This window comes from Podarcis filfolensis (assembly GCF_964270895.1).
Source record: "Podarcis filfolensis genome assembly, chromosome: 7".
Lineage (NCBI taxonomy): Eukaryota > Metazoa > Chordata > Lepidosauria > Squamata > Lacertidae > Podarcis > Podarcis filfolensis.
The window spans coordinates 24,271,672-24,514,036 of NC_139603.1; the positions used below are offsets into that span (position 1 = coordinate 24,271,672).

The 242,365-nt window shown below is 43.7% G+C and overlaps 1 protein-coding gene and 1 long non-coding RNA gene across 3 annotated transcripts; one reads left to right on the forward strand and one right to left on the reverse strand.

Annotated features, from left to right (window-relative positions):
• The first annotated feature begins 5,243 nt into the window (after window positions 1–5,243).
• Window positions 5,244–160,343, forward strand: CDH20 (cadherin 20). Of its 2 annotated transcripts, none has more exons than XM_083623818.1 (12): window positions 5,244–5,318; window positions 116,003–116,379; window positions 128,404–128,698; window positions 131,246–131,365; window positions 134,090–134,257; window positions 137,500–137,687; window positions 141,422–141,675; window positions 145,975–146,111; window positions 148,394–148,515; window positions 151,178–151,295; window positions 157,710–157,961; window positions 158,743–160,343. In XM_083623818.1, the coding sequence occupies exons 2-12, from the start codon at window positions 116,125–116,127 to the stop codon at window positions 159,240–159,242; spliced, it is 2,409 nt and encodes an 802-aa protein (XP_083479944.1). In that variant the 5' UTR covers window positions 5,244–5,318; window positions 116,003–116,124; the 3' UTR covers window positions 159,243–160,343. The 2 variants fall into 2 exon arrangements, with proteins under 2 accessions (XP_083479944.1, XP_083479945.1); XM_083623819.1 differs by lacking the exon at window positions 5,244–5,318 and adding an exon at window positions 102,281–102,360.
• Window positions 146,007–216,350, reverse strand: LOC310767230. Its single transcript, XR_014550776.1, has 4 exons — window positions 216,079–216,350; window positions 214,764–214,877; window positions 156,930–157,003; window positions 146,007–146,107 (listed from the first exon to the last, which is right to left on the reverse strand). It is a non-coding gene; the product is annotated as an uncharacterized lncRNA (long non-coding RNA).
• Window positions 216,351–242,365: the final 26,015 nt, after the last annotated feature.

A 242,365-nucleotide genomic window follows, 5' to 3' on the forward strand; every position in this document is an offset into this window, starting at 1 on the left:
AGGAAACAGTGATATCTGGAAGATTGAATTGTCTTGTGGTCCTGCCTGAACATGAATTTTCTATGGGAAATTGCTTGGGAAGGGAAGTTTTTCCCTCGATGGATAGCTCAGCTGGTTAGAGCATGCTGCTAATAACACCAAGGTTGCAGGTTTGAACCCCGTATGGGACAGCTGAATATTCCTGCATCGCAGGGAGCTGGTCTAGATGATCCTCAGGGTCACTTCCAACTCTATGATACTCTCTCTCTCTTTCCAGAATGTGATGGGGGAAGGGGAAGGTCACAGCAATGTCAGCTTCAAGTCGGAAGGCAGATGGAGGGGGGGGTTATAACAGAGGGGAAGGTAGGAAGTTGTTCTGGGGTTGGTTGGGTTTGGTTGGGTTCTGGGACTGGTGGGGTTGAGGGAACTGGCTGCTGTTGGTGGGTCACTTTCTCTTTCGCCAAATTGCCATTACCGGTAAGCCATGCTTGCAACGTTCTAACTAGGATACCAATAGCAACAAAATAAAAAGCAACACTGTAGTAGAACTACTCATCTTCCACAAGAAACAAATTTGCAGCAGTTGAACGCTGTATGAAATAGTGTTATCTGCCAATAAACCAAAGGGTGCATTCGCCACAGCCGTAACTCATTTGCAATGAGCAGTGTCAGATAAAAGAAAATCAAAACTCCACTATAGCTTGAAAAGAGTCCTTGATTCCATTTGAGTCGTTCTGTACTGAAACAATAACTTTTAAAAATTGATATTGGATGCTAATAAAGAAATTGAACCCCAAACTTTCTATGGTATGTTTACATCTGTAAATTACTGCAGATCTTTTTTAAAAATAAAATAAAATTATATCGTCATGTCAATGTTTGTTTGGATTCCTAAGCATTTGTGCCCAAAGATGAAGTACCCTTTAGATGAAGGGCTTCTGCTTGTTCACAAGAAGCCTATGAAAAGGCTCTGTGTCAGGGACTCAGGAGCAGGAGCACTGGGGAGAGAGGAAATGGAGAGCGAAGGGGAAGAATCCGAGGGCAGCGTAGGGGAGTATGACAGTGGCCCGAGAGATTCCATGAGCTTCTCCAGCGAATCAGAAGATTCCCAGAAGGGGGCGTCTATGGTCAGGGCAAGGGGGGTCCCAGGGGGGACGCACCAGAAACAAGGAGCCAGAGGGGAACCCCAAAGCAGCAGTGGGGGATTGGGACCAGTTTCCCCACCAGAGCGTAGTGGGGGGGAAGAGTCACATGTGTCAGGGCCAGCGTCTCCTCCAGCGGGGAGAGAGAGTGAGTCAGGGCTGACCACGCCTCCAACGGAGGGGAGGTCAGTTGCAGCTAGCCCCCCCCAGAGGGGGAAGCAGTTACAGCAGCAGCAGTGAAACGGTCAGGAGAAAAGTTACCGGCTGGGCGCGCGCGCCAAGTTCAAATGTACAGGCGTGGGGAACAGCAGGAGACCCGGATGGGGAACCAGCTCCTAAAGCCCGCCGGAGGGAGGGGGAAGGCTCAGGGGACTCAGCGTCAGAAGAGTCTAGAAAGGGCGAGACCCCAACGGCCAGGCGGAACCAGAGGCGGAAGGAACTGAGGAAGAGGTGGAGTAAGGCTAGAATCTTAAATTGGTGTCAGGGGGGAGGAGACTCAGATGGAGCATCAGCGGTCTGACAGTTGAGACGTAGAGCTGCGCGCTGCGGCTCTGGAAGTGAAACTGAACTTCAATAAAGACTTTGTACCTAACAACGAAGCAGCGTTGGTCCTTTGTGAGCTGGGACCTTGGGCAGCTCTGACACTCTGCTTTAGGTCTGAGCCCTGTTATCTGCTCAGAAGAACTGTCCCTACTGAAAACACACCCAAAACCGTTTTTGAAACTCACAAAGCTTAAACAACTCTGGCTGCACGGCAAAGACATTGCCACATCACGTAGAATTCAAATCACATAGAATTAGAATTAGAGTCTTGGAATGATAGAATCATAGAATTGTAGAGTTAGACCCTGAGGTCTAAGCCCCTGCAATGCAGGAATCTCAATCAAAACATCAATGACCGGTGGCCATCAAACCTCCAGGGAAGGAGAGTCCACAACTTCCAGGGGAAGACCATTCCACCGTCAAACAACCAGCTCTTACTGCCAGAAAGTTTCCCTGGTGTTTGGTCAGAATCTCCTTTCTTGTAATTTGAAGCCATTGGTTCGAGTCCTGCCCTCCAGAGCAGGGGAAAACAAGCTTGCTCCATCTTCCATGTGACAGCCCTTGAGATATCTGAAGATGGCTGTCATGTCTCCTCTCAAGTCTCCTCTTTGAGTATGGGTCTGGAGATCAGTTCATCCAGGCTTCCACATTTTCTTTATATATATATATATATATATATATAAATAAATAAATGTTGCATTAATTTTAACATATTAATTATCATACATACAACAAAACTTCACATCTTATACAATCTTTTCGGACTTCCATCAGCACCTCTGATGATCCACCACTCTTACCACTTCTTCTGCATTTCTTAAATTCATATTGCCTTTAATTATCTTAACTAACAATTCTCCTCTTTACCAATTTTTGCAATAATTCAAATAATTCGCCTCACAAAACTTCTTGCAAACCTACAAACGTAATCTGATCGTCACAATTACTTTTCAAATAGTCCATAAATTTACACCAGTCTTCTGTGAATCTCTGGTCCCGCCGGTTTCAAATTCTTCCTGTTAGTTTGTCTAATTCTGCATAGTCCATCAATTTCAACCTCCATTCTTCTTTTGTCGGTATTTCTTCTTGCTTCCAATTTTGTGCGAGTAATATTCTTGCTGCCATCACTGCATATAAAAATAATTTACAATGCTTTCTATTTATATCATCTCCTACAATGCCAAGTAAAAAATGCTTCTGGCTTTTTAGTAAATGTATATTTCAACATTTTTTTCATCTCACTATATATCATTCCCCAGAAGTTTTTCAGGCTTCCCCATTTTCATTTGCCCTGCTCATCACAGTAAGTCGACTCTGGTACACGTGACGAGCCCCCAACCTTCCTCCCAACTTTGGAGTTGCAGAGGTGGGCAAGCATCCACACAGCAGTTGTTTGTCAACATCTGTCCCCTCCTCAGTTCCAAGACTGAGAGGAAGGCTTAAGCTTGTCTGGCCACCACATTGCCAAGGTACCTAGAGGACCTCAGACCTTCACTGGCCAAACCAGTGAGCCCCCACATCCTTTTTCAGCTCTGGAACTGGCCAGTGGTTTCCTTGGCCATTGAGTTGCCGAGATTAGGAGAGCACATTGGTCATGCAGCAGCTGAGCCAATAACTTCTTTCTGGTTCCAGAGGTTGACCAGGAGGCTATACTTTCTTTGGCTGTTGCATTGCTAGGACACACAGGCCAGAATGCTTTGGCAAACTAGCAAGGGCCCACCACTATTTCCTACTCCATACCTGGAACAAGAAATTGTCTCTGACCTCACGCAGCACAGGTTCAGTGGCAAGCAAAGGGGCAAGGCCCTGGATAACTTCATTTTTTAAAAGTCTGCAAAAGTCAGTAACAATAAAAAGGTGGACCCATGCTTTTTTAAAAAAACACACGTTGGAATCTGAACTTTTATCCATCAGCATAGTAAGCACCTCTCAAATAGAACTGCCCAGATAATATTCTGCCTATATACTTGAGCCCCTAAACTTATTGTGGTCTTCCTGTACTACTCAGGAACCTGAGTGGTAGACCATTCGTAACTACAAATCCTAGGACAATTCTTGTGGTGGGATTGTCTATTGCAGAGGAGTCTACTGAGCTGCCGCCACTGCCACCTCTATCAGCTCATCAGGACGCCAACTGGCCATTAATTACTGGTGGGCTTCCAGTTCACTCCTACTACCATAAAAAGGGGCACATATTCCTGGCACCAATTGGCTAATTCAATTTACTTCAGCAGACCTCGCTTCTGTCGGAATATTCATGAGCAGCGGAATGAGCACCAGAGGCTGAGGCAGACAGCAGCTACTTAAGAACATGGGCAAGCAGGCAGAGGGAGTGTGAGAGAGAAAGGAGGACAATATAATACAGTGGTACCTCAGGTCACATATGCTTCAGTTTACACACTCTGCTAACCCAGAAATAGTGCTTCAGGTTAAGAACTTTGCTTCAGGATAAAAACAGAAATCGGGCTCCGGTGGCGTGGCGGCAGCAGGAGGCCCCATTAGCTAAAGTGGTGCTTCAGGTTAAGAACAGTTTCAGGTTAAGAACAGACCTCCGGAACGAATTAAGTACTTAACCAGAGGTACCACTGTACTAACTTTTTAAGAACAATGTTTATAAGTGCTTCCCTACAGTTTCCATTACAAACAATCTAGCTGGAGCGGAAGGAGCCTCCCCTATGCTCCAGCCATTGACCCAAAGCAGTGGCGTAGCGTGGGGGGTGCAGGGGGGGCCGGCTGCACCGGGCGCAACATCTGGGTTAGGGGGCGCAAATCCACGGGTTAGGGGGCGCAAATTACTTGTCTTGCCCCGGGTGCTGACAACCCACGCTACGCCACTGACCCAAGGAGTCCATTTTCAGAAGGCAACAGAACTGGGAGAAGATTCTCAGGCATCAATCCTATCCAGAAGCAGCTGGCGGAAAGCTAGCCAGTGTAAACTAAGCCAGCATAAATTTGCGCCAAATCCAAACCGTGTTCAGCAGGGGGGCTGCTGCTCAGTGTTAGAAGCTGAGATATGAAAGCTAGGAGCTAAATGGCACCCTAAACCGAGGTTATGGGCACAACCACAGAATGTCTAGGCACGCTTATATATATCAAGAATACAAAGCTGAAACTGAATGAACTGCATGCAACCAAAATGCGGGTGAGATGAAGGCGGGATTATGGAGAGAAATATGGCCAAAAACTCTTGAACAAGTATTGGACTGCAAGGTTTTGAGCGAGGGCAATTAGAATAAGATGTATTATTTTATTATTGATATAAAGCTCCAGAATGTGTTTGGTATAGTTGAGTTTTTAACCTCTATATTCAGTATATTTTATTATATTTTATTGTTATGGCTGATGCGAATGAAGATTCTTCTGATCCGATCCCTTGGACAAGCCACCTGCCTTGGCTTGGGCGCGGGCGCTTCTGGAGAGGCGAGGCTCGCGGCGGAGTTTGGCGCCGGGACTTTGCGAGAAGGTGCGCACGCGCGGGAAACGGCGCCAGAAAGGCTCCTCTCGGCGCGGCTGGGTGAATGAGCGCGAAGCTGCGGCGTCTATGGGAAGGGAAGGAGCAAAGGAGGCGCGTGCGAGAGAGAGAGAGAGGACTCGCTTTGCTTCCTCCAGGGACCGATCGCGGGGCAAGAAGAGGGGGAGGCGCCCCCACGTCCGGTAAGCCGCGCGCAAATTGGTTCGAAATGGAATGCGCGGGCCGGCTCGCTATTGGATAAGGAGTTTTCTCCCGCGCGTGGGAATCCTCGACGTGAAGCTGTGAATGGAGCCGGGAAGGTGCGCGGTGGGGGGGGGGGTTGAGATGGCGGGGTCTCCGTCTCACTGGGGTCTCCTGGTCTGTTTCGTCGAAAGTCCCAGAGTTAAAAAAAAAGACGCGATCCTAAAGGAGCGCGCAGGGGCCTTGCAGGGTAAATCGGCCCGCTTCGACGCCTCTTGTCTTAATTGGAGCGTTTCTTTTTTAAAGCGCGCAGGTGGACCTCGCTTTTCCTTTAATCGCAAGCTGACTTGGCGAGGATCGGGGGTACCAAGTCGAATGAACTATGTGGGGGAGGGGGCATGTAAGCCCCTCCCAATCGATCACATGACTATTTGAATGGCAATGCCCATCAACTTTTTTGGGGGAGGGGGCGGCTCAAATACAATGGTACCTCGGGTTACATAGGCTTCAGGTTACAGACTCCGTTAACCCAGAAATAGTACCTCGGGTTAAGAACTTTGCTTCAGGATGAGAACAGAAATCGGGCTCCAGTGGCATGGCGGCAGCAGGAGGCCCCATTAGCTAAAGTGGTGCTTCAGGTTAAGAACAGTTTCAGGTTAAGAACGGATCTCCGGGACGAATTAAGTACTTAACCCGAGGTACCACTGTATTTTATTGGGGAGTCGCCGGCTCCTATGGTGGGGAAGCCTAACTCCGTATTAGGCACTGCGTTCCGGAACTAGGATGCGTGGTCGTTTACTCCGGATCCATCAACCTGATGGGGGTCACATGCTGTGCTTCTGATTTACACAAGCGGAGAGGGTGGAGTTGAGACAGAGAAATGAAACGTGGGGGGGGGGGAGAATATAAATCAGGCCTTGAAGAGCCGACTTTTGGAGAAAGAAAGAAAAAAAAGCGCTCGCTTTAAGCAGCGGAGTATCCGACCCTAGTCCTGTATAATCCTTGGGACAGGAAGGTATTTCTTGCTATTGAGAGCTGCCGCCGCCGCCGCAGCCGCCGCCTCCTCCTCTGTCTGCTCCTCAAGGTGCCAACCGGCCATTAATTACTTTCAGCTGGTGGGGTTCCAGGCAGCCCCACCCGGAGGAAGGGGCGCCCATTCCTGGCACCAATCAGCTAATTCCATTTACCTCCGCGGCGTTCGCTCCCGTCAGAATATTCATGAGCGGAGGAAGGAGCACCGGCGGCGGCGGCGGCGACTCGGGCACACGGCGGCCGCTCCGAACAGGAGCGAGCAGGCGGCGCGAAAAGAGCAGCAAAGAAACACGACTTTCTATCGATAGTAATAATAATAATAACGTCCACAACAGCTTCCCTCCAGTCTCTTGTCCCCAACTCGCTGGTGCCGAATGAGCCTCGCTTCTCCTCCCGCCACTGACCTGAGGCGAAACAGTGAGACATTCACCTCAGCGGCAGAAAACCTCTGAGGGAAAGCGAGCGCCAGAGACGCCGCGCGACTTTTTTTCCCCGCGACCGAGAGCGGGCTTTTCATTCTTTAATTCTCATTTGATTTTTCTCCCGGCCGGAGAAAGCTGTTCTTTCTTTTAGTCAGCGCGCAGGTCGGCCTCGACGCGCGACTGACTACCTAGGGGCGGTGGGGAGGGGAAGCCCGAAGGAAACTCCTGACGAGCCGCTAGAGGGAAAAGGGGGGAGAGGACGCGCTGGCGTTGGTCACAGCGACGCCGGTGGGCAGGCGGCGGCGGCAGCGGGGAGCCGAGCTTCGCGGCAGGGGCTTCTGGCGGCTGGAGGCTGCGGTGGCGAGCTGGAGTTTGTGTCGGGACCTTGCGAGGAGAGGAGGTGAAGGAGAGCGGGGCGCCCTTGCGACGGCGGGGAGGCCACTCGCCGGCTCCTGGAAGGGAAGCGAGAGAGAGAGAGACTCGCTTTATCGTCTCCCGCCAACTTATCCCTGGACGAGAGGCGGCGGCAGCAGCAGCACCTCCTCGCCGGGTAAGTGACGCACGGCGACTCTAAAAGGGACGCCTATTGAGGAAAGGTCCGCGCGATCGTGCCTGGTTTTTCACGTGGCTGCGGATGGCGCTTCCTCCTGCGCCAGGGAGAGATCCGAGCGTGTTTTGAGGGGGAAGGAGCGCCCAGGCACCGAGATCCTTTCCAGTCTGGTCTGGTCCCATGTTCGGCCCGAAGTTCCCGCCGAGTTACAGGGCGCTGGATCCCAGGCTAGGGAGTCGGAGTAGTTAGCGCGGCAGCTTACTCCGGGTTAATAAAGAAGCTGTCATCTTCGATCTGACCCAAGGTGGAAGGTGGAATCTCATCCAGGTGGATGCATCCAGGTGGACACATCCAGGTACCAATGCTTGGGGGTTAGGGGTTGCCACCCTTTGAGTGTCGTGTTCAAAGCAGGGGCCGCCGCCCCCTACAAGTTTGTGGAGGGTGGCACGGCTAAAAATGAGAGTTATGTGTATGAGCAGAAATAGAGAGGAGGCTGGACTCGAACCCATGGCTTCAAGTTGCGAGAAAGGAGATTCCAGCTAAACATTGGGGGGGGGACTTTGACAGCAAGAGCTGTTCGGTTGTGGGGTGGACTCCCACCAGAGGTGGCTGGCTCTCCTTCTTTGGAGGTTTTTAAAGCAGAGGTTGGATGGCCATCTGTCATGGATGCTTTAGTTGAGATTCCTGCATTGCAGGGGGTTGGGCTAGATGACCCTTGGGGTCCCTCTAAGATTCTATAAGCACATGTCTAGAACACAGAAGGAAGGAGGAGACTCTCTGGTGTGGCAATAGTGGCAATTCAGATCTGGAATTTTCTAACAGAGCTTTGGAAGTTTAACATAACTCAGTGGTGCAGCTGTTTTGAGAAAATGGGAGGTGAGTTCTGCATTAGTGTGGAAAGAGTGGTATCTGTGGCAAGTGTGAGCGGCCTATTTGGGGTGTTTGGGCAGTGGGCAGCCCTTCCATTTGCTACAGAAAGACCTCTGCGAGGGGATGGGGGAGCAGAGGGAAGCTTCATAAAGATGGAGACAGAGGATAGTAGGAGCTGTATGCATTTAAGGATCTAAAAACAGGAGCCTGATAGGTTTTAAAGAGTGTTGCACAAGGCAGAGTAAAGCAAAGAGTCCTCTACATACAGAAAGCTTTCGCAGAAGTTGTGAGTTCTGTTCAGAGAGAATCTAAGGAGATGGGGGATCTTTTACCATGCCATGTCCTTAACCTCCGTAAGTGACGGTATGGATAAATATGCAGTGATCTGTAGCAGAACATCACTTTTAATTGGAGAGGCGGTCTGTAGAGGAAGTGAATTGTGAGAGCACTGAAAGCAGGTTGAGAAGCATCCGCAGGACAGAAAGTATCCCAAAACCACAGTTTCACTGTAAATAGGTAAAAATTAGTTTTTGTTTTGTGTGCTCTAAAACAAAGTGAATGCTTCTCTTCCTTCTTCCCAGAAGAGGTTTGTGTTCTTTTCTGACCAGCTGAATTGGTCACATTTGGCTGGTCATGGATGTCCCTTTCATATGGCACTTCAGATTTAGGAATCTGCCCATTTTTGTTGCTAGTATATATGAAGGAGAGAAAGAGGTGGAGAGGCTGGAGTTGAGGTAGAGAAAATAAATGTTAAAAAGATACGGAAGGAAGAGATCCAGTGACTGGGACATAAATCAGGCAGAATATATGGGGCATTGATGAGAATAGTTCTTTTCACTCCTTTATATTTTTTTTTTATAAAAAAAGTGCCCACTTTAGAAGAAAGAAAAAGAAGACGACTGATTATTGGCATCCAGCACTGAAACCAAGGCAGCTGATGCTGAGAGGAGCCAAAGGGTGCAGTTCTTCTTAGTTTAAAAACAGCAAGGCATTCTTTGCCAAAGATTGCTGTAAACACTGAATAAAGATTTCATTGTGGGTTGGTGTGACTAGAATAATTAGTCAGTTAATTGTTCATTCTGATTCAAAGGTGCAGTAATCAGCAATACATAGTGGTATTTTTTTAAAAAAAATAGCAACAAGTGAAAGAGAAAGAAAGGCAAGTCAGTAACTTGCAATATTTATCACTTATTGTCATATTTACCATCTGTTATAGAACCCAGAAAACTGAACTTGGTGGGGGTTTTTTATTTCTTTCAAAGGTAAATCTTGGAATGCAATGGGATTAAAAAAAAAGAATCTTGCATCTACTCCTTTTCAGTTTGATGTGACAGTTGTGTTTCTCTCTCTCTCTCTTTAATGGAAAAAAAAATGCAAAGGTGGCTATGGAATGAACATCTTAAATGGATTGACTAATACCAATTAATATATTCTTCTGTGCTCACTTTATTGCCAACTCAGCAGGGATGAAAGCTAATTGTGCCAGCTTTTGTGCTGCTCTGACACTCTTCAAGCAGGCTTGCTAGAGTGGAGCTGTAAACTGTGGGGTTTTTTTACACTGTAATTATTGTGTCTGGAGCAAGTTACATTACCAAAAAAAAAAAAAAACCCAACCCGTTGCTCTATCAAATGCTCAACTGGCATTATAAAAAGTTTTTATAGCATTAGCTATCCTATGTGACTTTATGCGGAGTGTGAAATGGTTGCTGGCGCCTCAGGATGACTTTAAATCGTGGAAATTATGAATACTTACATAGCACCATCAATGTGCATAGTGTTTTATAGCATAAGGTGTGGTTTTTTTAAAAAAACCTAGTCCCAACCCTGAGGAAATGTAAAATTAGACAGTGGAGAGGAACCAAAGGGAGGTGAGAAGAAAAAATCATGAAGGATGGATGTAAGAAAAATCAGTTAACCCATAACTGCAGTGCATTCCTATGTGCAGAACTAGGTCTCACTGTATTCAGTGAGGTGAGCAGAGCAATCCTTACTCTGGCCCACAGAATAGCACAGTTGGTAAGGGTGTGGTGCTGACAATGCCAAGGCTGCAGGTTCGATCCCCATAAGGGATGGGTGCATATTGGTTGGACTAGATGATCCTCAGAGTCCTTTCCAACTCTATGAGATTCTATGACCAGGAAAGAGAAGGACAGAATTGAGTTGTGGTGCCACTACTGCATCCTTGTCACTTGCACCAGCCAGGGCAGAAGGTGGAGGCAGTTGTAGCCACCCTTTTTTGTTGCCCCAGCCCCAAGCTGGAGCCAGATGTTAGTATCCAATGGGTCTAGCTCCATCCTGAAATATCCTAATGCCCCATCAGTTACTACTGGGGGGGGGGGAGAACACTGCTGGTAGCACACTGCCTCTGCTGTGGTTTCTTCAACTTGCAGCATGACAGCAGAGTCCCCTGCTTGTGTGATCCTATCCAGATGTGCAGACTGGGGGTTAGGACTGCAGCCTCCCTCCCCAGTTAAGTACAGTATGTTTAAGACCGCAGCTTTAGGTGTGATTGGAGATGGTGACTTTTAGGGGGTGAATAAGCAAGGGCTTTTTGCTTTTGTAAAAGGTGGGCTTTAAGGAAGGATTTCAAGGAAGGGATAACTTGCACTTCATATAGTATACTGTGACTTCCTGACATTCACTGAAGGGGAAAAAAACCACAGCAGTGTGATGGTAGCCTGATCTACCTCATAAGCAATAACTGTCATCTGCCTGTGGGCATCAACATGGCAGTACAAGGCTCTGGAACCACTTGACCAATTTGCAGAAAGAACGTGTCATTCAAAAGTCCATAGCCTGCAGGCAAGTCATGCCTTTTGCAAGCTTAATTACCCCCCTTCTTAATATAAAACCAAATCTCCTTTCATGGAGAACATGTTTATGTTGGATACAAAAAGTATATCCCACCTGTTTTTCAGAACGATTTCAAGGCAAAAAAAAGACAACAGGAATAAAATATAAACCAATTCGCAGTTCAAACAGATAAGTCAAAATGCTGGCATATGAAATAAATCAAAATATTAGCATTTAAAGCAAGACCGCTAGAAGAGTTTGCAAAACACCCATCACAATTAAAAGATCAAAATACCAAAGGGAGGGAATACATATTCAGCCAAAGGTGTTTTTAAACAGCCATGTCTTCATCAGCTTTCTAAAACAGTACTGTGAATGGGCTGGCACACAACTCACATTCCACAGGGATGGTGCCACTACAGAGAAGGTCCTACCCTTTGTCATTGCCAAGTGTTCCTCGTGGTGGTGAGGTTACTGGAGCAGGGCTACAGAGGATAACTGGAGCATACAGGCAGGCTTATGTGGAAGGAGGAATTCCTTAGGGTATACAGGTGACAAACCATTAAGGGCTTTAGAAGGCCAACACTAGCTCCTTGAATTGAGCCTGGAAACAAGCCAGCTATCAGAATCCCAATTGCTGCTTTTTGCTTTGCAAGAGCACCCTCTAATTTGAAGGTTACTAAGGCATGAATGGACATGGGTGGCACTGTGGGTTAAACCACAGAGCCTAGGACTTGCCGATCAGAAGGTCGGCGGTTTGAATCCCCGCAACAGGGTGAGCTCCCGTTGCTCAGTCTCCTGCCAACCTAGCAGTTCAAAAGCATGTCAAAGTGCAAGTAGATAAATAGGTACCACTCCGGCGGGAAGGTAAACGGCGTTTCCGTGCGTTGCTCTGGTTCACCAGAAGCAGCTTAGTCATGCTGGACACATGACCTGGAAGCTGTACGCCGGCTCCCTCGGCCAATAAAGCGAGATGAGCACTGCAACCCCAGGGTCGGTCATGACTGGACCTAATGGTCAGGGCTCCTTTACCTTTAAGGCATGAATTGCTGTGAAAGAAGTCTAGCTTTGTTAAGAAGGGCTGTAGCTGGTGAACCAGCCAAAGCTGAAAGAAGTCACCCCTCACTAGTGACACTACTTGCCCATCTAAGAAGAGTGCTGAGTCAAGCTACAAACCTGACATTTCAGGGCAAATGCAGCCCCACCCAGGATACATTGTAAACCCAAACCTGAATCATATGGTCTACCTAACAGCAATACTTCCGTTTTGTCTGGAGTCAGCATGTTCCACCCCATCCTTTGCCATTAACAAACTACAGTTTAATCTTTCACCTGCCTCCCTGGGATCTGATGGAAATTAGGATGTTGGGTGTCACCAGAATACTGATGACCCTGGAACCCATATATCTGGGTGACCTACACTGGTAGTTTCTTTTAACAGCACAGTGTGGGGAAAATGGAGCCTATTGGCTAAGAGGATGAAAACAGTCTCCCAGCATCACCTCCCTGCTTCTTTCTCTCAGAACTGAGTGGAGCCAGTTAGATAAAGTAAAGGTAAAGGGACCCTGACCATTAGGTCCAGTTGTGACCGACTCTGGGGTTGCGGCGCTCATCTCGCTTTATTGGCCGAGGGAGCCGGCGTACAGCTTCCGGGTCATGTGGCCAGCATGACTAAGCTGCTTCTGGTGAACCAGAGCAGCGCACAGAAACGCTGTTTACCTTCCCGCCGGAGCGGTACCTATTTATCTACTTGCACTTTGACGTGCTTTCAAACTGCTAGGTTGGCAGGAGCAGGGACCGAGCAACAGGAGCTCACCCCATCATGGACATTCAAACCGCCGACCTTCTGATCGGCAAGTCCTAGGCTCTGTGGTTTACCCCACGGCGCCACCCACGTCCCACCAGTTAGATACTTTGCCCCTAATGCCTACTGAAGGCAGCCCAGGAGCATATAACGAACAGTGGTATCAAATGTTGCTGAAGGATTCAGTTGTAGTCTCCCAGTCCATTTTCCAATGTAAACCACCCCACCAGAGGCAGCCGAAGCAGCTTCCATGCCAAAACCAAATCAAAAGCCAGATTCTGGAAGGGATCTAATCAATTTCATTCAAAACTCCTTGGAGTTGTATCACCACAACCTACTTAAAGAGCTTGCACCTGACACTGGGCAATAGTTATTCAAATAGACAAAATATGTGATTTTAAAAATGTTTTATTTTTTATGAAACCCTCCCTCGTGGAAGCATTTACTACTTCACTAGCCAATGTGTGGAATATGACGATTTCACCAATCAGGATGAGTAAGGCTCCAAGGACATAAGTTATCAGTCACAGATCTCAAAGGATCCACATTCTAGGGGCCAACAAGTTGGAAGGCATCCAACAAATCATGGCAAACAGAGCCCCTAGCTTCCTCCAGAACTTGGTATAGTGGTACCTTGGTTTAAGAACAGTCCTGTTCACAAACGATTTGGTTTACAAACTCCGCAAAACCAGAAGTAGTGTCCTGGGTTGCGAACTTTACCTCTGTTTAAGAACAGAATCTGAACAGTGGAAGGGCACTGGCAGTGGGAGGCCTCATTAGGGAAAGCACACCTCGGTTTAAGAATGGTTTCGGACTTCTGGAACGGATTAAGTTCATAAACTGAGGTACCGTACCACTGTACTGACAAACTATCCTCCCATTTACATTACTAAATGTAATGTTAGATGAAAAAGAGCAGAGGAAAATAGGTGTGAGATCAAGGAGAACCTGCCCCGATAATTTGATTGAAAGGTGGGTTGCAACCTTAACAATATTTTCTTTTTTTAATGTATAGCATGGGAGAATGGAAATAAAGTGGCAGCAGTACTAACAGAACCATTTGCTAGTTTCTATTAGGTATGTACAAAGCAAGGTTGATGTGTGTAGAAATGGATGATCACAGAATATCTTGTAAACAAAGTTTTTTAAAAATAAATAAATGGGATTGTTTCAAAGTGGATGTCAAAAATGGGCCAATTAATCTGTAGTATGACGCAAGTGAGCAGCAAGATTTTATGCCAGGGATTAATTTGGCTTTCAGTGCAAATTCAGGGAGCATATCTATATCTATATATCTATACCTACAGTATATCATCTCACCTCTAGATCTAGATCTAGATCTGTATATCTCTCTTACAGCCAGAGTTGTCATACCTGTCACTGCCATACATTAGAAAACTGGGAAGAAGTCACCAGTAAGGGAAAGAAATAAGCAAGCCTGCAGGCACACATCCACCTTGCAGCTGGAATATAAGTTTTATTGTTGTTTTTTAGCACAACTGAACTTTGACACTGTTCATTATGCTAGAGAATTGGGAAAGCCACAAATGGTCTTGGGGATAACTCCAGTGTTTCCTTCAGGCTCTTGGCCCGAAGCGACAAAAGCAACAATGCACGCAGTGTGACCTGTATATTCAGAATTCCACAAAGCTTGCTAAGTTTTTACAAAACAATGGGTTGCCTGATTATGAGAAGGGATATGAAGCATGTAGAGAAGAGATAAGCCCTTTGGAAAAAGAACCACACTGCCATTTATCTGAACTGCTATGTTCAAATGGGTAAGAGGGGTAGAACTGTGATAAGGGATAAAATTAACTCACTCTATGTGTGTACACACCATATTTGGAGAGGAAACTTCATTGGGTTTCTTGCTTGTTATTCATTTTGTTAAGTGCAAACTTTTTCAAGGCAGTCTTCAGCTCTGTGTTCTCTACCAGAAAAAGCAAAGTAATCTGAATCAATGTGGGGTTTTTTTGGGGGGGGGTAAGCATAAAGTACAGTGCATGCCTTAGGCTGCACTCCTAGCCCCCTGTTCAGCAAGGCTGGAGAGGGTTAAGGCCCTAAATGGCCTCAGTCCAGTATACCTGAAGAAGTGTCTCCACCCCCATCGTTCTACCCGGACACTGAGCTCCAGTGCCGAGGGCCTTCTGGTGGTTCCCTCACTGCGAGAAGCTAAGTTACAGGGAACCAAGCAGAGGGCCTTCTTGGTAGTGGCACCCACCCTGTAGAACGCCCTCCCACCAGATGTCAAAGAGAAAAACAACTACCAGACTTTTAGAAGACATCTGAAGGCAGCCCTGTTTAGGGAAGCTTTTAATGTTTAATAGACTATTGCATTTTAATATTTTGTTTGAAGCTGCCCAGAGTGGCTGGGGAAACCCAGTCAGATGGACGGGGTATACAGTGGTACCTCGGGTTACATACGCTTCAGGTTACAGACTCCGCTAACCCAGAAATAGTACCTCGGGTTAAGAACTTTGCTTCAGGATGAGAACAGAAATCGTGCTCCAGTGGCGCAGCGGCAGCGGGAAGCCCCGTTAGCTAAAGTGGTGCTTCAGGTTAAGAACAGTTTCAGGTTAAGAACAGACCTCTGGAACGAATTAAGTTCTTAACCCGAGTTAACAATGTAAATATTAAATTATGATGATGATGATGATGATGATGATGATGTCAATGAATGCTACCAAGTTCATTCCTGTTCCATCTGGGCTTGGAGATGAGTTTCTGCTGCAGAGGCTCCCACCATGCCTATTGAAAGTGCAGCCTCCCACTAGCAGGGTTCCCACCAGCGGTGGTTGCCATTAAGGTCCCATAACACAATGACATGAACAAGGTCATAGAATCAAATCCAGCCTTCTCTTTTTTCTGGAGAAGAGCTGGGGGGGCTAAAAATAGATGTGTCCCCCTTCCCCTTCCCCCCGACCGCTGGTTGGAACTGCACACAGGGCGGCGAACCTGCTGCTATGTGCCTCTCAGCCCCATCTTACGACTGGTCTCCCAAGTCTGTATGTGTTTTAACCTTGGACAATGTGCATGTCTATCAGCTATGGAAATATGTTTCCAGTGGGTATTTCTATCTCTTTCTCTCCTTTTGATTTGATAGATAGGGCATGACCCCATCACCAAAACATTAACAAAGCTATGCATCTCTAATAAAACATATATTTAATCTTAAATGATAAAAATGAAATTATATTCTATAATATATCATGTCTCCTCTCAACTGAGGAAGAGGGCAGAAGTCCCTAACTTGCTGTCAGTGGCTGAAAAATAACAGAGGAGGTTAATCCTTAAATATGAGGTTAACGTTCGGAGATGGGCAGTGGAGTTGCCTAAATGAAAATGCCTTTCAGAAGGTTCCACCGAAAGGTAAACTGAGGTTTCCCCTATGTGGGAATGCATCTGATAGGGCTGGGCGATATACCATCCAAAACTGGTTCAAAGTCCATATTGTGATATTGGTTTCATAATTTTTGACCGAGCAATATATCACAAATCATGATGTGCATGTGTACTGTGCAATAATCACAATGGGCTGGGGGAACCATGAAGGCAGCCAATGCTTCTTTCAATTCCCTGCAGCCTCTGTCAACTCTGCCAGCTCAGCTCTCCCCTGCCTCATGCAGGGGGAAGCGAATCTCAAGAACAGACACCAGCAAAAATCACGATGCTGGAAAAACTGTGAAGCCAGCCAATGCCTACATAGCTCCATCCTTATTTCAGACATTGTGGTATATCACAATGTTTAGCTGGTGATATAGTGTGATGCTGGAAACCTATGGGAAGCTAGCACAGGCTGGCATCCTTATACCAACCCTGTTCGAAATGAGCTAGGATGCTTGAATCTCTCTGATTACAAGGAAAGCCTTAAATAAACGTTTCCTATTAGAGAACTTGGTAGCAGTGGCTTTCTTTGGCACAGGGGCAGGCTTTTCAGTTTTCTAGGCCAAAGTACTTGCGCAATTCGACAGGAACGGAATACTGTATCTGAATAAGGTACTGCTTGCTTTGCTATAGTTACCTTCAGTTAATATGACCGGGCTGCTCATGATGCTTAGCGTACCAGATTAAAGGATCTGCTGAAAGGCCGAGTGTTGTGCCATGTGCTCAAAAGGATGCCGTGATGAGAAATCTTCAGTTTATGAACGGTTCTCCTATATCGCCAATCACACATTGGATGCTAGGAACACTGACAGAGCTCATCTCCTGTTGGAACTGATTCTAGCCTGTTCCCCACCTCTCATAGATGATCAATGTTTTTAGTTTAATTTCGTTTTTGGTGCATTTTTAATGTTTCTTGCTTCTCTTTCATGCCCGTTGTTTTTTGTTTGTATTTCTTGTGTTGAGAAGTGGTTCTGAATGCCTTTTGAGAAACAGAGTGAGATAGAAATTATTGTTGTTGACATGCATCTGTTTTGAGAGACAGAAGAGTGTGCTGTAGGGAGAGAAGTCTAACTGTTGGAGAGTTAGAGTGCCTGCTGTGGCTGTAGCAGTGGTTTCAACCTGAATAAAATACTGGGAGGTGCACTGCTCCCCACCAGAAGGTCACTGGAATTGTGGATGGAGGTCAGAGCCAAGAGAATGTAGTCCAGGGTGAGGCCCCCCAGCCTGGTGGGGGCTGCTGGGGCTGGCACTGAGAGACTGAACCATGGGGCTTGCTGGGAGACAGTGGGGATGGGGTTATTAAGAAGGCAATGTGATGTGGCACAGGAAAGGAGGTGGTCCTTTTGGTATATTGGGCTCAGTCTCTAGCATTCTTCCTTACTTAAATTAATACCACAACTTGAGTCTTTTTTTGTCACCCAATACAAGAAGCAGCACTAAAGACTGGTTAATGTATGTGGGTTTTTCCTGAGGTATCTCTGAAGAAGAAACTTTCACACCTAATCTACGGTGCAGAGATATGAATGTTTCTATTTAGGCAGTACAGAATTCTGCTCTGAAATTCCTGTTAGCTGTCCTTCAAAGGTACACCCATGCCTCTTGTTAAGGGCAGAAAATAAGCAAAAAGCCAACATATTGACTTGTACTGGCTGAGTTGAAAGATTCCTGACAGCCCAAATAATTCTTTCTAGTGCAACTGCAAACTTGAGGCAAAAAGCTCTTGGGTAAATTTGGGCTACTCTGCACATTTTGGGGATTAATATGGAAGTTCTACCTACCTTCTCTTCCTACCTACCTACTCTGAGGGAAGAGAATGTAGCTAGAACTTACATATTTATCCGTGTTAAGCAAAATGTTTGGCATCAGCTTGGCTGCAGGAGTTGCTGGAAGGAGGCATACAAGGTGCTATCCAACTATCTTAGCTTTGTGTAAGTCCACTCCAGATTTGTGTTGGGTTTAATCCATAGCCTATTCTTCTCCCGAATATATCCTGCAAGGCAGTTGAGGTTTAGGCTCAGAGTTTTCCTTCTCCTAGATGGGCTACCTTTCCAGGTTGACGGGCCCCATCTGTCCCTCACTTCCCTGTAGAAACCACCTTCTTGTCCATTGGACCCACTGCTGGTATAATCCGCTCAGTCCACCAGAGCCTGTTTTTGCATGCAAGGAAAGTCCCGAACTCACCAAGGGTTTGAGACCTATCAGCCAGCCTCACCTGGTTTAGCAGTACAGTCAAGGCTGTGCATGGGGCGTGGCTGCTGCCACATGCTTCAAGGAGCCACAAGCAAAAGCTGAGTGCAGGATGAGGGACCAAAGGTGGACAAACTACCCTAGAAAGAGCATGACGTGATACTATCCCTCCCCTAACACACCACGCACCTTATCATGTCTACAGTATCTAGGCACTAATTTATGGGGAGAGTTAGTCTCTTTCGTTCTGGATAAATTTTAATTTAATTACTTTTGTTCCTTTTTGTATGTGTGGTGTTTGATGAAATTGTGATTGATGAAATATGTTAAGCTGATTTGTATTCCAACTTCCAACTCTAGAATTCTTTGATTCTGTGTATTTTGTATTTCTATATGTACTGATTTGTAGTGGCTTATAGCTCTGAGCAATGAAGAGTTGTTTTGGAAAGAGTTTTAATACTTGTTTCTGAAATAGCTACAACTTAGTACCTATAAATAGTAATGATGGAAGTGACATGCTTAAAAGCAGTGATAATCCTTGCAAAATCACGTTCCACCATGAATTATATATACAGTGCACATGCGAGGTGTATCTGCATTTACCTATGCCAATAAATTGCAGCTTTTAGTTCAAAAGTATCTTGTGCAAAGAAGGGGCTGAAATGTTCAGTACATCTTCATAATGAGATTGCTTTGTCAAAGGCATCATTGTTATTCATGACAAGCAGTCTCACAATCACATTCCATCCCTGTATGTATTGCATCTCAGGCCAATTATGGCTAAAATACTGCCTGTGTCAACTAATTAAAGGGTAATTAATAAAACGATAATTTTATTCCATGGCAGCATCTACATCTGATTGTCACAGCAGAATACACTGGGCAGATGGCTGAATGGTCAAACACGACAAATTATGATTGCAGCAGTTGTGCAGAACATCTGGGAACAGTATTGGCCATTAACCCATAAGATTTTGAGGGCTGATTCACAATTTACTCTTTGTACTTGGGTGTAGATAACTGAATACAAAACACATTTGCATTGTTTCAGTTGTGAATTGTCACTTTCCTCTACAATATGCAAAGTAAGGGCTGGAGTTTTTCTGATTGCCACTTTCATTTATACTGCAGAGAAAAGCAATGCAGATATATGCACCATTCATAGCAGATTCTCTAGCTCATATATTGGGTGCTCTGGATGACAAGCAGTTACCATCTTTGCCTTGATTGCTTGATTCCAAGTCTGTGTCCTCCTTACCAGGAACAAGATACAAAATCATCAAAAAAAGCACATGGCCAGCTGATCTGCCAACATTGTGGGGAATGTTTGTCTCCAGTTCACTACTGAATGGCAATGGAGGGAAATGAGGGCATTGTGAAATTCTCCATCATATGATACAGATGGATAACTCAGTTGGTTAGAGCGTGGTGCTGATAATGCCAAGGTTGCAGGTTTGATCCCCGTATGGGATGGCTGCATATTCCTGCATTGCAGAGTGTTTGACTAGATCAGCCTTTCTCAACCTGTGGGTCCCCAGATGTTGTTGAACTACAATTCCCATCACCCCTAGCTAGCAAGGCCAGAGGTCAGGGATGATGGGAGTTGTAGTCCAACAACATCTGGGGACCCACAGGTTGAGAACAGCTGGTCTAGATGGTCCTCAGGGTCCTTTCCAGCTCTATTATTCTATTATTGGTTTCATCTGTATGCATAACTGCAACAAATCACCACTTAGGGACCAATCACATGGTGAGATCCAGTGGGATGAGCAGCTTAGGATGTTGTGAATCTGTGGCTCCACCAGCTGATAGCCAGCTCAGTTGGCATTAAGTCCCCAACTCTGACTCAGCCACAGATAGGCCAGTGTAATTTGCTCATCCTAGCTGATCTGGAGCTGAGCCAGGATAATAATAATAATAATAATAATAATAATAATAATAATAATAATAATTTATTATTTATACCCCACCCATCTGGCTGAGTTTCCCCAGCCACTCTGGGCGGCTCCCAGTCAAGTGTTAAAAACAGTACAGCGTTACATATTAAAAACTTCCCTGAACAGGGCTGCCTTAAGATGTCTTCTGAATGTCAGGTAGTTGTTTATCTCTTTGACATCTGATGGGAGGGCGTTCCGCAGGGCGGGTGCCACTACCAAGAAGGCCTCTGTCTGGTTCCCTGTAGCCTCACTTCTCACAATGAGGGAACCGCCAGAAGGCCCTCGGCGCTGGATCTCAGTGTCCGGGCTGAATGATGGGGGTAGAGATGCTCCTTCAGGTATACTGGACCGAGGCCGTTTAGGTCTTTAAAGGTCAGCACCAACACTTTGAATTGTGCTCGGAAACGTCCTGGGAGCCAATGCAGATGTCTCAGAACCAGTGTTATGTGGTCCCAGCGGCCACTCCCAGTCACCAGTCTAGCTGCCGCATTCTGGATTAATTGCAATTTCCGGGTCACCTTCAAAGGTAGCCCCACGAAGAGCGCATTACAGTAGTCCAAGCGGGAGATAACCAGAGCATGCACCACTCTGGCGAGACAGTCCACGGACAGGTAGGATGCAGTTGGCTGAGCAGAAGCTGGTGTAGATCCCCCAGAGGAGGGGCATTTGGGGGGCAGGACCAGAGAGAGGGGATTTAGGCTAGATCTTAAGCCTGTTCAGCTCAACCATGCGGCCTGGCAACACTGTGTAGTTGTCACTATTTTGAAGGCTTGTTTTCCCTCTGCCAGGGAAGAGCAGAGCAGCAGCAGCAGCCCCACTGCTGAACATAGTTTGGATCTGGTGTAGCTTTAAATTGGCTTAATTTACACTGGCTTGCATTATACCGGCTTTCTGTGCACACAGTTGCTCCCCCAGGGAACGGTTGCTTTTACTGAGGAGGTACAATCAGCAATTTTTGCACACATCTGTATGTGGTGTGTGCTGAAATCCTTCTTCCTAGGATGAGTATGAGACAGGCAGTCTTATCACAAGGACCCATCAACAGATACGATAAAAAATAAGAAGTCCAAAATAAGGTCAAAAAGACACATTGCTTATTTGTTTCGTATCTTGTTTTTGGTAAGGAAGGTGTGACAGGAACAGGGCTATTTTGTTTGTTTGTTTATAGAAACGTTTATAAATTGCCTTTTGCTCCTTTATAAGAACCCCTCAAAGTGGTTTGCAACAATAAAGATACAAACTGGGTACAATAAAAGCTAAGCACAATAAAACTAGTATTAAAATGTAACAAAGAAAAAGAACACCCAGTAAAGCTAAGATACAGTTAAAACCTATTTAAAACCAGGTGAAATTAAAAATAAAATAAAATGTATTGACAGCCCACCTAAAAACCATCACTGAAAGAGCTAGTCAGCTGCTGGGATGCAAATCATCTGTTTCACCTCTTGAAGCTTGTAGTTCTGTCTCCTTTCCCACCATTTCTTGTCTCCCCCAACCTCCTCCTTTCTACTGATGCCCTCTAGAGACAAAGCTATGAAAAGCAATCTGGGAAAAGACTGTAGCTATATGGATCCAGCAACAGACTATGGGAAATTAATTCCAGGTAAATATTGATCTGTATTCACCCTCAAAGATAGAGAGAAGTATCTTTATGTAGGTAATACTGCTGAAGCCATTTGATATTTTGACTTTTTAAAATAAAACTTTCAGTTTGTTGTTACAATGCAAACTTGTAACAACACCGTTCAAAAGTTGTGTTGGATGAAGAACTTTCATTTATGGCTTTAAAAATTTATCCGAAAACTTTACCAACTTGGCTAAATGCCACAAGAGGGTTTCAGTTTGTTAATCCACTGATAAAGATCACTAGGTACATATTGACATGAATAATACTGGAGAAAAGGCAATATTTTTTTCTCATTTCAAGGCTCTGCAGATGAAACAAACTTTTCACACGATTCCAATAACAGTTATGTTCAGATTTACCTTTCATGCTGTAATACAAACACAAAAACTGAGTAACTTCAAAAATGTGAGATCAGGCTATGCAGTCAGATGTGTATTTAGGCTTAGAATCCCTGCATTACTCTTTAGTGGGTTGTTTACTTTCAGTTATTTAAATAAGCAAGTGCTCTCCATGGGGCTTCCAAGCACACACACAAAAGATGAATGTTTGTAATCCCAAACATACAGACCAGAATGCATTTATATCTTGTATAAATTGTGAAGAATTGTGATAGAATGAAGAACATTATTTATTTATTTATTTATTTTGCGGTGGGAGGGAGGAAGTGAGTTGACATGTTTCAACGAAAAAGCATTGTGACGACACCTCAATAATAGGACAAATTAACCTGCCCCCCAGCGGTGTAAAATGGCACTGAAGCATTTCTGAAACAAAGCTAAGCTCTTGAGTAGCTTAGCACAATCATAAAAATTAAGTGCCAAATATCAGTCAGTTATGGATGCTTCTTTGGTGTTGCTTACATATAAAAGTTAAACTCTGTAAGTTATTTACACCCCACTCTTCTGTTCCTAGTGCACTCAGAGTGGCTTCATAGCATTAGAAATAGTGAATAGATGCAGAAATTCACTTTTCAAACATGATCATACGTAACCCCAGAAAGCAGGTTGTAACTACTATTAAAAGCTTAGTATATAGTTTAGCTCTGCTTAATGTTTTCATGTTTATTTTTTCTAAATTGATATAAAAAGTTTTGTTTTTCTCACCATTTTGGATCTTTGACATCATCCATGGACATATCTGAAAACTGGAGCTTTTGTTAGGGCCATCAGAGGGCATGGGGGATATCTTTGACTAGCACATTTTGAGTAAATTGTTTCTTGTATAAACGTGGTCCTTCCAAACAAATTGTTCAAACCACCCAGAAAACATCAGTGAGCAATTGCACAACTATCTAACAAGCGAGAATAGATTCTAATGAGGCCCAAGTCAACAGTATGATAATACTTTTGCTTCAAAGAAACTTAAGTTGGGAGTTAAACATTGCTGAATTGTGGCTGAACTACTGACCTCATTCACAGATAATACTAAACACGGGTGGTGCTGTGGGACGCGGGTGGCACTGTGGTCTAAACCACAGAGCCTAGGGCGTTCAGAAGGTAGGCTGTTTGAATCCCCATGACGGGGTGAGCTCCCGTTGCTCAGTCCCTGCTCCTGCCAACCTAGCAGTTCGAAAGCATGTCAAAGTGCAAGTAGATAAATAGGTACCACTCCAGCGGGAAGGTAAATGGCGTTTCTGTGCACTGCTCTGGTTCGCCAGAAGTGGCTTAGTCATGCTGGCCACATGACTCAGAAGCTGTCTGCAGACAAACACCGGCTCCCTTGGCTAGTAAAGCGAGATGAGCGTACATTCTTGTACATATCAGCACATAGAAGAGCAAATCTTGTTGATATATAATGGCGAATAATGAGCCAAGCACCATTTGAATAGGTGCAATCGTCGTCATATAATATTAAATTAACAGAACACTGGCAAAACATTGCATTAGAGGGGCATTTTAAAGAGGGCCTTGCTATAAATATGGAAATGATATTGCTCAAAATGGGTTAAGAATCCAGCAAGATAATAATTTAGAATCTGTGTTCTCCATTCTCTCCCATCAAGTGGCACTAAGCCTGCCATGTCTTCTGCAGTGCTTTGCACTGTGGTCTTCTAACACCTTAATAGCTGATCTTGGAGCAGTACTTTCCAATCCTGAACAACATTTTTGGTTAGATTTAATCCTACTGGCATGCATCATGTGCATTGACCCATCACACAGATTCATCTCTACAGAAGTGCTGCCTGGCCCTACTGCTGCTTCCCCTGCCTGTGTTACCCACCCTGCCACCATAAGAACATAGGAAGAGCCTGCTGGATCAGGCCAATGGCCCATCTTCCTGTTCTCAGCATCCTCTTCTCAGAATGACCAACCAGATGCCTGTGGGAAATGCGCAAGGACAAGAGCACGCTCTCCTCCTGCGGTTTCCAGCAACTGGTATTCAGAAGCATACTGCCTTCCATATAAGGCATTCACATCAACTTTCTGGATCCCATAGTTACGTCACACAAGCAATGCAAACCAACTTATACAGGAAACCCTATCTACCTTTATGCCTCAAGCTATTAGCTGCAATGCATCACGACATCCATTCCCTTACAGTCTGCTAATGAAATAATGGCATGTTCAGATGCAAACCGCACTGTGTTTTAATTAAACCCACCATGGCACTTAGGGTAAAGGGAGGGTAATAAATCGTAGTAATATTTTGACAATTTTTATTCCTAACATTTGGAAGAATTCAGACAGGCAATGTACATTTGCAGCTGCCAGTCCAGAACAGCTCTGGAATGCCTTCTACAAAAACAACCCACATAAGATAACAGGACTCCCTTTGTTACATATACTGTATCTTGAAGGTGAAGGCACTGAAGTGAATCGTCAATGCATGCAGCCTATCCTTGAAAGTGATGACAAGTGAGAAGCAGTAGATGGTAGATCCATGACAGGCTACAGGCAGCCACCCAACTTGAAATTAGTCCTGACTGGCAATCAGATGACGGCGGGGACATATTGTCAATAGTAGAGACAAAATGGTAAGATTCTGTGACCACTTGCAACTAGCAAATCTTCCTCAAGTTGCTGGGAGGGCCACCCTGGCCCAATTGATCTGTCTACTCTTCTGATGAACCAAAGCGGCTGTCAGATCACATTCCTTACTAAATGGTCATGGAATTCTATTATCCTGCATCTACCTCAAATCACAAGACCCTGTGGTGAACCAAAGTAACAGCCATGCCCTTTTAAATGCTGAGAACACTGTTTCAGGGCTCAGCAAGATGCCAGGGTAGCCTGGCTGCAGTAATCTACGTTCTGACAATTTAAAGGTTAGATTAGATTACTGCAATGAACTTTGTGTGGGGCTGCCTTTGAAAATGGTTTGGAAACTGCAGCTAGTGCCCTATTGTTATTAAGATTTATATACTACCCTTCATCATAAGATTACAGGGCAGTTCAGAACGAAGAATGCAGTCATGCAGTCGTGGACGCACTTGAGGCATGTTGCTGACCTTGGCAGAGCACCACTGCTTTCCTGCACATTTCTGAGGCCTCATCCACTCCATGCATTTCAAGCACTCTAATACCACCTCAGGGATGCGGGTGGCGCTGTGGGTTAAACCACAGAGCCTAGGACTTGCCGATCAGAAGGTTGGCGGTTCGAATCCCCGCAACGGGATGAGCTCCTGTTGTTCGGTCCCTGCTCCTGCCAACCTAGCAGTTTGAAAGCACGCCAAAGTGCAAGTAGATAAATAGGTACCGCTCTGGCGAGAAGGTAAACGGTGTTTCCGTGCGCTGCTCTGGTTCGCCAGAAGCGGCTTAGTCATGCTGGCCACATGACCCGGAAGCTGTACGCCGGCTCCCTTGGCCAATAAAGTAAGATGAGCACTGCAACCCCAGAGTCGGTCACGACTGGACCTAATGGTCAGGGGTCCCTTTACCTTTAATACCACCTCAAGAGGTGGATCCCCAAAGATTCTTGGGAGCTGTAGTTTAAGGGTGCTGACCTCACAGAGCTACAATTCCCAGCACCATTAATAAACTGCAGTTCCCAGGTTTCTCCCATGTCCTGAAGTGGAGTAAGAGTGCTTTAATTGTATGGTGCACATACAGAGCACCTCTCCTGGTATATAAACCTACCCAGACCACTTGGTTTTTGTCTCTGGGAGCCCTTGGAAAGAGATTTGGAGGGTGGCAACAATGCATTCTGGGCTGTGAATCCCTGTCTGTGGAATGCTTTTGCCAGTAAGGTCCCAACCTGCCAACCATCATCAGCATCCTTTAAGCACCAGGTTAAAATTTATCCTTTCTCCCAGGCATTTGGTGGATTATGTCAGGCTTGCTGATGGCATATAGAAGGAAAGAGTCTTCCTGCTTAAAGTTTTTTGTTGTTTTTCCGCTGGGTTTGTTCAAAAACTTTTATTGAAATACAATATTTTATATGCTATGTCCTCTGGGCTTTCAACCATTTTGCAAGTTGCTTTAGAAACTTACAAAATGGAAGTAAACATGGGAGCCCCTGTCTCCTCCCAACAGTGTTGGAGGAGGGGGAACTTGTAAGCTAAAGGTTCGTGGTGGCTTGTCCTCTTAATGCAGGCTTCCTCAACCTCAGCCCTCCAGATATTTTTGGCCTACAACTCCCATGATCCCTAGTGGTCATGGATGATGGGAATTGTAGTCTCAGAACATCTGGATGGCTGAGGTTGAGGAAGCCTGTCTTAAAGCTTAGCCGTGTGAAGTGGGACGATGACCTATCAAGGATGTCTAGCAGCAGTTTCAGGCAGAGCAGTTCCTGTTTAAGAAAAATAATGAAAATTCACCAATCTGACATAAAAAGCAGAAATATCAACAAGTCCACAAGTGAACACTTTAACTTTATGTGGCCATTCATTCACAGGCTTCCAAGTAGCTATCCTCAGAGAAATTAATTCAAGTGAATGGATGGTTTGTGAAGTAGTGGAACAAGAACTGATAGAAAATTTAATGGTGTGAACTAAGGCTTCAACAGAGATTGAATTCCTCTCTCATTATAAGAACAGATGGAAGAAATTAAGGTGTATCACTTTAAGATGAAGACTCCGCCAGCAATTCCTTTTAAAATTCAAACAACTGCCCTTCTATGCTCGCTGTTCAATCTATTTTAGCATCTAAAAAATATCGCACTCCTTTAAAATTTAATGGATAAGTCTGCAATTATTACTTCTGAATAGACATGCATAGGATTGCACTGCACAAAGGGTAGGCAGGAAATCGAAAATCGTGGAAAGAGATGTGGGAAAGGGGCCCCTTTAATTTTGGAGGATCATGTATTTCCTGTTAGTTCCCCACTAATCTACCTCTCCTAGCGTTTCTAAAAGACGGACAAAAACTGACAAGGGGAAAAAATAAGATAAAGAAATAGGATTTTTTTCTAACCCAGAGTCTATGACTATCTGAAGAACTTTAGAAAATGCATTTAAGAGATGGGGTCTCTGGGAAACAGATCATACTATTTCTCAAGCGGCCATTGTCTGATGCTTCTTAGCAAATCTGGACTTACAATAGCAAACAAATGAAAATAACGCATTTTAAGCATTTATCCAGAGAAGTTTATTATTGAATTGTCTTAATATTGACATGAGCGTTCATGATCTGTAGAATACTTTATCTCTTCAAGACTTGCATTGTAAGATCCCTGCAAAATGCTTCTCAGTGGCTTGGCACTTGATGGTCTGAGACTAAAACTAATTAAACCAAACACAATTTCACTTTTTCTTTGTTTGTTTTTTTGTTTTTTTAGGCAATGCCTAGTTATTTCTAGTACATACATTTACATTTTGTTGCGAAACAAAACCTGATCCATGACGAGCACAAAGTAATCAAATGATATTATTAAGCAGTAGAGGAAAAATGATTAAAACCTGTAACCTTTGAATGTGCATTGGTGAGTGCTATTTTTGTGAGCATCAATTGCTGAAAAGAAGCAACAAGGTTTTGTTTTGTATTCATTTCTTTGTACTGATGCAATGATACCCTAGTAAATATTTATTTTGTTTAGGTCAGCACATTAACCCCCCCCCCTTCTTGGTTTGTTCGTAAAACTGAGAAAATAATAATGAATTCACTTCAAACCATCTGCTAAGTATTCTGAACTTCAGCTTCCCAGCCCTAAATATTTGCGTCTACATTTGAGGCAGCCATTGTACATGCGCAGATGACAAGTTTATTGCATGGGAGTTCTGGGGCCCTGCAGGAATGAGGAAACAAATTGGGGAATGCGTATTGGTGTAAAAGATGCTCCCCATCAGGTATGTACAGCAATGTAAAAACGCAGCTTGAAATGCAGCAGGGCAGATGGAAAATGACCCTGCTGTGTTTTAAACCATTAATGTGTACATAGCCCAAGACCAAGTAGGCTACCAAGAGAGTAAAGAAAGTAAGAGTAAGGTTACCATAACTTCCGTCATAGAGCTTCATTATGCACATGACAACATAGTGTGTGCATGCTCAGATGATGACCTCCAAACCATCCTAAATATCTTTGCAGAAGCTTACAAAAAACCAGAGCGCTGCACCAACAAGCACAAAGCAACCCCTCTGCAGCACCACAAATCCAACTCAATGGCGTAATGCTGGAAAATGTCAATCACTTCTGCTACCTGGGCATTTACCTTGCCACAAGGGCTGGCATTGATGCCGAAATCTAGCATTGCCTGAGCTCTGAGAGTGCAGCTTTCTCAAAATTGAAGTGCAAAGTGTTTGAGGACTGGGACATTCTCAGGGAAACCAAATGTTTACAAAGCTATGGTACTACTAACCTTACTGTATGGTTGTGAAGCATGGACACTTATAAACGCCATCTCCAACTCCTTGAAAGATTCCATCAATGGTGTGTCTGACAATTTTTACACATTGCTTGGGAAGACAGGCGAACTAATGCCAGTGTACTGGAAGAAGCAAAGATCACCAGTGTCAAAGCAAGGATTCTTCAACGTCAACTTTGTTGGACTAGTCATGTTTGTCGGACGCCTGATTATCATCTGCCAAAGCAACTACTCTATTCCAAACTTAAAAATGGAAATGTTGCTGGTCAATAAAAGAGGTTTAAAGATTCTCTAAAGGCAAATCTAAAAAAAAATGTAGTATAAACACCCAACAATTGGGAAACACTGGCCTGTGAGTGCTCCAATTGGAGAACAGCCTTTACCAAAGGTGTCATGGACTTTGAAGACACTCAAACTCAGGACGAAAGGGAGAAGCAAGCTAAGAGGAAAGCACATTTGGTAAACCCTCACCATGATCAATTCCCGCCCGGAAACCTATGTCCCTGCTGTGGAAGGACGTGTGGATCCATAATTGGCCTCCACAGTCACTTACTGTTAAGACTGTGTTCATGGAAGACAATCTTACTCAGCTACAAGTGATCGCCGAAGAAGGAGAAGAAGGCTACTAAGAGAAGAAGCACATATCTTTCCTATTGTATTTAGTGGAACCTCTCTTGAAAGCTGAAAACTGAGTTGACCCCGTTTACATACTCAGATTAAGTACAGTTTAATTAGCAAACTGCCAACTCTGATCCTTAAAAAAAAAATGCTTATGTGTTTAAACAGCGCAGCTGAAATTCTTGTCCTCATTGCTTTGCCTCCCCAGAGACATACAGCAGATTCACACAGCTATTCCTGGTGGGGAAGTGATTGCAGTTGGTTTTTGGTGTGTGCAGCGTACAATCCCATATTCATGCTGCTGTGATTCCAGTGAGTGAAAAAACCTCAAACTGTGTTATTCAGGGGTGCGTGGGTGTTCCTGTGGTTTCTCAACCCACATTTTGATGCACAGAGAGAAGTGGTTGTTGCATGAAGCTGCCTTCAGCTTGGACTTTATCCTAAGTCAGAAACGGACCAGGGAAGAAGAAAATGGAGGAGAGGAGGTGGAAATGCTTGCCATATGTCCTGATGGTGCAGGAGGTAGCAATTCCCATTTTGCCTCAGGTGGTGAAACTGGACAGGGTGTCCCTTTCTCCTGCCACCCATCAGGTGCAGATGTGTAGTAAAATGGCCGTCTGCGTTGGCTCTTGATATCCTGCAAAGTTGCAAGAAAAATCTTTCTGCGCTTTTGCACTCCATCATATATTTAGGGAAGTTGTGAGATTCTCCTTGAAACTTTGAAGGAGAATGGCAGAGCAGCTTCTATAGATTACCCAAGTAGCCCTCTCCAGATGACTGGTTTACCAAGTAATTATTAAAAGCAGACTGCAATAAATTACCTATCAGAGTAGTAAATTACTACTTGGTAAATGGTCATCTGTGTTCACCCAAATATGAGATGGATTTGGAAAAAACAACAACTCAAAAACAGTAAGCGTCTCAGACAAGCTCATACAAAAGCTTTTTTTTTTTAAAAAAAAATGGCTATCATCAAAACAAGTATAACCCATGTTAGACTATTTTTTAGATATCTGTAGACTGAGCCTTTGCTGACCTACACATTTCCCCTGAGAACTGAGGAAGTAACTTTCCAGACATTGAGATAAGCTGTGCAGTACAAGAAGATGCTCTGTTAGCATTTCACTTCCTCCTTTATTCCAGCATTACACCTGCCCTGATTCATAAGGCTTGCCTTACAAGCTTTGGAGTAACAAAAAAAGTGCCGTCTGGTCTTTTCTCCCCTCCATCAGAAAAAAAAGCTTTTCTAAACAACTATACATGCTGCCATATCTCTGTTCAGATAACATTTTAAGAACATTCTATGAGGCAAAGAATATTATTTCAAGAATAAAGCAGTGCAAAGTACTACTAGACAATATTGACTGTATTACATGGTATGTATTTATGTGGCTTCTGTGCAATGTTGCTTTTTGTTGCAAGTGATGAACTCTGAAGCCAATAGGAAATAGCACACTTAACCACAAGCATTGGACCCCACCATAGGAATAAGACAGAAATGGTCCTTAGCTTCCTGCAGAATGGAAACTGTATTTCACAATAGAAGTAAAGTCTGCAAGTTGAGGCGCAGGTGCAGTAAATCAGATAACGCTGCAAATTATAGAACTACAAAAGTCTTCCCTTTCCTCCTTGCTACTCTGCTCCCCAACGCTTGAAGGAAGGCAGGAGATGGCCACCTCATGTCATGAGACAAAGCTTCTTAAGAACAGAAGCAGTAAGGCAAGGCCTACACAATCATTCAAGCCTAAGCCTGCTAACTGCTCTTAACAGCAAACTGCAAAGTCACTGTGACTTGTGACATCTTGGGTGATGACTAATTCTCCCTATAAAAAGTAGCCAGTCTCTCTATGGGCCTCAGTGAGAGAGCTGTATGGATTGTGTATGGAGCAGTCTGTGGAATAGTGCTGTTGTTCTTGCTAAGGCAGGCAGAGTGGCTCCAGGACTCTAGTAAATCACTAAGACTATGCCTCTGTGAAGAGTCAGGTAGCTGCTATGAGCACTCTGTGTATGCTCTTTAACTGTATGCTCTGTTTCTGAACAAGTTTATTTTCTTCAAGTAAAAGTTTTATTTTGTTTATGAAAAAGACTCTGCGTTGATTAATTTACCGCTGCGCGACACCTCGTGGCTCTGATTCCAAGTGTTGGTATGTTACACAGGCTTTCTCTCCCTATCCCACTCAATTGCCACATGGATTGGTTGATTATTTATTTCTTTATTTACTTAGTTGTGGCATTTATATGCTACTCAATTGATTGCGTCCTCTGGGCGGTTCCAAAATTTAAAATCAATAGAAAAGAAATACGACCAAAACAGAAAACGACCCCGCACGGGGTGGGGGGAACCCAGCACAAAACCATTATGAAGTGGTAAAAGATAAAGAGAACCAGAGAATTAGAGCATTGTAAGATATCCTGAGGGTCTTCTAGTACAACCCCCTGCAATGCAGGGATCTCAACAAGCAGTTCCCCCATCCAATTTGAAACCATACCGGACCTTGCTTAGCTTTGCAACTGTGCTACCGATATTAACTGCTGCACCACTCTTTTTTTTTTAAAGGTAACAAAGTTACCTCTTTCCTATTTACTCCTGCCCCAAATTTCTCATTTTTGGTAGGGACTAATAGTTTCCTTGTGTCCTCTTGTCTCATTTTTTGATTCTACCTTCTTCACTAGTCAATATGAAGCTTCCCCTCCATTGACCCAGGGGCATAACTTGCAGAGCCTGGAAATCCTTGCTCTTCCTGTCAAACGAGGCCACGTTGACCCACGTGCAGAGTCTAGGTACACATGCATATATACACCCAGAGGCACAGATGGAAAGGAGAAGTTGTATAGGATGCTGCCAAAAGCAAAGAACCTGCAACAGGGGGCATTCCACAACCCTAAATTCAGGAGTCAGTCAAAGAGTCAGTCCCATTTTCTCTACAGTCAGAAGAGATAATGCACCTTAATGGGCTGCAGTTTGTCATTGGTACTTTTATAGGAAGAAATCCATGAATTTAAAGAGTTGTTAGGTATACATAGTTGGCATTATTTAGGTCCATGTGAATACTATACTCCAAGGAACAACATATGCCAGTGCCATATGTTGGGGAAGAGTGTCAACCAGTCAAACTTTCTTTCTTAGATCCATTTTAGAAGGGGGAAATCAGTTATTCTTGATTTGGGGTGGTTTACTGCAGTTCGAGTACACTTGAACTTGTTTATGACCTACCGAATTAGGTTGCTTGAATGTGTGGGAATCTGTTACAGGATGAGGTACATTAAATGTGTGCCAACTGGAACCTTTGTTTCTAATAATAATAATAATAATAATAATAATAATAATAATAATAATTCTGGCCCCTTGTGAAAACTGCCTCTGATCATGTTTGGTATGCCTATCTTTTTTGTAGGGAATGCTCCCTTATTTATCCACAGATTGTGAAGGCATGCCATGATACCTGCTGTTTTGCCAGTGGCTTTGGGGTGTGTGTATGTGTGTTTGCATTAACTTCAGTTCACCTGTTTATCCTGGGGTAGCTGTGCAGGTGCACTGCTGTAGATGAGAAGCATCCTGTTAACAAAGAAGAACCCACTCCCTTGACTTGAAAGGGGAAAAGCTCACAATTTGATCTGGGCTGGTTGGTCCATCTGCACTATGGTAGCTGAAAGACTAACAAAATGGTGCCAGTCACTGCTGCTTGCTTTTGAGGCTACATCTGCATCAGATATTTAAAGCACTACTATACCACTTTAACAGTCATGGCGTCCCCTAAAGGATCCTGGTAACTGTACTGGGGGGGGGGGAATCCTCTCTCTTTACATTCTTAGCATTTCACCATATGGCTTATTACTCTTGACCAAAATAGTGGCTACATTTATGACATGAGGACCTCTCTTTCCTGGCATTTGGTCTGGCCTTTCAGCCATACACAGATTGATGCTCATTTCCAGGTCTTCTGTACTTAGCATGCAAATCCCCTGGTAGGCAAAAATAAAAATAAAAAAAACCCCACTTTGTGGCTGTTCTCATTGTTTTCTCATTCCCTGTAGTCTTCTCACTGCCTCCCTTGTAAGACCTCAGTGGGTGCCAGATGGTGCTTGCTCTTCACAGCTTAGCTTGATAGGTATATTTGTGCTTTAGGCCGAACCCAGCTTCATGTTTCCTGGCTGCAGCCCAGTTACCAGCTTCTTTTGCTAAGACCAAAACCTAATATGCACTGGTTTCCTGACCCTGGATCCCGTCCCAGACCTCCTGCAAACCTGACCTTAGTTTGTCATTTCTGATTTCATCTATTCTTCGCCGAGTTCCTAATGTGTTTTGCAATGTGTCACACAATGACTCAAGCTGTTGCAGCACATGTTGGACAGCATGGGTAGAAAAAGCGGCATTGCCAACTCAGCTATGTCCACATAATGAGGTCAGAAAAGAGCAAACCTACATTCTCAAATTTCGTATCCTCTGCTGACCTGGCCATTAACAATATTCTAACTAATTTGCTATAGAAGCATTATAAAAAGTAGGGGTGGGGAAGTATAAGCCAAGTGGTGTGAAGAGGTCCAAGTCAATGTTCATGAAAAAGAAAGGAAGCAGAAAATGTAACTTTTAAAGAAAAATAAATTATTGTATTTATTACTTGTAAGTTAGTAAATGTGGAGGAGGGCATATACAGTCATACCTCATGTTACGTTTGCTTCAGGTTGAGTGTTTTCCACTATCTTGTGGTTCATCTCAGTTGCCAAAATGCCTTGGGCCAGCCCTGGAAGGCTGATTTTCCTTTTATTTATTTTATCTAGAGAGAATCCTCACACCTAACACTCCCCTCAGTATTCCAGGGGAGACTGCCTGCAGAGTGTTGGGAGATCAATGTGAGGGTTTTGTTTTTTAAAAGCATTAAAAGGAAGACCACCCCTAGCAAGTTTGCAGCAATGATTAAGGAAAGTGCCGACCCGACCCCTCTCATAATATTTCACCAAACTCTGCACCCCCGCTGCCCCCAGCAGCAGAAAAGTGACTGCCTCTTTTGTTGGGGGTGTGTGGTTAGGGTGGAACTGGTTTTTTGAAGTTGGTTAATGGGATTTGGCACAGCGTTATATGGAACTGCACACAGGCAAATGAGCAGGCTCTGTACCACCATCCTCCAGCATAAAAATGCATTGGACTGCTGCAGGCTAAGCATTTATTTATTTATGCAGGCTGGTAAATTTTGAGAGCGTATTTTCAAGGCTGCTTTGGAGCCCGCTTCTGATTTTACCCCTGTAAAAACGGTGTTGCATTTATATTTTGAATAGTACAGTTTCTTCAGTGGATAAATGTTTGCCTGTTTGCACGTTTTTCTGTTCCTCTTGCGCATTCGGGGCGACCGTTCCCCGCGCTTATATTACAGCGCACACATCTTCGCAAGCCATAATGGGGGAGTGAGCGTTGAAGGGAATAACTGGATAAACTCTACAGCTGTCGTTTCTGGTTGTGGCAGCAAATTGGTGTTTCATTGTAAGGAGATGTTAATTTCAATCGGAGCTCTGCCTATGTTGAGAAGGGAGCATGAAAGGAATTCTTCATTATCTTTATCAGGACTGCTGTCCCCAGGGACAAGCTCTGAATCTTCAGATCACATATGGCAAGAGTGCTGTGATAAAATATGCATCAATAAAAAAGAGTTTGTGATTTACAATAATAAAAGAGAGGAAAGTTTTTAGAGCCTGCAGTAATTATCTCAGACTTGGCCATGCTTCTTCCCACCCCCACCCCCAGTTTTGCAGTTTTGTGATTTGTCAGTTTTATTATTTTTCCTCCCTGCCCCCGCCCCCGTTGCTAGGCTTAGGTATAGTTGGAATAGGAATGAAACCCCTGTTCTCGACCTTTAACAACCAAGGAGGTTTCAGCCTGATTCACACCTCACTGGTACCGGAAGAGAAGAATTGGATGCAGCTAGTTCCATCAAAGTCCATGAAGCCAAAAACTGTCATAAATCAAAGCACCTGATGTACTCATGGTTTGGGGTTCTACAAAGAAGGCACTGTGTCTTGCTGCTGGGATTTGTCAGTTTCAGGGGGTCAGCCATGGCTGTGGGAAACATCCCACCAAAAATGGCATGTGGTCCACTGATGGACTGCAACAAATTTCCTGCCAACCTCTGTGTTATTGGCTTCATCTGGAAGGGTGCCTTACAGATCTTCATTTCATTTTGTATGTGTTTTTATTATTTTACACTGTTGGGTAACTTTAAGTTTGAGAACAGTAAACGACTCCCTCCAAAATATGGGAATGATCCCATCAAAATTAAGAACTTTGAAAACACATTAATTTCAGTGGGTTGCATTCACAGTGCAATCCTATGCATGCCCTACTTAGAAGTATGACCCACTTTTTTCAATGGGACTTATTTCCAGGAAAGTAAATATGTATGTATAGGTTTGCAGTTTAAAACATATGCTTAATTCTGTCCTACAGAAATCAATGGGACTTCACAGTATGATACTCAACTAAATTTTACTCAAGAGTAGACTCATTGAAATCAATGGACCTAGCTTAGTCATGTTCATTAATTTCAGTTGCCCCACTCTTAGTAAAACTTAACTGAGTAACACCCACACTTAAATTTTGGATCATACCCAGTTATTTTCAGTTACTGACTTATAAGTAGGGATGCTTAATACATTTAACAAATTAATCCTAATTTATCTTTATGACTACCCTAAGCTAAATGACCACAAATAATAAGACTGATCTGCTTCTGCCCTTCATTCTCTTTATCACACAACGACCACAAAGTAGTTTCCTATTTATCAAATAAAAGTATATTATAAAGCACAATTAAAATATCACAAATCAAGCGGAAATTAGTCAGTGCTGCAATATGAAGAAATCCAAACTGAGAGCAGCCTAAACAAAACCATCAGTTGTGCAATTCTCTTTTAGAGTTTCAATACCATCTCGTATGATTTACAGTTTCTGCTTGAATATCCCTGTTGCGTTTGGGTGGCTTGTAAAACAAGCGTTGTTTGGCCTTGGATTCCTTAGGGAGAAGCTCAAGCCAAAACATGCATATGGTCTTCGAAATCCATGTCAGATGGGGATCTGCATCTCTGCGTCTAACCAACTGGAGAGGGCTTTGTTTCCTAGCACAAAAGACCAAATTCTCTCTTTAATTCTATCAGTGAAATCCAGCTGATGGTTGCCCAGGATGCTTTGGGTTGTGCGTAATTTCAATTTTTGGCTTTTGTTTTATTTCTTTTCCTTTTGGCAGATTGCTGGGGAAATGCTGCTTTTATTGGTCAAATCTTCTTCAAACAATGTGCACATAAAAAAAATAAAATTGCAACACTAACCATTTATGTTGTCAGATATGATATGCAGAAGTGTCAACAAATCTTTAAAACCCCAACTACAGACACTGACCTTAGTTTGTCTTTCCTTGTTTTATCTATTGCTTGCATTCAAAGTAATATATTTTGTAACATGTCGCAGAGACTTAAGTTACTTTCTCCACAGAGACCGAAATGGATTATACCTGAATTATGTAATGGCTAGGAGGCTTTGTGGATGTTTATGCAGCAATGTGGAAATAAAGAACAGAAGGCTATGCAAAAGAAATCAGCGCTTGATATTTGGAGCCCTACCTTGAATTACTTTTGCTCCAAGATGATCCTATGGTAAGGCTGGCATCGGGCTTTTAAAAACAAGATTTGTAAATTCAGGGGCCAGACAAGGTTATCCCCAAAACTGCAAAAATTGAGCCGCTAAAGGGAAAGTGTATCTTACAGGAAACATGGGACTCTTCTTCTGGGCAGTGAAAGCACAATTCCAGTTAACACAAAATAATATGTCATTCTCTTTCCATCCCCAGATAGCAAAATTCAAAAATACAATATTAAAGGGAATGGTGTAATAATAATAATTTATTATTTCTACCCCACCCATCTGGTTGGGTTTCCCCAGCCACCCTGGGCGGTTTCCAGCAGAAGGTTAAAAATACATTAAAACATGAGTCATTAAAAACTTCCCTAAACAGGGCTGCCTTCAGATGTCTTCTAAATGTCAGATAGTTGTTTATTTCTTTGACATCTGATGGGCGGGCGCCACTGCCAAGAAGGCCCTCTGCCTGGTTCCCTGTAACCTCACTTCTCGCAGTGAGGGAACCACCAGAAGGCCCTCAGAGCCTGGACCTCAGTGTCCGGGCAGAACGATGGGGGTGGAGATGCTCCTTCAGGTATACTGGACCGAGGCCATTTAGGGCTTTAAAGTTCAGCACCAACACTTTGAATTGTGCACGGAAATGGGCTGGGAGCCAGTGTACGTTTTTCAAGACCGGTGTTATGTGGTATCAGCGACCGCTCCCAGTCACCAGTCTAGCTGCCACATTCTGGATTAGTTGGAGTTTCCAGGTCACCTTCAAAGGTAGTTCAATCATGTAGCTTTATATCAGGAGTAGTTAAACTGCCTGTCCCAGCCAGCATAATCAATGGTTAGGGAAGATGGGGGTTGTAGTCCAAAAATATCTGGAAGGCAATGAGTTCACCTCCTTTGCTTTAGACCATGCTGAGGGCTGTAGTCACATCACCTGTCACTGGTCCAAGCATGAAGAATCCAGAGCCCTACAAATGTTGTTGGACTACAAGCCCCATCAGGCCCAGTCAGTATGGTCAAATGGTCAAGGACTATGGGAGTACAACAACTTTGGGAAGACCGCTTGCTTTTCTTGCCCTACCCTGGACCCTTACAACTTTCTACCACTCGTTCAACATAGCAGCTGGTGACCACCTACTAACTAACTAATCATTCCTTATGGTGATGTAATATATAGTCAATGAAGCAAAATCCACATTAAAAAAACTAATCAGTTGAAATCAACTTCCTAATCTAATTGTGCTTGTGGAGTCTCCATTAGTCTTCTCTAGTGTTTTCTGTATGCAGAGAGAGTGTGGAAAACAGTGGTACACCCTCTCAGAATCAATCAGTTGTTCCAAAATAATATAGCTTTGTTATGCTGGTGGACATCACAAGCTAGAAACCACAGGTGTTTGTGACCTTTGAATGTAGAAATGCACCTACATTTAGGTGTTAAAGGAATGTGTGGAGGGTGAAAGTGGAATTGCATGCACGGAACCTCTATGCATTTATTGTTATTTTATTTGTACCCAGCCCACCTGACTGGGTTGCCCCAGCCACTCTGGGTTGCTTCCAGAGCATATACAAAAACATAATAAAAGGTTAAAAACTTCCCTTTACAGGGCTGCCTTCAGATGTCTTCTAAAAGTTATTTACCTCCTTGACATCTGGTGGGAGGGCGTTCCACAGGGTGGGCGCCACTACTGAGAAGGCCCTCTGCCTGGTTCCCTGTAGCTTCACTTCTCACAGTGAGGGAACCACCAGAAGGCCCTTGGATTGTGTCCAGGCTGAACAATGAGGATGGAGGCACTCCTTCAGGTATACAGGGCCAAGGCTGTTCAGGGCTTTAAAGTTCAGCACCAACAGTTTGAATCGTGCTCAGAAACATACTGGGAGTAAGGTCTGAAAAGAGCACACATCACCGCCTACAACTGTCTGCAGGCACCCTGGCTGTTTGGAGAAGCCTTAAATATGCAAGTGGTACTTGGAGGGGGTACTCTTTTCAGACCTTATTATGTGGCAATCACATGTGTGTAGTCATATTGTCTGAAGGAGGCTTGTGTGCCCTAGACTTTGTAGGGAAATGTATACCGCAATTGGAATTTACAGTTTTTTTTTAATGATGCATGTGCCAGCTTCATGGAAGTGTAAAGTTTTATTTGATGCTAAATTATTTCATTGAAGATTTGATACCCAGTGCAGGTAATTTATCTCTCCACAAGTGGCCAAAGGGTTTTATTACATAATTGCGTAATGATGCTTATTGCCTACTGGTGCAATCAAGTTATGTTTCTGTATTTTATTATAGAAATTGAGGCTTCCTCACACTGTCAGTGTAAGGGGAATGTGGGGTTTCTAGGGGAGAGTTTCTCCATCCCTGAGCCGAAGAATGGATTATGAGACATTACTTGGGACTTCTATACAGATGAAGGGAATTCCCAGCTTTCCATCTGGTCTGCAGTAGTTCTTTTGCATGCTACCCAACAACACACCTATGCAATTCACTGAAAGAGGGTCTTTGTGATAAGCACAAAAGCCCTGCCTACATATTCCAGTAGCAAGAACACTGTGCATTGCAATGATCTCGACCCTTCTTCTTTCCATTCTTCCATAGATCTTTCACATCCTTTCTTGCTTCCAATGGCAATAATTACCATACAAATGTGCTCTTACTTATTGAACTCCTCACTTTGACTCTAGGTTTTAAAAATACATGACATTTTCATTTTCACTGACTATATAGTAAATCACCTAATAATGGAATGGTTTGTTCAGTTTCTAGGCAGTAGCCAGCTGCCGTGCTCAAAATTCTTTCTTTTGATAGACCATTATAATTATAAAGGTCTAGGGAGTTGTTACATGACTAGGTCACAGAGCATAGTCTAGGGCATGTGATGTAGTAGTGCTACCATACCTCCAGAATTTCCTGGACATATCTGGGATTCATCCACCAAAAATAACACCCAGGCAGAATTTTCAGAAATCAACCACTTTTGCGTCTGGAGTTCCACTTTTTAAAATATGGCAACCCTGGATGTAGAAATCTTGCAAAAGCTATGGCTGTGTGCTAGCTTTTGAGAAACCCCAGATCCCAAATTGAATCTGGCTGATTTGGGTTGATCTAGGAATTTTCCCAGAGTGGACTGAGGCAGCTCCAGGTCAAGTCCACCTGGAGTGATCAAAAGGCATGGTGGTTGAGTGACCATTTGTTTAATCTGGATTTAAATCCTAATTAAGCATGCAATGTGCAGTGAGAGGTGGAGACACAAGTATAGTCTCTTGCCTGCTCTTCTTCCCCCATTTCCTGCCATCAAGAGTGTGGGAAAATATCTGTGGTGTATAATGTCATTCATCTTACAGAAGAAAGATGGAGTGTAGATTAATAAATAGGTGAGGTATCATTAGTTGAATGATTGGAATAATTTTTTGAACCCCATGCACTAAAACTCTTGATTATTTGCCTGTTACTCTTGGCATCTCATTATAGTGATAAGTTATTGTCTCTGCAGATACTGCTAGTCTCTGCATTGTGGGTGATGATTTCTGTGTTTACCAGCAGCCTAACTTTATGTGCAAAGAAAATACTAGGATTTTCATTTCAAGTTCCCTGTACTACTTTGAGGAGATGCACTAGCTTTAGGAAATTTCCAGGGCTGCCCTGCAGTTAACCATGTGTCATTCAGAGTAAGCTGGCTTCTCACAATGAAACCACTTCCAGAATCACTCAAAATGTTAAACTGTAATACACAATGTGGTGCTAAGAGGCTTGGTGTGTGGGAAGTATTGACCTGGTTAGTATGAAAGAGCAATGAAGAAACAGGAGACAAAAGAGCTTTTAGGCAGAGAAACAAATTAGAAAATGGCGACTTTTCAGATATGAAACCATAACTTTTCTTAGTCCTGTTTGCCAAATAGCCATAGCACACTTCCAGCTCTGACCTAAGTTAAAAGAAATACACCTTTTCATTCTAGAATCAATACTGTGTCCTAATCTGTGAGTGATGGCTTGGTGTAGATTGTTGATTTCATTTATAAGAAAGGTCTATAAAGTTTTATTCAACCTTTCTTGAAGCATGCTGGGCGTATTTTTTCTACCCGCCACAGAGAACATCCCTGCTAATAAAGATATTTTATTGAGTAGAAAGAAGTCTGTAGTTTACACAGTAAAGAGTATGCCTTTCTACTGTGTCATGTCCTATATAAAATGGTCTCTCACAGTCATTCCATCTGCCTTATAAATTGTAATAGATTAGGTGGACTGCGCTGCTTTATAACACTTGACAATATCAGTAGAAGACAAACTGGACTCTCTTTCCTGGAATGGGAGGAGAGCAAAACGGTTGCATTATTTCATGGAGGAAGTAAATAGATAAACAGTAGGATTCTATCATGCCGTTTTATTTGCTGGCCACTGTGACCAGAAACATGCATCTTTAAATGTTATACATGGACATTTTATACCTAAGACTGCCTTGAAAGCCTTAACATTTACACTTAGAGTGGGTTTATTCATCTGTTTTTACTTAAGCTATTGAAGTGTCTTCTTGGACCAGCTAATATGATAAGTTAGCATGAAATATTAAAGGGTTTTGTGTGATGCGTTGCTCCTTTTGTGCTATTATATTCAAGTGGGACCTGCAACAAAATGTTGAAGTCTTCTTTTTCAGGATACCAGGCATTCCATTCCCCCTTACTCCTGATTTTCATTCTCTACCAGTCAGTATTTTGTAGCTACTGAACCTTCTCAAGCCATCATAGGAACATAGGAAGTTGCCTTATATGTACTGAATCAGATCATTGGTCTCTCTTGCTCTGCATTGCCCACATTGACTGGCAGTGGGTCTCTGGGGTTGCAGACAGGTAATATTTACTGGCCCTACCTGGAGATGCTGGGGATTGAACCTAGGACCTGTTTCTGCTCCTCCCACTTCAATAATTTCCTAGTCCTCGGAGGCAGTGGAGTAGGCGAGGTGGGAACAGTAGCAGGAGGAGGTGTGGAAGGCCTTGACTCTACATTAGCCTGACCTATCTTTTCCTCCACTTGCACCTGTACTTTGGTCTCCAATCCTACAGCTTCTCCTGCCTCTGACTCCCATATCTTGGCTGTTACAGGCTCCCCCGATCACTGATCCCTTCTTCCAAGCCAATCTCTAACCCCACGTCTCCTGTTGCCCTCTCATCAGTGCCCTGCCACCACTCCTCAGTTTTCAGCCAGGCAGGGTTGAGGCACCTGTGGCTGTCCTTAGGTTGCTGCACTACAGCTTCCATCATTCCTGCCCATTGGCCATGTGATGTATGGAATTATGATGCTGGAGGAGACTCTTGAGACTGCATGGACTGCAAGAAGATCAAACCTATCCATTCTGAAGGAAATCAGCCCTGAATGCTCACTGGAAGGACAGATCCTGAAGCTGAGGCTCCAATACTTTGGCGACCTCATGAGAAGAGAAGACTCCCTGGAAAAGACCCTGATGTTGGGAAAGATGGTGGGCACAAGGAGAAGGGGACGGCAGAGGACGAGATGGCTGGACAGTGTTCTCGAAGCTACCAGCATGAGTTTGACCAAACTGCAGGAGGCAGTGGAAGACAGGAGTGCCTGGCGTGCTCTGGTCCATGGGGTCATGAAGAGTCAGACAAGACTAAACAACTAAACAACAACAACTGGATGGCCACTGGTTCTCTATCCCTGTAGGAAGCCATGCCATGGATGCACTTACTACACCAGCATGCTGTGATGGTGCAATCAAGCATGTCTCTTGCATCAATGAAGCCTTCCAGATCTGTGACAGGATCTGGTCTGGCAATTGCTGCCATGGGTTTAGCAAAATTTTGTAACTAAATTCCAGCCTGATTCCCCCTTCTTGTTGAATAATCTCAAATGCCTCAAAATAAACAATTGCAACAGTAGGCAGATTGTCTTCCTGATTTCACACTGCTAGAAGAGTAGCTTGAATAATTCATATGGCTGGTTCAATTTCTAGCACTAACAGAAAAAGAAATCAGGAAATTGTACCTGGCGGATACAGTGCCACCCAGGTTTGCCTAAAGTGAAATTTGGAGGTCCTTGCTGGGATTCAACATGCATAGATTATAAGGGAAGCAAGAAAGAATTACAATAAGACTAGCTAAAACTTAAATCCTGCACATGGGAGTAAGTCCCATTGAACTAAATCAGGCTTACATCTGAGTAAGTTGCATAGGCTTGCACTGCTTGGGGAAGAAAGGGTTCTACACTTTCCTCACCAAATTATGAGTGTGTGCTCAATGCAATGAGCTCCTGACCCTCAGGGAATTAGTACATTCCTTTGTGGAGTGACTGACCTGAAGAAGCAGAAAGAGGCAGAGAGGTTGGTGTGTGAAACCTTCAGGGTCATGTCATGATAGCTGCATAGCTCTTCTGCTGTCATGCATTTGCAGTTCTCAGAGAAGGAGGATGTCACTCTGAGGAAGAGGGAAATGATCCCCTTTCCTTTGGGGATAAGCAGTTATGCTTCCATGCCAAGGATACTCTCCTGGCAGGGGTGAAGGCAATCCTGGTAAAGCAATCCAGTCATTAGGGGCATAGATGGCTGAGTATGTGATGGACCTGCAGACTGCACAATGACTTGCTTGCCTGGTGCCAAGGGTTGCTGATGTCATGCATAGTCATCTAGCTAGTGCTGAGGAGGAGTTCATGGTACATGCCAGAACCAATGATGTGGGGGAGATGCTGGAAGCAAAATTTAGGTAAGAGGTTGGAAGCCAGGGCCTTCAAGGTAGCCTCCTCTAAATGTCACAAGTTCCATACGCAGGGCACAGTCACAGCTGTGCAGCATCAATGTGTGGGTGAGGCAGTGGTGTTGGGAGGAGGGAATTGGGTTTGTTAGGCATTGGGTAAGTTCTGGGTCAAGCCAGGGCTATACAAAAGAGAAAGGCTCCATTTGAACCAGGACGGAACCTGACTTTTGGCACTTAAAAAAACCACAAAAATGGATAGGAACAGTTGAATGTCTGGTTTGGAGCAAATCATTGAAAGCTGAGGATGAGAATGTTTGTCATTATTGAATGAATGGATGAATCTTTATTTGCATCAGCCATCGGCCATAGCAATAAAACAACAATGCGATATACAAAGAATAGAAATAAAAAGTCAATTATATAAAATACATTTTAGGGTTTTGAATCAATAGTCAAATAGTGGATCTTATTCTGATTGCCCCAGCTAAAAACCTTGCAACCTTTGCTGTCACCTGCTCATCTTGATCTGCCAAGAGAAAGAACACTGTGGCAGTGGTTGGGCGACCTGGAATGGACACTAAAAGAGGAGTGATAATCTCATTCCTCAAGTCTTTATAAAGCCTTCAAGCCAGAATGGCAAGCACCACCGATTCGGTACTGTCATCTCCACAGGGACATAGGCGATTTTCTTGTGGAATCTGTTGGAATCGTCCCTCAAGTACAGCCAAGGGCAATACATTCAATCTTGCGAGAGTAGAAGCACGTCTATATTTTAGAATTGCTAGGTTATGCAGATAGGGTGCTAGAGAGTCGAAATGGGAAGGTGGAAAATAGTCGTACCATGGGCAAAATTTCCTTACTGTGGCCAAGTTGTTCTGACGCTCAATATCATTTAGGCATGGACAAATTAGACTGTTCGCTTTACTAAAACCCAAAGTGAGTAGCTGTTGTGGTGATGAGCCACAAGAGTGAGGTTTTCAATAGACAATTTTCGTTGAGGCACTCTTGCAGCACTAGGGATATTAGACCAGGGGGATTTGAGTTTAGGCAAAGCCAATAGCTAAGTGTCCTATGCCAGATCCGTAATTCTACCAAGGGAAGATTAGCCTCTAGGCGCACTGATGCGTTTGGGACACAGAGTGGTACAGAGAAAATTTGCCTTAAGAACGTTGATTGGATAGCTTCCATTGATCCAAATGAGTGCCTGCCCAAATCTGAGCCCCATATAATAACTGTGCAAGGGGTTTAGCTTGGAACACTTCCAGGACTGATGGTACATGTTTACCACCTTTTGTGTGGGAAAAGTGTGTGATTATTCAAACAGGGGAGAGAGGTAGAAGCAAGCAGGGACACATGACTGCAATTCAGAGAGGCCAAAACACCACAGGGTAATGTGCATATGCCAAAAGCATTTGGAGACATTGTGGGTTTGAACTGGCAGTGGCGGACTAGGAATAAGACCTTGGGGTCATAGTGGATAGCTAGATAAAGCTGTCTACCCAGTATGTGGCAGCTGTGGGGGGGAAAGGTGAATTCCATGCTAAGTATCAAGTTAAGAAATGGATTGAAAATAAAACTGCCCGATATCACAATGCCGTCATACAAATCTGTGCATGTGGAACGCTGTGTGCAGCTCTGATTGCTAACCTCAAAAATGGATATTGTAGAGCTGGAAAACATTCAAAGCAGTACAGCCAAAATGATCAAAGGGTTGGAGCAACTCCCCTGTGGGGAAAGGTTGCAGCATTGAGGGCCTTTTAGGAAAAAACGGTGAGAGACAGGATAGAAGTGTGTAAGATTATCCATTTTTCTGCCTCTCTCGTAGCGCTGAAACCTGGTCCCATGCGGTGAAGAGGAATCTTGGAAGATTCAGGCTGGAGATAATAGTTAAACTTTACCATTTGCTCCCCCAAGTTGTAGGGATGGTTACCAAACTGGATGGGCTTAAGAGAGGGTTAGGGACGTGGGTGGCGCTGTGGGTTAAACCACAGAGCCTAGGACTTACTGATCAGAAGGTCGGCGGTTCGAATCCCCGCGACGAGGTGAGCTCTTGTTGCTCGGTCCCTGCTCCTGCCAACCTAGCAGTTCGAAAGCACGTCAAAGTACAAGTAGATAAATAGGTACCGCTCCAGTGGGAAGGTAAAGGGCGTTTCTGTGCGCTGCTCTGGTTCACCAGAAGTGGCTTAGTCATGCTGGCCACATGACCTGGAAGCTGTACGCCGGCTCCCTCGGCCAATAAAGCAAGATGAGCGCCACAACCCCAGAGTCGGCCACGACTGGACCTAATGGTCAGGGGTCCCTTTACCTTTACTAAGATAGGGTTAGACAAATTCATGGAGACTAGTTGTGGTGGCTATGTTCTACTTCCACTTGCCAGAGGCAGTAAGATTTTGACTACCATTTACTTGGAATCAGAAGTGGGGAGGATGCTTGCTGTATCCTCATAGGTGTTTTGTTGGCCATTGTGAGAACAGGATGTTTGACTAAGTTGGCTTTTGCCTGACCAGCAAGGCTCTTCTTGTGTTCTTGTGTCTAATCTTGTCATATAATGTTAAAACACAACAGACTACATTTGGATTTACAGATGAGATTCATAAAAATGCAAGTAAAATCAGTTCCTAATTTTTAAAATTTAAGAGCTTTGCTATCATACGGGGTGGGGGTGGGAAATCATTTGAGATTTATGTCAAATGATTTCCATGTGAGAGGTGACTGAGAATAATAAGAGGGCTTTGTGCTGTTTAATTGGGAGGGAAATGGTTCCTGTCTTCTTCTCATATTAAACCCAGTGATGTGTACCCTGGAGGTTTCACCTGTTATATTTGGTTGGAGATATTCACCTCAGAAGAAGTGCTTCTTGGCACACAAAAAAATTAGTTCAGGTATAGCAAAAACACTGCCTAAAGTACAGCTGAACTTTTTGCATGAATTCCCTTTCAAAAAGTGAGCAAATTCAGCATACTTCAGTTAAAATTGACCTAAGGCAACTCTTAACATATGCAAAAAAAAAACTTCTGAGACAAACTTCGGGAACAAATCTACCCCTCCAGGATCACTTGTGCCAAAGAGTTGCTACATATTTTAAGTTTGCTCACTACACGCAACTGTCGCCTTTTTAAAATTCTTACTCTTCTTGTGTTGTGGAAATTCCCTGGTCATTCCTCCTAGACAGAAAAACCTATTCAAAGGACTAAGGGGCATTTGGAAGGCACAAGTTACCATAATAAATACATTAGCTTTACAAACCAATAGAAATATATAGCTTTAGTGCTTAATAGGATAGCTTCTGGGGAAGTACCTCTGCTTTTTTGGCTGCAGCAACACTCAGTGTAGGGGTTAATTCTAAAGCAATAAGGGTTCCCTGCGAACAAAATGAGACCCATGTTTCTTATGAGCCGCTTAAAGTACCCAGATAGCAAAATGGATAATATTCATACCTTAGACACGCACCAGCTGGCCAACTAGACCTAGAACGGCCACCTTTGATTTTTCATTCTATTCCAGAAAATCAGGGGGCACAGGAAAGCCTATGTCTGTATGCATTCAGCCAGAAGATCATCCCTCACTTCTGAGGCATAAATGCTGGTTGTATCACTTGGCTGTTCAGCTGGTATATACTGTACTTGAGATGAGAAGTATAAGCTGATCTTAGTGACTTGGGGGGAGCTTGCTCCCATCTGAGGCAGTAAGATTATACAGTGGTACCTCCGGTTAAGAACTTAATTTGTTCTGGAGGTCCGTTCTTAACCTGAAACTGTTTTTAACCTGAGGTAGCACTTTAGCTAATGGGGTCTCCCCCTGCTGCCACGCCGCAACCGTGCGATTTCTGTTCTCATCCTGAAGCAAAGTTCTTAACCCGAGGTACTATTTCTGGGTTAGCAGAGTCTGTAACCTGAAGCGTCTGTAACATAGCTGTCAGCTTTCAGATTTGAAAATAAGGGATCAGCAGCCATGAAAATAAGGGAACAGCAGCCTCACCTGTCCCAGGGACAGTCTACGGGATATCTAACAATCTGGGATAGCAGCGGGAAGCAGCGGGAAACTGCGCTGGAATAAGGGAATTTCCCGCCAAAAAAAGGGAAGATTGACAGATGTGGTCTGCAACCTGAAGCGTCTGTAACCTGAGGTACCACTGTATAATGCTGCTAGTTTATTACATTTCATGTTTATAGGAAGGAACTTTAATAACAGCTTACCTTGAACCTTTCAGATACCATGTATGGGTTGGTTGCTATTGGCTCTGAGGATATGGTTATAGCCATATAAGTGGGGAGAGGACTTAATTGACAATTGCTTCTGCTTTCCCCACTCACTACCTCATTACTCTACCTGCTCTGTGCAGTCCACAAGATGTCCTGCTGCAAAAAAAACAACAACCTTGAATTGGGATTGACAACTCCTAAGAATCTTGATTCCTGTAAACCATCTAATTGAATTATTAGTGACTTCCACATAAATTCCAATAGAAACATGAGTGGTATGGGTGGGAGGGAGTTGCATGTTTGGTTAGGTTAGTTGTGAGTCAGTTCAAGGCAAGGTTAGTGTTCAGATTTTGACATAGAAGCATCACATGCACCAAAAAGTGCTGCTAAAGAGCTTATACTTCTTATCTCAAGTATAGACCAGCTGAACATCAAAGCGATACAACCAGCATTTATGCCTCAGAAGTGAGGGAACTAGAGCATAGTCAATGGTCTGTTTCTTTCCTACCAGATTCAGATAAGCATTTGGCCCTTTAGTAGCACTTTTTGGTGCATGTGATGCTTCTATTCAGAAATTGCCTAAGGAGAATGAAGCTTGAAGGACTGGGTATTGCAGAAATGCAAGGAAGAAATGAGAAACAGACCCTAGTATTAGCAAGATATAGTGCGCAGCAGAACCTATTAGGTGTGCACAATTTATGACCTACATTCTGAAGGCAATCCACTAGCTATTTATGGCAGCCCACCAGAGGCTTGCTATAAAGCCCCTATTTTTGCTGCATGCTTGGGACTGTGAAATGCAGGAAGCTGATAAGCACCTGGCATGCTTTTGGTATGATGAGTTTAAATTTCTGAAGGCCTGGACTAGACCTAGTATGAGGATGAACTGTGACCAGGAGTCATTGAGAAATATGGGAGACAAGTCAGAGAAGCCAACAAGATGGCTGACTGGCCTGAGGTGCACGTACTAATTTATTGGGTTTTTTCCTATTCCCATGACTTGGTTCTGCCCTACTCTGTACTCTGTATCATGATTTTATGCGGAGATTTCCCAGAAATAAATTAGGGCTGGGTACACATTGCTCCAATTCATTCCTGCACCAGGCGTTTGAAGCCGAGCACATACTACATTAGCCATAATCCTTATGTATCCTGTAGTTTCTTAAGAAATACTCCTGTTCAGTATATTTTCCCTCAAACCAGCTTCCATCTAAGTTGTAAAAATCAGCCAAAGTCAAGCTGAGATGTGCACTTTTGAGATGTTCGTTGCATATGCACAGGCAACAGCTTCATTGAATAGGAGCTATAGGGTGTTGGAGGTGTGGGGAAACAAATCAGGTTCTGTGCATCAGGTGAAGACATCCCCTTGCCATCTCTGGGGGTGGAGAATGACCTCGTGTGTGTTGCCTAGCATTCCCAATCTGCTTTTACTTTAGCTTTGTGTTCCTTTTTGTGAATTTGTTTCTCTCTCTCTTATGAGTGATGCACATTAGCAGTCATGCAAAGCCAGCTTTGAATGGGGGAATTACGGTAGATTAATTCTGGCAAGTTGGAGAACAATGTACACTTAATGTTAGGATACACCCAAGAGGTCTCCAAGGTGCTGAACAACCTGGTCAAAAACAGCTTTAAGGGGTGTTTTTCTACTGTGGGTCTCTGGAGGTCCTTGGGCATGGGCTATTAGTGGGGCCCCTGGCCCCTGGCCCCTGGCCCCTGGCCCCTTCCACCTCAACCCCCACCCCTCCCTCTTGGCCCTACCCCTTTAAATGAACAAAAAATTGTATGTGATATGGCATCCCTAGTTTCCTGCAGTTCCTGTGCTAGCTATCCATAGCTACCAACTGAATTATTCCTTTTTTTAAAAAAAGTCAATAATTCTGCTCCATGAAATTTATTCTCTGCCCTTCAGGCCCACAATCTAAAAGGAACAACATAAAAGACAAAGGGGATGGGAAGGAAAGAGGAAACAAGCAAAGTCATGGAATAATTCTTAAAAGTTACACAGCTCGATGTGTATAAATAATGATCAGCTTGCATGGAAAGAGTTTCGGGAGTAGAGATGGGGCAAAAAGGCAGCTGGTCTTTTAGCTGAGCTGATAGAGAAGGCCCCACTGTACCATCTCTTCCTCTGATGTAGGCAATTAACCAAACTAACCAAATGAATTCTAGCTATCCGTACCTCGGACAGATGTAATCACTTCTATGATCCGGCTTCCGGTTTCTTGCAAATACTTGGGAGCAGTGTTGGTTGCATCATGCCACTCTTGTCTTCCCTCTCCTTCCTAAAGTACAACATACTTCATCACCTTTCCATTTGATGCGTGCAGCATGCCGGAGTGATAGAAATGGATACAAATATAGATTTAGGTATAGAGATGACACACACTGTGATTTACAGGCTGTTGAAACCTCTGGACTTTCTGAAATAGCTTTGCAATGTCATCTTCAGGCAGTCCTCTCTGGTATACTGTGCTTGATTCTGTGTCTTGAGGCTTTCCCTTTGCTAATCATTAGCTTCAAGGGTTTAGCTTTCAGCTTGGCTTCTTCCATTTCTTCCTTGCAGCTGTAGGCATGGTGCTATTATTACCTTCTACTTCCAGGCTTGGCCTTCTTTCCTGTAACTGCAGGACTGGGCATTTGCTCTTTCATCTTTTTCAGATTTCAGGTTTCGCCTTGTTCTTTGGCTTTAGGCTTTGACTTACTTGAACATTTAAAGTCTGCATCTTCACTGACTGGACACATTTCACCACTTGATAGAAGTCTCGAAATCCTCTACTTGAAACACTTGGGGTCTTCTTCCCCTGCCCTGAATTTTGATTTATTTATCTGTTGATTTAATGCTGTTTATATGCTGCCCTTTGCACAAGCCACAAGGCAGTTTACGGCATAGGGCTGTTTCCAACAAAGTCATTACGGTCACAAAAAGACTTCTACCCATGCAACAGAATTTCCCCTCCTCCCATGCCCACCTAAATCTGCTCCCAGAGCAGATTTGAAGGAGGGGAATTTCCATTGCATAAGCACAATGCCCTTATTAGATACAGCCCAACATCAATATGATAAAAAGGAATTCATAAAAACAACACTGTCCTTATTAATACATAACAAATAATAAATAACACACTAAGTATCAAGGGGCGCGGGTGGCGCTGTGGGTTAAACCACAGAGCCTAGGACGTGCCGATTAAAAGGTTGATGGTTCAAATCCCCGTGACGGGGTGAGCTCCCACTGCTCGGTCCCTGCTCCTGCCCACCTAGCAGTTCGGAAGTATGTCAAAGTGCAAGTAGATAAATAGGTACCGCTCCGGCGGGAAGGTAAACGGCATTTCCGTGCGCTGCTCTGGTTCCCCAGAAGCGGCTTAGACATGCTGGCCACATGACCCGGAAGCTGTTCGCCAGCTCCCTCGGCCAATAAAGCAAAATGAGCACTGCAACCCCAGAGTCTGCCACGACTGGACCTAATGGTCAGGGGTCCTTTACCTTTTAAGTAGCAATTACTAATAGCCTCAGCAACATACCCAGAGGTGGGAAACCTCGGGTCTGTGAGCCAGACTTGCTCCAACAGGGGTTAAAATGAAGTTTGTTCCCCCAAACCACATCAACTTTCCCCTGTAGCTGAAATATGTGACATCAGGTGTGGGGCAGGCAGAGATGTGGCTACCAATGCACAAATGGGAGCCTTAAAGCGGGATCCTGATTGTTAATGTTCTCCCTTTCATTTCTATACCACTTTATGTTTTTAAGAGAAATAAAATCTCAAAGCAGTGGTGTTCTCCTTCTCTAATTAGATGTACATGTTACTATGAGCGAGTCTCTTGTATCAACACTGCAACTCTTCCTGCAGATGCTCTTTGTTTATTTAAAAGGTCTGCTGGTGCTGTTAGCTTCTTGTCATGTCAGACTCTGTAATCCAGTTTGTGTGCAGTATTAAATTATGGGTGACATGTGGACAGCTAACTACTAGTTTTTGCAAAATTAATGTGGATGTTTACCAGTTGGCAGGTTCTTCTGATACATGTGCCATGCCATGCTCCTCTCTTATGAATCCTGTAGTTGATGTTAGATGTTTCAACTGATGCTGTACAATAAATTTAAACATATATGCATTTCCTAAAATTGTGCCATTTCTGGCACAGCAGTACTCATTGTTATCTTTATTTATTTAGATCAGGGGGGTCTGCAGTGAAACAGGAAAATCCAAAGAATTTGGCTTGGCTTCCTCCTACAAACAGAAGTGCGCTTCTACTCATGCAGGACTTCTGTGGATTCCAGCCTGTATCGTTGGGTATTTTACATCATGCTGTTACGATGATAATAGTATTGTTATTATTCACCCCCAGAGGTGCACTCCATTGTCTCTTGAGACAGAGGAATGCCAATAGCATTATTACTATTCACATGATTTATACATTGCTTGTTCATTGAATTGCACATAATCTCAGCAATATTTCCAGCAGTCCTGAAAGCAGGAACAGGTTGGTCAGAGCAGGATTGTCCCCATATTACATATCAGGGACCGAGGCTGAGAAATGGTGGCTTGTTTAAGGCTACCTAGTGAGTTTAATCCTAGAAGGATATTTGAAGTGGAGACTTCCCAGTTCCTACTCATAGCAGTTGTGTTACACCAGCTCTGTTTTTATTTCTTTTCTTCCACATGAATTAAACCAAAACTGATTGAATTGACTGTGTGGAAAAGGCCCGAAACTCTCCCTCACTTGGACTGTTCTTTTCATGGTTATTCAGCAGTCCCTTGTGACCACAGGCAACTAGTAGAAAAAATCCATTGCCTTGCTTGCATCAGCTACTAGAGCTGTTTTGCCTGGCGCTTCAGCAAAGAGAAAGATACTGGGAGGCTAGGCTTTAAGCTCTTTGCTGGCGGGAAGCAGCAAACATGGGCAGGAAGCCTGACACATATTCATAGTATTGGTAAAGACATGCAGCATTTCTCTGGGAGACATTTTGAAAACCTTGGAACTATTTCTGGATCTGCTGGGAGTCGCTACTGGCAGATATTTCCTGCTGGGCTGGGGGAAAGAGGCATCCATCTCTCTGTTACGTAGGAAATAAAGCATAAGTATTTAGCGCCACTCACCTCGCTTCCTCCTTTCCCAGGCATAGTATGTTCTTTCCATCTGGCACAAATCAATGGAGAGCAGACGGTGCTTTACAAACACTTGAAAACCACCCAGTGATGGCTCGTGTTGAGCATAAGGCTGTGTTGTGCACAGAGATGCCAGCGGCAATTTCTTGTGTAGTTAGTGCAGAGTGAATGGAACTCCCTGCATCCTCACTTCCCTCCAGCACATCAACCCATCACCAGGTAGAAAACGCATTCCAAGCATACAGTACTGCAAATTCATATCAGGTTTATATCCATTTAACTATCAAGGCTGCCACTCTGGGGAACTTGGGAATTGTCATCTGGTGAGTATGCTGACAATTTCATTAGGGATACAGTGGTACCTTGGTTCCCGAACGGCTTGGCTCCCAGAAAAATCAGCTCCCGAACGTTGCAAACCCGGAAGTAGGTGTTCTGGTTTGTGAAGGCTTTTTGGAAGGTGAACGTCTGTTTCGGCTGCCAGCATTGTTTCCAGGGCCAGTCAGCCAATCAGAAGCCATGCATTGGTTTGCAAACGTTTTGGAAGTCGAATGGACTTCCAGAATGGATTGAGTTTGGGAACCAAGGTACCACTGTACTATACCTCGGGTTACAGACGCTTCAGGTTGCGCGTTTTCGGGTTGCGCACTGTGCCAAACCCAGAAGTACCGGAACGGGTTACTTCTGGGTTTCGGTGCTCACGCATGCACAGAAGCGCTAAATTGCGCATGCGCAGAAGCGCCGAGTTGTGACCCATGTGTGCCCAGACGCAGCGCTGTGGGTTGCAAATGTGCCTCCCGCATGGATCACTTTCGCAACCCAAGCATCCACTATACTAGTCTTAGCCCATCTCATGGAACTAGGCAGGATTCCTTATAATGAAGGAATTACTATCAAATAAATCCAGGTAACACTCTAACAAATGTCGCAAAGCTGGTAAAGACTTGGGCAGGTACATTCACACACCCACACCACACACACACTTTTCTGTATGTGTGTGTTTTGCAACCGACACACAATATTTATTGAAGGCTACTGCACATCCTCAGTCCTCATTTGGGTTTGTTTGTTTTTTTAAGAAAAATGTGTAGAAAAATGTGCACTTCTATATACTTTGGGGTTTTTACCTCTGAGTTGCCAAGCTTTGGCTCCTGTAGTGTCTGTGCTCAACCACCTGAGCACACTATTAGAGGGAATGGTAAATCTGTGGTGAGTAAGACACTGAGCCATGAATTAGGAAATTCCTAGTTTGAATCTTGGCTGTCTCATGGGCCTGAGTTAATTCTTTTTCAGCACCACCACATGCTGTGTATGAGTAATATGTGTGAAGTGGTTTGAATGCTCTATTTCGGTATAATTATTTCTGTAGCATAGATATAGCCTCTCATGTGTTGGTTTGTAATGCTTTGTAATTGGTGTAGAATAATAGAATGAAAATTCCCTGGATGCCTATATCCAGGTTTGGGGCAAATATTTTCTTGGTGAGAGAGCCCCAGGATAGATTTAAAATTACAAAACATGAAGCAAAAGAAAGCATGGAAATATCACCTTTTAAGTTTCTTCCAAAGTTCCCCTTACTTCCCTTAGCATGGAAAGAGACCACATGTTTGGCAAGTTAAAAATAGTTTACTTACAAAGTCTTCGAAGGTGCTTTCCCATACAGCAGCAAGAAAACACAGGCAGTTCAACTTAGTTTCGAAAAGATATGAGTTTCTAAATTATTTTTATAGAAAGCCATGCAGAACTAATCTTTTGCTTTCATGAACATGCTATTTTCTCACATATACCAATTTCCCTATTTTCAAACATGTTGTAACGTGAACATTTTGACCCATTTATCAGTATAATGTATTATTTTTGTACCCTTCATAACTGTAGTTGAAATTCAGTTTGCATCAATGGCTTTGCAGTGTGGCACCGATGTGGTTCAGCTTCCAGTTGTTGGCCCAGCAAATATTTATTTTGAATTCTAAACAGAGCTAAAACATAAAGTATAAAGCTAATGTATAAAGTTAACTGTGCAGTCTGCGACTTACCATATTTTGGATTATTCATGTTAAATCCCGGCAAGTTACATTTTAACGGTGTTGAACAAAGATGTTGAAAACTGATCAGGATGGTTCTTCTGAGTGGATTGTATAAATGAGATAACAATCACCAGTGAGAATAAGGCAAACAATGATAGGAGGGAGGGGGGGAGTAAGCAGTTTGAAATGCTTCTGAAAATTCACTTAGAGTCTTACGTGTCAGGAACCATTGTGCTTATCATTTGAAATCAGACTCCCTGCTTTATCTCTGCTCTCTATCAGCTGTTAGACCTTGGCAATGAGCAAACAGCTTCTGAAAGATTGTCGGTTTGTAGCCAGTGCAGGCAAAGCATCCTTGTCAGGAGTGGTAATACGTGTCGACAAGCGCACATTAATTTTAGATTATTCCTTCTGACAAGGCTGTTGATTTGGAGGTTTGCTGCAACTGTTGGTTTAGGCAGGCATAGAAGGAAGCTGGAGGCATTAAGAAAATTCAAAAGAGCTTCTTCGTTTTGTGTGGTGGGGAGACACATTAGTATCCTTATGAAAAGTCTTCCTAAATTTGTTAAGAGTTTAGCTTTGCACTTGGAAAAGTGAAGTGAACTAGAGATGTACCGTATTTTTCGCTCTATAAGACGCACCAGACCACAAGACGCACCTAGTTTTTGGAGGAGGAAAACAAGAAAAAAAATATTCTGAATCTCAGAAGCCAGAACAGCAAGAGGAATCGCTGCACAGTGAAAGCAGCAATCCCTCTTGCAGCCTGCATTTGCTCCATAAGACGCACACACATTTCCCCTTACTTTTTAGGAGGGAAAAAGTGAGTCTTAAAGAGCAAAAAATATGGTATTTCAAAGTCTTAACAATGTGGAAGAGGTAACCATGGCAATTTATCCTATTCAAGTCAAGAAAGCAGGAATGGTAACATAGTGTCCCCCAACCTTTAAACAGAAGACACTTCAATTATCTGAAACATACATGTGCATGTTGCTTTATGTGTGATGGAGAGGCAAGAAAAAATGCTCATATCAATATTTATATCTATTATATTTATTAAACTATGATTGCATGTGTTGAGATTTTTTTCCAGACTATAGTACCAGTTTGTCCACCAGAAAAAGAAACCAATACTCTTCTTGAACTGCAGGATACATTCTCTAAAGGGAATATGTGATATGAGAAATCAGAGAGAGATGCTGAACTTGAACTAATATGGTTCATTTTGTTTTGTGTGGTTGGCTGGTAGCTCTGGGTGGGCATATGCGTCATCTTCTAAAAGGGCATCTATGAAGACCATTGTGGTTAAAATGAGCACTAGGACATGCTTCCACATCAGCTGCCCAAATAGTCCTCTCCTGCCTCTAAAGATGGAGGGAGAAATTTGGGCCAGTTCACAGTTTTATACAAAGCTATCCAATTCACATTTCTTAAATAATATACCGACTAAAATGCAGCTCTGTCAAAAAAATTCACTTTCCTGAATTTTGCAGTGCAATAGTCCAACCAAATAATGTGTGCAGAAATGCATGTTTTGGGGAAAGTGTTGATAAAAATGCATATATTCATGCTTGCTTTGAGAGATTAATGTTCCATTGGAATAGGTTCCATCTGCCTTGAAGAAAGTGATGTGTGTTCCCTTCTTAAGGGAGCCTTTTTTTAAGAACCAGAAGTGCTTAACAACTATTTCCTGTTGGTGACTTTTTGGCCAAGGTGGTGGCAGACCACTTTCAGGCATGTTTGGAGGAAACTGAACACCTGAATTCATTTCGGTCTTATTTCAGGACCAGTCTTGGCCCTGAAGAAACGTTGGTCACTCTGGCTGATGACATTTGCCAGGGCAGAGGTGGGGGAAGGAGTGTGATCCAGCTCATTCTCCATGACCTTTGGACAGCTCTTGACCAAAGAGTCATTGTAGAAAAATGCACACTAATGTATCAGGCAAGAATTTTCGTGAGGACCATTAAAAATAAATGCAAACTAAACTTAAGATGGAAAAAAAAGCCAAGAAACTGAGGGGGTGGGGAGAGACAGATTTTGTCAATTCCTAACTGTGACTGTGTAATAAGTTCCTAGTAAGTTGGACTAATGGTTGCAATCCAAAACTCCTTCAGTCAAGCACATGTGTTTGTGTACAGATAGATTCTCGGGGGGGGGGATCTTTGCCAGCCCTAATAGTGTTGAATTAGGGCGGTGTATGCAAAATACATGCCAAACCAGCAAATTATGGCCCTTTCCCTAATATATTTGACTATTCAAATGGAAATAGAACTTAGTTGCATGCAGCCTCCATCAAGTCTACTTTCTGAAGGTTGGAAGAATACTTGGACTTTCCTGCTACCTTTCCCAGCTTGATGCTCTGCTGGAAGACTAAACACTGAATCCTTTGAGAAATGCATCCAACTTCCTGGAGCTGAGTGTTCGGTATTTCATGATATCAAATCTACTGTCAGCTTCTGCTTATATGCTGCCTTACTGAGTTTCCTCTTATTCATTTGCTTGGGCAGCCTTGCTAAGATTAAATAAACTCTGGGGTTTTCTGGCATTTGATGTTTGGTAATTTTATTGGCTGCCCTTAATCATTTTTTCCCCACTCCCCTGGTCCAGCTCTTTCTTCATCAGCTCAGTATTGGAGCTGGAATTCATTTTAATGCCTTAATATGCAAACACATTTGTGACAAAATTGACTCAATATTTAAACTTGTTCAATTTCAAACACATTTTATGCTTCAGCTGTTTCAACTTGTAGATTATATGAAATGAGATGATTCAAAAATTAAACAGGTTTAAGCATTCAGTCAATTTGCTTAAATACTGTGTGGCATTTGTTTTTCAAAAGTTTTCTCGAGTTCTTTCTTTGTTCTTACTTCACTATTCTTGCACCCATCCTATTAAGAGAGCTGAGGCAGACCTGACTTGTTCAAGTGCTTTAATTACAGAGCTGTCCCTTGCTGATGACATCATGTAGTTTACTGTACTATGGTGCTTGTGGCTTTCAGAGAGAGCCCTGAATGGCAGCTAGGACCAGCTGAACCCTTTGGCCCATGCTGAACTCAACATTTTGGGTCTTGTGATGCTGTTACCACTACTACCCTATGTCCCTGCCGTTCTTAGGAGCACATCACTCACAAGTCCATTATCGTGTAGCATGCCCTGCATTCAGAAAGATTCCATCCGCTTTTAAGAGTTGAGTGGTAAGATGAGAAACTCCAGTGGGTGCAGAATGCTCCAGCGAGGCTCCTCACGGGGTCCCTGCCATGGGAGCATATTCACCCAGTGCTTTACCAGTTGCACTGGCTCCTGGTAGAGTATCAGGTCAGGTTTAAGGTGCTGGTTTTGACCTTTAAAGCCCTTTGTGGCTTAGGGCCCTCGTATTTACGGGACCGCCTCTCCTGGTATGTCCCACAGAGGACCTTAAGGTCCATGAATAATCATACTTTAGAGGTCCTGAGCCTTAAGGAAGTCAGACTATCCTCCACCAGGGCCAGGGCCTTCTCAGTGATGGCTCTGAACTGGTGGAATGCTCTGTCCCATGAGACCAGGCCCTACAAGATTTAACTTCCTTTTTCAGGGCCTGTAAGACAGAGCTATTCTACCTGGCTTTCAATTTGATCTTAGCCTGATCTTTTATTCCCCTTCCTTCCCTCCCCCTCCCCTTTTCATAAAGATTACCCGCTCTAGGATCCCACAGCTAATTCTCCCCTGGTCTCCTCACTGGCCCAAATAGGACTAATTTAGCCAGGTAGCCCTGGTGATGATCTAATGTTTATTGGATGGATTTCCCCCCTAAATTGATTTTTAAATTCTGAATTTATTGTTATTCACGTTGTTGTTTTTTAATACTGTATTTTATGCTGTTTTCTGCTGCATCAATTAAGTGTTTTAAATTTGTTGTTAGCTGCCCTGAGCCTGATTTTCTGGACCGGGAAGGGCGGGGTATAAATAAAAAATTATTTATTATGATGATGATTTTGCAGAGACTGCAAAAAGGAGCAGTGCATCTGAAATAGACAGGTACCCTCAAATTTGCGACCAAAAACCCAACCTATATTGATAGGGACATAAGAAGTGCTGCATCAGGCCAATGACCCGTCTAGTCCAGCATCCTGTTCTCACAGTGGCTAACCAGATGCCTGTGGGGAAACCCACAAGCTAGACCCAAGAGCACTTTCCCCTCCTGTGGTTTCCAGGAAGTGGCATTTGGAAGCAGTGCTGCCTCCAACCACAGAGGCAGAGCATAGTCATCATGACTAGTAGCCATTGACAGCCTTATCCTCTGTGAATTTGTCTAATCCTCTTTTAAAGCCTTCCAAGTTGATGGCCATCACTGCCTCCATAGGAGCAAGTTCCATAGTTCAACCATCTGTCCTGAATCTTCTTTGCAGAGCCTAGTTTGCACAGCACAGTAGGCTAAACCAAGAGGTGCCAACTTGAAAAAAATATTGGGGGGTAGTAGGGACATGGGTGGCGCTGTGGTTTAAACCACAGAGCCTAGGACTTGCCAATCAGAAGGTCAGCGGTTCGAATCCCCGCGACGGGGTGAGCTCCCGTTGCTTGATCCCTGCTCCTGCCAACCTAGCAGTTCAAAAGCACCTCAAAGTGCAAGTAGATAAATAGGTACTGCTCTGGCGGGAAGGTAAACGGCGATTCCGTGCGCTGCTCTGGTTCGCCAGAAGCAGCTTTGTCATGCTGACCACATGACCTGGAAGCTGTAACCGGCTCCCTCGGCCAATAAAGCAAGATGAGCGCCGCAATCCCAAAGTTGGCCACGACTGGACCTAATGGTCAGGGGTCCCTTTACCTTTAGGTAAGCCCTACCCCACATAATTGATCACATGACATGGTGCATTCACACTGTTTGAATGCCAATGCCCATCCACTATGGGGAAGGCTTAACCCCCTCAAGTATTTTATTGGAGTGGGGACTGAAGACCCCTCAGCCCCTAGGAGTTGGCTCCTATGAGCCAAACTGTCGCTTCCCAGGACTGTACAAATATGTAGGCTGCTAGAGAGCAGCTCACAACTGCTTTGCTCCTCTCAAGTCCATTTTGTTCCCGCACAGAGTTAGGTTCACCATCCGATCCAAAAACATAAGAATGGGAATGGCGTCCTGGAGTACTTCTACCTGTTTCTTTTACCTGTATGTAAAAGTGCCTTTGGTGAGCGCATGCATTTATTGAATTAACGGGCAAGTTTTTATTTTATAACGCAGTGGATCAGCTAATGCGGTTTGCTAATTTGTGTGATAAGTGGTGTGTATTGTTAAGCACTTGCATTACTAATTTACTGCATATTAAATTATGTGCTGTGATGAAGTCAGGCGGGGTGTATATTTTATTGCCATTATGTGATGTGCAGCTTTCTAAGGTAGCCTGAACTGGGGGTGGGTGGGGGTAGAATCCCACTTTTTAATATTTTTCTCCAAAATAAGCAGTGGCCCTCTGGGATCCACTGTTTGCCTTTGTGATCTGACTGATTGGAAGAAAGCAGAAGTTGATGATTATTGCTCTCAGAGGAGGCACAGATATAGAAACACACTGACTCATTAAGCGCCTGTGTTCACCCAATCATGGGCAGAGTTTTTGACATTAAAGAAACAATCATGATGAAAAGAAATTACTGGCCCTTGAAACAATAAATGAAAATTCTCATTTATATTTCATGATAGACTCTGAAGCAGATGTTTTTTTAAATGCGTGACAAAATTGAGTATAATAACTTGTAGATCTTAAAATCTGTTTGGCCTTAACCTTTTTCAAACCCTAGGGATCAGTCAAGCTCACCTTGCTCCAAAGTAGTAACCGCCTCACCTATTTCCCCCTGCAAAGGAAGGCATATCTCTGCTGATTAGAGAAATCTCACTTTCTAGCATTTTGCTCCAAAATAAACAATGCCTCTCTGAGATCCCCTGTTTACCAATTTGATCTGACTGGTAGAAGAAAGTTAAAGTTCATTATTATTGCTCCAAGAGGAGGCCCAGACATAGAAATATCTCAGAATACCTAAGCATTTAGCATAAATTGATGGCAAGCAGATATTCATATTTACAACTAATAATTGCTTTCCACTCTACTGTGCAGTTCAGATACTTCAGCATTCAGTGTCATAATCACTTAATTTTGAAAGGTACATGCACGTGAAGACCTGCACCAGATACCTGCGATCAGCCGTGGCTGCCCAGGCACCTGTCAATTTTATGTCTAGAGAGGTGTTCTCCCTCCCTTTTCAATTTCAGAACAAAAACAAAATGTAAATCCAGCTCAGTCTGTGAGACTGTTTGTCTTTCTGCTTATATATGTTCTCCCGCTGCACACTTGTTTGACATCTAACGTTGTATTTAATTTACTTATTCCATGAGATTAGTCCTTGCATCCTGTCCCTTACTGATGAATCCAGTCTTCTGCAAAAAAAAAGGGGGGGAGTATGAATAGTGACATAGAAAAGTGCATGAGAGCTCCAAATGTTTAGAGTCAGTGGACAAACGAAATGCATACATTGTTAGATTTAAATTTCTGGGGAAGGGATGCAGCTCACAGCATGTGCTCTGCATAGAGAAAGTCCTAGAATGAATCACCAGAATCTGTATGAGGCAGCTTGCCATGTTCCTATTATGTCCAAAAGCATAGAATTCTGGCTTGATGTCAGTTAACTCACCAGGATCTGGGTTAATAGCCAGTGTGCTATGTGCTATGGAATACAGTGGTACCTCAGGTTACAGACGCTTCAGGTTACAGACTCCGCTAACCCAGAAATAGTACCTTGGGTTAAGAACTTTGCTTCAGGATGAGAACAGAAATTGTGTGGCGGCGGCAGCGGGAGGCCCCATTAGCTAAAGTGGTACCTCAGGTTAAGAACAGTTTCAGGTTAAGAACAGACCTCCAGAATGAATTAAGTTCTTAACCCAAGGTACCACTGTAGTTTTTTAACCTTCTGGATTTATATCGACCTTGAAACACTTTGAAACCCATAAATCTTGGAGATTCGACATTTTAGAATATGTTCCGGCCTTCCGTATTAGACATGGCAGCTTCCTCTGATCCTATGTTAACCTTTTCTTAAAAATGAAGCTCATTTTATGCCACGAAAATGACTTTCCCTCCCCCCTCTGCTCCCCAAAAGTCGTGTAACAATTGGAATGTGGGTTTTGTTTTGGGAGGGAGCAAAAATTTTAGGGTGGGTGTGTGAGATAGAGAGATGCAACTGCTAGTTTTTATCAAGTTAAAAAAGCCAGGAGCATTTGGTTTGAGTGACTGAGGCTGCAATTCCATACATGCTTGCCTGGTATTAGGTCCTATTGAACTTCACAGGACCTACTTTTGAGAAGATATTACAGGACTGAGCTGAAAATTCATGCATTCCACCATGCACATTTGAACTTTTATCTTTCTTTCTTCGCACTACTATACCATGCACTCAGGTGCATGTCTATATTCAGTATTATGTTGCACCCAGTGCAGATAACATGTTGGTAAAAGAAGCAGCTGGATTGATGGTACTATAATCATGCAAACTATTCCTTTAAGTCAGTTTCAGGTAGATAGCCGTGTTGATCTGTCATAGACTAAATATAAGCTTTCAAGGTACTGTATGAGCTTTCATGTGTAATACACACTTTGTCAGATACTTTGTCGCTTCAACCTTATAAATGTTGATGACTGTTAGGGCAGTTGGTTCCACAGGGAAGGGCAAGGGATTTTTAAAGGGATAGATGACCAAAATTAGCTTTAGTATGTGTAATGCGACATGAATCCAATATCTCTATTCAGACCAGGTCTCTCCATAGTTTTTAGTCTGGTAATGAGTTGTAATTCAGCAACTTCTCTAAAATTCTTTTGCAATAAGACGGCTATTAATTGATCTTAAAGGTGCCATATTTTTTTCATCTTTCATCTTGTTATTTATTATGACCTTTAAATCAGTGTTTCTGTTTCATATTTTATTGGTGAAGTAAGATTGTTAAGGAATATGATTAAAGCAAGTTAAGACACATGTACAATGAGATGGTAAATGGTAAAACCATTGATTCCTTGCATTATCCTGCCACGTTTAACCGAATTGAATTTTTCCTAGTTTTATTTTTAATTAGCTCATGCTGAATCCTTATTTTCATGTAAAGAATGGGATAATGCTCTATATTTGTGCCTTTAGAGTCTTAAAGACAAGCCATCTGACTCAAGACATGTTGCTATTGGACTTAATTACAGCAAAGCACAACCAGAATTCTTAACAAAAGTAGGTTTTTCAGTACTGATGAGACAGCAGGATAAGAAAACAGGCCTGCTGCCTGAAAGCCGACTATTTTCTAACCTGTATCAGGCATTCTTTAGCTATTTCTGCCTGAAGGAACACAGTTTGGAATACAGTGAGGTAATAAGGTGAGCTAATGAGTACATTATTAAACAGAGACAAAAAAGGAGAAAGTTTGTTTGTTTGTTTAAAAAAACCCTCAAAGATGATAGAAATGAAAGGGAGAAAAATGACTGCTCACAGTTTTGATTTAACTAAAAAATGAGACAGAAAAAAATGAAACTTATAGGGAGATGCCCCATATACTGTATTCAGAAACAGAAAATAATGTGTACACTTCGAGACCTTCTGCTACTTTTCAGAAAGCTGTGTCTACTCACAATGAACTGAAATCTTGCTGTTTTTATGTTGATAATTGCAATGACTGTGCCATACAGATTTTTGAGAGAGTAGAGTATTCACTATCGTAGGTACTATTCAAGCCTAATTCTGATGTAGGAGGTATTTTTGATAGGGTGGTGGTGTCACAGGTGGGGAGAGAACTATTTGCCCACCACCAGCATTGACACTCCACCCAAAAAGATCCCCTGGGCTACAATTAGTCTGGAAAAACACCCTTCTATTGGCTACAATGGGGCTTTTTTCAAGCCTAATTGCAATGGAAGAAGTGGGTGCCGTAGGCCACATGGGCACTTGCAGGTACCACAGTGGTATAATGCTACAAGTGGTTGGGTAAATAAGTGCAATATTATGTTCACACAGGATGTTCAGGGCAAATCAAGGTATGTACAGTCCATTTCTGATTCAATGTACTTCAACGCTCTCAAGAACATGGGACCAGTTTACCTGTGCGGCCACATGTGCCCACTGGATGGCTTAAAACTGCAGAACTGGTACTTTTACAAGTGCCATATAATATTCATTCCACACCTAAAATAAGTCGATCTTTTAGTCTGGAGTCAGCTATGCTCTGGAGCTCTCTGCCCATTAGATATGGCCAAATTTGTCAATTTCAATTTCTCATTTCCCCATTCTTAAATTCAGTTCTCTGAATTCTAAAAAAACCCCAACCCTCATCAGCCCTTATTTTGCACATTTGCCCTAACGCACACATTTTTGTATGCAATCTCCACTAATATAATGCATTATATGATTGTCACTAATATATCCGTTTTAATCATACTTTGTTGTTGTATATTTTCTTCACAATACATGGCTGGAGAGCTATACCACAATTCAGAAAAATGTGGACTTCAGAGAACGACTCAGTTCTGGTCCTCACATTGTTTCAGAAAACACCTGCTAAAAACTTCTTTGTTCCAGCAAAGCCTACCCAGGCATGTGATTTTAGTAGCTGCATAGCTCAGTTGGTTAGAGCATGGTGCAGATATCGCTTGCCAAGGTTGCAGTTTTGATCCCCGTAAGGGACAGCTGCACGTTCCTGCACTGCAGGGGTTGGACTAAATGATCCTCAGGGTGCCTTCCAACTCTACGATTCTGTGTTTTAAAATACTGCTTTTATTTTATATTTCCCTTTTTTAAAATGTAACTTTTAAAAAATGGTCTTCAATATCATTATGAAGCAAGTCAGGGAATTCCTGTCATGGGAGGATTTAGGTGTCCCCCCCCCCCATTTCTCTGGTATGGGAAAGCATAAAAGGAGGAGATTAAATAAATCGTTTGGCATAAATTCAGGCAAAGCATACCTGTCAGTATCTTAATTAAAGGGAACTTGGGGTCTTACGAAGTCTGCTTAGCTGGGAGGGAAGCACTGACTAGAGGTGAACATATCAGATTCAAGTGGCTGTTCCAGAGCTCTGTGTGCTTTCTAACACACATGTGAAACTTTTGTATGGTTGTGTCTATTTCAGGGGTGTCAACTTGAACAAAATATTGGGGGAGGCTGGTAAGTACCCATCAACTTTGGGGGAGATGCAGCCCTCTCAAATATTTTATTGGGGGGAGCCAAAGACCCCTTGGCCCCTACGAGTTAACTCCTGTGCTCCATTAACTTCACTGGAGCAGCCAAAATGATGCGTACACAAAGTTGGTGCTTTGAATTTAGGTAGAGGCATACATTTTATGTGTATATAGACAAAATAATATATAGTTAAAGCTATGGTGTTCCCAGTAGTGATGTATGGAAATGAGAGCTGGACCATAAAGAAGGCTGATCGCCAAAAAATTGATGCTTTTGAATTATGGTGCTGGAGGAGACTCTTGAGAGTCCCATGGACTGCAAGAAGATCAAACCTATCCATTCAAAAGGAAATCAGCCCTGAGTGCTCACTGGACGGACAGATCCTGAATCTGAGACTCCAATACTTTGGCCACCTCATGAGAAGAGAAGACTCCCTGGAAAAGACCCTGATGTTGGGCAAGATGGAGGGCACAAGGAGAAGGGGACAGCAGAGGACGAGATGGTTGGATAGTGTCCTCGAAGCTACCAGCATGAGTTTGACCAAACTGCGGGAGGCAGTGGAAGACAGAAGTGCCTGGCGTGCTCTGGTCCATGGGGTCATGAAGAGTCGGACATGACTAAATGACTAAACAACAACAACAAGACAATATAGCTGCTGTTTACTTAATCCTTTCAGCCAAGATAATCCAATAATTTCAGAGCAGGTCAGTTCTGCTTGTGGATGTGCATTGTTCATACATGGGCTCAATTTAAGGTGCTGTTTTTTCACCATGCAGGTTCAAGACAAGCTTGGGGCCCGAGAAACTGCCCTCTCCCTTGTGTGCTGCCCAATGCACTCTGGTTACCATCTGAGAACTTGCCCTGTATGCCTCTGCCTGATGGACAGAGACTCACTAAGAGCACGGCCTTTTCAGTTGTGGCACCAACATTGTGGAATGCCCTCCCATCAGGCCCCAACTTTATATAGCTTCCAGTGATAAGCTAAAACCCAGCTTTTTGTAAAGCATTTGTGCTGAGTTGTTATGAGTTGCTATGGGTCAGCGCTTGGTGCTTGCATTCCACCAGTTTCATTCAGCTGATTGGTTTAGATATTTATTATGTAATTCTTGTTCTTTTGTGACCATGTAGGTTCATTGTTGCTGTTGCATTTTGTGGTCTTTTATCGATTGCTACCCACCATGGGTTCTTGGAGCAATTTTTAAACAAAATATAAATATGCTATTACAATTACTACATGGTGACTTTGTCTCTATAGCATTTAACACACACAATCGTAGCATTGCATTAATAGTGTTAGACAGCACTAATGTTTGTGCTGCTTTGTACAAAAGCCATAATATTTCGAGTAAGGAGGAGAACAGTAACAGAGAGGGGGCTGTATTGTAAAGCCATGGAATGTGAAATTTGAACTGGTGACATCTGAGCTCACATTACTAACCACTGCACAACACCACCATCAGCTTTCATTCATGATCTCCTTTAATATGGTCCGATAAATTGCTGAAGTCATTAATACATCTGATCAGTTATGGTAAAGGTTGTGTGACTAGGGTTTGAAGCTCTTTAAGTTTTCAAAGACTAGTATTTTATTTGAATTTCACAGAGTTGCTTCTCTAATGTTTCAGGGTAACATTCTTCTGGAAATGTGTGTGTTGGTGTTAGAATCACTATACTAGGGATTCAATGATCAAAGTATTTTTTAAATAAAAATAATAATAATTGAATGCAACCTGCCTCATGCAGATTCCTATTCATGAATATAGGTGTCTTTGTCAGTGATGGGTATTATGGATAAATTGCTTTTCCTCTGCCCTATTCTCTGTTCTGTCTGTCATTCTGAAAGTGCAGGGAAATGAAGAAGGCATATTGATCTGGGATTTCTCTTGTGGATTATAAGGGTTTACATCCACCTAGGCTTGACCTTAATCCAGAAAGGCAATAATGCCAAATTCATGGAATGAATTATGAGTAGTCCATCACCTCAGTGGCTTCTCACAAAAGCATAACTAGAGCTAAACATGCATGCTATTGCTATTTGGAGGGTGGAGAGGGCATTTTGTTAGGTTTACACACATACAAACTTATCAAACAGCCAGTTGGAATATGTGGCATCACCTTTAACACAGGGCAGCCCTAAAGAGCTATCTAGGGGGGCACGTTTTTCATGAAGTATTGAACAGAAATGTTTTTTTGAAACACGTTTCCCAGTTATGTCTGGGTGTGTGTGTGTATGTTCTGTTCAAGAGGGATAACAGGCAAAGGAAGTAAAGAAAACCTTTCTTCATAAGAGACAGGAAATGTCTAACAAAAAGGCAAAGAGGGTAAGTGCAAGTAAAGAATTCATTGGGCACAAGATAGGCAAGTAGCAACCAATGAGAAGGAGTGCAGCAGAAGCTGGGTTGAAAAAAAGGGAGGAGAGAAAGAAAGAGAGAGAGAGAGAGAGAGAGAGAGAGAGAGAGAGAGAGAGGAAAGTAGCAGACTTTGGCTGTGGTGCAGCTGAGATGAAGATTTACACTGCAATCCTTTTCAACTACCGTACTCAAAAACAATCCCCATTGAATTCAATGGAAATTATTGCAGGTAACTGCATATAGAATTGCAGCCTTGTTTGTTTACAAATTTGTTCCTAGATTATGCTCACCTGACTGGGGAACAACTGAGAGTAGTTGAAAGGGCTGCAGAATAAAAGGGCTCCTTTGGAGAAAGGGTGGGATATAGATTGAATAAATAATATTTATCTGGAGCCCACTCCCTTCCTGCTGTTTGTTTGATAAATTGGGAGTGGAAGGTATGTTGTGGGCTGTGTAAGATTAGGCAGTGTGCCAGGATGTAGCCCAAGGCATGCAATTCGCACGTCTGAACAATAAATATTTTTTTTTTAATTGGAGGCTATGCATACTGATCAGAGAATGTGCATACTGCCCATTGTACAAAATGCAGTCTACATATCTGTATTCCACAAAGCCTGTTGGAGATTATGCATAACAGTGAGAGAGTGTACAAAATTCAATACATTCTGGAGGAGTTGCTGCAATGGAACCTTGCGTAGAGTAGAAAAGAATTTGCTCTCCACCACAAGAATGAGTTTGAAAGCTTTACTGCAGAACAGTTTAAAACATTGCAAAATACAAAATAATACATTGCTCTTAAACAAACAAGCAACGAGGTCCAGTCTTCTTTAAATCCTTAATTCAGTTCAATAAGCTTTTTTCTCTCTTTCTGGTCCCAACTTTCTTGTTCACCATCATGGAACTTATCCACTACTGCTGTTGCAGCGGGTCCATTGCTGATGCCAGGATGAGTCATGAATTAGCCGAAAGATTGAAACTGAAGCATCCAACCTTTGCTGCTGCTTTTGCCACAATGAAACCTCTTGTGCCTAATGCAAACTTTTCTTTACAAAATGTTTTCAAACACAGTGCATACAAACATTGCATTTTATGCTCTTATATATTTAACACATTCCCCAAGGCCTGCTGGGAATTTGGGAATTATGTATACTGTCCAGGAAATGTGTACAGCTCCATCTTCATGGAAGAAACAGTGGCGTAGCGTGGGGGGTGCAGGGGGGCCGGCCGCACCGGGCGCAACATCTGGGGGTTAGGGTTAGGGGGCGCAAATCCACGGGTTAGGGGGCGCAAATTACTTGCCTTGCCCCGGGTGCTGACAACCCACGCTACGCCACTGGGAAGAAATACGTAGCACCTTCTTCATGAGGCCTGTTAAAGTGTACACAATGGCTGCTTTTACGCACATTAACTGATCAACTCACATTCCCCTTAACATAACCTGGCTGAGTCACATGATGATCTGGTACATCAGCTACCCACATGAATGTATCACATTCATGTTTAGTCTTTGGCATTCATAGGATAACAGTGTAGAGCTGTTACCACAAGTCACACAATTTAATAAGGGCTCTTTTTTTTAGCTGGTTTGATTGTGGCTTATTTAATCTGACCTTTTCTGCATCTTTTGAAAAGTTATCCTGTTGCACTTAACATCCTTCAAGGACTCTCATCACTCCCAATGCTGAGATAATTTGAGAGCTGGAATAGGAGTCCAGCACCCCAAAAAGAAATGGTTGGCATGAATTTAAAGTTGTACATTATTTTTCAGCCCAAACTTAAAGAGAATCATTAATTGCTTTTTGGGGTTTTTTTAGAATGGGAATGAAGATTCTGTGAAAGATCACCTCACTGTAGGATGCCTATAAAATCATATAAAAAGATCTTTCCTCATGGGTAATTATTCAAAATGTCTTTTAGAGCTGTCACCACGAAAAGGTCATAACCAGAAACCATACAGGGATATCTGGCTTGCTGAAGTTATAAATAAAGAGAAATGGTAGCATAGTTTATATGCCTTTGTATGAGAACTGCTGCTTATTATGTATTATTTACTTCCACCTATTACAGCTGCACAGAGAAGTCCCCTTCAGGCTGCAGGTCCCTATTTTTGCTGTGATAGATGATAAATGTGAAGGGGATTGAAGGTGAAAAGGGTAAAATTCTAGTTTTACTTTAAAAAAATGTAGAAAAATAAAGCTGTTCTCTTCTCGATCAGGCTGGACTTTTCGTTGCCTAAATGTTCCTCAAGAAGTTTAAGAGCCGTTCCATGGACCCCACTTAGATGAACTCCAGCCCCCTACTCCTATATGGTGAGGGAATAAGTGGCCATCAGATATTGTGATACAATCGCACTTCCTCTCTGCTAATGCTTTTCATGAGTTCCTCAACTCTTAAGCAAAGTGGCAAACCTTATCCAGGACTTGCAGCAGTTCTGCAGTTCATTTAAGGAATCTTAAGTAAGGTGGCGCTGTGGGTTAAACCACAGAGCCTAGGGCTTGCCAATCAGAAAGTTGGCGGTTTGAATCCCCATGATGGGGTGAGCTCCCGTTGCTCGGTCCCTGCTCCTGCCAACCTAGCAGTTTGAAAGCACAACAAAGTGCAAGTAGATAAATAGGTACTGCTCTGGCGGGAAGGTAAACGGCGTTCCGTGCGCTGCTCTGGTTCGCCAGAAGCGGCTTAGTCATGCTGGCCACATGACCTAGAAGCTGTACACCGGCTCCCTCGGCCAATAAAGCGAGATGAGCTCTGCAACCCCAGAGTCGTCCGCGACTGGACCTAATGGTCAGGGGTCCCTTTACCTTTAAGTAAGGTGGCATAGCGAGGTGGTGCTGTGGAGCTGCTCTCATGTCACCAGTGTTGCTGCTTCTTATCTGGATGTTGTGGGGGCAGAGAGGTGATGAGGTCTGGGCTGCAGAGGTGCACCAGCAGGGGCTACAGATTAGCTGTGCTAGTGCAACCACTCAGCCCCAGCTTTGCTGCCACACCCCCCACACCTTCCAAGTAAGTGGCAGTGACTGAGGTGCTCAGAGGCTGCCTCTGCAGTTCCACACATCATGCTGCTGTTGCCTGCACATCTCTTGCCTGAACTGCTGAACTGCAAGAAGCCTAGGGTTTAAGGATACTGCAGGATAAGGCTGCCAGCATGGACAAGTTGCTTGCAGGAGTGTGGCTTGTCCACATTCTGGTTTGGCCTTCGTGGCTAATAATGTTTAGCAGAAGGGAATGGCTCCAGGAGGTAACATACGCCTCCTTACAAGAGGAGATGGCCCCGACTGCCTTGAAAGAGGCAATTGTGAGACTGCACTTTAAAAGCCCTCATTGAAGAAAGAGACAAGGCATGTACTTTTGTAAACCAAGATTTAAACAATTAAAACAATTGATCACAGATATTCCCTTTTGGGCAAGTTGGAAGAGTTGCTTCAAGACACTCTCAAATAACTGGCTATTTAGATCCATTTCAGCCTGGTTCCAGGCCTGATCTTGGCACAGAAACTGACTTGGCTCACTCTGGTGATTGATGCATGTTGGGAGAAAGAGGGCAGAGTAGCTCTGCTCATTCTCACGGACGTCTTTTAGGCTTTGGGTGATGACCACAGTGGTCATCACTTTTTAATTGCTTGAAAGCATAGGGCAGATTTAACACAGTGGCTTATCTTAAGAAAAAGCCAGTGTCACAACAGAAATTTGTCTCCAGAATTTCAGTTCATTCCTTTTTAATAATATGCTAGCAAGCGGCCCTCACTTTTAAAAATAAAAATTATTTAAAAACAGTATTTTTGCTTGATAATAGTGTGTAAAATCATGCCTATTATTTGTAGCAATTTGCTGCTGCTTCACCAAGGATATAGATCAACGGCTTCACTGTGTTCCGTGACACTAAGCAATTTATTATTATTTTTTGAAAAATTGTAAATGCACTTTTAAAAATATAAGAACTTGCAAATGCACAGCTTCCTGGAACAGATCCATCAAATATCTATGTGAGTACTTGATAATGCTGGGTAGTTCTGCTGAAATTTGGGAATTTGTAGGAAACACGACACTTATTTAAACTTCAGAAATAAGTGATTTAACTACTGCTAATAGCTAATCAGCCCTGACAGGCTTTGCAATAACCGTGAATGTGCAAAACAAAAAAAAAATATTTCTTTCCAGTAGCACCTTAAAGACCAACTAAGTTAGTTCTTGGTATGAGCTTTCGTGTGCATGCACACTTCTTCAGATACACTGAAACAGAAGTTGCCAGATCCTTCTATATAGTGAGAAGGTGGGGAGGGGTATTACTCAGAAGGGTGGTGGGAATGGGTGATTGGCAGATAGCTGTGATGAGCCTGTTGACGACTCTTAACGACTGCAATAGGTCTTACAGGAAAAAGCAAGGGGTGAGAAGGTGAAAAATGGCTTTGTCATGTATAATGAGATAAGAATCCACGGTCTTTGTTCAGACCAGGTCTCTCCATGGTTTTAAGTTTGGTAATGAGTTGCAATTCAGCAGCTTCTCTTTCCAGTCTATTTCTGAAATTCCTTTGTAGTAATACAGCTACTTTGAGATCTTGTATAGAATGTCCTGGGAGATTGAAGTGTTCTCCTACTGGTTTCTCTGTCTTGTGATTCTTGATGTCCGATTTATGTCCGTTTATTCTTTGGCGTAAGGTTTGGCCTGTTTGTCCAATATAGAGAGCTGAAGGACACTGTTGGCATTTGATGGCATATACAATGTTAGACGATGAGCAATTAAATAGTCCAGAGATGGTATGTGTGATGTTGTTGGGGCCAGTAATGGTGTTGTCCGGGTGTATGTGGCAGCAAAGTTGGCATCTGGGTTTATTGCAGGCTCTGGTGCCAGTGTCCGTGTTACATCTGGTTGTAGTATTATTGTGGGTTAGGAGTTGTTTAAGATTGGGTGGCTGTCTGTAGGCAATGAAAGGTCTTCCTCCCAGAACTTGAGAAAGAGAACTGTCATTGTCCAGGAGAGGTTGTAGATCTCTGATGATGCGTTGTACTGTTTTAACTTGGGAGCTGTATGTAATGACTAGAGGTGTTCTGTTATTTTCTTTTTTGGGTCTGTCTTGCAGCAAGTTCTCTCTGGGTATCTGTCTGGCTCTGTTGATCTGTTGTCTAACTTCATCTGCTGGGTATTTTAGTTCTAAAAAGGCTTGCTGTAGATCTCTTAGGTGAGAGTCTCTGTCTGTAGAATTGGAACAGATACGGCTGTAACGTAGTGCCTGGCTATATACAATGGACTGTTTGGTATGTTTGGGATGGTAGCTAGAGGCATGTAGATATGTTTGTCGGTCAGTTGGTTTACGGTATAAGGTGGTGTCTATGCGTCCATCCTGTATTTTTATAGTAGTGTCCAAAAAATGTATTTCTTGCATAGATTGATTCATTGTTAGGTTGATTGTGGGGTGAAAATCATTGAATTTCTGGTGGAAGGTGTCCAGGGTCTGTTGACCATGTGTCCAGATGATAAAAATATCGTCAATGTATCGCAGGTATCAATGTATCGCAGGTACAAGGTACAATGTATCGCAGGTACAATGTATCGCAGGTACCTTCTCACTATATAGAAGGATCTGGCAACTTCTGTTTCAGTGTATCTGAAGAAGTGTGCATGCACACGAAAGCTCAGACCAAGAACTAACTTAGTTGGTCTTTAAGGTGCTACTGGAAGAAAAAAAATTTTTTTGTTTTGACTATGGCTGACCAACACGGCTACCTATCTGTAACGTGAATGTGCAGTTAACATGTACAGAATCCAACATCCATTTTCCATTCATATTGTGCTATATTAGGGACACGGGTGGTACTGTGGTCTAAACCACTGAGCCTCTTGGGCTTGGTGATTGAAAGGTTGGCAGTTTGAGTCCACGCAATAGGGTGAGCTCCATTGCTCTGTCCCAGTTCCTGCCAGCCTAGCAGTTTCAAAGCACACCAGTGCAAGTAGATAAATAGGTACTGCTGTGGTGGGAAAGTAAATGGTGCTCTGGCACTCATCACAGCCCTCTGTGTGCCAGTAGCAGTTTAGTCATGCTGGCCACCTGACCCAGAAAGCTGTCTGTGGACAAACGCTGGCTCCCTCGGCCTGAAACAAGATGAGTGCCACACCCCATAGTTGCCTTAGACTGGACTTAGCCATCCAGGGGTCATTTAGCTTACCTTTATATTGGTTGACTTTTAACTGTTTTGGTTAATAGAAGCCTCTCAAAGCACTATTGGTTTGATCTGCATCTTTCATCTCTTTCATCTCTTAATTCATTATAGAGTAGTGAAGAATTTTGCACTAAAAATAGCCTCCTAGTTTGATTCTGAGTTGTAAAGTTCACTCCTTCCTGTTAAAAGTAAAATGGGAGAATTTCTTTTTAATGAAGTTGCATATTAGTGAGATTTGTACAGACCAAAGAAGACAACTTAATCTTGCAATAACAGCACTGATTCGTGGTAAACTTGTATCTGCCATTGATGCAACCACTCATGCTTAAAATCTCCCAGGGCAGATCTAAGAAGACCGCCTTGTTCAACAGTTAATTCCAATAATTCCAGAATTATTGATGAGTTTCACATGAAAACAAACATGCATAGCTTGCAGCAGGAAATATCATTAGAAAAACATATGTCACTGGAAAGCTAGTGGGAATTTAGTCAAGCTGGAAGTATTCCTTGAAGATACTTGTGTGGCACAATCTGCAAAAGCACTTTGCTACTGAGCTTTTATGATAACAAATGTGCTATTCTGGGGGAAAAAGCCATGTTTGAAGATATACAGTACATTTATACCAGGAATGCAGAACTTTCAGATGTTTGTGGACTCAGCTTCTTTCAGCCCCAGTCAGAATGGCCAGTGGTCAGGAATGATGGGAGTCATTGTCTAGATACAGTCTAGCAGAGGGCCACAGATTCCTCAACCTTGATTTATAGCCATGTCATTTGCTAGCCTGTGATTTTTAATTGGTTTCCCCAAACCATGATATGAACAACAGGGGAAGTCAGAAAAGTCACCTCAGCTGATGATATCAGGCAGCTTGAAACGCTCTACTAGGAATGGTCTATTTTATTATCTTACCTGATCTGGATTGGAATCCTTGTGTGTGGCGAGGTACTGGGTCTTTAAGGACTGGATCGAACTAAATAGTTGTGCTAACTGGCATCCATGCAATGAGTCCTGCTAGTTCACTGGGGCTTTCCCCCTCCTCTATGCCCTGAAATCAGCTTGGATAGGTGAGGGGAACCCTCAGAACAGTGCATGGGGGAAAGGACATCATTCCATCTAGCAAGCAGAAAGACTTGTGCTGACAGAATGAACATATTAGCACAGTGTTGACTTCCATCCTAACCCTTTACCTTCATTGCAATCCAAATCTGGATTGAAGAGCAAATTACTTATAAAAAGCCATCACACATTTCCTAATCAACTATTGGTTGAGGTTTCCGTTCTTTAAATAGATGACTCAAAATTGACCATGCAGCTGGAAACTCCATAGTACAGGTTTTGTTTTTTGTTTTTGTTTTTTAAAAAGCTGGGTTTCTGACTGTCACAAAATCTGTTTTGCAAACTGGGATTTGTCTTTGTGGTCTTTAGCACATCATCACCATGTTTTTGAACAAAACTTCGCATCCAGCTTTCAGGACTTGCGTTGAACTAATCTTTTATTACTTTTCAAAATTCATTACGCTTTCATCATGTGGTAATGAAAATGATTTGAATTTGAGTTTTGCCTTTCTCCAGAGACGTTAAAAAAATAATAATCTAAAACCATAGGCCTCATTTGGGCAATTAGCTTCTTTCCAGACTGCTTTACAAACACAATCATTTTCTGTGTGAAATTCACAAGTCACAACAGATATTTTTTTTCAAGGTCAAAGGGTTTCATTCAAGTGGTGGCAAGCTTAAGATGTGATCACACGTTTCCACTTATTTGTTTGCAGTCTATGTGAGAGACAGGAGAGAATTCCCCTGGATGCAACCATTTTTTTGAAGGGGGAGGGTGCTAGAATGAGTATGGTTAGAAAAAGAAAAATTCCTCCATACTTGAGATTGATTGTTTGAGTTACTAAACAGAATACAATGTCTAAAGAAATTGGAAATGTAGTAATTCATTCTGTTCTGATGAAACTGTTCTGAAGTGTGGACTTGGGAGCCAGTGTTAAGTGTGGGCAAGTAGTCTGGAGGGACTACTTTTGGGGGATGAGGAAAATTACCCCAAGCCTCATGCATGAAGGAGGCCACATCAACTATGGCAATCAACCATAGATTGGCTTCTTCTTTGGCGATCACTTGTAGCCGAGTAAGATTGTCTTCCATAAACACGGTTTAAAAATGAGTCCTTAAGTGACTGTGGAGGCCAATTCTGGATCCACACGTCCTTCCACAGTGGGGACATTGATTTCTGAGGGGGAGTTGATCACAGTGTGGATTTGCCAAGCGTGCCTTTCTCTTAGCATGTTTCTTCCTTGCGTCCTGAGTTTGAGTGTCTTCAAAGCCCATGACACCTTTGGTAAAGGCTGTTCTCCAACTAGAGCTCTTGCAGGCCAGTGTTTCCCAGTTGTCAGTGTTTATACTACATTTTTTTTAGATTTGCCTTGAGACAGTCTTTAAACCTCTTTTGTTGGCCACCAGCATTACACTTTCCATTTTTAAGTTCGGAATAGAGTAGTTGCTTTGGAAGACGATCATCAGGCATCCGCACAACGTGACCAGTCCAACGAAGATTGGCATTGCCATACTGTTGCCCCCTTTCCTCTGCCTTGAATCCCAGTAAACCTAAGTATGATAAGCTTCATCGGGGAAAACACGCATACATTCCTTTATTTTTCTGTGCTGCTTTTCCATACTTCAAACCATGCTCAAGGTGGCTCACAACATAAAAAATACACAATTACAACATAACAAAAGTACCGTATTTTTTGCTCTATAAGACTCACTTTTTCCCTCCTAAAAAGTAAGGGGAAATGTGTGTGCGTCTTATGGAGCGAATGCAGGCTGCGCAGCTTTCCCAGAAGCCAGAACAGCAAGAGGGATCACTGCTTTCGCTGCGCAGCGATCCCTCTTGCTGTTCTGGCTTCTGAGATTCAGATTTCTTTTTTCTCGTTTTCCTCCTCCAAAAACTAGGTGCGTCTTATGGTTTGGTGCATCTTATAGAGCGAAAAATACGGTAGTCACAAACAATAAATAAAACATGTCCAAATTGAGCACTTTCCACATAAATCTTATCTAAAACTAAGACACAAAAAGGAATAGCAATAACAGCAACAACCCTTCTCTCCCCACAACACTACCCCAGCCAAAGAGTCTGTTCAGCAGCCATAGCTTTCGTAGCTGGAGTCAATCAGGACTCTGCCCTCCCAGGCCAGTTGGAAAAAGACCTGCAGGGCAGGGAGCAGGAGTCACAACCATGAAACAAAGTCACCTGTGGGGTGGTCATATCTTTTTATGCAGTAGCTAAATTACTTACATTAGAAACACACACACACACACACACACACACACACAAGGAGTTGGCTGTTAGCATACCACCAGTTAGACTTACAGGGGAATCTTTTGCATGTCTACTCAGAAATAAGTCCCACTGAGTTCAGTGGCAATTTCAGTTTGTACATGACTGCAGAATTAATGTTTCAGAAGTGGAGTCAGCTACTCCAACACTTCATCAATAAAAATAGCAATTGGTCCTGTTTCTCCACTTTCTGGCCATTCTGGGAGGAGTCAGGAGGCTTGACAGAGGTTTGTGCTTTAGTCCAGGTACCAAATGTTGTATTTTGAGCCAACCTGGAATTTTAGTGCACCAAGCATGCCTTGATTGTTTTCATATGCCCTTTATACCCAAAACAGACAGTGGCACTCTGTAATCTTTGGGCACTTTGAGATATCTGGTTCCAGTGATTTAAAAACCAAAAGGGCTTCTAAAACCTCTTTAGGGAAAAAAATAAAAATAAAAGTTGTCAGATCTCATGGTAAATGACTAGGACAACAAGGAAAACAACAATTTCATTTCCATTTATGTGTATTAAGGTAGTGTAATAAACAATCTCATCTTCATTCTCTTCTTTTGACAAGGTTTATGTTGTGACAAGTGTGTGCATGATATTAGTCATACGTAGGGAATGGGGGGAAAATTCAGTTCAGTGTGCATGTAAAGCCTGAGCTGTCAATTTCACACTTTCAGAAACTCTTATGTGAGCTGAAACACAGCTAACCTTTGAAAATCACACTTATCTGAATTTTTGGTGCAGTTCTCCATCCAAACAATGTTTACAAAAATGCATATATTATGGGAAAGTGTACATAAAAATGAAGATATTAGTGAAATGTTGTGGGGGGGGGACACCCCCCTGTCACCATCCTCTATCTGGCTCTGTCTAGAAGATTCAGAATGAAATGTTTTGAATTACTTTCTTTTGGCCCCAAATGCTCAGAAAAACCTGTCAAAATCTTCAGTCATTTGAAAACTAGAATGTTTTTTTTTTAAAAAAATTAACATCAGAGAGTACCTTTCAACATCAGGGAGTACCTTAACAAGTATACAGTCATACCTTGGATCTCAAACACCTTGGCTCCTGAACTAATCGGCTCCCAAATGATCAAAACCCGTAAGCGAATGTTCCAGTTTTCAAACAGTTTTTGGAAACCGGATGTCCGGTGCGGCTTCAGCAGCTTCCAATTGTCTGCAGGAGCTTCCTGCAGCCAATCTGAAGCCGTGCTTTGGTTTCTGAATGTTTTGAAAGTCAAACGGACTTCCAGAATGGATTCCGTTTGACTTCCAAGGTACGACTGTATTTTGCAAATAAACTGAATAAGCTGAACTATATCATTGACTGAAGCCTGAGGGCTTTCTGCAGTATAAATAGCCTGTGGGAAACTTTCAGTCATTCCTAGATAGTCACTGCAGGTGCACGCTCTCAAGTAGAAAACGCCAGAAGCTATTAGAAGCATCTAGAACTGAGCTACCTGTGAAACGATTGGTCAGTTCATGGAAGACATGTCTATCACTCAGTTGGGTTGCCAGTTGCAAAACTAGAATGTCCACAACATCATCCAAGTGACATCAGTGAGCATTTCAATTTCAAACATTCTGATTATTTCTACTTTTAGCTAAGTATTTTTTATTTATTTACTTGATTTAGGGGGGACTGCTGACCATCTGGTCCACACACACACACACACACACACACACACACCCCAACTACGCCCATGACCTCCAGTGGCAAATGAAGGGATGATTCAAATGACCTTGCTCGTGAAACAACAGGGAAGGACAGAAGTGTAGACACATTACTATCTCATTTCTTCAAACAGGATGCCATTGCCCTCCCCTGAAGTCTTATTGAATCAGAGATACGCCTCCTTCTTATCCAATTAGCCAGATTCTCACTGGCCTCACAGCATTTCACCATCAGCGCAGATGAGAATTCCTCACCTGAAAATTCAGAGCCAGCCCTATCCATCTCCAGGGCACTGGGCTGCTCAAAAATGAAATGAATTTGAGGCTCATTCTTCCAGGCCAGGGGATGGACTTTACACTTTTGGCAGCAATGCCTGACATTGGTTGCCTCCTCCTCCATCTCTGCAAAGCTCATTTTTGCTTAAGAAACACATCCTCCATGCTTTAAATGACTCATCATTGGCATGCCTCTTTGTTAAGAGTTCCCAAAGCTTTTGCAACCCAACGGAGTGAAAAGTTGAGAAACTGTGACTGTAATGTCTCCATGCTCTGTATCACTGCACTGTACTCAAGGCAGCTGACACCTCCAGGCTTGACATGAATTTATTGTCATGAGCAACTTGCAGAGAGTGCAGCAAAGGAGCTGGAGGAACTGATAACATCTTGTCAAAACATCCTCCAGAACTTGGATATGTCCTCATTCTGAATGTGCCCCTGAAATGAAAAGGCAAGCCATATCACCTGAAGCATTTAAACTGGCCTGACAACAATGTTTTGAAAATAATCCAGCCTGGGGAGGGATTGTCCCCTGTGATTCTGAACCTTCCTGGATAATGATAGAAAATTCAGAAACCACTAAGAAATTCTACTTACTTTTTACAATGATTTTCTGTACACTTTCCTTCCCTCTCTTATTAATCAGTACAGCTCTCTAACACTATAAGTCTCTAGCTAATAAAATGACACTCTAACTAATGATATAACTCTGTTATGCAGTAACTCTTTAATGCAATAACTCCCTGACTCTCTGTCTCCCTCCCTCTGCTTTCTCTGTCTTTGAACTCCCCTCAAAGATATGCTTTCACCAAAGACCTGTGGCAAGTCACCCAGCTGGATGATGTGTCACAATGAAAGCTATGTTACTGTTACTTTGCAACCTTGCTCAGCAGTGGTCACTGCATAGCTTTCGGTGGATCTTTATTTTTATTTACCTAAAAGAACTTTAGACCACCCTTCTTCTTGTGATGCCCAGTGCAGTGTCCAATCATAAAAATATGATATAAAAAATCAGCATAATATCCTTTAAACAAAAATAATACAAAACTGTTGAAGCAGGACAGAGGACAGCCACACAATCCCTGGCGAAATGAAAATTGTGTAACCTGGTGACAGAAAGATTGTAGTGTAGTTGTTAAGTATTCCATATGTGTTTTTCCCTCATGAGCATCTTTGGCTTTGTAAGTGCCATCATCTGGTTTCTGCCTACGCATGGAGATATTAAAACAATGAACACATTTTTGCACATTCCAGGTTGATTCTCTTTGGCACCCAAAATACTTTGCATTTGATGCAATAGTGGTTTGAAGACAGTTTACAGCAGGCAGGGCCAAACTTGGTCCTCCAGCTGTTTTGGGACTACAATTCCCCTTGTCCCTGACCACTGGTCCTCTTAGCTAGGGATGATGGGAGTTGTAGTCCCAAAACAGCTAGAGGGCCAGGTTTCGCCATGCCTGGTTTACAGTAAGGAATTGGTTGGAACTTTTCCAAGTAATACCACAGCTTTCTATTTCTATTTATTTCATTAAAAATATATACCACTTGAATGTAAAAAATCAAAATCAATGCAGTTTATCTACATCTGCCCAGGAAAGGTACATGTCTCAGTGATGAAGCCACATACATTGTGTGCAAAAGGTCTCAGCATCTCCAGGTAAGCCTCCACCTGAAACCCCAGAGTCCTGCTTCCCACCAGTGTAGATAATGCTGCATCTAGCTCAGCAAACAACTGGATCAGCATAAAGCAGCTTCGTATATTTCTGTCTGCTGTCTGCAAGGTTTGATTTGAGTTGCCCCAACAAGACACCAGTGTTCCCAGTGTCTGTTCTTTTCAGTGCAATTTTTTTCTTCACAGTTTGCTTTCAAACTTCCTTTTTCTTCTTTATACATCTGTATATTTAACTTCTGCATCTTCCATTCTTGTACTCCAAGTATATTACACACACACACACACACACACACACACACACACACACACTTGTTGGTCAGTAAACAAGCATAAATGCATATCACGTCAGATTTTATCGGCAGAAATCCCCTTTAACATGTGTGCAACAAAATTCTCTGCTCGTCTTATTAATTATGAATCTCCTTTTACACATATGTTTGAAGGCAATATCCAGTCTCATCATGAAACCAGCTAAAAGGTTTTTTTAAAAAAACAGTACAAAACAACTGGAAATGGGTTTAAAAGCAATAAAAAATTAACATCTAAGGCAAGAGACCTTTTCATCCAACGGGGGGGGGGGGGGATTAATGGAAAGCCAGGGATTTTACATACATATACCTTAGTTATGTGACATATGTCAGTTTTGTGTTTTTTATAGTTCAGCACCAACAATCCACTACAAAGTGGCACATAGCCCTTGGACACTTTGCCAAGCACATGAACTTCCTCAGTATGTGCATGATCTGGGAGCTCGTGACCTCCAATTGGAGCCCTGAGAAAAAAAACTTTTGATTTGATTCATTATCCTCACTGAGGCCTTGTTCTCACAAATAGCATATGAGGTCATAAATCTGTGTCTGAACTGTACCAGTTCAGACTGCCAGTGTGGGTTCACATGAATGAACACTGTCTCTGAATTAAAAAACAAAAGTAAATCACGGACAGCGAAAACTGGATACCGGGAAGAAGGATTCTAGCCTAGCCATCTTCCTGACGTGCTAGCTTTATTGTGTATTGCAATTCTTTCTTTTTTCATAATGATAACATTCCATCATGTGGATTTGAAGTGGTCAAGGCCAAGACATGCATTTAGCAACTGAGGTGCTGTTAGTGGCTGGAATAGCATTCCAAGAGAAAAGGAACTGCCAAATTTCGTAATAAGGTTTGATCATTTATTTTCATTAGTCTATTAGAACAATTTTGATTATCCTCTTTTTTTTGTAGAAAACGGTAAACGCTGCTTAAAAGCCGTTACCAGTAATTACCAACACCCTAGCCACAATTTAGTTTTCCTGAGAAATTTCCAATCCTCCTTGGAAGTAATGAACCAATAGAAGATGTTCATACTGGACAATTCTTTTCTCAGTTATAATGCAATGTCCCTTAAAAAGTTACTTTCCAAAGTTTCCCCTCTTCCCCCTACATAGGAAAAAGACCACACATTTGGTAAGTTAAAAAATGGTTTGCTTACAAACTCCTCAAAGGCCAGGTTCATGTGCTTCAGAAAAGTTGCACAGGCAGTAAAACTTAACTTAGCTACAAAGTGGTGAAAGTTTCAATATTACGGTATACGTAAAGGAACACAATATTGGCTTGTGAGAGCCGTGCAGTTGAGCTGAAGCAACCAGCTCAAACCTTTTCACATGCTGAGCTTCTCAGATAGACTGAGGAGAACAAAGGCTTGATTACTTAGTTCCTCCCAAGTGAACCAAAGTGGACATAGCTAAGCCTGGCTGGACAGCTTACTCTGTGGTATTAACCTCTTCATGCATCAATTAGACTTAAGCATGTTGATTATATGAGGCTGGTTATCCCAGAAGTCTCAGTTAGTTTCATGAGACTTATTCCCAGGTAATGCTGTGTAGGTTTACAATCTTAGTCCTAGGTAAGTGGTCATAGGATTTCACCCTTATTAGAGGGAAAATCCTTCTTTTAAAGTACTTTAGGCTGCAGCCCTATACACAATTAACTGAGAGTAAGACTCACTGAATTCACTGGGACATGCCTGACTAGATATCCATAGGACTCCTCTGTTATTAGCTTAAACCAACGGCCATTTTTAACTACCTTTTTTAAAAAAAATTCCCTGCCTGGAAAAAGAATTCTCCTAATAGATTATACAATACATATATTGTATATTTTGTAACCATAAATTAAGGCAACAGTGTAGATTTATAGCTAGATAAAAAGCACGTAATTTTATAATAGCGCTTAATATCCAAGTGTCATATTAAAGCACCTTAAGAGTGTGCCTAAATTTTATGTGTGTTGACATAAAAGAGAATGTGGCTAGGATCAAATTTTAATAGTTTAATTAATGTGATCTATTTCTCTCTTCAGATTATTTTCCTCATAGCTGTTTGAGTTTCATTTCATTATTTCCCATCCGGTATGCAAATAGATTTGATAGAAATGTCAAACCAAGTGTCCTTGTGGAATTGCAAATGATAGTGAAAAGGAAGACTTGGTCTTTGTATGTCTCTATACTGCAGAGTGCTTGGATGAAGGAGGGGCTGCCTCCCAAACCAACCTTATTGTATGGCTTGGTGAAGAAAGAACTAAGCCAATTTATGTGATCTACCAAACAGGCTATATTTCCTGGTGAAATTTGTCGAGTGCTGTTACCAAGTACAGTCATACCTCATGTTACGTTTGCTTCATGATACGTTTTTTCAGGTTGCGTCCCACAGCGACCCGGAAGTACCGGGAAGGGTTACTTCCGGGTTTCGCTGCTCACGCAAGCGCAGGAGCACTAAATTGCACTTCGCGCATGCGCACAAGCGCCAGATCGCACCGCGCACATGTGCAGATACAGCGCTTCAGGTTGTGGGCTTTTCATGTTGTGAACGGGCCTCTGGAACGGATCCCGTTCACAACCAGAGGTACCACTGTATTAGTGATTACACTGACTTTTGTCAACAGAAGCATTTCCAGCATTGCTGCTTTCTACACATGATTGTGGTATACCCACGCAGAAGTGTAAGCTGATAAACTGCAGAGATATTAGAGTGGAATGTACCTCTGGGAGGATCATGTGTTTGGATCCTACCTTATATTAAAATATCTGCAAACAGAGCACAGAAGGCAAATGGAAGGGCTGGAATCTTTCTCCCTGCTATTCTGTTTTCCTGTTTGCTAAGAGTTTTGTGCAAGGAGAAGTATGCAAAAGTGGTATCTCTCCACATGCTATTTGAAATGGTACAGTCCATTTTGATCACCTCGTTCAGTTGCTGAAAGCAGAAGTTTTCAACCTTTTTGAGTCCATCTCTCCATTGACCAACTGCATTCTTTCTGTGGCATCCCTTAGGGGCTCAGAAGCCCTTGCCTGCAGAGCTGGCAGCCCCATACCCCCTTTTTAACACCCTCCCTTGTGGAGTGTTCCCTCAGCCTCCTCTCCCCTCTCCTTGGGAGTTCTCTGGACAGCTGCAGCTGCTGCCCCTGGTATCTGAGCTGCTCCCCCATCCCAAATAGAGGTGCCTCCTCACATTGCCCCACAGAGGCCTGGGAAGCACCCCCTGGCCAGCCCCAAAGGCACCATTCGCCTGGGGAGCTTGTAGCCAAGGTTGCTGCAACAAATAGCTGTGCAAGCCTTTGGGAGGGCATTAGAGGAAGGAGGGAAGGAAAGAAGGACAGAGGCCAGTGTTGCTTGCAGGACCCCTGACCATCATTCAAGGCAACCTAGGGTGCCATGGCGCACTGGTTGAAAACCACTGACATAAAGTGTGCCAAGAAGCTTAGTTTAAGCAAAAGTTGTCACTGGGTTTTAAAAGTTGTTCTCATTGTTTAACAGGGATTTGTCTCTCAGTTAGCTGATATGCAACAATCAAGTTGGTGTCTCGAGTCCTCAGCGATGACATAACTAGTTTTTCTGTCAAAGCACACATTGATCTGTAGAACGAGCAGATGACTTGGGTGATTGACCCAACCACTTTAAAGTGCCCTCTTCCTGCTAAATATAGCCCATTTTGCCTCCTGGTATATTGGGCAGCTTGAGACAACAAAGTGTTAGTAGTAGCGGTAGTTGACACCCATCTGTCATGAGAGACAATGGAGTGCTCCTCCAGGGGTGAAATCAAACCACTGGAGAATCACAGCACCTGCTGTGGCCGCAGAGACTGGTAACTCATAGGTGCTGCCTCCCATGTTGTTTTTGCTGTGTTAGCAGCACAAACAACAACACTTTTGTCCACCTTTGCTTCTCCCCACTTAGGTCTCTCACTTAGCTCTCACCTGTGGCTCTTAGAAGCTGTCAGCATGTGACAATGGCCACACCCTGGGAAAAGGCTTCGACTGGCCAGCTAAACTAAGTGAGGGTAGCCAGTTGGTCTCAATCCCTTGGAGAGTTAGAGACTTCCCCTGCCTGTGGAGACAGACTCTGGTAGATACAGTGGACAAGACCAATATTGGGTGCAACTCTCAATTAATAGTAGTATTTTATTTATATACTGAGTAATGCCAGGTTTCAGAAATGAGCTTCAGTTATAGTAGTCTGAGGATGTGGACAAATTGCTCGGGGACATACAGCAGTGGTGTTGTAGAGCAGGGACAGGAAGGGACAAAGAGTCCCCACTTAGTTCACAGCAGGGACAATGATGCCATCTCGTCGAGTGCTATTTGCCAGTCTTCTGCATGCCGAATTCTCACAGAGGAACCCACCAAATAAGCTCAACAAAGGAAGACGCTAATTGCATCAGCATGCAATTGCTATAGGTCCTAAAAAATCCCAAAGCCCCTTTATTATGACCAACCCAAAATGTTACACAATAGTGAGAAAAACAGGGTTTTTCATCAGGCTGGATGTTAAAGCAAAACAGGAGGAGGGGTGTGAGAAAAAGATAGCTTGGTAATGAAACCACAAGGTATGCATTGGTTAAAATGCATTTTTGTTGTATGTTCTTAGAAAGGGGCATTGCTACAGGGATTGGCATGCTTGCACTTCAGAATTTACCGCTACATCCCTGGGATGCAGTCTACCACTTGTCCACATGACTTTTTCCTTCTTAATTGATCTCATGTAATTGAGGAGAGATAACCAGCTGTGTTTAAGAGGTAATTATTGCCTCATTATGAGCAGGAGTGATCATTTATTTATTTATTTTGATTCCATTTGTGAAGTGCTCCCCATAAAACATATTGAAGTTATTTCGCAGTGAAAACACCATCATTTATAAGGAGGGTCATATCCGTACTCCTTATAGAGCCTGATTTGGACCTAGATGATTATAAAAGCTAAGAACCTATCTCAAATTGGACAGCGTATTTGAATGGTTGCTACACAAATCCATAACTTCTGCATGAAACTGATTATCTGGACCCATTTTAGTCTGGTTTTATTGTCTGCTTGTATTGTCTCAGTGAATCGCCTGAGAAGGGAGAACATCAGGAAGTGATGTTGGTGGTCTTGACCACCAACACCAATTTAGTTTTAAATTCTGTTTCGCCATGGTACCCTTCTGGATCACCTGTCCAGGAAGGGGGTAGAGGGTACAGTTTTATGATAGTGCCATCCCTATCTGATTGATAGGTGGTAGAAAAGACGCCTGCTTCTTGGAAGAAAAGCAATGACAAACCTAGACAGCATCTTAAAAAGCAGAGACATCACCTTGCCAACAAAGCTCCGTATAGTTAAAGCTATAGTTTTCCCAGTAGTGATGTATGGAAGTGAGAGCTGGACCATAAAGAAGGCTGATCGCCAAAAAATTGATGCTTTTGAATTATGGTGCTGGAGGAGACTCTTGAGAGTCCCATGGACTGCAAGAAGATCAAACCTATCCATTCTGAAGGAAATCAGCCCTGAGTGCTCACTGGAAGGACAGATCCTGAAGCTGAGGCTCCAATACTTTGGCCACCTCATGAGAAGAGAAGACTCCCTGGAAAAGACCCTGATGTTGGGAAAGATGGAGGGCACAAGGAGAAGGGGACGACAGAGGACGAGATGGTTGGACAGAGTTCTCGAAGCTACCAGTATGAGTTTGACCGAACTGCGGGAGGCAGTGGAAGACAGGAGTGCCTGGCGTGCTCTGGTCCATGGGGTCACGAAGAGTCGGACACGACTAAATGACTAAACAACAACAAGAAGGTGGGCTGGCAGACGTTAGTTTGGATTTTGCTATTGTGTTCAGCAGGTTCCGTGCTGTTGCCTCTGCTATCCAATATCTGTATGAAATGGGAGATGAGAGAAGGTGCCCAGAGTTCTGGACTGAGGTGTCTATGTTGATAACAAGCAGCTGTATTTCTCCTTTACTTCAGAATCAGGTGGGATCCTATTGCGTTGAACATGTACCTGGACTGGAAGAGATCTAATAATACAAAAAAATCTTTCCGTGCAAAACAGAGATCTGCTATTTAACAGTTCAGTAGTTTCAGGAGGTGGTATTACTAATTCTGCACAGGGTTGCACTTCTCCTTAAGGAATAAGCTTCTTATTTAAGAGTGCTACTAGATCTGGCCCTTAATTTGGATGCCCAGATGGTATCTGTGGCATGGATGGCCATCCATTGGCTTAGGCTGGTTTTCCAGTTACAGTCTCTCCTAGATAGATCTAACCAAACAGCACCCATCTTTAAAAATGTGATCTTGCCTCTACTGCACTTCCAGACTCAATTCAATGTGCTAGTTTAACCTTTAAACCCCTAATTTACTTGAGGCAAGGATACTTAATAGACCATCTTCTCCCATATGAACCTGCCTGAAACTTAAGACCTGCATTAGAGTTCCTCCTTCAGTTACTCCTATAAACTGAGGTTAAGTGGGTAGCAACTGTATGAATGGCTTTTTGGGGGTGAGACTTCATTTGAGGATTGGGCTTCCACGAGAAGTAAAAGGAATTCCAACTCTTCTGTCTTTTAGAAAATACATGTACTGTAGTGCCCTTTCTGTTCACCAAGACCTTTAGTGTTTAGTGTTTGTGTGTGTGTTTCCTTGCTTGCCTGCCTGCCTTTTTATAATTTCTATTATTGTGCTGATTTTGATTCCATTTGAACTTTACTTCTTTTCCGTTTGGTTTTTTGTGTACTTATTGCCCTTTTTGCTGCCATTTTATAGACTTGTTCATAAGCCACTTTGGATGTTGTTTCAACAAAAAAGCAGGCTATAAATATTTGCAGTAGTTCACAATGAGTACAGTTGTGCTGTAATAATATTTACTTAACAATGCATATGATTATGTTGTAATAATATAATTATATACAAGTTTTCCGAATGCCACACACACACACACACACACACACACACACACACACCTGGTATAAAGCAGTTTCTTATTTCCTAACCTAGAAAGCTGAAATGTTTTTGGAGTTCCTCCTAGAGGAGCTACTCCAACCCCTTGTATCATTTCGGCTGCCTCTTTTCTATATGATTTCCCAGCATTATGATAAACAAGAAAAGTATGCAATATCCCAAATGTGGCCACACCAACATCAGTATAAAGATGATATGATACCTACCGTAAATACTACAAAAGGAAATATGTACTTCTTCCTAAAGGGGCATATATTTGCCATGTCCTGAACTACTTACTTTGCAAATTGTAAGCAACTCTTTAAAGGGACACGGGTTGCGCTGTGGGTTAAATCACAGAGCCTAGGACTTGCCAATCAGAAGGTCGGTGGTTCGAATCCCCGCGACGGGGTGAGCTACCATTGCTCGGTCCCTGCTCCTGCCAACCTAGCAGTTCGAAAGCACATCAAAGTGCAAGTAGATAAATAGGTACCGCTCTGGCAGTAAGGTAAACAACATTTCCGTGCGTTTGCCAGAAGCGGCTTAGTCATGCTGGCCACATGACCCGGAAGCTGTATGCCGGCTCCCTCGGCCAGTAAAGCGAGATGAGCACCGCAACCCCAGAGTCGGTCACAACTGGACCTAATGGTCAGGGGTCCCTTTACCTTTACCTTTAAGCAACTCTTTATCACTTCCCAAAGTAACCTTACCTATCTCAGAACTGTCTTCTAGCATCTAAGGAAAATTGGGCAAAGGTATGGCCTACTACGAGAGGGTGGTAATGTAGAACTGAATGTCATTGAAGGAGGAAAAATATGCAGTCATGCCATTGTTTGTACTGCCAATAGAGTACTTAAACTCACAAGATCAGGAAGTGCTAATCAAGGAAGAAGTAAATGCTTCTTGGCTGGGATGGAATGATAGAAAAACAGACACCAGGGGAGAACTCATTGAAATAACTTCCACATGATGTCACTAGCCCCATCTTCATGTAACAGTGAGCCATATGGCTTAGCATGATCAAGCCAAGCGCTTGTTTGTTGTTGTTAGCAGCTGTCTGTCTCGGGAGACAATGGAAGAGTGCGCCTTTGGCAGTGAAGTCAAACTGTTGGAAGGTTGCAGTGCCTGCTGTGGAGTCCAATATGGGAGGTACATATTTTAATTGCAGGTGGGACAGATGAAGGCGTCTGGTTTTGCAGCTACAGGTGCACCATGGCTTTTCTTCTCTCTGCACTAATTCCTCCGCTGGTCACTGCTCTGGATACCAGACCTGATTGTCTGCCTCCGGGCCCTGCTATCATCTGCAAGGGAATCCCACAAAACAGGGTTCATGTTGCCAGCCTTCAAGTTTGCAGACATCTTGGTCTGCCAACAAGCCTAGTAGCAGGTTGGCACTTTATTGACCAGAGGCTGCCTGGTTTAAGGAAGGCAGTAATTGACCAGTGACACACGATGATCTCGCCCACTGACAAAGGCAGCCTGTAGATCTCGTACCTTCTGCCAATCAGGTTGAACTTATAACTCATAACTGCTGCCTCCCTCTTGTTTTTGCTGCACCGAAGTGACTTCTCTGGGGCACAAGGCTTGGCAGTGTATATGGAAGTCCTGGGCTGCCCAGACAACAAGAGACCCCTCTCTCAGTCTCACTGATTTGTTCCAAAGGAAAGGAAAGCAATACATTTGGCAACCACAGGAGTTGCTGGAAGGAGGCATGCAAAGTGCCCTTTTCTTCTCCCAAATTTGTCCCGTAAGGCAGTGGATATGGATTATTCCTCAGGGTTTACCCCTGAAGTCTTTCTCATGAATGGGTATAGCTGCAAGGCAGCGGAGGTTTAAGCTCAGAGTTTTCTTTCTCCTAGATGGGCTTTCTTCCCAGGTCAGTGAGCCCCATCTGCCCTTCATTTCCCTCAACAGCACATGCAGTAACTGCCTTCCTGACCTTTGGACCCACCGCTGATCTCGTCTGCTCAATTTGCCAGAGCCTGTCTTCACATTGCAGGGGATAGACAAGCCCCCAATTCACTGAGGGTTTACGACCTATCCCAACCTGGTTTAGCTGGCCATTCCCAGGGTGTGGCTACTGCCACAAGCTACCAGCTTCTATCTAGGAGCCACAAATGGGAGCTGAGTGCAGGGTGAGGACCAAAGGTGGAAAACCTACTCCAGAAGGAGCACGACATGTCCCCCACCTCCCCTAACACCACATGCACTCCAGCATGTCTGCAATATATAGGCATTAATTTATGGGGAGAGTGAGCATCTCTTTTGTTCTGGAGAAGTTTTAATTTCTTTCTGTGTGTGTGTTGTTTGATAAAATTACTCCTCCCCTAACACCCCATACACCCCAGAGTGCTTGCTTATGCTGCTTAAATTGTGTCTGCCGTGTTCCAGCACTCATTGTTTGTTTCACTTGAAGCAGTTCACAAGAGGAAGCCAAGAACAAAACCTTGGCTTTTTCTGTCATGTTTTATCTGTAAAGGAAACAACCCATGAGCACTAGTTCACACGTACTGCTAGGCAAGCATGGGTGTCTGGATCCTTCCCACTTGCCCAAAGTAGAAGTGGTGCAGAAGTTATTTAAATAAGGTGTTCCTCGTTCATGGTAAGCTGTAATTCTTTTGTAACTATGGTTTACAGTAGCATGTAAATGAGGTAATTGGTTCTCTTTGGGGAGGAACAGTTTATGTATTTGTGTATTAACATGCATGTAAACAGAAAACAAGAATAAAGAACTCATCAATAACACAGCTACAGAAATACCAAATGCCTTTTGCTCCTGGGAATATAGTAGTGTTGCTTTTGCCTGCTACGCCCAAATGCCTATTTGAATGGCTAACATTTTTCATGACTAGGGCCCCAGTTCTAAAATTAGCATAATTACAGTATCAAAATCTGTCCCTTTGTGGCCTTCACACTGTTATTTTCCCATAGTAAAATATGCCAAGCCCTCAGGTACACTGTTTGCAGTCACATGTGACATGAAATAATAGTAAACCCTTTGTGGGTGCCTTAGACAGTTTTGAATGGGTGGATTCTTAGTTAACCTACAAGGACACTTTGATATTCTTCATTAGATTGCAGAGACTGTAGATTTGATTTGCTCATGATGCAACAGCATTTCACCCATGAAAAAAAACACAGCATGTCCACAACATGACTCTGCCCTAGCTGTATCCAATCTATTTCTACGCTATATTGTTACCAGTTAAAATTGGGCTTGTTCTTCAGTTTCCCCCATTTTCCAACTGAAAGGGGAAGGGAACAGATAAGCTTCATTTTAATTTGTTCTGGCAATTATTGGAAAGTTCCCACTGTGAGGGAAGCCATTGCCTATTGGCGTGGAAGGACGCTCACCCATACAGGACCCAAACAAAAGGAGAAGCTGCTTTTCTACAAGTGTATTCAGGCATGTATCGACATATTGGCTAAAGAACCAGCCCATTCGAATCCTAATGGGAAAAAGAGAGAGAGAGAGAGGGAGGGAGAGAGAAGGAAAGAGAGAGGAGAACCTTAAAAAGAAAAGAATAAAAGCTATCAAGTGAGAGCCAAAATTGGAGAGATGAGCACAAATTGTGAGCTGGCGCAATGAGGGTAGGATCCGTTTTGTGTATTTACCTCCGTAGATTACTGTAATGCTTTTGTGTGTTATTTATAGATAAATGAATTATTCTATTATTACTGATAAAGGTTACTGTAAGATTAATTTGAGAGTGTGAATAGAAGAAAAGTCTGTTTGGAAGGCAGGCTACAAGTTGGCTTCTTCCATTTTTTTTCTTTCAACAAATCAGAATTCCACATTAATTCAATCTTTTTAAAAGCGCATGTAAGGATAATATATTTCTGAGCTTTCTAAAATATAATTCTGGCAAAATCCAAGTATTTTACTTTATTAAAAAGCCTTGAAATAGTCAAAAGGTGAAGCAAATATATTGGATGATTATGAAGAAAGGAACAGGTTATTTAAGAAATCGCTGAGGCTGCAGTTCTTTTTAAATTGGCATGCGAGTGCTGTTAAAAAGTGTGATGACAAGGGTAGGTTTTTCCTTTAGAGCTCCCCCCCCCCACTTCTTCTTCTTATTCTCAGCTCTTAAGTAAAAGAGCGGGGGAAAGGGTTTTGCCAGTGAAATCACTTAAAATTCTTAGTTTGTTCTGTTTCTGCTTGAATTTTCCTTACTTTTTCTGTGTTTAGCAAGTTTGACAATTGGTTCTAGCCATATGACATCCCAAAAGCAGTTGTTAGGGAGAGATGTCAAAGTTAGGTTCATGACATACAAATAACAGGCCCCCACTGTGCTAATAACATACATTTCAAAGGAAAATCAGTGATGTGAACTGAAAACTAACAAACAGAATATACCTCACTAGGAAAGTGACCTCTTCCAAAGGCTTCTGAAGTGACAAGTGAAACTTCAATCAGGCACCTTGTTTAGAAGGATAAGCATTGGAACTGTATCCTTTCCGGGGGGTGGGGAGTTTGTACTATTCTAAAACAGTACAGTGCTTCGTGCCATTGTAACTTAGTACAGCCTCGCTCTTCCTATAAACAAACTATTTCAGTGGGAAACCACTTGTGACTCGACCCTCTGCCTTATCCCTTGGTCAAGTTGTGCAAACAGCAATGATTCCAGTTGGGGAAAGAATTTATGCAGCAGTTACCCAAGAAAAAGCCTGGATGAAATAAAGTTTGATGCTGATGTTAGTAGCTGGTTTGTTAAAGCTTCCAAGAGCCTGGAGGGCAGCAAAATAAACCAGCTCAGTCCACATTGCTGTTAATGAGAGATTTCTCAGGGAGCCGTACTTAATTAACAACACTTTGAAAGGCAGTTCAGCTGAAATGCTACATTTAGCGAAGTAGGCTAGCTGGACAATAATCAGTGGCATAGCAAGGTCAGGTGGTACCCGGTGCAGAATTTTTTTGTCAAACCTCCTCTCCCCATACGCACACACACATTGACGGCTCGAGGTAGGCTAGGGAGTCGCGGGTGGGCATCACACCAAATGTCACCCCCCTCAGTGATGACACTAGGGGCGGTCCGCGCCCTGCCCCCATCCTACTCCTCTGACAATAATGCAACTTAAATTGTAGCTACAGAAACAAGCATATACTTGTTTCGGGCTGTGTGTTGGTAGGTACGTTTTTTATACATGAGAAGAATGGCCAAATGCACTTAGAAGGCTGAGTTGTTCTGTTCAATAGATTTGGGAAAGGCCGAATCCTTATATGTGCATCTTCTCAGGAAGGGGTGATAAAAGTTGCATGCGTTGACTTTCCCCTTTTTGCACAATTGTTAGCGGCAGAGGCGAAGTGCCTCTGCTGCATCTAGTCTCCTATACTGCAAGAGGGCTTTTCTGTTATACTGACTGCAGAACTAACTACTGCGCAGTTTTCAGTCCAACAGTTTGCTACTGCTGTCTCATCATGAGCGAAATGCAGAGTGGTGTAAGCTATTTTCAACTTGGCTCACGGGCTTGCATCAAGAATTCTTGGGATGCCCCAGTTTGTTCTTTTTTCAAGTCAAGGCAGGTAGCCATTATCCTCATCCATGCATTATTCATTCCGGACCATCTTGTCATAAAACGGTGTCCTATTGTTCTCATCCGAGTGGCTTGTGTATCATCAGCATCTTCCTTGTGAATGGCTTCTGTATACCTTTCCTTGTGGCCTTGCTGTATTCAGCATCTAGTGCTTAAAGCAGAAAAAGAGGCCAAAAAAAAAAAATCAGAATAAAAATTCTCTTGTAGGTTCAAGATTATATTTCCTGCCTGAGAGAAGGCGGAATCTTAAATTACAAATGAAACACTCTTTTTCTATCTTTCCTCTCATATATATATCTTCTATGGGTTAAAGCTACAGTGTGATGATAAAAGGAGAGAATTGCAGAGGCTCCTGCCAGAGAAGCTGTTGAATGAAGTATCTACCTATAACCTCAGCTGCAGCAGTAAGTGACAGGAGCTCAGAGGAAAGGCCAACACAGTGACATGAGTAAAAGAAAAAGGAAGGTATGATACAATGCTATTTTTGTATGGCATGATGTGCTCTGAATCCCCGCTTTTTCCAGAAGGCAACTGGCTGAAATTCTGCCAGCTGTCCAGAAATAAATGGCTTTGGATATAAAATCCAAAAGAAGCTGCAAGTACAGTTTTCCTTTTTCCCTTTCCCTTTCATGGAAGCTGAGTTTGTGTATATTTGTTCAAATGTAAGTTCCACCATCAGTCTTGTGCCCAAGTAAGTGTGTGCAGATAACTGCAGCCTTAAATGTTCTAAAAGCTTTAAGAATAAAACTGTACAACTTCTGGAACTTTTCAACACGTCATTTCTTTTAATTCAAATTTTTCTTGGAGAGAAAATAGTCCACTAAAATGGATATTTCTAGCTATTATCACATGGTAATATCCTTTGACTTCAGAAATAATATTTAATATGCAAAGGGAAGTCATAATATACAGTATTCTGCTTTATGCAGAATTCAGAGCTACAAAACTTTATTTCAACAGAATACACAAAAATGTTCCTCCAAAGTTAGCTGTGCCTAAACCAATATGCCTAAGTTCCTGTTACGGTTTGAAAAGTTAAGTGTGAGTTAATTTTCCTTTTTTTATCTAAACAATACCTGAATTGAAACTCTTATGTTATGATCACTTTAAGTTCTGAAATTTAAAACATGAATTAATTGGAGCTTAATTAATTAAATGGAGGTTCCTCCATACTTTCAGACAGCCTGGATGTATTCCACAGTTCCATTTACAATTCAGATGGAGGAATTTGAGGCAAGTTAACAGTCAGTGGTTGGGACAAAGTCTTTCTGCTTTGGTGTGCTAGGGGGCTATATACTGTATAGGAATCAAATTAGATAAGCCAAAAAGCTTTGATCCAGTAGTCCCTGTGCAAGTAGAAAGGCACTCCCACTCACGAAACAAAGGTTCTCGTTTTGTTCAATCCCCCTTCCTGTTTCACTACATAAACCACATTCTGTGCTGTTCCAAACCTCAGGGCATGGGTTACTGTGGCTAGTTTCTTTCTGCCCAGGAGGGGCAGCAGTTGGTATATCAGCCTCACCTCATACGAAAGGCCCCAAACCAACCAGATAATATCCACAGGGTAGTCTGGGAGGATGCATGGTGGTGGGAAAATATTGCTTCTTTACCACTCTATGGGATTCTGGGTTCCTTCAGTCTCACTTGTACGAGCACAGGTTAAGTATCCGTACTTCTTCAGTTTTCCACTGCCACCAATTCACTCAGGATGCTTTTGAAACCTCCTAGAAGTGTGCATAGCAATTTCAGAACAGGTTGCACTTTAGAAAACGGGGACTGGACAAAAGAAGATCCCAACTGGATTACGTTGTTACGGCTGAACTTGTAAAAGAGCGCTGCCTTCTACTGTAGATTTAGATTGATTGCAAGGACACAAAAAATTCTCCATCTTGCCTTTTGAGTTTAAAGAATTATTTAGCTCACTTAACATCAAAGTAGTCCTTCCAAATAAATATCTGAGTGTTATTTTATCTTGGGGCATGTCTTGTTATGTAGGATATAATCAGACTGATATGGTATTGCATATGGAAGTGTGCTTGCTCTTTTGATATATGCCTCATAGCAAAAGAAAAGAGGGATCTATAACAATGTATGTATTTCTTTGAAGAGAGAGACAAATTACAATGACTGAATGGAGCCCTGCTATGCTAATTAAATGTTAGACACTCGTCTGGTCCTGACATACCGAAATAAATATAAAACAGTTCAGAGAAATGTTTTACTTTCCTATAACTTATGTTTTAGATCTCAATGTGTTATTTTTGTGTTCGTTCCTACACTTTCCCATTCAGCTCATGGTAACGAACAGAAATTTTAAAACCTGGTCAAAACATAAAAATGTAACTTGCAATTAGATTAGTCTTGGTTTTGTTTCATTTTTTTTTTTACTGGGAGATATTTAGGGCCAGGCTTTGGGTATGACATAATTGCAGAATTAGGAGGAGCTCACCAGTAAGGTCGTTGGATGTGCCCTGCCAGTTCCTAATTTTTAAACAGAAGATCCAGTCAAGGGACCATTCTCATTGGACTATAAAACCAGCGGGGCACAGAGCCTGAGAAGGCGGTCCCTGAGGGTTGATTCACACACACATATATATACATGCCACTTGGGTTTCTGACCACTCAATATTTGGATTATGCACTTAAAGATGCAGGTGTGGATTAAACTGAGACATGTATGCAGGCTTACAATGCAGGAAGGGAGCTTAAGAAAGGAATCCAGTAGGAGCTTGTATGTATAAACAGTTGACTAATGATGATGCCTTGCATGTATGATTGAGCCGAGCCAGATCATGCAATGGAGACAGAACTTTCAAATCATTTCAGACACACGTGTGTGTTAATGGAGTTGATTCACACAGTGAGCAACCAAATGGTGAGAATTGTGAGGATCATGAATATGGCAGCTGAATATGTGAATGGACTCCATTGGACAAGATGGTCCCTGAGGCGAAAGTCCAACCTGAGGTGCTGTTGTGTGTGATGGCTTCTATCTCTCTCTCACACACACAGCCATTTATAAATGGCATACGTGGATGCATTGTGAAGTATCCCAGAAGTTTGTAAAGTCCTGTACAACACGTTGTTTATCATATATTTGAAGTATTGATATACTGCCCTATCACTGCACTCTCAGAGTGGTTTATAATAACTTGAACTTAGAGAGACTATTAACAGTAACAAATTGTAGACATCCGCTAAAAATCATCAAGTAAATGAACATAGTTAAGAACTACGTGTGATTTGCGGCCCATCCTTCATATTTTGACAGTGCCAACTTCCATGAGAGATTGAGAAGAAAAGGAGGCTCTTTCATATCTGAGAGACAGAAGTGTACAGAAATATATATTGTTTCACTTCTAGTCAAATACTGAGATAAGTACATTCTAGATAATACCAGTGCTGCTGTCTAGACCCATTTTCACACAGTAAGGTTACAACTGACTGATTAACTGTGGGAGAGAAAGGTTAGTGATCTTGTGAATCCACTGGCACGTAAGGCTGCACCTCATTCAGCAAATTAGTATAATCAGCAGAATTAGCAAGTGCAACTTTGTCTTGATTTTACTATTTGAAGCTAGCGCAGGCAAGGTGCTATATATTTTGATACTTTCACACAAGAAACTATCTACGTGTAGAAACATAGCAAGTTTGCGGAAGGAAGCCTGATATTTTGTCCTCTTGATTTCAAGTAGTTTTGTTGAAGCACAACTCTAATCCAATCCCTTGCCTTGCAGGCCTTAACTGAAATAAGGATAAGACTATTGCCAGTGATTTTACACAAGCGTTGTTGTTTTGAAGATACAACTCTGTTTTCTTGTAATGCTTTACATACCCTTATGGAAGTTCTTTTTATGAGGCCTATGATATTCAATCAAGGTCAGTCTACTATTACTTGAACATCATTGCTGGCATATAAATTAATCAAATTCCCATGATTTCTAAATGTCCTGAAGAGATAGAATGAATTCGTTCTATCTTTCTGCAGCTTTTGCCCCTCCTTGCCTTTGCTCATCTGAACAATTTGCTAGTCAGGGCAAGAGCTATATTTCATAATTAGGGACATAGTATTTCTTAAAGAGTAGGGATGCGGGTGGCTCTGTGGTCTAAACCACTGAGCCTCTTGGGCTTGCCGATCAGAAGGTTGGCGGTTTGAATCCCCATGACGGGGTGAGCTCCCGTTGCTCTGTCCCAGTTCCTGCCAACCTAGCAGCTCGAAAGCACGCCAAAAAATGCAAGTAGATAAATAGGTACCGCTCCGGCGGGGAGATAAACAGCATTTCCGTGTGCTGCTCTGGTTTCGGTTTTCCGTTGCACCAGAAACAGCTTAGTCATGCTGGCCACATTACCCGGGAAAAACTGTCTGCAGACAAACACCGGCTCCCTCGGCTTGTAAAGCAAGATGAGCGCCGCAACCCCAGAGTCATCTGCGACTGGACTTAACTGACAGGTGTCCTTTACCTTTACCTTTATTTCTTAAAGAAGAGGTCCAATTCATATGTTACAAGGTGTTGGAAGCATGTGAAAATGGAGATTGCATTTTAATCCTAACACTGTTTCATAGACATTTCCAAAATTTAGCACCAAAGAAGGAGCAAGTATAAGATCACAGCAAAGAGATTGCAATCCCATGAATCTCCTGAGTAGAATAAAGCCCCATTGAACTCAATGGGACTTCGCTTTTCCAAAACTAGCCTAACCTTCTCCAATACTCAGGTTAGAGGTTATGTTGTTAAATTGCTTGCTTTTACTTCATATTACTTAGAGGAGGTGGGTGGGATGTCAAACATTCAATAAAATGCATGTGTGTTTTTTAAAAACTCAGTGCTTTCATAATGCATACTTTCATATTGCTGCGAGGAAAATATTGTGTTTAGGAGTTTTCAGCTTGTCTTTCACAGAGATCTCAGCCAGCCATTGGAAAAGGAAGGAATCTTTTCTCAATAAATGCTACATCTGTCTAATAAAGATGATCACGCTGAGGATTACTGTAATACTCCATTAAGGCAGCTTACAGTGATCCAGACGTTACAATTACATGTCCAGAGTGCATTCCACGCAACACAATGATAATTGTTAGAAATAAAGCAAGCCACTAGGTGACAGACAAGGAACTAATGTTTTTTGAAAGGGGCATTAAAGGCACCATAGCTGTAATTAATTATAGGCAAAAAAAAAACTCCCCCCAAAAACCCCGTGCCATTCAATTAAAGATTTCAGAAATCAGGGCATTTTACCTTGCAAACAAAGAAGTCTTGATACAATGTCCACTATAGACTTTTTCTATTCATTTCTACTGGCAATACATTAGGGAAGATTAGGGCAATTATTAAGAGGCCTGTCTACGTATTAGCCATCCATCCGAATAAAAGAAGCTCGCAGCAGTCACAATGGAACAGGAGGTGTTTGTTGCTTTCCCCCTTAATCCACATTTTAAAACACGGGTGAAGGAATATGTTGCACCCTGTGGGAAAAGAAACAAAAGAAGTTGTAGCTGTTGAGTCTGATGGAAAATGGTTTGTTAAAAGAAAACGAGAATATTCTGTATTAATCTTAGTGCCAGGTTTCAAACTTGAATCTGTTGTCTTATCATCAGTACCGCTGATATATTTATAAGTGCTCAAATAAACTACCGTATTTTTCGCTCTATAGGACGCACCGGACCATAGGAGGGGGAGAACAGGGGGAAAAAAAGTCTCCCCCTCTCTTCTCAGCACCCCTTCAGCGAAGTGGCAGAAGAAACGGAGCCCCTTCCATTTCTCCTCCCGCTTCGCTGAAGGGGCGCTGCGCAGAGAGGGAAAACTGTGCAGCGCCTCTCCAGCGAAGCGAAGCCTGGAGAGCAAGAGGGATCGGTGTGCACCGACCCCTCTAGCTCTCCAGGCTTCAGGCAACTATCCGCAAGCCTTCGGAGCGCAGCGGGAGTTCCTGCTGCGCTCCAGGGGCTTCAGGCGGCTTTAGCGAAAGCAACACGAAGCCTCCGGAGTGTGGGGGGAGCTCTCCCTCTGCGCTTTGGAGGCTTCGCATTGCTATCGCTGAAGCCAAGGAGCCTGCATTTGCTCCATAAGACACACACACATTTCCCCTTAATTTTTGAAAGGGAAAAAGTGTGTCTTATACAGCGAAAAATACGGTACTTGTTAATGGCATGGCTATTTCTATTACATCCTTACATTGTTTTTGTGAAGACACTGGGGCTGTAGAGAGTTGAAGATAGAATGTGTGAGGTCATCATTGCCCATGCCATGACTACTCACCGAGCTGTTATCTCTAATCAATCAGGCTTTATATGTTGTACTAATGCTTCAGATACTTGTAAACCCTCTTTGACTGGAGGTAACAATGGGACAAAATAAATGAGTGTGTACATTACAGAGGTAATGATGGTGTTATCATTTTGTCATTCTGCCTTCCAACTCTCAAAAACACATTATTTGTGCCCTTGTTTCTTGTGGCAATCCAGCTTGCCACTGTGAAATCCATCTGTGTCTTCAGTAGTACCATTTTATTTGGTACATAGATTGGTTTAATGCACGCGTCATCTCTTGGCCACTTTCATAGTTAGCTAATTTACTATCCAGTTATATTTCTAGTGAATGCTATAGTAGAAAAATGAAAGTACCATTACAGGTACAATGCTATAGCCACTTGCCCACAAATAATCTCCATTTTAACACAGCTGGGTTTATTTCTGCGTAAGCATGCATAGGGTTACTCTAACTTCAAATATGAAACATTAAAAAAATAGTGAAAATCTCAGGTAAGTAGACTGCTGTGCAAGAAATATTCTCACATTCTTTTTTGACAGCTTTTCGTTTAGTGTGTGCATGTTTCATTTCTCCAGCAAATTTTGTTTAGCTCTGTGAAATCCCCTGAACTATTAGACAACAATCACTACAGTTCAGATTCTTTGTTGTTGGAACCCAGTTTAGTGTAAGGTAAAGGGACCCCTGACCATTTGGTCCAGTCATGGCCGACTCTGGGGTTGCAGTGCTCATCTCGCTTTATTGGCCGAGGGAGCCGGCGTACAGCTTCCGGGTCATGTGGCCAGCATGACTAAGCCGCTTCTGGCGAACCAGAGCAGTGCACGGAAACGCCGTTTACCTTCCCGCCAGAGCGGTACCTATTTATCTACTTGCACTTTGATGTGCTTTCGAACTGCTGAGTTGGCAGGAGCAGGGACTGAGCAACAGGAGCTCACAGGGATTCGAACCGCCGACCTTCTGATTGGCAAGTCCTAGGCTCTGTGGTTTAACCCACAGTGCCACCCGCGTCCCCCAGTTTAGTGTCGAGGCAACTAAACTGTTTGATGGGTTTATAAGTAGGAAAGTGCCTTATACTAAGTCAAACGTTGCTTCATCTGATTCAGTATTGTCTACGGAGAATGAAGAGTTTTAAACAGGTGAGGGAACGAGCTGGTTTCAAATTTTTGCTATGCTATGAAGCTCAGCGAGTGACCTAGGGCCAGGCATGGTCTCTCAGTATAAGCTAACTCACAGGGCAGTTCTGAGTATAAAGTGGGTGACTAATTCTGCAGTCCAAATTAAATTCTAAAATAATTAATAATCCTGAGCTCAGTCACCCCCAGTTAATGTGACTAGCCTTCACATACTCTTCAGAGCATAGCTCTGTGCAGATGTTTAGGCCTACTGAATGAATGTTTGTATAGTGGGGTGATGGCAGGCTCTATCCCACCGCCATAAACACCTTCTATCACACACCTGCAGATACAGATGTGCCTTAAATTCCAACACGTGTATGCAAGTTGCAGACATGCAATGAAGCGTGCAACTGGTGGTGTGCAGTGCAGTGTCACCCAAGCCCATTTATCAACACTTGGAGCCCAACAGCCAGTCACCTGAAAGGAGCTTAAGAATGTGACTATGTGGTCTTCTTTGGATTTGTGTTTGGAAGAAAATGCAATTAAATGCCATTTTTTGAGAAAAGAAAGAATGCAATGATCCACACAGTATTTCTTTGATGTTCCATGGTCTCATGCAACTAGTATGCACATCAATACCTTGTATACATTATACCGTATTTTTCCATGTATAAGACTAGGTTATTTTATTAAAATATTATGCTAAAAACTTGGGGTCGTCTTCTACACAGATAGTGGAGAGGTGGGACGGGCAATTGGTGGCTGCCACGAGCAGGATATTGTCTGTGGCGCTTTTGCGGGTGAATGGCAGGTGCTGCAAGGTCCACTGGCTATTGGCTGCTGTGGCAGTTGGGCGGGCGATTGGTGTTTGCTTTCAGCAAGCGTGCAGACAGTTGGTGGCTTTGCCGATGTGAGTGCAATTTCCTGTCGCATTCTTGCGGGTGAGTGATTTTTGGCAACCCAAAAAAGCTCAACAAGTCTCGGCAATTCCCCCCTCCCCCCCCCAAAAAAAAGCTCAGCAACTGTGAGCATTCTCCACCCATTCTCTTTATTTGGAGTCCTGAAAGCAAACACCAGTCGCCCGCCCAATTGCTGCAGCAGCCAATAGCCAGCGGACCTTGCAGCACCCACCAATCACGTCTTATACATGGGGGCGTCTTATACACGGAAAAATACAGTATATTGGGAAACTATTCTATTGAGAACACACATTTATTGTGAACAAACTTCATGCAGTCCCAGCTTAAAACACTTGTGCTTTAAGCACAGTGTACAGACGGCATATGTATATATATATATATTGAGTGGCCTTGGGGGAAAGACAAGAAGGCTGTACAGTACTTATCTTTGGCAATGAAAACAAGCCTGGATTGTGGCATATTCACACTGAAGTACATTGTTAGTTCTTATAGTTTGCAGCCTTGACTTGGTCAGTTGTATGGTACCTCACAGTTTTCTTCTAGAGTAGGGCCACCATTGAGCTGAAGGAGCAAAATGCATACATTTTGAGGTGGCATTTGAAGCTCTGGGAACATCATTTTTGTAGGGTTTTGGACCGTTGTGGGACAAAAGGTGTGGAGGTGTCTTTATTTCCTTTTCCTTTATTCTTTTAGCCAGAACGACTGCTGTGAAGGCCATGGACTCATATTTCATATTCCCAGAGGTCCTTTGAAGCCTGGTTATAAGAACAAGGTAGACAGTTCAGTAGCACCTCAAATAGTTATACATACACTGAAAGTCTCTTATTTCCTTTCCTGGTTTGATTTCACAGACAGCCGAAAATGTTCTTTATCTTGCTAGCTAATAGTATTCCTTCATGGAGTTGAGGCAATCAGCAAGGTCAGGACCGGATAGTATAGATGTCACTTCTAGCTAGCCGTTATAAATGTCAGTACCAAGAAGAGATATATTAGCTCTTGGGTTACCACATATTGCAAGCATTACAGGATGAACTGGCATCAAACCTCGCATTGCGTTCCCTGCACCTGCCCTACATATAAATGTAAATGCATAAAATAAAAAGTCAATACATTTGCACAACTTGAAGGCTTGCTTGTACCTGCAGGTTATGAGCTGGGGATAAACTCTTGGCAGGTTTACAGTTTCAGAAATAAAAGTCATCTCTTACACACTCTTTCCCCTCCCAGAAACGTTAGGTAGTTAGCAGATCTGAGACCAGGGCTGCCACCCAGAGAACCTTTCTTTCTCTTTAGCATATGGTTACCAGATTTTTTTCAATGAATCCGGGGACACTTTATTTTATTTTTTTGAAGCTGAGTAGCAACAGGTAGACAGTAGTGGGTATGGTGAGGCAAAAGACCCAGGGCCCAAGCACACACGCATATTGTATAAAGGTGCAAAGTCCTTCTTTCGCACCCTGTGAAACATAAATGCACAGAGGTTTTCTTAAAAAACTGGGCAATGGCGCAGCACATGCCTGTGACTCCTGAGCCTTCCCCGATCTCCTTCACCCTTTGTTTTGACAGATCAGGGGAGGCTCGGGGGTCACGGGCGGGCGGCCGTTGCCCAGGAGGGGCCAGCCTGGTAGTGCAGTTGGCTCTGGCTGGCTTCAGAAGCTGCTCGCTGCCGTGGCGCAGGAAAAATGGTGGGCACCATGGCAGCAAGCAGCTCCTGAAGCCAGCCAGAGCCAACTGTGCTAACAGGCTGGCTCCAGGCTGCTGAAGCTGCCACTGCCATGTTTCCTGGGGACAGATTTGCAAATCTGGGGATATTCCAGGGATGGAATTTGTCCGGGGACAGATTTGCAAATCCGGGGACTGTCCCTGGGAAGTGGGGACGTTTGGTAACCCTACTTTAGCAGCTGTGAAATTGTGAGGGAAGATGCAGCAATGGCTTCTTCTGTCACACTCATGCCCCATTGTAAACTCTGCCCACATTTCCTTCCTGCTGGCCTGGGTGGAGAGACATGCAACCAATGGTGGGAGAGGTTCCTGCTGCATATATGATTCATTGGGTTGCCACATGTAAACCCATGTAGCCCAAAGTTTAAGATGTTGTGTTGTATTCTGTTGGACTGGTTTTTCTGGGCATTAATGTAAGGTAGCCAAAAGTAATGTAAATTTCACAAAAGCATTCAGGCTCGTGTAATGGGGTCTTTATTTCTTCTCTGAGTGTCAGACATATAACCATCCCAATATCTAATAACAAGCCCTGGTTAAGAACAGTTGCAGCCAATGACATGGTGCCCTCTGATGTTGCTGGACCACAACTCCTATCATCCCTGACTATTAGCCATGCTGGCTGGGACTGACAGGAGTTGTAGTCCAACAAGATCTGGAGAGCATCATGTTGCCTACCCCAGCCTAGATTGCATGTGCACCAATCCTAATCATGGCTCATGAGGCAAGTGGTGAAGACATTTTTTAAAATCTTGCCTGGTGTTTGGACTCAAGTTCCTCCCTTCTGCTGGTTAGTTCTGTTACACTGTTGTTTTTAATGCTTTCTGCTCTTGTCATGTAACTGGGCAATTAATAATAGATGCTGCTCTGTTTTTAAATGTAAGCTACCTTCAGGCCCCCTTTTTAGGTCAGAAAGGCAAGATGTAAATGGTGAACAATAACCAGGTTCTTTCATAAGCATCCTTCATGAAGCCACTTGAAACCACGACTTCAAGTTCTGTTAGTGTCACTGCACAGAATGAAAATCTAAGACATAGTCAATGCCAATGCAGAAAGGGAGGGGGGCATTCTCAGACGGAGGGAAGGAGATGAAGCAAACATCCCCACCTCTGGTCCCTGATTTGCAAAGCATGATCTCCAGGAAGAAATAGCGTTGCTCTGCTGCAGGAAAACCAGCATTCTGGTTCAGCCTTTCAAATAAGTCTACAAGGCTGCTAACCTCCTTACACACACTTACCTGTCTTAGTTGAGTGCAGTACATTAACAACCAGCAACGAAAAGCAAACCAGTTGACAAAACAAATCCTGCCTGGAAACTGATTGTTTGTTTGTTTTATTTCATAAAATTTACACACTACATGGTTGTAAAAAGTATCAAATATGTTTGCACATGTTTGCACAAGATAAAACAGAATCTAGGAAAAATTTGCAGCCGTACTGTAAAACATAACAAAAGTTACAATACCAAAACAGATTAGAATTACCTCAACTTTCTAAGCATCTGGGTAGGTAAAAGTAAAGGGACCCCTGACCATTGGGTCCAGTCGTGACTGACTCTGGGGTTGCGGTGCTCATCTTGCTTTATTGGCCGAGGGAGCCGGTGTACAGCTTCCGGGTCATGTGGCCAGCATGACTAAGCCACTTCTGGTGAACCAGAGCAGCGCACGGAAACGCCGTTTACCTTCCCGCCGGAGCAGTACCTATTTATCTACTTGCACTTTGTTGTGCTTTCGAACTGCTAGGTTGGCAGGAGCGGGGACCGAGCAACGGGAGCTCACCCCGTCTCGGGGATTCGAACTGCCGACCTTCTGATCGGCAAGTCCTAGGCTCTGTGGTTTAACCCACAGCGCCACCCGCGTCCAAGCATCTGGGTAGGCTGGTCTAAACAGGAGTGTTTTTAGCAGGCACTGAAAAGAGTACAGTGAAGGCGCCTGCTTGATCTCAATAGGCAGGGAGTTCCAAAGTGCAGCTGCTGCCACACAGAATGATCAAGTTCTTGCAAATGCATAACATGTATTTCATGGCACCTGTAGTAGTGCCAATTGCGTTGAAGTAAGGCAATCTCATAGGTAAACTGGTCTCAGCCTCCCCTAACCTGGTGCCCTTTGCATATTGTTGGACTAATTCTCATTGTCTGTGACTGTTAACTATCCTGGCTGGGGCTGGTGGGAATTGTAGTTAAAATTTTCTAAAGGGAACCAGGTTGGGAAAGGGAGAGCTTTCTACCTTAACAGAACTTTTTCGAGGATTACAAGTTAATGCATGTGGAGGTTTTAAATGAGGCTTTAAGATGCTGTGTGAATGCTGGGTTTTGCAAGTGTATGGTTTCGAATTCACTTCGGTGGTGGGAATAAGCCAAATGAATTACAAAATTGGTGCACTGTAGTGTGGTATAAAAAGCAGAGACATCACCTTGCCAACAAAGGCCCACATAGTTAAAGCTATGGTTTTCCCAGTAGTGATGTATGGAGGTGAGAGCTGGACCATAAAGAAGGCTGATCGCCGAAGAATGGATGCTTTTGAATTCTGGTGCTGGAGGAGACTCTTGAGAGTCCCATGGACTGCAAGAAGATCAAACCTTTCCATTCTGAAGGAAATCAGCCTTGAGTGCTCACTGGAAGGACAGATCCTGAAGCTGAGGCTCCAATGCTTTGGCCACCTCATGAGAAGAGAAGACTCCCTGGAAAAGACCCTGATGTTGGGAAAGATGGAGGGCACAAGGAGAAGGGGACGACAGAGGACGAGATGGATGGACAGTGTTCTCGAAGCTACCAGCATGAGTTTGACCAAACTGCGGGAGGCAGTGGAAGACAGGAGTGCCTGGCGTGCTCTGGTCCATGGGGTCACAAAGAGTTGGACACGACTAAACGACTAAACAACAAGAAGTGTGGTATATATTTCCCATCTAGTGCCCTTTTAGAGAAAGTTTGCAGGAAGATTCTCACCTTATGAAAGTTGCTGGCATGGCTTTGCACGAGTCACCTTTAAGAAGAGAGAAACAATACTCTGCATATGGTCCTGTCAGTATTCCTCTGGGATTTATAGGACAGAGCTTTTCTGTTATTCTGTAAGAGGTGTTCTTCCTCACTCCCCCCCCCCACTTAAAAAAAGAAAAAGAAAGATGAAATGCTTTGAATGTTGAGTGAAATGAGTTGCTGATGTGTCCCAAGAGAGCCTGCTGACTGATCTGTGGTTATAACTTTGTGACACTGGATTGTATTCTGAGTTAATGTTTATGCACCATATGGTGCATTGTCAAGTTTCATTGTATTTTTCCAGGATCTTAATATATATATATAAAAGTTAAAAACCTAAAACCCAGTCTCTTTCAATAATGAAAACAAATGCCCCAGGACACATTTTTTTAAAAAAACCTCACACAAATGTGCAGCATCCATCCAGCCAAGACATTTAGAAGAAGAAGAGAAGAGTTTTGGATTTGATATCCCACTTTATCACTACCCTAAGGAGTCTCAAAGCGGCTTACATTCTCCTTTCCCTTCCTCCCCCACAACAAACACTCTGTGAGGTGAGTGGGGCTGAGAGACTTCAGAGAAGTGTGACTGGCCCAAGGTCACCCAGCAGCTGCATGTGGAGGAGCGGGGAATCGAACCCAGTTCACCAGATTACGAGACTACCGCTCTTAACCACTACACCACACTGGCTCACGTATCCGATGATATGAGAACACCAGGGAGCAAGAGCAGATGCCATGGGTGGGGTGAAGGTGCTTGCCTGACCTCCAAGCAGGTGAGTCGCTGCTGCTTACCAAGAGGAGTGAGGCAGTGGGGAGGGGCTGTCCGAGCAAGGACACTGACAGGAGAATTTCCGCCGCACTGACCTTTCCTTCCCAGTAACCAGCAGCGACCCACCTGCCAGGAGGTCAGGCAAGTGCCTCTGCCCTAGTGTGCCATCCGTAATTGCCAGGTAGTTCTTTTTGATGTGAGAAGGGCGAACACCATCTCTTCTTGGCCAGTTTCCATCTGCCAAATCTTGTCCCACTTGTCCTTGTCACTTTCCCTGGGAAAACTTTCTGTTTATCATTTAATCGGGGGCGGGGGGGAGTCAATCGGTTTTTTTCCTGCAGATTGACGTTCGCTCTGATTCAGTGGTAAACTGCAAGTGGCAGGGCAAACGAAAACCACTTGGACTCACTGCTTAGAAAGAAAGCACAGGACAAGCAGGAAACCTCTTTGACCTGCGCTTCCTATGCATTGGACAAGTAGGAGTGTGTACGAGCCCTTAGTTAAGATAGGAGTTCTGAGCAATTATGCACAGGATTGCAGTCAGTTCAATGGGACTTCCATGTTAGCATGAAAGCTTCCTTTACTCATGAATCATCTTCTTCTTTGGCGATCACTCGTAGCCGAGTAAGATTGTCTTCCATAAACACGGTTTTAACAATGAGTCCGTAAGTGACTGTGGAAGCCAATTCTGGATCCACGCGTCCTTCCACAGTGGGGACATTGGTTTCCAGGCGGGAGTTGATCACGATGTGGATTTGCCAAGCATGCCTTCCTCTTAGCACATGTCTCTCTTTCATCCTGTTTGCACATCTTCAAAACCCATTACACATTTGGTAAAGGCTGTTCTCCAATTGGAGCACTCACCGGCCAGTGTTTCCCAGTTGTTGGTGTTTATACTACATTTTTTAAGATTTGCCTTGAGACAGTCTTTGAACCTCTTTTGTTGACCACCAACATTACGCTTCCCTTTTTTAAGTTCAGAATAGAGTAGTTCCTTTGGAAGATGATAATCAGGCACCTGAACAACATGACCAGTCCAACAAAGTTGATGCTGAAGAATCATTGCTTTGACACTGGTGATCTTTGCTTCTTCCAGTACACTGTCTTCCCAAGACATGTGTAAATTTTTTCAGAGATACCGTTGATGGAATCTTTCAAGGAGTTGGAGATGACAAGTACTGTAAGATATATCTGGCAAAACTTCCCCAGTCCCTAATTTTCCAACAGCTAGTGGTGAGCTCATTTTCGCAAACCAAACCTAGAAAGTGGCACTGATCTGTGAATTTACCTGGGATTTGGTGTGAGAAGTACCAGCTTTTCCTATGGCATAGCACAGAGACATAAGGCAGTGTATAAAAACTCCTTATTCTTCTGGATGAGACATAATGCACACTTTCAGAACCATCCTGTTTGGATGGGTTGGACTGGTGACATTCAAAAGCATGGAACATTGCAATTGATTCCTTTACCCATCCAGAGCTCTTGGCGGGGGGGAGCTGCTTCCAGGTTAGAATTACAGGACAATGGTGCGAGCACTGAAGAGTAAGTAGGACAACTGCAGAAGTAAAGAAAGCATGAAAATTAAGCCCTTTAATGAAGAAAAGTACTTACCCCCTGCTCTCAGTTTTAAATATCACAACAAATTAAAAGGCAAAATAAACAGCTCACTTGAAGCATACTCTGCACTCTGCTTTAATTTCTTCCTACTGTGTTCATTACCAAGCTGTTTGCTTTCTTTAAGGCAGGATAAGGATGGGAGAGGAAAATCTTTTTAAAAGAAGTCATTACACACGGAAGTCAATCTCCACTAATGTATTCCTGCAACAGGGAATGCGCAGCTAGAAACTGCTTGCTATGTAAATATATATAAAAATCAAATCTAAGTATAGATACATACATATGCAATTTTATAAATTTGATTGCATCCCTCTTTCTCCTCCTTGACTCAGCCGAGCACATAACCCCTTCTCCTTCCCTCTTGCTTTTTCTCGCAAAGCCACCCCAAAGCCCATAATGTTCTGCACACAGATCCAGGGGAAGTATTCAAGTTCAGGTAGCAATTGGAGATTCCCTCTCGATACAGTCAGCAGCTTTGGAGGAGCAGCTTTAGGTGGGACTGTTAGGAAGACTGTTTCATCGGGAAGTTTGAACAACTCCTGTTCCATCTTCCCTACCACTGCCACACAACACAGCCCCAACCTGATCGGGCCCTTCTGCAACTGCTATCTGCATTTCTAAAAGCATTCACATTTGCTTGTTTGTTTGTTTGTCTGTTTGTTTATTCAGTTAGTTAGTTAGTACGCTGCCCTTCATCCATGGATCTCAGGGCAGTTCACAACACAAACATACAAGATAAAAACACACAAAGTACATAATAAAAAATAGAACAAAAACAAACCAATAACTCTGCTCCTCTCTGCCCCCTGTATCACTAAAATAGAGCTGAGATAGTTTTAACATTCAAACTTTCCCTAAATATCAAAGTGGTTATTCATATAATTAAAGGATGTCCAGCACTTGTGCAACTGGAGACCTATCTAGATCGAATCACTCCGTGATTCTAAATTGTTTTATACTGTCTTTCATGTTGTGTCTTAGTGTTGCAACCCACCCTGGGTCCTTAGGGTGAAGGGCAGGTTCATAGAATCAAAGAACCATAGAATCATACAGTTGGAAGGTGACCACCCCGAGGGTCATTTAGTCCAACCCCCTGCAATGCAGGAATCTCAACTGAAGCATCCATGACAGATGGCTGTCCAACCTCTGCTTAAAAACCTCCAAGGAAGAAGAGTCCACAACCTCCCGAGAGAGACTGTTCCACTGTCAAACAGCTCTGACTGTCATAAAGTTATTCCTGATGTTTAGTCAGAATCTCCTTTTTTGGTTTGTGTCGTACCCTCTAGAGCAGAATTGTTGTTGTTGTTGTTGTTGTTGTTGTTGTTGTTGTTGTTGTTGTTGTACTGAAGAGACCACAGGGACACTGGTTACTGGGGGCAAAGGAGCATTTAAGGGATGCCCCTCTTTCTTACAGGCAAAAAGGGTCATAGCCCTGCCAAGCTTCTCAACACCTCCCCCCCCCAAAAAAACCCCTCCAAAGGGATGGTCCAGCTTTGTCCAGTCCCCAACGATAATATCAATATATTTCCAGTGACTAAGTGACTTCTGGACATCTTTTCTGCTATCCTATACAGTTTTCTTTGCCACTCCCCTCCCCCCAAATGCTTTTTATTTATGTTTGGAGTATTTAACTTTGTGTTCAGCTAAGTCCTTCTCAGAGAAAACCCACTGAAATTAATGAACCTAAGTGAATCATGTCTATTAACTTCTATGGGTCTAGTCTAAGGACTGCCGTAAAATACCACCCACTTTTGCCAGAATGCATGTGTGTTGATGTGGCGGGGGTAGAAAGACTTGGGTGTGGAGGTAATTTTGGGGAGTTCTGTTGAAATGCAGTGCAGGCACTTGGGGGGGGGAATATATAACCAGTGCAACTGGTGGCTTCTGTTAACATTTGAGTGGGGAGTTCCATCACAATCCTATGTATGTCTACTCAGTTGTCATCCCTATAGGGTTCAATGGGACTTGCTCCTAGATATACAGGGTGATTCATAATGAAGCATACTGTATACTTCATTATAAATCACCCTGTATTTGTATAATGTCAACCCTAAATATATGAAATGTATGCATTTATTTGAGGAGGATGGGGCTGTGACAAAAAAACCCTGAAGCTGCTTAAAAGAGTATTTGAACTGAAATGATTCTTCCAATATGGCACCCCTGATTCCCTCCTGGAAATAGCTTTCTTACACAGAACTGCACTCAAAATCTCTTGCCTTCCATTGGAGTAATAGTGGCGAAGTCTGCTCTGGGTCTGATGCAACCACACTGGTCACAGCCCCCTAGAACCGCCTCTACCCACCAAGCATTCCTGTGAGGGTGGCAGGACTAAGAGACAGGATATCAACAGTACAGCTGAGCAAAATTACTCCAGTTACGAATTGCACCAAAAAATTACCGCGTTGCTAACTGCAAAAAAGAGAGAAAAAAAGAAAAGCATATGCCTTTCACCCCCATACCAAATCAGGCATGGATTGTCATTAATGGTTAAATTCAATTCTATATAATGACAGACCTCCCAGTCCAAAAGATATGTGTTAATGATCTGCTGAAAATGGGCAAATTGGAAATACTGCAGGAACTGATGCTGCTCATCCCTCACACGTGTTTACACCCTCCCTTAGCAAAGCTCCAATTCATCCTCTACCATACAGCATAAATGCAAAAGAGTGCCTTTATTTTTTTAAAAAAACAACTGATTATAAGAGTGTATGTATTGACCTATAATTGCTTTTTACTACCTAACTAAATGGCTATATTAATCATGCATGCATGCAAAGTGCATCTTACCTTTGCTCTGCTAATTAATCAAAACAACTAAAAATAGTAATAATACTGATGAAGGAGCACGATCCTATAAGACTGTTGGGTACTCTGCATCTAATCCACACCGAAGCACTGAAAGCTTCTCCCCCAAGTTACTGCACCAGTCTGCATTAACATGCAATGGACAAACTACTGGGTGTTTGGCAGGAATAAGCAAATACTGCACACACGAGACAGATGATTTTCAAAAGGCTTGTGTAATCCAGTTAATCAAAACCAATGTGTACTTATGCCCTTTCCAATAAGATCTCCTCTTGATGAATGCCAAAAAAAATAATTATGCAGTTGTTTTTGTGTGAAGGCAGGTTCTATTTTTAAGGAATCAGTAAGACTTTTTATTAATGTATGGTAAAATGTATATCTTACTGTATTTTAATAGGGCAATCCTATGTATGTTTACTTGGAAGCAAGCCCCACTGTGGGGCTTCTCACAGGTAAATGTGCACAGGATTTCAGCCTTAATCTAGATGACCTCCAGGAAAATTGAAGGCTTTCCTCTCCCTACTGAGAAATATTGGTGGTGTTAAGTGCTGCTGCTGTTTCTATGGCGCTTTTCGGTGGATTGGCCTTGTCAGCAACTAGATTTCATGGGGAGCAACTTTGTTAATGGACTCGAACATACAGGGCTAAAGCCATAACTCCTGATCCTTGGCTCCCATAATCCAATAATTCCCTTATGGCAAAGCCCATCCCCACCATGGCCACCCTTTCACATTTTTCCCCAATCTCTAGAATGGCAGAACAGCTGCTGCTGGGAGAGCTGTCATGGGGGCTAGGTTTTATGCTATTTTTATCCTATTTAGTAAAATGCATTTATTTTCTTTGTTTTACAAAGAAAAATTAGTAAAGTGTTAATCCCTGTTTCCACGATATTCCAAGTTTATACTGTAAAGGTAAAGGACCCCTGACAGTTAAGTCCAGTCGCAGACGACTCTGGGGCCGCGGCGCTCATCTCACTTTACTGGCTGAGGGTACAGCTTCCGGGTCATGTGGCCAGCATGACTAAGCCACTTCTGGTGAACCAGAGCAGCGCACGGAAATGCCGTTTACCTTCCCACTGGAGTGGTACCTGCTTATCTACTTGCACTTTGACGTGCTTTTGAACTGCTAGGTTGGCAGGAGCAGGGACCGAGCAACGGGAGCTCACCCCGTCACAGGGATTCAAACCACTGACCTTCTGATCGGCAAGCCCTAGTCTCAGTGGTTTAGACCAGTGTTCCCCAACCTTGGGCCTCCAGCTGTTTTTGGACTACAACTCCCATCATCCCTCGCTAGCAAGACCCGTGGTCAAGGATGATGGGAATTGTAGTCCAAAAACAGCTGGAGGCCCAAGGTTGGGGAACACTGGTTTAGACCACAGCGCCACCCGCATCCCCAGCTTATAATGTAATGGTACATAAATTAATTCACTAGAGAAGTCCACTCACCCTCATTGGTGGGTGGTGTTGGGGCCAGGCCCTGGACTGCACAAGTGTTCCAGCAAATAGCAGGGCTGGCTGGATGCTGAGGAGTGGTGGGAGGCACCAGATGGGGGACCCCCAGGGAACCCCCAAGGGAAGAAGGCTCACAGCCAGGGGATTGGTGGTGGGACAACTATGAGTGGTCAGAGGAAGCAGACTAGGAGGAGATGTCAGAAGCTGGCAGCTGCTCTTTAGGATGCCAGCCAACCAGTCATGCCCTTATCGTGGATTTCATTCCCCCTCTCCCCTACTTTTCCATCTTTTCCCACAATAGGTATTTAGCATTCCACACCCACAAAGCATGCTCAATCCTCACTGAGCTCTGTTGTTGTTTGTGTCCCCAGATAGATAGATAGAGAGATAGAGAGAGAGAGAGAGATACAGTATTGTACTTTTGAAAACCGTGCTGATTCGCTCCTCTTCTGCAGGGATGGTGCTGTTCTGGCTGCATAAGGATTCATGCACAGAGAATGATCTTACAATTAACTTTACTGGCATGAGCAAACTGTTTCCAGTGAGAATGAGTTTAATGCTTGATCATTTGTTTTCTTTATTATCCTAAGCTTTGCTGACGATCACAGATGTTCAGTAAACAAGACTGCTTGCAAGATGACTTTAAGCAGAACCTCTGGTGACTCATATTCAAAGATCATTTTGCCATGGGGATCAGTAGGAGGGTTGATTGCAAACCTTTGAACAAGTGTCTGTTGGGAACACAAAGAGAACAGTCCGGGTCCATCAAAGCTGATGGAAGTTTTGACATAGATTTCCACAGGAGATGAAATACAGCAGCCTAGATATCCATAGCTGTATCAGTATCATCATACTTAAGAATTTTGATAGTGCTGTCAGTAAGGGAATCTGTGAAACTCACTGACTCACATCGCTGACAGGAATATCAAAATTCTTAAGGCGCTTTCACAACAGATAGAAAGCTGAAACTTCATGCACGCATGGCTCAACATACCTTGCTTACTCAAAAAGTCTGTAGATTGGACATTTCTACCTTTCTCCCTCAAAATCCAGGACACAAATTCTGCCGCATGCCACCATACAGAACTCTCACCCTGAGTCACAGACAGAATGTTGGATTGTAAGATCTTCATCAATCACCCATGAAGCAGGAGAGGAGAAGAATTCCAGGTGGCATCCAGGAATGCAAGCTAGTTGTTCCAGAATTACTTCACAAAACAAATTCAGCCATGCTCAATATTGTTTGCAATCAACTCCTCTCTAGACATTGGACTTGGCTGTCACTTGAGGAGACAAGGCAACATCTGGACTCCCTGTGTGTCTCTCTCCTGACACCTAATAGCTTATAGAAGCTGTCAGAGAACCCTACATGGAATGCTGTGGTAAAAAGCAGTATAATGCCTAGGGACAATAGGATGAGTGATGAGCATATGCACTTGAGTGTGATCAGGGATGTGTGAGAGAAAATATACCAACTTTATTGTCCAACTGGCCTACGGACCTTTCCAGTTCTGCATTAAACAACAGCCAGTCAGATAGGTGCTTCTGGGTGCACACAAACAAAACATGTCCCCTCTACTACTTTCACATTAGCGTTGAGTACACCCTCAAGATTCCTAGCTCCTGCTGTAGATACCAATCTGTTTTTGAAAGGAAGAGTTGTGTGTCTGGGAGGTGAGGGAAATGGTTACAGCGAGGCTGTGGGGAGCAGCTTAGATCTGTGGATGTTCATAAGTTTCCACTAATATTTACATATTTTTTGCACATCATAATCATTTCATAATAGCCCTTGCTTCTGTTATGAGTTTGATGAGCCTGGCTGCATCTCCTGCTGCGTATGGTAGGGTATTTGGGGTTTTTTTTAATTCTAAAAAAAATCATCATCTCTAGATAAAAACATTAAGCGGTCTGTCAAAACAGCAACCTAATTTCACAACGGAGAGTAGAGTGAAATCGTAATAGACTTTAAAGACTTTTTTTAAAAAAAAGATCAATATTAGGCTTTGTAAAGAATTCACTTGCCCTCAAAGGACACAAAGGGCCCTCCCCTCCCGAAAATGAACATCTGAAACACACAGAGGATGTTTGCTAACTCCACTGACAAGAGTAGCGAAGTGCAGTGCCACCTCATTAAACTTAGCAAAACAGGGGAAGAAAAGACTGCTACAAAACATGGCCTGAGTGAGGTCACCAGCTAATCTAACTTCATGACAACAAAAGATCTTTGACTGATGAGAAAGTCTCCTCTGATGGAGGTCAACATTCCTTGGTCTAAATGAGTCTTTCAGGCTCAAGGTGGAAGGGGGGAAAAAGTTGTTCGCTTGACTCACTGAGGCATATGCTACGGTAGCATGTGGCTATCAGCATCCTGAGACCTTTTGTGACAGATATAATGATTAACTGGCTATTCAGAATTCTAGAAATGTCACATTAGCTGCGGTGGCCAACTCCTCAGAGAGCAGGCAGCAGAGTGTGAAGCCTGGCTTGAAGCAGAGGAAGGTTGGGTGCTAAAAGAATAAAGTGAGAAATAATTTGCAGCTCCTAAAATTGAATCAAAGCATTGCAGCGTGTCTGTAATATTTGTGTGCATGCATATACATGTGAGGTGACATGCAGAATTTTGCAGAAGGATGCTTGGTGGGAGGGAAAAAAAGAGAGTCAAATCGGTATCTATTATAACTTTTATGAAGTGAATCCTCCTTCGAAAAACTGCCGGTGCTGTCTGGTCATAAATATTTCTCTCAAAAATGTTCTGTTCACTCAAGCCAATCAATTATATAGTGGGATCTGACACCTACCTTAGCATACCACCAGCCTTCCTTTCTAGCTAATCAAACATTACCTTCATTTGGGAGTGTAGTATGCATGCTATAAGCAAAGAGCCTTCTTTTTGTGGAAGAGGATTAACTTGTTATCACAGTTTTATGAGAAGGATTAAATACTGCATGAAACATATTTCTTTCTCCACCCCCACCCTTTTTTCTTTTTCTTTTTTTAAAGAAACTATGCTCTCAAAATTCCTTGATGGAAACTTGAACAGTAGGATCAGTGTTTGTTTTTTTATTTCACAGGAAACTACTGTCCTTAACGTGGCTGGCTTCATAGCACTGAAAGACTGCGCTTGGGAGTTTCAGAGGCCTTTCTGTTGGATGCTTTAAAGGACCCGGCTCCAACTTTTGGAAACGACCCTGCTATGGCAACGCGAACTTCGTGTAAAATGGACAGAGCAAGGAAGTGGCTCAGACTCAGTATATCTTTAAGTTGTTGCTTAATGATGAACCTCGTTACGGCTGTGTTATCTGGGAGCAGCAGGCCACCCAGCAAAGGCCAAGAAGGCAGCCTCTCGGACAACTTGCTTCTGCATCTGCGAATGAAGAGGAGCTGGGTGTGGAACCAATTCTTCGTTTTGGAAGAATACACTGGAACGGATCCTTTGTATGTGGGAAAGGTAAGTGGCATGGGGGGGATCAAGGTGTCACTATATTAAACAAAAATGTGTATGTAGTATTTATTGTTGTTGTTGTTGTTATTATTATTATTATTATTATTATTATTATTATTATTATTATATCACCATCACTATTATTAGCAGTAGTTGCACCCCGCGCATCTGACTGGGTTGCCCCAGCCACTCTGGGTGGCTTCCAACATATATAAAAACATAATGAAACATTGCACATTAAAAGGCTGCCCTATACAGTGCTACCTTCAAATGTCTCCTAAAGGTATCATCTCCTTGACATCTGATGGGATGGTGTTCCACAGGGTGGGTGCCACTACTGAGGAAGCTCTGTGCCTGGTTCCCTGTACCTTCACTTCTCGCAGTGAGGGAACCACCAGAAGGCCCTCGGAGTTAGATCTCAGTGTCCAGGCTAAATGTTGAGTTGATAATGCTCCTTCAGGTATTATCCCTGCTTCCTTTCAGATATATACGTATATAGATACACACACACACACACACACACACACACGGCTATGCCTGTTAAGATTCCTGCTCCGTGTTTTCAGTCATGAGATTGTTGTCTATCACATGATGGTGTATGTTTCCATTCCACAGTGTGGGAAGTCACAGAGACAGGATGCTCTGCAGCCTTACCTACAGCCTTACCTGCTAGCGGACCACCCAACTCTCATCAAATCCCACACCACTATCTCGTTGGACCAGGGATGGGGAACATTTTTGTTTCGTACCCAATGGGCCAACTTTGGCAGGTGGGCAGAACAAACCACATGTCAATCACATCACATCATTGTCACATTGCCGTGCCCAACTCCCATTGGAGATTGAAAACGGGAAGGGTTGCATAGCCTGCCCTGACCCTTACAATCTTTGGCGACCCTCCCCCTGCTTTTCCTTTCCACCTTCGATGTCAGGGGTACAAAGGAGTGTGAACTCTACCTACCACCCCAATCCTTCCCCAACATTTCAAGTGCCCCCTAGACCTCCTCAGCCTCCAAATCCATGTAGATCTTGCCAAGTCTCCCACCTGCTCCCATTAGATTTTGCCAAAAACCAAACAAACCCACCCACACCACTTCCTTTAGACCTACATATCAGGTGGAGATGGGTGGCAGCCGGCAGCCCAGGTGAGACAGTTGCAACAGGCCAAGGCAGCTCTCCCTCCACATTCCCCCTTCTGCTGAGGCTGAAACACTGTCGTTGGTGAGGTGGGCAGTGGCGATGGCAGTGGGTGGCAGAGCAGGATGTTTGCTGAGGAGCTACCCTGTGGCTCGCCTGGGCCGCCTGCCACTGCAGCCCTCCATTGCTGCTGTGATGGTGCCGCTGTAGTCTGCAGTGCCAAACTGCTGCCTTAGGCAAATATATAATAGGACACACACACACACACACACACACACACTTCTCCTGAGGATCTTCCAATCTAAATTTTGATTGCTGGAACTGACGAAGGTAAAAGGATGGGTATGCACAAATGCACTTAGCTTTGGCTCTGGGGTAGGACTAAGAGGCTAAGCCAAAGTCACCACCCAAGAGGTGGTTTTTGAGGTGGAATTTGGAAGAAGAGAAGATCTGGCACCACACAGGTTTTCCAGGCTGTTCTCCTTCAGGCGGTGTATTGGTGGACACCTAATTTATTTCAGTTCCTAAGAGCTTCCGACGGGTGTCACCTTGAGCTGTGAATAATGTCTGTTTTGAAAGGCTATCGATGATTTGCCTTTTTCCAAAAGATCAGCACTAACAATTATCTGGTGTAATTGATGTCACCCTTACAAACTCTCTGGCTGTCTTTATAGGAAGAGCTCCGGGTTCAGAACATAGGCAGGTTATATTGATACAGAAGGGATTGGTTTAGGAGAGGGAGGGAGGGAGGCAGGGAGGGAAAAAGAAGTTGCAACAGCACAAGTGGGCATGTTATATTAAATGTGCAGTTGCAACAGAAGACAACATATTTTGGGATAGCTCACCACTGTCCTCATGTCACTGCAGTTTGCATTTCCCTGTCTTTTAGCAGGGGCAGGCAACCATGTACAGCAAAAGTGGGGAAACTCATAATGTATTGACATCCCAATTTGGCCAAGTTGTCCTAGATCAGGGATGTTATGCTGTATTGTGTTTTTACTGTAATTATACAGTTAATGCTGAATTGTGTTTTTAATATTCGGTTGGAAGCCGCCCAGAGTGGCTGGAGAAACCCAGCCAGATGGGCAGGCTATAAATAATAAATAATTATTATATTATTATGTCCAACCGGTCAATCGTGATGTGTCTGTGGTCGATCATGGTCGATTGCGGGATCTCCCCCCCCCCCAAAAAAAGCTCAACATCATTGGTGAAGCCTCCTCCCCAAAAAAGTCAACAACTCTGGTCAATCCAATGGGTAGATCACTGCCAGTTTATTTACAGCCGGAGTAGATCGCAGTCTCTTGGAAGCTGAACGTGCCTGTCCTAGATGTTACAGAGCATGCAGACAGGAATAGCTTCCACATGGAGCAGAACAGGAGAAGAGAGTGCCCCCCCACAAAGAGCCCCACCCCCTGACATTGCACTTGCTGAATAGCCCCCTGCCCATGGATTCAGTAGGTAGGTACTGTTGGAGATGCAGAAGAGAGGCTCATTCTGTGGTTGAAGGGTTAATTTGGTTAATGTTGAAGTCAACTAGCCAAGAGGGGGACTATTGCAGGTGTGGCTTAGCAGGACCACATGATATTCAGCAAGGTGAATATCCTGATTTGCTGTGTATTTCTGAGGGAACTTTGCCCCTGTATTTTTGGTTGAATGTACAAGGCCTAATGTAAGAAAATAAAAACCTTTCTGTTCATTTCTTTTTCAATTGTACACTGTTTTTGTTCAGTTTTCCTTGGTGTTATCAGGGCTTTTCTCTCTGGAGTCCGCATTATTTAAGTGACTTTTTTAACAGGTACAGCATGAATTTCTGCAGATAGGAAAGCTTATAATGCCTGAAAAGGGCTTTTGGCAATGAGTGTCTCCTTAGAATGACTTCTTCATGCCTATAACTCAAGCTTTCACCTTTTTGTTCTTGTTTTCCATCTGTGATGGCTCTTTTGATTCAAGTTGGCTTGCGTTTGGATGTTGTGGATTAAGTTCCGACTTAGAACAGCAGTATAAACACACTCAAAATGTAATTTCAGTGGCACATTATATAAAAGCAGGCAGTGGGGGGAATTCTCAAATGGCTAGCAGGCAGTGAAAAATAAACACAATATATGATAGCCTGAATCACTAGTCTGCCTTTGTCTTTCATGAATGTCTGCGTTCTTATGACAGTAAAGTAAAGTCAGTTATATTACTTAACAATATTGCTTTTCTTGGCTACATGCAAAGTTGAGAATAATTTTCCACCTTAACTTTGTTAGAGACCTGGAGAAAACACACTTAGCTGTGTTTCCTATATTACTTAGAAGACGTTTTGGTCAAAGGAAAGCCAGGGTATGCATTTGGAGGTTTTTTTTTGCCAGACAGCTTCAGTTTGTACCTTCTTGACATCAAAGTCTACCAGCTTCCATTCTTGTCTCGTAGAACACTGGCATGCTTAATTACTTTTTCCCATCATTCTATTCTTATAACAACTATGCCCCTAGAACCTACATCGTTCATTGTCCATTCTTGTTTGACGTTTGCCAGAACAATAATCTAATAAACATTGCACTCTTATTATCTGCACATCCTGGGATCAGAATATGAACTAAAATGATAGTTTCTCTATTTATATACTATCAGTATGCAAGGGATGAGATACAAAGAGCTACTTTAAGCATGGGCTTGGTTCTGGGAAAGCCAAGTGGGATTTGCCTATGTGGAATTGGTTTTTTGGAGCCTGCAAAATCATTCAGACTGGAAGTCATCCTTTACTGGTGCCGCCCCCAAAGAAAAATTATATTTAGTGAAGTTATGTGAGGATATACCAGAATGCTTTTCTTGTTCTCCACCTGGAGAACTGTGTGTCTTTGCGCATGAGAGAGAGAACTCTATGCACCCTATGAGAACTCCCAGAGTTCCTCAGTGATATGCTTTGCATGCATAATATATTGGAGTTGCCATAGCTCAATGACATTATGTAAGACCCCAGTTTCAATCTTGGCTCCTCCACTTACAAGGATTTCAGGCTGCATGGCTGGGGGGCGGGCGGGATTAGATGAGCTGATGGCCTCACTCAGTACAGTGGCTTCATACTTACACATCAATCCCAAGTCTCAACCTTAGTGACTCCAATTAAAAGTAATTCAGGTGGCAGGAGAAAGAGCTGTCTCTGAACTTGCAAAACTCTTAATTTATCTGGATGCATTCAGTAGTGTCAATGGCTGGCTTGGTTAAAATGAACATACAGTGCTTTTAAAGTTTCTCAGTACAAGAAGGCAAATCTGATCATATTTCTTAATGCATCGTATGCTCTCCTCAGATTACTTCCCAAGTGGTCTCATTGATTTTAAATTCTGTTCTGGGGCAGATCAGCAGTGTCTATTTGCTTTAGTTATTAAGATGCAGCATCTAAACCTTCTAAACTACTATATATGTAAAGTTCAAGTATTTTCTGGGGGGGGGGGGTGTCATACTGACTTTTAAAAAATTCGCAGATGGACTCTACTATGGAATCAGAATTGCTCTAACAAGCAATTTTGTAGATAAGCATGCATGAATTTATTTTTTGCAAACATAGCTTTTCTTGCCATTTTGTAGCAATACCTATGCATGCAAATAAAGAATGTTTGCTAATACTGGTAAAGAAGCTCATCCAATTTTTTATTTTGCCAGCATTTTCATTCAGCACTAAAGAATTTAACCCTAAAAGCTTCAATGTTTCTAACATACAGTTGATACAAAGCTGCTTATCATATATCATACTCAAAAAGCACATCCACTTTTTGATAAAACACTTTCTTATTGTTTCAGTGCTGCTGTTCAGTGTCCTTCAATGCTGCCAGCTCCTTTGCCTCTCAGCCTTTGGCCTCAATTTACCCACAATGATACTGGCTGTGGTGGTGACACATATAATTTTGTCAATAATACCATGAAGTTAAATCTGACATGATACTGTCATAAATACTCATGAAGTCACATGGGTTTCCACAGTCAATCATATTAAACAATAGTTTGGGCAAATGAGAAGAGGGGAAATGGTACCAAGAAAAATTGCTGGGACATGCAGGTTCCAGGGTGCCTTGGTGCCCATTCTAAATTCTGAAGCACCCTGGAAAATGTACCCTGGATTCATGACCCTAGGATGCTGCAATTTCAGTTTCAGATGACAGGAAGTAATGAAGCTCTCCCGGTCACTGCAGGTGATGCCTGCCACATTTGTGGCAAAGAGATCAGATAGCTGTGATGTGAAAGAGTTATGGCAACAGCGTGCGCTTATTAGGAGCCAAGCCTGAACTTTCTTGAAGTTTGAGCTTGATTAGTACAGGGACAAATTCACAAGTTCACCATTGCAAGCTCTCCAGTTCCAAACTGCAAAGTCATCGCTAATTGTAAGGCACTGTATCCTACACACAGGGCAGTTTGTATTCTAATGTATCTTGTGTGGCTATATAGCATCACAGATTCACAACCTGCGTCTATGCCACCGGCTAATTTACTGCAGTTTAGTTTGCTGGTTCAAAATGGGATGAATTTGCAATGAGGAGATAAACAACTGTGAGTACAGCTCTCCCTGGCTGTAATTTCCAGCACCCTTTGTAATATGTTTTGCGGTAGTTTTAGTGGACCAGGATGTAGGGTAGTGTATTTAGGCACTTGGAAAAAACCAGTCCTGTCTCATCTCTGTTAATAATAATGACATTCTCCCATCCCCATAGTCATGTTTATGGCACTTCCAAGGGCGCAGGAGCACACTTGATAGTTACAACTGAAGGTGAGAAAGACAGAGAGAAAGACAAAGTTTGCGCATTTCTCCCTTGAGTTTCATTCAGGGGCGTCTTACTCATAGAGCCTAGTGGCGCAGGGCACCAGGGCGCCAAGTTCTGGAGGGCACCAGGGAAGAGGCGGAGGCTGGACGCAGTGCCTCCCGGCATCAGCTCACCGCCCTCGCCCGCCTCTGCCATTCTGTGCCAAAGCAGCACCATGCCCAGAGCCTCCACCTGCCATGGCCACCATGGCACGAAGCGACCAGCTGAGCCAGGAGCCACCACATCCAGCCTCCGCCTCTTCCCTGCCAGCAGCTGTCCTCCCTAAAAAAAGGTCGGCAACTCTGGAAAGGGGGGGATGCCGGAGGGATCTTCACACCATGGCGCTGGATATGCTTAAGACGGCCCTGGTTTCATTTTATCAAAATATTCCTTAATATAATAATTGCCTTGATGAATGAGACTTGAGCCCATCTAATCTACTATTTTGTCTCCAACAGCAATGATACAGCACTCCTAAGCAAGACATGGTGGCCTTTCCCTTTTGTTAGCCCTAGGATCTAGTATTCAGATGTAGACTGCTTCCCACTTGGCATTTTGACTCACGGTTGCTGCCACCAACCCACATCATGCTGGCAATGCTTGGTTCAAAAGATGCATGATGTGACATCATTGCAGTCAATGTTTCCCTCTCCCTATTTTCATAGAAGGTAGAGAGGAGTGCTTAACATAAACATAAGACATCATCATAAAAACATGGGGGTGGATGTGGTTTGGGGACAGCCATTTTCCTCGCTGTCAGGTCCAAAGTTGCCACCGATTCTGTTATGGAAGAGGATGGCAAATCTAAATCTAGGAATGGAATACAGATCTCCATCTGTGCCTTGCACCTGCTCCTTTTTTTTACTTGATACTGTAGCCCAGATGTTCATGATTAAGATTTGAACTTTAGAGCCAGTTCTGCTTGGCTGAACTTATAGTCCTGAATATATCCGTTGCTTTTCTCCCCCATGAACAAAGCTGTGCACTTTGGTTCCATTTGCAGATTAAATTCATACAACAGCAAACATGAAGCGTGGTAGAAAGAGAAGTAGCTTGATGGTAAAGCACAGATACTGTACGCAGAAGATTCTTAGTTTAATATTTCATCTCTGTCTGAAACCATGGAATGCTGTTGCTAGTTGAGTTAACACAGATCAATGATCTGACACAGTATAAGGCAACTTTCTAATCCACCTTTGATTTTCATATGCAGCATAACTGGTAAGGAAAGGTGCAAGCCAAAGGTGGTGGTGTTTTTTTAAGCACCTACTCTCATTCTGCCTGAACTCAACCAAACTTTCTTGTTTGAAACACAGACCTCATATCAACGCTGCAACCCTGAGAGCAAAATGCTGATTCTCCTTTCTTATTTCAACATTTTAGTCATCTTGATCCATTCATTGCAGTGGCAATGAGCTTAGAACAGATTCCTTAGCTAAACAGAAATATATGGAGTTTTCTAATATGTTTCCTCAATCACAGCTGCAGTATTGCTGATTCAGACTGTGACCTACACAACATCTTCTGAATTCAATAAAAGCAGGAGCAGGTTTTATGTAGGCCAAAATAGGACGTTGACAGGTTAGGAAGAACAACATTCCCCAAAGATTCACTGAATCATAAGGTCAGGCCTTCTGCTTGGTAAAACTTTGCATTCACCTCTTGCATTCGTTAAAGCCCCACTTACACAGAACAGGCTGATCAGAAAAGAGGCAAGGTGCAGTCCATTATTATTTTTTGAATCAGGAAAATTATCCAACACTTTTAGCACTATTCTATTCTAGCACTATAGAAATAAGACTGTACAAAATTCTTTTCTTTCACGTTGCTTGGTGTGTGTTTTTCAACATCTCTTTGGTATGCTGTGTTTCCATAATGTACAACTGGTATGGATTTACCTCTCACGTCCTTTTCTATATTTCATGTATTCTGGGCAGTGTGCTCTTCTAAGAATACATAGAAAGCTGTCATATGGTAGCTTATTATTAGATGTGATGCAAAAGACTGAGCATCCATTCTGCCTTTACTTCCAGCATACTTCCACACATAAGCACTCACAAATTGGACTGGTGCCAGCATCTAGACAATCAAACTAGCAACCCAAATGAACCTTCCCAGGCCTTAATATCAGCTCAAAAGTCCACCATCAAGATTGATTAGACTGGTGGACACTAGAGACCAATTTCCTAATGAATTTACATTCAATTTGCACATGTTAATTTATAGATTACAGCTATTCTGGATCCTATAATACCACTCAGATAGTGAAGTTGTTCATTTGTTTGTTTTCCAATACATAGTAGGTTTTTAAGGGGCATCCTAGCTAAAATAATGGGCACTGGCATTAGGCCTAACAAGCTTGTAATATCCTGTGGGTTTGGGGAATAGTACTTACTGTGTGAAGGTACCTTGCAACAGGGCTGCCCTAAGACCTGGATGCAGCAGGGGTCAGCAGAACCTCATCAGGTGTGCTATAATATGTATTTATGAACAACAGGACAGCCACTCAGCATAGCAGCTAACCAGGCAAAATTAAAATTCCCAACAAGTTTCTACTTGTTGTAGGGAACCACATCCTGGTTGGGAAGGGGAATTTCTGCTGCCTATTAGTCATTTCTCTTAGGCCACACAAATCTGTGTTTGCTTTTCTGCTGAGACTAGGAGGTGGGACTGTCTGAATCACATTTTATACCAGCCATTTTACTCTTCTAGGTTGTTCTTCAGTGAAGCACTTCCATTGTACATGAGCATGACTTCCTCAGTTATGGAAAAATTTTGTGCATTTGTAGAACTCCATCAGATGGCTCACATGCATCCATGAGACTCTGCAATCTAGTCCTGAGGGCTGGTCCAGACTAGCATCAGCCCACAAGTCTTCTTTTCTTCTTTGGCGATCACTTGTAGCTGAGTAAGAGTGTCTTCCATAAATACGGTTTTCAAAAGTGAGTCTGTAAGTGACGGTGAAGGCCAATTCTGGATCCACACATCCTTCCACAGTGAGAACATAGGTTTATGGGCAGGAGTTGATCATGGTGAGGGTTTGCCAAGCATCTCCCTTTCATCCTGAGTTTGAGCGTCTTCAAAACCCATGACACCTTTATGAAAGGCTGTTCTCCAATTGGAGCGCTCACGGGCCAGTGTTTCCCAGTTGTCAGTGTTTATACTACATTTTTTTAGATTTGCCTTGAGAGAGTCTTTGAACCTCTTTTGTTGACCACCAACATTACGTTTACCATTTTTAAGTTCGGAATAGAGTAGTTTCTTTGGAAGACGATAATCAGGCATCTGAACAACATGACCAGTCCAACAAAGCTGATGTTGAAGAATCATTGTTTCGACACTGGTGATCTTTGCTTCTTCCAGTACACTAGCATTAGTTCTCCTGTCTTCCCAAGTGATGTGTTTTACTGATATTCAGATCTCACAGCTTCTGCTGCTGTGTGCTACTAGAAGGGAAACTGCACTTTCCAGGAGGTGAGGCAATGCTGGCATAGGAAGCAGCTATGTCATCAATTCCCCCTAGGTGACTTCAAGCCTACCAAAGCACCGTGGAAAGGAACTGTGCTGAAGCCGGCAACTCTCCTAAAGCAATGAGATAATGTCGGAACCTGTCGCTAAAAACCTGACCGAACGCAACAGTTCTAAGAACACAGAGAGCCGGACATTTGCAGCCTCCAACCAAACAGCATGATAAGCATTACCGTATCTCTGGCTTCCTGACATTTCCTAGCATGGCAACAGTTGGCTCACTGAGTGGCAGGAGGCTGCCTTCATGTCTGTTCTTAAGCGATCATCATGCTTGAATGGTCACCTGATTTCACTGTCAGGGCCCCTGCTGACGCTGCCTTAATGACATGGGAGCCACTGGAGCATGTGGTTCACAGAGTGTGGGTTAATCTACTTTGTTGCGATATTAAAAACAATTGAATAACTCCTTTGTTCCAAGCTCTTTCGAGAAAGGGTGGGATACAGATGTGCTTGACACCTTTTCTGAGCCACTATGTCAGAAGACAAAAGGCCATGTAGGAGTAGCCAACAGTGTGTGTTTTCCCAAATCACTGGCACCGGGGTATGCTCCACCCACAATAATTGCATTTTATATTGTGATTTTCCTCAAAAGGACTTCCTGGCTTTCCTCTCTCTTCATTTAACCCTCAGAATCACCTTCTGAAGTAGCTTAGGCTGACAGTGAATGGCCCATGGTCAATCAGCAAAACAACATGGCTGAGCAGGGATTGGAAACTGGGTTTCTCTTATCCTAGTTCAGTACTCTAACAGTTCCATTACGCATTGTCCAGATCTTTTCCAGGAAGGACAAATGTTGCATTGAAGCACTGAAGTGCTGTAAGTGGTTATTGGCGTTTTGTTGTAGCTGCTGCAATCTTTGAAAAACACAACTCCCATAGACCTTGGTAGAATTTACATCTGAGTCCACACCGTAAGTATTGGGGTGTGAGACTTTCCTGCTCAACTAGTTTCCTGGCTATTTTCTTCCTATTCCCATACAGGAGGTTAAACAAAAGAAGCAGGCAGGTTTTGGTAGGCAAGGAATCTTCCCAAGCTTTTTCTTACTGTTGCCAGTTGCGGTCCCATAAGCCATTTGATTAAGCCTCGGGTGATTTTGCTCTCAATATTTTTCAATTATTTCACAAGGCAAAGGTGTTTAGCAGACTTGTAACTAATTGAATCATTCTTCTTGCCTTTTGTAAAAGATAATTGATACTGCATTTTGCTTGTCTATGTTCTGTTGCTTCCCAAATTATCAATGCCTACTCAGAACTAATTAGCCGCCATGCAGTGTGTTAATTCGCTAATTCCCTCTAATATTCTAGGGTGCATTATCATCTGCACCAGCTGTGCTAGAGTGTATGATTCAGATGTTCCAAGCTGCTTACCTTGCCCTATTCTTTTACAGTAGCTGTGTTACAACTTTTTCATTTCCTAATAGTTCAGCTGTGTCTTTTTTCCTCCTGCAAACACCATGAATCTCTATGAAATCAATTCACTGCCATAAGGCTCCTTTCCTGCTTTAATTTAATCTTAGGTTAATAATGAAATATTAATTTGGGGTGTGGGGCCATCATAAAATATGCAAAGAAGCAGTTGCTTTTTGTATGAAAAATGCAGGCCAACTAACGGTCTTATTTCTTTCCTAGACATTAAAAAAGAAATGTGTTGTGTAGTATGAGGGTTCACTAGCTAAGGGCCTTTCAAGTTTTGTGGCATGGGGAAATGGAGTGGGGTGGTGGGATGTAGAGTCACAGTCCTTTTTAGAGTGGCTATATGCCCTACTTTGCAGAGGGCTGTCCTCTATTTGTGGCAGAGAAAAGTCTAGAATCAGAGGAAGAAGCTGAAGCAGGAGATGAGGAAGGAAGGAGGCCAAGTGGAAGAGATTAGTCAGGCTGGTGGAGAGTCACAGATGTCTCCCCCTCCTGTTATGAAAGCTCCCATCCTCTGTCTCCCAGAACCAGAAGAGGGCTTCATGCAGTTGCAGTCTCCAATTGCTTGGAAAAAGTTACGGAGAGGAGGGGACTTAAATGGTGGTGCTGGGATGGGGAGTTTCAGTCTCAGCAACTGATTCATGGGGCAAAGCCTACCAGGGATGGGTTGCTGTGTTCATTAAGCCTGACACTTAGCCAAGTCTGTGAAGATTGTGTTTTTGCTAATAAAGAGTTAACTCCAACTTTGATCGGTGTGATTTACTGCCAGCTCGCTCTTTGACACACATAACACTGACAAGGGTATTGGGCATGTTTTGCCCCAACCACAAAGTTGTTCCTAAGTGCAGTGCTTCATTTCGCCCCATAGAAGTGAATGACAGACCTTTGTCAAACCTGCTTACTCTTCCTAGTGAGTTTTGCCTCAACTAAACCCCAAGACTGCAACCTGTTTACTTTGTCCCACAGAACCAAAGCAGGAAGAAGCAGCTTGTTCAACTAAAACACATGGAGCAATAATGATGATTGTGATAGTTGGTGGTAGGGATGGTAACCGGAAGTTGCTTGCCTTTCTCTACCACAAAATTAAAATGTCCTGAACCAAATGCATTAAATAGCTCTTCACATTTACGGTGAGCTAAGTTCCAACTACATATGGTTACTCTTTGCAGTTGCATTCTGATATGGACAGAGGAGATGGATCCATCAAATACATACTGTCGGGAGAAGGAGCAGGCATTGTGTTTACCATTGATGACGCAACTGGGGATATCCATGCCATTCAGAGGCTGGACCGAGAAGAGAGATCCCAGTATACTCTGAGGGCTCAAGCCTTGGATAGACTGACTGGCAGGCCGATGGAGCCGGAATCTGAATTTATCATCAAAATCCAAGATATCAATGACAATGAACCCAAGTTCCTGGATGGACCATACGTTGCTTCGGTACCAGAAATGTCACCAGTAGGTAAGTGGGACTTTTGAGAACATGCTTTCGATATATAGAAAACAAGCCAGTTAGTATGCTAAAGAAATATTTGGCCTTTATTCCAGCTCCCTAGCTGAAAGATGGCAAAAGGAAGGGCGGGAACTGGGTTTACAGTTTATATTTTAATTCCAGCCTATGTGGAGCGTAGGATAGTTATAAAATAGTGATTCCTAGGTGGCAGGGAACCTTCTTTGATCTGTCTAGTTTTCCCCTCAGCCTATATTCTGTTTTTCCTAGCTGTCTAGGGAAGAAACCAGGAAATGTATGACCCTTAAACTTCTCGTGAAACTTCCCTCCCATTGGCTGTGCAGTTTGCTTCTTTGTACTGTTTATTGCTGAAGTGGAAAACCTCTCCAGAGGTAGAAACTGTGGCACAATTGCTCTGTTTGCCAGCAAGTTCTGTAGTTGAGGCTTGAACCCTATCAAGGTGAACACAGCCCAACAGCCACATATTGGTGGCTTCCTGAGCAGGCTGCTCTGAGAGGCCCATGGATTAAATGTTCACTTGAGCCCCTTTGTTCTCGCAGCATCTTGTGCAATTCCTTCCGCCCTAGTTTACTGTATACTGGTTTTGATTTCATTTCATCCAGTTGCCCCCTTTGCACTTGCTTAATAGCAACAGGACTACTGCCAGATATTTATCCTACAGTACCCAACAGATAGCAATAGGAAGATCATTGGGCCACCATGCATGTGTAGCTCAGAAGTTGTGCAGGCCTGCAGTAGACTGTGGCTGTAAAAGCGGTGCTAGGGGAGTCCTCTGCTGCTACACCAAGGTGTGCTGCTTGCTACCTGTCATTCATATGCCCACTACAAAGAGCAAAGAAAGAGCCATAAGCACAGAGCCATGAAGACCTGTGGCAACAAGCCTTGTGCTTCATTGATTTCCAAGCTGTGCTGTGGTCGCCAGGGGCCCATCATCAGCCTGTGTAAATTAGATCAGTCATGAGCACTGGCCAGTTTTACACCTGGAGCTAAAAAGGACTTTGACTGCCCATAGATCAGAGAAAGGCAAAGGTGGTTTTAAAGCACCTTAAACTTGGAAAGGTTTATGAGATAAGAAATCCATTGGTCTTTTTGCAGGAGCAAGTATAGCACAAAATGTAACCTCCTGACTCTTTGCAGTTTATTAAACAATATTCAAATCCTAGCCACAAATATCGTTCACATTGAATATATCATTATCATATAAAGAGCCAGATCTGAAATATATTTAATAGATCCTCATTAACGGTTCTTACTTTTCTCACCATCCTTCTGTTCCCAATAACATTGTCCAAGCATATATGCATTTGCTCTTGAATTCTATTACAATGTGTCATTTCTCTTTTCCATCTTTTCATTTGCTTTTTCCCCTCCACATAAACCTACAAGTTCTTTGGAATGGTGAATGTGTGATAGCTCTATTATACACCAGACAAGTTTCTTGTTTTGTATATATAACAATATCTTTTTAAACAATCTAATCCCCAGGACTGCAAAGATAAATGTGGGGGGGAAGTATGCTAAGAAATACACTAGTGATACACACTCCCACTTCACACAGCCACAGCTAAGTATTTTTAAGGCCTGTTGAGTTGAAAAGAAACATATTAAAACATGCCCAACCCTGCCATTAACTAGTGAGACTCAAAACTGCTTAATATTGGCCAGATCATGCCCTATGGTATTTGTAGCATTGCATGGATGTTATATTAGTATTCATGCATAAAAACTACCAGGGCAGGCTTCCTCAACCTCAGCCCTCCAGATGTTTTGAGACTACAGTTCCCATCATCTCTGACCACTGGTCCTGCTAGCTAGGGATTGTGGGAGTTGTAGACCAAAAACATCTGGAGGGCCGAGGTTGAGGAAGCCTGTACCAGGGCCATCAGGTTTCAAGAACAATGAGACAAAGAACCGCACCTCCAATTAAGATTTTCAACTCTCAGAATTCTGCACCCAAATATTAAGCTTTTTGGCAAATACAATCCATTTTCACCTTTTGGGAATGACATTACTTAGATTAATGCAATTTAATTGCCCAGATGTAATTTGGTTGCTACAATAGTCATGATTCTTTGTTCAGATTTCATAAGATAGTTCGTTGATGTTTCTGGAACGCAGTTTGTTAAAGGGACTTTCTCATTTTTCCTATGATATTGTTCTTCTCTTCTGCATCATATAATCCTTTTTTTCAGTAGCAGAGTACCGAGTATGATTTAAAGTTTTATTTTAAAGCTGAAGGACTTATAGAATAGAAAGAAGGTGATAAGTTTAGCACCCTGTGGGTCTTAACAGTTCACCAACAAGTGCTGTTATCCTATAGATTATTTACTGATCCAATGATGTCTGGTGGGATTTGTGCTTGTAACCCCCATTAGTGCTAAGAGCTATGTGTGTAAATTCCTCAAGCATTAGAAAGAGAACAGGCTCCTAAATAAATACTCTGTAGAGCAGGACATTTATAATTCACTGAACATAGTTAGATCTGTGTCCTCTCTCCACAGCTACAAATCTAACAAGGTTCTACACTGTTTTTGTCAGGCACCTCTGTTATCCAAGTGACAGCAACAGATGCTGATGATCCTACCTATGGGAACAGTGCCAGGGTAGTCTACAGCATTCTCCAAGGACAGCCATATTTCTCTGTGGACTCCAGAACAGGTAATTTCATTCAAGAGAAAAATCAGCCAAGAATGTGACATTTTCCATTAACTTTCATTCAGTATTCACCTTAGGCTTCATCTTCAAAATGCAAGTCATCAAAGACTATGCAACCCATTGTTTCTCAATAAAGCACCAAGAAGTGTTAAAAACATGAATGAGAAATGATGTGTCGAGTCCAGCAGCAATTGTAGGCTGGTGCGATGGAAAGGAAAAGAACTATTAACTTTGGTGGACATTGCATTGGATCCTAAGTGTGGGAAATGACATCAATAAAATGAAGAAATACGCAAAATAGATAAAATTGAATGAATGTTGGGGGAAATCAGCAAAGTTAACAGTTGTATACGGGCTTCAGAGAACAATCTTGTGACCTGTATTAGCGGTCCCTCAGGGTCAATGTTATCAAAGTCTGTAGAAAAGTAAAATAGAAAGAACATGATAAAAAATTGACCTCATCAATCTCTAGGTAAAGATCCCCAGCCAAACCAAAAACTACAGTTTCAGCACCATACTGTGGGTTAAACTGAGAACAGGGCCTGGAAAACTTAAAGTGAACCTGATGTCAGCCAGATGCGAATGAAGCTGCGTAGCAACTTTTCACTCTTATGAGTGTGTGAGGATGCCCCATATAGCCACAATGTTGAGTATTGGGAGAGAGAAGCCAGACTCAAATCCAGGTCAGCTGCCAGGGTGATCTGTGATTATTCACTGTCCTTTAGGCTAAGCCACCTTGTGTGTTGATGTGACGCTTAATAAACAAAACCCTGTAAATTCCTTGGATGAATGATTGTTCACAGACTTAATAAGTGTTAACAATCAAACAGCAAGCGATGGCCGCTTTCCGTCTTGCCAGTGAGCAGCGGTTGCGGCCCGACACGGCATCTCCTCTCTCGCCCAGATCCACAACGCCATTTTAGAATGTTTCCCCAACCCCTTCGGCTGCTGTGGAGGCTCACGGGTTCCCGCCAAACCCATCCTTCAAATGAGCCAATCCGCAGTGGCCTGGGAGGGGGGCGGGGCATGGCCATCTACTTAGCCTGGCCAGATCACTAAGCAGAGTCCATTCATTTTATCACTCAGCACTTAGGCGTGCTGGAATGGGGGACTCTGTGGCTGGGCATGGAAATCCAGTACATGCATCTACTTTTAATGCAGTGAAGTGCAAAGGTTAAGCTGAAGCATCAAAGGACTGGAATTATAAAGACTGTAGATATGATGGTTACTGTAGACAAGACGAACTGCATTATATATGATTATAAAAATTTACCAGCATGTAAGATTACAGTGCCTTGTATGATAATAGTTGTTTTGTCACTACCACAAGTGTTGTGTCCACTAAAAGCCAAACACAGTGCTTTTGTTTTGTTGTTATAGTCTTTGTTTCTTAAAGAAGGGAATCTGAAATCCAGAGAGAAAGAAGTCAGATGCTAAGTTGAGAATAAAAATAAAGAGATCGACTATTCCACCAGGGTCCTTTGAGGAAAAGACAAAAAGCAAGATAATAAAATATTACCCTAAAAGTCCAGAGATGTTTAGCCCTGGGGGTCCATTCTTCTACAACCATGAGCAATAGTATTCAGCAAAGGTAGCAACTGAACTCGGACGTTTTTGGCAGGGTTTATCAGAGAAACCTTGCTGCCACCTCATGTTCTATTTCAGTAAAACTCTCAGGAAGGGAAACTAACTGCAACAACCCTGGATGTTAACTATGGGGTAGTGACTCCTGCCTCTGTTTCCGTGTGCAACTTTTGCAGTGTAGCTCCGATTCACTGTCATGCATTGCATGCATATCCCTAATTGCAATTAGCTTAATTACACATCATGTTCCACATTCAAAAGCACAGGCATCTCTTGAAGAAGCATAATGAAGTTCTGAACCATTGTTTTGCATGCCATGCACAATTGGTTTAATTACATTAGAGCTTCAGTCACCGCTATAACCTGTTTGCAACAGCAAATATGCATTCTAATACCAAGAGCACAAAATCAGATATGCGCCTAATGATAGCATGACCACAGAAGAGTAAGTATTTGAACTTCACACCATTCAAAGGATTCTAACTGATTAATCAATTGCCTTTCAAATGAATAACTGATTAATTTTCATTACCAACAGGGTGCCCTTTTTTAAAAAAAATACTGAAGGAAATTTGAAATAACTAAAAAAAGAAAGGCAGAAGTAGCAGCTAGCTGTCAATGTTAGGAGGAAAGGTTGTTTTTAACATTTTATTTTGTATTCTCTGTTGCAGAATTAAAATAGCCCTGAAAAAATAAACAGGCGTGCCCTTATCTCTCAACCTAAAATGTGTCTTTTCGCTAATTCAAATTACTCAAATTTAGAATATATAAGAAGACAAGATGTACTTGTTTCCTACTGTAATCTCTGTATGAAGCAAAAGGAAGAACTAGGCTCTAGCCCTTCTTTCACTAACTCCCGAGTGATCTGTTCATGGCAATTCCTTCCGTGAATGACAAATTACTCCACCGACATGGCTGCGGACCAGCGTTGCATCTGGTTCCTGGTATCTTGAGAGTATAGTCCATTCTGATTCTGCAAAGAGGCATGCCTTTCTGGGTGGCTCCCAATAAACTTTGTTTTTCGTCTTGAAAAGGAAGCATTTCCCAATGAATACTCGGGTTAGTAAATTTGTTACTTTGTGTGCATTATTCAATTAAATGCCTTTTTGTGTGTGTCTTTATTTTCCCCTGCCGTTTTCATAGGCTTAATTAGGACAGCGCTAATGAACATGGATAGAGAAGCAAAAGAATATTATGAAGTGATTATCCAGGCCAAAGATATGGGCGGACAGCTGGGAGGATTAGCTGGGACGACCACAGTCAATATCTCTCTGTCTGATGTCAATGACAACCCACCCAGATTTCCACAGAGTAAGTCTCAGCCACGATGTCTCAGCAATGGGGGGTGGGGGGCAGAGCTTCTCAATGGATGTTTCTTAATTCCAGGTATTCTTCCCCTGGTGCGCTTTTTTGTCCCTACCTAGATTTCCACATGATAAGTGTCCATCACAATATGCAGATCCCTGGCACGTTGCCCAAATAAAAAGATGTGACAAAATATTTGCACAGTAATTATGTGCTTTACTAGTTATCAATAATAATAATAACAACAACAATGATGGTTTGAAGAATCAAGAAGACAGATTGCCACCCCAAGAAGCTTGCAGTCTAACATCTGACGTGAAGTGGAAGAGAGACACAAAGAAAATGGAGGCAGGGGCAAACAGGGCAAGATTCTGCACTTATCAGTACTTAGGATTAGTTGCCATAGGGGATAAGAACTAAAGAGCTCACATAGACCTCACAGAAAAGGTGGGTTCTGAGGAAGGCTTTGGAAACAGTGCAGATCTGGAGAGGCAGTTCTGGGCAAAGGAAACAGCAAGGGAGACAGGTCAGTCATTTGAGGGAACAGGAGGGAACAGGAGATCTTCACACAGATGGTGGTGTTTGTGGGGGTAGAGGAGCACGCATATATACAGGCAGAGGAATATAGGGCTACTACACCAGGGCGATAAGGGAGTGAGAACCCTGCAAAGGGTATTGGAGATTAAGGATAAACATCTGGAGCTTTTCAGAGCGATCAGAGAGTTGAATGGTTTCTGAGTCCTGGACGGAGTTGAGGGGACCATGATGAAACAACAGGAGGAGGAACAAAAGGAAATGTTGGCATGAAGGCAGAGGGGTAGGCAGCTTCCCATGTGTGACAAGGGGAAGGGGAAGGAAAGGGTTGATGGAAGTATAAGAGAGCAGAATGGAAGACGAACGGTGGGGAAGAAATCAGGAATGGATAGTTCCAGTATTGGTACTGAATGAAGCTTTAAGTGGATACCAGGAAGCGTTAGTGGCTGCTAGCCTTAGTAAGACTTCAAAGGCAAAGAAGGGATGCTGAGGATTCGTAAAAGAGTGTTGAACTTTTTTTTTAATGGTCTTTCCTCTTCTTCTTTTTCGTCTCTTTACTTGGGTGTATTTCTTTGCATGTTTAAATGAAGGCTATCAAACTAAATTTCTGATAACATAAAATAGTTTTTGTGCTCTTTAGCTTTGTTGTTGTTGCTGTTTAGTCATTTAGTCATGTCCGACTCTTCGTGACCTCATGGACCAGAGCACGCCAGGCACTCCTGTCTTCCACTGCCTCCCGCAGTTTGGTCAAACTCATGCTGGTAGCTTCGAGAACACCATCCAACCATCTCGTCCTCTGTCGTCCCCTTCTCCTTGTGCCCTCCATCTTTCCCAACATCAGGGTCTTTTCCAGGGAGTCTTCTCTTCTCATGAGGTGGCCAAAGTATTGGAGCCTCAGCTTCAGGATCTGTCCTTCCAGTGAGCACTCAGGGCTGATTTCCTTCAGAATGGATAGGTTTGGTCTTCTTGCAGTCCATGGGACTCTCAAGAGTCTCCTCCAGCACCATAATTCAAAAGTATCAATTCTTCGGCGATCAGCCTTCTTTATGGTCCAGCTCTCACTTCCATACATCACTGCTGGGAAAACCATAGCAGCACAAAATGTGGCCCAAAAGATGCAGACCTGTTATTAGAATATAACCTTAAGTTGCTCATGCAGTTTTAAACCATTTCAGGAGGCATCAAATTTTCACAGCTGCTACAGAGGCTCAACTTCAGTTCAGAGGTTTAAGAAATAGTCAACAGCCTAAATACTGGGTAGATTTCACTGTGTCCCTAGATACTGGCTACATTCCTATGAAGATTCACTGATTCTCATAAAACCTTTCAAACTGCAAGTATATTGCTATAATTAATAAACAACAACAACAGATTTGGACTCTCAGATTCTGTTCCAGCAGATTTCTCATGAAGGTGATCTTAGAACGAGTCTTGTACGAGTCAACAGAATGACTTTCACTTCCTACCTAAACTTCCCTCTGTATCAGAGTTGGGGAACTTGTGGCGCTGTTGTTCGACTCCCAACTCCTTTCATCCCCAACTAATATGACCAGTGGTCAGAGAAGATGGAAGTTGTAGTCCAACAGCACCTGCAGTGCTGTGAGTTCCCCATCCCTACTCATCAGGATTGATAACTTTCAGACTGGTTTAGTACCTACGATAGTCATTGTAGCAACAGCAAAGAATCATGTTTCATCTTAAAAGCTGGGAGTAAATCTCATTAAATTCCATGGGCCTCACTTCTGAGTTGTTGTCATAGATTTGTGCTTTTACTGTGTCATCAGCTCTTGAGGACTGGAGTCTACTTCCATCTTTTATCTTGTGAAATGTTTGACGTGTTTCACTGGTGATGGTGAACAAAATGAACACTCCTGCGATACCCTAGAAAGCTCCATGCCTACTTTCTAAATTCCCTCTCATTTTAAAATTTAAAATATCACACTGCTCATCAATTAATTAAGCACTTGCATTTGAGGGGGGCGGGTGTTGCCTTCCACTGTTCATGTCCCTACCAACTTTACTTTTCAGTCAAAGAATTACACACTGCCATTTCCTCCTGCTGCGCTAGTCTGAAGTGCAACTCTTGAGTTAATAAATACTGCTGCAAGAGGAAGGAATTAATCGAAGCTACTGTGTATTCAAAGGAGCAAAGGGGAACCTTTTACTCTGTAGATTTGTTGGTTATGCATAAGTTTTGCTCTTAGATCAGCTTTGCCACAGGAAGAACGAATGGTTTGATACGAACAATTTAAATATGCCCCCGATATGTCAAGAGAGCTATTGAAACTCAGCAAGGGGGATTTAAATTTGTTTGGATTTTTCTACACTGGAGTTGACCATGTGCTTCCACAGCCCAGCGTAAGGAACTTCAGTGTTTAAGGTTGCAATCCTAACTCTGCTTACTTGGAAGTAAGCCCCATTGAATTAAATAGGATTCACTACTGAATAGAAATAGTTAGGATAGTGCTGTCATAGACTTATTCACAGTGGCTACTTCATTTCATTTCTGTAAGTCTTGTAATGTATTTAGGGCATAAAGAATTCAGCCAGTTAGGCATTTTTCAGGCCTTTTGATTTTAAATGATTTGATATAATTTGATTTCTACTGAAATGAGCATGGAGCTTGCAAAGGCTTAATTTTGACGGCATTGTTCTCTTTTTAAATATTATTGAACTTATTTATTTTATTTCACAATTAACTTTTTTTCCCCCAGAACATTATCAGATGAGCGTTCTGGAGTCTGCTCCAGTTAGCTCTACTGTGGGCCGTGTCCTTGCTAAAGATTTGGATGAAGGCATTAATGCTGAAATGAAATACAGCTTTGTGGATGGGGATGGACTGGATGTCTTTGATATTGCCACCGAACCTAATCGCCAAGTTGGTGTCATCACAGTGAGAAAGGTAACACGTTCATTCCTCAGCAAAGTGCAACCATTACTGCAAATGCAATTTCCACTGCGATAAAATATTGTTATAGTAATTATTTTTATTACTACTTTGCATACCACTTCTACAACTAATACAACTAAGTCCATTGATAGTGCAATCCTATTCATGTCTACTCAAAAGTAACCTCTCTTGAGTTCAATGGGACTTACTCTTGAGTTTAGGATAGGGCTGCCATGCATCTGGGAATGGGCAGGAAATTGGCAAAATGTCTGGGGGAAATTTATAAAATTCAAATAAAGGCCAAAAACTTAAATTTTTGTGGGGAGACATAGCTCAACAACTTTGTCTGGATTTTCACTTTGGGGAGTATAGGATCCTAACGTAAATCAGTTTAAAATGGGTTTTTAAAAGAAGGGGGGAAGCAATCAATTGTACAAATTAAAAGCATTCTCGCATCTTTTCCATTCTGGGAGAGGCTGGCACAGGCAGAGTTAAAAGAACGCCAGGTTAAAAGAAGCTGGGAGGAGAAAGTTTTAGGGGGAAAGGTTAAGCACTCTGGTGCAAATGGCCCCATTTGGTTGCAAATGAAACGTGCCAGCAGGACTTCATTGCATGTGGCTGCAATGTAACAAATAGTTTTCATCCAAATAAACTAGCATGTGAGCCATCCTTCTGACTGTCTCAGTTGTGCCATTACTCAGTTTTGTCTGCTCATTTAAAATTTTAATTATTTCTGAAGTCTGAAAAAATCTCTTGTTCACTCATTGGGGCTGTTGTGTGTCGAGACCCCGCAGCCTCCCCCTCGTTGGAAATAACTCACACAAGGACACGGATATTAGGTTTATGTTATTGGGCAAATTTTGGCCACAACTTTATTGAAATTACAGAATGTGAGCGGTATTGGCTTAGGCGTTGATTGGACCTGACTATATCTGACTCCTGCCCATTGTGCAGGAAGTTCAGTAAGGGTAAGCCGGTAGGGGGAGCCCTGTCGATGCGAACCAACTCAAGCTCCCCCTGGTGTTCCCGTCGGGGTCGTGTCAAGGCCTTAGCCCCCCAGCCGGGCTTCAGACTAGATCAACACCCCTGGGTTCCTTTAACGGAATACCCTTAAGCATGGAGGGGCAGGTGATGGCTACACCTTCCCTCCCCCACACAAGGTCAAACAATGCCTAACCGCAACCCTAACCAAGTTGTGATGATTGCCACGAGGTAGGCGAAAACCAAGTGGCCAGTGCCAATTTGCCAAGTGGAAAAATTCCTACCAGGCCCATGGGCAACCAAGGCGACCAACCGAAGTCCATAGCAAGGCCATTGCCTAACCTGCAAAATAGGGAGGGAGGGTGGGTGATTGAGGAAGCGAGCCAAAGAGGAAGTCCTCTGGTTCGCTCCTCTGTTTAAACGGCCCCGGCCACGCCCCCCCCCCCCCCCGCCAGCGGGTTGGCTGGCCGGGCTCTGACGTGGCCAGGATCCCCCAGGCAACAGGGGACAAAGTTCCCCACCCCTGGTGGAGAGTGGGTGGCCACGCGGTCCACCGTAACTCCTCCCCACTGGGAAGTGGAGCAGATTTCCAGGTGAAGTCCCATTGGCTTCAGCGGGCCATTACATTTTCACTTGGATATGTAAGATGTTTGAAGTATAATACCAAAAATGTAATACACTCACACATATACATCTATCTATCATCTATCTATCTGCAAACACATGTATCATGTATTGTTCTTGAGGCATGTTCCTAGACTGGCATAGTTCCCTGCTGAGTGTTTGCTAGCAAACTGGAATTAGCTGTTGCTGACTGTGTTAATTAATGCATTCCTCCATTCAGCATATGCCTTCCTCAAGAAGATACAAATCCCCAAAATTAAAGTAAATATACACTATCAATTTGTGCTTTTAAAAAAAAATCCCAGTGCAGAAAACAGATTTGAACTTCTTCCAAGATAGCGTTTGCCTCTAAAACCAAGACGACAGCTTTAGAAGCACACATTTTGTTTTGATCAAAATCTGTGCCAGTTACAAAGATTCCATTTTGCTAATATTCAGCATTAAACTACCCATTATGTAAAAGTAAAGAGCGTATAACCATTGTATTCTTGGAAATTAAATTATCAGCAGGAGGCCTCATAATGCTCTAAAAGACCCTTGCAACCATTTCTAGATCCACTTTTATGAAGGTTCTTTGGACATTCCTAGGCTTCGCTTTGCTGTTGCCGCTAAGATTCTTTTCAATTATCATTTTATTGTTATACATAAAAAGTGCACGCTAAGTATCACTGCAGTACAATTATCGGCATCAATTTCCTTCGCATGTAAAACTGTATCAAGAAAGGGCATGAAAAACCAGCATGGGGAAAAAAGAATGTCTTCTGCAAAAGGAAGACGTTAGCACGGTTGTCTTTCAGTACCGGATTCGCTTTGTGATAAAGCCCTCCCTCTAACGTTTAGGCAATAATAATAAAGGACTTAGAAGAACAGCCAAAACGGAATACATTTGAATGTCGCTAATTTCCGTGGAATAGCTAAGCCATGTGCTTAACTCTCCCACATTGAAATAAATAAAATTAATGGTGCTTCACCCTGACTGAATTATAGCAATTAAAATATAATTAAATGCATTATGTACAACATTTTTGTTATATGCTCAAAGTGCTTAACACACATAACACACATAGCTAGGTTTGGGGGACTAAACTGAATCCTGGTAAGACTCAGGTGCTGTGGACTATGGGCTCCCATATCCAGGAAGTGGGCAGAAAGCCTGTCCTTGATGGGGTTGCACCCCCTTGAAGGAGCAGGTATATGGGGGGGTTGGGGGGACTGAGTGCTCCTTGATCCGGTTTTGTCACCTGAAGCCCAGGTGGCTCCAGTGGCAGTGAGTATCTCCTCTCAGGTGTGGCTGCTTCACCAGCGATGGGCATTCCTGAATAGGAAAAAACCTGACCACTGTAGCCCATGTTCTGGCAAATTCCAGGCTGGACTTTTGCAACAGACTCTACATGGGGCTGCCCTTGAAGACTGTCTGGAAGCTGCAAAAAGTGCGGAATGCAGTGTCCAGAGAGCGGATGGGAATAGCTGGTTGAACATGTGCAACACGAGTGTTTAAAAAAAATGCACTGGTTGCGAGTTAATTTCTGAGCCCAATTCATGGTGCTTATGCTGACAGTGGCTTGGGACCCAAATATCTGAAAGACTGACTCCTTCCGTATCAACCTGTCCATGAATTAAGTTCTACAGGGGATACCCTATTGGTGATTCCACCATAAGGGAATTCAAGAAGTGGTGGCATGTGGGTAGGTCTTCTCTGTAGCAGCTCCACATCTTTGGAATGACCTAATTTGCAAAAAAAGGGAACTGAGTTTGAAAGAGCAAAGGCTGCTTCTTTTTGCTGTTCCTATTTGGATTCAGGGGGCGGGGAGTGCATGTGGTGGACACCTACTGGTGCCCAATCCTGGCTACTGCTGGAGCTGGACTGGGGCACAAGTTGACATGCTAGACCTCGCTATCCTCTGTGACTGCTTGGACAACCCTCACCCAATTATTACAATAATATCTGGGATGCATTTTGTTAAAATGAAAGCAGTAAAGTTGTGGGCCTGTCATGTTCATCCAGCCGGTTACATACAATGTAAGTGATACGAGTTTAAATGGAAGTGTTTTATTTTAAAGGAATTGGGTGGTATGGCTCAAGACGTTCTGTCCAGTCTCAGAGGAGGTCTTCTAATGCTTTATTTCTTCTTCGTCTTCAGCCCTTGAACTTTGAGAGTAAGAAGAGCTACACTTTAAAGGTGGAGGGTGCCAATCCCCACTTAGAAATGCGCTTCTTGAACCTGGGCCCCTTCCGTGACACGGCAACTGTACACATCACCGTTGAGGACGTGGAAGAGCCCCCACTCTTTGAGCCTAGCTTTTATTTTGTGGAAGTCCCTGAAGATGTGGACATTGGGACCACCATACAAATGATTTATGCCAAGGACCCGGATGTGACCAACAACTCCATCAGGTTCCTTTCTTTGATTGTTTCTCTCTTTTTTTTCCCCCCATCATCCTAAACATCCACTATGTTAACTCCTAGGATTGTTCTTGTTGCTTTAGGGGAGTAATGCAGATTCAGAAATTTATTATTCTTTATTTAATAGGATTTATATGCCACCCTTCGTCATAAGATCTCAGGGCAAGTTCACAGAATGAAATACAGAATTAGAACAAGTAAATAATTAAAACGAAACAATAACACCCCCCTTCCCACAGACACATATAAAAGGCTGAAGAATATTAATCTGCCAGTTTCAAATAAATGCTTAACCTTAGATGCTAGCAAGGCTATACATTATTTTGTACAGGCAAAATCACCATTTACTTGTCCTCTCTGAATCAGAGGCAAGATTTAAGAACTGGCTCTCTCCAGTGCATCCAGAGTTAATTAACCATTATCAATTTAGGACAGATGGTATTGAGTCTCTGTCAGTGAGGAGGCTGCAGCTTACTATTCAGGCAACAAAAGGATGGTTTATGTCATCCCTGCTCAAAATAATCCCATTCTACACTGTTACACTCTGATAATAATAATAATAATAATAATAATAATAATCTTTTATTTGTATCCCGCCCTCCCCAGCCAAGACTGGGCTCAGGGCGGCTAACATCAAATATATAACATTGGTATAAAATCAAACAATAATTAAATTACCTCCTAAAAACAAGTCAGGATCAAATTAACATCTAATTAGATGGCTTTCCGCAGGATTAGAGTTGGGAACAGTAAATGTTCATCAGTATGTGTTTACATGACCAGCGTAACATGTGGCCCAGTCTAGGCCTCCCACAAATTTCAGGAAACTGAAGCTTCTTTGTCACAGAAGTTTTGCCTGAGGAAAGACATCTGGAACTGTCCAGAGCAACTGAGTAATGATTGCGTGATAATTTATTATGCGAAAAGAGGGGAAATGTGCTCTCCTTTTTTCAGGTCTCTCAGTCTTACCCGTAATGTCTCATCTTCCTCTCCAAGCAGGAGACTTTGGCCAAGGGGATGTGTGCAAATATGCACCCCTTGCTATAGTTTCTCTAAAGCTTCATGGGCTATAGATAGAAAAGAAGATTTGGGATAGGTGGGTCTTCATATAGATGTGGAAATAAAGGGAATCTCTTTCTTGAAAGTCTGGTGAGCAGAGTGATCTATTGTTATGCACTCTCCAGCTGCCCAAGGGGGGGTGTGACACATTCCAGGGGTTTCGTTTCCTTTGAGTGACAGAGCACTGAGGGCCTAGGACATTTTGCTTCATTTATAAATATATAACCAGATAGCACAGGGAGGAAAAAAGGGGAACTCCTACAAGGTAGCAAATCTTCATCAGATGCCCAGACAGACTTTGCACACCAAAGCACTTCACATTCTGGCAACCCCCTGTCGTCTCTGTTTCTGTGTCTTCAAAATAACAAACTCTTGTGTCTCTCACCACCACCACCACATATTCTCCTGGGGCTTTCTACATGCTAAATATTGTGCTCTACCCTGTAAAATCCTCAAAGTTTGAAGCATCCAACAGCCTTCACAGGATGTTTTATTAAATACAGACAGTGTGAACAAGAGTTCTAAAGAACTTGAAAGTTTGCTCACAACTTTCTGATATTTTAGTAAAGGTAAAGGGACCCCTGACCATTAGGTCCAGTTGTGCCCGACTCTGGGGCTGTGGCGCTCATCTCGCTTTATTGGCTGAGGGAGCCAATAAAGTCATGTGGCCAGCATGACTAAGCCACTTCTGGCAAACCAGAGCAGTGCATGGAAATGCCGTTTACCTTCCCGCCCATGTGGTACCTATTTTTCTACTTGCACTTTGACGTGCTTTCGAACTGCTAGGTTGTCAGGAGCAGGGACCGAGCAACGGGAGCTCACCTCGTCGCAAGTATTCGAACCGCCGACCTTCTGATCGGCAAGTCCTAGGCTCTGTGGTTTAACCCACAGCGCCACCCGCATCCCACTCTGATATTTTAGTCTGCCCTATTAGATTCTCTCTCTCCCCCCCCACCCATAGACCAATGTGGCTACTTACAATTTTAGTATTATAGATGGTTTAATGAACAGATCTTAGTCTTACCCCATGATATGCCAGTAGTACACAGCTGAATTATAACTGATATAATTTGGTTTTGTGGGCGTCCCATAAGCACAATTCCACCAGAAAATGTTCAGGGATTCCAGTGGTTATTTCAATAAATAAGGGCAATGCTATATTTGTCAACGGAATTTCGGAAAGGCGGGCCATATTACGAGAATGCTCACCGAACGCACCAGAAACTCTCAAATCCTCTTATCCCTGCCTTTCTTGACATCTGGATTGCCCACATTGAGAGATGCTGATTGCTGAAGGCATGGCCTGATTAATTCAGAATGACTAAGGGAGATTATGTAAACAGTTCAATGGACTAGAGTGCTGAGAACCAATTATTAATAATAGGCAAACATGTGCAAAGAATGCAGTACAAAAACTCCACCTGTGCTGCATGACACCAGTGATTAATGTTGCACCACTAATCACAAGGCCATATTCAATTTCAGATACAAGTTAGCCCTAAACTGTCAGAGGAGAATTTTTTTTAATGGGCATTTGCAAGACAGATCATTATTTCACAATCTAAAGCTTTTGTGTGGCTTTCCTTAATAAATCTAGCAGACCGGGGGATACATCTTTATTTTAAAAGTGTGAGAGAGCATTCACAATGACGATTTTTCCTCCCTTCTTCTTATCCTTCGACTAAACAAAGCTGCTTCTTTCTTTGAAAGCAGTTCAACAACGTTGTGTGCCTTGCGTTTCCTTTGCCGCGTGTTTCCCTTGCACAATTAGAACACGTTGGGTTGCGTCCCACACAGTTTTGCTTGCACAACATACTTCCGCTTCCTTAATGGGACTTTACCCTGCCCTCCCCAAGCTTTCTGTAAACCTTCAAAATCTTCTCCGAAGAGTTGGGAGACTCTGTGGGGCAAATTTTGGGGTCATGCAAGGAACAGGAGCAAAGAGGAATCCCACTGTGTGAGCAGAACTCCACTTGTGCAGCAGCACTGGTCACAAATTGCAGCTCACTGTTTGTATAGCACTCTCTTATTGTTGTTATTTAAATGTAATGGTCACTTTATTTTGACCAAGGCAACCCAAAGCAACTTACAAACACACCCCACGTAGATACATTCAAACCGAGCTGGGGGTAGTGGTTGCATTAAAATCTTCCCACCCACTGCTAAAAGACCACGGATAGTTCAGGGCCAAAGGCCTGGTTATAGAGGAAACTTTTTGCCTGGCACCTAAAGATATATAATGTTGTCAACATACTTTGCATCTGTCCCTGCCCTACCAGATGCAACAGTGGGTCAATCCTTATAACAACACCAGAGGGTAGGCCAGTTTTATGATTCCCATATTGCTAGTTAGGGAGACTGACTCAGGCAGTCAAATGGATTTGCAATAAAATCATCAGTCAATCAAGCTGTGATATACATTTTAACATAGATGAACCCCAGTGCAGTGGACCCCATTTCATTTAATACTTTTGAATGATCCATTCTGCCTTTGTCTCTCTCTGCTCATTTCCCTCTTCTTGCTTTCCACATGGAGGGGAGACAGCACAGACACAGAAGAGACCCCCGTAATTTTGGTTAAATGGGATTTTTGCATATGTATGACCCTTAGAGCTGAATCTTCACGTATGATGCCACATGACTGTATTTATTTTTGTCTGTCCTCAACCTGCTGTGCCAGTTGGCTTATTTGGGTCTGGGGTAGGAAAAAATGTCCTATCTGCTCTCCAACCATTCATAATTTGGTAAACGCCACTCTTGTCCATCTTAGTTGTCATTTATTTTCCTAAACTAAAGAAAGAAAGTCTCATACTCTCTTGCCTTTTCTCATATGAAGTTGCAACATGTCCTTATTCATTTTCACTTCTGCAGCTTTTTCAGTTCTTATATTCATTTTCAGATCCGGTGAAAATAACTATTATACAGTAGTATAATAGAACAACAGAGCATTGTATTTATTATTCACTGTCAGGAGAGACCAAAAATATACCTTCAAAATTAGTTATAACTGTTTTTGACTATTCTTGCTATTCTAGTTGTTGTTTTTATTTTAAAAAAAACTATTATAGGATAAAAGCAATCGAACAAATTATCAAGCCATGCTTTAAATTTAGTGTCTGAACTAGAAGCAAACCAGAGAATTAAAAATTACCAATGAACCTGAACGGAGCCTTGATTAGGAATGATTTATTCCTTGCATATGATGCCTTCTAAATGTATACTTTTTTACAGGTATTCCATTGATCGAAGTAGTGATCCCGGACGCTTCTTTTATGTCGACATTGCAACAGGTGCTCTGATGACCGCAAGACCTCTGGATCGGGAAGACATTTCATGGCACAATATCACCGTCCTGGCCGTGGAGCTGAGTAAGGAGAACAAAAACCATGCAAATATGTTTGTTTCAACATTTCGGGCTGCTGCACATTTATCTCCATCTTTTCCTCCTTTCAATTATGTTTTATTGTTTGTTAACATGGAAACACAAGAGTTCAATACAGTGGTACCTCTGGTTATGTACTTAATTCGTTCCGGAAGGTCCGTTCTTAACCTGAAACTGTTCTTAACCTGAAGCACCACTTTAGCTAATGGGGCCTCCTGCTGCTGCCGCACTGCTGGAGCACAATTTCTGTTCTCATCCTGAAGCAAAGTTCTTGACCCGAGGTAATATTTCTGGGTTAGCGGAGTCTGTAACCTGAAGCATATGTAACCCGAGGTACCACTGTATAAGCACGTTCCTTACTCTAGTTATCTCCAAATGTATTTTACTGGGGTTCCAATTTAACCAGCATTTAAAGCCTACTCTGGCAGACTCTTGGGGTGATCCAATCCCATGGCAAGATCCACTGTGGATTTCTGGCTCAGCTGGCTAATTCGTGGTTTGGACCCCAACCCCGGCTCAGCCAAAGCCAGCATAACTTGTTCAGCTCAGCCAAAGTTTGCTGAGCTGAGGCCAGTGTAAGTCCCCAAAAGGGGGCATATTCTGGGGTGGGACCAGAGAGAGGAGACATAGGCTGGATCATAATCCCATTCAACTCAGTCGTGTGACTTGGCAACCTGGCATAGGACACTTATTTTGAAGGCTTGTTCTCCTTCTGCCAGGCTTAGGATGGGGTTTGGATGTGGTGCAACTTTACACTGGCTCGCTCTACGCCAGCCTCGTGTGCATAGGACTGCTTCCTCGATAACTTCACTGCAGTTCAGAAACAACCAGAGTTCAGCCTACACAAGCCGTATGACATGCATATTTATATGCACTGCAGTGGAAGCCACGCTTCGCATCTGATTGAGGGAATGAAAGTAGCATTTAATTTTTACGCTCCTAGGGAGGTCTGCAAATGAAATGTTTACTCAAACCATTAGCATTCAAGGGAATTGTTGTTTAATTTCTCTTTCTTGCTTTTTTTTTTAATAAAAAAAAATGCAGTTCAGATAAGAGCTAGCACACGCGCTCTCGACCCAAGAACTATTAGTAGCAAAAACAGATGCTCTGAATATTACAGGGCTTATCAGAGTAGAAAGCAGCATTATCAGGAAGGATTGAATGGCTCAGGGATTTGCTAATGAGCTCAGAGCCTTTCACTTCTAGGTCACTGGTTCAAAACCTCCTTGAGCCAGTAGCAAGCGACTGTTATCACCATCTGCTTGCTTGCTTTTTTTAGTGGCCTCTAGAAATAATTTTGTAATAAACCCGTGTTTAGGGCAGGGAAAGCTGCTTACTAGGGTCTCAGATATGTACCGAAACGTAGGGGTCACTGTTGCTTGAGAACTACCGTGGCCTTTCTGAGAAACCTTCTGCCCCCGTACATATTTAGAGTTTCAGTGTATGAAACACTGGCTGGAAATCGACATTACAGCAGACAAGGGTCATTTTTTTATTTTTAAAGTTATCTGTGTCACATTCTCATCTGATGGGGGAGAAAATTAGTTTGGTTTGCATTTTAAAATGAACCTACGTAATTCACACTTTCGGAAACGCTAATCGTGCTTTGGGAACACTTTTCTATCAATCTGAGTCAGAAACTGTGAAGACGTTTGCCTCTTCAAATTTTCATACATAAATGCAACAAGCACTTTGTGTAAGAGACTCAGGAGCATTCTTAGGGACTGGGCAGGTTGGCTCTCACCAAGGGCGCAGGCTTGTGTGTGCGCACGCAAAAATCATGCCTCTCCACTCTGGCTTGGAGTGGCTAGGAGCTTGCCCAGCCTTCCAAACGTTCTCCAGTTGTTTGGGGGAGGGCACCAATATTTCTCCTTGCCAAGGGTTTAAGGGGTGGGGGGTTGCCGACACAGCTCCTTGCAAGGGGACACTGATACAGCTCCTTGCCAAGGGTGCAAAGGAGCCTAGGTACTCCTCTGAACACACTAGAAAATTTTTATAGAATCACAGAATTGCAGAGTTGGAAGGGTCCTTGAGGGTCATCTGGTCCATCCCTCTGCCCACAGCTGTCCCTGGTGGGCTCGAAACTTCTAGACACATCAAGTAATGAAACCAGAGCTTCAAGAGCTCAACATGTGCTGTAACACACTGCAGGTCTGCCTGCTCTTCTTGGGCAACCGCAACTCTCAAATGTAATGCATGGCACCAAGATTAATATACACCAGGACCAAGCCACTCTGATTTTTTTTGCTTCGTTCTACCTTCTTTCAGACAACCCCTCGCAGGTTGGCAGTGTTTCTGTCACGATAAGAGTGCTGGATGTGAATGACAACGCTCCAGAATTCTCCAGGTTCTACGAGGCTTTTGTATGTGAAAATGCCAAAGCCGGACAGGTGAGAGAAGCTATGAAAAACTGCACCATCTTCTGTGTGAATACTCCACTGTATAGCCTGAGCTTACAAAATTAGAGGGATTTAAGGGTACTGCCTGTGGACCCAAGGCTTTATTTCCCCAGGTGAACTCGCCAGAACTCAGGTGGGTGTGATTGCCATTCTGAGAGAAAGAGGGAGGCATTCATGGTGAGTTCCAGCACCTCTTTTTCTAGAAAATTAGCACTGTGCGGACCGATGAATTAATGTTTTGTGCAATGCCAGCACAGCAAGAGGTAAAGGGACCCCTGACTATTAAGTCCAGTCGCGAATGACTCTGGGGTTGTGGCACTCATCTCGCTTTACAGGCCAAGGGAGCCGGTGTTTGTCCGCTCCACAGACAGTTTTTCCAGGTCATGTGGCCAGCATGACTAAGCTGCTTCTGGCACAATGGAACACTGAAACCAGAGCAGCGCACGGAAATGCCATTTACCTTCCCACTGGAGTGGTACCTCTTAATCTACTTGCACTTTTTGGCGTGCTTTCGAACTACTAGGTTGGCAGGAGCTGGCACCGAGCAACGGGAGCTCACCCCGTCACGGGCACTTGAACCACCGACCTTTTGATCAGCAAGCCCAAGGCTCAGTGGTTTAGACCACAGCGCCACCCGCATCCCATGCCAGCATAGTAGTGACTCTTAATATTGCTGCTTCAGAGCTACCAGTGAATTGAGGAATAATGGTGGGTGAACTAGCAGGATGCCAGAGAAGACCCTTTAACTTGGATCAGCTAAATCATTGTGTCCTTTTCACTTCCAGGGTTATTATGCAGGCTTTGGGGTGCAGGTACTGCCAGGGCATGGAGTTTGTTTAACAGTTACCTGGGTTCCTGAGTCCAAAGAACTATTGAGAATTTGTTTTGACTCCATTTTAGCTCATTTCTCACTACCCAGTACAGTTCTGCATATTTCATTCACAGCTACATCTGCAAGAAATCACATATATTAACCTTTCTCTGACATTCTCCGTGGTTAATGTTTACTGTGAAGGTGTCCCCACATGGTCTTGTTTTATATTTAGATACAAGTTGAAACAGCACTTTTTCTTTTCTCCTTTTCCAGTCCAAAATGCAATTAAATACAAATCTGACCATGCAAGCATCCTTCATATGAAAATACAGAATGAGTGATTTACCTCCCTCTTTCTCTTACAATTTTTGGCAGCATGCAAGTATTTGAGTTGCATCCAGTGGATGCACTAACCCAAGGCAGCTCGTCCAACCAATCTTTCTCTTCCCCTCACCCTCACCTCCTGCAGCCTGAAAACCCAACACCAGAAGGCTGGAGAATAAACAGTGGTTGTGCAGAACAGCAATTGAAGGGCATGGGGAGTTGCCTGAAACCAAGACAGAGAGGTCTCATGGCAGCAGAGCTGGAGCAAGATCTCTCTGCTTAATTCCAGCCAGTTCCCCTCTCACACTGCAGCTGCATTACAGGGCAGCCCCTACCATTCAGCCCCCCTTGGACCCTCAGAAGAAGGTTTGTAGTGAAGCACAGGGCAGGAGGGGGAAAGAGAAAGTTCAGTTGCACGAGGTGCCTTCATGCTCATACAACCACTGGGTACAACCCTTTGGATTTGCAAGGCTCTTCTTGAAGCAGAAGTTGTGTCTAGGAGGTATAATCTCTCCTAGGGTTACATGCAAAGGGACGCGGGTGGCATTGTGGGTTAAACCACAGAGCCTAGGAATTGCCGATAAGAAGGTCGGCGGTTCGAGTCCCCGTGACGGGGTGAGCTCCCGTTGCTCGGTCCCTGCTCCTGCCAACCTAGCAGTTCAAAAGCACGTCAAAGTGCAAATAGATAAATAGGTACCACTCCGGCGGAAAGGTAAACGGTGTTTCCGTGCGCTGCTCTGGTTCGCCAGTAGCAGCTTAGTCATGCTGGCCACATGACCCGGAAGCTGTATGACGGCTCCCTCAGCCAGTAAAGCGAGATGAGCGCCGCAACCCCAGAGTCGGTCACGACTGGACCTAATGGTCAGGGGTCCCTTTACCTTTACCTTTAGGGTTAGGTTACATGCAAAGTTTCTTTAGGTTGGAGTCCTATGATCCTGGTGGGCATCCTCAGGGCCACAGGCTAGTTCAGATCTTCCTCCCTGAGAGATGGAGACAGATCTTGAAAGCCTCCCACTCCATAACCTCAGCAGCTCTTGCCTGACCAAGGTCAAAGCTCCAGTGTCATAGACTCAGAATTGCAAAGTTGGAAGGGACCACAAGGAATGCAGGAATCTTTTGTCCAACGTGGGCCTCAAACCCATGACCCTGAGGTTAAGAGTCTCAAGCTCTACCCACTGAGCTATCAGAAAGGGGGCGTGCTGGAGAAGGTTCACAGGCATACCAGGGACTGAACCTGTGACCTCCTACACACAAAGCGTACGCTCCGTCTCCTGTCTATGGGACATCCAAATGTTAATTTGCCCTTCTCATATTTTAGCCAGCTTAGGTTCGCCCATTCTGTTTTTAATCATTTCACTCACCATTGATTCTGGCAACATATTGATTACCTTCATAGATCCCTGCTCCCTCAAGAAGATGAATCTGGGCTTGGCTTTTCATTGCAATCCTGAAACACAGCTTTCTCCTGCACTGGAGCTCTCATCAGACCCTTTGTTTTGCTCTCCCCTCCTGCAGCTGATTCAGACAGTGAGCGCGATTGACCAGGACGACCCACAAGAGGGACAGCACTTCTACTATAGCTTGGCTCCCGAGGCAGCTAACAACCCCAACTTTACTCTAAGGGACAATCAAGGTAATTGGAGCGGACACCCATTTGTTTCGCTAACTAACGTCTTCTGCAGTGAGTTGGTCTTCGGAGGCTTGGACTTAGCACTGCGTCACGAGACTGCCATTGCAAATGATGCCAAGTGACACCTGCTCCTTAAGGGCAGCAATAAAATGACATATTATTTTACACTTTGAACAGTTAATCCAGAAATTTCCCCCTGTCTACATATTTCTCAGTGACAGGTTCTCTTATTTTGAGGAAATGTGCCAATGTCGTGCAAATTCAAGCCTTGTTTGTCATGCTCGTGGGCACCTTCTCTGAATGTTACCCTGCTCAAAATGCTTTAAAGGTCAGGCTTATAACTGGAATTGCAGGGGAAATCTAGGGGGTTATTATTTGGCTCTTTCCCCACACCCACCCAGAGCACAGAAAACAGCATTTCCTAGGTACTTAAGAAGCGAGGAGTTCGCGTCCCCAGATGCTGTCCCCCACCTCACTCTGGAAGCCAGATCTCAGTTCAAGGAAAACACATGACAACATATTTGGGATTAAAATGGCTACAACTTTATTAAATTTCAGATAGCTTAGGCATTGGGCGTATATCCCTCTCAGCCCCCAGCTGGGGGTCTGAGGCAAGATAGGGTCAATCGGGAATATGGGGACACTCAGGACCGGATTTTGATGAGACCCTAAGCTACTGAAGGTAATGGGACCCTTTATATGTCCAGCTGTCCTTTGTCAACAACAAATTGTCACTGTTTTTTGTGTTGAATATATGCTATGTGGTAATTTATGGACCTAATAGGTCCATACACAACACAAAACACTCTTGCTATATGTAGGTTTTATTTCATTTGTTTTTTATATTATATTTTGGAAATGTACACCCAGGTTGTTTTTTTCCTTTAAATTTTTTTTGGGGGGGGGCCCAAGAGAGCCTTAGCTTATTCGTAAATCCGGCACTGGGGACACTGCAAAACTTGCATTTACACAGCTGGCCCCCTCCTGCATTACTGAGGGGAGCTCAGTGGCCCACTGCTGTGTGCTTGTGGTCAGAGACTCCCCTCAGGACCCCTCTAACGGGGAACCCTGATATTGCCACCACAAAAAAGGGTGAGTCACCACGACACCCCTTCCTCGGTTGTTGAACTAAAGGATTCCACCCAAGGCCTAAAACCGCCGAGTTTGTGACAATTGCTACGGGGAAGGCAAAACCTGCAGCGCAGGGGAAATTCCTTCCCGGCTCTGAAAAACAGCAGTCCGACCATAGCAATGCCCCTGGACCTGGAAAGGAAAAAGCCTGGAAAAAAGAAAATATTGGAGGAAGGGCTGGGTGGTTGACGCTGTGGGGCTGACTGTGCTGCAGGCACCAGCGTGGGGCCCCTTTTATCCTCTAGGAGTGGACTGGAGTAAAGCCTGCTCAGTCCCAGTCTGCTCCTCTTGCCCCCATCCCACAGAGAGGCCCATTTGAAAAGGGCTTTTTGGCAGGAGCCCAGAAAAACTCTGTGGCAACCAAGGGGGTGGGGTGCAGCAGTGTGGCTGCAAGAGGATGGTGAGGCCGGATGGTGGGCCGCAAACCTCACCCACCACCAGACCCAGTGAGCAGATACAGTCATACCTTGGGTTACAGATGCTTCAGATTGCGCACTGCGCCGAACCCGGAAGTACCAAAACAGGTTTCTTCCAGGTTTTGGCGCTTGCGCATGCGCAGAAGCACCGAATTGCAACCCGTGCGTGCACAGACACACAGGTTGCAAACGTGCCTCCTGCACAGATCATGTTCACAACCCGAGCATCCACTGTACTTCCAACTGCATGTGTAGAGAGGAGCATACAGTTGGAATGGCAAGTAGAATGCAAGAGGACCTCCGTATAATATGCCTGAGGAGTGTCCTGTTCCAAGATACTGCATTCCATTTTACCCCACCCAGTGCAAGTCAACCAGAATGCTCAGTCATCAGTGGCCTGTTTTGCGGGTGTTTTGACTCCTTTTTTTACAATATATATAATTAATAATTTCAAGTATAATTTGCTACTTTGCTCCTGGTGCATGGATAGTGCCATTTCGGACTTACTTATTTCTTACGCTTTTATATTGCCCACCAAGCCAAGTTCTCTGAGCCGTTTGCCTAAACCATAAAATAAAATCCACAATAGAACACTTAAGGCCGTGTACACACATCTCCATTTACTCCGGCTTCTAGTGCTATGTGTTATGTGCAGGTGACAGCACACACAGAGATGACAACTTCATGAATAAGAGTTGGGGGGCGCAGGTGCAGGGAAACCCAACAGGTAATGTGCACCAGGTGAGGACATCCATCCCCCCCCCCCTTTAGTGCATACAACCATGTGCAGATGCGACTTGAAACTCAGCAGGGAAAAACTGCCTCACTTGCATTTTAAACTGCTAATTCATACATAGCCCGAAATAACATCACAGAAGCCTAGCAAAACAAACTAAAACCAGCACCAAACCCTAGTGAAAACCATTAAAACACAGCAAAACTGGTACAAAAACTGAAGCACCTGATAGATCATTATTATAAGGACTGGCACACCGAGAATTGCATTTGCTGTTAGCATGGTATGGAATGAGGTGGCATAGAAATAAACAGCGCTGTAGCATCACCTAGTGGTAAAAACAATCTTCATAACATTAGGAAAAGCAGGAGGAGTAGAGATTTATGAAGCCTCCAGTAATTTCACGGGTGGCGCTGTGGTCTAAACCACTGAGCCTAGGACTTGCCAATCGGAAGGTCGGCGATTCGAATCCCTGCGACAGGGTGAGCTCCCATTGCTCGGTCCCAGCTCCTGCCAACCTAGCAGTTCGAAAGCACGTCAAAGTGCAAGTAGATAAATAGGTACTGCTGCGGCGGGAAGGTAAATGATGTTTCTGTGCGCTGCTCTGGTTTCGCCAGAAGCTGCTTAGTCATTCTGGCCACATGACCCAGAAAAACTGTCTGCATACAAATGTCAGCTCCCTTGGCCAGTAAAGCGAGATGAGCGCCGCAACCCCAGAGTCATCCGCAACCAGACTTAACTATCAGGGGTCCTTTACCTTTACCTTTTTTTAGCATCACCTAGTGGTGAAAACAATCTTCATAACATTAGGGAAAGCAGGGGGAGTAGAGATTTATGAAATCTCCAGTTATTTCCATGTACATCAAATCACAGTTACCTTGCTGAAAAGCGACATAAAATGTTCAGGATATTTTCTTCACAACAGCAGACATGTAATTTTCACATAGATGTTTTTCTTTGGATGGTTAGAGCGCTATTCTGTTTAGCATTTGCCCATTGCAATAAAGTGATTCTATTATATATCGTACATCATCTGAAAGGCTGATCGGCATGTCACTGTGCATGCTGTACACTGATGATGATCCTCCACTTCCTTTTCACCCAGTCCCTCCCCAGCATAGCTGGTCCTCTATTTGGGGTTCATCTAATCAGGTCCGGCCCTACCATTAAGCAAAGTAAGTTAGCTTCCTCAGGCAGCTGGTTTTGGAAGTCAAGAAAGGGCAACAAAATTAACAACAATTAATTTAGGGGGTGTTTTTTTTGTTTTAACTGCTAGAGAGTTTTAGAAGCATTTCTGGTATTTCCTGCCTCAGGTGCCAAAACAACTTGGCCAGCCTTGCATACTACACCCAAGGTACCACTTGCTTCTCTGCCTCAGGCAGCAAAATGTCTTGGGCTGGCCCCCTGCCTCTTAAATTCAGAGGATAGATATGAATGCAGTCCTGGGTATTCAGTGGGGCAAAGGAATAATCTAATTATTCAGAGGAATCTGCATATCAAATGTTTTGAAGAATTCTAAAAATTCTAAATATTAGCAAATCTTCTCTCCTTAGATGACAAAACGAAAATCTACTTCAGTAAGTAAGAAGTGTCTTCTTGCATCAGCATGTTCTAGCACTAAGCTGCCTATATCGGTTATTTTGAAACAGCTGCCAAAGTTTCGAGGGCATTGCCTTGCTAGAACACACTGTGACCTTGTCTTCCTTTTTTGAACATGCGTTGCTGATGAGGTTGAAAGAAACCATCACTACAGCATTGGGTGATCCAGGCTCACTTCATCCTTGAGGCAATGTGTTGAGAGAGAGAAATTTGGGGAGAATTATCAGCATCAGATGTACTTCCCACCGCCACCAAGCAAACAAGTGGTGTAATTTGGAGTGACAGCAATGAGTGAATTGCTGTTCCTTGTGTTTTGTTTTGAAGATCAGTTTTCAAGCACAGCCATTGTATCAGTCACAAGAGCAGATATTGATCCTGACCTGTGGCACTTAAATGTTCATTTAAACATTGAACCCTTGTCATCTTTTAAATAGGGGGGGGGGGGATCTCAGAACAGTGAATCAGGAAAATGTTTGGTTTTAGAAATGCTAGATGTCAGAATAAAATAGAAACTTTGGTATTTATTACTTTATAATCAGCAATTAAAATAAAATAAAAATAAACTTCAAAAAAAATGGGGCAGGAGAGTTTGTGGTGGAACTCCCACTATTAAGTCTTGGTGGGTTGTGCCTCCTTCCCCCCCCCTTCTACATTCTATCCCTCTGGGAGGGAAATAAGTCCTCCATCTCTGAGGCTGATATAGTTTCTGGTTGTGTTTGGGGGCATGTCAGGCTTAACAAGGGAATTTAGAATCCTAGAGATCCTTGCGGGCCCCAGACTGGTCTTCAATGCTGTCACCAAGCCACCCCATTTTCAGCCCCAGGACAGGCAGGGCAGTGGAAACCTTTGCTGCTAACCAGAGCGGACCTCTGGTTTCAGGACCTCCCCCTCTGCTCTCATAGGTAAGGTAAAGGGACCCCTGACCATTAGGTCCAGTCATGGCCGACTCTGGGGTTGCGGCGCTCATCTCGCTTTATTGGCCGAGGGAGCCGGCATACAGCTTCCAGGTCATGTGGCCAGCATGACTAAGCCGCTTCTTGTGCACAGAAAAACCGTTTACCTTCCCGCCGGAGCGGTACCTATTTATCTACTTGCACTTTGAGGTGCTTTCGAACTGCTGGGTTGGACCGAGCAATGGGAGCTCACCCCGTCGCGGGGATTCAAACCGCCGACCTTCTGATCGGCAAGTCCTAGAGGTCCAAAATATTCTATGGACTCAAGAACTCCCAGGCCCTGTAGGATTGCACCCTGCACTGTACAATGCAAATACTCTTCAATAACTATCACTATAAAGTAGGCCTATACACTGATTGGCCCTCACCAATAGTGCCAGGGTTGACTTTGCAGAAACAAAAAAATCAATTTTCAAATGCATAAAACGATCATTCTAGCTCACAAAAACATTTGTATATTTGCCTGCCCAGGTCATGCATTACCACTGTGATGCGTCTGCCACCAAACTGCTAGTTCCCTTCGGTCAGGATCCGTGTCACTGCAGCAGTGTATGCAAGTGCTGAGCACCCATATTATATGGTTGCTACCACCACTATTGCCCACTCTTGGCAAGGGATGTAACTTTATGCTCTCTGAACAAGACTTCTATGATCAGCACACGTGTCTGTTATTACCTGACCATGCCAAAGCAGGTTGTTTTGCTAGCAGTCTTGGCAGTGTATGTATGGGTAGAGAATTGGCACAAGTAAACATTTTCCAACAGAGTAGATTTCAGTATATACAGTATTTAGAGATACCTACTTTTCATGCCAATTCGGTAGGGGAATGTCTGTCTCTCTTAAGTGATAGAATACTGCAATGGCCGCTATCCAGTGCTGAAACATAAAAAAGAGAGAGCGCTTTAGATTTCTGACATCCATGTCTTATCCCATCATGTTACTTGCAAACAGTACTTATGGCATCAAATCACTGTGGCATCTTATCGTGCGCAAACAAGGTTTGGCACAAATGCATTGCACTTGAATTGTCAATCTGTCAACAAGCCTGGAAATTTCCATAGCGGTTGGTGCACCAGATGCCTGCCCTGACATTAAGCTTGTCAAAAAAATAAATAAAAGGGATGGAAAGGGATAAATGCTGCTAACCTCTAAGAAACCACCTTGGTTTGCTTTTCATCCTGCTTAGCCATCAGGAGACTTTGACAATAAATCTAGCTAAACTCCTGCTCAACCCCAAGCCCTCTACTTCGGTCAAATGTACACCCTCCAACGTCTGAGAAAGTGGAATCACAAGTTTGATAGTAAAGAGAGAAAAGGGTCTGAATTTAGGGTGCATGTCAGTGTGCAAATCCTAGTATCTTAGAGCTGCGTGTTTCTCTAGCATTTTGTCACATGCTTCATTTTCTCTCCTTTGCCCACTTTCACACAAGGTAAGCACAGCAGCGGCAGGCCCAAGTAAATATAGCATTCTAAATGTATGGATCCAAAGCAAAATAGTTTAATAGCATCTAACTCCAATTGATTTTTTTTTTTTTACATTGCAAATCAATACTGACATCTTTTATTTCCCCCCACCTTCTAGACAACACAGCTTGGATTTTAACCAGGAGATCAGGCTTCCGGCAGCATGAGCAGAATATCTTTTACCTTCCTATCCTCATAGTTGATAATGGGCGCCCCATGCTGAGTAGCACTGGGACGGTAACCATCCACGTTTGCAGCTGCGACGACAAGGGTCTTGTGATGTCCTGCAATGCAGAGGCCTATGTGCTCCCTGTCAGCCTGAGTAGAGGAGCTCTTATTGCCATTCTAGCCTGCATCTTTGTCTTGCTAGGTAAATATACGTATCGTTTCTTAAATTAAGAGTAACACCATCTGTTCTTCAGGCACAATAGAGGCGGCCACCATGCTTACTAGAATGCAGTGCCAATAAAAGCAATGTTCTAAAAATAGGCAAGCTTTCGAAAAGGCTTTCTCATTAACGTTTTGTGTAAAGTACCGTTCTTAGTTGATTTGACTTGTATTTGATTTAGGGCATGTTCCAGCAACTTGCAGGTACAGTTTCGCTACCATAACCCTAGGCAATAGCTACGACAATTCACCATTGTATGGGGGTGGCAAGTGACTTCTTTGGCCTTGAAAGTGGCCATGGGCATTTTGGGCATCCTGTTTTTCAAGCTGCAATTGACATTTCCCTTTTCATGAAAACTGGGTTATGTTCACAGTGTTAATGAGACCTTCCAAAAAATGCCTGCTTGGAACTAGAAGTGATCTGCAAAACTCAACTGACCTTTCCGTGAACTAGATATAACTGAGAAGGTAAATGCAGCAAGCACTCCCTTAGCATTTAGCACAGAATGAGGTAGCAGATACCCCCCAGGGTAAAATCTGCCTCCCTCAATACTGCTTGCTTTAAGTCTAATGCTGTGCATCCATCCTAAAATATTGCCCAGTCCTGCCACTTACATGCTGTTTGTGTTTTGCTTTGTCCTTTGCCACCATGGATGTTGCTGCTACATCAAGGGCAAGAATGGTCGGTGGGAAAGGGTGGACAGCATCTGTTGTGGAGGCTGACTGTGCTCTAAAAGTCTTGCATTCTGGCTTGCTCCCTCTAGTGCTGGTACTGCTGATCTTGTCCATGAGAAGGCACAGGAAGCAGCCGTACATCATTGATGAAGACGAGAACATCCACGAGAACATCGTTCGGTACGACGACGAGGGGGGTGGGGAGGAAGACACGGAGGCCTTTGACATCGCGGCCCTGTGGAACCCGAGGGAGGCTCAAGTGGTGCTGAAGAGCAGGCAGGACATGATGCCGGAAATCGAAAGCCTCTCCAGATACGTTCCTCAAGCCTGCACGGTGGACAGCAGCGTTCACAGCTACGTGTTGGCCAAGCTCTACGAAGCCGACATGGACCTCTGGGCCCCTCCCTTTGACTCTCTCCAGACGTACATGTTTGAGGGCAACGGCTCTGTGGCCGAGTCACTCAGTTCCTTGCAGTCTGCGTCCACGGACTCAGAGCAGAGCTACGACTATCTGACGGACTGGGGGCCCCGCTTCAAAAAGCTGGCCGAAATGTACGGCGCCACAGAAGGGAACGGGGCCCTCTGGTAACCAAGAGGCAAAGGCAGAGTACTACTCGGGTACTCGGCGCAGCCACCCGAATTTGTACTCAGTCAGATACTGAGGACACGGGTGAGGTGGCCTCCTACAAATAGCAATATGGTGCTTGAGGGAGAATGCAGAAGAGGAGTGGAAATAAGTAAGAGCTCTCTCTGGATCAGCTTTACTCAGTTACATTAAGCTACATTTGTAAACGGCGAGAAACAGAAAAGAAAAGGGGTGGGGTGGGAGCATTTCCTGGGTGGTTCTTTATTTTCATGGCTACACTTGAAAGCTGCACTCCTGAAATAGAATGACACTATTCTCCTTTGCATATTTTTTTTTTAAATCCATGACAGCTTATTATGTTCTTTGCATCTGGGTGCAAAGACCCGTAATTTTCAGTTCTTGAGGAAATTGTCTGCAGAAAGCCTTCCCCAGTGGAGGATGCCCTCCTTTCCCAGCTCGGTTTACAAAGCAGTCGCTCTCTGGCAAATTCAAGAAGGCACAAGACAATAGAACAAAAAACATGAAACTGGGGGTTTCTGTCACCAGCAAGAGCCCTTCAGCTCCCTAAAAAGGGGCCTGGCTTTTGCAATCTTGCACAGCAGAAGAGTCTGAGCGATGGGATGTGGGAAGCAGTTGAATGCACTCAACTTGAATAACAACTGACCTGTGTGTCATATGCATTAATACTAATATCAAATTAATGTATTTTGAGTCTCCTCGGCTTTTAAAAACTGTGACTCAGAATTAAACCGGGGGAGGGGGGAGATGCCTCTTTTTGCACTGTCGATGTTTCTTCCATGTGCCAAATGTGAAAATCAGATACAACCAGTGAAAGCCAAATAAAGAAAAGAAAATTATATGATAACCATATGGGGTTAAGAGGGGCTTTCCCAAACTATGCGAGATCAAACTGAGGGAAGTTTACACTGTAGGTAACCTACTTGAACAAATGCAGTATTATAGAGGAATAAATGGATGTAATAAATATTCCATATATAAGTTTTGTATATTTGTTAATAATTTTGGTAATAAATATAATGTGCTGGATACAGTACAGTACCTTAGAACCTCTTTTAATAAAAGTTAAACTGAAAGAAAAAAATATATGAAGATGGTGTTTTGGATGTTTCATCAACCATGTGTGAGACCCAAAGAGCTTCAAGGCTCAGCCCCTCCAACCCACCCTGCGTATTCCTTCCCGTATGCAATGTCACAAAATGCTTACACAACCCATACTTTCAAAAGGTGGCATAGGTGAATGCCATATGTGAAACACAGGTCTAAAACAGCACTTCACTTCAGTTCCACTGCTTTCTCCCAATAATGGCCTATATTTGGTGCAGAACACCCAAGCCCCTCTAAAATCAATGGAATTTAAAGAAGCAGTGAAACACTTTAAATTCCACAGATTTCAAGAGGATTAAGGGCCACTGGGTTTTGCAAACTTCCCACATGCATGCAAATCACTGCATGTAGATGTGAAATACACTGGGAAACTGCATCCGCCAGCAGTTTCTCTGCACCTGTGGGTACTTCCAGGTGAGGGACTTAATTCTATAAAAAGATTGTTGTGGGGAGGGAAGGAGGAATTGCAAATGGGTTGTTGGCAACAGGTTTTGTATTTAATAAAAAAATCTTTCCCCCAGAAAGGGTAAAGTGCAGGCTGGCATTTTGATGGCAGTGACATCATGGGGATGCTTCAAAAACAACAACTGGAATTCATGCGGAGCACCAATCCCACAATAAACACCTGCGTAGAGAGCCCTACAAGAGTTGAGCAGGGATGGCATCAGAGCCCCGACCACCTAAAGCAATTACCTCCGTTTGTCTAACGAAAGGGCCAGCCTCGGGTGATAAAGAATCGGAAGGCACGCTTGGCAAATCCACACCGTGATCAACTCCCGCCCGGAAACCGATGTCCCCACTGTGGAAGGACGCGTGGATCCGGAATTGGCCTCCACAGTCACTTACGGACTCATTTTTAGAACCGTGTTTATGGAAGACAATCTTACTTGGCTACAAGTGATCGCCAAAGAAGAAGGAGGACACAGTTAACATGACAGTTTTTTGACATGTCAAATAGCAGCTGACCGGAAGGCTGAGAGGCCTCGGGGTCACTGAGGGCAAGTACAACTCTTTATCTCCTAGCAAATGTCTTCAACAAAAACTCCCTCATCAGAGCTGCTACTTCTGCTACAAAGGAAGCCCCCACTCTTACGGTGGGGATAAGCTGGTGTCTGAACCATACCACTGCAAAGGTGGGTAGGGAATAGGAAGAACAGCTGCTTCACACTTCCTCTGGCCTATTTTGCCCAAGTCAGAAGCTGTCTTGGGGCATTAGCCTGAACACACAATGGTTAAAAGAGTCCAGAGGTGCAGGGCGACACCTACAAGCCTCACTTTCAATGTCCCCACTGTAAGAATGGATTTAGGCACTAGGGAGAGGATATATTGTTTCTTTATTCTTCCTCGGTCACATTTGTGAGTACCATCCTTGGCAGCTTAAACTCAGAAGCTAAGACAAGGTTGATTTAACCTTCAAACAATAATCCAGGATGCTTTAAGGCAGACTGGATTTTCCTAGTATTACTCCTTTTCCCCCACTTAAAAACAATAATCACCCACGTGTCGTTTTACGAAGAAACAAATGTAGTGCTTGCTTACATAATCTAGGGTCTTGAAGCAGCAGTTACAGTAGCAAAATGAAGGCGGGTTTAAAACAACTACCTAAGTAACAAAAGGGATGTGGGTGGTGCTGTGGGTTAAACCACAGAGCCTAGGACTTGCCGATCAGAAGGTCGGCGGTTCGAGTCCCTGTGACAGGGTGAGCACCCATTGCTCAGTCCCTGCTCCTGCCAACCTAGCAGTTCGAAAGCACAACAAAGTGCAAGTAGATAAATAGGTACAGCTACGGCGGGAAGGTAAACAGTGTTTCCATGCGCTGCTCTGGTTCACCAGCTTAGTCATGCTGGCTACATGACCCAGAAGCTGTACGGCAGTTCCCTCGGCCAATAAAGTGAGATGAGCACTGCAACCCCAGAGTCGGCCACGAGTGGACCTAATGGTCAGGGGTCCTTTTACCTTTAAGTAACAGAATGTTCAAAAAATGTGTCTGAGCTGCAGGGCTCAGAGATGCACATGTGATCACCTTGGAAGCATGATGAAGGAAGGGGAGGACTCCCAGGCAGGCAGGAATTATGTAGTGTTACAGCTTCTGGCCAAGGCAGACAAAGGAAGCGATCTCACAGAGCTCTCTCTAGGAAATTTACAGGAAAGCTCTGTGAGCCTCAGCCCCTTCGTGTGCCTCTCTGGCAAAACATGAATTACTGGTTTGACTGCAGTAACATCACACACCCGGGTAGACATGCATAGAAGTTCCTTTTGCACCTTAATAAGAAACACATGGAGGTTGTGCATGGCAGGAAGTAAGATGGGGGCAGTATATACATTCCCAGACCCCTAAGGATCAGGCTAAAGGCCTGAATGGGGCAAATATTACAGAGGGAGAGGAACTCCAAAGGCTGTTGCAATCTGCCCCTCCGCTTGTCATCATGAGATTTGTCAAAAGTCTTATGCTGCCTTGAGGGAAGACCATTGCCTCTGCCCTATCCTTCTACAAAATGTTGCAGAGGAACAACCATTTGATGTCACACAATATTGACAATATGCCTGTTTTTATACTATCCAAGATTCTGGCTCACTAGACTCAGTTATTGCAGTTACTGCAACGATGAGTGTGCCATTTATTTTGTGTGGGTTTTTTTTTTTTTTAGAACACTGTCGCATCAGTATATTCCAAGGGAGCAACTGCTACCAAACAGCTGTTCGCCCTAAGGAAATGAATCGCAACCACACAAAGGTCAGACAAGGATTTTTCCCTCTGCTAGAAGCTATGTTTGAGTACAGAAGCATAGCAATTTGCAGTATTTTGCACAATGCCATTTCCTATGCAACTCGAAATTGGGGAGAGGGGCTGAAGAAAACACAGCTATTATAAAATATTTCAAGTGGGAGCTAAAGCGGCAGTTGTATATTCTTAATTGCCTCAAGACTCCTGGCGCTGCAAATTCTCTATTTGCTGTCTGATACTTCTGTTTCATAAGCTCTTCTTCTTAAGGCACTCACAGATGTTGTTCTAATCAGGGATGGTAAAAGAAATGCAACTCAAAATAACTCTTTTTGTCGGGGGTACTTTTAGTTGGAAGGGCTTGCAAAGCGCTGTTGCACAGTGGACTCGCCTAACTGCTAGCTGATTCTGCTTGTTGTTTTTGGCACCCATCCGTCTCAAGAGACAGTGGAGTGTGCCTCTGGGGGTGAAGTCAAATGGCTGTGTTAGCAGCACCAGAGTGATCTCCCCAGGGCACAAGCCCGGGCAATGTGTATGGAGGTCCTGGGCTGCCCAGATGACAAGACCCTTCTCTCGGCCTCACTGACGTGGTCCAAAGTAAATCAGAGCAATACGTTTGTCACCAGCTGGGCTGTAGGAGTTGCCATAAGGAGGTGTTCAAGGTGTCATCCAACTGTCTTAGGGACTCCACTCCAGATTTGTCTAGGGCAGGCACCCCCTCCAGATGTTTTGGGACTACAACTCCCATCACCCCTCACTAACAGGACCAGTGGTCAGGGATGATGGGAATTGTAGTCCCAAAACATCTGGAGGGCCGAGTTTGGGGATGCCTGGTGTAGGGTTAACCTTAACCTCTAGATCATAAGTGACCATAACTATGATTCGGACTATGGAGTCAGCTACATCAATAAAGAAAATGAGTTTTAAATGCGTTATAACACCATGTCCAGTATACTTGAAGGAGCATCTCCACCCCCATTGTTCTGCCCGGATACTGAAGTCCAGTGCTGAGGGCCTTCTGATGGTTCCCTCGCTACAAGAAGCCAAGTTACAGGGAACCAGGCAGAGGGCCTTCTCGGTAGTGGCACCCGCCCTGTGGAACGCCCTCCCACCAGATGTCAAAGAAAAAAATAACAACCAAACTTTTAGAAGACATCTCAGTAGCCCATTCTGGTTCCAAGCTACTGCAATTTATCCTACTGTTATGAGAAACGTTCCGTGATTCCTCCAGTAGAATTCTGGGAACATATGCATGGAATCTGTGCAACAAAATATTCACAAATATATTAATATAGAGGGGGAATTAGCCGACTGCTTTTATTATATAACTACAGCATGCTACCCTCACAAACCTGGTTGCATCATAATTTAACTTCTTAGCAAGAGGCACTGGGAACGTATTTCGTCATTCCAAAACTGCTCCAGATAGTAGCAGTACCATCAGAGGATCCAAAAAAATCAGGAGAACAGCTCCTGCCAGAGGCATCCTCAAATAAACAAAGGACCTCATAAATAGATTAGAAGAAGAAGAAAGGCGGCATCATTTTTACTGTGAAGCCATTAGATGACAGACAGACACAAATAGAGAAAGTGGTGATAGGTGCTTCAAAGGGAGGAGGTTATGCATTCTGCTATAAGCCCCTATCCTCAAAACAGGCAGGAAGAGTTAACTGTTCACTCTCAGCCAAGAGAAGTGGCTTCTGCAGAAGCAGCTGGACTTGGGGGGTGGGTGAATCTCTCCCATCAGTTCCCCAGCCCCCCTTCTTCCAATTTTTTTTAAAAGCCCACTTCAAGCTGATTCAAAAGGTCGCTCAAAGACATGTCTGCTGCCACAGATGAGGGCACCAGGTGGGCTGGATGTGGGGGGCTTCATTTCCAGATTTCTCTCTCATGCCCCCCCAGCCCAAAATCCTTCACATACTCGATCTACCACTACTTGCTCAGCGAAGACTAAGGTCCCTCTCCTCTCCTTGTGCAGTCTGTGTGGTGACCATAGCAGAAGGAAAGGGTGGCATCCAATTACAATTGATATCTAATATTCCTGGTGTCCAGTCAAAGCTGAGTATGAGCTATACAAAGAGCTGAAAGTCACATTTCTACAGATATAATGGACAGGAGGAAGGCCTCTGTGGACACCAAAGCAGGCATTGGCAGGTGTACAGACACCAATGAGTGTTGCATCGACAACCCTGGCCTCTTGATCCTAGCCATCACAGGTGGTGAAATTGAGTCAGGGAAGGTTGATCAGGTGTTTCCAGGGAACTGCAAATGCTTCCTTGCATTAGGAGGGAGTAGTGCAGCCACGACTGAAAAAGCCAGCCCTAGACTCAATGGATTGCAACAACTATTGCCCCGTCATAAATACTGTATCTTTCGTTCTATAAGAGTCACTTTTCCCCTCCTAAAAAGTAAGGGGAAATGTGTGTGCGTCTTATGGAGTGAATGCAGGCTGCGCAGTTATCGCTGAAGCCAGGAGAGCAAGAGGGACCGGTGCGCACCGATTCCTCTTGCTGTTCTGACTTTGCTTCACTGGAGAGGCGCTGCACAGCTCTCCCTCTCTGTGCAGCACCCCTTCAGTGAAGCGGGAGGAGAAACGGAGCCCCTTCTGTTTCTCCTCCCACTTTGCTGGAGAAGCGCTGCGCAGAGAGGGAGAGAATTTTTTTTTCTTGTTCTCCTCTAAAACTAGGTGCATCTTATGGTCAGGTGCGTCTTATAGAGCGAAAAATACGTTACTTCCTGCAGAAACTGATTGTGACGGAACCAACTGCAGACATTTCTGGATGAGGCTATGGATGGATCCATAGATTCAGGCCTGCATTGTGGGAGGGAAATGGGCAAGGAAAATTATCCACTTCACACCAGAAGATGTGTGTGTTTAAGTGATTTCAATGAAATAAATGCTTGGCCTTTTTGGACACCACATTCCTAACTTAAACTCTTGATCTCAAGGTCGTGGGTTCGAGTCCCACATTGGGCAAAAGATCCCTGCATTTCAGGGCGCTGAACTAGACAATCCTCACAGTCCCTTCCAACTCTACAATTTATCTTCCTGCTGCAGCCGTACCTGTTGATCTACTTGCACTGGTGTGCCTTCGAACTGCTACGTTGGCAGGAGCTGGGACAGAGCAACGGGAGCTCACCCCGTCGTGTGGATTCAAACTGCCAACCTTCTGATTGGCAAGCCCAAGAGGCTTGGTGCTTTAGACCACAGCACCACCCGCATCCCAACATTACATAAGAACTGAGCCACCAACAGACTATTTTCAGCAGCTACACTCACTTGGGATTCTGAATAGCACTTTTAGGCTACATAAGAAAATTCTTTGATGATGCTGAATCCATCATCCAAAATCTAAGGGGCTGAAGTGCCCATATTTCCCTTGCTCCTTTTCATCTGGACCTAACTCCACACACATCTGTTTCCTGCCACCACATCCCCTTTGGCAACCCCACATGAGTACAGAACTGAAGCGGGTGGTTCATATAAAGTACAAGTAGATTAGTCTCACAACATGCAAGGTGTATTTTAGTCAAAACGCTGCCTCGGTGAACTTCAATGTCAGGTTTTTTTGCTGAACCACAGTGCCACCCAGCGGTGCAATTGCAGACTTTCCATATTGTGAATACTTTCTTTTTGAGATGTGTGTAGAATTCAAGCGTAGCCTATCCAAAGCATTAACATGCAAGAGCATTCAAGGCAGATCTGAAAGTACACAAAAAGTGAAACTCCTCTCCAAAATAGATTTCCCAAGCCACAATTTAATAAAACAACAGATAGTAAAAGCAAGAAGAATCTAAAATGCTTCTTTGGCATCACGGGCAGGAGAAGGTTTAGGAAACGATATGTAGCTCAAGCTCATGCATGCATATTTGGAAATATTTCACTGAGTTTCACAGGACTTACATCCAGGGAAGTGTGCATCGGGTTACAGCCTGAGATTGCATTCTTAAGCGAGCTTACTAGGGAGTAAAAGCCTTTGGACACAGTGGGACCAACCTCTGAGTAAATATGCATAGGATGTTTGCTTATTTAATATATTCATATATTCTGCGTAATACTTAATATAGTCTCGAAGCAGTTCACCAAAAACAAACAAATACAACAATGAAAAACAAATACAATAACTGAACTGTGAAACTGCAATGCAATGCAACACAATCTCCCAAAACGAAAACATAGCAGCACATTGTGAAACATGTTTAGGGCCAGCGATTCCAAATCCTGCCCACAAAATGCCCCACTTGCCCCACTAATACACACGTCGCATCCAAATGCCGCCTTATATCTGCACAATACAATAGAGTCGTACCTTGGATCTCAAATGCCTTGCGACTCCAACGTTTTGGCTACCGAACACCACAAACCTGGAAGTGAGTGTTCCGGTTTGCAAACGTTTTTTGGAAGCCGAATGTCCGACGCGGCTTCCGCAGCTTCTGACTGAGTGCAGGAAGCTCCTGCAGCCAATCGGAAGCCGCACCTTGGTTTTCAAATGTTTTTGGAAGTCGAACTGACTTCCGGAACAGATTCCGTTCAAGAACTAAGGTATGACTGTACCTGCAACTCATAGAATTGTAGAATCATAGAGTTGGAAGGGACCCTGAGGGTCATCAAAGTCCAACCCCCTGCCATGCAGGAATATGCAGCTGTCCCATACAGGGACCGAACCTGCAACCTTTGAGTCATCAGCACCACGCTCTAACCGACTGAGCTAGCCAGGCTATCATTCAATAGCACACATCCCATTCTATTCCCACACTTCCACCACAAACACACCACCCACTTGATCGCCAGCATGGTGTAATGGTTAAGAGCAGTGGACTCGTAATCTGGTGAGCTGGGTTCGCTTCCCTGCTCCTCCACATGCAGCTGCTGGGTGACCTTGGGCCAGTCACACTTCTCTGAAGTCTCTCAGCCTCACTCACCTCACATAGTGTTTGTTGTGGGGGAGGAAGGGAAAGGAGAATGTTTGCTGCTTTGAGACTCCTTCAGGTAGTGATAAAGCGGGATATCAAATCCAAACTCTTCTTCTTCTTACAATATCTACCACCCAATCACCAACCACTATCACTAGTCATTCCTTAAACTCAACAAAAACATACTGCATAAACACAAGGAGACAATGGAACCATTCACTGGCAGAAACATTGGCCCATCAGTGACTGACAGCATCTCTCTAACCTGTGGGTCCCCAGATGTTGTTGAACTACAACTCCTATCACCCCTAGCTAGCAAGGCCAGAGCTCAGGGATGATGGGAGTTGTAGTCCAACAACATCTGGGGACCCACAGGTTGAGAACTGCTGCCTAAGGCATGGGTAGGCAAACTAAGGCCTGGGGGTCGGATCCGGCCCAATCGCCTTCTAAATCTGGCCTGCAGACAGTCCAGGAATCAGCGTGTTTTCACATGAGTAGAATGTGTCCTTTAATTTTAAATGCATCTCTGGGTTATTTGTGGGACATAGGAATTTGTTCATATGTTTTTTCAAAATATAATCCGGCCCCCCACAAGGTCTGAGGGACAGTGGACCGGCCCCCTGCTGGAAAAGTTTGCTGACCCCTGCTCTAAGGTTTCAGACTGGGACAGATTGGAGATGCCAGGAATTGAACTTTGGCCCTTCCACATGCAAGGTAGATGCTCTCGCACTGAGCCTTACACTTAGGAGGTCTCAGTCTCTGACATCTCCAGCCACAGATAGCAAAGACTCCTTTCTGAAATCCTAGAGAGCCACAATATTGAGCTAGATGGAATAATGGCCAGAGTCTCTGCAAACCTTACACTTTTTTGTCCTCATCAGTATCTGTTTCACAAAGAGTTTTCTTGGCACACGTGTATTGCTGCTACAGCCACAACCTTAATTGCTTTATATCCATTTACCCCAAAAGACTAATTTGAGTCATGCAGTCGCAGCAAATGTGGCTTCACCTGCTGTTTTCCTGCTTGCTAGGGCGCTGCAGATTTATTTTTTTATTTAAAAAAAATGGCATTTGTAATTAAAAGAGACACAGCTGTATAATGTGCCTCTCAACCCATGAAGGGGAAAAGTTCATTTAAAGAAGTTAAGCGTATATATAAGCTGAGTAGTAACAGAACTGGGTACGGGAACAACAAGCTCGCAAAAAATACTTCATCTGGTTTCAGTGACCATCTGGCTGGCCACAGTCAGAATGCTGAAGCAGATGAACTCTTGGGTCTGATTCAGTAACATTTTCATGCTACTCTGGGAGGTAAAGAAAATGCAGAGAGACTGGGTGCTTCCAGACTGTCATTATTTTCAGATGGGACTTGATCACACACCTGCATATTCAGGTAGCACAACTATAGTTGATTGGGAGGTCCTGAAAAACAAACCCACCTCCTAAAGAGTTCAGACTTTTTGCAGTAAGGAAAGTGATGGGGAAATGTGTTGGGAAACACAAGGCAACTCTTGCTTTGATGAAACGTCATCTAACTTCCCCCACAAACCAATCAGAATGCTCCATAAGTGGTCAACATCATCTGGTCTCCCCACCAAGAAACAAGGAACAGGTTGTCTGGAATTCACACCATGAAGCCTCAACTTTGTGGACAAACATGAAAATCTTTTCGAAGATCTGAAGACAACACTGGGGCTACATACAACATAACTCGACAAAGCCACAAATGAGAATCTTGTCACTGAATTAGCATTACAGTGGTACCTCGGGTTACATACACTTCAGGTTACATACGCTTCAGGTTACAGACTCCGCTAACCCAGAAATAGTACCTCGGGTTAAGAACTTTGCTTCAGGATGAGAACAGAAATTGTGCTCCGGCGACGCGGTGTCAGCGGGAGGCCCCATTAGCTAAAGTGGTGCTTCAGGTTAAGAACGGACCTCCGGAATGAATTAAGTACTTAACCCGAGGTACCACTGTATTCTATGTTTATTAGCAGCAGGTAAGGGCTGTGACACATTCAGGCAGGTTTCACAGCAGCTATGATACATAGCAACTGAGGACATTTAGGCTTGGTGTTGAATTGATTTGCTGATTATTCAAGAAAGTCTGATGCCTCAGACATCCTCAGAGTCCTGTTGGGTTATGTTGAAGGTCCATCTAGTTCACCATTCTGTTCTCCAAAGTGGTGAATTAGAGACCGATGGGAAGCCAAGAAGGAGGTCGAGAAGGCAACAGCCTTCTCCCATCTTTGCTTCATGGTGGGACATTATGATGATGAACCTCTCAGCCTGGAGGTTCCACAAAGCCATCTCAACTACTAACTCTCGGTAGACTTTTGCTTCTTGCCTCTCTTAGGCGTAAAGCAAATGCATGGACCCTTTGTGTGTTTTTCTGGGCTAATTTCATGCATTTAAGGGGGAAGAAGCATTGCTGGAGTGAGATTCTTTGTATGGGGCATGTGCCCACCCCCCAGAAGCTCCAGCCCCTCCATTCTCAACCTTCCTCCATTGTTGCAAAGGTCTGGTGGAAGATTCAGTTCAGTGCAATTAGGATCCTCCCCCCACCCACCCCCAAGTCAAGGGCGCTGATTGTGTAGAACTCCTGATCACCTGGAAGATTCCAACCACATCCAACTGAATGTAGTTAGAATTCCCCTTCACTGGGGAAAGAGGTGAGGGCATACATGGGGACTCAGCCAGCATATGCCCCTAACCAGCTAGGGCCCTTACAACAACCTCTGAATGCCTGGCACATCCAAATCCTGCTTGGACTAAAGGATCAGTGGCCATGGGTCATACCCAATGTTAGTCCTACTCAGAGTAAATCCACTGGAAGGAGCGCCTCCACCCCCATTGTTCAGCCCGGACACAGATCCAGCTCCAAAGGCTTCTGGCGGTTCCCTCACTGAGAGAAGTGAAGCTACAAGAAACCAGGCAGAGGGCCTTCTCGGTAGTGGCACCCGCCCTGTGGAACGCCCTCCCATCAGATGTCAAGGAGATGAGTAACAACCTTTAGAAGACATCTGAAGGCAGCCCTGTATAGGGAAGCTTTTTAATGTGTAATGTTTTATTATGTTTTTATACAGTGGTACCTCGCAAGACGAATGCCTCGGAAGACGAAAAACTCGCAAGACGAAAGAGTTTTTCGTTTTTTGAGTTGCTTCGCAAGACGATTTTCCCTATGGGCTTGCTTCGCAAGACAAAAACGTCTTGCGAGTTTGTTTCCTTTTTCTTAAAACCGCTTGAAGAGGTGCAGTTGCGACTGACCGTGCTTCGCAAGACGAAAAACATCGCAAGACGAAAAGACTCGCGGAATGAATTAATTTCGTCTTGCGAGGCACCACTGTATATGTTGGAAGCCGCCCAGAGTGCCTGGGGCAACCCAGTCAGATGGGTGTGGCACAATTAATAATAATAATAATAATAATAATAATAATAATAATAATGGCATGAACCTTTCAAAAGCACTTTTACCATCATTGCTTTAAGGAACACCTGGGACTGTTTAGCAGGTGTCATTAACTTGCTTGCTTACTTCTCATTCTGGGTCGCGTTCTCTTATCTTGCCTTCGCCAGGCTTGGATCAGCACTTCTGCAAAACGCAAAACGCATCAAGCAGCCTGATTGTGCTGAATGACTTATTGGCGGACACAAGGTTTAAGAAGCACTTTATCCAGACTCTATGTCTTTGCAGGCCGAGGAAAGAAAAGTTAAGCAGCAGACGGCTACAGTGTCCTAATGAACGGACGTGGCATCGGATTGGCTGTGATGCAAAATGACCCGTACACAAAAGCCCATCAGAATCCAGCTTTCCAGTAACGGCACTGTGGGAAAATTCTCATGCACCCATTAACATTCAGTGGAGGAAACGGGCTGTGCCTATCTCATTAATCACTTGGCGCAACACAAGTAATTTCCGTGAATGCTATTTTGACATCGGCAGATCATTACCCTATAACAAGAAGCTACTCAATCGTCGTTACATCTCGGCTGTATAAGTAATTGGAAGTGAAGTGGATATTGTGAAATTGTTTTGAGGCGCCACATGATTGACATAAATATTTGCTCATTATGGCTCGTTCTCATTATGTTCCATCTAAAAGCTGCAGTTGCAGCATCGCTGGGTGTTGCTTTAAATCAAGTCTAACCGTTTGGTTAAGCTGGTGGCAGCGTGATTAAGGTGAACAGCTGTGAATGGGAATAACAACACATGGGTGTGCCTCCAAGATGATAAATCAGGGGTGGGGGACCCTTTTTGACTCCAAATGCCATATCCCTTTGTGGACAAGTATCTGGAGGCTTATTCCCAATGGTGGGAGGGGCCAGAAAGCCAAGTGGGAGGGGCAACAGTTGTGACTCCTCCCTTTGTACAGACAGGCTACATTCTAGCCTCATAAAAGTCACAGGTTTTCTACACACGAACGTCCCACTCTGCTTCACATTACTCCATCCTCCATTCATACAAATGATAAGCATGATCATAATTCAAGGGCACAGTCCAGCCAGGCAAAAGCACTTGGGGAGAGTGTACGGCAGGATCAGTGACGGTTGTGGCTACAATCTCCTTCTATCCCACCTCTGAAGGAGTGTAGCTTATACAAGAGCACAGGGCACCAGATCACGATAAACGCAAGAAAAACATCACTGTCACAAAGGGACATAAATACTCTGCATGTACATTTCACCCTTATGTCCTGGCACTCTTTCATGGGGCCAGAAAGTTTGTAAACAAAATGTGGCATGCCACAGGTTGCACATGCTCCGAATGCCAAGACTACCATTCAGCCTATTGTATCTGTGTGGAGAGAAGAGTCCCATGTGGCTTTGTACACCTTCTGAATGGGACTGGATCCTCTAGATTCTATAAGGCTACAACTACTGCAGTTAGAAAAATTATCTCTGGTGCTTATATTGTTCCAGTAAATAACACTTTCAATACCTGGCTATTATCTGACATCATCCAAGCAAGCTAAATCTAAGGAGGTGTTTAATTTTATTTTAATTTTCATTGCTTTTTGCACAGAGGGTGCATTTATCTGATTTATCTCTATGCTAATAAACATTTTTACCCGCTGCCTTGTGGGGCACCTTCGGGACAAAAAAAGCCAAAGGAGTAAAACCTACACAAATGTGGAAGTAGAGCCCCCTAAGACGGATGGATGGCGTCTTGTACGCCTCTTTCCGGCAACTCCTGAAGCCAAGCTAGTGCCAAATGTATCGCTCTGCTTTCCCTTGGACCACATCAGTGAAACCAAGAGGGGGGTCTTGCCATTCCGGCAGCACAGGACCTTCATACACGCTTCCCAGGCATGCACCCCGGGGAGGTCACCGCTAACACAGTGATTTGGTTTCACCCCCATAGGCGCACTCCATTGTCTCTAGAATCAAATGGATGCCAGCAACAGCAACAACAAAAAATATGCATTTTACTGTATTTGCAATGTCCTACGGCACAAGTGGGACACGGGTGGCGCTGTGGGTTAAACAACAGAGCCTAGGACTTGCCGATAAGAAGGTCGGCTGTTTGAATCCCCGCGACAGGGTGAACTCCCATTGCTCGGTCCCTGCTCCTGCCCACCTAGCAGTTTGAAAGCACATCAAAGTGCAAGTAGATAAATTCATACTGCTCTGGCGGGAAGGTAAACGGCGTTTCCGTGCACTGCTCTGGTTCGCCAAAAGCGGCTTAGTCATGCTGGCTCCCTCAGCCAATAAAGCGAGATGAGCGCCGCAACCCCAGAGTCAGCCACGACTGGACCTAATGGTCAGGGGTCCCTTTACCTTTTACCTTTACAGCACAAGTGATATGTATGTATTGGATTGGACCTTTGCTTTTTTTCTAAAAAAGAATGTTTAGGAGTACTCTCATTTTGACTCAGATCAGGAAAAATAAATACAGTAAATGGACAAAAGTACAAAGAACATGCATTACACAAGGAAAGGAAAGGAAGCCGCCATCGGAGGTGCTAACAACGAAACAGACCAATCACCATGCTAGATTCCAACTCCTACTTCACCCATTAAACGCTTGCTTCCATCTGAGACTCTGGAAACTGTGACTGGAAATGAGGCTGCCATCAGGGGTAGCAACAGAACTGACAATTCACCGTGCTAGAGAAGAAACATTATATATATATATATATATATATATATATATATATATATATATATATATATATATAAAATACATTATATATATATATATATATATATATACCAGATTACGAATCTACCGCTCTTAACCACTACACCACACTGGCTTGGACTATATTTCAGCCAACATTTGATTTAATATTTCAACAGTCAACTGATTCTTTCACCCCACCCCCCACTCAATTGATTCCCCTACTCAAATTTTAACCTTTGTAAAGGAGAAGTAAACATCAAGAATTAGCTAGATGTACCGTAAATTGTTCAGAAGGAGTTGACCAATTATAATGGCTAAAGGTGGCCAAAGGCACCAGAAGCCTTACCCACCCACCCCTTTTCTTCTTCTTTTCCCTATCCTTTGGAGAATTACTGACGACAACAATGTTACAGTGCTTCAGAGGAAGAAGCGTGCTGCAGATGTTAACTGATATTTTTGATTAATTTCAATAGCACACTGAGCTGTGGGCAGATGGATTAAAGAGCCCATTTGATCTTGAAGAAGAAGTTTAAAGTTGCTTTGATGAATAAGTGCCCAGGGGCTACAACGGATTATCTCATACAAAGGATTAAAAGAAGAAAGAGCATTTAAATGTAGGTAGAAGTAAAATGGCATATTTATCATTTTATGTATGCGCATCTGGCTTGGGAATATAAGTGGCGCCAACGCTCATATAGACATTCCTGCACACCTTCATTCATGCATATACAAATTACAACACACTCCATTTACACTCCCTAAGCTGAGTAATTTCTTAGTGTAAATTGCACATGTGGGAGAGCATTGAAAGCACATTCCCCAACCGCCCATACAGTCTTGCTAGTGAACAGAGTGTTGTAATATACAGTTACTGACTCACACATGTGTGCATGAAAGGGTTCAATTTGATTTGAAGTAATTTTTTAATGAAATGATTTTAAAATGTTGTCTTATTTTATTGTTGTTAGCCACCCTGAGCCCGGCTTCGGCTGGGGAGGGCGGGATATTTAAAAAAAAAATATTATTATTATTAACATCTAGATAAATGTGTTATCTGTCTAAACCCAAAATTTTAATTATTTTTACTCAAAATACACTTTTCTGGACGTACTCTCTCAAAATACATGTTTATTTTATTTTTTTTATTTAATTTTACGGTTTTTATACATTTATTCCTGGGAAGGGTACTTGAGGATACCTGAAGGAGCATCTCCCTCCCCCCCACCCCCCATCATTCAGCCCAGACACTGAGGTCCAGCTCCGATGGCCTTCTAGCAGTTCTAGGGATGTTTTTAATGTCTGACATTTTAATGTGTTTTTAATCTTTTGTTGGAAGCTGCCCAGAGTGGCTGGGGAAACCCAGCCAGATGGGTGGGGTACAAATATATTATTATTATTATTATTATTATTATTATCATCATCATCATCATCATCATCATCATTATTATTATTATTATTATTTTATTTATTTTAGACTGAGCTGCATGTCCAGGTGTGCATAAGTAGATGTAGAGTACCCATGTCCCCCAGGCTCCCTATTGGACTCAGCCATGCATTCACTGAAATGCTGTGAATAAATGGGCCTCTCATTCTCAATTCCTCATTGGCAAAGGGGGGATTTGCTGTACAGCCGTATGATTCTAAAAAGTAGAACCAAAGAACTGTAGAGTTGGAAGGGATCCTGAGGGTCATCTAGTCCAACCCCCTGCAATGCAGGAATCTCAGCTAAAGCATCCAGGACAGATGGCCACCCAACCTCCGCTTTAAAAAATTTCCAAGGAAGGAGAGTCCACAACCTCACAAGGGAGACCGTTCCACTGTCAAACAGCTCTGACTGTCAGAAAGTTCTTCCTGATGCTTAGTCAGAATCTCCTTTCTTGTAGCTTGAATCCATTGGTTCGAATCCTACCCTCCAGAGCAGGAGAGTATTTTGGCATATATATAATTTACAGTTGAGAAATGTTCATTTCACATGCACCATATGGCAAAATGTGTGCAGCATATGGACAGCTTGAAGGTAAAGGTTAATAAGGTGCTAAGTGGGTTGACGGAGTGATCTCTTTTTTTCGGTGGTGTGGGAGAATCCAATACGTCATATTGTTCCTGTGCCGAGCTTTGCCGTCAAAATTTTGAGCAATGACACGGGTGTCACTGTCAGACAAATGAGAAAGGATTGCCTGAAAATCTCAGGAAAACTGTGAGTGACTCTTTCCCCTTGCTACAATCTGCACAGTAACATTACTTCATGGCAGAGAATCCCAATCTCTAACCTTGATTCTGACTTTGAATCTGGCTCAGCCCTATGCCTTTTACTACTCTTCTTCTCTCTTTGGTGATCACTCGCGGCCGAGTAAGATGGTCTTCCATGAACACGGTTGTCAGAGCTGCCCAAGGTCCCAGCTCACAAAGGACCAACGCTGCTTTGTTGTTAAATACAAAAGTCTTTATTGAAGTTCAGTTTCACTTCCAGAGCCGCAGCGCGCAGCCCCACGTCTCAAGCTTTAGACCGCTGATGACCCTTCTGAATCTCCTCCCCCTGTACACCAATTTAAGACCCTCGCCTTGCTCCACCTTTTCCGCTGCTCCTTCCTCCTCTGGGTCCGCCTGCCCGCCGGGGTCTCGCCCTTCCTAGCCTCTTCTGACGCTGATTCCCCTGAGCCTTCTCCCTCCCTCCGGCGGGCTTTAGGAGCTGGTTCCCCATCCGGGTCTCCTGCTGTCCTGCGCGCCTGTACATTTGAACTTGGCGCGCGCGCCCAGCCAGCAGTTTTCCTCCTAACCGTTTCACTGCTGCTGTCACTGCTTCCCCCTTCGGGTGGGCTAGCTGCAACTGACCTCCCCTCCATTCCCCCACTCTCCGATGGAGGCGTGGTCAGCCCTGACTCACTCTCCCTCCCCTCCGGAGGAGACGCTGGCCCTGACACATGTGACTCTTCCCCCCCACTACGCTCTGGTGGGGAAACTGGTCCCGATCCTCCACTGCTGCTTTGGGGTTCCCCTCTGGCTCCTTGTTTCTGGTGCGTCCCCCCTGGGACCCCCCTTGCCCTGACCATCGGAGCCCCCTTCTGGGAATCTTCTGATTCGCTGGAGAAGCTCATAGAATCTCTCGGGCCACTGTCATACTCCCCTACGCTGCCCTCGGATTCTTCCCCTTCGCTCTCCAATTCCTCTCTCCCCAGTGCTCCTGCTCCTGATTCCCTGACAACGGTCTTAGCAGTGAGTCCATAAGTGACTGTGGAGGCCAGTTCTGGATCCACAAGTCCTTCCACAGTGGGGACATAGATTTCCAGGCGGGAGTGAGGGTTTGCCAAGCGTGCACCTGGTCCTTCAGGGGCAGTTACCCCATTCAGGACCAGGGAGTCCTCCACACCAGCCTGCCCCCTATCCCCCAAGAATAGTACTTCTGTCTTGTTAGGATTCAACCTCATTCCATTAGCCGCCATCCAACCTCCAACTGCCTCCAGGCACTCACACAGGACCTTCACCGCCTTCACTGGTTCTGATTTAAAAGAGAGGTAGAGCTGGGTATCTTCCGCATATTGATGGACACCCAGCCCAAACCCCTGATGATCTCTCCCATTCTGTGCATCAGTGTCCCCATTCACTTCAGTGGAGGGGCAGCTCCTCACATGAATCCCTTTCTGAACACTAAGCTGCCCGCTCAGCTGAAGTAAATGAAGTTCTTGCGAGGGCTGGCCTGGGACATTTTGCTGCCTGGGGTGGAGCAGCTAACGACCCCCCAATCCACAAATCAACGTGCATATCACCCAAAACTGGTCAAGTTATTTTGGCACTTGAGACAGAAAACCTCCCCTACGTGGCAACATAAAACAAATAATAAATACTTTACTGTTTACTGTCCTTTCATCACTGTTCTGGTCCCCATCAGTTTTGCATGTGCTCATTCTAGTACTTTTATTTCTGTTTCATTCTTTTGTCCGTTGCCTACCAAGTTTCTGCATCCATCTGTGAATTTATTTAAATTGCACGCAAAAAGTTCACAAGTTCTTGTACATGTTTTAACATAAAATAGTCACTTTTGGCATGTATTTCATCCTAGGATACTCATTTCTGTATGCAACGTAACAAAACAAAACATTTCCCAATGCATCTTGGTTTGTTTTTGATGCAGTGAGGTTTTGACTAATTTTGTATTCATTTTAATGTAAATGAATAGTTCCATATTACAGAGTAATAGCCAACTTTGGCTGCGTACGCACTTCAAAGCTCATTTGAAGCACCTTCTGTGCTGTTGTTTATCCCTCACAGAGTTACAAATTCCCAGCATCCCTTAATAACCTACAGTGTCCAGAATTCTTTGAGGGAGAGAATGTGTTTTAAAGGTACAGTGTATGCCTAGCCTAAGTTGACAAACTGGAATCAATGGACTAATACCCACTGATTTCAAAGAATCTACTCGTGAGTGTGACAAACAGTTATCACCTTCTGTACTTCGTTAGCCAAACTGGGCCTCTTACATAGTAAGTTGAAAATTGTGTGGTATGCTTAAAGAAAATAGTAAGCTTTAACATGGGTAGAGATGTCCCCTGGTGTTTTTAAAAGGGACCGCAAACCTGATTCTAGAAATCTTCAGAGACTACTCTTCTCTGAACTCAGGCGCACTATAAAAAAACCCAATTAATACATAGCAGAATTAAATCACTCTGTTCTGTATAGATACATAATGCTCTGGTTCCATTATAATTTTTTGCGTAAAAATGCTGAAGATGATAAAAATAGGAAAGAAATCTGGGCATGTGATTCTCAATTTGATAATGTTCCAAACCAAGAAGCTCAGTGCTGCCACTAGATGGTAGTACTTCAGAACATTGTAGGTACAATAGGACGGATGAAAAATTCCTGTTCTTTTCAGTGGCTGCAGCACATTGCTGTAATCTGAAGGTTTATGGGTGCAGTCAATGTCTACATGAAAGATGCTGCCACATAGCCTCCTGCTCTAATGCAAAAACTAAATGATCCAGTAAGTATACCAAGTATATCCGTCCTCTGTTCCCCAATTAGGCTTTATTTATTTTGAATCAATGTGCCATATTTAGAGGCAAATATTCTTCCTGCCAGGGGCGGAGCAAGGTGGGGGCGGTTCTCTCTGGGTGTCACCTCTGAGGGGAGGTGACAAAACGCTGTGCGGCACTCAACATCCGTAAGACGCTGTGGCTTTGGCGCGTGCAGGATTCCCGCTGCCAAAATGGTCCCCCTCAGCTGTAGGGTAGCAGGCAGACTCCTCGTCGCAAGGCACACAATCTTCCCCAAAAAAGCTCCACAACTTTGGCAGGGGGTTGGACTAGATGACCCTTGGTGTCCCAACTCTACAATTCTATGATCCAATGAATTGAATAGGACGTCCCTATTTTCATCAGAGAAATGTTGGAGGGTATACACAAGAGGAAATATTGGGGCTAGTGAAATCTGTTGAGTAACCAGCCATGAGAACCACGATGGCTTCTCTTGCCCAATTGATCCTGCTAGCACAACTAGTACACCACCAAGTGACTTTAACTTAGCGCTGCACTGAATTCCTCCCCTAATTTTGACGGAGGCTGTCACAGAAGCTCTTCTTGTTTGCTGTGAAACTACATGAAACTATGAAGTCGGGCACTTTCTTGGTGCATGTGCAAAGCTGTGAAATATAAACCCTTGAGTAGACTGTTCTGACCCTCTACTTCCCCAAATGAGGGTGAGGGATTTTGCTCACTCACATACCCAAATGGGATGTATGGCTTTGAAAGTTCAGAAATTCTTCCCCCCAACTATAATATACAATTTTGATCTCAATCCTTTCAAGATCTTGGCAAACACTCCAAAAGGGTTGCCTCAATATCAGTCATGGATTGTTTCAGTGATAGAGGTTAGAGTTCAACTATAGTGGTGCGCTGCAGTCCGTAAACACTAGAATCTCATTATGCGAGGTAATCTGTTTGAATAAAGAGAAGTTAAATCTATCCCTAAGTCACCATATCTGGTTTTCCCCCTACATTACGAAAGCTCCCAGAAAACATGCCAGACAGTAAACACTCTCAGATTCTCTGGCGCATCAATTTATCTTTCTAAGATTGTTAATCACTATCCACATTCTTTTCAATGTTTCTGTTTTACACCGTAACTTCATTTGTGGATAAAGCTCTTCAAAGAAAGCATTTAGCTTGAAAGATCACAGGTCAAATTAGAGGTACAATTCAATCTTCTGTATCAATCTCTTCCTTTCAGATTAAAGCAGCAAGAGTCTGACCTTTCGTATGAAGTTCAACTGAATGCAAATAATAAAAGAGAAGAAAATGCCTAATGTCCCAGGCAGAGACAGATTTAGGGCAGCGCAACTGGTTCTGCCACACTGGGCACCAAGCCTAGGGGGTGTCACAGGATGTTGCAATGAAGATGTAGTGAATTGAGCAGAATGGAAAATGAGAGGGAGGGGTGCCAAATTTTGGGCTCACACAGGGCGTCCCTGAAATTTGAAAGACCGAAGTCTGCCTCTGTCCCAGGGGCTAAACACCATCTGACCATAGCTGTCAACTTTTCCCTTTTCTTGTGACGAATCCTATTCAGAATAAGGGAATTTCCCTTGAAAAAGGGAAACGTTGACAGCTATGCATTTGACACTATATGCAACATTAGAAAATAAACCAGGGAGATTGAGGTAGCTGATTTTCAACAACTGGAAAGGGGGAGACTTATTCTTTCTATTCACAATGCTGATCTTTATGAAAATCATGTGGCTAATGGAATTAGGAATTAGGAAAAAAGGTTCCACTGGCCTTGATAGAAGTCTCCCCTCGCCCGCTTAAAGCTATCATATTGGCCCAAATATAAGCCGCACCTTTAAAATTCAAGGCAGAAAAAGAAAAAATACAATATAAGCCACTCCCTTAAAATTCCACAGGCACTCACACCCATTCTGTTTTACCGTATGTCTGTTTCAGCAGTGATAACGTAAAAGCTCATTTTTGTAAGGTCATGAATTTAAGCTGCACTTTAACTTTTCACAGTCAGAATTTTTTTTGGGGGGGGGGAGAAGTGCGGCTCATATTCCAGCCAATATGGTAATAGCAGCATTAGGCATCAAGACTAAGGCTGGAGAGGTTAGACTAAGGCTGGGAAGGGTTAAGCACAACCCCTGATATCTATTACTGCTTTTTTAAAAGAAAAGAAAAGAAAAGTCAGACTTAATTTAGTATCTCGTGCAGCTGACCCCCATTCTCACTAATGCCTGTATCCCTTGGGGATGGGAGAGGAGAATACTATCGCTTTATATATCGTATGTATTTACACACATACACACACAGGCAGCCAGTACTCCAAATGAATTCTGAGCAACGAGGCTTTGAATGGAATAAGAGAGTGTCCAGAACACACATGCTCAAGTCAGAGATGGAGACCGTCAGACCACCTGCCCAGTGCATGCTGGGCCATCTGCTGCTTGCCTGCCTTACACCTGTGCTTCCTTCTCCACGGGAGTCTGGCCTCCTAGAGGGGACCAGGTTTGACGCAGCAATTTCCCGCTAGCTGCCTCCTGCTTACATCAGCTTGCGTCGGTTTCCTGGGGGCAAGGGCTTAACAGCAATGCCAACTTAGAAATTGTGATGGCTGCTGGCAGGACCACCCCTCCAGTAGCCCTAAGGGTGCCCTTTTTGTTCTTGATCAGTGTGACTTGGCAGGTGGGTTGGTCGTGTAGCTACGGAAGTGGTTTTAGGGTCCCTCCGGACATTCGTTTTATTGTGCCTTTATCATGATTTGTGCTCCTGGTGATCCCAGGGCAGTTACATGTGATCTTGCACTTGATACTGTTTCCGCCTGCAAAAGTGGACAGACTTGCTTTGTTCCCAGTCGCTGCAGGCCCCATTGCTTCCTGCTGAAAATTTCATACCACAAATGTTCCACACTGTGGGTGGGTGTGGGTTTTGTTTCACTATAGCACAAAAGTGACCTCCTCCAACGATACAATACGATAATCTTTATTGTCATTGTCCCATACAGAACAACGAAATTGAAAAATTTACGTAAGACATTCAGAAACCAACAAGCCTGCTATCCCAGCTATCCCAGCCTGGTTAGCCCCCTAAAAACTCTGATACCCCATTTTTAAAGACAATATACTCCCATAGAGACACCTTAAAGTTAAAGGGACCCTTGACCATTAGGTCCAGTCGTGACCGACTCTGGGGCTGCAGCGCTCATCTCGCTTTATTGGCCGAGGGAGCCGGCGTACAGCTTCCGGGTCATGTGGCCAGCATGACCAAGCTGCTTCTGGCGAACCAGAGCAATGCACGGAAACGCCGTTTACCTTCCAACTGGAGCAGTACCTATTTATCTACTTGCACTTTGACGTGCTTTTGAACTGCTGGGTTGGCAGGAAGAGATTCCTTACACGGCGTTTAAAACCAAAATCTCATTTGAATAGAAACTGTTTCTCAGACAGCTAGTCCTAGTCTTTATAACCCTGTACCTTCTTCCAGAAGTCAGAAGCTGAAAGAGATCATTTCCGGGGTGCGCACTATCCTGCGCTATCTCTGCAGCTTTCTTATGGCACCTGGAAGCATAGATTTGATCCAGGGTGGGAAGAGTGCAACAACAATAATGCAATAATGCAGGGGAAGTAGCGCAGAACAACAATTAAAGCAGAATGTGTCCCCCAACAATGCATTTTTTTTGAGTCAATGATATGTTGCAGAATACACCTATAACAATAAAAAACAAACTGGAGGGAGCCTTAGATTGAAGATTTTACAACATCACGATATATCACAAGCTTAATATCGTGATACATTGATGTATTACAACGCCTGAAGTAAAGATGGAGCTACGTAGAGATGAGCAGTAGGGCTGGGCGATACCTGGTTTTCAACGTTGCGATATAGATGACCAGCTAAAAATCGCAATATTCCGACATATCATGATGTCTGAAATAAGGATGGGTTAGGGCTGGCTTCACGGTTTTCCCCCACATTGTGATTTTTGCATAGCGCGCGCGCGCACACACACACACACACACACACTATGATTTGTGATACATTGGCAGGTCAAAATTTATGAAACCAATATCATGATATGGACTTCAAACCAGTTTTGGATGATATATCACCGAGCCCTAGCAAGAAGGCCCAATAAAAGTAGCATGTGGCAGAGGGTGCTATGGTCGTAGAAAGCATTATTCATTAGTGGAGAGAAGGCAGTTGAGGCCACTGTGTCTCTTTCTCCTTCTAGACCAGGTTTTCTGTCAAGAAACCTTCCCCATGCCTGCCTCTTGTTATTTATTTTGCCCTCAAAAATGCTGTTTGCAAGAAAAAAGGCTGTTCGGGGTGAACAGAAGCCAGATAATGGAGGGGGAAGCTATTTTCAGCAAGAAATTGGCATTAGTAGCCTGATATAGTCTGGGGCATAGCTGTCAACTTTTCCCTTTTTTAAGGGAAATCCCCTTATTCCGAACAGGATTCCTCACAAGAAAAAAGTTGACAGCTATGGTCTGGGGCCTGGCAGAGTTGCTCTTCCTTCAAAATCAAATGAGTTTCCCCACACCTTGTGTGTGACTTATGTGTATTTAACATAGCATGCAGTGTGAGAAGGAGGGTGTTAAAAAGTACACAACAGTGACCAAAAAAAAGCACACAAATGTGTTCTTCTCTTTAGGCCTCTCCACATTGGTGGGTGTGGTTTTTTTTGGGGGGACACGTTGCTACAACCTTTCAGACACCCGTTTTCATCATGCAAATTCCAATAAAGGATGTGGCACAAAGCTGCCTAAAAGGTAGAATAATGTCAATTCCCTCAGTGCTTGGAAAGAACTAGCTTGGTTCAAACAAAGTTCACTGAAGAAGTTCAAAAATCTCTGAACTACACCGGAAAGAAGTTCCCACAATTGAACTGAACATGAATCAAGCTGGTTTTGCTGTAGAAATTTGAACAACTTCTAGCTTTTTTCGTACATGTTACATTTCAAGGCTCTAAACAATATGGGCCTTCAAGCTTAAATATCATAACCGTTGCGGAAAACAAATCAAACAATTCACATCCCACAGTGTGTTTTCTTAGTCTTATCAAGTATGTTTTATACTTCAGCACAGCTGCTGGTAATATTCTAAATCCTGTGAAGGAAATTGAACCAAGGATCCTTTGGATGAACTCGAATTGAACTGTGAGCTGAACCTGAAGCAAACTAGTTCATTTTGCAAAGGGACAAATCTGAACTTGGTTTAGTTCCTTTTGGGACATGTCGAAGTTGAACTAGAACTAGTTCCTTTATAGAATGAACTTTCCAAGCTCCACAATGTTTTTATACAATAAACTCATTTCTGATGGCAAGAGTGAAAGAGAAATAAATATCCACTAACAACCTCATGCTATTTATCAATTTGTACTGCTGTAGCAAACAAACAAGCAAAACCAGTGTGTGTTTTTTGTGCTGCGACAACTAAACTACTATCCTATACTTGGCAAGTAGGGCAGCAGCACCCAGCTGTGCCCCCATTTGCCATTAAAAAAGCAACAACAACCTTTAATAAAAATGAAAGGGGGGTATCTATATAGCAATTCCAACAGAAAGGAAGAGAAAAACTTACAACACGTAGAATATTATCGCTGAATAGAAGGAGAGAGAATGGCTGCCATACCCAGTAATCATGACTGCTTTTATTTGGAAACTTACGTTGGTCTGCCTGGTGCTTTTTACCTCAGAGCACAGAGAGAATTTTAAAATTTAATTAAGAAACAGTTTGGCCATCACATCAGCCATAACAAAACAATAATATCAATACAAAATTTTAAAAAACCTAAGAATGAGGTGCAAGATGCAAATTATCAAAATATAATACACCGTTAGGTGCCAGGTAAAAACATTCCTCTTTAACCAGGCCTTGGGCTGATTGACATGTTTATATTATGTATTTTGTGTTTTTATATTGTGCTTTTATGTTGTGAACCGCCCTGAGACCTGTGGCTATAGGGGCGCATACTATCTATCATCTATCTATCTATCTATCTATCTATCTATCTATCTATCATCTATCTATCTATTTATTGCTGCCAGAAGCGCCATTTGGCCTGGTGCCTCAGGCTCAAAGGGGGCCTCAAATTATGACACTTGTTAACTTTTTGGCATTCGATGTTTTGCAACTTGCTTTTATGCACGCCAGACCAAAATGTGATGGAAACCTCCAAATTCAGAAATCACGGCTGTAATTTGAATAGAGACGGACAGATCCCAACAAAGGTTACCTAGAAGAGCAGAGCTTCCTCATTTATGATTATTATTAATAGCAGCACTACTACTTCAACACAGCACAAACTGAATAGAAGCAGATGGCCTTTTCCTCCCCTCCCTTGACACCTGAAGGCAGCTCTGTATCCGGAGCATAGCTGTCAACGTTTTCCTTTTTTTAAGGGAAATTCCCTTATTCCGAATAGGATTCCTCACAAGAAAAGGGAAAAGTTGACAGTTATTGATCTGGAGGTTTTTAATGTCTGATGTTTTAATATGTTTTATATGTACTGTAAGCTGCCCAGAGGGGCTGGGGCAACCCAGCCAGATGGGTGGGGCATAAATAATAAAATTATTATTATCCTCCTCCTCCTCATCTCACCATACCAGGGAAGACCTGGTGGCCAGGTGTCTGGTGTTCCTGCTCAAGTGCAAAGTGTTAATAGTCAGTTCAAGGGTCTTCTTTGTCTTCTTATGGTCCACTGTCTATAAAATGGACTTGGATAGAACAACCTTTCAAACAGGGAGCTGTCCTCTGTACTGCTGGGTTAACTTTTGGTTAACTTCGCCCTGCACTGCCACAGTCATAAAAACACCTCTGTCGAATCAATAATAAGCACATTTCCTGAACTCAGCCCAGAAAATCAGCTGCTCAGTGCAAAGCCAGAAACAGCACTTAGGTACAGTAGTTGTATGTAATTTATCGCCCGCCTTTCACCAGCATGTCCCTGGGGCAGGTTACTGTGATTTAACACTTGGAACTAAAAGCAGCTAAAACAGATTACAGTCACGGAGATAGGGTTGGTCCTGAAAACACACGTCCCAGGTGCCCAAGGTAAAGAGCTGTGTCTTCGGGAACGCTGGGATAGTTCAGCCAATAGAGCATGAGAACCTTAATCTCAGGGTTGTGAGTTCAAATCCCACATTGGGAAAAGACTCTGGCATTGCAGGGGGTGGACTAGATGACCCTTGTGGTCCCATTCTAATTTTTGTTTCCATCGAAGATGTACCAAAGAAGCCAGACACATCTCTGAAGGGAGGGAATTCTACCATTTAAGGGCTGCCACCGAGAATCCCTTCTCCAGGGCCAGCACCCTCTCCCCAACCCACCCCCCAAAAAAAGAAACTTCTGAGGGAGGTGGAACTACCAAGAGACAGACCCCTCTCCTTATCTTAACACCTGAGAAGGAGGTAGTCTCTTAGATATAATCATCATCATCATCATCATCATCATCAACTATATTATTTATACCCCACCTATCTGGCTGGGTTTCCCCAGCCACTCTGGGTGGCTTCCAACTGAATATTAAAAACAATACAGCATCAGACATCAGACTTCCCTAAACAGCCTTCAGTTGTCTTTTAAAAGTAAAATAGTTGTTCATTGCTTTGACATCTGCTGGGAGGGTGTTCCACAGGGCAGGCACCACTACCAAGAAGGCCCTCTGCCTGGTTCCCTGTAACCTCTCTTCTCGCAGGGAGGGAACTGCCAGAAAGCCCTCAGCACTGGACCTCAGTATCCAGGCTGGATGATGGGGGTGGAGATGCTCCTTCAGGTATACGGGGCCGAGGCAGTTTAGGGCTTTAAAGGTCAGCACCAACACTTTGAATTGTGCTCAGAAACGTACTGGGAGCCAAGGAAGATCTTTCAGGACCGGTGTTATATGGTCTCGGCGGCCACTCCCAGTCAGCAGTCTGGCTGCCGTGTTCTGGATTAGCTGTAGTTTCCTGATCACCTTCAAAGGTAGCCCCAAGTAGAGCACATTGCAGTAGTCCAAGCAGGAGATAACTAGAGCATGCACCACTCTGGCAAGACAGTCCGCAGGCAGGTAGGGTCTCAGCCTGCGTACCAGGTGGAGCTGATAGACAGCTGCCCAAGACACAGAATTAACCTGCACCTCCATGAACAGCTGTGAGTCCAAAATATGACATTATGAGCCCATAGCCCATTATGATATGACATTATGAGCCCACAGCAGTGCAAGGAAAAGCCACTCTGGGCTGACCAAAAATGGCGGGCTCAGATCATCATGTGAAAGAACAATCCAAGCACCCAAATTAAATTTTCAGTTTCTTAGAGTGACATGACTAGTCAACGGGTGCCAACTGCAGTCTGCAATCTACACAAAAACCAAAATCACAAGGGAGACCACATCTTTTTTTCTAATCCCTTTCCCCCAAAATACCCTTTGTGTACACTCTAGTCTAGCTTAACCTCCCTGGTAAATTCATTTTATGTATGCAGAGATAGGTGTCAAGAGAAATATTTAAATATGAAAAAAAAAACAACCACCTGTATTCTGAATGGTAAGAAAACCTGCCCCATATGAGCCTTCTGCATGTAAACAGACAGTTTTAATCTCCAAAATCTGAGTTCAGATTCCAGCTAAACTACAGGCTTAAGGCCTGAGCTCACAGCCCCAGTTCCTTATTTGTACAATAGAGGGAGAAATTAACCTGTCACACAGGAATCCTGTGAAGATAAGAACGAACACACATTGCATACTAAATGCTCTGTAAATTATGGATAGTAATATTTTTTATTATGTCTCTCCTGGATTAAGATGCATGTCTGGACCATAACTTTTCCTAGGAAGTTCGCTTCATGAAAGGATTCTCGATCATGACAGGGGGTCCCGTGTGGATTTGCTGTTGTGGAGTGGGAAGGAACAACTCCACCAATTCTAAACTATCACCCCTAAAACTCAATTATCTGCACACCCCTAAAAGTCTATGTCTGCATCAATCTCAAGAGCAATGGCTCTTCCCAGAGGTCTCTGTGGTGCTCATCTCGCTTTATTGGCTGAGGGAGCCAGCGTACAGCTTCCGGGTCATGTGGCCAGCATGACGAAACAGAGCAGCGCACGGAAACTGCTTTCGAACTGCTAGGTTGGCAGGAGCAGGGACCGAGCAATGGGAGCCCACCCGTTGCAGGGATTTGAACCGCCGACCTTCTGATCGGCAAGTCCTAGGCTCTGTGATTTAACCCACAGCGCCACCCGTGTCCCCAGGGGTCCTTTACCTTTATTCCATAATTATAACTATTATAATGATGATTGTATTATTTATACCCTTGCCATATGACTGGGTTGCCCCAGCCACTCTGGGTGACTTCCAGCGTACAGTGGTACCTCGGGTTACAGACGCTTTAGGTTACAGATGCTTCGGGTTACAAACTCCACTAACCAGGAGGTGGTTGCTCCAGGTTAAGAACTTTGCCCCAGGATAAGAATGGAAATCACATGCCAGCAGCACAGTGGCAACAGGAGGCCCCATTAGCAAAAGCGCGCCTCAGGTTAAGAACCGTTTCAGGTTAAGAACGGACCTCTGGAATGAATTAAGTTCTTAACCCGAGGTACCACTGTATATAAAAACAATAAAACATTAAACATTGAAAAACTTCCTTATACAGGGCTGCCTTCAGATGTCTTATAAAGGTTGCATAGTTACTCATCTCCTTGGCTCGGGGGTCGCATAACTCCATACCCTCCAATATTTCTCCAATGAAAATAGGGACGTCCCTAAGGGAAAAAGCAGGACATTCTGGGTTCAAATGAGAAACCGGGACTGCTTTTGGAAATCCGGGACTGTCCCTGGAAAATAGGGACATTTGGAGGGTCTTTAAATGTGTAGTGTGAATGTAGCCTCTGTTACTCCAGAAAGGCTTCACGTGCCTTCATCAAACTTACATCTGGCCTAGAGAAAACAAGCTACCGTACATGCCAGCTGGCTGTTTGTTGCTTTTTGGGGATAATTTCACTATCTTTTTTTAAACATCCCAGTTAGGAGTCTTAAAAGATTCCCGAAGAATCCTAGAGAGCATGTTGACAGGTACCGAAGACATGAATAAAGCATAACCCTGTAGGTTAACAATATTATCAACTTGGAATTACCAAGCGCCCTGACAGCAGCCAGCAATTAATTCATAATTATTCAGATTGCCATAGAAACTGGACCTGCATCCCAGAAATTATCTGTAATGCCTCACTTCAAACATTCAAGCGTAGTCTGTAATTTACATAGTAATTACAAAGATAGTAAAAAAAAAGACCACAGAAATATTATCGAGTCCGGATAAACCTGTAGCATGACTAAGATGAAGACAAACTAAACAAAAAAGGCATGGGAACTCTCTTTGTGAATCTGGAAACAGCTTTCTCCCTGCGTCAGAGCGATCTGCAAGAATGTGTTGTCATTGTCTGCCATGTGTATTTATCGCTCGCCATAGAGCAGTATTTGAAAACTTAATTCAAATATTTAAAGACTCTTAATCTTCCGCCCACTCTATCACAGCTTAATGCTGTGATTCAGCTGTCTAATACACCACTGAAAGCTTTTGGGACGTCCCTGTTTTCGCCAGAGAAATGTTGGGAGAGGATGAGCTTAACACAGGCAAAGATTCTGTGCACAGAGGACTGTGCTGGGGAAGGCAGAGAAGGTGCTTGGCATGCAGAAAGACTTGGGTGCAATCCCTGGGCATCTCCAGGGAGCTGAAACCCTGGAGAGCTGCTGGCAGTCAGAGTAGAGAACACTTGATATAGGCCAGCTTCTTTTGTTTCTGTACTTATCTTCTGGAACAAATGGTGCATTTCTTTGGGCAGAAGACAATATGAAGGCCCTGGAGGGCTGGAGCTATTTGGATCATGTCTTGAGATGGCAATCTAAACTCACTTATTTTCTATAGCAAGGGATGCTTTAACAGCCCAAGGGCAACATTTTCACATGGGTAACCTTCTGGGTAACCAGGATTTTTATTTTATTTTATTTTATTTTATTAGTGAAAAGCTTCATTTAATTTTTAATAAAGTATTATGCTGCTCTGCTTAAAAAAAAAATCAAACTGAGTTCTTCAGTGCTCTAAAGATGGTCTTCTGGAAGGCTAGTATATTATTATTGTTGCCAGTGGCGTAGCGTGGGGGGTGCAGGGGGGGCCGGCCGCACCGGGCGCAACATCTGGGGTTAGGGCAAATCCACGGGTTAGGGGGCGCAAATTACTTGCCTTGCCCCGGGTGCTGACAACCCACGCTACGCCCCTGATTGTTGCTGTTGTTGTTGTTGTTGTTACAGTCTTATCTTGGAAGTCGAACTGAATCCGTTCCAGAAGTCTGTTCTACTTCCAAAATGTTCAGAAACCAAAGCGCGGCTTCTGATTAGCTGCAGGAGTATCCTGCAGCCAATCGGAAGCTGCGGAAGCCGTGACAGACATTCGGCTTCCAAACCAGAACACTCACTTCCAGGTTTCAATTGTTCGGGAGCTAAAGCTTTCGAGATCCAAGGTATGACTGTATTATTATTACTGTATTATTATTACAGTGGTGCCCCGCAAGACGAATGCCTCGCTAAACGAAAAACCCGCAAGACGAAAGGGTTTTCCGATTTTTTAGCAGCTTCGCAAGACGAATTTCCCTATGGGCTTGCTTCGCAAGACGAAAGCCCATAGGGAAATCTCCGGGGACAGCAGGGAAGCGCAGCGCGCCTTCTCCTCTCTTCCCGGACCTGTCCTGAAGGCTTGCGGTGGGAGGTCCGGGAACAGAGGAGAAGGCGCGCAGCGCTTCTCCTCTGTTCCCGGGGCTTGCGGTGGGAGGAGGGTTTTTCCTCCCCACCGCCAACATTCAGAACAGCATTCTGAATGTTGGCGGTGGGGAGGAAAGCCCTCCTCCCACCGCAAGCCTTCAGGACAGGTCCGGGAACAGAGGAGAAGGCGCGCAGTGCTTCTGCAGGAATTCCCCAAGCTGCGAATGTCTGCCCCGTGCGGGGGCGCTCTGCGTAAGAGCGCCCCTCCCGCGGGGCAGCAGGCTGCTATCCGCAGCTTGGAGAGCCCTGCGGGGAAGTCCTGCAGCGCTCCCCAAGCTGCGAATGCCTGCCCCGCGCGAGGGGCGCTCTGCTTAAGAGCGCCCCTCGTGTGGGGCAGCAGGCTGCTATCCGCAGCCTAGGCAGCCCTGGGGGAACTCTTCTGAAGGCTGGCGGTGGGAGAAGGGCTTTTCTTCCCACCGCCAGCCTTCAGAAGGCTGTTCTGAAGGCTGGCGGTGGGGAGAAAAGTCCTTCTCCCCCCGCCAGCCTTCAGAAGAGGTCCGGGGACAGACTGTCCCCGGACCTGGTCTGAAGGCGGTCTCCATAGGAACGCATTAATTGATTTTCAATGCATTCCTATGGGAAACTGTGCTTCGCAAGACGAAAAACTCGCAAGAAGAAAAAACTTGCGGAACGAATTAATTTCGTCTTGCGAGGCACCACTGTATTATTATTATTGCTATTACTATTACTAATTACCCCACCCATCTGACTGGGTTGCCCCAATCACTGGGGGCACCTTCCATCCACAAACAGCCATTCCAGGAAGCTGTTGATTGTTTAATGAACATTTAATAACCTTAAACATTAACTTACACTATTCTAAGTAAGAGAAAGAGATGAACACTCACTCAACTCACTCGTCCATGAAAATTTAATCAAAGTTCTACCCTCGCCTGGCAAAAGTGGCAGTAAAATATACCCGGCTTTCACAGGGGGACAAATAATTTTTACATACCGGGCAGGGTAAAACACGCCAACTAGAAATTATTTTTTTATAGCATGCCCCTACATTTCATCTTCCAATCTAAACAGGAAACAGATCCTCTGAGAACACGTTAAAAACTGCTTGGTTGTTGATAATTTAAATTCAACATTAAACCATTGTTATAGGAATTCTAAGGTCATATATATATATATATATATATATATATATATATATATATATATGATGGTCATAAATTTACAAGGCAAACACATACATAAGTATATAAACCCCGTATCTGACATAGTACAGGAGAGCAATCCTGAAACCATTTTGACTCCCCCAGTGACCTCAAATATTCCTCTGCAGTAAGGAAGGAAATGGAGAAAGCCTTCCCATTGTCTTTTTGCTTACAAATCCTGTCTTTAGGGCGTATTTGTGTATGAATAGGGTGAGCCTGTGACCTGGATTCAGGAACTAAGTATTTAGCATCTCAAAAGGAATGGCCAGGCTGTAAAGCAATCATGTGGCCATTATCAGTATCCTGCCAGACAGGATTTCTGTTGTAGACCACCCCGTGATATATTTCTGCTGTAGACCGCCTCCTTCTGTGATGTATGTATGATGTTTTGGGGAGTGGTCTTGAGCTACAGGGTGGGCTATTTCAAAAGTCTATATAAGGGCTTGCACACCATTGTTCTGGGTTCCTCCTCCCTCCTGCATGTGGTGAGTGAGGACCCTGTTGCAAGAGTTAATGAAGATCAGGCTAACTAGCTGCCTTGCTTCTCAATATTCTCTGGTTGGCCTCTGTTATTTTCTCCTTCTGATAGGGGACCTACTTAAGGACTCTATATGGGCTCTTGGATACCCCATAAGGGAAAAGAAGCAATATTTTCTTATAACACCATGGTTTGGTAATATGGGAATGAGCACCCAACTTCCTGAGTTACTTCCTGTTTTCCGTGGAAAATATACAATGCCAAAATCAATGAAGGACTCTCAAAAGACAAGATTTGCCTCTTGATGGGTAGGTTTCATATGAGAAATAAGGCATTGCCAAATGAGATTTTGCCTGGATTATCCAGACCACAAGCTAGGATCTGTCTTTTTCGTTACACGTACCTTGAATTTACCACAAGCAAAGGCAACATGTTAAAAAAACCCAGCCAAGCATATCTTTCTCAGTTAAAGGCCAATTGCATGCTTTGCTTCTCCTAATAGCCATTATGTAGCTGTGTAAAACAATTGCTCCTAAGTACAAATGATTGCGTAGTTACATACTGATTACCAACAGCAACTTGTGCTTCTGTAGCAAATGCTGCCGGGAGGGAAGGGGAGCTGTTCTCAGAACTCCCATACAGCAGTAGGATTACCAACGAGTTTCAGAATCAACAAAACCTAATGCCTAGCATTTCTGAGTTGGATCAACTTAATTTCCCAGGAAGCAATACTCCATGTCCCCTCGGCTGCAGGAAGCATTATACAAAGTCTTTGAACTGGGAATCACAGGGTGATTAAGGCTGTCTAGAGAGGAGAAGACTAGAGCTGGACCATAAAGAAGGCTGATTGCCAAAGAATTGATGCTTTTGAATTATGGCTCTTGGGAGTCCCATGGACTGCAAGAAGATCAAACCTCTCCATTCTGAAGGAAATCAGCCCTGAGTGCTCACTGGAAGGACAGATCCTGAAAGCTGAGGCTTCAATACTTTGGCCACCTCATGAGAAGAGAAGACTCCCTGGAAAAGACCCTTGTGTTGGGAAAGATGGAGGGCACAAGGAGAAGGGGATGACGGAGGACGAGATGGTTGGACAGTGTTCTCGAAGCTACCAGCATGAGTTTGACCAAACTGCAGGAGGCAGTGGAAGACAGGAGTGCCTGGCGTACTCTGGTCCATGGGGTCACGAAGAGTCGGACACGACTAAACGACTAAACAACAACAAGAGAGGAGAAGAAGTAAGGGGGAAGCCTCAAATATGTAAATGGGAAAACAAATACTGTACAGAATAATCGACAATGGTCTGAGATTGCATTTTCTAGCTTACACTGGTTAGCTATAACATACGGACAGAAGTCCATAACTTTCTAATTGTATCTCCCTTGTTCTTTCTTTTTTAACACTCTTAGCACTTGACACACTTCCTGGCCCATGCCTGTCAGCCAAGTGTGTCATTGGAAGCCGATTTTGTGTCTCTGCAGATCCATAAATACCTTGGTGCACAGAAAGTTTAACATGACATTAGACTTGCTCTTTCTTCAGAAAAATTAGAATACGCAATGATTATAGTCATCATTGCCTTTACTATAATTTTTGTGCTCCCCACCTCTCAAATTGGCTCTGGGAAGTTGGGAGAACACTGCTGGGGGAGGACAGCAGAGAGAGTTCAGCAAAAATACTTGTGCTGGTGTAGCACTGAATTCCTCCCTCTGAATTCATTTGCAAACAAAAGGACTGAGCGTAGGTGAAAACATTCAATTTTAAAACTCCAGTGAAGAGCCCATTTCCCCATATCAGATGTCTAGAGAGTGGCACCCCCTGGCAATGTTAACTTACAGAGCCCACCACCCAACTCTGCACTCTGTCTCTCTTTGTTTCCTTTGACAGATGCTCACACTCCTAACTCGCCCCTTCCCTCTAGCTGGTAAGAGTGGGAATGGCAAGGATGAGTTATCTTCCTCAACCATCTCTTAGCCTTCCCAAGCCACTTACCTGTAATTTCTCTTAACAGACAAACTTGCCCGGCAACTTCTGTTAAGGGAGTCTCTCTCTAGCCATACGTCTGGCTCCACTAAACCTCTCCTGCCCAAACCCCATTTCCACAAGGGTATTGCTGTGCTTGAGGGGCCTGACTAAGCCATTCCTGTTCTCCAGCACCACTTAGTCCCAGCAGAGAAAAAGCAGGTGTTTGGGGGGGGGGCAGGATGTTCCTTGCATGAACACTAACCCATAGTGGCTGTGACTTTGTCACTTTCTGTGAGAGAGTCATCTGCCCGCACAACACTTTGAGGGATAGCTTTTCACCATCGGAAGAAGCCCCATGTCCTTACTTTCACAATGGTGCAGACCAAGATAGGTTATGTTCAGCTACAACAGTTTGAATGGTTTATGGCCTTGCCATGAAAGCAGGCATATTACACATTCCGCTTCGAAGTACAATTGAGACACAGGGTGAATAAGCGAACGTCAACATTTTCTGCTCCCAGTTCCCTCAGAATTCTCCAACATCCCTGTCTGCCATTAAGGAAATACCAGAGGCAAGGCCTTTTCAGTGGTGGACCCTCAATCTCTGGAATTCTTCCTCTCAGAAGTTTGTTTAGCCCTCTGTCTGGCAGTTTTTAGATGGATCCTGGAAACTTTCTTTCCTCCCATCAAGCCTTTTTAAAAAGAAGGAAAGAAGGGAGGAAGGTTCTGTGTCTGGTTCACTATTAAAAAAAATAATCTGGTGCACTTTCATTGATAACAGCATTATTTAACAATAACAACAATACAGTATTAGTTTTAAGTATTTTGTTTTGTAAACTGTCTTGTGAGGGCAAATAATAACTAAATGAACGTAGACATGCACTGCACATGTCCGTATGGCAGGAAGTTAATGTGTGTGTGTGTGGCTGTAAACCCCCTCCCCAAAAAAAGAAGGCTCACAGTTAAGTGTCTGAACCACTCCTTTATCTTCCCTGTGCAATAAATAAAATAAGTATAGCTAAAGTGTATTTACAAAGCAGAAATTTTGCATTAAGCATTGCTCAGTACACAAAGAGAAGGTGGATTGTGGCAGGAAAAAAGGCATCTAAGATACACTATGGCCTTCCTGACTCTTTAATATGTCCCCTTCTCCTAATCTATCCTAAGGAAAACATATGGCATGTGGTTAGTGCCGTAAATAGGTCATGGAAGCAAAATGCGTACATGGCATACATGGGTGGCACACGCTGTGCTTTTGCCTGCTGTCCAGGAGTAATTGGCTACTTGGAGACAGAAGGATCCCTTGGAATTGCAGGGGAAATGTGAAGGCTTAGCCAGCAACAGAAGGACAAGCACACAACGTGAGTCAGTTCCTCATTCATCTCCACTGCAAATTGGGATGGAGTAGCACTATACAAAAGCGCTACAGAAGGACCCTCCAGAGGCTGAAAGGAAACATCCCTTCTGTGATTATTCCTCCAGAAAACAAAGACAATTGGGGGGGGTGCTTTTAGGTGTCTTCTAAGACTAAGGACGTGGGTGGTGCTGTGGGTTAAACCACAGAGCCTAGGACTTGCCGATCAGAAGGTCGGCGGTTCGAATCCCCGCCACGGGGTGAGCTCCCGTTGCTCGGTCCCTGCTCCTGCCAACCTAGCAGTTCGAAAGCACTTCAAAGTGCAAGTAGATAAATAGGTACCGCTCCAGTGGGAAGGTAAATGGTGTTTCCGTGCACTGCTCTGGTTCACCAGAAGCGGCTTAGTCATGCTGACCACATAGATTAAGGTGGCCATAACCAGGGGTTGACCTTGAGTCCTTGACACTTCCTGGTCACTACCATGTTCACACACCAAAGAGGTCACATATCAAGACAATAAAGGACTACCACAATTTAGCAATATTACAATGACTGTGGTGCCACTCACTTTCTGGCACCGGGACGTGTATTTCCAGGTTTGGGGTGTTTTGCAGAGGATGAGCAGGCAACAAGGTTCCCACTCAGCAAAGACACAATAGAATCCAGGCCATTCGTGTACCATGCTAATTAAATACCAAGGGTAGCATAATTGAAAAGGCCAGGCATAACTGAAGGCTTCAGCAGAATGGGCCTCAATGATTTAGCAAACAGCTCTGGGTGTTTTTCAGAGATGCATCTTCTCAGCTAAGGCTGCGTCAGGCGAAACGCACACAAAACTTTGGTGAATTATGAGGCTTACACTCACATTGGTGCAAAACAGGCTTCTAAGAGGGGCATTTCTATGTAATAAACACTGCTCTCCTTGGTGGAGGCTCATTTATCTGTCCCAAGCAGAAAAGAAAGGCCATCGTCCTCTCCGAAACACACTACACTGAGAGAAACCCACAGCGCTAATTGAGCGAAAGCCCACCAGCAGGGTGTAAATATGAACAGCTTGGAACTATAATTTGCATTTCAGATTCCTCTATGAGAATGTCATTCAATAAACGCTTGACACAGCAATTCATAATAGTCTCAACAATCAGAACGTCGGTTTAACCTACCAACCTCCTGGTTGTACTAAAGATTGATTGTACGTTGACTCAGCTACCGTGCAGCTATCAGTCTAAAATCTCAAACCATACCTGCTTGACATTCAGAGTGGATTTCAGCACCAGGACTCAATTTCCCCACCGTTTTCACAGGGGATTTATGGGGGGGGGGACAGAGGCATGCCCATGCATAAATGGCGGCGAGGTGTCCACTTACGTCCACTGTTGTGTCACACTGAGCACACTGGCATGGATGAAATTCATAATCTGTCATTTCCTTAATATTCCATTTTGAGAGCCACTACAATATAGAACCAGGGTTCAAATCCCTGTGAGGTAGGTCAGGTTGAGACACAGCGATTGACCCAAGGAGAACTTCATGACTGAGTGGAGACAAATTATGAATTACCCGTAGATCCGATAAATATACTTTTAAATTATTTGGAAGGATATGTTGAAACTGTGGATATGAAATGCTTTTTGTTCTCTTTATCTCAGCAAAAAATGACAATAGCTAAATATGGTGGGGGAGGTAGAATTACCATCGCTGCAGTTTTGTATAAATTTGCTTATTATAGTGGTACCTCAGGTTACATACGCTTCAGGTTACATACACTTCAGGTTACAGGCTCCGCTAACCCAGAAATAGTGCTTCAGGTTAAGAACTTTGCTTCAGGATGAGAACAGAAATCGTGCTCCAGCGGCGCAGCATCAGCGGGAAGCCCCATTAGCTAAAGTGGTGCTTCAGGTTAAGAACAGTTTCAGGTTAAGAACGGACCTCCAGAACAAATTAAGTACTTAACCCAAGGTACCACTGTATTTCCATGCAATATATGAGAGTGAGCACTCACACTTTACATTGTGGGTGCCTTTTGCAGGATTGCGCCTGGTGCTACAGTTCCCAGGGAGCTTACTGGCAAACAGGGGCTGGCTTGCCTCTCAGTGTTAATTTTTGGAGGTTCACGCCCAGCCTCAGTAATCAAGTTTCTTGCTGGGAGATGGGGCCAGCCCCATTTATAAATAGGGGGTGGAGCTGACAATAGCCAGGAAGTTGGCTCTGGAGATTCACCCTCCCTACCCTCCCTTTGTTTAATGTTTCTTGTTTGCAGGTTCACTTTTTCTTCCTGCTTAGCGGGCGCTGCTATGTTCTTTGACTGGTTGAAGGACTGGGAATAAATTTTCCTGCATTGGCAGGTTTTGTCTTCCCCGTAGCAATTTGTCACAACTTTGGCGGTTATGGCCTTGGGTGGAATCCTTTAGTCTTTTCTTCCCTATGGGGGGGGTGCACAGGAAGTGGTGACTTACCCCCCTGCGGTGGTGATTTCAGGGTCCCCCTCTTAAAGGGGTTATATATATGGGTGTCACTGGCCATACACTGAAAGGTCGTCAGTGTACTCCCCTGAGTGTGAGGATATGGGCTTGGCTGCCTGCTACACTAACGTCTCGCAGATGACCCCCATATCCCATTTACCCTGATGAGCCCCAGTTCCCCCTGGCTGGGGGGCTGGGAGGGATACATGCCGAAGCCAAGGTCTTCCTACATTCGGAAGTTTAATAAAGTTGTGGCCTAATTTTAATTCCATATAACGTTGTCAGAGTCTTTATTCCTTCCTTATGATCCCTGGGGGCTGGGGCTGTCGCAGCCTGGTCACGCAATAACTTCATAGAAAAATTGGCTATTTTTGTATCTCTGTGGAATGAAACATTTGAAGAGAATGTGAAACCCTTTTCATTATTTTCCCTGGCTTAGGACTCTAGTCTTTTTGTTATTTACAGCTTTCAATGTCTCTAACCTAGCCTTCTTGTATTCCAGTCCCTGATGGTTATTTCAGGACAATCTCACCCTACTAGAGTGAGGTTTTTCCTTTAAAGGGCTTCCATGCCTGTAAGATTAACTTTATCTCCCCCCCCTTCCTCTCCGTCTACGGCTTCAGCCCCACTTTAATATTACGCTTTCCAAAATGATTTAATCTAAACGTACCCTCAATATATGGTATTATTGATTAATGCTACCAAGCTAATGCTTACAAGCTTCTTGCTACAGATCTCTTCTCATCTGTATCTGTATATCTGTTTCCATGAAGACTGGAGCCTAAAAGGCTTGAAAAGTTATTTACGATTGTATATGGTATAAAACCTGCGTTAAATATTGTGTCCCACTTAAAGGGCTGTTTTGCTGACTCCTGGAAGAGGCAAAGAGCTCGGGGCGGCAAACAGATATACGACTTAAAAGCAAAACCAAAAAGAATTCAAAAAAGATTAAAATGCTTCCAAAAATATATATATACAGTTAAAAACATCTATAGCAGCTACAGTTAAACATATATTTCCATCCAGTGATCTTGAGTTTGCCTGGAACAGTATTCTCCATCTCCTCAAAGGTGATGGCAAGTTGGGCAATGGCAACCATGGCAAAGAGTGGGTCCCATCCAGGGAAGGCAAGCCATTGGGGAAAATATTGCCCAAGGGCTCCCCAAATCCTGATGCAACCACTGTCATTTTTCCGGGATTTTTAGTGAAGAACAGTCTTCATTGAAGGCAGGTGTGGGGAGCCAACTGTGATTCAAGGGATGCAATTTCATATTGCAGCAATCAAGGCAATGATCTGCTAGATGAGAATGTGCAAAAAAAAAAAAAAAAAGCAGCTGAGCACACAAAGATGACCCAGATAAGGCTTAGGGCAGCGATTACATCAACTTTAAGTGTTACTTTTTAAAATGTCGATTTTCTGAGAGCTATCACTCGCTCCCAGCCTGAAGGTTGAGGGCAGATCATTTTTTAAAATACTAAAATCCTACTCCGACAGAAAAAGATCCAATCAAATTACAATACCATCAAAAGCCCTTAGCTCTCTGCAGGCTGGACCCTGACCTACCTAAACCAGCTCAAACAAATACAACCTGCGATGCTTCCAAAAGATGTTCTGGGACATCCTTTGGCAAACTGCATCAGACATGGAAGCCTGCATCCCAGGAGTGTCACTCACACCAGGAAGGGTAGAACCAAAGAAAGCTAGCTGATCTGGAGATGGAGCTTTGGCCTCCTTTGAGGAATTATAATATCCAGATGGAAGAATTTTGAGCAGGTATGTTCAAACAGTGAGGAGTGGACATGTAACATCTAATTCCTTAAAAATCAGCACTGGCACAGCACAGGGATGTATGCTAAGTCCCTACCTGTATTCATTGTATACATACAATTGTGTATCATCTGACCCGTCTACTGCAATTATTAAGTTTGCAGATGACACCACCATAATGGGTTTAATAACAGGTGAAGACGAATCAGCATATAGAGGGGAGGTCCAAAAAATATCTACATGGTGCCTAGGGAAGAACTTGCACCTTAATATCAGCAAGACAAAGGAGATGGTGATGGACTTTCGGAGGAAGAGAGGAGAACTAGTCCCGCTGTACATCGGGGAGGGCTGTGTGGAGAGAGTCTCTTCCTTTAAATTCCTAGGAGTTTATATCAGTGAAGACCTTACTTGGAAAATAAATACAACCCAGGTGGTTTAGAAAGCCCAACAGAGACTCCATCTCCTCAGAGTATTGAGGAAGAATGATGACAATCAACATTTGATGATCTCCTTCTACCGGTCAACAACAGAAAGTGTCCTTTCATACTGCATCACGGTGTGGTACGCTGGTTTGACATCTCTGAGAGGAAGTGTCTACACAGGGTGGTGAATACAGCACAAGATATTATGGGCTGTCCCATGAATCCGCTGGATGAAATAGTGCAAGAACGTTACCTCAGGAGAGTGAGGAAAATTCTCAGGGATGATTCACACCCTGGCCGGCACTTTCTTGATCTCCTGCCCTCAGGCAGAAGATATAGAAGCATGATTAGTCGCAGCAACAGGGTAAAGAACAGCTTCTATCCGTGGGCTGTTAGGCTGCCGAATGAAAAGATAACAACAGGGCAACTGACTTTCGGGTTTGGTGGGTGTGCGTCAGTAAACGAGGGGAATTAAGACTAAGAGAGCTGAGTGGGGGGGGTGTAATCTCACTGTATACAAGTTGTACAAGTGACAATAAAGCATTTCAGTTTTCAGGGGGAGGGTTGGTATCTCACTGGACAGAGAACTTATTTTGCATGCTGAAGATAACTCAGTCCTTAGGATTTCCTGTTTAAAAGATGCGTGGAAGTGAGGATGGGGTTGCTCATTCACCACAGACTATGGAGAACAGCTGCTATTTGAAGTACAGTGGTACCTCGGTTTACGAACTTAATTCATTCCTGAAGTCCATCCTTAAGCCGAATCCATTCTTAAACTGAGGCGCGCTTTCCCTAATGAGGCCTCCCACTGCCGGTGCCCTTCCATAGTAGACGAAGGTTAAGTTTGCAAACCAGAACACTACTTCCGGTTTTGCTGAGTTCATAAACCAAATCGTTTGTAAACAGGACTGTACTTAAACCTAGGTACCATTGTATATGGTGCATTTTTTGTGCTACATATGGGTTAGTGTGTATATAGCCAAAGGTACCTAGATAAATACCTACCACACTTGCTCATGGAGAGGAGTGTTTTACACCTCTCCTCTGTTCAGACCAGAAGGGTTGAGTGGGTGTCTAATCCTGATATCCAGTGAAATGTGGTCATTTCACCTTTGTAGGAAAGGCTGAGCCAGTGGGAACAGGAACTGAGTGGGAAGAACAAACTATCTGTTGTAGAAATATACAGGTGAAACTTGGAAAATTAGAATATCATGGAAAAGTTCATTTATTTCAGTAATTCAACTGAAAAGGTGAAACTAATATATGAGATAGACTCATGACATGCAAAGCAAGATATGTCAAGCCTTTATTTGTCATAATTGTGATGATTATGGCGTACAGCTGATGAAAACCCCAAATTAACAATCTCAGAAAATTAGAATATTAAATGAAATCAGCAAAACAAGGATTGCAAATAGAGCAATATAGGACTTCTGAGAAGTAGAAGCATGCATATGTACTCAGTACTTGGTTTGGGCCCCTTTTGCATCAATTACTGCCTCAATGCGACGTGGCATGGATGATATCAGCCTGTGGCACTGCTGAGTTGTTATGGAAGACCAGGATGCTTCAATAGCAGCCTTCAGCTCTTCTGCATTGCTCGATCTCATGTCTCTCATCTTTCTCTTGGCAATGCCCCACAGATTTTCTATGGGGTTCAGGTCAGGCGAGTTTGCTGGCCAATCAAGCACAGTAATCCCATGGGCATTGACCAGGTTTTGGTACTTTTGGCAGTGTGGGCAGGTGCCAAGTCCTGCTGCAAAATGAAGTCAGCATCCCCATAAAGCTCGTCTGCGGAAGGAAGCATGAAGTGCTCCAAAATCTCCTGGTAGATGGCTGTGTTGACCCTGGACTTAATGAAGCACAGTGGACCAACACCAGCTGATGACATGGCTCCCCAAATCAACACAGTCTGTGGAAACTTCACACTGGACTTCAAGCATCTGGCATTGTGTGCCTCCCTATTCCTCCTCCAGACTCTGGGTCCTTGGTTTCCAAATGAGATGCAAAAGCTGCTCTCATCAGAAAAGAGATTTGGGGAGCCATGTCATCAGCTGGTGATGAAATGCCTTGCTTTATATTATTCATCAGTGCTGCTGAATTTTGAAGCCACGTACTGTCTCTAAACTAATAAACTTGCCATGCCAGTCAATACTGTGTGCTCATTAGCTTTTAGGAGAAGCAAAATTTCAAGACAGTTTCTCAAGACTTGTTTGTCTTTCTAATTTCCCAAGCAAAGCCCAGACAAGGGTCTTGCACTCATCCCTCCTTGATTCTTGGCAGCAAGACTACCTATGCAAGAGATGTGCAGGGTTTTACCCTAGCAGGAGACTGACCCTCCTTTTGAACTGATTGAAGCGTGAATTGAACAAAAGCCAGCCGAGCCTTTGAGGTTAATGTCAACAAGGCCATTGAGTTCTGTTTTCCGCCCTTCAGAAGGACGCAAGTGAAACCCTAATAGGTTTGTTTTCTTCTATTAATTTCACCCAGGCTGCCTTTGCTTTCTGGAGAGAGATGGAAGAACACCAAACTGCTGGACTAGAAGGGAGCAGCAGCAATGTACTCTCGGTGTCACGCCTTACAAATACATACATCCCTTGCTGTGAGAGTAACAAATGAGTTTGTTTTGTTGCACATGGCAGAACCAGGACAAAGCAGAAAGAACCATCCAAAAATATTTTCTTTTCTTTCTTTTTCTTTCCTTGCTCAAATCTACTGCTGGTGTAAAAAAAAAAAAAAACCATAACCGCAATAAGTCACAGAACATAAAATGTATTGTCCAAGGCTCTTTTTTGAAACCGTCTTTTTCACTTACATGAATTAATTCAGTGCTTTTAATTATCTCACTATCCAGCCTGGAGTTAAGCACATACTAACCAGCTTTGCCCTTGAGTGATCAACAATATTGAGGCCAGTGTGGTAACTCAGTGCTTTTTCATTTTCTCTGTCACTTGTTTTTCTCAATTTAAAAAAAAACAAAACCTGCACCTCTACAAGTGAAGAGAGAAAATTCAGAAGAACAAATTACTAATGCAAAATTAGAGCACCTTGCAAGACTGGCTTATCTGAGACAACATGCTGAACAAGGAAGAAAGGGGTGGTGTCTGAACTGGCTAAACCATAGCTCATGATCAGCCAGCAAACCAGAATTGCAAGCCATGGGTTGAAGTAGATTTGCAAACAAACGGTGCTGAGCTAACTGTGGTTTAGTGCCATAGTGTAACATTATCATTAAGAGAACAAGTCCTGAACAAACTTGATTTAAATCTCAACAGAGACATGAACTCATTGGGTGGACACAGTCAAGCCACCTACAGAGCAAAACCACTCACCTTAGAAAAAGCCCATTGAACTAAATAGGACGTAACAGGTTAAGGTACCCTGACCGTTTGGTGCAGTCACAGACGACTCTGGGTTTGCAGCGCTCATCTTGCTCTATAGGCCGAGGGAGCCGGCGTTTGTCTGCAAACAGCTGCCAGGTCATGCGGCCAGCATGACTAAGCCGCTTCTGGCGAACCAGAGCAGCGCACGGAAACACTGTTTACCTTTCCCATCGGAGCGGTACCTATTTATCTACTTGCACTTTGATGTGCTTTCGAACTGCTAGGTGGGCAGGAGCTGGGACAGAACAACGGGAGCTCACCCCGTCATGGGGATTTGAACCACCGACCTTCTGATCGGAAAGCCCTAGGCTCTGTGGTTTAGACCACAGCGCCACCCACGTCCCAAATAGGACTTACTTCTACACAAACTTTTATAGGGAAAGGTAAAGGACCCCTGGACGATTAAGTCCAGTCGGATTTGACTATGGGGTGCGGCGATCATCGCCACTTTCAGGTCGAAGGAGCCGGTGTTTGTCTGCAGACAGCTTTTCCGGGTCATGTGACCAGCATGACTAAACCACTTCTGGCACAATCATGACAGAAACCAGAGCTCACAGAAACACTGTTTACTCTCCTGCCACAGCGGTACCTATTTATTTACTTACACTGGTGTGCTTTTGAACTGCTAGGTTGGCAGGAGCTGGGACAGAGCAATGGGAGGGGATTCAAACTGCTGTCAAACTTGTATATGCAGTCAATGTCAGCTCCTGTCTGGCCTATTTCAAAGCTACTACATATATTATTTCAAAGGACTACATATATTATATGTAGTTAGGGAAATTCTGACATAATTACTATTTCTTAATAGACAGGAACATCATCATCATCATCTGTGGTTTATATTACATTACATTACATTATATTACATTACATTATATTACATTACCATGCAATGCAATAATCTCGCAACGAATTACTCCCTTTGTGTTTGACCCGAGGATTCTTCACTTATTGGCCTAGATGAAATATGATTTAAACATTACTGAAAATGACACAAAAATCTCTCTCTCTCCTTTTTTTTTTGTAAAGAAGTTGTTCATTAAATTGAAAGCAGCAAGGCAGGTCATACCACTCTCCTCTGATTCCTTGCGAAAAGGGAAATTTCAGAGTGTGCTATCAGTACAAGGAGACACAGGGAGACATATGTCCAATTAAAAGTGCTTAAGCACTCTGTTATCTTAGCAGAATTCTAAATTTAGATAATGCAATAGTGTGCTGCCGAACTTCGGTACAGCTGGAAATAGCCCGTGGCAAAACAAATGTTAGAGCAGAGCAATTAGAAAAAAAGCCAGTACTGTATTATATTTTCCATTCTCCTTCCTTATCGTGACGATTGCTACAAAATAATGCAAATGGAGCTGTACTAAACGAGGCTAAACTAGACAGCCACCTCACTCAAGTTGGGCATGAGAAGCTTTCTTCTGGAATGCAGTTAGAAATGGAACACAAATGTGGCAGACCTCAGCTGCTGCTAAAATGGGGTGGGGGGTCATAGAACTGTAGAAATGTAGAGTTGGAAGGGACCCTGAGGTTCATCTAGATCCAAGGATGTTTTATGCAACAGCTCCGTAATATTTGTTCTTGTTGAGTTTAGTCGTTTAGTCGTGTCTGACTCTTCGTGACCCCATGGACCAGAGCACGCCAGGCACTCCTGTCTTCCACTGCCTCCCACAGTTTGGTCAGACTCATGCTGGTAGCTTCGAGAACAACCATCTCGTCCTCTGTCGTCCCCTTCTCCTTGTGCCCTCCATCTTTCCCAGCATCAGGGTCTTTTCCAGGGAGTCTTCTCTTCTCATGAGGTGGCCAAAGTATTGGAGCCTCAGCTTCAGGATCTGTCCTTCCAGTGAGCACTCAGGGCTGATTTCCTTCAGAATGGATAGGTTTGATCTTCTTGCAGTCCATGGGACTCTCAAGAGTCTCCTCCAGCACCATAATTCAAAAGCATCAATTCTTCGGCGATCAGCCTTCTTTATGGTCCAGCTTTCAGCTCAGGAAATATTCCCAAGGGAGGGGGTGAAGAGCATGGCACATGTATTTGACAAGAGCAGAGGCCCTCAGAGCGCAAGTGCTTTTTAAAAAATGTCTTTCCATGCAGATTTTAGATGTTCTGCTAAAAATCTGTGTGTAAACAGGACAGGATGGACTTACCGTAGTCTAGTCTCCATGCAGAAATGATACAGACTGGACTTTAATGGATCCATCCTTTCCTATTGGATCCAAAATATAGAATCATAGAATCACACAGGGCTTTTTTTCAGCCAAAACTCACTGGAACTCAGTTCCAGCACCTCTGAGGGAGGCACCATTGCCATCATAGAAGAACAAGAGAGGTGTTCGTGCTAGAAAAATAGCTTTGGAATTGATAGTGTTTGAAAAAGAAAAGGTTCTGACCTCCTTTTTACTCCTTTGCCTAGTCCTCAGACCTTAGTTGGCACAAAGGAGTCTTTGAGAAAGAGTATTCTTGCAGAGTATTGCTGCTTTTATTCTTAAAAAGTCTTCTTCTCCAACCACGACCAACAGCTTTTACACACACCAAACGCAACCAGCTTTCTACCATCCAACCAACACACACCCAACACTAACATTGACCACTCTATATATACAGGTACAATTTGGCAAAAGGTTGCATGAGTCATTGTAGGCCGCTGACTCATGCTGACTTAGCTCTTTTAGCATTAAAGAAACAGCGGCCAATTTTTAGCCGTGACAGGAATCACAGAGTTGGAAGGGACCACAAGGGTCATCTAGTCCAACCCCCTACAGTGCAGGAATCTTTTTGTCCAGTGTGGGGCTCAAACCCATGACTCATAAGAGTCTCATGCTCTACTGACTGAGCTATCCAATCCCTGAAAACATAATTATGTATCATGCAAGGATTATAAAAACTGATAGCGAATACCAGTCTTACAGTCGTACCTTGGTTCTCGAACAGAATGTGTTCTGGGAGTCCATTCGACTCCCGGAACTGTTTGGAAACCAAGGCAGACGTTCGGCTTCAGAAAATCATTCGAAAACTGAAACACTCACTTCTGCTTTTCAAACGTTCAGGAGCTGAACCATGTTCAACAACCAAGGTACAACTGTATTTGCTTGTGTTCCACACCTTGGATGATCATTGGAATTCTGGCAATTTCCACAGCCGTTTCTGTTCCCGTTGGAATTCTCCAATATCTCTATTTGTAATACATCTGATTGGTTTCCCCTGCTCTAGGAAATAGACCCCCTAGACACCCTTAGATGTTTACTACCTTTGAGCAGGAATGACAGCCACATTAGAAGAGGTGGGAGAACTTACATTCCATGTATGAAGGTCGTTGTAAAAACCAGAACCTCTGTGTTTATTTTTAGTGAATAAACAAATGAACCAGGACCCTGGGAATCACATTATATCTACCAATATTTCCAGTTCTGCATGAGCCTTAACAACACAAACAGAACTGTGACATCTGCAGGAATGTGTTCAGCCTCCAAATGTAAAACCGAGTATATTTAAATAGGTACTTTATAACTACTAAGAGGCATGGACAGCAGAGCTTACCGAGCTGAATTATGTATGCACTTCATTATATGTTAATACGCTTTAAAAATTAATAACTTTTTCATTTTGTAGAAGAGAGGCTGTGCCGCCCAGATATTCCAGTTGAGAACGGAGAAGCCATGCTCAACTTCCAAATGCACTGTTCATTTTGCTTCTAATCATTGTTGCAGCCATTTGCAGAGCCCGGTGTTTTTCAACAACAAACATGTCAAGTGTATTAGTAAAAGGCTGTGTATGAACATCTTTAAACACCCATGTACTCATGCCTGGGAAAGCTGATTGGCCCAGACTGTTGGGGGGGAGTGCATTTCTCTGTGTTTTTAACTTCAGCCTTTACATATTTGATGCATAAAGGCTTGCCACAGCAATCACAGTGTGTAATGCAGCTGTAGGTGATGTCAGGTACCACAGATGTGATGCTACAAGTCAGGTTATAACAATCTAGGTTAATTGATTGCTGCTGTCAGAAGCGAGCCCACAGTAAATCACACAGAGTAGGTGGAGTTAACTCTTTCTGAGAAGAAACAAGGCCTGCTCAGGTGTGCCAGGCCTAATGAGCGCAGCAACTTTTCTCAGTACATCTTGCCCCTTACAAGGCAGTTGCAGAGACTAAAGGTTCCCTCAGCTGCCTAAGTCTCCACCTCTCCAGGGTTTTCCCCAAGGAATCAGACTACACAGGTGTGTCTGCCTTTGCTGCTCCCACTTCATGTCTCTCCTGGTCTTAGGAGACCAGCAGGAAGGAAGCTTGTTGTGGTAGCAGCAGGAGATCCCTGTACTTTTTCACCAGCTTTACTCATCTCTGCCTCTTGGCCTCCCTCTTCTCCAGCCTCTGCTTCTGCCTCTGGTTCTGGTTCTGGACTGCTCTCTGCCACAGCCTCTTCCTGCTCACTAAACCCTGCCACCATTTCAGCTTCCAACATGTCCTCCTCCCAGTCTTCTCCCTCTCACCATTGTCCCACCACCAATCCATGGGCTCTGACCCTTTCACCCTTGGGGCTCCCCAGGTGGTTCCTCTTAGCACTCCCCTGCATCCAACCAGTCCATGACAGTTACTGGGATGATGCTATTGGTCAGACCAAACATTAAAAGCTATTAAATGCTGAATAGGGGAGCTTCCTGATTATCTGTTTATCGATCTTGCAAAAGAATTAGACGATGTTGCTATTGAATGAGATTCTGTTCTGATTTGTTTGCAGCAGGAGGCTAGATGACATTGCATCAGAGCAAATGTTACCCTGTACTTTTGGGGAAGCAGATTTGTTGGCACAAGGCCTCCCAATCATCTATAACTGCATGACCTGAATTTGCCAGTATGTGATTGAATCCCACCCCAACAATAGTGACAGTCTGGAAGCACCCTAGGATGCCTCCACTGCAAGTTCAGTCATGGGTACCAATGTACTGGAAGAAGCAAAGATCACCAGTGTTGAAGCAATGATTCCTCAACATCAGCTTTGTTGGACTGGTCATGTTGTGAGGATGCCTGATGATTGTCTTCCAAAGCAACTACTCTATTCTGAACTTAAAAATGGTGAGCGTAATGTTGGTGGTCAACAAAAGAGGTTCAAAGACTCTCTCAGGGCAAATCTTTAAAAATGTAGTATAAACACTGACAACTGGGAAACACTGGCCTGTGAGTGCTCCAATTGGAGAACAGCCTTTACCAAATGTGTCATGGGCTTTGAAGATGCTCGAACTTAGGGTGAGAAGGAGAAATGTGCTAAGAGGAAGGCACATTTGGCAAACCCTCACTGTGATCAGCTCCTGCCCGGAAACTTATGTCCCCACTGTGGAAGGACGTGTGGATCCAGAACTGGCCTCCACAGTCACTTACAGAACCACTGTTAAAACTGGGTTTATGGAAGACAATCTTACCCGGCTACGATTGATTGCCAAAGAAGAAGAAAGTCATAAGACAACCTCAGCACCTCAACCACCACCAGAAATGCCTCTTCTCCACTCCCTGGTAGTAAAACCACAACAGTAATAAACTAAGCATCCAACAATCTGATCGTGAAATCCAAAATCACTTCCTAAAGCAGCTGCTTCGTTCTGTACAATCCTAGGACCGGATTGATTGTCACAGCTGCTTATATGTGTACCTGCCCTTCTTCATGTTATAAGCTTGAGATTATACCCCATTGCTAAGAGTTTCAAGGCAGCCGACGCTTTGCTCCTAACGCAGTTCGGTTACAGAGCAACCTTTTCCCAGACAATATTTCCTTGCGGCTGGTATGTTATTACCACCAGCTGCCAATGTTTAACTAATGGCTATTATCTGTGACATTTCCATCTTCTCAAAAAGGAAACAAAAATGGCTTTCCTTAATTAGACTTGTGCCCTAAATACCGCACTCGCAGTCAAGTTTATTCCCGATGCCCTCCATAAGGACTTTTGAAGGAGCAGAAACCGAGGTAGGCATGTGTGGTTTCTCAAACTCATCTTGGATTACAAAGCCTCTAATTTTTGCTTCTTGGCCCAGTGCACACACAAAGCGTTCTGAGTTTCTAGACGGGAAGAAAATGGGCAGATAGCCGGCAATTTATCTTTTTTTTTAAAGGCCAGAAACCTGTTTCAGTTTTTTAGCCCCTTGAGGAGCACCCTTTATGCCAGCAGCATTTCATTAGAACTGTCAGGAGCGAAAGTGAGTGACAGCTGGAAAACTTCATTATGTGTGTCAGCAGAATCGCAGCTAAGTTTCGATTAATATTTAGGTCTTGGTATCTGCAAAACCAACCTTTTTCTTTGCTTTGAAAACTCTCTGGCTAATACCCTGCAGACTTACATTCGTTTATAAAAATGAGTCACTTCTAGAAAGATTGCCTTCATCTCTATACTCCTGTATCTTTTCAGCTTTTCTTGATAAAAATATTTGGAATACATAGACACACACACAGGGCTGCTGCCCCTCCTCATCACCCTTCTACTGAATGGGGCAGGTGAGCATTAAAGTCCTGTAGCTTTTAGAGAAATACCCCTCTTCGATGTACGTGATATCAAACCAGGTTCCATGGAAATTCGAAACAGAAGCCGCAGTTACACTGTGGGGTGAACAGTTCAGGCAGCTTTGGGGCATGCAGAGAACTGGAGTTCATCCCAGGGAAGGAAATCATCAAGTGAAGACAATTTAGGGTTGCCATATTTTGAAGAGCAAAAAAGAGGACACATTTGCCGACTTCTACTTTTACTACTGAGGGACGCGGGTGGTGCTGTGGGTTAAACCACAGAGCCTAGGACTTGCTGATCAGAAGGTCAGTGGTGTGAATGGGTGAGCTCCCATTGCTCGGTCCCTGCTCCTGCCCACCTAGCAGTTCAAAAGCACGTCAAAGTGCAAGTAGATAAATAGGTACCACTCCGGCAGGAAGGTAAACGGTGTTTCTGTGCACTGCTCTGGTTCACCAGAAGCGGCTTAGTCATGCTGGCCACATGACCTGGAAAGCTGTACACCGGCTCCCTCGGCCAATAAAGCGAGATGAGCGCCACAACCCCAGAGCTGGTCACGACTGGACCTAATGGTCAGGGGTCCCTTTACCTTTACTTTAAACTACAGATCGCTGTGATGACGCTCATTTTAAATACCCCTACTATATGTAGGCTATTGAAGCTGTGATATATTGGTAGTAGCAATGCTCTTAACTTTCAACAGCAAAATAATAAAAATGCATATTGCTCCCTCCCTTGCCACATGAAAGCATTTGGGCTCATGTTCACATTGCAGGGGGTGGCAGTGTTAACTCTTGTCCTCCCAGACTCCTTCTCCAAGATCTTGTAGCTGAGTCAGCGTCCTTTTAGTTCAGCCACAGGAGAAGGGATTTCTATAGTATGTAGCTAGTTTAAGATGCTGCACTGTTGCGATTCTCTGCTGCAGACTAGCTTAGCAGGGTGCCTTAGATCTGAGTCTAATGCACTAGAATTTGTTTCTTGGGTTACTGTAAACAAAAAAACAAAAAAAAAACCTGGACATTTTGTCAAATTTTAAAAATCTGCCTGGAAATAAATCCTTAGAAAGAGGATGTGTCCGGGGAAAAGAGGACATATGGCAACCCAAGACGACTTTCCTGACCCCGTTTCAGTGTGAAATTTGGCAGGAAAAAGCAACTTGAAAATGCAACTGGAGGAACAAACTCACAATGTTTCAAGCCACAAATGTGAGCATACCCATGGTTTCCCCCATAGCAATCTTTCTAGTGCACTAGTAGCTGTTGGAACAATGTTTATTCACTTCAAAAAAATTCAGTGTGCAGGGATTTGGTGTTCCGATTGGCCTTATATGGTGCAGGGCTGGATTTACTGCATAATGTCCGTGAAGCGCAATGGATAAATTGGCATTGTGAGAGAGCTCAATCATTCACTTGCGTGTAGATATATAAATATTGGCCCTTCGACCCTGCCACCGATCTGAGCAGAATAAAATAAACTGCATTATTTTTTGCCAGGTACTAAGTGTGATAAGTATACACACTGAATTGTGCCACTACACTAAGAAATGAATAATCATTCTGACTATGCAGTGCATTTTCCCCCATGTTTTTGAAAGAACAAAACTTCCAAAATTCAAGCTAGAAGTCAATGGAACAGATAGTCTCCAAACTATAATCAAATTTCAAATTTTGTGTGTTGTTTACATTTGTGGCATAAGAAGAATCAACTTGTGGAATACCAGTGAGGACTTTATACAGAAAGGGTCTTTTTTTATCAAAACCGGAGAAGTGATTGTTAGGCTTACATTGGAATGTTGCTTACAGTCTTAATGAAGAGGTTTTACTACAACATCATAATAATTTTGCATGAATTCCCCTCCTTCCCGTGTGAACTGACCCCCAAACAACCCGATTAAAATTGTTCAAGGTCGTAACCATTTAATGCCAAGCAGGCCGGCGTTGTAAAACAAGATTGTCTGTATGCTGTGAGAATTGCTTCTTTCAGGAGTAGCAGGAGATTTGGGGGGTTTGCTGGTTACTTGGCACACATTTAGATTTCAATGCTTCACTAGGAAGCTAAATAGCCACTCATCAATCACAGAGCACCGTTGGTGTAAAAAAGAAAGTGTTTGTTTTAAATGGGCAAAACATCACGGCATTGATCATAAGGACATTAGAAGAGCTCTGCTGGATCTACTGAAAGCTATGTTTAATTTGCTTCTAACCATGACCACCCAAGGTGGCTCTGGGAAATCCACAAGCAGCGTGTGAATTTTGATATTTATTTCTTTTTCATTTGTTTATTAAATTTCTATACTCATCCAAGGACCGCAGGGTGGTTCACAATATAAAAATACAAAACTGCTTAACAGAGTACCAAACAAAAACAATACCCTCTCAGTTTAAAAGGCCATAGATTTTTTAATTAGCCAAAGGCCTGGGAAGAAGAGGAATGTTTTTTGCCTGGTGCCTAAACATATGCAATGAAGGTACCAGACGGACCTCTCTGGGGAAAGCATTCCACAAACGGGGAACCACTGCAGAAAAGGCCCCTTCTTGCGTTGCCACCCGCATGGAGCAGGAACACGAGGAAGCGCCTCAGATAATGATTGTAAGGTCAGGGTCTGTTCATATGAGGAGAGGCAGACCTTGAGATATTGCAGTCCTGAGCCATTTAAGGCTGTATGGGTAAAAACCAGCACTCTGAATTGGGCCTGGAAACTAATGTATTGGCATTACGTGCTCAAACCATCTTGCGTCGATGAGCAACCTGGTTGCCTAATTCTGCACCAGCTGAAGTTTCTGACCCATCTTCAGAGGCAGCCCTATGTATAATGCGTTGCAGTAATCTAAGCTAGAGGTTAGAAGACAATAGTCAGCTCTTGATGCTCCTCCTGAGCACCAACTAGTAATGTCTCTGAATCTGGAGGTTCTAGTGCTCCCAATAGCCAATGGTGGCCCTATTCTCCATGTAGCTGCCTAATTCCCCTTCAAAGTCATGTATGCCAACATCAGTTGTGACCAGTTTGCTGCAATGAAGTCCATAACTTAGTAAGAAAAAGATCCACAGATCCTCTCACACACAAAGCGTACATGGTTCAGCTAAATATATTGGCAGCGCAGCCAGCTCTGACAGCACAAACCATCTGTTGGAAGAGGTCCGGATACAGCGCCCATCCCTAGGCACATGGTCAATTTTGGCAATGCCCAATTTATATAGGCTATAGACATAGTCATCAACCAGACTTCAGTCACTACTGAGAGTGATGGATGTGGGTGTGTTCACCCTTTTGCAAATGCAGGACCCGATCCATCAAGCCAAGCCATTCACAGAGATCTGTATGGATCATCCTTGCTAAAGCAACATGCTCATCGGATTGTCAACCAACCAAAAATATGGTTCCGGAACTGGAATATTAATAGATAATGTGTAAAATGTGCAGGGGTAAGCAAGGAAATAATAAAAGAACCAAAAGAATCAATTGAATAATTGAATAATTATTAAACTACAACAACACAACAAGATGGAAGAAGTAAAAAAAACTGAGATCACACATGGGTGAAGGGGAGTGAGCCACACCCAGTTATCCAGTATTAGTAAAACCAACGATGGCAACCCTAAAACGCTAATCTTCAAAAATCACTGCCATTTAAGAATCCTGGCTGGTAACTAAAATCAGTCATAATACAGTTCATAGATACGTATTGAGTGATGCACTTTTGTCCCACTGTTATGGGAGTAAGGGCTGGCTCTCGCAGAACATATTCCATAACAGAAATTGCCACATTATGTTCATTAATCATAAGACAGTGACATTTCAAGTAGAGGGCCCAAGGTTATGGGACTTCCTGAAATGGTAAGTGACAATAAGATGTGTCAGTCAGGGAAGGAGGGGGAAAGAATGCAATTCATTAAGCGTTCCTAAACATACAGCTTGTGTCAATGTGACAGGGATGATGGCATTGTGGCACCGTTCGCACCTATAAGGAGAATATTTCACTGGTTTGACATGATCACTACTGAAGTTACAGACAGCACAAATAAACTATACTTGAAATCCGTCTTCCTGGGTTTTACGATTTGGACTGTTGCTAGTGGGAATAGCGGACAGTTTTAGGTCCTGCATATATATGCCTTCATAAACTTAAGGTCATGAACCAGCCAAAGGGCCATCCTTTTTACAGCTCTCCCAAAATGCAGTGGCAGCAATTCAAGGTGTTGGTTTTAGCAAGGGCATCGCTGGGCAAAAGGGCAATTTTGGGGAATGCTTTCATTAGCACTGAAAAGGAGAGAGGTTGGCTGCTCACGAAGCACTGCCCTCCAGCTAAATAGATCTTTGTTGCCCTTCCTGACCCTGGTTGGCTAGGTTTGCCCATATGACTAGTCCAGGAAGAATCTCCCTACCTGCAACATCAGCACAAGCCCAGTGTGATTAGCTGCTTAGCATCATGGACATCATCATGTTCATAATACGAACCACGACTGTGATTGGGTGAGATCCCATGACTGGATGAAGTCCTAATAAAAATAAAATAGAAAGAAGCAAATAATTGCACCCAGAGAGGAGGGGAAGGGCAGTGAACCATTTTGGGGGAGAAAGTTGGCATTAATGAGGGTGTCAGAAAATATCCCCACCCTCCCAAAGCGCTCTTTTCAACCTGAAAACTGAAACAGGCAAACATTTGTCACAGTCTTAGTGTTAACCTCTAAAGCCATAACTAGCTCAGGCGGTAATCCTAAACACACTTACTTGAGACAAAGGCTCAATAAAACACATGGGGCTTCCTTCCGAGTAAATGTGCATACAGTTGGGTTATAAGGCCCTACATACCTTAATACATCTGCACTGAGGGCCAACCACAATAAAGCAAGTTTTTACAGATTTTACTTTTGACTGTCTCATTCATGCAACATGACAAAGCACGTAGAGACAAATTTCTGGGATTCAACCTTACACTATTGGGTCCACCTGTTGGAGATCTGCACCAGAACATTTCCCAGAAGTTGTTTATGTTGATTACCCCTCAATGAGATAATTACATGCTGCAGATTGCTTTGGCTTGATTATCATATGGTATCTCCCACACTAAATTTAGAATAAGACATGAAACATCTATACAGATAATTAATGTTCCAACTGAAAAAATGAGTGTAACCCAGCAGATACAGAGTTAAACTTAACCCAAAAACATGTCATATCCAACCTTTCCTCTCTTATCAAATGTAAAATGGTGTTAATAATGACCAACCTTAGAAGGGTGCAATAAAGTTGGACAGTGCTGATGGCAAAGTATTAATCCTATAAAGTTTTATATACATTGTTTTGATTACTGTTGATTAAATGCATTAAAAACGATGCAAACACATTGAGCCTCCTGTATGTAACACATTTATTGTTGACTCTAAACTATTATGGTATAGCATCATATTTTTATTTCCAACAAAGTTCCGTTCTCTGATGCTGCACTGGTTTCGTTGCTTTATCCCAAAATATAAGCAATTTGGAAAACCCAATTCCAAAAAACACACGCAAGGAAATCACAACAGGATAACAAATTATTAGCCAACTTGGAAGGTCATAAATTTATTTAAACAACCTCCAAATAGTCCCTGATCACATAAACAACCCCTGTGAACATTGTTTTTAAGAGCTAGCCTGGTTTCCCATTAACTAATGTGCCAGCCTAATTTGCTCAAATGGATATAATCCTGAACTTACGTAACAGTATATGCAACAGCTTCTTCTGTTGGTGAAATGCTATACTGTATTACTTCTCAAGGTGAAACATTATCTCTGAGAAAGATTTCTCTCTCAGATCAATAAATCTTGATACTCCTGTCAGATTCAGACAAAGGGCTTTGTTCTTAGTCTCACTGGAAAGCAAGCAAAAGTTGTAGCGAGCAGAATGCTTCATTGTTCGGTTTTCTGCTTGTCTTCTTCGCATTTATGTTGCCAGTGATTATGCAGAAGAGGAGCTGGCAACCTTTTCGGCTCCATGGGCACATTTGGAGTTCTGAGTCAGTGCCGTGGGTCACCGGTACTTTGTTCACTTGTCTCCCCATCCCCAGGCATAAAGAGAGAAAACAAACATGAAAGCTCACTTTGTTTTTCTAAGGGATCCGAGTCAAAATACGACAGCTGGATCCAGTAAAATTAATCTGAAAAGTACACAGAGTGTAGCAACGTCCCAGGAAATGGGCAAGAGAAACAGCCAAGGCAGTGGTGGCAGAAAGGAAAGTGAGCGAGAGGGAATGAAAGTGGTTCAAAAGATCTTGAGTGGATGCATGGATAGCAAGGCCACGGTTTGGAGGAAGGAAGGATGGATGGGATCAAATGGGAAGAAATCCAAATTGATATGGAGCCACACCCACACCAATCATTTAAAGCACCCTTTAACCACCCTTTAACCTGGGTGGCGCTGTGGTCTAAACCACAGAGGGCTGCTAATCAGGTCGGTGGTTTGAATCCCTGCGACTGGGTGAGCTCCCATTGCTCGGTCCCAGCTCCTGCCAACCTAGCAGTTCGAAAGCACGTCAAAGTGCAAGTAGATAAATAGGTACCACTCCAGTGGAAAGGGAAAAGGTGTTTCCATGCGCTGCTCTGGTTCGCCAGAAGCAGCTTAGTCATGCTGGCCACATGACCTGGAAGCTGTATGCCGGCTCCCTCGGCCAATAAAGCGAGATGAGCTCTGCAACCCCAGAATCAGCCACAACTGGACCTAACGGTCAGGGGTCCCTTTACCTTTACCTTTAACCATTATGGCTGTCCCCCAAGAATCATGGGAACTGTAGTTTGTTAAGGTTCTCGGTGTCCTTTACAAACTCAGTATCTTTTACAAGCTTCAGGATTTTTTTGGGAGGAATTATTATTCCTGCATTGCTGGGAGTTGGACTAGATGTGTCTTGGGATCCCTTCCAACACTACAATTCTATGATTCTAAAGTGGAATAAGAGTACTTCAAATGTAGGATAGGTAGGGTCGGCTCAGATTAAGCCAATATATTTCCTGGTTCTTATCTTTTTTTTTCCCCATTCTCTTCTTTTTTAGGAAATAGTTTGACTTAATGCAAACTAAATGCAATCTGCCCAGTAGTGATGTATGGAAGTGAGAGCTGGACCATAAAGAAGGCTGATTGCCAGAGAATTGATGCTTTTGAATTATGGTGCTGGAGGAGACTCTTGAGAGTCCCATGGACTCCAAGAAGATCAAACCTATCCATTCTTAAGGAAAGCAGCCCTAAGTGCTCACTGGAAGGACAGATCCTGAAGCTGAGGCTCCAATACTTTGGCCACCTCATGAGAAGACTCCCTGGAAAAGACCCTGATGCTGGGAAAGATGGAGGGCACAAGGAGAAGGGGACGACAGAGGACGAGATGGATGGACAGTGTTCTCGAAGCTACCAGCATGAGTTTGACCAAACTGTGGGAGGTAGTGAAAGACAGGAGTGCCTGGTGTGCTCTGGTCCATGGGGTCACGAAGAGTCGGACACAACTAAACAACAACAAAAATGCAATCTGAGCCTGACTAAGCCTGTACATCGCTATCACAAAAGTAAAATCCCAAGGTTTCTTTGAGAGGAGCCACAATAGTGAAACCAGCACAGGGTTGTAACACAGAGATGGGCTTCAGGAGCCCAGAACAGAAGCGCTGAGCCTAAAAAGACAATAAGAACAGAAACAGCTTCTGAGATCAAAAGTTCCTTCCTGACAATGACGAAGTGGTAGTTCACCAAGGTTTCCGCATGAGCAAAGTGGCCTCTACAAGCATCATTTCACAAATCTTATTTACATTCCCCCTTTTTTTAACATTCATTTGTCATTCACTGTCAGCAACAATTCCTCACTTCTGTTCTATGGGTGCTACCTGCAAAATGGCCCAGAGTATTTGCTGCTCTACAAGGGGCACATCGCAGGACGAGTTCAGACCTACCCCAAACCGAAGAGGAAATAAACACTAAACACATGAGATTTGCTGCATTTGGCAGGGTGAGGAGAGGCTATTTTATTTAAGTCTTCAGCTATACCCAATTCTGAAGCTTTCATCTGGTCCCTATTTTATTCAGGGAGCACAGCCTACTAAAATTCATTCAGGTCAGCGATCCCCCAACTTTTCTTCCCCCATGGACCACTTGAGAATTGCTGGGGGTCTTGGAAGACCCCCCCTAATGGCTTTTCAGCCATCTATAGCAACCGTAATGCACTGTGCTAGATGTTTTTGGTTTTTAATTGTATTTTTCATGCTTCTTTTTCTTCTTCCGTATTGCATGACAATTGGAATTGAAATTACAATACAGAAAAATAAAAGAGGCAATAGCTATAAAAATATATAAATATTTAATCCCACAGATGTGCCGCCTTCATCTTCAAGCACAAAACCATGGACCACCTGAATGAAGCTCACAGAACGCCCATGGCCTGCTGACCACAGCTGGAGAACCTTGATTTAGATCAGGGGTGCCCAAACTTTTTTCAAAGAGGGCCAGATTTGATGAAGTGAACATGCATGAGGGCCGATCAACGTTGTTGAGCTTTTCTTAGGATTTTACCCCAAGACATACAATGGTACCTCAGGTTACAAACAGTTCGGGTTACAGACTCTGCTAACCCGGAAGTAGTACCTCAGGTTAAGAACTTTACCTCAGGATGAGAACAGAAATCGCAGCGTGGCAGCAGCGGGAGGCCCCATTAGCTAAAGTGGCACCTCAGGTTAAGAACGGACCTCAGGAATGAATTAAGTTCGTAACCAGAGGTACCACTGTATACTGAAAAGGACTTTGGACATGCCTGGTTTAGATGCTCTGATTTTACCCAGGACAATGTTCTCATTCTTTTTTGAGAATATATGTCTCATGAGGAAAATGATTGTGGTTTACCTCAGGTCCTATATTTATGTTGGGTCCATAAATGTACACAACAATTTGGCAGGTGTGGCCGAATCCATGAGAGGGATGTTATCAGGCTCCTTTGACTTGGTCAGGTGTCTGTTAAGGGCTATTATTGACTCTTAAGATGGAGAAAATGTACCAAGTATCTTTCCGAGGAAAGGGCATCCATCACTGTGAGGAAAACATTTTGCACAGTGGGTGGAAGAGGAGCTTTATTGTCTCAAGGATAAAAAACAAAAAAAAAGGAAGGCCACCAGAAGAGAAGTGACCGTCAGGGGAGTAGAAGAGGAAAATTACTAAAGCAGCAGTCTTTTGGACAGGCTCAGGAGAGAAGAGCCAAGAGCACTGCGGCAAGAGAGGAGCTCACATTAATCAAGAAGAGAGAGATAGCCAGCTACAGACAGGAGCTTCACATACATAGAGCTAAATCTGGAAAAAGCAAACCAAAGAAATAACCTCCATGCGCTTTCGCTTAAAAGGCCTTCACTTCAGCAGGGTTCACCCCGTGGTTATTTCAGTAGACAAAATCGTTGAGCGGCAGCAAACTTTGCACTAAACTCTCTGAATAGATGGCGCTGAGGTACACCAAAAAGAAGCCTTCACCAAGAGCTAAAAGCTGTGGGGTATATAGCTATTAACGATAAATTAACATGTGCTATTAAGGTAAGATGGGGAATACGCAGGAGAAATGATTTTGAGGATATATGGAGGTGTTTGTAGAATTTGTACTGTTAAACCGGAAAAGGGTCAAACCATCAAAAGAGGTGTTGACATTTTGGGAGGTTGGCTAGTTACAATGGAATGGTCTTGGGGGTGGGGTGCATGTTTTTATTCTTACAGTGGTGCCTCGCAAGACGAAAAGAATCCGTTCCACGAGTCTCTTCGTCTTGCGGTTTTTTCGTCTTGCGAAGCAAGCCCATTAGCGGCTTAGCGCTATTAGCGGCTTAGCGGGCTTAGCGGATCAGCTGTTAAGCGGCTTAGCGGCTTGGGGAAAAGGGGGGGGGAGGAAAAAAACCCCGCAGGAACTCGCAAGACATTTTCGTCTTGTGAAGCAAGCCCATAGGAAATTCGTTTTGCGAAGCACCTCCAAAACGGAAAACCCTTTTGTCTAGCGGGTTTTCCGTCTTGCGAGGCATTCGTCTTGCGAGGCACCACTGTATTTATTATTATTACTTTGTCAAAATAAAAAATAAAAGCTAAAGGCTGCCTCCTTGCATTCTGAGAGTTGTTTGGAGACATCTCTTCCCCTCACAGAGCTCCAATTCCCAGAGTTCCCTTGGGAGAAGGAGTGATTGTGAAACCACTCTGGGAATTGCAGCTCTGAGAGGGGAAGATGGTGTCTCCCAAGAACTCTCAACACCCTAACTACTCTCTTCAAGATTCTTTGTGGGGAGCTGTGGCTGTTTAAAGTGGTATGATACCACTTTGAAGGTATAGCACAGATGGGATCCCCGCCCCCATTTTCTCTATATATACACACATATATACATATACTTATACACACACACACAATATTTTTCTAGAAAAAGAGGTGCCAGAACTCACCATGAATGCCTCCCTTGTTCTCTTATAACCGCGCCAGTGGTGTAGCTAGCCATTCAGGCACCCAGGCGGGGCAGGGCAACCCAGGCAGGGCACTCTGGGAGGAGCCTGCATGGAGTCCACCTGCCGCCTCCCCCTCAGCCGCCCTCCAGCTGAGGGGAAGGTGGCAGGCAGACACGAGCCCTACACCACCCTTTTGAGGGACACGGTGCCTGCAGGCACCCAAGCCACCCAGTCACTCCCAGGAGAGATGTGTGGCTCAGGCACACTGAGGGGTCCCGCAGTAAGTGCTGCCCCCTGAGGAAGCAGTGCCCAATGTGCCCTGCCCCTGCCTCGCCCCCTAGCTATGCTGCTGAAAGGCGCCCACCTGAGAGGTGCTGGAACTGAGTTCCAGCTGGGGGAAAAGCCCTGTGTCTGACACACACACACACACACACACACACAGAGAGAGAGAGAGAGAGAGAGAGAGAGAGAGAGAGAGAGAGAGAGAGAGGTTGACTACCAAGCTCATGGCTGAAGTGATATTTGAATCATAGAACTGTGGAGTTGGAAGGATCATCTAGTCCAACACCCTGCTAAAGTGGTACAATCATGAATCGCAGCTCACGCCCCAAGCCAATAGATTCCACACTTGTGTCAAATTCATGGAAGGAAGAGAAAGGGGGTTGTGAGAGAGTAAGACTGAAATGGAGGCTTTTGGAATGCACATGTAAATCAATCTATTCATCATGCTCTAATCCATTCGTTTAATCTACAGGTTTCCTAAAAAGAATCAAGATTTATGCATTCTCTCCAAAGGATATTCTCTGAGATAGTTGCTGCAGATTTTACAGCAGCCGTTTGGTTGGCAATCATTATGAATCTCAATGTACACCCCAGCAAATGTGGAAGAACCCATGCTGGTGCTTGTTTAATAACTAGCAAAATTACTAGGATAAAGTCAAAGCTGTAACTGTTAACAACCTAGGATTATCTAATGTCTTCTGTAATAGCTCTATATATGCCTAGTCAGAGATGAAGATAAGTCCATTAAGGCTGCTACATACATTAGCCGAGCGGATAGCAAAATCATGTCTAGCCTGAGACTTTTACTACTGTTTGCTTTCAGACTGATTCATCAAGGCATTAAAATGTTCTCATAGGTGGGGGTAATGCACAGTTCAGGCCATTAAAACACAGTTTGATTCTTTAGTATCTTTTCTAAAAGTCACATTAAAAAAATGCTTTATGGAGTTAAATAATGCATGACACTGTTTCAAACCATTTTTAAGGAACTCATTCAAAATTCATCCTGGTATCCTGCAGGTGCTCCCCACTGGAATAGGAGCAGGGTTTTTTCCTTCCAAAGTTGTGCAAGGTTTCTTAGATTTCATCTCAAATTGCTTTATCTGTAAACCTGCGACGAGCCTCAAACAAACAAGCAAACAAAATCATATCATAACAGAGTGATTTGTTGACTAGTTACAATAGCAGGAAGTCTATTTAAGTCAGCGATTCCCAGACTGTGTGCCAGGAATTATGAAAAGGATGGAAATGTGCAATAAAAAATAAAAAATCAAGTGCTCCAAGCCTGGTGTTGGCATCAGAAAAGCACCATTGTAGTATAAGTGCTGCTTGTTCATATTTGCATTGGGACCCTAACCCCTTGGCTCATACTGCAACACCATGGCGAGACGTTCATGTGAAATAATGAAAGTTGGATAAACAGGTGTTATTACAGTATACAGTGGATGTGCATAATGCATACTATAGCCAGAGAACAAACTGCCTGCTTGGACCACAGCAGGAGATTCAAAGGAAGGAAATAAAAGACTGCTTTGGCATGCTTATATGTACACATCACTCAGTATGTTATGGCCAAATTTTTCAGCTACCACCACAGAAAACTATTGCATTTGAGTAGGTATCAGATTATATTAAACACACAGAGAGAGTGGGAGAGACACTTTTTATGGTACTTGAGGCAAGATCCTTGCTTCACAGATGCAAGTCCCAAGTTTAAAAAAACCTTAAACGGCTTAGGGCACATTACACTCCAACTTCTTTCACCCGAACCTTTCGTCTTTGGCCATGAAGAATAAATTTGTTGCTGTAATTTTCTTTTTCTAATAGGGTCAAAATAGGTCACTGGATAAGTGTTAGGTTAGTTGCATAAATGTTAGAGGGGAATTGTGAAATAGTGTTACAAAGGAGTTGGGGCAACTTGTGTTTTTAAACTGCTTATAACACTTATATCTCACCAGTGTGGTGTAGTGGTTAAGAGCTGTAGACTCGTAATCTGGGGAACCGGGTTCACATCTCTGCTCCTCCACATGCAGCTGCTGGGTGACCTTGGGCTAGTCACACTTGTCTGAAGTCTCTCAGCCTCACTCACCTCACAGAGTGTTTGTTATGGGGGAGGAAGGGAAAGGAGAATGTTAGCTGCTTTGAGACTCCTTTGGGTAGTGATAAAGTGGGATATCAAATCCAAACTCTTCTTCTTCTTCTTTCTTCCAAGAAGCTCAGTGGTACACACAGTCTCCACACACACCCCATCATTTTATCCTCACAACCACCCTGTGAAGTAGGTCAGGGTGTGAAGGTTCACCAAAGTCACTCAGTGAGCCAAGTGGGGATTTGAACCCAGGTTTCCCACATCCTAGTCTGATACACTGAAACGACCTCACCACCCTGACTTCCTTGTGCTATTTGCGGAATTGGAAGAAAACCACACTTTGCTTCAGCAGCTGCAGTAAGAATGACCATGAATCAGTGATATATTGTTTGCAATTAATGTTCCAGCCTCACCTGCCATCAATTAATTAGTCTGAGCTGAGGATCATCTTGAGAGCAATTTGTGTTCTAGTGTTCCAACCCATTTTACAAATCAATAAAAACAATGCAATCCTTCCTTCACCACCGTTCCCTTTCCAACAGGTTTGTAATACAGAATTTACTTCTCACCCTTGCAGTGGGGAAATGCTGTGCCAAATCCATTCCTGGTGTTTAGTTTATTTCAGTCTGCTGAGTTATACCAATAATTACCATTTCTTCAGTTACATTTTTGGCACGAACTCCCCGGTAAACATTACTGAAACAGATTGGCGCAATATCCTATATTCAGGGTGCCTGTATGCTACAAATCAATGCAAACTCACAGCTTAGGTCTAGCACCCTCCAATCAATATGTAAGTAATAAGGTATTATCACATAGGGCAACCAAGCATGCTATTATATAACATCAAGGCACAGCAGAGTCTGGTTTTTGGTGTTGTTGACAGAAGGGTAAATCTCCACATGTATAAACTCCTTTGTTCACGCAGCTACTTGTTCACAGCAACTGAGCTGAACCACTGAGTGTGTCCTCTCGTTCTGGCATTTCACAGGAGTAAAGATCAGAACAGCGTCTCGACATCCAAAAATGTCAAAATCACCTTGAACCCGGAAAAATCTAACATCACTAATACAGGAACCAGGAAGAGATTTCCTGGAACAAATAAAAACAGATGTTTTTAAAGTAATCACGCAGCCAGCGAGGACATACAATAAAATGGAATAAAAAGAGAGTAACAGTTTACACTGTCACAGCTACACAAATGGTGAAATAGGCAAGAGATAGAGACTGCTGGGATAGGGACGCGGGTGGCACTGTGGGTGAAACCACAGAGCTAGGACTTGCCGATCAGAAGGTCGGCGGTTCGAATCCCCGCGACGGGGTGAGCTCCCGTTGCTCAGTCCCTGCTCCTGCCAACCTAGCAGTTCGAAAGCACGTCAAAGTGCAAGTAGATAAATAGGTACCGCTCCGGCGGGAAGGTAAACGGCGTTTCCGTGCGCTGCTCTGGTTCTCTAGAAGTGACTTAGTTATGCTGGCCACATGACCCGGAAGCTGTACGCCGGCTCCCTCGGTCAATAAAGCGAGATGAGTGCCACAACCCCAGAGTCGGTCACGACTGGACCTAATGGTCAGGGGTCCCTTTACCTTTACCTAGAGACTGCTGGGGTCATCTTGTCTGCTTTGAGACAATGTCATCTAACCCAGGGTTGCCATATTTCAAAAACTGAAAATCCGGACACAAAAGTCGTTGAGCTTGAATGAAGTTTTTGAGCTATTTTTAAGGAAATACGCCAAAATCTAGATTGCCATACGTCCAGATTTTCCCAGACAGTTAAGCAAAACTGTTTGGCAACCCCAATCTAACCTCCCTGCGAGTAATCAGGATAAATGCTCAATAAGCAGATCACCAGGCACTACCCCATGTCAGCTGACCAGCTGCTGCTAGCTGCAAACTGTTGATGGGCTTCTGCTCTGACTTTTTATGGAGTTTTTTTCTTTAAACCAGACTGGACAGCTCTGAAATAGAGAACCATCCTCTGTAAAGCAGGGTGCATGACCACCCTTGAGGTAGAGGTGCCTTCCTAACACCTTTTTAGAGTAGTTATGGGATCTGGGAGAACACAGAGGGGGCCTAGACCTACTCTAGAAATATTTCTCCCTCTGCTGAATGTGGCAGTTCCTAGGAAGATGCCAAGGGCAGCAGATATCCACTTGTTCCTTAACAAGATCCCAAAAACATCAGTCTCATATCCTTCTGCCAAGGAAAAAACATGCTACCTGAATGCTAACCACATACCTCCTAATCAGCCATGAGTGGCAGATTACTGATGCTAGTTTGCTCTGCTAATAAATAAAGCCTTTGTTCAGGAGGGCTTTGTTCTTTGGCAATTTAAACACCTTGTTCTTTCCTGTCATTTACAGATACTGGGAGATGTGTCACTGGTGATGTAAAAGCAAACAAAGTGACAATGTAGAAAGCTGCATCACACCAACGGTACAAAGAATGAGGTTGAAGGCATACTTCAAGTCAAAAACCGATTGCAGCCTTCTATGAGCTGTCAGAACAGGCCAGCTGGGAGTATGGAAAAAATAGGTTACTTTATTTACACAGTTTGTATTCCACCTTCCACCATAAGATAGTTTTGTAATTTAGTGCTGATTTTAATTGGTTTTGAACGACATGTTTTTAACTTTTTAATTGATAACCTCTAAGCGGTTTATAAGGGATGTGGGTGGCGCTGTGGGTTAAACCACAGAGCCTAGGACTTGCCGATCAGAAGGTCGGCAGTTCGAATCCCCGTTACAGGGTGAGTTCCTGTTGCTCGGTCCCTGCTCCTGCCAACCTAGGAGTTCGAAAGCACCTCAAAGTTCAAGTAGATAAATAGGTACCACTCTGGCGGGAAGGTAAATGGTGTTTCCGTGTGCTGCTCTGATTTGCCAGAAGCGGCTTAGTCATGCTGGCCACATGACCCGGAAGCTGTACGCCGGCTCCCTCAGCCAGTAAAGCGAGATGAGTGCCACAACCCCAGAGTCAGCCACGACTGGACCTAATGGTCGGGGGTCTCTTTACCTTTACCTTAAGCAGTTTACAAGAAATATTAAAGTTTTGTTACACTCGAGTGGAATAAGTGGGCCACATGGAGCTAAGATTCTTCCATTGTAAAAAGAATACAATCTCACAGAAGTCTATTCATTCTAAAGAAATTTAATCATAACAAACGGACGTATCTAACAGTTTTCAGAAATGCCATCATTTTCACCAAATACGAAGGACGAGACGTAAGAGTTAGGCATACAAAAAATACCATCATCTTAAAATATTTGGGAGAAAAAAGCTTGTTGGGATTTCTAGACACTACCTACGAACAAGCAGAAAATGCGTTTTAGACATTCAGATTTATAAGCAGCCATTTGATATATTTCCTTCCCCACCACACTCTACAGTGTCAATATTTGGCAGCATTCTGTCAAGACAGTCCAACAGCTCATATATCTGCAGGGCCACTTAGCCCTTGACCATTAAAAAAAAAAAAGGTACACATGAAGATAAATTACATACATTATTGCAAATGAAACACATCGAATACGTCAATGGACAGCCATCCAGGAGTATGAGCCTAATCCTTTTGTATCTATTATGAAATGAACAGGAGTGAGAGAGACACAGACGTACAGACCGAGAGGAAGAAAACGCATTCTCTGATTTTAACATGAGGCGAGATGCCACACATAGCAATCCTTTGAGTGCCCCCAAGCTAGTATCAACCTTCACAACTTATCATTTGCCAGCTAACAGTGCTTGAAAGGGTCTTTGGAAATGTAGGTGTTTTAAGGGTGGGCAGGCTACGTGAGCTGTCAACATAAAAACAAGGTTTTTGAGGAAAGTAGAAAATGCATTTTTTAAAAAGTGTTTTGCTAAAGAAGCATGGCAGAAACCATTATTAATGGAGGGTTTAGGCTGCAGTCATAAAACATAATTACTAGGGAGTAAGCTTCATAGGGAGGGATGCGGGTGGCGCTGTGGTCCAAACCACTGAGCCTAGGACTTGCCGATCGGAAGGTCGGTGGTTCGAATCCCCGCAATGGGGTGAGCTCCCGTTGCTTGGACCCTGCTCCTGCCAACCTAGCAGTTCGAAAGCACGTCAACATGCAAGTAGATAAATAGGTACCGCTCCAGCAGGAAGGTAAATGGCATTTCTGTGCGCTGCTCTGGTTCGCCAGAAGCAGCTTAGTCATGCTGGCCACATGACCCAGAAGCTGTCTGCGGACAAACGCCGGCTCCCTCGGCCAGTAAAGCGAGATGAGCGCCGCAACCCCAGAGTCGTCCACGACTGGACTTAACAGTCAGGAGTCCCTTTACCTTTACCTTTAAGCTTCATAGGAGACAATGGGATTTAGAGAAAGATTGGCTAATGGGATTTAGAGAAAGATTGGCTAATGTGGTGCCAGTCAAATGTTGTTGGGCTACAACTCCCATCTTCCCTGGCCTTTGGCATTGTTAGATAGGACTTGTGGGAGTTAGAGTCTAACAACTTCCGAATTGCACCGTGTTGCCTATCCCTGTATTAAAGAATACATACCTAGGACTGCACAGTTAACATCTTGAAATGCAGGGCCACAATCCAGCCCAAGCTGAGCATTTTTACGTGCTATAAATTTCAATGAGAGGTTTAAAAAACAAATCCCACAGAATGGTTATCTTTGGCTGATCTAGGAATGCTTCAGGAAATCAGTTTCTGTGAATTCCAGTGTGAACTAACCAGATCCATGCTTCCTGGGCTCATGCGCTGATCAGAACATAATTACCCATCGGTGAATTTTGCAACATGGTTCTCAGCCCCAAAAGCACACCCAACTGCATTTTAAAAATCATATGTTTAGAATGAAACACATTTAGAAATGCGTACACGGAGATTAAGTTCACTTTTGAGATGAAGTAAGTACATAAGAATGTTCAAGCAGATATTGTGAATGTTACAGATCAATGCAAAAACAGGATAGAATGGATTTGTGAGTAAGCACAAATGGCATGGAACAGGGCCAGATTTAGGTTTGATGAGGCCCTAAGCTACTGAAGGTAATGGGACCCTTTATATGTCCAGCTGTCCTTTGTCAACAACAAATTGCCTGCCACTGTTTTTTTGTGTTGAATATGGTAATTTATGGACCTAATAGGTCCATACACAACACAAAACACTGTTGCTGTATGAAGGTTTTATTTCATTTGTATTTATCTTATATTCTGGAAATGTACATCCAGGTTTTTTTCCTTTAAATTTTTTTGGGGGCCCCAAGAGAGTGGGGCCCAAAGCTATAGCTTGTTTAGCTTATCCGGCACTGGCATGGAAATAGATGGATCTGTTGTCCCCCAACATGTTCTAAATGTTATCTTAGCTGAAGTTGCCTATGACTGGAGAGTCAGCGTGGTGTAGTGGTTAAGAGTGGTGGACTCATAATCTGGTGAACCAGGTTCGCTTCCCTGCTCCTCCACATGCAGCTGCTGGGTGACCTTGGGCTAGTCACACTTCTCTGAAGTCTCTCAGCCTCACTCACCTCACAGAGTGTTTGTTGTGGGGGAGGAAGGGAAAGGAGATTGTTAGCCATTTTGAGACTCCTTAAGGGGAGTGAAAGGCGGGATATCAAGTCCAAACTACTCCTTCTCCTCCTCTTCCTCCTTCATTCAGCACTAATACCACCAACACACAACTTTGAATACACCAAGTTCTGCCAATTATTTCATCCAGCAGCTCCATCGTGGTATGGAGGACCTCTGGGATGCATGTGGAGTTTTGATCAGGGATTCCCTGTTCACACCTTTCAATAGCATCCCCCAAAGTAGCAGGAAATAGGATGTTGTGTCAGTCTTCCGCTGGTATGGTGGCGGAGAAAGGCTGAGCATCATGCAAGTGCAAAGTAAACATGGCGCAAATAGATCGAGATGAATGTCCAATGGACATCTGGAAACATCTCCTACTTGGGAATGCCAGGGAATGCCAGGGATTTGAGGTCTTTCTGCAGGCAAAGCCTGCGCTCTGGTGTCCCTGAGTTAGCACCCAAGCCTTACACCAAAACACCCGTTTTAAAGACGTGAAGTCATCAAAGCTGAAATCAGCCGCCTGAAATCTTCTAACTTCCAAAACACCCACGCAAAATAGAGTTCAATCATTTCAACGGAGATCCTATGGGGGGAAACACTTGAAAACACAGACGAAGAAAATGTGGCACCGCCGCTTTCCTCAGATAGCATTTAAATAGATACAGAGCAGATGGCACAAGCATGACCTGAATTGAGAATAGCTTTGTTTGTCTCTACCTTCCCTTCCCTCCCCAGTGCATATTTCTCTTCTTGGGTACGGAGGGGAGGGGAACAAGCAGCAGCGGCAGAAGAAAGACATGACTTGCGGAGGGAACACACAGGAGGGAACACAACTGCTAAAAACAGGATCTCTTATTCACACTTTTATACACTGCCCTGGAATCTTTTGATGGAAGGTGTGATTAACAGATATTTTAAATGCATAAAGCTATAAGCAACATCTTTCTGTTATGTTCTATGTATCAGGTGTATTAGAACTAAATGGAGAGACTCGGGACCTAGAAACAGGAAATGTTGGGACAGGAAGTCAGGGAGGGGCTCCTGCCTGTGTTGTCTCTGCAGCCTGCCCAGAGCGGACTGGATGAATGAAACACTCAAGCACAGTTGAAAGCAGTAATGCTTCTGAATACTAGTTGCTGGAAACCACAGGAGGGGAGAGTGTTGTTGCACTCATGTACAGGCTTCCCACAGGCTGAGAACAGGATGCTGGACTAGACAGGCCATTGGCCTGATCCAGCAGGCTCTTCTTATGTTCTACCTGCCCTGCTTCCAGTGGAGTCAATATGCCTCCATTTATGGCGCATCCATTCTTGCTAGGCATAGGATGCTACTAAGATGGTCAATAAAGCACAGGTGCTGTCACAGATATATACCTTGTCAACATGTTTGCATATATCTTTGTTGACCACGAGTCCAGACCACAGCGTTGGTTCAAGGGTCAAAGACGGAGTGCTGCTTGCATGCAGGGACATAAGGGATGTTGCAAAATGGCCCTTTGTGTATCTGCAATGCAGACATGAAGCAAGGTCTCAGAACTGGTCCCTCCAAGTCTGTTTTTGCTAATACAGGGTCCTCCAGATGTTTGGGCTGCAGCTATAGAGCCTTATCCATACATTCCAGTCCAAAACATCTGGGAGGGCTTGGGTGACAGCTCTAATACCATGACAAACTCTACTTCTGTTAGTTCATAGAGCCAGGGACCTAAAGAAGTTGGCCAATTTCATTTCTTCTTGAATGCATTTTTTTGGGAATGGTTAGGGGTACATGTGGAAAAGGCTCCTCAGATGGCTCCCTTAAGTGGCATTTGTTCCCTGCAACAATGCCGCTACCTGTCAGGAACCTGGTTTAGTTGCCCTTCTGTAATAGTTGCCTCCACAGCGAAAGTGAGGGTTTAGGGCTAGTAAGCCCACTCCTACAACCTTCCTGGCAATGGCAGCTGCAGGAAGAGTTGCTGTGAAATGCAAGAAGGCACTACTTCCAACTTCACCCACCCTGAAACTCTCCCAACCCGTTGCTGCTGCTGTAGTGTCAGAAGGGGGCAGAGAAGAGCAAAGACCGCCCCAGATTTAGACCAGCTTTGTGAGCAGCTCCTATCCTACATGTGATGACAGAGGTGGAACCAAGGGTGAGGACCACTACCTGTCAAGGAACCAGGCAGCAAAAAATAAAAATCACATGGACTAAGGGAAGCTAACTCTTTATTAGAAGAAACAAGGCTTGCTTAGGGGTGCCAGGCCTAAAAAGCACAGCAACTCTTCTCATTAGGTCTTGCCCCTATAAGGCAGAGACTAAAGGTCCTCACCTTCCCTCAGCTGTCTAAGTCGTCTCCTCTCTCCAGGGTTTTCCCCAAGCAATCTGAGACTCTGCTGATAGGCCTGTCTCTGCTCCACCCTCTTCATACCTCTCCTGGTCCTGGGATACCAGAGGAGAGGGGCGCTTGTCACAGCAGGAGGGGAAGACATTCATGACTATTCACCAGCCTGACCCATCTCTGCCTCTTGGCCTTCCTTCTCTTCTTCTGGACTTCTATCTGCCACAGACTCTCCCTGCTCACCAAAATCCCCTTTCAACCAAGAATCTTGATTATGTGGAGAATTCTAATTGTGTCCAACTGAATGCAGTTACCGTCCCCCTTCTCGCCTTTACACTGAGAAAGTGAAGGTTAGCCGAAACACTGCTGCATGTTGTGGCACTGAAGTTTCCCCACCCCACCCAGGGACTGGTAATACTCTCTCTCATTCCAGCTGATGGAGAGCATCACACTTCTCAGAGATGCAATTTCAGTCAGGCTAGCAGATTTTGGCTACTCTCCTTGAACTCACTCTCTTCCAGCTGGTCATTACAAGATTTTTTAACTAAGAACTAGTACCTAAGTTTGCTCTTTTCTTCCTCCTTCACAACCCTCTTTTCCTTTTATGACGAGTCTTTGCAATTATAAGCTTGAGGGCAGGGATGTATTATTGCTGTTGCTATTTGTAAGCCACTCTGGGAGCCTTATTTGTTCATTTATTTTGGCCGGAGTGCAGAAAAAATACTTCTAAGAAATATAGAATCCATGCATTAATTTACTTCACCAGGGACACTGCACCCAAACCACTATCATCCATAAGGTGCAGTTTACATAACTCAGCTGCTCATGAACACACAGTTCACATTAACCAGCCGGCCAATTTGCAGACTAACACAGGGACTTGTTCAGATGCAGGCTTCCCAACGGAGTTTTCTGGGCAACTTGGATGTCCAAACAGTCAGCAGACGCAACCGCCGTTGCAGACTTGCAGCTGCAGTGATAGATGCCCATTTTTCATTTCACTTTCAAAGGATATGAGGTAGACATACCCTATGGCGGCATCATGCAGAGGCTTAGACATCCCTGCCTCTGAATTCCTTTCTGTGTTCCATTTGAAAATGGAATGTTCTTTCATTCATTTCATTCAACATGATTTGGGATGCCAGGCTTCCCCCCCCCCCAGATCGTTATAAGTACATACTTTGGGGAAGGAACTGTACCTCAATTTTGCACCTCCAGGTAAAAAGATGAGAAGTAGCAAGTGATGTGAAAATACCCCAGCCCATCACCCTGAAAATTCACTGATAGATATTAAGTTAGGCAGGCAAAGAATCTGACTTCCGGTAAGAACACAGAGGCCCACACATACATTTGGAATTTAGTCAGCAACCAAAACAATTCAGCCCAATCCCCTATAGTAAGGGACGAGCAAATAAGTCCATTTCAGCTTCTTTCAGTTGCTCATTTTTCAACTCTGAAGTTCAGTTTTCCACATTTCCACATGCAATTTTTAAAGCAAGAAATCCCTGTGAAAATTCATCGGCATTGCAGTGCGAATTTCTTTTAACGTGCACGTCTGTGTGCAATTCCCCCCAACATACGCATCTTTTGGTGAAGCAATTTCCCCTTTTGACAAAGCAATTTCCCCTAATTATGGACCCCTTTACTCAAGGCATTCCCTTTTTTGTGCACAGTTCATAGTTGGAAAAGTGCACTGCAAAATTCAGAGAAGGGCGACTTTAGAAAGTTTACTGCGTTTCGGTCTGCATACTGCTTTGGAATGCACGATTTCAGTAGGTCCGCCTTTGAATGAGAACTGAATCAAATTTCTTCCCCATCCCTACCTACAGTGGTAAGGCTACCATTTAGCTAAAAGGTTATTTGTGACTGAACCTTATTTAAAGCAAGGGGAGTTAAGTCAGGGCCAGATTATACGCGAGAGTATTTACACAACCATCAATCATGATTGGCTTATTCTAGCAAACAGCGGCCATTGGAAGAACACATCTATCAGGGCTGGGCTGACAGCATAGGAAAGGGGCAAATCCCCAGTATGATTTCTCTGCCCACCCACCCTCAGTGGCTTCAATTACCTCCCCTTCAAAATCCACCCCAACCATGCAATTCATTATTGCACAAATAATGTCACATTTGGTTTAGCTCTTAGTTGCCAAAAGCTCTCAAAATGGAGAGCACCAATATATATTTGCCAACCAGCTCTCTAAAAAGTGTCATTTTGTGTGTTAGCAGCTTTTGAAAAATAGCTCTCGCTCTCTGGTTTACTTTGTAAAATTAAGGGTGCATGATTCCAAAGATAAAAATGCGTAATGGGAGTGCAACGCCGAAAACGGCAAAAAGGAAAACAAAATAAAAGCTTGGTGAGCCATGATCTCTGTGAAACGTCTTTGCAAAAATCCACTGCTCTGCACTGAACTGCTGGCTGCTTAACTTCCAGCATCCAAAGCTTTTCAAAGAAACAAGCTTGCTGCTTATTTGTGTGTAATTCATCATGACAGGGAGGAAGTTGCAAGATCAGGGCTTTTAAGAACAAGAGAAGAAATGGAGACAAGCAGCTACCGTCTCACAATGAGGAATCATATAAGCATCTTCTGAAGCTGACCTCGCTGTGGAAGACAGAAGTACACATGCTCAAAAAAAAAAAAACAGAAAAAGAAAAAATGGCAGATGCCTCAGCAGTAACAAATGCAGACTGTATCACAACTGAAGCAGTGCTCAGAGAGAAAATTTGGACAGAGTTGCTGTGTTTGTCCTGCGCGGACGACTGCTTTCCTAAACAGTAATGCAATTATCTTGTACGCCACCAACATTACATTATAAATATTCCGCAGCTGCTGACGTCTTGCTAAGTGGAAATAATAAACAGCCCCATCTAACCCAGTAAAAACACAAATAATCCAGACAGAAGGTTAACTGAAACAGACCTTTTGTGAGCTCAAGCACTGAAAATGTTCTACCACATTTGTGTGTTAGAAGTTGCTAGTGTTATCAACACAGCAACTGGGTTCCTCTTGACTCCTCCCTCCTTTCTTTATCACGTGACAAAGTGCTGACCCCAAACTCTTTCACCACATGCACACACATTCCTTTTAACCAACATATGTCCAGTCCTATTAACCATCTGTCTTGGGTCTCCCTGTCCGGCACACAACTGAAACTAAGGACTCTGGTTTTGCCAAAGGACCAGGTGTGTAGCCTGGGGGTCATTTTGGACTCACAGCTGTCCAGAGTGGCACGGGTTAATTCTGCATCCAAGGTGGCTGTCTACCAGCTCCATCTAGTATGCTGGCTGAGATGCTACCTGCCTCCTGCTTGGACTACTGCAATGTGCTCTACGTGGGGCTGCCTTTGAAGCAGTGGCGTAGCGTGGGGGGTGCAGGGGGGCCGGCCGCACCGGGCGCAACATCTGGGGGTTAGGGTTAGGGGGCGCAAATCCACGGGTTAGGGGGTGCAAATCCACGGGTTAGGGGGCGCAAATTACTTGCCTTGCCCCGGGTGCTGACAACCCACGCTACGCCACTGCTTTGAAGGTGACTTGGAAACCACAGAGTGCTAATCCAGAATGTGGCAGCTAGACTGGTGACTGGGAGCTGCTCCTGGACCATACAACACCAGTCCTAAAGGATCTACATTGGCTCTTGATAGGTTTCAGAGCACAAGTCAAAGTGTTGGCGCTGAACTTTGAAGCCCTAAATGGCCTCGGCCCTGTATCCCTGAAGGAGCTACCTTCACATGTCTTTGGAAAGTCATATAATCATTTATCTCTCTGGCATCTGATGGGAGGGCTTTCCACTGGGCAGGTGCCACTACCAGGAAGACCCTCTGCCTGGTTCCCTGTAGCTGCACTTGTTGCATTCAAACGGGCCTCAAGCAATTTACTAGTAAATACTATACACCTTATGTCTGGTGTTTTATCTATAATACCCTTTTAAAAAGCTTCATTGTTCTTTTTTATTATTATAAAAGAGTGGCCTCAGAATTTCAATCAGTGTGGGAGCAGCTATGGTGGAGAAAAGTGAGGGAGAAGTATATCTGGCACCTTAGAACATTTTTCTTTCAGATGCAAATCATACATAATCCCAGGAAATGTTCCTGATCAAGAGACAGGAGCAAAGTCTTTTAAAAAAAAATCTAAAAATAAGAAAACTGCACATGCATTTGATCAAATGCTTTCAAGTATGATTGGAAATTGAATATTTATTAGGCTTTACATTTCTGTTGCTTAAACACGAAATAAATCCTTCATAAAGATATGAAGAAGTGCACCTGAAATGTCGGCTTATCCAATACCTGGAAGAGGTGTGGTGCAATTTGCTCTGACTCAGGTCAATACAAGCTTGCAAAATCTTTGTTGCTTCATTTTGCTTGTATAGAGAAAAGCCAGAAACACGGAAGGAGGAAGGCGGGAGAACATCATCATTTGTGAAGCCTAAGGACTGTATGCCATCAAAGCAAAGGTCACTAATATATTGAAATTCCACTGCAGTCCTGCAACAGATTCATAGCCTGATAAATGCAATATAACAAGAGGCTGTTTGTACAAGAAGGATTCTTACAGTTGCCTGCTGCATGGCGTAGGAACTGAACTGCACCTATGCATTTCTCAAGTAACTAAAAATAAGATTGCTACACATCCTCCTGTCTGGCTTCAAAGAGACAATATTGTGTAACCAACAGCCAGGCTCACTTTAATTTGAGGAAGACAGTAGACATGCCCCCTTTAACAGAGACATGTTGAATATTTTACACAGCTTAACTAATGAGCACTGTACAACATGTTCAGTTGCCAAGCCTTGCAATACGGAAAATGCACCATGTTAAAAAGGAAAAAAACCAAGAGAGAAATGATGACTTCGGAATATATATTCTTGTCATGCACTGAATCTCCCGTACAATCCTTTGCAAAAAGCAAGCTCACATTTTTTAACGGGCCGAATCTAACTGGGATGGTAAAGGGTCACATCAAGAATGTGTGGAAGAGAGGCAGGGGTTAGGCCCGCCATGTGTTCATCTGCATTATAAAGTAACAGAAGCTGAGGGAAACAGGACTTGCCAATCATACCTGGCACAAAAAGTGCCCTGCCTTTCAGCTTCTGAGATGGGCTCCTCACAATTATAGGCAACACAATAGCACGGGAATCAATGAGGCAGCAGAGACCTGGAGCAGTAATGGCGTGAACCACTCAATCTTAGGAGCCATCTCCTAGGAGCTGAGGTCCTTTCACCTCCCCAATAAAATATCTGAGCGAACCCCCAACCTCCCTCCATTCAAAAATTGATGGGCATTGCCATTCAAATGTTGTGTGTATGCTGTGTCTTGTGTTCGATTATGTACCCCCAATATTTTATTCAAGTTGGCACTCCTACTGTACAGTGGTACCTCAGGTTAAGTACTTAATTAGTTCCGGAGGTCCGTTCTTAACCTGAAACTGTTCTTAACCTGAAGCACCACTTTAGCTAATGGGGCCTCCTGCTGCTGCTGCGCCGCCGGAGCATGATTTCTGTTCTCATCCTGAAGCAAAGTTCTTAACCTGAAGCACTATTTCTGGGTTAGCGGAGTCTGTAACCTGAAGCGTATGTAACCTGAAGCGTATGTAACCCGAGGTACCACTGTAATCCTAAATGCTCTCCATTGCACTAAAATTCCACCTCCCTAAAATTGAAAAACTAATACAGCAGGGAGAAGACTAAATGAGGCTCTAAAGTGGTGCATTTCTACTTCCAGAGTTTCTTTCTTTCCTCTAGAAGAGCATAAGCGGTATAACACACACACACACCACTACGCCAATTTCACTCTTAAGGTGGTTCAATACATGCCACTACCTTAGGAGTCTACCACCTCATTCTGATTCATGGATCAATAAAACTGGAGCAACCGAATGGGAAAAGAGGGTAGGTCTAAGCCAGGGAAGCAACGGGAATCATTGTTCTGTTGCCTAAATGAGCATCTCATAGGGTCACTCTGCCCAAGCTGAGCATCCTTATCAGCGAAGGGACATCCTGGCTGTATCAATCCCAGACAGTGTTCAGTCAAGGCCTCCTCCCCACGTTGGAAGCTGCCGCATTGCAGGCTGCTCTCAGGAGCCAATCTCATGGAGTTTTGCCTTTGGTCGAGTATTGGGGCCTTAGCCCTACACCTGGAGAAGGAACTATCCTTCAAATAAAGATGCACACGCCAGGTAAGGCCAGGCATCTCCATCACATTCAGCCCCTTTCAAGCTTCAGAAGTTAAGGCTTTGTACAGTGGTACCTCGGGTTAAGTACTTAATTCGTTCCAGAGGTCCATTCTTAACCTGAAACTGTTCTTAACCTGAAGCACCACTTTAGCTAATGGGGCCTCCCACTGCCACTGTGCCGCCACCGTGTGATTTCTGTTCTCATCCTGAAGCAAAGTTCTTAACCCAAGGTACTATTTCTGGGCTAGCGGAGTCTGTAACCTGAAATGTATGTAACCTGAAGCATATGTAACCTGAGGTACCACTGTATAGTGGTTGCCAGCTATATACATGGTTTGTATACAGAAGACAGAAATTTAGACTTGTCACCCCAAATGAGGAAGGCATGCGATGCTTTTTGGGTAAAAATCAGCATTTAGTTGCGCATGCAGGCTTAAGGTGGCTGTTTACATGTGCACAGGGCAGGGTTACCAGCTAACCTACTGGAAAGAACCAAGATTCTCATTTCCCATTCCTATTTTCTTCTTCTCCTTAAAAATCATTGTGCATGGATACCAGGCAAGTTTCCCTCCCCTTCCTTTCTAAATTCAGTGTTTTCTAACTCTTGAGCAGTTGCAGTAGCATTGTCACCACCATATATAAAATCAAAACATGAAACTCAATAACATATTGATTGAAATAAAAAGCAAACAATGCAACTGCGTGAAAATTTAAATTACACACACACACAAAGGTACAAATGCATTCACAATCCCTGGGAGCAAAAAAAATTATTGATATTGGGAGTAGGTAACATGCTTTAAAAAATTGTTTTGCTTCATTTAAAAATAGCAGGATGTATAGCAAGATGTATATATCCTCCTGTATTGTTGTGCTCACCAGGGAATGTTTGTAGCTCAAGGTGTGTGTGGGGGGGGGGGGATATCCTTTCTGAAGACAAGGAGGCCTCTCCCAAAGCTACAATTCTCCAAGTGGTTCAACACTCAATCCCTTTTCACAGGAAACTCTGGGAGCTGTTGCTCTGAGGGGAATAAGAGGGCCCCCTAACACAGGCATAGGCAAACTCCGGCCCTCCTGATGTTTGGGACTACAATTCCCATCATCCCTAGCTAACAGGACCAGTGGTCAGGGATAATGGGAATTGTAGTCCCAAACATCTGGAGGGCCGGAGTTTGCCTGTGCCTAACAACTCTCAGCAGCCGTAACAAACTACAGCTCCCAGGATTCTTTGGGGGAAGCCATGACAGTTTAAAGCAGTAGCGTAGTGCTCTATGGTGCAAATGTGACCGCACACACACTTTTTACACAGTTGATGGCTGTATTGCACCTTCTGTATTCTGCAGGAACATGCCTGCTTTCCTTAGAAAATCCAAGACTGTTTCTTTAGGTAACAGAGGAGGTGCAGCAAGGAAAACTGTCCAGCAGCCTGTTAGTAACCATTCAGAGTGAGCCCACCAGCACGTAAAATGATCTGCGCATGTGCGCTTCTGGGAGACAAGATGCCTCTCCCCCCTCGGGTATTCAACTCCCTGGGGAGGGAGATGAACTCTGAAGAATGACAGTGTTAGCAAATCACACTAATAAATTTTAACAAGGCGTCCCCAAGGAGAGCAAGTCAGTCGGGGTGGCAGGAAGCCAGGGACTGCTCAAGGGACAGTCTCCGTTTTCTTTCTGGTTCTCCCTGGTATCTTGGTTGGAACAGGAGCTCATGAGACGAGCAGTGGGTAGGTAGGGCAACAGCAGAAGGGCACTGGGGAGTAAATGCAATGGATGTGCATCTGAGATGAACATAGTGCTCTCTGTGAGCTGAGCCCTCAGGCATACTCCAACTCTTGAATTTCCTAAGCTGCAGCTCTTAAGATTTTTTGCCCAGCTGTCAGAATTGCCCCCCTCCCCTTGCAGGAGTTTGCAACGTTCTATTATCATTCCAGCACATTTCATGCACCGCTATATGACTGATAGGATACAAGCATGAGGTTTTTTCAGAGCAAACCTCCTCCTTGCCCTCCAAGTTAGCAGACAGAGGCAGTATAGGTGGTAGCAAAGAAGTCATACTTGTGGGGAAACAGTCCCAGACCCCACTTCTCCATGAAGTTCCGTCTCCTGCCCCACACCAAGATACCCCACTACACACCCCTGGCATCACCCAGGGACCACCATTTTTGAAACATTCATGCTCCTTAGTTAGCCATTTTCTTAAATTGACCAAATCAGGCCTAAAGCAGTTACAATCCCAGTATATTTATTTCTGGGAGGGAATTATCACACTGTCTGACAGAGTGAAAAGGAGCACGTTGTGTGTGTGCACGCGTGCACCTGTTCTTATAAAGCCATAGTTGTATGGACCAAAGAAAAGAGGCGAGAAGGTTTTGTATCTCAAAAATGGAGACACTTAGGATTTTCATATGTCTTTGCGGAGACAGAGGCGTCAAATATTTGGGAGAAGAAAAAGAGTAGTAGTAGTTTGGATTTGATATCCCGCTTTATCACTACCTGAAGGAGTCTCAAAGCGGCTAACATTCTCCTTTCCCTTCCTTCCCCACAACAAACACTCTGTGAGGTGAGTGGGGCTGAGAGACTTCAGAGAAGTGTGACTAGCCCAAGGTCACCCAGCAGCTGCATGTGGAGGAGCAGGGAAGCGAACCCAATTCACCAGATTACGAGTCCACTGCTCTTAACCACTACACCAACGGGACTGGTCATAAGCTTCAAGGGAAATAAACATTTGTAAAGAGCCACCGTTCTTCTGATGCATTTGAAGCTGCCTTCACACTAATACATTGTAAGTACACGACTACCCCCAAAGAATCCTGGGAATTGCAGTTTGTTAAGGGTGCTGGGAACAATAGCTCTGTGAACATAAACTAGTTGCTAGCATTATTTGTGAGAAGCAATGTGCTTTAAATGTATGGCGTGTGCACAGCCTTATACTACCTTATACTTCATTTCTGGCAGATAAAACCCTGGAATTTATTTCAGTACGAAGCCTCAGCCTTGGAATGCATAGTAGCTCAGAGTACCTTAATTCTCAGAATCTACAAATACCATAGTTCAATCTAAGGGTCTTTTTAAAAAACACATGAAAAAACCCCACTCATTTGTTCAAAGCAGGGAGGGGGGCTTAATCCTGCACCATAGCAAGCATTGGAGAAGCTTCTCTAACCGTCGCCTCGCCTTAAGAGTTTTATGGCAGGCGTCTATACTTCTCTTTAGAACCTCCAGATTATGTGCATACATCCCTATTGTGCTTGGAAAAGACTTCATTCACCACAAAGTAAAAATTGTAGATTCTTCAGCTGACCTCCCAAAGAAATGCCTTGACAAACAAAATCTGAAAAGGTCAAAAAAGAGAAGCTGCAGGAGATACCGCCTGACACCTGTCTCCGACTCTTCAGGTTCAGTTGGATGCCAGACTTCTAACCGAGGATTTGGAAGGAGGCAGCAAGTTTTGCATTTATTCCTTTATTCTTGCTCCCCACCTTCACTGTAAAAGGACCACAGAGCAGCCAAGGTGAGATTCCTAGGTGAAATCCCTTCCTTAAATCAAGCCCCAAACCAGTTTAGTTACAAGAAGCCAATTTCACATTACATACAGTAAGAAATCCAGACTGGTCACTGGGTCCACTCAACAAGGGAACCTGCAGCCAGTTCCCAGCCCCCTGACCAACTGCATTCACACTTTTGATTGATTGATATATTAAATATATATCTAAGCGCTATACAAAAAAAACTGATTTAACTATGACTTGTGAGTTCAAAACAGGATCAAGTCACAGTTTCAGTTCTTGGTTTAAACAGGTCACAGTTCCCCAAAATTGGATCCAGTGAGGAACTGAAATTAGTTAGCCGTTCTTTAAATTAAAAAAAACCACAGCATTATATGTCAACCTCTGGGTGTGTGCGCAGCAGATATGGGAGCATGCAACTCCAAGGCTTGCCCAAGCTCATTCTTGAAGCAGGAAACAACATGTCAAAGAGGCTAGAAACAGAGGTATGTAAAAGCATTGCTCAAACCAATCTCTCAACCTCAGAAAATGACAAACCAGCTTCTTCCTCCCTCCACCCAACTGCAGAGAAAAGCTTCAGCAGGAGTAAATGTAAAGGGATCCCTGGACGGTTAAGTCCAGTTAAAGGAGACTATGAGGTTGCGGTGCTCATCTCATTTTCAGGCAGAGGGAGCCAGTGTTTGTCCACAGATAGCTTTCTGGGTCACGTGGCCAGCATGACTAAACCGCTTCTGGCGCAACGCGACACCATGACAAGTGCCAGAGTGCATGGAAACACCATTTACCTTCCTGCCGAAGTGGTACCTATTTATCTACTCGAGCTGGTGTGCTGTCCAACTGCTAGGTTGGTAGGAGCAGGGGCAGAGCAACAGGAGCTTGACCTTTTAATCGGCAAGCCCAAGAGGCTCAGTGGTTTAGACCACAGCGCCACCTGCATGCCTCGCTTCACAAATCCTCTCCGGGATCCATCCCTCAAAACTCGGGTGTGGGGAAGCTGCAGAGGTGGGTCCCTCTGTGCAGTGGACTGTATTCCACCTACACAGGTCAAAGGTTCTACCACCGCAAGAGGTTATCTCTACTCCATTCAAGCGAACAAGAGACATTATCACAGTTCAAGGAGACATTCCAGCCAGAAAAAGCAACCAGAATGCCAGGCAGTGCTGCTCAGGGGGTGTAGCCTGGGAATAAGGTGTATGGCTGGCAACAGTCCTGAAGCCCAGCTAGAGAGGCCTAGACAGGCTGCATCCAGACATCAGACCCAAGGTTCCATACCCATGCTTTAAAATATTATGCAAGCTAAGAGACGGTGCTTTTCAGGGTTTTTGTTGTTTCTCTTAAGGATATGGAAATGACTTTTTCAACATGAAAGGAACTTAACATTTCATGTGCGCTGCATTAGGAATTAGAAGAACATCTCCTTATTGCAATCCCTCTGGCAAGAAGCCTACACGCGAAACCTGCTTAACACCACACGCTCTTGAAAATGACGTCGGCCTGTGGAGAAAAGCGATGAGGTGTGGCATTCATAAGTGGAGCTATCCTGGCAAACGTGATTATAGGTAATGGAAAGTCTGCTGCAGGTTTCGGTTGCAAACTGAATTAGACCACCGTTTGAAGGGAGCAAAAGTGAATTGTAGTGGGTTACAAAACTGAGGCTCAAGAAGGATGTATAGAGCTGT

Bases quoted from the DNA above. Each gene is read 5' to 3' on its own strand.
- CDH20 (XM_083623818.1), top strand. From the start codon at position 116,125: ATGGCAACGCGAACTTCGTGTAAAATGGACAGAGCAAGGAAGTGGCTC. The intron at 134,258-137,499 runs GTAAGTCTCAGC...TTTTTCCCCCAG, and splicing joins CCCACCCAGATTTCCACAGA to AACATTATCAGATGAGCGTT. The intron at 151,296-157,709 runs GTAATTGGAGCG...CCCACCTTCTAG, and splicing joins TACTCTAAGGGACAATCAAG to ACAACACAGCTTGGATTTTA.